The sequence below is a fragment of the Dromaius novaehollandiae genome, chromosome 3 (genome assembly GCF_036370855.1).
Source record: "Dromaius novaehollandiae isolate bDroNov1 chromosome 3, bDroNov1.hap1, whole genome shotgun sequence".
Taxonomy (NCBI): domain Eukaryota; kingdom Metazoa; phylum Chordata; class Aves; order Casuariiformes; family Dromaiidae; genus Dromaius; species Dromaius novaehollandiae.
The window spans coordinates 127,959,289-128,203,962 of NC_088100.1; the positions used below are offsets into that span (position 1 = coordinate 127,959,289).

The 244,674-nt window shown below is 49.3% G+C and overlaps 5 protein-coding genes and 1 long non-coding RNA gene across 16 annotated transcripts; 3 read left to right on the plus strand and 3 right to left on the minus strand.

Moving 5' to 3' along the window:
* The first annotated feature begins 3,178 nt into the window (after positions 1 to 3,178).
* On the plus strand, positions 3,179 to 19,682 carry FBLN7 (fibulin 7). Its single transcript, XM_026110399.2, has 8 exons — positions 3,179 to 3,590; positions 6,702 to 6,861; positions 11,006 to 11,176; positions 14,554 to 14,679; positions 15,180 to 15,317; positions 15,415 to 15,552; positions 16,346 to 16,484; positions 16,638 to 19,682. The coding sequence occupies exons 1-8, from the start codon at positions 3,516 to 3,518 to the stop codon at positions 17,008 to 17,010; spliced, it is 1,320 nt and encodes a 439-aa protein (XP_025966184.2). The 5' UTR covers positions 3,179 to 3,515; the 3' UTR covers positions 17,011 to 19,682.
* A 29,087-nt stretch (positions 19,683 to 48,769) lies between these two features.
* ZC3H6 (zinc finger CCCH-type containing 6) lies at positions 48,770 to 92,853 on the plus strand. Of its 2 annotated transcripts, XM_026110446.2 has the most exons (13): positions 48,770 to 49,504; positions 72,031 to 72,211; positions 74,251 to 74,373; positions 75,924 to 76,179; positions 79,606 to 79,727; positions 80,692 to 80,856; positions 83,090 to 83,206; positions 84,673 to 84,784; positions 86,054 to 86,163; positions 86,943 to 87,196; positions 87,846 to 88,345; positions 88,624 to 88,860; positions 90,442 to 92,853. In XM_026110446.2, the coding sequence occupies exons 1-13, from the start codon at positions 49,413 to 49,415 to the stop codon at positions 91,941 to 91,943; spliced, it is 3,771 nt and encodes a 1,256-aa protein (XP_025966231.2). In that variant the 5' UTR covers positions 48,770 to 49,412; the 3' UTR covers positions 91,944 to 92,853. The 2 variants fall into 2 exon arrangements, with proteins under 2 accessions (XP_025966231.2, XP_025966232.2); XM_026110447.2 differs by lacking the exon at positions 80,692 to 80,856 and having other exon boundaries at positions 48,771 to 49,504.
* A 2,871-nt stretch (positions 92,854 to 95,724) lies between these two features.
* On the minus strand, positions 95,725 to 104,822 carry LOC112989381 (uncharacterized). The gene is made up of 5 exons (XM_064510071.1): positions 101,555 to 104,822; positions 99,943 to 100,110; positions 98,497 to 98,669; positions 98,020 to 98,137; positions 95,725 to 97,020 (listed from the first exon to the last, which is right to left on the minus strand). The coding sequence occupies exons 1-5, from the start codon at positions 104,729 to 104,731 to the stop codon at positions 96,757 to 96,759; spliced, it is 3,900 nt and encodes a 1,299-aa protein (XP_064366141.1). The 5' UTR covers positions 104,732 to 104,822; the 3' UTR covers positions 95,725 to 96,756.
* Positions 104,823 to 105,608: 786 nt separating this feature from the next.
* On the minus strand, positions 105,609 to 109,119 carry LOC135327729 (uncharacterized). The gene is made up of 3 exons (XR_010388119.1): positions 108,260 to 109,119; positions 107,618 to 107,833; positions 105,609 to 105,786 (listed from the first exon to the last, which is right to left on the minus strand). It is a non-coding gene; the product is annotated as an uncharacterized LOC135327729 (long non-coding RNA).
* A 299-nt stretch (positions 109,120 to 109,418) lies between these two features.
* Positions 109,419 to 127,513, plus strand: LOC112989379 (beta-soluble NSF attachment protein). Of its 3 annotated transcripts, XM_026110520.2 has the most exons (11): positions 111,257 to 111,565; positions 118,015 to 118,094; positions 119,213 to 119,329; positions 120,468 to 120,514; positions 120,678 to 120,755; positions 122,113 to 122,168; positions 122,669 to 122,753; positions 123,485 to 123,589; positions 124,294 to 124,362; positions 124,760 to 124,810; positions 125,195 to 127,513. In XM_026110520.2, the coding sequence occupies exons 1-11, from the start codon at positions 111,468 to 111,470 to the stop codon at positions 125,297 to 125,299; spliced, it is 891 nt and encodes a 296-aa protein (XP_025966305.1). In that variant the 5' UTR covers positions 111,257 to 111,467; the 3' UTR covers positions 125,300 to 127,513. The 3 variants fall into 3 exon arrangements, with proteins under 3 accessions (XP_064366142.1, XP_025966305.1, XP_064366143.1); XM_064510072.1 differs by lacking the exons at positions 124,760 to 124,810; positions 125,195 to 127,513 and having other exon boundaries at positions 109,419 to 111,565; positions 124,294 to 124,721; XM_064510073.1 differs by lacking the exons at positions 111,257 to 111,565; positions 124,760 to 124,810; positions 125,195 to 127,513 and adding an exon at positions 112,221 to 116,560 and having other exon boundaries at positions 124,294 to 124,722.
* A 757-nt stretch (positions 127,514 to 128,270) lies between these two features.
* Positions 128,271 to 177,277, minus strand: SLC8A1 (solute carrier family 8 member A1). Of its 8 annotated transcripts, none has more exons than XM_064510075.1 (11): positions 177,192 to 177,277; positions 170,263 to 172,098; positions 139,533 to 139,636; positions 136,885 to 136,905; positions 136,527 to 136,544; positions 136,397 to 136,411; positions 136,179 to 136,247; positions 135,826 to 135,956; positions 135,080 to 135,179; positions 131,202 to 131,477; positions 128,271 to 130,132 (listed from the first exon to the last, which is right to left on the minus strand). In XM_064510075.1, the coding sequence occupies exons 2-11, from the start codon at positions 172,059 to 172,061 to the stop codon at positions 129,756 to 129,758; spliced, it is 2,910 nt and encodes a 969-aa protein (XP_064366145.1). In that variant the 5' UTR covers positions 172,062 to 172,098; positions 177,192 to 177,277; the 3' UTR covers positions 128,271 to 129,755. The 8 variants fall into 8 exon arrangements, with proteins under 8 accessions (XP_064366145.1, XP_064366144.1, XP_064366146.1 ...); XM_064510074.1 differs by lacking the exon at positions 139,533 to 139,636 and adding an exon at positions 139,947 to 140,053; XM_064510076.1 differs by lacking the exon at positions 136,885 to 136,905.
* Between the last annotated feature and the right edge of the window lie 67,397 nt (positions 177,278 to 244,674).

Here is a 244,674-nt window from a genome sequence, read left to right on the forward strand (position 1 = left end):
TCCCCCCGGCCTCGAGCGGGAGTCCTGCATGGGACAGCTCGCAGGGCTGCGTCATCCCCAGGCAGACTGACGGCTCGGTGTCATGGGAATGCCGGGACCGGGGAGGGCACCAGGCCAGCTGGAACTGGGCAGAGCTGTTTTCTGGTTAAAGCTGTGGCTGCTCCTTCAGCCGCTGCAGCTTAGAGCAGGCTACAGTGGAGAGATGGCTTTTTGGGTTAGCAGCACATGGTTTTGCAAGCGTGACCAGCCTTGGTGGTACATTTTCCCTTGGGCTGCAGCGGACAACTGCCTTGTGCCTGCACCCAGATCTGGGTGGGAGCCACGGAGCCAGCCTTGAGTGTCTGTCTTCTCCCTGTTCCAGCATTCGTTATCACTGGCATTCCCCTTTCCTGGAAGTTCAGAATCAGCCTGCTCCAATTTCGAAGGAAAAATAGTGACACTTTGGGGTATCCCAGAGAGGGAGGTGAAAGGGAGGGTGTGATTCCAGAGCAGGGAGCGTTGCTTATTCGGAAACTGCAAAGTTCCCGGTTCACGCTTGGTTCAATGGGGAGTTACAGGATCTCTGCCTAAGTGGAGAGCTGGGGGTCAAGGTCCTGCCTTCCCCCACAGTTTGGTGGCTCCACCAGCCCCACGGGCCGTCACACAGCACAGCCACCGCGGGAAGGGCTGGCAGGCCCCACGGGATGAAAAAGGAGGGGAGCTCGTTCAGCATGGAGGCAGAAGGAGCCCGGTCCCAGGAGGTGCATCGTCAGCCACGCGGTTCCCCTTTCGACAGGAGTTTCATCTGTGAGATGTTCTTGTTTCATTCCAGAAGGCGTGTGATGGCTTGGCTCTTCTGAGCAGCCTGGGGCTCATATTCCTCTTCTGTTTTGGGGGATTTCCGCTTTTCCCATCGCATGGGCTGCTCTACGGCAACCCACTGCAGGGCGGAGGGATGTCTTAGCCTTTTGCCCCCCATGCTCTGCACGGGCGGTTAATCAGCCCCGAACATCAGGGCAGCCGATTTGTCGTGTTGCCCCGCTGCGGTTGCAGAGACATGGGGTATGTGCCATGGGACGTGTCCAACAAGTCCCTGTCCCCTGGGTGCCCAGAACTCTTCAAAGCATCGATAACCACTTCTGGAGGGGACATCCACTGCAGCAGGTCCTCAGTTTAGGCTCTCCTGGAGGTATCACACATCCACCCTCCGTACACCTTGCTCTGACCGATCGTGCCCCAGAACAGCTGAACCACGGCGCGGTGGGTGGAGGTCCCTCCAGTCCCACACAAGCAAACCCCCAGGCCTCGGGCACGTCAGCCCAAGGGCGGGCCGGTCTCCGTACCCTGCAAGCAGACGTGCAGGCGGTGGCCGTGGCAGGGTCCTGGCCGTCGTGGAAGGCTTGCGTGCACCAGGAGCACCCTCTGCTGGTGTCTCCTCGGGCGTGTGGACAGCAGAGAGCACTGGGCTGCTGCGCATCACCTCTGAGATGAGCACGGAGGGAGGTCACTGTCCCCCCGCCACGGCTGGGAGGTTCGGCTCACACTGCAGTGTCCTGACGAGCTGGGACCGCATGAAGGTGGATGAGATGGGTTTCTCCCCCGTCTCTCCCAGGGAGAAGGAGGTGTCCCAGGGCTGTGGGAGCCAGGACAAGTCGTTGGTCACCGGTCCCACTGGAGCCTGGGATTTGGGATGGGACATCCAAGGGTGTCACGTCCCCTGGAAAGATGTGCTGACCCTGGGGCAGACACCAGTCTGGAGAAGGCTGGAGAGCTATCTCAGCAGCTTGTGTTCAAAGCAGGGGAGAGAGAAAATGCTGCCTCTCCCACTGCCATCATCCAAGACCTAGACTTAGCCTGGGCCACGCACAGACCTTCCCGCCCTGCGGTTCCTCCTTCAGTGTCAGAGGAAAGCGAAAGGAGGAATAAGCAATTCGTTGGGGTGAACATCCCTCATCTCCAGCTTCCATTTCTTTGCCTTGCCCAGTAGATGGTGCAGGGACCCAGCACAAACCAGCTGGTCGGCATCGGGCTGCCTCTCACGGACATCTCTGTGCCGAGCTTTGGCTTCCTAACGCTGTGCCTAAAGGCTGGACAGGCGGTACGGACTGGAGACGCTCGTGCGTGCGCTGAGGAGGAGATGCTGCTGCCTGGGTGCCGGGTCGAGGAGCAGGCCCAGCCGCAGCCACGGCCTGGAGCTGACGGCTGAGCACAACCCGACGTGTGCCTGCTTGGCACTCGCCTCATCCCAGCACACCAGCGACGAAAAGCAGCCGAAGAAACAGCCGGTTGGACCTTTCCGCAGCAAAACCCTTGCAGAAGAGCATCGCGTCAGGTGCATTTAAGCCCACACAGCTGCTTCCCGCAGCAATATGCAAGTCTGAGCACGCAAGCTTCATAAAAGCCTGGGATCGGGGCACACTGATACGTGCTTTTTGGAGCCAATGAAGATAGCTAATAGGATAACTTATAAGATAAAAGCACTATTAAGATGGAGCTAATAAGGTACCAAATGCTGATAACTCATGTGATTAACCAAAGCCTCTCTTCACCCCTGGTTAAAACATTCATGCACAGTTATTGCAAAGCAGAAACTGCCCAAACACACAAAGAGGAGTATGATGGTTCAGACCAGGTCTTCGTCCTATTTTTCTCCTGCTGAGCTGGCAGGCACAGCTTGGCTTTAGCTCGCCGGGAACGGTGGATAGGCTCCTGCTTGCAGCCCCCGTGCTGTTGGTGACCATGCTTAAACGCGGCTGGGGCGCCTGGGACGAGCTGTACCGGTGGAGTTGGAGCGTGGCATCACGTCCTTGCTGGTGCTGGGACAATTTAGCTAGCAATGAGGGTTTGGGGGACCGTGGCCAGGTGGCCAGGAGTGGGGGGACAGGCATGGGCTCCGTCACCAGCGCCGGGGCAGGGGAGCGTGCCTGCTGCTGCCAGCTCCCCCCACGCTGGGGTCCTGGGGCTGGGAGACGAGCAGGAAGAGTGGAGGAGAGCCCAGCAGAGCTTTCTCACCCCTCTGCAGCTGGTTTTTGCCCGAGGACATCCACAGGTCCAGCGAGGGAGGATGCAGACGGCTACTGCTCCCAAGCTGCCCCCACCCACCGTGCAAACAGGCAGTGACCCTCTTCTTCCCCGGGGCGGAGGAAGCACAGTCCTCCCCATCGGAGGGCAAATGCAAATCCTTGCAATATCCCACCGGGGCGGACTCGCTGCTGCGGGCTTGCCGGGGAGCCAGCCCATCGCTGAGCCCCAGGAGCAGCCCGCTGGGCCAGCAAACGCCCGGGGAGCAGCGTGCGCGGCTGGGCAGAGCCCGGCTCCTCCGGCAGCCTCCTGCGGCTCCTGCTGCTGTGCACGGAGCGCAGGGCTGCTGTGGGAGGGATAACTCATCCCCGAGCCGGAGCCAGAGGTGTCGGACGGAAACTGCTCGCCGCAGGGACGGAGGCGAACTCCGCTGCCAGTGCCGCCTTCCTGGGATTGCCGGGGCCGGCAACGTGGGAAACGTTTCCCGAGGAGAGCTTTATCGCCCCGGCGGGATCATGGCTTGGGGGTTTCGGTGCAGCCTCTTGCTGCTGCTGTGCCTCGCAGCATGCCAGGGGACGCGGGCTTCCCAGGTGAGCATCGCGGCCGGGCTGCCACGGGGGAAGGCGGACGTGGGGCCCCTCTCTTGCAGAAATCGCGTGGCACTGACCATTGGGGATGTCCGCAGGAAAACCACGGGGCTAAGCGGGGGCAGAGTGGATGTGCCCACTTTTCTGCGCTGCTCCTCTTTCTCCTGGCTCTCACATTTTCCAAGATGCGAGTGTGTTGCAAAGCTACCTGCCTTAGAAATGCTTTCTGGAGCTTTTCGTTTTCCTCTTTTTCCTGACTCCCATCTTTCCAAAGCAGGAACTGGGGGGAAAACAAGCCTTCTGGATTTCTCCACCTCCCTCTTGAAATCTTCATCTCTAGTTCATACAGCTCCAGACGTGAATATATGTCCCAGGCTCTGTAAAATTCACTCCACCTGTGTCCCTAACAAGCAGGTCAGGGCTCCTCCTCCGCACTCGTACCCCCAGCCCGGCCGTTCTCCCAGGAAAGTCGGGGCAGGATTTCAGCCCCAGCATCTCTCCCCTCTGCTCTGCAGCCCAGCAGCACCAGAGTTTTGAAGGCAGCTGCCAGGCTGCGAGGGCGGAAGGTGTCGGCGAGGATTTTAGCGATACAGAGCATGGATTCATAGGGCTTCTGGTTGAGCCTGATCGCCCCAAACACGCGTTAAATCATGACCAAGCACACAACAAACAGAGACTGCAACCATTTTAGTGGGAGAGCCAGTGTGTGTGATGGTTAGACATCCCGGCAGGCAGTCAGCGAGTGCCCTGAAACCCGACGGCCATCAGACGCGGAGGAGAGCTGCTACCTCGCGTCCCGTCCTCCAAGCACGCGGCGGGGTGAAGCAGTGGCTGCAAGGCTCTTTGCCGGCCCGGGGGGACGGTTGGAGCCAGGCCTCCTGGGTGATGCTTCGGGAGGTGTCCATGCAGGAGCTATGGAAATTTCCCTTCTGGGAGAAGGCATGGCCAAGGGAAAGCGCCCAACGATACTGCTGGTAGGGGTGTGGAGGGCACAGACAGACCCAAAGCAGGTAAAGCTTGCCAAGATCTGTCCTTCTTTTCTTAAAGTAACGAATTTCTCCTTTTTTTTTTTTTTTTCCAAGTGTTTCTGTGACACAGGGCAGCTTGGGGTGGGAATGACCTTGCAGTGGGAGGGTGGTGAGCAGGTCACGGACCGTGGGAGGTGAGCGAGGCCATTAGGTTGTTCATTCATCGGTCAGGATCAGGCCCTTCTGGTGTCAGCAATCACAGGGGCATGCAGTTTGGAGGTCTGCCTTTTTTTTTTGTCTCTATAGACCCCCCCCATAGCTACCTGCAAAGGTGCTTATCCACACGCCGTGCACCTTGGACCTGGAGGCCGACAGCCCTCCCTTTGCAAGGGCTCAGCCCAGGCAGGAGTGCTCAGCATAAGCCTTTCTCCCCAGCAACTGCACGGAGGGATTTGGAGCCTCCCCCGTTTTCTCCGGTTGCTTTGCCTTTGCCTGTTTTGCCCAGCAGGCACATGGACCAAGTCAGAGCCAAGACTCTGACGGCATGGGCTTCCCTGGGCGCGCTTCCCCGTTGAAGGGAAAAGCTTTGTCTGGGATGGAAATGAAGCTCTGCAAATCTCTGAGGTGCAGAAATGACTTTGCTTTGCTCAGCTCTTGGTCTTTTTTTTTTTTTTTTTTGGTTTTAAGTCAATTCTGCAGGAAACCTATAATAAAGATGCCCGTCTCCTGGATGAGTCAGTCCCTTGGTAGCTATTAGTTTGCAGGCAGAAGTCCCACAAGTGTTTCTGGCCCCAGAGGAACTCACAAGACATCTGTTTTCCTATTATTTTGTAATATGGAAGTGGGACGCAGACCTAGTTCCAGCAGGACTAAACATGAGTTATGGCATCTCTCCCAGGACTAACAAAGTGACTACAGCCCTGCTTGCAGCATTAAAGTGCTGCATTATCCTCTTAGACATCAGAAGCAGGCTTGAGCTAAGGATTTCTCTCACAGGCTAAAAACTCTTGCATCTGGTCACATGAAGGAAAAAAAAAAAAGCGAGGTCTGAGAAGATCTTTGATGCTGAAGAAATCTTGGAAAGGCCGTTCCCGCAGAGCCAGTGCAGGCTGTTTGCAAGCAGGCTGGGTCCTACTCCAGCTTCAAAGCTAGTGGAGCCATAGACCCAAATCGTGGCAGGAACCAGAAGCTCAGCAGGGTGGAGGGGGGGGACGGTGCTCCTCCTTTGCAGGACACTGCCACTGCTCCTGGGACTCCCACGGCAAGGTTGTTTTCCACGGCAGCGTCAAACAGCAAGGGGCAGCTCACAGAACAGCACGCATTGACCATGATTCGGGTCTGGCAGGTGGACTCAAAGCTCTCCATGACACTGCAAAGCACTCGTGCGGGTATTTTACTGAGATAACCGCCGGCTTCTTTCCAGTGTCACTTTCCCAGCATTTGTTCCCCGGGAGGCCTTTTCCCAGACAGGGAATTTCCACTATCCATCCTTCTTTTTGAAAGCCATCCTGCTCCTCTTGGCAGCTCTGGCGCAAAGCACTTTCCAAGGACCAGCTGTGGTAGCAAAGTTGCTGCTGCTCTTGCATGCAACCGTCATGAGATACAAGGCCTATGGATTACGTCTGGTTGCGAGGAAAGCTGGTCCTCTGGGTCATACAGAGCCATTCCCAGATCTGTGTAGACCGTGGGGTTTTCCTTGTCCTGCCTGTCTGGAGCTCTTCTCTGAGGCTGTGAAGGAGTGAGAGGGAACAAACCCTCTTCCCAGCCTGTCCTTGACAGTGGCATAAGGCGATGTCTCTGCTGGAAGGTACTGGGTGGGGACAGCTCTAGACATGCTCCGCAGGCAGGTCACTGCCCTGGAAGTGCCAGCACCACCCTCAAAACGTTGAGAGACCCCACCACAGTTCCCCTTGGGCCTGTTTGGACACTGTATGATGAGCTGGGAGAGTCATGTAGGGATCCCTCCTGTTCAAACACTGCAGGGGGACAGGTAGGTTGGAGCAGTGGGTGGAAACCAGGGATGCAGCAGAGAGGAGGAAGGGGAAAGTGCTTGGCCTATGTCCCTGCACATCCTCTCCAGGGAAGCAGTCTGGGGGCATTTGGGGCACCAGCTCTTCGTGCTGAACCAGCGGTTTCATCCCTGCAGAACTGCCTCAACAAACAGCAGCTCCTGGCCGCCATCCGCCAGATGCAGCAGCTGCTGAAGGGGCAGGAGACGCGCTTCACCGAGGGCATCCGCATGATGAAGAGCCGGCTGACCACGCTGCAGAACACCGTGACCAAAGCTGCCCTGGACCCGCCTGCCGGTAAGGACACGGGCTGTCCGTGGCATCAACGCCAGCTTGCCTGGCTCGCCACGCACTGTCCCCTGCCTAACTGCTGTGCCCCTCCCTGGGGACGAAACCGGGCGCACAGCCCATCCCTTCGTCCTTGAGCAGGGCTGCCCCAGGGAGGGCACTGGATAGCCCCACAGCTCGGTCCTGGATCTCACCGTCGGCTGGGTTCCCATGGGAAGGCCGACTCTTGCGTATTTATTGAGCATCCCGGGTCCCAACCTGCCTGCAGCGTGGCTGTGACCAGGGGAGCAAAGCCATGGCTGGACTGTGGGTGGATGAAGCACTGAGCGTCCTTCCCTGCCACCCATCCCTGATTGTCACCCCCAGCTCTGCCCTGGCTGGTTGGCGGCAATGTGCAGACACTTTTCATGGGTGCAAATGGTTTCCCCAAATGCCCAGCAGCGACTCCTCCAAGCATGGAAGAGGGAAAGGATGTTTCATGTGCAGAAAGGCAAGTCTGGGTCAGCTGGGTCCCCATCACTGTCCCCTTTTTGGGAGTGCTGTGCAACTATCTCCCTCTGCCTCCAGCCCCATACTCATTGCTTATTTCCAGGCCCTGGGAAGCACCTTGGGATCCTGTTGCTGTTGGTGGCTGTCTGTGCTGCTCAGCAAAGCCACCCGGTTTATGGTCCAGGGTGGTCAGAAGTGCTGGCATGGATCTGGAGCTGTCTGTGGGGCAGGAAGAGAGGCCTAAAAGGGCAGCAGATGCCTGTAGCTTCCCTGGCTGGCCCGTTTTAGGCTGCCCATGCAGACGAACTGGTGCTAAACAAAGCAGACATTCCCTGGGCTCTGTGTGCAGTCTGTGGGAGGAGATGGGCATGTCCGGAAGGGGTTTCCCAGGACCCGAGTTAGGCTCCTGCTGGCTGCTCTGAGCAGAGTCTGATCATGCACACGGTTCAGTTTGCAGCCAGTGCAGCCCTTTATAAAACACCTCCAGTTGCTTTCATAGCATCAGAGGGTTACTGAGGACCACAGGGAGCTCTGGAGGTCCCTGGTCCAACCCCGTGCTCAGAGCAGGGCCGAGTAGCTCAGGTAGCTCAGGGCTGTGTCCAGTTGAGGTCTGGGTATCTCCAAGGATGGAGATCCCACAGCCTTCCTCGGTTCCCATTCCTGTGTTTGGCCACCCTCATGGTGAAAATACTTCTTCTTATACCTAACTGGAGTTTTCCATGTTACAGCTTGTGCCCACTGCCCCATGCCCATCCACTGCGCACCTCTGAGAAGCATCTGGTTCCATCTCCTCTACAGCCCTCCATCAGGCTGGACGTGGAGTGGAAGATGCAAAGGGATCCCTCCTTTGCCTTCCTTTCTCCAGGCTGACAAACCTGGCTCCCTCAGCCCCTCCTCCTACCCCGGGTGCCGGGTGCCCCAGTCCCCACCATTTGGATGGCCTCCACTGGACTTGCTCCAGCTTAATGATTTCTTTGTTGGCTGGGGGTGGAGGGGAGGAGGCAGAACTGGACACAGTACTGGGCACTAGCTCTGGGCTAAGATGCCCAGTAAAAGCAACGGTCCTGCATGCAGCTGGACCACTGCTGCTATAGGACTGACGTGCACACATGCCAAATACCACCTTTTCATTGGGATGTGCCTTGACCCAGCCTCACTGAGTTCTCTTTCACTCAGAAGGTGAGCAGTAGGTCTTGGATGTTCAAACCATGCTCTGGTGGTACTGCATACAGAGGGAGATGTTTCCTGCTCGAGCGAAACAGGTTCAAAAGCAGGTGAACTCTCAGACGTCGACAGCAGAGAGTGCTTTAACCACAGAGCTTGAGCAGAATGACTGCTGAATTCCTCTCCCTTTCTGATAAATACTTGGCTCAAATTCAAGCAACTCTCCTGCCTAGTAAGATATGGGAAGATTCAAGAGCCCTTGTTCAAGCCACACAGTTAGTTGTAAAGCAGAGAGCTCCTGGCACGCTACTGAGGAAGGGTAGGCTGAAAAATTGCATCTGCAACAAAAGACCCACAGTTCCCCTGCCTGGATCGTGAAACCTGGATGGTCAGCAAAAATCCCTCCAGAAAGGGCAGAAGCATGCTGTTGCAAAGGTAGCAATGTCTCAGTCTGGCCCAGCATCAGTTCAGGCAGTTGTAGGAAAACTCATTTATGTGGTCAAGCAAAGGAGTCTCCTTTTGCACGGGAAATGAAGGACATTGCTGGGGACCAAGACTGGTGGGAGCTGTGATGGCTGTGCAGGGCTTGTACCTGCGAGCAGGAGCGCGAGGCACGGGGCACCACGGGACTGCTGGTGCAGCAGCCGGATCGTGGCAGTGGCACCTCTGCAGTACGGTGAGGAGCCAGCTCCCCTCTCCCTGCTCCTTCACAGGCTGGTGCAGCTCTTCGGTCTTCAAAGGCTTGTGCGGGTTCATGGAGAGCAGGTCCACAAGGGGACGGGTGGCTAAAGGGACCGAGAAGGGCTGCTCACACCACCTGAACCGCCGCGGGGCTGCTCAGCCCTGTGCATCCCTTCTTGGCTTCCTCTTCAGGGTGGGATGTTAATGATTAACCTCTGTGTATATCTGGAAAATAACAGAAGCAGCTGTTAAAGAGGAGATCTAGTCTTGCGTGCTGGAGGAACTGGGTGAACTGCAGCTCAGGTGAAGTTAGGGACTGCCAAAATAAGTTGCTCTTCTCTGAGAGCACTGCCTGAACATTGCATGGGTTGTTTTCTACTGTATTTGAACACCTAATAAAGTGTGTGGCCATGCCAGGACTCCAATAAAACAATTGGACAGAATAGCAAATATTGGTCAGCAACGGGCACTGTTTGCGCTTGCTTGGTTCCTTCCCGAGAGCTTGCAAAACTTGCCCCATAACACCAGTTTCCTTGTTCGATAACAGGCCTTCCAGACCGCAGCAGTGACTGTTCACCCAGCGGGCTCGCAGGGACTGTCCCCACCTCCTTAGACACCGGGATGGCAGGGCAGGTGGAAGGGGAGCAGAGTCCAGAGGGCATCGGAGAGCTGTCGAACGACAGGGCCCTTCCATTAAGGAAGAACAAGCTAAGCCTGAGTAAGACAGGTGGAAAGCGTCAGGAAGTGTCATTCTTTCCCTGTTAAACTGATTTAAACGCTGCCCCGTGCTTCTTTCTCTCCCTCCTCCTATTCTGTGCTAGGAGTGGGGAGTGTGGGTGGCCAAGGTGCAGCGAGCTCTGCTTCCCCTTCTTTGCATGTGCACTGGTGTCTCCCTGGATCTCCCTGAGGAATTATGCTTGAGGCTGAATTGGGAATGATGCTCACAGGGGCGTTTGCAAACCTGGGGCTTCTCAGGCATCAGCACGTTGCCACTGCCCCCCAGGCAATCGTCTCCTAGCAGGGTGACTTTGCAGGTGGTTTGGGGACTGGTGGTGGTAGGTGTGACAGCTTTTGGAGGGCTAGTCCACTGAAGTTTTTACGGATAGAGAGAAAATCCAGCTCTGAACAGGGCAGAAGGTGAATGGGGAGTGTGTGGACAGATTTTCAGCACATGAACGGTTGTCTCTGCAGGCTGAAGGGCTGCTCAGACCACGAGTATTTGGTCAAGCCCTCCCTCCGCAGGCACGATGTCTGGGAGGCTGCTGTGGAAGGTGCTCTCTGGGGACATTTCAGAGGCGTGTTACTGGTATGGCCGAGACCTCAGTTCTGCTCTTTCGTTGCTGATAAACCGCGTGGTCAGTGAGCAACTGCTAGCATGAAGGATATGAGCAACTCTGCGTGCAGGCTGGTCGCCTGCTTTTATGGCAGCGTAGTCCCTGGGAGAGAAGGTGTGTTTGCAAACAGGCAAAAGCTTTGGCCTCCTGTGCTTTGGTTTATTTTCTTAAAGGCTTGCCTTCTGCAGCTCATCTTTCGAGGTCAGATCGTGGTGTGCTGGGTCCACCTGTACAGCTGCCCCTTCCCACTCCTGGGTCAGAGATTGCTTCCTATGCATGAGGCTGTTGGTTCTGGTTGTCTCCAAATGTCCCCAAATGAGGCAGTTTGTCTCTCTCCATTAGAAACTACTATTTTCCCATGTGTGCAAAGGTGCATCCTTCAGTGGCCTAAAAGCAAGGGAGCAGCTTCTCTAATCCCACCTGCTCCCCCTCGTCTCTCCAGAAGCACCTACTTGAATATTTAACCCCTCATGGTGCCTTTGCAGTGTCCTGCCCGGCCTTACAAGCTCCTGTGGATGGACAGAAGTTTGGTACGAAGTATTTGGTGGACCATGAAATCCACTTCACCTGCAACCCGGGCTTTGAGCTCCTGGGCTCCAGCACACGGATGTGCCAGGCAAACGGCAGCTGGACTGGAGAGGAACCTCAGTGCAAAGGTACTTTCTTTTTCCATCTGGGGGTGGGAGACCTCATCACCACACAGCTCCTGAAGTAGCAAGCATGCGTATCTGCGGATGAGGGGACAAAAGGGTTATTTCTGGGACATGTTTTTCTGCTACATGTTTTTCAGCCAGTTCTCAGCATCCAGTGTGTGCGCTGGCAATGCTGGTCTGGGAATCTGGCACCTGCCTCCACAGCTTTCAGGTCTTTGTGCTGCAGACCTTAAGCACCAGCAGCCTGGGGACGGGAAACACCATTGCTCGCCTTCTGCTCTCAGCAGGTTTTACAAAATCCAGCATTTGTTGCTGGGCTTTGATGATCTGTACTGCTCTAAAAGTCATTCAGCATCTGCCTGCCTTTTGTACAGAGTGTATTTTGAGTGCTGGTAATAGGAGATGCTGCCCCATGCATCATATTTCTAGACAAGCACAGGATGCTTCACAGCCCAGACAATGACTGTCCCATCTGTCTTCTCTTGAATTGGAATGTTTTTCACTTTTGGTGCTGAGAGCTGATGATCTGAGCATAAAGCAGAGCTCCAATAGACAACTTATTTCATAATAAAAATCAGTGCCTAGAAGTGGCTGGCACAGCCCATTATAATAACTCCCTTCAATTGCCTGGCCGGAAAGCTGCCTTCCCATCAGTGCGTGACAGGTTCAAACTGGCAACAGGAATGCTGGATATAATTGCCTTTGCTAAAAATATTTCCTGGAAAAAAGTAAAATCTTAGTTAGCAGCCATTTGGGTTAGTGCATTTGCACAGAAAAGGATGGTATAGTCTTATTTTAAGAGTGCATTTTGCAAAATGACTAGACAGTTTGAAGCTGAAATGTCACCTGCAACCCTTGCATTTGGGTGCAAGGCAGCATGTCTGGGTCCCGATGCAGGCTCCATATGGCCGTTGGTATAGTCTCTTGTCCCATCCTTCCCAAGCTGACAAGAAGGTGTGACAAATCTTCCCAAACAGGTTTCTAGTTCTGGCCTCCATTATTGCAACCAGCAATGAGACGGGCTTTTTTTTGCAAGGCACTGCTCATTCCCAGGCAGGATATCGTTGGAGCAGGAGGGTCATGTTGAACAGGGATCCTTTATACCTGTTTGCCTAGATCTTCCCGTGGCAGCTACTCGCCATGTTCAGCTGCAAGGGCAGGATGCTATTTTGGCAAGAGAGATTCCCAGGATTCATCAAATGGATAGGTACTTCAGCTGCCCCTGAGCTACTAGGGATAAGCTCTGGGCAGAGGATGAAATTCAGAGACTGTAAGGTCTTATGTCCTTGACCCAGTCTCCCTGTCCCTACGTTTGGTTTCACCTTCTGGCTTCTCCTGCTGTCTAACTTTTCCAGTCAAGCAAAGTCTTCAGAAAACTGGTGTGGTTCTTAAAGCTCCAGCTCCAAGGACCTGTTATTTATGAGGTCCTCTCTCCAGCCGTGGTTCTGGAGAAAAGCTGGAAGTTAGAGCTGAAGGCTAACCTAGAAGCTCAGCAATCAGATGAGGGGGAGAAGAGGGCATCAGTTAATTCCTCCTTCTAAGGTGGGGAGTCATTGTCTTTAGCACAACTTGATGAGTTTTCAGCCCTTGGAAAGGGCAGGGCTGCTTGAAAACACCTCTTAATAACAAACCCAAACCCACTTTCTTGTGCTTTGAGATCAGACGGGGTTGTAGCAAAGAGCACCTATTTTGTAATAGTTTTTCTCAGCGATTGCTCTCTGCGATCAGTCCGTGCCTTGTGCTCCCAGCATGTATGATGAGCCACAGATGAAGCAAGGATTGTGTGGAGGGGAATATGTTTGAGGCAGCTCTTGTTGAAATATTGGCAGTGGGTTGTGAAACCCCCAGGAGAAATCCTGGAGATGCTCTGCCAACGGCACTGCCTGAAGCCTGTCATTCATGGGCTGCTCTGTTCTTTGTCCCGTTGGAGAGGAGGGCTGTGCTTCGCCCCAGAGAGCTGCCGTTGAGCGCAATGTGTAGTCCATCCGACAAATATTACAACTGCTTCCATTTGATGGAGGTGGGCCTTGCGAAGACCCCCCTATTCCGCTGTGCAGGAAAGAAAGTCTTGTGCTAGGTAGGTGTCCCGTGATGCCAGTGCCTTGCGTGCACAGCTCTGTGTTCAGACTCGCCTCCAAGAGATCTGGCAGAAAAATGCTCTACCAAGGCCAGAGTGAGGGGGTGAAACAACACTTCTCGCAAGCCTGAATAAATCATCCAGGTGGTAAACTCGTGAAAGGGACCTGGGCTTCATTGGATGGCCCCAGAACTGGCAGCCATCTCCTCTAGTCTTGATGAAACGCACTGATCTTTTGCAAGCCATTGCACCGAACCGTGTGCATGCGTTGTGGAATGGCAGCAGAACTAGCAGGCAAGGAGGTTAAGTGCTGCCTATTCTCAAATCCCTCCATCGTACCCAAATGTTGGACTGAGGCAGTGTTATATTAGAAACAAAAGCTTGAGTCTGAGTTTGGTGCCTGCGAGCCGAATTGTGCTGTTGGCTCTACCCAGTGCCCAGATATGGGTATGACCTTTCCTGCCTGCAATTGCCCTCCCTGTTGTAAATATTCCCCCTTTCCCCCCCAGTTTCCCATCCCCATTGCTACCACGGGCCCCCAGGTGTTTGGAGGGCTGCCTGGGTGACCTGTGTCTCGCGAGCAGCAAGTCCAAGGCTGGAGGAGGAAGAGGGCAGCAATGCTCTTCGACTCCTCGTTCGGTAACCGCACGGTCTGTCGGGCCCCGGGTATTTGGGGTATGCTGTTGGTGGCACCAGCCCAGCTTGTGGCAGGCGCTGGGGGTTGCTCCTGTTCAGTCTAGTCCTCTGCATTTCCCCGTGAGCGATATCTTATGGGGAACACACAGTCTGAACAGTTTAAAGTTGCTTTGATTTCGATTTCCAGAGAAGCTCTGCCTGGCCTGGCCCTGGAGAGGGTCCAGGTTTGTTTTCCCAGTGGGAAAAGTCCCTCTTCTGAGGGACCGGAGATGCTCCCACCCCTCCAACCCCATGGAAACACCAGCTCTAGCCTGAAACAACACGGACAAGTGAGTCAGGTGCCCCAGCTGTGAGCCATCCCTCCAAGCTCAGACACTGGGTTGCTTCTCCTACAAAACACAGCCGGGGCAGAGCTGTCCTGCCTTAATAATTCTGCAGAGGCGATGGTGCCACTTGTAGCCTGTGCAGACAAATCCTTTCCCCTTTGAGACCTGCTTCTCCCAGGCAAACCCCAAACCCACCAGGCTGGGTGTGCAGCGCTGAGGATTTCTCAACCTCTTCTGCTTGATCCAAATCATTCCAGGATCTGTCTAAGCCATCTCTCGCCTCTCAGCTGAGTGGCATTCCCAGGGCTGGCTCCTAAAACGGTGGCTTTTCCTCGTGGCAGGTATCAGCAAGTGCTCTAGTCACCCGTGCCAGAACGGCGGGACGTGCGTGGACGGGCTGAACCAGTACGAGTGCCTCTGCCCGCAGGAGTGGACCGGAGCCAACTGCCAGTATCAAACACAGACGGGTGCGTGAGCCGCTTCCCCGGGATGCAGAGGGGAGTGAGGCTCGGCCGTGCCGCCCACAGCCCCTTCCCCTCGGGTGGGACCCCTTGGGGCTGGTTTGCCCCGAGGTGAGGTTTCAAGGCCTCCACGCTGCTGTCCCAGCTCCGATGCTGTCCCGCCTCCTTGCATGCAGCAGCTTCCCCAGTTGTGAGGCCGTCAAAAAGCACCCGAGGTCAATGCAGGTTTGTATGGCCTGAAAGGCGAAAGGGGATTTGAATTAGGGCACTCAAGGGAGCAGGAACTGAGGTGAAAGCTCAGCTGGAAAAACAAAATGTGGATTGCAGATGAAAATGGAAGGGCTCCTAAAAATGCCCTCCTGGCACATTTTGGCCCCAAATCTCATTTCAAAACGCAGCCCCCCATGCCAAGGCCACTTGTGCGAAGGGGACGTAGTGGCATCGTGGGCGAGCTGGCACTCGCCGCCGTGCCCTGGGTGGCTGCAGAGCTGTCCCTTTCCCCCCAGCACCCCCCACCCGGAGCGTCCCCAACGACCCTGCTTTCAGCCGCAAGCCCCGCTGCGCCAAGACCGACCGGACCCAGCACTGCAGCTGCGAGCCAGGCTTCCAGATGAGCGGCACGGTGGACAACGGCCTGTGCCAGGGTAAGCGAGCGGCCGAGCCCGGCTGCGTGTCATTGCACCGGGGACGGCTGCGTGCCGCTCGCCTGGCGCGTGGCACGGTTGTGTTTTCTGCCCGCAGACATCGACGAGTGCGAGGTCTACAAGCTGGAGGGGGCCCCTCGCCTCTGCATGCACACCTGCATCAACGTCCCCGGCTCCTACCGCTGCGCCTGCCCCCGCGGCTACAACCTCCTCGGCGACGGGAAAAGCTGCGAAGGTGACGTCCCCCACGAATCTCGCCATATCTTTATAGACAAGTATTTTTCTAGGATGGATGTTGCGGGTGGAGGGAACAACAGCAGTTAGTCTTATAACACTGGTAAATACATCCAGCACTTTGGGGCGACTGATAAAGAACGTGAGCACCATCACGATCATGGATCTGTCCCATCAAAATGCTTCTAGGATGCTCTCTGAGACAGCAGACAACTATATAATTGGACATCAAGAACTAGATTTGTGAGGTCAGTTCAGAGGCTGGCAACTCCTCTTCTAAAACAGGAGAGTTTATGTGCAGAGGGAAAACAAAATGGCACCAGGTAGACATGGTGTCCAGAATTGCTTGCATGAAAGTATCCTACTGAAAAACAGGTTTTGTGCTGTAAAAATGGTGAGTACTGCCCAAAAGGCAGTGCACATGAAAAAAATCATGCTTTCTTTTTTCCTAAGTGGTTACCACAGTTGTTGCATGGTTTGATGGCATCTTGGTGATGCTTCCAACAAATACCTTCATTGAAAGGTCCTAATTATAGATACGTAAATACATTCAGGGTGTTTGCATATTTTGTAAACAAAAGGACAATGTGCTTCAAACAACTTAGCAGAAAGTTAGGAAAATAGGCTGTCCTCCTACTGCTGTGACATTTTTCTCTCCTTTTAACCTCGACTAGCCCGGGGCCAGTTAACCTGCAGGCAGAAGCGGGGGGGAAAGAAGCAGCAGGACAATGTGATTTAGATGTTTTCAGCAGGAGTCTGTCATTTTGATCGGATTCGATCTGGTTGCTTTACAGACATAGACGAATGCGCCCTGTCCCAGCATAACTGCACAAGGGGCACCACGTGCATCAACACGGGAGGGGGCTTTCAGTGCGTCAGCTCAGAGTGCCCCCAGTCCAGCGGCAACGTCACCTACGTGAAAACATCGCCCTTGTAAGTATAACAGGGAGAGGAGGAGCGGATCTGTGATGCTGTTTGGGCAGGGGGTGAAACCTGGGCCGCCGCATTTCTAGTCCGGGAGCTTTGGTTTGAGCATCCCTCTGCCTCCTGGGCTCACCTCGACCTCGTTTTTCCTTTCCTGATCAGCCAGTGCGAACGCAATCCCTGCCCGATGGACAGCAGAGCCTGCCACCACGCACCCAAAACCATCTCTTTCCACTACCTCCCCCTGCCATCTAACCTGATCACCCCCACCCCTCTCTTCCGCATGGCGACCGCCTCCGCGCCCGGCCGGCCGGGACCCGACAGCCTGCGCTTCGGCATCGTGGGCGGCAACAACCGAGGGCACTTTGTGATGCAGCGGTCAGACAGGCAGACCGGGGAGCTGATCCTCGTGCAAAGCCTCAAGGGCCCCCAGACGATAGAAGTGGACGTGGACATGTCTGAGTACCTGGACCGTGCTTTCCAGGCAAAGCACGTGTCCAAAATCACAGTCTTTGTGTCTGCCTACGAGTTCTAGAGGAGGCAGCAGGCGCCAGCCAGAAAGCCAGCAGCTCCCGGCTGGTCCTGCCCGCCCGCCACCCCCTCCCAGCACCCGCGAAAACGAAATGAACTGCCTTCGTCACCCGGTAACCACCCGTGCCCTGGGACGGCAGCAGCGAACAGTGAGAGGCCGCACAGAGAAGTGCAACCTTCCAAGCCCAGACCAAAGAGAGGAGGGTACCCGAGGTGACTTCAGCATTTGGATGACCTCATAAGCCTGTTCGTTTTCACAGTGACATTCCCTTTTCAGCATCTTCCGCAGCTCGCACAGCCAAAAGCCCTAACCCTGGAGGCAGATGTGCAACAGGGAAGCTCCAGACGGTAGTGCACGCAGAAGCCTCTCTGCAGTTAACCACCCTCTCCTCTGGGTTAAGGTTGTTTTGTCTGAGTCTCCAGGCTGGTTTTACGCCCACGTACATGAAAAACAGCAAATGAAGTGCTAAAGAAATCATGTGCTCTCCAACAGCAAGCAGCTGTTCCACCGCCGAGCCCTGGCATGGGAATAGCGATGGGCTATCCGCTTGCTGGGACACGAGAGAGGTGTCCTCACCGGGAGGAAGTGTACCATGCAGCCTCGCCAGGCAGGATTTTATTCTCTTCCAAGGCTCACAGAGATGTCCCATGGCCTTTGTGCCTGCACGGTGCAGAAAGCAGTAGATGGAAACTGAGGTCCTTGTTTTCTTTTAGTACTTTCTTCTAGAAGTAAAGTTGGTGCAGCCAAGAGGAGAAAGGAGATAGTACAATAGAGTTCAGTCATAGTGGCTACTACTCTTCACCAAGCTGGCCCAGGCTTGTTCCTACTGACCACAGCCTAACAAAAGCATGACTACGCTCCCCTCTGAATGCTGAAAAAGCTGCATTAGCCTGTGGGGTGTTCCAGGTGTTTCAACAAAGAGAGGTGGTTCAGTTTCCCCTAGAATAGACCAGGACTGGAAAAATGCCAGCCTGGACTTGCAGCCCACAGCTAAGATGTCAGCATTGCATAGCGCTCAGGTCTCAGGACACTGGAGATGGCACCCGGTGAGCTGTAAGACGAAATGCTGTCAGAATGTGTTTAGGATAAAGCATATTGCACTTGTAGCCCTCAGCGTATGTAACAAACTCAAGAAGTCAAAATCCACTCCAGCCTTTGCTCACAGACTACTTTCTAAATAGCAATTTCAGAGTGAGACTACATAAAAATTAAGCAGGCATTTTCATGCCATGGATAGAGGGAAGCATGTGTTGTCTTACAGCTCTTGAAACAAATCCTGTTCCCAGTTTCTTACGAATTCAAGGCATAACTTCAGGAGTCAGTTATCCTGAGGAGTCACTGGAGATGCACAGGGAGGACTTTATCTGGTATGTTTGTACAGAAACAGCTGGTGAGAAGTTGCACTTTTCAACTCCTCTTCCATCATGATGGTCCATGACCTTATCCCTATGATAATATATCTTGCAATGCACCTACCTGGCTCCTGGTACCATCTTCAGGAAGGGGATACCACCGTCAGGCAAAGAAGGGAGTCCCAGACAGTCTGGACCTGAGTGAGCAGTTGGTATCATCACACATGAGAGAGTGTGGAACTGAAAAAGTAGTAATTGGTGCAAGGATTGTGAGGACCCAGGGCACAGAGCAGTGAGTAGTGCTGAGAAGGATCAGTTGCTAGACCGTGGCCTCCCAGCCCCTTCACCCTCTTCAGCTTGGAAATGTGGGACCAAGTCTTGGCCGATCTTTGGAGCATTGCAAGCATGCCACAAGAAGAGCAAATGTCACTCGACTGGGGAATTGTTACCCTCCGGGAATTGCATACGGCTGCACAAAACCCCATGTGCCCACTCACCCCGCCTTACCTTTAACGACCAGCTTCGGTGTGCCTTAAACCAGAAAAGAGTGGCCAAGTACGCTGGGACTGACAAGCGCAGGTTCGGTGTGTGCTCTGTGCGATGGAGAGCTTTTTGTCTTGGTGCCTTTGGAAGTGGTTGACCCAAGCGCTGTTCTCACCCCAAAGCACAGGCAAGGGGACAGCACAGTGCTCCAGTGCCCTTCAAGTGATTTAAGCAGCTCCTGCCCTGTGAAGTGATCAGCCCCAATGCCAAGTGCTGCAGGACGGCCCGATCTTCCCCTGCGTTTCCTTTGCACGGCGATGGGCTAAGCGCTGTGCTCCAGCCGGTTCCCATGTTCCAGCTGATGGGCAGCAACTCCTTAAACCTCTTGAACATGGTCACGCACATCCATCCACCCAAGACCGCAGGGAAGCCTCGGCAAGCTTGTACGAATGTGCCACGCAGCAGGCAGAGGGACACTATTTCAGCTGCATTTGGTACTCACGTTGAGGGAACTGAAGGTGTGAATATTTCATTTTTAATAAACCACTGCCTCCACTGTCAGTTATGTTTAAGCAGCTCTAGGAAGCACCAGCTCAGATTCAGCAGTTCAGCTTCTGTTCTTTGCATATGTGGATATAACACATGCACATGGGGAGGCACCTCTGTCCTGTCACCCCTTTCATCCTTAGGTACCTGTTCCTCAAGTGCAGAGCTTGCGCACGTTAACCACAAAAACACACTGTTATGCATGTTTCTTTATTATGATGGTTTTAATACAATTAAATGATGATATAGCCTACCAGCAGGTGCAGAACAGAATAAAGTACTTCATGCATCTTTGGTTTGCTCCTGCTCCCTGTGTGGCTGAGAAAGCCATGGGCAGTGGGGGTTTCGTAGCAAGGGGGACTGCTCACCTCCAGAACAGCCTTGGAGGCAGGACGGTCCTGCTCTTGGAGGGAGGTAGGGATTGGGCTGAGGGGGGTGGTTTTGCCAATAAGCTGCCTTGGTTACTTTCAATTTTCTGCTTTATGTTGTTTGGAAGGGGGCTGGGGTTGTGATTTTTGTGAGGCAAGCTGATAAGTGGTGACTTTACTGCAAATAAGGGGCCAGGTGAGCTCTCACTGAGCTATGACTGGCACCAAGAACAGACTAGCCTGGCAGTTGTCTGCAGGAGCTCTCCCTAGAATCGGAATGGGATTTGGGCTGGGAAGCCTTGGGACGACTGCTCTGCTGGGACTGCAACTGGTAAGAAGGTCCTGGCTCAAACAAGACTGGTTTCTTAGGTTGCTCTTTCTCATGAGCATGCCCAAGTCCCTCTGTAGCCAAAGTGAGGGGTGTTTGCAGCCAGTCATTGGCCTGGCTTTGTCTTCAGCTGGTATCTCCTGCCTTCCCCCAGCTACCAGACATGCTGGTGCAACTGGCAGTGCTGTCCTCTTGCTAAAACCACCCTGACCTGTTGCTGTATGCTCTGCTACCCCAAACCCTGCTCCCTGCAGTGTGTCTTGGGGCTCCTTGTCCTGCCACCGCCTGCTCTTGCAGGCAGCCCTGCCCTCCGCCCTCCTGGGGTGACAGTGGCCAGTGAGACCCTCTGACCTAACGGGTCAGTCCTGGGCCAACCCCTGGCTTCAGGCATGACCTGGGAGCCTCTTTGGGGGGACCCTTTTTCTCCCCCCTCCATCTTCAAAGCATCTCAAAAGCTGCGGTGCGTCCTTCCCATCCAAGCATCCTTCAAGGACGTCAAGAAGGAGCCTGTGCTGCCCAAAGCGGTCCTGGGGAGAGGGGTGAGGCAGCTGGGCAGAGAGCTCCCGTGCCCTGCAGGGGTGGTACAGCGTGTGCACTGAATTAGTGGGTTCTCAGCTGACTGCTGCTCTGAGAGCAGGAGCAGGTAAGAAGGGTCCTAGGGGAGGCAGGGGAAGGGCCCTGCCCTGGGAAACTGCCAGGCCTGGTGAGGAGAGACAGGAGGCTGGAAGGCCCTTGAGCTGAGAGCCTGCAGCTCCGGAGGAGGCTGAGGGACAGCAGTGAGGAGCGGAGTGGTCTGGACTTCCTAGAAAGCAGTGAAAAAGTTGCAGACGGCAGTAAATTCCTGGTCACACAGCCCCAGATGTCAAGCAGAAAAGTGGGGTCACACAGACGAAGGGACTTGTTGCAACAGCAAAACCACGTTCCTGAAGGAAAATTGTCTGGCACCGAACCACGCGCACAACGCAAGTAAGCACAAGAGCAGCACCATCGCCGAAATAATGTGGGTGCTTCCTCCATGTGGAGAATTTGGCCCTCTCGTCTAGACAGATCAAGGGTACCAAACATAACAGGACAGAGCAGAACTGCCACGACTACAGGTCATCACGGTAAGACAGACACTCAGCCACCGAAACACGCGTTTTTGTTTCTGTGCATCTGCAGTGGGGCACTAAGATATTTTCATCTAATATGTTCTCTAGTCTGGGATATGTTCCCATCCACTGGCAGCATTTGTCTGATGGTATGGGTTAGGATAAATGGTTTTAACAGCTCTCCATCCATCTATGAGATGGAGAAAATACTACTTTGCCACTTGGGTGAGTCACTTTCTGCTGTCTGTAAATCAATGAGACTTTTAGAGGCTGAAAAGCAAAACAGCAAAGCTGTTGAACAGAAGTCCACCTATTCCTGCTTGGGGTTTTTATCCAGCCTCTGCAGCACAGCCGAGACTGAGCAGAGTCCAGCAGGAACTGGCCAAGAGTGCAAGTCCTGAGCAGGTCTCTGCTTCGGAGAGACACCAGCGAGGTCCTTCAGCCATCAGCAACAGGGTCCTGGGCTAGACACGAGAGGTGAAAGAGTACGGAGTCAGGGTCCTAAACCAGCCCCAGCCCTGCTTCTTTGCATGGGGAGATCGGGATGATCAGCGTTGCTGAGACCCCACGCTACACGTGTTGGGCTCCTAATAGCTGCACGGTGCATCGAGTTTTACAGGCCCTTGTCTAAAGGGGCCTCAGGGCCAGTTTTCACTGATAGGCCTGGAAATGGAGCTACGAAGTTCTGCAGTAATGCGGATCACAAGGTTTCAGAGGCAGCTAGGCCGTGCCAAGGGCATGGTCAAGCTTCTGGCTCCCGTTCCAAAAATCTGCACGGTGTTATCGGCCAGAGGAAATCAAAACCATTTCCTCCTCCCAGCTCTGGCCCTTGCAGAGGGGCTGCGGGAGGCAACCCAGGGAGCTCTTTGTCAGACTGAAACAGTATTTTTATAAACAGCCTCATTAATCATGACAAGGACGATGACTCCATTCCAGGGGGAGAAACTGCAGAGCCAAGCGACACCGACTGAAAACATTCCCACTCTTTGGAAGACTGAGAATATCTATAAATAGGAATCTGGATGCTGAGATATTTTTTTAACAGACACTGTGGTCACGACTGTCAGTTCACAAAATAATATCTGTTGTGAGACCAAGTGTGCTATTTCTGCTCATTGGCGCCAGGGATTTGCAAATAATAGCATGGGATGACACCTGAGAGCCTTTCAAAAAACAGAGCTTCCTCGTTTCTCTGGAATTCAGCCCCAGATACTAAGAAATGCTATTGTCTGGGAGAAAGGAGATATCCATTTGCCAAAGGAAAAGAAACTTAACAACAAGCCTATTATACAAAGAAACCATCCAGAGGCAAACTGCGATCATCTAGCTTTTCAAGTAGCTTTCTCATTCATCTGCTGTGTCTCTGGGACAGAAATCACAGAGGGTGAGTGTTATTTACAGGATGTGCCGAGTGGGGTTCTTCTTTTACATTACGCCTTTGAAGACACATAATACATGATAAATCCTCTACTTTCCACCAGCCTCCAAAGGTAGGCTGAAGTCTTGCTGACTGTCATGAGCGGTGGTACCTAACTAGCAAAGCTTGGAACCGGTGGAGCAGGAACACCTAAAAAGCGGATCTGTCCACAGCGATGCTGGGGCCGGTCTGGGGCAGAGCCACTAGGGCCACTGTGACAAAAAGGGCCGTGACTCCCAAGACTAGACAGGGAATAAAGTTCATAAAATTACTGATGAAGATAGCGGTGCCTGAGGTTGAAACGTGCCCGCTTGCATCACCTTCTCTAGCGTGAGGACACTGTCTTGGGTGGAGGAATGTCAGCTGAGGAATTTCCTCTCCCCCAAGCGATGGGAGGCCTGATGTGCTCTGGGAGGACAGAAGCTGTGCTAGTTCATCACCTCCAAGACAGGGGCATCCCCAGAAGGTGGAGGAGGCACCTTCGGTCTCAGCTGAGCCGTGGATGCACTGAGACAGCTCAGAGCTGCTGCCAGTCTAATATCCACATAGTTTCCCATCTGCAGCGTCATTTTGGGGGGGAAGCTTCCAGATGTGGGGGCTTGGGGTAGCTTTTCCACAGCAGTTCAGCTGGTGGCAACCCCTTGGCTTGGAAGCAGGAGCAGGACCTCTCCCTGAAGCACAAGGACAGACATTCAGCCTCTGCAACGATAAAGCATTCGCAAGGCGTGCTCCTTCCCTCGCTGGAATGACTGGCCTGTGTGTCTTTGCCTTCAATAAGGAGCGCTACTGTTGATTCAGGGCTTACCCGACCGAGCCCAGATACAGAAGGAAGTTTGAATTGGCCAGCACTCCCCTGGCATACGCGAGGCTGAAATCGCTGGTTTGTAAGTCATGATCAGCTCTGAAACGCCAATGTGTTCACAGCACAGCAGCTGCAAGGTCCATTTCCATCGTTATGTAACTCTGCTGGGGGCAGAGCCAGGGAAGGGGCTGAGCTCTCCACGCAGGAACAACTAATGTTAGCCTGCCCGACACCCTGTCCTGCAGCCTGTGTCCGTGCAATGCTCACCAAGACTGGAACATCTTTGCCCCAGTCTCATGCCATGGCCAGGATGCTGTCACGACCTGGAAGGAAAAAGTTCTGGCGCTTCGCTGGTTTGCTCTGTGCAGCCCAGCTGAGCCTGGAGAGATTAGCCCTAAGCTGGGAGATGAACTGCGGGGAGGAGGCCAGTGCAATGCCACGTGCGGCACGCGGCTCGGAGAAGTGCTCTGCCCCATGGCCCCAGCCTGCCACTGGCTTCTGCAAGGACCACACACGTGCGACCAGCCCTCAAGGAGCCAGCCAAGGCCATAATTCACCTTGTGGTTAACCTGGGCTGGAGATCAGCACAGAAAGGTTTGCAGCTGTGTGAAGATGGAGTTCAGGTGGCAAATCAGGAAAAGAGCAAGCCATCAGCTGGTGGAGCTGGGGGGATCTGGGGCTGCTTAGTGCTGGCTTCCTCAAAGTCAGTCCAGGACCTCCTCTCCTCTCCTCTCCTAAACCACAAAAATCCTCCTGTCTTGCCTGGCTCTACCTTCTTGAGGACAACTACTTACTCCTGAGGTTGAAGGTGAGGGGAGATAGTCTCAAACACAGGGAAGGAGCAAGTTCATCAGACCTGGTGTGAGAAGGTCCTGAGGGAAGGTGGGTGAGGCTCTCTGCATCTCTGAAATGTGCTGCAGGAGAAAAGTTGAGGTTGCAATGTTTGTGGCAGGGGTCTTTCTCAATTTTATTTCCTCAGCATGTATAGGGATATATGAAGTCTGCTAGAGGGGAAATTCCCTTTAAAGCGATATGTTGTCCTGTTGCAAACACTTATGTTGTTTGATATTTGAGAGGCAGGACATGGGTGCTGTCTCGGGATGACTGTATGGTGGAGAGATGTCTGGGCTATTCTTACTGCTCAGTATGGAAATTGCTTTGCACTCTCTAGCAGGTGGTTTGGAGGTGCAAGAAGGTAGTTCTAAGTAGATGGGCAGCAAGCAAGTAGGGGTGAAGTCGAAACACAGAGGACTCAGGTTCCTGCCGGGAGTACCTGTTCCCAGACTTGGTGTTACGCACAACTTTTTGGTTGCTTGTTTTAGTTTCCTCACATGGCTCATTCTTTATTGAAGCCACAGCGTGCTCCAGAGACCACTGGAGTAGGAGTAGCATGGAGTAGGAAACCTTTACATGAAACCTTTGCCTGACTGATGAGGGCCAGTGTTTCCTTGGAGACTGAGGAAGCAAAGGCTGGTGGTGGTGGTGCCACCGCAGTACGTGCATCCGTGCCCTTGGAGGCTCAGGGGTCTCTTGCGTGCAACGTGGCAAACCCCACAGAGCCCTGCTACTTCTAAGGACCTCTTATTTGGGGGCAGATTGGCAGCTTACTCTCTTAGTTGCTTACTGAGTCTCTTCAAAGCCTTAAGCTGAGCTGCTAGCAGACCTCAGTGTGAGAAGGTGCTGTTGAAGTTTAGTTTATCTTTCTGGTTTATCTGGGTGCTTCCAACACTTTGGGCTTCAAGGTGATGAAATAATTATCTTCACATGCCATTAGATTTCTGTGCTGGCATTTTTGGAGGGTGTAGAGCTGTGTTTCCATTCAAGGTGTGGCTTTCAGGCTCTTGGGAAGATCCCCTGCATCTAGGACATGTTGCAATTCTTCTTGGCTTGGAGAAGTTGTCATCCTTTCTCGGGAGAGTCTGGATCCTTCATGCTTTGTGCAGGAGCAGAAGGGCTGATAGTGGGTGAAAGTAAAGAGGGCTGAGCTGTGGGTGCTTTAACATGGCCTTTGTGGTGCAGCAACAGAAGGGGAGAGAGGGAAACTTGTCCCATACCTGGATTTTCTCCAGAGTTGACAGTTGCTCCCAGTGGAGCTCAATGGGTGCAAGGAAAGAGTTGAGAATGGAAGAAAAAAGCCAGACCAGCACAAGGGAGATCAGGCTGAGGGCTGCAAAACTCTGGGATGCCTGTGTGATTGCCCAGAAGAGGTAGGATTAAGGACACAGGACAGGATTAAGACTAGCTGATGAGAAAGAGGAGGCAGTACTGTGTGTGGAGAGAGAGCAGGTCCAGAGAAATGTCAGAGGGAACAGAAGGTGAAAGAGGAGAGAGGGACGGACTGTGCAAACAACTGAGAAGTGAGGGCCCCTGATGTAGTGTTGGTGATGGTCCCACTTGGAGCAGGAAGCTGAAGTAAATGATTTGGAGGAAAAACATCTGAGATTCATCTTCTCAGGGTGATCTCTCACACTGCCTGACCCAAGGTAAATGTGAGGAATGTGAAATGCTCTCCCCATCCTGAGCTTTCATGCAAGAGATCTGTGAAGCCTGGTTTGAGCCCTCTCCAGGACTTGCCATTTAACTGCAGCTAAGCACGAGGGTGCTCACCAGACCCACCTTCGTCTCTGTGGGACTCCATCCGCCCATGCCAACATCACAGCTGAGCAGGGCAAATTCTTCCCCTCTTCTCCTATTTGCCATTCTCTGCAAGGCAGAGGGAGACCTTTGCCTTCTGCGACAGGTGGTACCTTGCATATGTAATAAGGTTCTCACTTTTTTATATATATAATGCCAAAAACGTGATTCTAACATGGTTGTGTGGCACAAGGGCAGAGGTCAGGTCACAGTACATCTGCTCTCCATGCTCGCCAGGAAAGCAGGGAGGTGGTTGCCAAAGCTCCAGCTATCGTTTAGTGTAGATGTCTGTGGAGAAGCTCTACCAGAGTTGTTTCACCCCTTTCACTTGGAGAAAGGAGTGAGATGCATCCAGTCATCCCACCCGGGCCGCAAAGGGAAAGGCAGGTTAACCCCAACCAGGCGTTAGGCACCCGGTCTCGGCTCCTTGTGTCGCACCTTCTGTTGTCAGCAGCAAGACTCAGCTCGTGCAGCTCCCTTGAGCAAACCTCCTCCGCCCTGGACATCTAGCTGAAATGGAGGGAGTTGTGCTCTTTACTCTGGCTACGTGAGCAGTTTCGTTAGTGCAAGAATCTTGTTAGCAAAGCTTCTCTACTACCCGCTGTGTGGATGGAAAATGCCTCTCGAACCCCTCTAAAACTTGTAACTTACCTCCAGGGGCTATTGCAGGCTGCTTTGCTAATTGTATATGGGTAGTTAATGGTTATCTCTTATCCTAGGGCAATTGTCTCCTCATTTGCACACAGTCAGACACTAGAGGCTATCAACTGAAGGCCTAATATGAACAGGAGGACATTTGTATGTATAAAAAAAAAAAAAATCCTAAATCCAGTATCTAACACCATTAAGAACAGATTCCTCTTGGTTTCATCACATGTGAAAGCCAACTGCTCCATCGGGATTTGCCTGTGATGGGGATGCTCCTCAGGTCAGTAGGCTCAGTCGGATCTGACATGCTGGTAAGGATGGTCAAGACCAAACCAAAAAGTAATTAGTTTTGCTCTGGGCCAGTTTTATCCTGGACTTGTCCCTCCTCTTAACAAGGGCATAGATTTGGTCCTACAAGGCTTTCCTCTTGGGGAAAAAAAAAAAAAAAAAAAGTTTGCTCAGAGAACCTGCCAATGCAAAGGAGGCTTTCCAAAGCAGCACTAATCACACAGAAGAGTTTGGTTTTTTTGTTTGATTTTTGGTTTTTGTTTTTATTTCTTGGATAGTTGTTCCACAGGATGTGTCAGTGAATGAGAAAACAGGCTTTAACAACTCCCATCACATCTGCTGTAGAGATGAGCCAACACCATAGGGCACTGGCAAAGGACTCGACAATCCACGTTTTATTCATCTCAGATCTGGCTGCAAAGAGGCGGCTGCGTATAATTGCACAATAAAACAGATCTGGACCATTAGGAGTGAGCTGGTGAAAGTGTAGTCACTGGGATCTGGGCTCTGAAGCAGAACAAATATCCAACGTGTGCAGGATGGGAAAAGACGGGTTTAAATCTTCTTGTACGGTAACTGGAATTCAGTGATGTGGCTTTGCCAGTAGACGTAGCCAGTAGACCTTTTTTTTATCAGCTGCTTAATCCAGAGCTCTCTGCAAAATATAGTGCTATTTCAAGCAAAGTCTTTCAGAAGAAAATTTTGGGGCTATCACGCTTGTTATATAAAACAGGACCTTTTCTTCATGCTTCCGCACTGTGAGTTCTTGCATATCAAAATGCACTTTTATCTTTAAAATCATAATGATCAGCTGCCTTAGCTGGAAAAGAAGACATTTTTAATGTGTTTCTTGCGCTGGTATGACTTGGACAGCCATAAAAAATCCAAGGTAGAAATGAAATTACACTTGAATCATTTCAAGTCAGAAAATTACAGGTAGTGTGCTTGTTCTCAAAACACACCTTTTTAAATGCAAAAATTCAGAAGTAACCTGAACACCCCGGCACATTACAATTGCTTGCACATGTTAAATATCCAGTTCTTCTGTAACTTTGACTGAGGCACATGGTCCCACACCAGATTGAATTAATGCCTTTCCAAAGACACATGAAACTTGGTTTTTTTTTTTTCCATTTCTCTTTGATCTTTTGCTACAGGACAGAGTCCTGGCTATCTGTTTCTTCTTATGTACCCATGGCACCAAACCCATTTCTCTCACAACTTTCGCGTATGCTGAGCTTAGACGGAGACACCTTGTCACATTGGCTTGAGGGGAGGGAAGAGAAGACAGAAAGGAAGTTTCTCATGTGGATTCATGAAAAGTCAAAAGGTGCTGGAGGAAGAATAGCCTTTGAGTCACCAGCTCTTACGAGGGAGGGTGCTTGCAAGTGGGAATTGCACAGTGAGCTCTGGTAGGGCCTGTTCTATTCCCCATATTCATAACTGAGCTGGAATCTGAAGAGTTTGGGTTTTTACTGCCCTGAATAATTGCCCCTCTGGCAAACCTCTCTGCAAGTAGCTGAGGGAGGATCTCATGATACTGGGGGGGGGGGGGGGGGGGGTAGGGTGGAAAAACAGAGGAAGTTTGGTATATGGAATCGCGCATCTGGGAAAACCAGCCTTACCTCTGCCAGCATTCAGAGAGATCTGAAATCAGCTGCTCAGAAGGGAGATCTGGCAGTCTTTCGGTGTCATATTGTGGAAATATTGGCTCAGTACGTGTCCGTGATTAAAATCAGAAGATAACGTCAGGAATTGTTGAAGAGGAATAGAGAATAAACAGGAAATGTCGCCATGCTTCTGTGCAACTCCACCATGTGCCTGCATCTTGTGATACCCCAGAGCAGCAGCTGATAACATTTTCCTTGAAGCTAACTAGGTCCCAGCCAAGTCTTGTTTTGTCCAGGAAATAAAAAGAAGTTATACTTGCGAGCGAAGCCCAATGTGTGTTTTAAATTAGTATGTTACATAAGAAAATAATGATACAAAGGCAGTTAGCTGTATCCTTGGGAGCAGCAACTGCACTTGTGTGTGTATTACCAAAAAGCACTGGTGGGAAAACAAGAGCCATAAACATTTATGGCTTATTTATCAAGTGCGATGTGCTTGCTTTTTTAGTTGCTTTTGCAGAAATGATCGCCGCAATCCCATCGCGCTCATCCTAACGAGAAGCCTTGGTGCGAATGGTTTCCCCACGCACAGCAACAAGCAGCTGGTAGCTGGAACAAGCCCTCACTTGAGGGCCAGACCTGCAAGAAAAGTCATTTTGTAGCTCAGGTTTTCCTTTGTGGAGAGCTGCTTTTCTGACCAGGATATGAACCAGACGAGAGTTTCTTTGCTTCTGGTTCCAGGCCTTTCTCTTGGTTAACATCCAAACCAAAGTACTTGGTGGCTTTCTAAGGTCAAAGGCTTCCCTGGTGATCTCCAGGCTTCCTCTCCAGCTCTGTCCTTCTCCTCAGTCTCCCTCTCCTCTCCACCCCACGTGCATCCACTGCAGCAGGCATGCAGCCACCCCCACTCCTCCATCTGCTCCGGCCTCCCCCGAGGGATGTGCTGCCAGGATGACCCCAAGCACCAAGGTGGCCTCCCCCGAAAACCAACGTCCCTGGGTCTGGTCCGAACCATAGAGGTCCTCCATGACCCCTCACAGATACCAGGGAAACTTTTGAATGATGATGGATGCAGGCCTAGCTGTCAATGCGGAGATGGCCCATCAGCCCATTCCTCAGATTATTCCTGCTTTGTCCAAACCTGGATGTCTTTCCCTGTCCTTTTGGCTTGTGGCCTGCAGAAGGGACATTTCTATGGGAGCTTGCTGGCTTTGCTGGGTTTTTTTTGCTGTCTGCAAAAATCTCTGAGTCTCTGGTTTGGACTGCTGCTTCTGGCAGGGGCCAGGAAGAGAAGCACAAGGGCAAGTAGGCAGCAACGTGTGTCCTCAGCCTGCTTCCCCCCATCTCTCCTGTTTGCAGGCTAGGTACCTGGGGTGGCAAGGGCATGGACTTTGTATGGACTCGCCTTCACCGGGGCCTTTTCTTTCACTGATTGGCGTGGCTACTTGCCGAGCTCGACGCTAGCTCTTAGCAGTTGCAGCATCTGCAGCAAGGAGCCCCACGGAGGAATGCCGCGGCTTGCAAAGGTGCCTCCTCGGCTTGTTTAAAACAGCCCCTCTGGAGCCCCTTGGTCTTGCTCAGGCTTTCCAGGGCTGAGGTGTCCTCGTCTGTGCAGTCCTTCCTTACGCAGACTGCAGGATCATCTGTCCCTATGCTTTTTGCACCCCTCTGTCCCTTCAGCGACTGGGTGGGGGGACCACGGCTGCACACGCGTGTTCACCGTGCACGTGCACCGGGGGGTCAAATGGTGGCATACAGACACTTTCTGCTCCGTCCTTCGCTCTTTGGTCCCTTCCTGTGAGCAGCCGAGTCTTTGACCTCTTGCCTGGGGGACTGCTGAGATTTGGAATTACTTTCCCTCTTAGCAAAACCAAAAATCAGTTCCCGAGAGCTTTGTCCTCTGCAAGAGAAAGCTACTGTTTTCCTGGCTCCTTTTTCATTCCCGGGCTGTAATGCAGAGCAGTTAGTGCCTAGGTCTGTTCCAAAAGCGGGCTGCAAACCGATGAGGGCAGTGGCATGGATGGTCTCCAGCGTTTCACGTTTTTATAGAGCCTGTTGCGGCCCCCGAGCTTGGCAACCTGTCTGGCTGGAGGGAGTTTCAAGGCACGCGGCTTCGCCGACTACCAGCAACGCTGTCGTCCAGTAACTTAAAACTGCAAGCGGAGGAGAAACTCGGCTCCAATTCCTGCAGTCCCCTGCGAAATGGCTCTAACTCCGCGAAGCCTGCGGGCCGAACTCAGCCGCTCCAGCTGCTGCTACCGACGGCTTGGCAAGGAGAGCGCGTGTGTGAGCAAGCGGCGGCGGGAGAGGGAGAGGGCTTTTGTGGAATACGTGTGCACATGTCTCCCGAGCCCGGAGTCAGCAAGTCTGCAAGCCGAGCAGCCGGGGGAAGTCATTACCAGCGCTACGGGGAAGTCAACGCTACCGGGCTCCGCCGCTGAGCACAGCAGGGCTGATGTTCGCCCGGGGAAAGGAAAACGTGAAAATACTTATGAATATTATCTTAAGGGTTTAGTTTTTCTGGGGGCTGGGGGGGAATAAGAAAACCCAGAATGAGGACAGAAGGAAGACTCTCGGGTGGGAACCCCTGAGACTCCCAAAAAGGAGCTGCGCTGAGAGGAGAGGGGGCTTTCGTAGGAAAAGCCGAGGACAGGCAGCTTTGGGGAAAGAAAACTAAGTTATGAGAAAGAACAAGACTGCAGACTGGGCAGCTCAGAAGCCTGTGGTTTGTTGGAGCAGGTCCGCCCTGCTGTGGCTGTGTGGCCTGGCTTGAAATGCTTCTGCAACATGCTGTCGCAGTGTTTTAGGCACGATAAAGAAGTCCCTCAGCTCGGGGACGTGCTGCCCACAGAGCCTTGGTCTGGACGGGCTCAGGGCTAGCAGAGGTCGCATGTACGCGGCTCCGCAGGGCTTCGCCGGGACCGTTGGCCAAGAAAAGCCAAAGGGAAGACTGATCCCATATCCAGTTTATGTAACATATTAGGAAACATTAGCTCACCGCGAGGGTTGTCCAACCCAGTAAAAGGGACCCGGAGAGGTCACAGGTTCTCAGTCCTGGGAGATACTCAAACCTCAGCTGGATGCAGCCCCAAAACAACCCAATTAAGTTGGCCCTGCTTTGAGTAGGGGTTTAGACCAGAGACCTCCAGCGGTCCCTGCCAGTCATTGACCCTACAAACCAAGCCCAACAGAAGCCCTACAGTTCCACATATCCGAAGAGGGAAGAGGTAATGCTAAAAAACAACCAGCTCGTACCCTGGTGACCTTCCAGAGACCAACCCTTAGGAAACGCACAAAAACTCCAAGAGAACGTGTCTTGTCTCCTTCCTGACTCCACCACACGGTGTCTGAGCTTGGTGGCCAGCCTACATCCCATCCCTGGAGCAGGGAAAGTCATGGCAAATGTTCCCCACTGACTTGCTGCGCTGGGCCCAGGGCCAGCCCTGTTTCCCGCTCTCCACCTGCCAGGGATGAGGAGCCCCTTCAGGCTGCCATGCCAGGGACACTCTGTCTCCTCCTTTCCACAAACAGCCGTTTGGTTTTCTTAACCTGAAAACGCAGGTCCCGCCAACGCTGATCTCATGCGAGGCCCGTTGCTTACAAAGCAGGCGTTCAACAGCCGTGTGTCGAGCTGCAAGTTCCCTTCCGCTGGCAGGCGTAGGGAATGTTTCCTTCGCCTCCGGGACGGGAACGCAGCCAAAACCTGCCAGGTCATTCCCCCCTGCATCAGTAAGAAAGAGGCAGTTCTGGTTCCTGAAGAGAGATGTGGGAGATGAGCAGGCAGAGCTATGCCAGAGGCCGGGTAGAAGTGGGTCTCTGATGAAGAGCACCCTTGAAATTCATGCTGTCTCTCTGGGACTGCAGGGATGGCTCAGGAGAAGACACGGTGCGAAGAACTTCTCCACGGACACCATGGGAAAGCTTTCTTGGTGGTGCCCAGCCAGACCCCAAAGCTGCAAGAACCTGCAGAAAGAGTGGTGAGAGATGGCCTCCAAAGCTGTCACATCCCCATCTCGATGGGATGCCACAGTGGAAAGGACTCCTTGACTCCCCCCAGCCTGGAGATGGGGTGTCTGCAAACATCCTCACCGTAACCAATCTGATATTGCTCAGAATAAGGAGAATGAGGAGAAATACATTTTGCGCAGCTTCACAGAGCTGGGCCATGGGCACAAACAACCCTAAAACTACTGTGTTTCCCGTTTTTCACCCATGTGCAGTCAAGGTGCCCCTGCCACTGTCCTTTGGGATGCTGTAGGCTGCTGATACAGTGCGGAAAAGTCCCTGGAGGGAGATGAGGTTGGATGGACAGGTTCTAGGGAGCAGGAGGATACGTAGCACATTGGAGCATAAGAAATATAATTTTGCCATTACTAGCAAAAGGCCATAAGCTTTGCATTGAGCTGACAGTGCAGAGTCTCCAGACTTGTCATAGCCTGAGCTGATTCCAGCTGTAACAGCAGCTACCTCGCCTAAATTTGCTTTAGTCTGGTGCGCTTGTGTGGTTAATATGTAGGTAATAATAACAAGTACTTATCCTGTGCAGAGTGAACTGTTGACAGCTGTAAAATAAAACGTAATGGTAGCAGAGTGCAGGCACAGGATGATACCAGAGCCCAGACGGGGAATGCAAATCCCAGTGGTAAGTCCCCGGGCACTGCAGGAAGGCAGATCTGTGAATCAGTACTGGTTTTAAGGATACTGGTATCAGGGAAACTGGTTCTAGGTTTAACAAAGAGGGCAGAAAAATAGTGCAGCAAGGAACTGGAAACAAGTGAAGGAAGTGCAAGCATGCTGACTCTGTTAGAAAATGCATACAACTAACCCTAAGCAGATCCAGGACCAAGGAAGACACAGCCCCACAACCAGCATCACACTGCTCCTGGCAAAAAGCTCAGGACACCAAATACTTGTCATAATTTCTACATTCATCATTAGGATGACCAGCACCATTGACCTTTGGAGTCAGAAGAACTGAAAATAATAATTGCTGCATTTTGATTTCACTGTGAAGGCATTAATCAGGTTAACAATAAACTCTTGGCTCCGCATATTAGGTGAATTTCCTTTTGCCTATCACAGGATTTGGAGAGTAGCATGATGGTCTAACACCCAAAGACTGCTATGCCTGCAAGGCTCAGTTTTGCTGCCATTGACTGTGGCAGAAACCATGGGGCAACACAGCACACTCTTCTTCAGGTCTTTGAACAGTACCCAGCAGCAGTCAGGTCGTTGGAAGCCCAGGGAGATGTTGGTCTGAGGCTCTGTTTTTCCTTTTTTTTTCTTTTTGTACCCCTGACCTTGTTTATACCAATCATGTGCTCTCCCTGGCAGGGACTGGGTCTTTCTAGCAGCAACTGCAGCAGGTATCCTCCTTGCAACTGGTCCTTGCAAGCTTTGATGCAGCACAAGTGATGCAGCAAGTGTCAAAATAGAGGAAATCCGCATTGTCCTAGCAACTGTCAACCTAAACAGAGTCCTTCGGGGGCCAGAAGAAAACCCAGCCATCGGCTTGATTTCCGAGGAGTGTTTTTCCACACATGCCAAATGACGGCAAAGCCTGAGCCCCGCTCTGAGTCACGCGGGGCTGTGCAGAGCTGGCGAAACACACTGCTGCGAGCGGCCTGCTGAGCTCTGCGGTTGTGGTTACTGCCCGAGAAATAGGAGCCTGTAAGAGAACAAGCTCCTGACAAGACAGAATAGTTTCCATCTGACGCTTTAACTGACTGAAGAAGGCAGAGATGGGTGTTTGAACCTTTGTGTTGGAGGTTTTCCTTGCACTATAATCCCGCATTGACATTTTCCCAAGTTCTAAAGCCAGGATGAACTGGTTTCCCCTCTTCAAGAGGAGACAGGACATCCCAGGACTCCTGCACCGCACCGCTGCCAGGAGGCAGGCAGCAGCGTCTCTAAGCCACCACGGCGGGGTCCGGAGGTGGACTCTGTCCTCCCGGGCCTTCCCAACCCGCCTCAAGGGCCAGGAGCTGAGCCGAGACGCTCAGGCATCGTCTCCTCGCATTGGTTGGCTGCGGATCTCTTTTTAAGGCCCAGAAATGTTTTAAGGTTGGCTCTCCAGCGTCTGGATGGGGCTGGAAACCTCTGGGCAGCATTTGAGCTGACTAAAGGAGAATCTACTCCCTACAGCAGCAATGCCAGCGTCTTGCAGATCTACTGAGACTGGAATGTGCAGTGAAGAAGCTCTCCAGGCCCTGGTAAATGTAACTTCTCCTAGGGATAATAACATTTTAGAGCCTGAGAAATAGCTAGGTTTGCCTCTGCCTCCCTTACATATGCCGAAAACAAGCGGTCCCCCAATGCATTTGACTCCAGACGTGCTCTGCATGTCCTGGGAGAGCGTGGCCGCTCTGTCCGAACCCCAAAGTGGCCACAACCCCCAGGGCCACTGTCTCTCAACGCAAGCAGCTGATGAGAGCTCTCCATCCCTCAGGAAAGAAACTCCGTCCCTGGGCCAAGCAGGGCAGGCTGGCTGGTGCCCGTGCTGCTCAGCAGAGCAGCCCCAGCCCGGAGCATCATCCTGCTGGGGCCTGGCATGGGGAATTCACAGCACCCACCCCAGCACTGCCCTGAGCCACGGTCCCACAGCAGCCTATGTCAGCAAGGCAGGGCAATCCCGGCAGAAGGAGCCTGCCTGCCGGAGTGGGGAATTGCTCCGGGGCCCGGCTGCCCTGGCCAAGACACACACGACAGGCATTTCAATCAGCTTAAATTCACAAGCGGCTGCCTCATCTAACAGAAGGAGTGTTGCTTAGGATACCGTCACCAGCAACAACGCGGAGTATCTACTGACAGGGTTAATCTCTGGCCCTCTCCCTCTGCAGCGCACAAGTAGAGTAATGCCAGCTCCCGCTGAAAGGTCTCGGAGCCCGTCTCTCCAGGCTGCACGGAGAGGCAGTGGCTGCTGCAGAGGAATTTGGGGCAGGACTTGGGCACAAAAAAGTCCTACCGCACTCTGCATCCTACAGAGGACCTGAGTTTCCTTTCTTCCACCCAATAAGGGCCTGTTCCAACATGTGTCTCCTATATGTACCATGTCCCTGCTGTGGGACACGTGTTACCAGCCTGCCCTGCCTTTTGGGAGAGATGCACCAGGTGCATCCCCATCAAGAAGTGGTTAAGGAGGGTATCAGAAAGTCTGCAAACTGAGCACAAAGATCGCTTAGGTCTCCCTTGGCAGGGCTGGACAGGAGTCGAAAAGGGGGAGGTGGTTCTGTTATTGGTACGGTACTTTTTGTGTAGCATCAAAGCCAGATGTAACAGTACAGCCTCTTCTGGTAGCGTACTGTGCTCAATCACAGCACCCAAGTCTTTCAGCCAAGAGCAAAACCACGTCGTTCACATATGCTGCACATGATCTGTTTTTCCTCCTTCTTTTCTCCAGGGTGAAGTTGATGCAAGAACCGTTGTCTCTTAGTGGGCTTTGACGTGATCCCTGGCACACCACGAGTCTGTGGTAGCACAGGAAGACTGGGTAACTGTGCTGTGTCTCACCGGGGCAAAAGGAGATGCACAGAGAGGTAGAGAGCCAGGTAAGCAGTTTGCAGGGATCGAGGAGGCAGGCTGGTGATAGTATAATGCCCAGATCCCAATTGCCATAAGTCAAAATTGCACCATTTTCTGCCCTGCAAAGAATCTGCCCCTCGGAGCTTGAAAAGCATAAATAATTGACATCTAAGAGCATATGAGACTGCACACAAAATAAAGCGTTGGGAATGATCCAGAAACACCAGGGAAATGCTTCTGATGACTCACAGAAGTGAGTCATGGGCTCTATCAGACGCATGGTCCCCAGGCGGTAATTCCTCTCGTGCTTCAAGGGCATGAACCTGAAGCTGTGACAGATCCTGGAAACACCCTTCGCTGTGGCCCGTGCTCAAGACCTCACATGGAGGTGGTCTTAGAAGGATGCTACGCCACACCAGCCGGGTTCTTGTTGCCTGCCTTAAGTAACAGGCTCTCAGTACCTCGGGGAGCCCTTTGCCTCTTTTGTGGCTGCCCTCGGCATCACTGTGCAAATGGAAGTCATGGGGGGACAATGAAGCCTATGTGAAACCTCTTTGGGTAAAATGTCCATCCTCAAACATGTGGGTCGACTTTTTCTTTCAAAGTTTTTCAGTGGTGTAGACTGTGCAACAGTGCTGACTAGATCTAAATATCCCAGTTTCAGAGATACCAGAGAGGATGTTTGGACTCATGGAGGGACTTAATACAACAAAATAAATGCAATATCTTGGAATTGCTTGGGTCTGTGTGTGAAAGCTCCCCCTTTCCTCTCTTACCTTGTGAGAGAGATAAGGCCTGAAATTCAGGGCATGACTGAGGGTGGGTGACCACAACTTCATGTCCCTTTTCATCCTTCTACTCGCCGTCCTCTTACCAAAATGACCTCCTGTTGTGGCCTTTCCTTACTGACTGTTCAAACTTTTGAGCACCCTTGTGTTTTTCCTTGCCTTGGCCAAAGACAAATGCTCAGCCAACATAAGTCCAGATGGAAAGGCAGCAGTGAGCCTACCAGCCTCATCGAGGTTTGAGCTTAGGAGCTGAACCCCTAAAATCCTGCTTATCCTTATTTTTAAGTCTCTGTTTTTGTGACAGCATGGAGTACCCCAGTGCCGTGGGTTTTCTCTCCGCAGCTTGCTTCTTGCTGGAAGAAGACGCATTCCCACGGGAGGTCAGCAGTCGCAGGAATCAGGTACCATTCCTCCCTCTGCTGAAGCCTTCTGCCTCCAGGTCTCAGCAAAGCTCATGCAAAATGGCCTGAGGTGAGAGAACACAATACAGCAACAACAAGACCTTGTGCGAGACGCTGTACAAGGTGCTCCTTGCTCTTAAGCACACGCGGAGCCACCGGCAGAAACCCTCAGCCCCTGTTACACACAGAACCAGGAGAGATTTGCCCTGTAGCTCACACGGATCCAGGAATCAGAGGCAGGCCCCACACGCCTGTCTAATCCACTATAGCTGACCCCAGCCTTCCTCCCTGGGCAGGCTCTCCGAGACAGATGCTGCTACTGTTATTTGTAGGAAGGAGTTTCTACCAAGAATAACAAGTTCAGCTCTCTCAGTGGTATCTGCTGCTGGCTCTTCAATTCATGATTTTAAGCCACGAGCTGCCCTGTGTCCTCCTCTGCGTAATTGCAGGGCAGAGCACTCTTCTGGAGGCTGAATCCTGCACCTAATGTGTTCACAATTTGATGTGAAAACAGAGAGCTCTCACTTGTTCGCAAGGTCCTTTTTCTCATCTCCCGGTTGAGTCTGAGGGAACCGAATGGAAGCCACAGCTCAGAGCCACATGTTGACTCCTGCACACGGAAATATCTTCAGCTCCTTCTAAAGCAGAATAGGAGCTTGATCTGGAGGAAGCAAACTCACGTGCTTAACATAGGCCAGTGCCAAAATGTGTGCAGGGTCAGATTCAAGATGAGTGAGGTTCAATAAACCAACTTGGGAAATTAGATTTGACTCACAATAATAGAAGTAGAGCCTGTTCCAGTCCAGATGTGCAGTGCCTGAGAGCATCTTGGAGCTGCCTGTGTGTGCTGGGGAGTGGGAATTTGGGAGCTAAGGCCCTTCCCTGAGGCAGCCAGCCACCAGACAAGACACATGTTACCAATTGACAACCACTTTATCCCTGGCAAGAGCCACAAACTCTTGCATTTGTGCAGAACAACATTTTTCGCCTCCTGACTCACATAGGCAGGGGCCCTCCCTGGCCTCTACTCGCGGGCTTTGGCTTGGGGTGTTATTTCGGTAGCCCTGTGAAGCCCTGAGCCATGGGGAACCTGTCTCTTGGCCCGTTCTGGAGTGCACTGAAGGTGAGCCCAGGCTGCAGGTCCTGAGGCAGACTGCGTGAAAGACAGAACGCATTGAGAGAAGCCATCCTGGCTGTGTCTCTCTGCAGCGGTCCCACGAATCAGATGTGCCCCTGTCAACAGCACGTGGACCTATTCATGTCCTGTCACTTCTCTTGGCTGTCCCCCCCCACCCATGGCTGTCACAAAACCACCCCTTGGTGAGGATTACCCGGTGCGAGGTTGTAACAGAGGCAGGTCCAGGCACTCTCTGGAGGCGCAGAGTGAAAGGACGGGAGGCAACCAACACCAGCTGCAGCTAGGTAAACTCTCAGTAGGTATCAGGAAGAGCAATTTCCCCATGAGGGTGGTTAGACACTGGAACAGGGGTTCAGAGATGCTGCAGGACCTCTCTTACCTGGAGAAGTTCACAGCTCTACTGGACAAGGCCCTGACAACCTCCTGCAGCTTTGAAGTTGGCCCTAGCTTTGGGGTTAGCCCTGCTTTGGGTGGGGAGGGTTGGGCCTTCCCTTCCCACCAACATTGTTCTGTGATTCTACGAGTTTTTGTCTCAGTTTAGCAAGTGCATCTGCAGCTCCGGGTTCAGGGTCCTGCAGATATCTTTCACCCTGAGAGGTGAACATAAGCAAAACCTCCATGGAAAAAAATATCTCCTGGCATATTGGAAAACAATCTGGGGGATACAGGGAGTGTCAACAGTCTCTCTTGATGAATACAAATGAAAAGAAAAATGACTGCTGTAGAAGAAGGGGATGGATTGATGGTATTTACTCATTCTTTCCTTATTTTGCCTTCCTGGCTTGTGAAACCATGGCAGGAAAATCTGCCAGGAATATTCTCACTCCTGAATTTTAGAGACCATCTCTCTGTGTGGATTTTGCATTTTAGGACATTTCTATCAAGCGTGAGCACAGCCGGGAGATACAATGGGGAGTGCAGAACAGCAGGGTGGGAATTTCCAGCCCACCAGCTGAGTTCAGATGACGTCATTTTTCAATTAAATCATTTCAGTGTTTTGCTTTGTTTCCAAAGGGTTTTGTATTTCCTGTTGATAAGGGTTTCAACCAAGCTGGAAATCATGGGAGGTGTTTCTGGCCTGAGTCCGTACCGCACCTCTGACTGAGTGGGGCGGAGGGTGGGACAGCAGGATGAAGAAGTCCCACTGGCTATGCTCATCCTCACCTCCTGCTCTGTGCTCCCACCACTTACCTTCCGCTAGCTCTCGTGCTCTGCAAGCTGGTTTAACACACTCCACTGGCAGAAAACTGCTCCCTCCACCCTAATTCTGGGTTCACAAACTGCCTTTTAACCTCCCACCTCTGGAACAGATGTTTCTGAGCTCTGATATTGGGAACCCAAATACCTCCAGGCTGGGGAAGGTTGGATTTCTCTCCTTGGAGGGTACCTGAGGCAAAGGAAGGGATGCCTGGTGGGCAGGGGACTCCAAGGCATGGGAATCAGTGTGCACAGTGGTGAAAGTGACTGGTACAGCTCCTCTGGCCTCACTGATGTAAGTTAGAGCAGACACATATTTTTTTTTCAAAGGCTGAGGTCCAGTTTAGGAACCACTTGAAGGGTACTTGAATTATTTGCTTAGGCTGCAGGTGTGGTTTCCTGTAGGCCATTTGGCCTTTTAAACCACTAGAGCTAGTAGAAATGTTTTTATTTTCCTCTGCCACCTTTGGGGCCTTATATCTCCGTTTGCGGGATGGCTAAAGCCTGAGCTAACCTTGCACCAACTCTCTCAGTTACAGCAAAGTCTCTGGTAGAATTGGACTCCTGCAGATTTGGGCAGCACTGCAATCGTAGCCCCCCTCTTAAGGCCATCTGTCTATCTCTTATCAGCTGGGGCTAAAGGGAATCACAAGTATCAAAGAGCAAACTGGCTTGGCAGTGGCACTTGGCAAATTTAGGCTGAAGACTATGATTTAGGTGCCTGCAATAGCAGGAGGTGGGATGTGCTGAGCCAGCAGGACCCTTCCCATCCTATGTCATACACCAACATAATGAGAAGACATGAAGAAATCAATGAAGAAGGAAATGCAGGTGTAGTCAATATAAGGCGAAGAGCCCTTGTCTGCGGTAGACAGTACTTGAATGTTCTTGGCAAGCAGGGCTGAAAAACAGCTTAGACAGTTAAAGTCTAACACTAAGTCCCCAACATCATTTTGGAGGCAATAATCCAAAAATCTAAATATATATAGAAATGCTTAGAAAACCTGCAAGACCCAGAAATGTGCATAAAAGGAAAGAGGAACTGAAATGAGAATTTGCTCCAAAAGAAACTGTCTAAGATTTAACATGGACCATGGCCCTGGACCTCTTGAGTATTTTACTAACTGACCTATACTGCTCTGTTTCCACTTTTAGAGAGAGAATTCACAGCAATGTTAAACAAAGGGGAATCCTTTGAGCAATACTGTCTTAGAGAGAGAGGTCTGGAGCAGGCGTAGAGCATGTCTGAACCCGCTCCAAGCTTCCTTACTAAGCTTCATGGAGTCGTTCTGTCTTCTCTTAGTCTTCCCGCTCAGATGGGAATGGAAAATTTTGCTATCAAGCTGAATTTTCTGTATTGAGCCTCAGACTGGGTTGTAGGTTCTGCTTCGTGAATAGGACCACAGCCACTCACTAAATGTGCAGGCTTGTGCACTAAAATGCCTGTTATTGCTGGCCAGCCTGAGTGCGGTGCAAAGAGCCTCAGACTGCCTGGGGGAAAGGCCTTGACCCCACGGCACCAGGTTATCCTTAGGGCTGCAGGAGTAGCCAAGAGCCTGGCACTTAATAATATGCATTTGAAGCCTGAAGAAATACATTTAAACAAGTTTGCAATTTCCTGTATTTCTTAAAAGGAGAAGAGTTGCTTTCCCATCCCCCTCCTCCTCCACCTCCTGCCGGGTCCATCGGCAGCAGGACTGCGATTTCATCTGTCGATGCTTACGGATCCGTCTCCAGAGTCACGTTGCCATGGTCTGCATATGTCTGTCTGAGGGCTTGAAGAACCATTTGCTCTCCATCTGCTTTCCTGAGCAACTCTTTTCGAGCCCATGGCAATGCAGTCAGAGACATGCGCTAGAACCTGTGTGCCTTGCCTGCGTACATCCCAACGCATCCCATTATGTCGCCTGTTTCCCAGGCAGACCTTCCGCAGTCCAGGAAAATCTGGAGTACATCTGCACTGCTAAAGAGCTTCCTCAAAGACCAATAGCAAAACAAGGCATGGCTAGCACTTCACAGCAAGGAGGGACTGACAGCAAGTACCTTTTTTCTCAAGACACATCGGAAGAGGTTGCTGGAGAGCCACAAAGGGTGTCCCTCCTACTCACCTAATGGGTTTCTGTGTCGTGACACAAGACATTCAGACGTCAGAAAGCCCCAACAACAGGATCTCGAGGATTTCTGTATAGTAGAACGCATTGGACAACCCTATGAACACAGTTGCCAACCCTTCTTGTAGGTACCACTGGTACCATCACATGTAAATAACCGGTTCAGCCTCGTGAGATAGATCCATGTCAACAAAAGACTGGTGATCGTGTTAAACACGTAAGAGAATGTCACCAAAGTTACTTTAAACTTCAGGATAAAAACGGAATTTGATTACATCCATACCTAGCTAGCATCTCTGAGAAGCTCGTTCTTGGAGTGCAACACACATTAGTGTGGTGCTGTCTCCTCCCATCTAACAGATTTGTATCACAGTTTCAATCTTTACTAAAGCAAAAGCACAAGCGCACATTCCATAACACTTATTAATCCTGTTACAGCCTTTAATGAAAAGCTGAACCATAATGTTTTTATTTGTTATGGTTGCTAGGTATGTTGCTAAGTTATACACACCATATCCCAGCTCCCAGTATATTTGTGATAGCTGGGAGAGCATACTGGGGAATTTGTTTAGCTGATATTGCCAAATTTAGTTACACTTTGAAAACGATGAAAAAAGAACCATTCACTAGCTTCCTACAAGTGTACCTTTCCCCTTGACAACGCAAACACATGTAAGGATATTTAAACAAACAGCTTTACAGTGCTTGTGCTGGCACGTTTTTCTACTAATTTAAAATTAATTTTGTGATGGTGGATAAGAATACGCCTGAAGAGTATACATGAGGCTTTCTTATGGAAACCTATGAGGTAAACAAGGAGTTGTCCACCTGGAGCAGTATGCTGACACAGTGCTGTTGCAATCGTAAATGGAGGCATCTCAGCAGGAGAATTAACAAGGGGTCAGAAAGCCACTAGATGCCAATATTCAAACCCATAATGTGCATGCCTGAGGGTCAGAATAAAGAGAACTCCACCCTGAAAAAGTCACATGTGCACACTTCAAGCAAGGCAGGACCCAGACTTTTATTCTGAATTTGCAACTTCTGGGGGGCTGCTGATGTACTATGATACACCTTGGTTTTTTAATTCTTGCATTAACTCTACCTTGTGTAGAGAAACCATTCCATACTAAAGCCATCACTACACCAGCCTGTGCTAGGATACTGTCCCAAGATAGGGAAGCCACTCTGATGTCTTCTTGAAAGTGACCAAAAGAATGTATTTCACATCCTGGTTGCCCTAGCAGTTCACTATTTCATATTTGGAAATGCATTTCTTTCCCCATTGCCTGGGAAGAATGTCTGGCCTCCATTGAAATACAGAGATGCCAGGGCATCCACAGGCCCTCTCTGCTTCATTTCGGTAGGTAAATGGAATGCATTCCACCATTCAGGAGGTCCTCCCTGCCCATCTTGACACAGGTTCCTCTAAACCCCTTAAAAATTCATCCTATTGAACTTTTGAGCTCTACCACTTACCTGAGCTGTTCTGTTGGCCTTTGGAGTCAGTTCCTCTACAGGAGGAACACACTTTTCCCACCAAACTCCTTGAGGGGTGGGGCTGGAGAAGAGATGTGAACAGTGTGCATCAAAGGTGGGCCTTGCAGGGAAACAGTGGGCTAAAGAACAGGGTGAACATGACCTGCTGTTCCCTTCTGGATGCAATGGGGAATGGTGAGCACCAGGAGAGAACAGCTACACTGGCAGTCAGCACCTCCTCTTGTACCTAGAATATGGTATCTGGAGAGGGAGAGAGAAGCTGGTTGCATGCAGCAAGGTTTGCAAGTTTAGCTGGACACAAAATGGATCTTGACTCTCAGGCCCCGAAATCTGGGTCCTCAGCCTGAAAGCCAGTAGCTGGTATTTTCTCACATGGTGCTTGGTTATACTGTGAGATCCATCACCCCAAGAGTTTGTGGAGGCCAAACTAGGAATTAGACTTTTTTAAGGAAAAAATGACCACTGAAAGCTTTGGTGGTGTCAAAGAGAAGGGTGGGATTCCTATGCCTCAGGCAGCTGGAAGTGGGATATGTCCTAGGAGCAGGGTCATGCATGACCAAAGCATCTCTGGGAATTGGTGTCCTCAGGGCTCAGAGACCAGCCAGGCATAGGGGACCAAAATGGCATGGGCCCTGAGGTCCTGAAATTTGCCTGGCATCTCTGGCTGCCAGGGCAGGGACGTGAGGCAGAGGGAGATGGCTCACCTATAGCCTGGAGAACAACCAGACTCCCCTGACTGCATTCAAACCAGGGCCTGGAAATGGGGAACTGCAGGGACAGGAATTGTCCCAACCGCAATACTCGAGGCATGGAGAAGACCAGTCTTTGCTGGTTTCCCTGGGCCTTTCTGTTCTCCAGAGGTAACTCAGTGAGGGAACCGCTCCGGCTGTAGCTGTTCTTAGGAGTGCTTTTCTTCCCCGGGCGGAGGGTGGGTGGGACAAGGGTACCCCAGAGGTAAGATGCCATCCCGGGTTGAACAGCTCGCAGTTGCCATCTGGTGGGCAACAAACGACCAAGGAGCAAACCCGCTTCAGGCTAAGTCGCCAAGCTCTGGCAATCGCCCTTTTCAGCCTGTTTTTCCTTAGGCAGTGTCGGTTTGGCTTATGTGCACGTGGGTCTGTGGGACACTTGCAACCACATCTGACCTAGGAACAGAGCTCTTGGAGAAGGCTATTTGCAGTGCTTGTTTTCGCTCAGCAAGGAGAGTATTCCCAGGCTGAGTGTAAAATAGGCAGCCATGACGAGAAAAGGGATTCTCCTTGTAATGCCACGGAGCGAAAAGCTGCAGCATGAGCCAAACCATCATCAGGCACAAGTGAAACTAAGGGAGAAGGATAATGGGAATGCTTCCACTTCGTTCACAGATCACACTTCACTGGGTGTTGAGAATGCTCAACCAGGAGGCCCAAATGCAATGGGTGGCAAGCTTTAGTAGTTTCACTGCTCAGTGAACTATACCTTTTCCTTGACTTCATAACAAAATGCAGTCACAGTGAGATGCCATTGTAGATGTTCAGGCATAGGAAACAGGACAAGAGACCTTGCTTTTTGTATAAGAGGAAAAATGTCTTGTGTCAGAGCATAGCATTTGGAGGAGCACCCCTCCCAAGTGGGAACCAATGTGTGTGTTCTCATTTTTTCGTTAGAACTGTTGGCACTGGAAAAAGAGAGTCATATGTCCTGAAGAGCACACTAAGCCGGGGAGACTGTAAAGGAAAATAAGTTATGTAATTTATTTGGGATTTTCCAAAAAGCTTTGACAAAGTCCCTCAAAAGGCAATGTTAAAGAAATGTCATTAAAATAGTTAGCAACGAATAACATTCTCTCCGGGACTATGAACTGCTGAGGGTCAACAGAACTAGGGTGGGAATAAATGGCCAGCTTTCAGCACGCAGAAGTCTAGCAGGTGGGATATTTCTATCTTAGTGCCACAGAAATAAACTTTGTGGAAGAAAAGATGAGCAATGAAGTGGCAAAACTTGCAGCTGACGGTAGCTTATTTGGGTTGGACAAGTCTATCCTAAGGTTAAGGTACTTAACTTAGAGATATGGTATCGTAGCAGAGGATGAGATTCACTGAAAATGCAAAATAACATGCACAAAAAGAGACATTGAAAACTGTCTGTGTTACTGGACAGTAGAACAACGAGAACATAGGAATTGCCAGACTACAACAGACTGAGTCGTACGATCCGTTAAGTGTTGCTAACGGGAGAGGTGAGGCCTGCACAAACCATTGCTTCGCAAACCTCTTGTCTGCCAAGGGGGTCGCATCTGTGCTACAGCTAAGGGCAAAAACAGAGCCATGGAGTACACTCAATGCTAATATGAGCTTCATAAAGATAGTTTTTTTCCTTATGTAAACCACACATGGGAGGTAACTGCCCTTTTTTATTCAGTTACATACGACCAATTTTCACTCTGATCCCTGTAAATTAGAGATTTGTTTAACCTGGAAGCACAAATTTCCTATACTGTAACTATCAATACAAGAATTCCAGGATTTTTTAGATCTTGTTATATTATTGGCTTCAATAACTTTCTTTAGCATTTTGCCCCACAGTTATACTAAGGATTGCGAATTTTAACAAAAGAACAGTCAATGAAATGATGAGAACAGAAGCGCTTGGTGTCACTTTTCTGAACCATTTATTAAGTACAGATTTTTGTCACATCCCAGCCAATTGTCACTTCTCTGAGTAACAATTTTACTGCTATCAGTGTTAATTAACACATAAACTTCTATAGCCCCCTTCTCATTCTCTCATTCAGCAATGGTTTTTAAGATAAGATGGTTATTACCGCACATAGCAGCCCCAGAAGACCATGACATTGGCATCTACTAGGCTTTTTGCATAGTCAGCATATAATTCACTATAACACTTCTTTCACATTCAAACATTGACTGTTGTTGGACTGAAGGGTATGTAGCAGTGTCCCTATACCCTTTGGGGCTCCATATAGTTCTTTTAAACATCCTAAAGGTCTGTTCTAGCTCCCTTCTTGTTCCCACTGGGCAGTATTTTGTGCACATCCTCAGTGAGTTTCTTTCTCATCCCATTTTGTCCACTCCTCTTTCTTATTTAAATCTAATAGAATTTCCTCACCAGTCCTGACTGACAAATATCCCCATTTCCTTAGCAAATATTACACGACATGTTGCTTCTTGGCCTATGACTCTTTCTTGAGGAGTCTCTTGTCAGTGGAGGGAGCTGGTTCTCACTGCGTCTCCACATCTGGCTGCAGTGCAAAGAAAGCAAGCAGTTTTTCAGAGATGTAGCATCACTGAACGAACAGAGGGCAACAAAGAGAAAGCACAAATGCTGACAGAAAAAATCCAGACAGGTGATAAAATAAATGAAAGGACTGTGTATAATCCAGTCAGGAGACTGGCTGGCCCAGTAAGGTACAATGGAAGTATCTGGTATATTAATACAAGGACCTGGGCAAAAATGTAGAAGAATGGGAAGTATTGGGGCAAAACATGAAACAGGATATTATAGGAATAATAAACATGGTGTAAAAACACTCATGACCAGAACAAAGTCTCAAAGGCCACAGGTTGCTTAAGGTAGTAATAACAGTAGAGGGGGCAGGCTGCATATATGAATGGAGCGCTGTACAAAACAAAGTATGTTTAGCCAGTAGCGTTTTGAGGAAAGAGGGTAAAAAAGGGTAGAGCTCAACATTTGCTACATCTGTCCTCTTAACACGTCTACATGGCCCTGTAACAGAGTTTATGTTTTTTTAAGGATGCAGAAGAGCAGCTGATCCTCTGCGTTAAGATAAATAGACTCAGGTGAGGGGACTGATTTCTGGCTGGGAGATTTTTTAAATGCTCCCAGATTAAGGAAAAATGTAGTGACAGTCTTTACCTTGGGGAGGCTAGGAGGATGGTAGAGGGTTTTCTTTTTTTATTATTTCAGAAAATAACGTTGCTTCTGAAACTACCAGCACAGCTAGAGCTCCTGTCATAGCAACCAGGTGTGGCTCGACTTCAGATGGGGGTCTCTATAGTGTCATTGGAGAGAAACTGCCAATATGGTCACTAGAAGAGATCTTAATTTCAGAGCTGGAAATCAGACTTGTCACTGGAAAACTCTGCTCTAAAAGCTCTTACTAATTTTAGGTCTAGGTAGTATTGCTTATGGCAGCTCAAGGGTGTTCTCCAACCTGTGCTTGAACCAACGATATATGCTGCCCTTCTAGATACTGTTTTGGTGAGCGAAAAGGACTTTACAAAAAGGCTGGTTGCCCTTGCCCGACGAAGCTCATAAGGGGGCTGTCACCCTCATCTTTTACACTTCCAACCAGGCTACCCTGAGATTGCATGGTCTTTCTTGGATCATGAGAAGACAAAGGAGGAGAGCAAAGCAGCTACTGAGAGGGTGACAGATAGAGTGGCCAGCGTTTATTCCCCCGACACTGGGCAGCATGCTCTTCTGTTGCTGTATTGTAAGTATATATACTGTTAAGTATAGCAACACCAGCTGGCCGGGGACAGCAGGATCTGCTTTCCAGCTAGGGAGAAGAAAAACGAATTCTTACCTACTAGACTTACCACAGTAATTCCCCATGGTTAACATAACTACTTATTAGGCTCATCATACTTTTTTTTTTTTTTTTTAATTGGAACAAGTCATCACTAAGGTGGCTGCAACCGAAAGGAAAGTAAATGTTTCATTTTCTCTTGGGATTTGTTGGTGGGTAGGCAGAACCCTTTATTAAACCTAATCGTTTCCTGTGATATTGCTTAACCTTTTAGAGGAAAATGCTTCCCAAGCTGAGCAAAAGGGGATTGTAAAAGCACAGGGATTCCTCGGAGGTGAGCACCTATAACTACTCCCATGTTTTTAAAATATATGTACATATGTATATATGTATATAGGTGGAAGAATCATCTGAGAAATGTCTTATTTACACTACAGAAAATTAAGCACGCATTTTAACGTCTCCAGGCTAGGAAAGCGGATTTCAGCCACCAAACGCGGAAATGCCGGCTTCACTCAAGCTGTTTTCCGGAGGCTCCCCAGCCCCCCGCCACGGCGCCCGGTGCCTCCGGGCACAGAGCCGCCACCGGCAGCCGCGGCCGCTGAGGGTCGCTGCGCGCGGGGCCGCAGCCTCCGCCCCTTCCGCACGGCGAAACCAAGGCCCGGGAGGGGGGCGAGGCGGGCAGAGACGCGGCTCTTCCCACAGGCGAGCGGGCCGGGGGGGAACAGCGGCCCTGGAGGGCGCTCGAGAGGCCCGGAAGGGCGCTAACGGCCGGCGGCCGCCATAACGGCTGCGGCGGCGCGCACGTGACGCCCGCGCGTGGCGCGGCGGGGCCCCGCCCCCCTCCCCGCGCGCGCGCGCGCGCACGCCGCTCCCGCAGGGCGGAGGGGGAAGGGGGCCGCTGGCCCGGCCCCCCTCGCGCTACGTCACGGCGGCGTGACGGGCGGCGCGGCGCCGCCAATGGGCGCCGCCGTCGGCGCGGTGACGCGAGGCGCCGGGAGCCAATGGGTGCGCGCGGGAGGCCGGGCGGGCGGCGGCGGAGGAGGAGCTGCGCCCGGGGCGGCGGCGGCGGCGGCGGCTAGTGCGACGCGACGCCATCGCGGCCCCGGCGGGCGCGGAAGACGTGGTGGTGGCGGCGGCGCGTGCGGGCCGCGGGCGCTGAGCGAGCTGGGGGCAGCGCCGGTGCCGCTGTCGCTGCTGCCGCCGCCGCTGCTGTCGCTGCTGCTGCTGCCGCCGCCGCCGCCGCCATTTTGTGAGAGTGCCTCGAGCGGGCGCCATGTTTGTAAGGAAGAAATAGGGCAGCCATCTCCGGCCACCAGCACTTCCCTTCCCCCGTGTGTGTGTCCTCTCGTTCTCCTCCTGTGCCCCGGGCCTGCTCCTCCGAGCCGCCGCCGCTGCTGCCTCCTCCTCCTCCTCCTCTTCCTGCCCGCGCGGGGCGGCCGGGCTCACCCTGTGCAGCCTCGCCCTGCACTGAGTGCCCGTTAAGTGTCTCACTAAGTAACCGTGAGTGAAACCTTCATCATCTCTCCTCACTGAGGGACCCGACCCTCCTCCTCACCGAGCCGCCCCCAAGCGCGGCTGTGCGCGCCGCCGCCGCCGCCACCTCCTCCTCCTCCCTCCGCACCACGGGCAGCGGCAGTGTCCTGCCTTCCTCCACCTCCCTCCTCCTCACCACACCACAGCCAGCACAATGGCCTTTGAAAGCCTGTTCTCCAAACCCCCAAACCCAGTTCTTGACCCAAACATGCCCGACTCTGACAGGCAACATGCAGGGGACGAAAGGTCGAGTAACATTCTTCTCTCTCTCCGCTTCTCATAATGGTGATACTAGTGGGGTGATGATGATGATGATAATGATGATGATGATGATGTGTGTTAATGTGCCTAGGGGGTTAACGATGTTGGTAGCATTTTGTGGGGGCAGGTCACCTTCAGGCTGGAGGAACGGGATGAAGACTGGGGTGGGGGGAATGCAAAATATGGGGGGGGGGTCACTGAACTAGAAGTGCATTGTTAGTAGGTTTTTTCCTTTTCTGAATGCATGCATTTTACATCTTCATTTACTTATTCTGGCTGGGTGGGGGGGTTCCATTTCTTTCCATAAAATGCACTTTCCAGCGGGTGTCTGTTGAATGTCACCATTGTTCTTTTTCTCCCTCGCCCTGGTGCTGCTAGTCAGGTAGGAAAGGGTGTTTTGTTTTTTGGTTTTTTTTTTTTTTTTTTGGTTTATAGAATGATTCTCTCACTAGATCCATATTTAACCTCATTTTATTGCCAGATTACACCTTACACGTTTAACTGGATCTTTTTTTATGCAGATTAAGGTCTGACTGACGTTATCTTTGCCACCTCTCAATCCCCATGCGCAGAAAACCAGAGTCCTGTTCCTGGTGAAAGGACCTCTGTTCCTCTCTCCCTTTCTCTCCTGCAACTGCTGGAAATTCAAATCCTTTCTTCAGGCAGATCTGGCCTCCCTAACTAGTTCCAAAAATGCTCTTCCAGGGTGACAGCTACCAATCTTTCAATGCACATTTACTCAGAGCATTTGTAACATAAGTGCAAGAGTTAAAATGCTGTTTTTTGACAACTGGGTTTCAGTCTGTCCTCCCCACGCACCTCCACAACCATGCTCAGTGCTTGTTTCAAAGGACTGAAAAACACCGAAGAGCCTCTGAGTGATTATCACAGTTCCCTCATTGGAGTAAGACTCATAAATTCTGTGATATAAATTGTTCAAAAATCATACAGTGATTTAGTGATAGATTCAGATAGACCCCAGAGCTCTTGATTCTTTTTTCCACCTTCCTACTTTTAATTTTGAAACAGTGCAAGTTCTGTCATATATGTCAACAAAGAACCTGTGAAACAAGCAAAATATGAATAGGTTGGAATTGCTGAGGATACAGCGTTACTACTTGTTATATCTTTGCAACAGTAGCAGCAGAAGTATTTTAGAGTTCCCACGTTAATAAGTCTGAGACTTTTTACTATAGACATTGTTTCAGTATTGAAATTACTTTGTTTTATCGTGTTCTCTTTGAGGACAGGCCCGAGAAACCTTATCCACTGTTCTACTGGCAGCATAGGTTTTCTGATTTAGAGTTACTCGTATTATCTTGACAAGTAAAGTTCCTTTTATCAGCTGTGCTCACTAGTATGCTTGTTATTACACTGATAAATTATGAAATAGAATAAATAAGTACTAATCTTATGTACTTTTAATACGTGTACATATACAAACATTGCTTTATAATATTTTAATTTTAGAACAGCAAAAAAAAGAAATATATTTTATAAATAATATTTTTTATAAATTAGACTTTTATAAAACTTTTGCTCCCCTCTAACCTGAAAAGTTTATAGCAAAGTGTATTTCTAATACACCTGGAGCGTTATTAAAAAAAAAAAAAGGCAAAATATGTGCTGCCTTCATACAATATTAGGTAGGCAAATTTAATCCTGTCAAAATGTAATATTTTAACTTTCTAAAACTTACAGAGTTTTCTTTGTGAGTTGATAACTTGAAAGGCCTTTAAAAAAAAAAAACACGGTCTTTCTCTTCCACAGAAAACATGGTTGGCTCACAAGGGGGAGGGGCAGGACAGCTTTCAATGAGCGTTTTTAAGTACTGAATTGCTCTTGTCAAGTCTCCTTTGTATCAGGTTGAAAAGCCTCGATATAATATTTTAGGTCAGTTCTTTAGGAAATATGTGAATATCTGATATGCTCATGTTCTAAGTTAACTTGGAATTTTATTATAGTATTAGCTTGGTACTTTAAAATTAACATGTCTAGTTTGAATACATTTTATCTTGCTTTCTTTTTTTTTACTGTGTTGGTAACCCAGTAAGACTAGTTTACTATAAATACAGCCCATAATACGTGTAGGTTCCTGGAATCACTCAACAGATCAGATCAATTTGTGCCATATAAATTAATAACATTTCTATTAACATTTAGCAGTTTTATTTTTGAACCGATCTGTAGAATTATAAAGAAGTTGCTTGGTTAGTGTTTTGAGCAGTAGAAAATACTAAAAAACCATGTTTGACCGTGCTTAGGATGTTTAAGGTGGAAGTACGGTTTTAATACAAAGTCTTTGTTTGCTTTGTTTATAGATGGGGCATCTGATTACACGAGGAAGTTTTTTTCATTCTTTAAATATTTTGAGTTAACTCACTGTGGGGACATTTTCTTTGAAGAAGTATTTGAGACTTTCTATATAGGCAGATAATGTCTTTTTAAAGTTCTGACATAAGGTTGGGTTTTATTAAGGATTGCTTTTTACATAGATTATTTTTAAAGGAAAAGAACAAGTCAGAGGCAGGGTGCAAGCAAACCCAATTATATCAAATAAATATCATAGACAAAAATAAAAACCTGTTGGAATACACACACATGGCTCCTATTTGCCATCAGCAGGCTGAGAGTATGTTAGAGAGGAGTGTAACATTAAGAAAGGAGCCTCGATATATAAACTGGTATATGAGCAGATTATTCCACTATTCCTGAGATCAGCAAGGTTTGATTAGTTGCAATAGTTTGGCTGCTGTTATCTTTTGTAGAGTTAGAAGCTTAATGTTTCTTTTAAACTCTCTTTTATAAGCATTGTCTTGTTGCATCATGCCATGGATGAATGTACTGGCTTATATCCCTGCATGCCTAAAATAAGAACTAAATGCTTGTTGCACACTGAAAGAATTCAGCCATCATGCAGACTTGTATAGACTCAGATTTTCTGACTAATATTGAGCTATGAAAGGCATGAGAAGGACTTGTTTGCTCCAGTTGGTTCTGTATTTGAAGTCAGTGCCAGGTTTACAATTGCCAGAAACTTAAGAACTCTTCTATGAGTTGCAGTTCATTTTATTATTTAATAGTTCAGATTGGTGCTGATTCTTTCTGTTAGCTGTCTCTTCATATCTGTCATATAATATCCAGCCTTGGAAACTTCTTATACCATCAACTGCTGTAAAAATAGCAGTGACCTAATGAAAGGCCTGAACATTCAGATGCTAACTGTCACAGATCATGAAGGTGCAAGTAGCGCTTCTGTAGCTAGTGCGGTCTTATGAGTTGCATTGAAAGTCTTATGTATCAGGCCCCTTTTTATATGTTATGGCACAATAAGGTAGACTATATTAGCCACAGCTCTCCAATGGACACCTGGATGCCCTGCGAGAAGTTTCTGTAGAAAATGGTACTGATTTTTGCAGAGCATATTTGTAAATGCCACTTCAAAACTGGGCTTGTTCGTTGCATTTCTGGTTGCTTTTCCCAAGAGCCATACTAATCATTGTACAATTCTTCATTATATTTTTGATGTAAGATACTTTTAATTTTTTTTTTATTAAATTGTTGTAGTCACTATCTTATTCAAGATAAACTAACTGAGTTTCACAAAGCTTAGCTGAAGTATTCAATTACATAAGTCTGACTGCTTCTAATCGTGGTAGAGCCTCTCCTTCACTAGCTGTGCCCTGCATGTAGCCTGATGAGGCAGGTGGATAGAAATTTATCCCAATCACCTCTTCCTATCTATTTTGTTTCCCAAGACTCCTCTTCCACCTAGCTTAGGAATTACCTGCTCCCTGTCAGTGCACCGGTTCTCCACTCATGGTCCTTAGCAAGCATGATGTTAAACTCTGCCTATGTAACAGGTTTGTCTGGTTTACTGTAATTGAGCTCTGCTCGCTTCAGTTGCAGAGTCAGTGGGAAGTAAAGGGAAAAATGTTAGGGACTGGTTGTAAATAAGATGGGTAACAGTGAATTTAAATCTGTATTATACATGTTATTTCTACATTTTCTCTGTTATTGCTTAATCAACATTATTTTGTAAGCTTCCGTGTCCATATCTTGTCTCAATCCTCATGGCTCCTCAGGTCCGTGAAGCACCAGAGCATTGTAGATCAGGGAAGCACTTGAGGAACTGAAAAGCTAAAGATCTCTTATCAGCTGTAGTTGCTGCTGTCCAACCTGACTGCTCTCCCAGCCTTCCTTGCCATAAGGCTTCCATCCATCTTCAGTTAAACGTGGCAGTCTGCTCTGTCCTGTGCTTTAATGCTCCCTGTCCACATCTGCAAACAGTTTGATTTGAAAATGTTTACTTAGGGCTGTTTTAGAGATTTTTTAGTAATAGTTAATCACCAGAGAACACAGTCATGTTAAGCGGAAGTTGTTTGTGATCACTGAATGCAGTGTTGTCGCAATTTATTGTTTTTGAGCGCAAGTTCAAAAATTGCTTTAACACCAGGAAAATAGGAAATGCAGAAATAATCACTCACATCCTATGGTAAAACACAGCTTGCTTACGTACAGCTAACATTGCAGAAGTGGCAAAAATGCAGCTAAGCTACACAGCAGTTACTCCTCATCTTAATGGGGAGGAGGAGGTGATCTATGTGAATTTCCATAACTATGTCTACAGTAATAAAATGCAGCAACTGGAGAGAGTTGGGTGCTGGGGTGAGAAAGTGGGCTTTCTAACTTTCTCTGGTTTTAGCAGCTCATTGGCCTCCTGTACCACCACAAGAAACCATTTTTTGGCATGTCTTACTGTTATCTTTCTCACTTCCTTGCTTCATAATGCTGAGACGTAGGATCCAGCTGAAGCCAGCCTAAGGCTAAAAACAGGTTCAAACCCAAGCAGTCTGGTCAGTAACTTTTCATGATATGATTTCCTTGCCTGGCTGTAGATTAAAAGAACTTTAGATTAGTAGTGCTCAAAACTAATGGCCAGCTGAAAACTCTGCCTTAAGTAACCCTCGTAACATTGTGCGACATGCCAGTGCCAATTCTCTACACGCCAGCTTGTTGTACTAACTGCAGGAACATCTTCTTTTGGTCGTTTTTTTTCTTATTATTTCAGAAGTTCTGTAGTGTAGCAGGTGGCTAGGACAAACTCATCCATGTGTGTTTGTCACTGTTTTGTGGTGGTGAAGCTACAGGAGTAGCCTTGCCGTAGAGGCAGCTAAGCTGAGTCCATGGCCATGGATAATTCATGAAGGCTAGAACTGCTCAGTCTGTGGCAGTTGCTTTTGTCATGTGAGACTTTGTTCTGTTTCAGCTTGGTCCAGAAGTGCTCTTGTGAGAGCTCTGTGATTCCTTTCCTATAAAAGAGTATATGTGATACTTGCCATCTTTCTAGCATAAATATGTAGGTAAATACTTTCTGGATGTAAGTTGCAGGATGTGAGTGCAAAATTAAAACTTATAGGATCACTGATTACTAGCAGAGATTTTCTTTTTCTTGGTCAAAGGGTATTTTTTACTGGAGCAAGCAATTCGCTGTCTTTCTAGGCAATATCGGAGTGAGAGCATACTCCTGAAATAGTATATTTCTATTCATGAAGTATAAAAGATTTGTTCTGTCATGTCAGAGCACCTGGTTTCGGGTGCCTATAGAGCAGCATTTTCCAAATCCCTTTATTTTCCTTTTTAGCTTTGGGGAGAGGCTGGTATCAGAACACTCTTAAGAAGTTTGACCAAGGTGCCTTTGTGCTGTTCTGCAGTGCATGAGTGCTTTGCCAGTACTACATCATCTTGTTCAGTGATGCTAAAAAGTCTAATACCTTTTCATGTTAGCAATTACAGATTCCATTTTTAGTATCAAGCACTAGATTTCACATAGGAGAGGGAGGAGTTAATATTTTTATGTGGTCCTTGCACTGCTTATTCCTCATGGATGCAAAAATTCATTAGGACTTACCTCCACTGCTGATACTGGTGTAGTACTGTAATTAAAAAGCTGTAATGGTATTTGCCATTCTAAAACTGGCTTATGGTGAGCTGTAAAGAGCGCTTAGCCCATCCTGGAAGTGTGTCTGTATGTGAAGTTACAACAATACAGTGATACCTGCACTCTGAAAGATGCTTCGCTATGTTGACAGACAATCATTGCATTTTGAAACCTTTTTTCCTGCAAAGTTTTTATAACTTTAGAAACAAATCATTATTAAGATAGCCATTTCAGGCATCTATGGTTGAATTGTATTTGAATTTTACCCATGAGGTCTGCTTTGACCTCAAATTCAGCTTTAAAAATGGAGAGCTAATTTTATATTTTTGGGAAATTTTAGAGCTCTAAGATCCTATTTTAGACATGTAATTTTTGTGTCATCAAATTGCAGCCGAGTTATTGTTCTCTTCATAATTTTATAAAAAAATGAATTACCAGTGAGGATGCTGTAGGTTCATTGCATGGTAGTGAACAGGACAGAATATAATTACGAGAAGTGATAGGAGTATGAGTTCACTGGGTCATGGGTACTATGTAGCATCATATTTTTCTAGATGCGTGGGGTCCGGAAAATATGTGCAGGAGGGTTGTATGAAGGAGGAGTATATGAAGAGCCAGTGTAAAGGAACTGAGGGAGAAGTTTGGTTTGGAAAACTAAGAAACATGCCCACAGGAAATTGAGGAGAAATATCCGGGAGGGGGATAAGGCCTTTTCACTGAATGAATATTGACAAGTGTCAGAAATACTCAGGATGTTTCCCATCAGTCTGTACTGCCCTGCTCTGTTTTATGTCCTTATTACAGATACTCAGAGGTCAGCAGAACAGGTGTGCAATGTTGTTAACTTCTTTGCAGTAATAGACCTCTTAATACCAATTGGAACATGACTGTCTTGCTATAGAACTGATTTATATGGATTAATTTACTGTTCTGTTGATGACTAAAAGCTAGGGAAATTTTCTTCTCTTTTTTTTAAGGCTATTCTGCAGTTCTATCAGTTCAGTCAAGGAAAATGAAATGAGTTTGCAGCAGAGCTTACTTTAATATCTGTATTTGTTACAGTGGTATAGTAAAAGTTCACAACAAATTTTTAATTTTTATAAAGAACAGTTTACAATGCCTGATTCTTCATTGAAATGCCAGTTCAGTTTGGATTTTAGTTAGATTAAGAAATGTTACCAGTAGCATACCTGTAAATGAAGAATGGTAACGTGTATGTGAGTCTGTATGTGTATGAGAAGATTAATTTTTAGGCATTCTGGATGTTTTATGATTTCTTATCTCATTTAGAACTAATCGGCAGGAGAGGTGAACTTTCAGCAATGCACTTGCCTTCAGAAGACCTTTTCTGGGCAGTAAATTCTGTTTTCACCAGAAATTAGGAGCTTCTTAAAAAATATTTCATTACTTAACATGTTAGAATTCTGGTCATGTACTTCGAAAGGACTGAGTAAAATTGTTGTTGTGAAGTTTGCAGTCTTGTTATCATGTCCTTTCTCTACAGCAAATCTCTGTGTACAAGAATTAAAAGGGAGAGGTTTCCACCTTTTTATTTTTTTTAAGTAGCATATATACACTTTTTCTAGTCTTGTTAATGTTTTCGGAAACTCTTAGTTATATACTCTCTTAAGGTTTACTCTAACAAATAAAATCAAGGGCATTCTATTATAAAACAAAATGTGGTTATTTTTAAATGAGACATTTCCTCAGCTGTGAGTCAAACCTTCCAAACTGGACTAACAGAAAATGTTTGATAATAGAGGTTCACATTTTAGTTTTATGATTTCCTTCATGTAAGTTCTTAAAACACACAAAAGTGTGTTCTCACATGGTGATAGTAGCTTGTGATATATTTGCAAGTTTACTAAATACTTCTGCTAGGAAGACTGGGAAAATAGTCCCACAGAGAAACCCTTTTCAGTTTTGTCGAAATACTTCGAAGCTGCAGTCTTCAGTGTACTGAGAAAATGCATGTAGTTTTTGTATCTTGGACTTCCAGAGCTTTAGTTGTAAATCATCTTAAAACATTAAGAATGCTATTTTTAAAAATTGCTTGGACTAAGGGCAAGAAAGGTAAGTTTAAGCTGAGTTTGAATGTTATGAATTAAAATGTAAACACTAGAGTAACCCACTGTGTGGGTTAATATTTTCTATGACCAAATATTTGTATAACTGGTATTTCAGTTATTTTAGTAGACTGATTCTCATTGAAAAATAACTCAGCTTCTGTTCCTTTCTAATCCATTTTTGGAGATGCACGAGGAGTACACTTTGGACAGTAGAAATGCCTTATGGTTCTGTTTTCATATATCTTGCCCCTTCTTTCAAAGCTCTGAGTATCTGGAGACTGAGAAAGAGGGAATGACCATTAGAAATTTTAGTTCTTTCTCCTACATTTGAAGATGAATGAGTTTTTTGGTTTTTGTTTTTTTTAACATAGTCCTTGTACAGAGGCACGTAGGAAAGGATTATTGCCAACGCTACAGCCTTTTATTTAGTTGGGTTTGGTTTAGTTCAGGGAATCTGGATGATGTTGCTTAATTTTGCATCTCTTGTCTTTTGGATATCAAGATTGCCTTCCCTCTCCCATAGGTTATGAGGAAATAATAGTACTTTTTGACAGCTTGTTCTAAACATTAAAGTTCTTCCGGGCTCTTTATCCTTTATGAAGAAATGCCAATAGGTCAGGCCACAGTATCCAAGTACCTTTCAAGTAACTTAAAGCGGGCATTTAGCGAAGGCACTTTTGTTTCTCTTCCAAAAGGACTTAGAATGCAGTAGGCTGGGGTGAAACCTGTTTGTGTGGCCTGCTCTGGGCTGCAGGGCTGCCACATGTAGGCCAATTTACACTATATCAAAATGTTGTTCTAGATTGGGTGCCAGATGTGGTAAAGCAGTACTGCGATGTGTATTTAGCTAGGGTGTCTTCATCAGACCATGCAGGGGGATTAGTTATGCTTATTAGGAACCCCTGAGTGAGAACCTGCGCTAGCCTTGAAAGGAGAAATGAAGGTTACTCACCTGTAACTAGAGTTCTTCAGAATAACCTCTGCACATTGACATGTCCAACCCATACTTTCTTTTTCCATTGCATCTTAATGTTGCAAGATTCTTACCCAGGGATATATAGAGCTGAGAGGGGATTGACAGAGGTGGTAAAAACAGTTGAACAGCCACAATGATGGAAAGGGTTTAGCACTGCTAGCTGAGATCTCTGGTCACAGGTGAGTAACTTCTTTTTGCTGTTTTATATGCCAGAAGTTTGTATTGCAGGTCTGGAGTGTAATAGGCCAGGGATTGGCTTCTGTTTCGTCATGTCTGTTGATCTTACTGCGTGTTGTGAAGAAATTAAGAGTCTAGAACCTTACCTCTTAGTCTGCAATTAATTTTGACCTTCTTCATTCCATCTCAGATTTTTCTGTCTTAACCAGGTGGAGGATTTTTGTGGTCATATAGCAGAGCATGTCTTTAAATATGTCTCTTTGAACTAGTATTGCTCTAAAGTTTCAAATTTTGTTCCTTCTGAAGTTTGTTGTTGGTGATTTTTTTTTCCTGTGGAACACATCCCTTGTCAAAATAAGGATAATTTATGTTGCCTTTTAAGATGATACAGTTTTACCGGGGAAAAAAGAAAATAACGCATTGGTAGAAGCTAAAAATTTGCCAATGTTTGTTCCTTCAACGCAGGGGCTGTCTTTTTGACTCCTGAGGTGCGCATTGCGTAAGAAGCACATCATAAACTGCTCTCTCCCAGTGTTTTGGTGTTATTTCAGTAAAGAATGCTTTGCGCTATATTGTTTTGTGGAGTAAGGTGGTTGAATGTAAAATGGATCTACAGAAAGAAAGAGGGCAAAATGCTTGTTCATTGCTGTTCTAGAGCAAGAAAACTTTGTTTTTGTGTGTCAGACGTTTCCAGCAATAATAGAAGGATACTAAGATATTAAGCAAGGCCAGGACATTCTGTAAGCAAGCACTGTACTTTGCAAAACAGAAGTTCAGATCATCTCTTACTAAACCAATGTTGTGACTGCAGATATGCCAAAGGGAAAACAACATAAGACTCGGACCCATTTCCTAGAAAATCATCTGCTAGCTATGTTGTTTCCAGATCGCATCTGTTTTTTGATTTTGTTTGTTACTCACAGTGGAGAAGGATATGGTCTTGGTTCGGGTCACTGAAAGCCCTTTCCAAAGCTGCATGCTATAGCCAAGTCTGTGGAGGAAACTTAGGAAGTGAACTTTTAAATGGGGTGGGTTCTCTACTCACTTTCTAGTTGACAGCTCCAGTTTGGATTTTAAATGGAAAAAAAGCCCATGAAATTGAAGGTATCACTCCCTTTAATTTTTTTTTGAGGAAGAATTCTGTTATTTGCCAGAAATGATACATTTTTGACCATTGTCTTTTCAGGTCAAAGTTATCCAGTCATCTTTTTGACATTCCTGAAGTTCAGTGCTTGGAAAATTCTGAGATGTTGTGGAAGGAATTTAGGCAGCTGGGGATTAGTGAACTTCCATAATCCTACCCTTGACATGTAAGCCAAAGGATAATATTACTGGGATTCTGCAGGCTTATTTTACCTGGAGAGTTCCTAGAGTCCTGGATGCATCCCAGAAGTATAATTATATGTTAGCAGTTCCTCGGGGAACTGATAAATACCCTATTTTCAAAAGAGCAAAGAGCAGATTTGAACTCCATAGAAATCCTTGACAGAGTGAGTTTTGCTCATTTTGTCAAAATACGAAAGCTTGTTTTTTTTCTAATAGCTGCAGGTGTTTCATTAATATTTACATTCTGATTTTATTATGCATATTTTGTTAATCAGAAAAGTATCTGTCACATCTTTCCAAGAGTTACTTTTTCTTGGCTAGTAAATGATGTACCTCAGAGTTTGTCAGGGAATCCTGGAGATAATGGACCCTGCAGTGTTTGAAGAGAGGATTTATTGCTTGCCTGGGATGGATTTTTTGAAGATTCTTCATCTTTTCTTAAGTATGAGAATGTTTAGTGTAAGGCTTGCGTATGAATAGGTCTCAGTAAGCACCTTTTAAAAATCACATGAAAATGTGTTCTGAAACTGTCTGTGTACTTGACTTTTTGGGGCAGCAGGCATAATTTTTTGTTACTTATTTCTGATATTGTTCTAAAGCTAACTTTGACTCCATAGCCATCTATTGTTTTATATTTGCACTGCAGAAGAAGAATTTCCTCTTCAGAATGTTTCAAAGTAAGTGTTTAATGCCATAAGCAAAAACAGTGCTGCCTGTGTTCTGTTTACATTTGCAGTGTAGCTAATCTTGAGAAATAGCAGCCAACCAATTTTTGCTGCCTTTTTTCTAAGCACTGTAATTTTTTAAATTTGAATGTAAGAAATGCCGGTAATGGTATACCTCTACTTTTTCTGGTATGCTGAACAGATTCTGTAGGGCTTTTGTTGTTAGGATGTTGGGTTTTGGTTTTTTAACATTTAAGACACAAAATGAGGTCATATAATTTTGATGATTTGCGTGTGTTGAAAATTTGTCTTGTTAGATAATGAAGTTACAAATACCAGGGTTTTATATAGCTTATTCTAAGGATTCAAAAAGTATAAGGATGTTTATCTGTTTTTATAAAAAAGCAAGCATATTTCTGAACCATCATCTTTCTGATAGATTGAAGGTGACATTCTGATATCCTGCAGACTGGATGAGTGATCTTTTCCTACTGTTTGAATAATAGCGTACTTGGGAGATGCCAGCCTCTTGAGCTAATTAATACTCATAAGTAAATAAATTCAAGATACTCAGGTTTATTTTATGGTAACCAATCTCAGTTGAAAGCTGTGTACATTCCATATGCTGTCAAGTTCGATGTTTAGTAGAGAATGGAAAGCCAGGCTTCAGACTTCCCGTAGAGTAGAAGAGGATAGCAGCGGAGGCAGAGAAATTTTTTTGACCCGTCTCTTATCTGTGGAGGTATAAATTTATTAGAGCAGATGCAGCTAATTGCAGGCATGCGTAGAATGCAAAGGTAACTTAACGGCAAAAATTCCTGTTCTCAGGAGCTACAGTTAGGTGCAAAGCCTGCCTAATTTAGCATAATAAAACTACTGAGAAATACCAGACATACAGGCCTCCTAAACTGGGCTGGGGACAGAGAGGGAACCATAGAAAGTATAGACATACAATTAGGAAATAAATGCTAACCATTAAAACCAAAGGACAGACTGAGAAAAGGTGAGAAATGTAATGGAAAATCATTAAAGAAATTCCACATTGGTACAGGAATGCAGAAGATACCTATACGGCCACCAGTCCAGTTATCCATTGCAACAGTGTACAGTATCAGCACTAACAGATGGGTACAGTAATGTGTCAGTCACTCTGTAGCCTTGAATTTAAAGTAACTGTAATCTAAAATAAACACTGAAGCCTTCTCAATCTATTCCATCAAATAGCTGTAGGATTTTCAGTGTGTTTCATGTCACAAATGTTTATAGCCAAATCTGACTTCAGGATGAATTAATTCATCTCATGTCATGAAAAATAGTTGCAGTAATTTAAGTATTAAATTATTAGTGCAGAATCTCCTAAATTAGCCTGATAATAAATGTAACGTTTTGAAATCACACAGGTTTTTTGAACTGAGGGTGGGAGGGGCTTATTCTAGCAGTTTTGAGTCCGGAGTTGTATATGGAAACAGAAAAGATCCTAAGAGCTCAAGTCTTAAATCTCTCTGTTTTCAGGACCTCACTAGACTTGGGGTTGTTCTTTCTTGGTTTCTGTCTTTAAGGGGTGAAGGGGATGTGAAGGTAAAACTTTTTCTGCAATACCTTTTTTGAGACGAAGTGACTCCCATTAAATCAAGAATTCAGGAGGATGATTTTCGATTGTATTTTTATATTGATTTTATAATAATACAATATTTTTTATTGATTGTATTTTTGAATGCCATTTTCCCAGTGCAATATGTCATGTTTGATTTTTAACATTTGCTGGTATATTAAGATTGTTCAGTGAGCTCTAGTCACGTTGTTACTTTGATCTTTTTTCCCACAGTTTTATTAGTATTTTAGTAAGATCCCCAAATTCCAGTGACTTTTGCAAGAATTGAGTGCCGCCTTCTGTTATGCACGGAAAAATAACAAATGCCCTACTAGGTCAGACTGATGGTCTGTCTGGCTCAGTATTTTGTCTGTGATAGTGGCAGCAGGAGATGCTAGTTAGGGAGCGCATGTGAGCCTGGATACTTCATACAGTCTACTTTCTTGTGTTCCTACTGTGCACAGTTGTATTCAGTTTGTTAGAGGAAACCGCCAAGCTTTTAATGTGCTTATTTTCTGTGAATTTGTCCAATCCCTTGTTGAAGCTGCTGCCGTCGGCTTCCACAACTGCTTGTGACAGTGAGTTCTAAAAGTTCACTGCTGGCCATGAACTTTCTTTTACTGCCCGTCGGTATGAACGGTAGTATTTAAATGACTCCCTCCACAGTGGAATCTTTTTTTTTTTCCCCCAGGTTAAATCTGGGGGGCTTTTTCACATCCTCTTTTTCATATTTGGACATTTGAAAGTTGTGAACTTTCCTCCCGTTCAGTCCTATTACTTCATGCTACTTAGCAAAAGAGAACCACCTTTTATACTTTCCTAGATTGTTTTCTCCCATGTTCCAGGAGTCTGTTTTTTCAACTGCCAGAAGCCTTGCCGCCCTTATGCGTTGCTTAGATCTGTTCTTGGAGTACCCTTTTTTATCACGTACTATAGCAAAGCATCTTTGTGGGTTTTGGATGTACATATCTTGTCTTACATGGTAAACAGTGGGCTGCAAGGAGATGATAGAAAAGAGGTGCGGTGTTGCAGATGCTGTAGATGTTATATAGAATCCCATCCATAGTTGAAAATTAAGGTTGAGGAGGCAGTCACTTGAAACTGGTTAGACTTCCTTAGTTTTTCTCCAAGCCGTTGCATTAATCTTATTTTTTTCCCCCACTTTTTGGCTTGCTAATGATCTACAAACATATCTTGCTTTTTGCATTATTGGTGTTAAAGAGTATTTAGTTCTAAGAAGTTCCAGGAGATCCAAGGTGACTAAATACAGCAGTCATTTCTTTTCCCCCTTTCTTCTCCCAGGCGTATCCATTTACTCCTGTTTTGGAGGGGAAAAAAAAAAACAAAGCTGTGTTGCTTCTGTCTTAACAACCAGCTTCTTACTATGGAGAGTTAGGTCTTTAGCTCCCTGTTGAGTTCTTCACTCTTCCTACTCATTTGCAGTCCCTTGAAGGGGACAGAATTCATCATCAGGGTAGGTAATATGTTCTCCACATGGGCCTGAGCAGGGCAAATTGCAAGGCAGTTTAATACAGGCTAATTACTGCTTCTGACCTAATACCTAAAGCTTTTACTGCCCCCAGCACTAGTTTAAGAACTGTTGTGTGCATAAGGCCTTCAACAGTCCGAGATTCACTGCTCTACAGAAGTTAAAACCTTCTCTTCTAAACCAGAATAAACTATACCGTGTTATGTTTCTCCTTCCTTCTACTCTTCTATTATTTAAGAGTTCCAAAATTAGGAATGATTTGCCCAGATGCTGTGTTAATTTGTTATTCACATATATGCTTAAGATAAGTCTGTTTGTTTCATAACATTTTAAAAAGTGAGCCCTGTTTTCCTGTTATGGAACATGGGCATAGATTTGCAGTATTTATGGATAAATATCTGTATGACTTCATGCCTCGTGATACATTTAATCGCATTCTTAATATTTTGAAAAAAGTGATGTTAAGATTCTTCACGGTCATTACCTGAATTTTTAAGGCAGATAGATCACAACTTAAAATACCTGCTGGATACAACTGGATCTGTAAACTGACTTGAACTGGGATCATCAGATACTTTACCACCAATTCCTTTAATAAAACTTTTTAAATTTGTTAGCTAGGGAACATTATAACTTAAAAAGGGATGGAGTGCATGATGTGCAAGAGGGAGGAAGGTTTGCTTGGTCTGGAGATGACAAAGCGGGGAGGGATTCTTGCTGCCTTTTACCTTGGAGGCAGTTACAGAGGAGACCGAGCAAGGCTCTTCTCATAGGTGCACGGTGAAAGGAGAAGACACAGTAGATATCAGTCGCAGCAATGGAAATTCCTTTTTTTTTTTTTTTTTTTTTTTCTTTCCCTGTGCAACCTGATCGAGCTTTGAAATTGGATCAAATTTTGAAGTGGGCTCTGCCTTGAGCAGGGTATTAGATAGAAGCCTCTTTGAACATAAAAGGTTCTGAGTCAGTTCATTTTAATGTTTTAAATTTCTATTGCTATAATATGCTTCAAGAGGCAAGGGAGAGTCAGATATTTTGCCCAAGAGGAAAAAATGTATTCTGGCTCATGAAAATATTAACAAAACCTGACGAAACTCTGGATAGAAATTAAGCACATAAAACTTCAGCTGTGAGGGTAATGTTCTCAAACTTAACTGCTTATTACACAAGTTTAATACATTCTGTTGTAATTTTCTTTGTTGTATTTATTTAATTATCCAGCATTAACATTGGTTAGGATCTTGAACTTTTCGCACTTCTGTAAAATAATCCATATGGAACAGTATCCTCAGGAGTTATAATTATCTTAAACTGCTAATTTTTGCTGTAGTTCAGAAAATTGTGTGAACATGGTGCTCTGTCTGTCAAGTTCAAGCACTTGAAAGCTCAACATATGAGTTCACAAAAATTATGATTTGAATCTTGTCAATGAAAAGCTTAAAGCCTTATACCACAGAGTAAGTTAGTTCAATACAGAATGGACTGACATTTAATGTTAAGATCAGTATAGTCGTGTCTTGTTCTGAAACATTAATGGCACTAATCATTGTATAGTGACACCTTAATTTAACAGGCATTCTCCAGTAGGGCTTGTGATTGGGGAAAAATATCCCCTGAATAATACTTTCATTTGATAAACCTTAGCAAAGTATTGTACCCTTAGTCCCTCGCTTCCTCAGTCTGTTGTCTGAGGGGAAGCTGTTCTTTAATTTTGTTTATGTTGTGTAATTCCTTTATATTATCAGCCTAAGGTTTCTTTCATGCACATACATTCACTGGTCTGGGCACTAGTCATGGATTAGACCTTCCTATTTCACCACAGTCTAAGATGCTGCAGGCTTCCTGTTCGTCCCTTGCTGAGTGCTGTTGCTGGAGAAATGAAGTGCTGCGTTCCAGCCTTGCTTTTTTTCTGTCTCCATCTGAGAGCGATCCTAGATTCTTTGCTCTCAACAACACCTATTTATTGAGAATTTTTTTCTCGGAGATTGCTGGGCCTCCAAATTATATGTTTTCAGTAATCGGAACCTGTTGATCTTCCTTTTAGAGCAGCCTGAAGATCCTGTACGCTGAATCTTCATTCCTTCTGGTTCCCATTGCTCAGAATGTGTCACAGGGACCTATCCCAGCCTGCCTTTTTTAGCACACCTTAAACTGGCTTTCCTGAACAATGCAGCAGAGCGGTCTAACCCATACCGCCAGCCTGCCTGTGCCAACAGTCAGACCAAATAGCTGGAAGTCACAGGAAAAGGTAAGCCTGCGTTTCTGTCTTTCCAGCTTTCTCTCTGTGCGCACCAGAGCAAACTAAGCCTCGCCGTCATTTAGTCAGCCAGCAATTCTCCACAAAGCAGAAGGCAGGAAGCGGCGTGGTTGATCGTGGTATCAGTGGGCCACTGCAGATGGAAAATGTTGCCTTCCTTTGAAGGATAAGTGCCCAGACGTGACACAGATTCTGACTGATTCTTTGTGGCACTCTGCAGTGCAGCACAGGTAGAAATTCAGTCACCCCTGTTTCTTCTTATGTCTTCCAGCCTCTCTCAATTTCCACATTCATGTTGGCCGAAGATGCCATTCCTTCCTCTATCAAGGTTGTCCTAGACCAATTCATTGGCAAATAGCTGTGAGAATTAGAGATGTTTTCCTAGCTCTGTAAACCTTTTAAGTCTTGTTGTAATGATATGCCTTGAGAATTTCAGTCAGGTTTCTTTCTGGCTCTTTTCCTGGAGGATTGTTGCCATCTTTCCCTTGCAGTCTGTTAAGCACTTCAAGTTTCTGTGATGCTGCATCAGGAACTGGGAATTGATTAAGGTCCGAACTGGACTGAAAAACCAGATGCCAGTTTCATTTCTGAAGGACAGGCCTTTGAATCTGGGATTTCTGCTCAAAAGAGAGGGAAATCCTTTAGATACTGTATCATAGCGTGTGTCTTAATACTCTGTTTTTAATCTACAATCTTACAAAAGATGAACAAATGAGAGCTGTAATTTGAATGATACAGTTGAGCTTCAGCAGTACACCTGCTCTGTCCTCTCAAGCCAAGTGCCTTCTCTTTGGGCTTGATTCTTGTATTTCAAAAGGTTTGAGTGCTGACCAGAAGCATCAGGTGTTCAGAATGTCTGACAAAAGTACTCACATTGTTAAGCTTTTCAAAAATTTTGGTTGTGTTTTTGTTTTGCAGAAGTTGTAGCAACATTATGGAATGTTTAAATTTGCAACAAAAATCATTTTCCTGGAGAGTACAGATTACCCTTGGTGACGTTTTGGGCACAAATAAAATCATCATAATGGAAAAATAATTTTTGCCTCTTTCATTGCAAATAATTTTCAGAAAAAGCTGCCCTGAAACCATTCCAGTCCAAGCCACCTGCTTTTCCTGTGAAGCTTTTTAATCACAGTTAAAATGTCCTAGTAACAAAACAATTGGTTGATCCTTAAGATGCTCATCTGAAATATCTTGTCCTTAGCTTCAAAAGAATTAGCTTTCTGACATTAGGATGGAGGAGAGCCTAAGCTGCTGCTTTAGCTCTAGCAACCAAAAATGTCAGTTGCGCTCTAAGGAAATCCATGTAGAGAAACGGAATCGATCTGTTAAAGAAAGCAGGATAGATTTTAAACACCCTGTAAAATGTATGTCTAGTGTAATTATCACAGCTACCAAATAGCTAGTAACATTTAACACAGATATTTCTGTAATGTTGTGACAGAAGTCAGAGCTGCAAAGTCATGTGCAGATCTTTACCTGACATTTTTTGTGAAAGTAGATCATCTGCCAGTTCAACCAGTTTCTCAAACTGAAGGAGGATTCAAAATGGGAAATGTCCTATGCCTGACTCAAGACAGGATTTCATGCTATTATTTCAGTAAATTTCTCCTATTTATTTTCCCATCTGCTTTTATCATCATTGATTTTAATTTCAATTCAGGGAGAAATTTTTGTTCTTACTATGTCTCTTTTAATGGAGTCGTCTTATTTCTGTTCTAATGTTATCCAGATTGATGAGGGTCAAATGAAAATATATAGCATTTACATCATGTTATGTGAAATAGCTGCTACTGAAAACTGGGCCATCAACAATTCATAATTTTTTTTAAAAGCACTGTGGATCATCTTTGGAAGAATTTCTTTTGTGTTCAGGATCAGCCTAAGGAATATTCCTGTTCTGGTTTCAGATAGTCCAGACTTAAATGTTTCTTTTTCAGTGATGTGTCTATATGTCTTATATATATGAAGTACCACTTTTTTTTTTCAATAGTAGATATAAAGTTATATTAAAGTAACATTGTTCCAATGGTGCCAAGAATACCTTTGGATCCCCTCTTCATTTCATTCCTACTGCTGTATTATTTCACACCAGGAACAACTGCAGAACAAAAATGTCTTGTTGAAATCTCGGTCTGTGCATCCCTCAGAATCCTTCCATTGAGAAGCTGCAGATGCACACCAGAGAAAAGAACAAGCAGATGTGGCTGTCGCTAAATCCTGTTAGCCACTTATCCCAGGCGGACTGCAAGTGAAATAGGGGTTCAGTTTAGTCATCTTTTGGTTTGTATGCCAAATCATTTTTCGTTTTCATCTAGATGTGCATGCGTGCGAGCGCAGCAAGACCTGTACCTGTATCAACAACAGCAGTCATAGGCACATAAGGTGAACGTCATCTCTTTCTGGTGACAAGCGTATTCAGATATTGACTTCTTTAAGTCCTCTCTATTTTGAGAAGGCTGATCACCTTTAATTTTGTGAATGCCACAGGGCTAGCTGAAGATACAGCTTTCATAAGCTTACCAGTCTCTTGAATCGAGTATCTTCTAGTAATTTGTCGCTTCTCCCCTCTCTGAGAGTGTAAATATCAGCAGCTTTGGCTTTTTTGAGTTGAATTAATTTTGCATTAAAATACCAGATTTTTTTTTCAGAAGCAACATTCTAAAAGGTTAGACAGCTGTGCATCTGTCTGAACTTAAATATCTTTCAGTGTTGGTTACAGACAAACTGGCCCTTACTGGACATTAAGGCTTAATATGAAATCTTCAGTCCTCGGTTTACAAAGTTGTTAATTTAAGATTTCTTGTATTTTTTTTCATGGCTGTTATACAAGAAGGACCCCCGTGTAGAAACATACTTCATGGTATTTTTTTTAATCCAGCAATTCATATTTACTGTTTGTTTATGGCAACAAGTTAGTCAGTACTCATTGCAATAAAGAACTGATGAAAGGTTTTGAAAGCCTCTAATACCCAGTTTCTCGGTTGTTTGAAATATGTAGAAGCATGCCAGAAGTCATTCAATATGAATCTTTGAATTCACTTGTTTTCCCTGTCTCCCACTCCTTCCCCATTCTCAGGGGCATCGGATTATGTTCTGCCAGGAACTCGGTGGAGTTGTTGGCTGTGCAAAAACTAAACTAAGACTTTATTCACAGACATTGTTGAGAGTCACCGTCTTGCTGTTGTGTACAACCCTGATGCTTGCTGGTGAAGACTTTGAGTCTTCCAGACTGCCCATATGCAAGCAATATTATAATTTCAATATTTTTCCATCAAAGGGAAGATTATTTTGCCTTACATTTTTTTTTCTTTCTCCTTAAAGCTGTATTTTACCATGTGCCATTTTTGTCGAGTAGTTTCCAGACCAACAGGTGTTTGCATTGTGAATAACAAGTTGTTTCCCGAACAATTTCCATTAATTTGGGGGTTTCCTCAGTAGCTCAGCATTTTGTAAGTAATTTGGTTGATGGTAAATATCCTGTATTGTTCGTATAAAAAAGTAAAAAAGTTTTTATGGTCATTTTGTTTAAAGAACAAGAAACAGTAGGCACTGACAATACTGTATGTGTTGGTGGTGGGGAGAAGGAGGGACCGAAGAGCAGAAAAGAACCACACATGCAACTTGAGAATAGCTTTAGTACCACCAAGTAGTCCTCCACAGTGAGAAATACGAGTTTAAAAAGCTTTGATTTATTTTCATCTATTATTTTCACTGTTTTAAGTGTTGTTTTTGCTGTTCATGTTGTCTTGTGGATGGTGCTGCTGGTAGTATCCTTTTGAAGATTTCTGATGTTCATTTACTAATAAATGAGGATTCTGACTTTTACCAATTTTCAGTCATTCGAAAAGAAACCTTCAGTTTCATACTTTGATCTTTCATATAGTTTTCTACTATATCTGGCCTTACCTCCCTGCTGCCCCCATCTGGCAGTTTTTCTATTAAGTTTCTGGTGAATCTGGTATTTTTATACAGTGGTGATTTTAGACTCCATAGGACTAATGACATTTTCTAGCACTCTTCACGTAAAAGTGCAGGATGGAGTTTCTGTAAGGTTCTGGGGTACCCACAAAGGCTGAATTCCTGAAGTAGCGGAAAGTAGTAAAAACAGTTATATAATTGGCTCTGTATAAGTTTGAAAGTAGTGCATTCTTCAACAACCAAAACCCAGCAAATACCAAATAGTAGAAGAGGCGTTGTGATTGCTTCAGAAGCAATTGGTGCAGCAGAATGCCCGAAACAGGGGTTAGAAATAAGATATCTGGTGTTTTGTTGGAAATGTGACTTTACTGGGGAAATATTTTCAGGGTGGTTATTGTTTTGATCAGTAGACAGAATGTTGTTTAGAGGCTCATATAATCGCGAAAGCTGTTTTTTCTGTACTGATGGAGATGAGCACAAACTTTTCTGTTATTTACTCTACAGGCTCTTAGACGTGCTACATGTGTATTCATATTTATTTTTTGAATTATCCTTTCATGTCACTCCAACTTTTAAAGCCTTTTGAGCCAGTCAGCGTTCATATTCGGAAGTTACGTTCACATGCACAGTGCTCCATTTGCAGTATTTATTGATGAAATATTTCTGCTTTGTGATGTAGAAAACAACCTCTTCCCCACCCCCACCCCTGCCCCGAATTCAGTGTTGTGAATTTTAGAAAGGAAAAACCTGCGCAGCTTCGGATAGAATAGCATCATCAGATGTCTGTCCTCCGTGAGCTTTTAGAGTGCAGCAAATGAAGTGCAAATGTTAATAGTCCTTTGCTGTCAACTGCTGCTAAAAGTTTTTTTTCATTTTTACAGAATTGACTTACCCTACAAATTAATTCTGCTTTTTGGAATCGCTCATTACATTGTTCATTATCCCTTAGATTTTATGTATTTTTTCCCTTCCAGCTGTATTTCACATTTCCAGTAAGCGCAATAACGTATTGCATATTACATGTTAGTTACATAATTAGCCCATCAGTTGTGTGTATGGTCATGGCAAAGCAAGGGTGCATTAAAATCTAACTGGAAATACCACGCAGTAGCAGAGGTTGCCTGTAAAGCCCAAGTTTATTTAGATCACTGTAAGGGGCCCTGTTCAACCTAAGCAGAACAAGGAGAAAGTTAATGCAGCCGGAAGGTACTGTGTTACAGATAAAACAGTAAAAGGGATGATATTAGATGATGATCATCCTGCTTTACCTAGGACTGTTAAATCCAGCCTCTTTTCAGAGCTGGTGGTTTTAGATAGGAGAATGCTGCAAGGCTTATTTCTGAAGCAGTCCCTTTTTCTTGCTCATGTAAACAAGAGTTTGGCAGTTTTTACTGCTACAGATCTACCTTTACTTCCAGGATCTGGTGCATAGAAGAAAGTGTGGTCATGGTACTATGTGATGTTCCCCCCTCCAGTGCCCACCTGCTTGTTTTCATTATTCTGCTCATAAGTATTCAGTTTGCAGACAGCTTTACTTGCCCTTAATTTTGACCACATCTGTTCTGCAAATGCAACACCATAAAGGTGTGTAGTAGCATTGGTTATTCCTTGACTCTGTTAGAGGTGTGACTCCAGTTTTTGTAGACTAAACCAAATTGTGTGTTTCTTGAGTAAGTGAAAGCATTAACTAGAAGTATTTCTAGAAATGGTTAAACCAGCTCTTCAATGTGAAATACGTTTAAGAGCAACTCTGTGTTATGTATTGAAGCTGTGTTTGTAATCAGATTAGAGAAAACTGTAAGAAGACATGGACTTTGTTCCCAGAAGTTAAAAAAAAAACTAAAAAAAAAAACAAAAAAGTTTTTAAGCTATTTTTGATAATGAAATACAATTTAAGGCCATTTAACGACTTGCATTCTGTTTTTCTTTAAAAGAATATCCTGGAATTCTAGTAGTTTTGGGGGTGTTATATGTATTAAAATGTCTACACAAATGTATAAAAATGTAATTTGAGGAAAGAAATATGTGGTGTTTTTGTTTTACTATGCTGTTGGATGGATGAGATAGATAATGTTACGTACTTTTTATTTTTTCTCCTACAGAGAAGATGGAGAGCTGGAAGATGGTGAAATAGATGATGCAGCATTTGAAGATGTTAAAGAACATGGTACAAAAGGTGAAGATAAACAGAAAAATGACAAAGGACATAGAAAATCACGGAAGAAACGCAAAAAAGAAAAAGAAAAGAAAAAGTCAAAAAGGAGAAGACGGGATAAGCACAAGGTTAGGAAATGCAAACCAAAATATTGGAGGTGCTTATTTGAATTCCAGGTTTCCAGGTTTACGTTTTCCTTATCTAGGAAATTAGACAAGAAGCCTAAAAAATGGTTTTAGCACTGCTTACACAGTCTTTGGACGCTGAGTGCTATTTTTGACAGTCCTATCTTGTCAAGGCATTTCAATACTGAAGTACTTGTCTAAATAGACTTTTGATACACGAAAGTGCATTTTCACTCATTTCACTGGCAGTTTGTGTAGGGTAAGAGATAGTAAATCATTAAGTCATCCAGCTGTAGCATATTATAAATGATAGTTTAGAAACTAGTTAGCTTTGTTTAGATGCATTTTCATAACTTCGTTTTCATCTGCTTGTATTTAAAAGAAAAAAAGTCACATTGTGGGCGTAACTATTATTTGTGATATGCATCTTTATCGCATGCCTGTCTTCTTCAATGTTTCTTTTAAAAACAGTTTACAAAATATCAACATTTACAAGCATTTCACTCTTTGCCATTGTCAGTCCCTGTGGTAGTTCTGAATAAAAGGCCAAAGTGTTAAACCGCCTGTTAAATCCTTTAAACCCTAAACAGCAGTGTAACTTTATGGCACTGGCCACTGACAACAGTAATGGTAGCTGAACCATTAAGAGTGAGAAATTTTAGAACAGGAAGCATAATGTAAATTTCTTGTGTTCACTTGTGCTACTAATTACCATATGCATGGAGAGAAGAGAATTCAAATCAGCTAAGTGAATTCTTCAGGAAACAAGTCATTAAGATAACGTGTACAATTATGTTTTAATTGAGTTTCAAAAATGCAAGAGATTTACAAAATTTTTACAAAGAAAATTCAACTTAATAGTCATTTTCTAAAAATCATGGAACTATACTATGCTGGTGTAGTTTTGAGAAGGAGGCCAAAGATTTAGTGTTTGTTTGTTTGCAATTGCTTTTCTCTCTAATTTTTTGCAAAACAATGTATCTAAATAGAACATTAATATGATTGTAATGCAGGAAAAAATAACAGGGACTCGGGAGAAAGGCTTAATGTGACAAAATAGTTTTGAAATATTTTTAGAAAAGAGTTGGACTAAATGGCACTCTTGGTGTTATCTCGTTGACAGTAGCACGGTCATGTTTTCCAATGCAAGTGGTCCACTGCAATTTACATTTATAAAATTTCTTCTTTAACAGAATAAATTAACTCCAGGAGTTTACATGTATTTGTTTTTAGAGATGCAAGATTTTTTTGTTTTTGGAACAAAATTTGTTCCAAAATATTAGAAAAAGTAAGGCATATACACTTTGTCATGAGTTGCTGTTATGTAAAACCCTGTTCAGGTTTAGCTGACTTAAATTGTTCAAAGAACTTTTTTTTTAATTGTTTATTAAGGAGGTCATAGCAGTATGCCAAAATAACTGAAAATAAGTTATTTTGAATAGTGTGCCTGTAGCCTGAACCAGTTGTGCATACTGTGTACGGAGAATACAGAGGAGCTATCGAAACAGCAAGTAGCAGCAAAGCAGTTGTAGGGGACTGAAAACTTGATATTTCTGAAGGTCCTTGTGTTTTGGAGGTTCATATGTCTTTTGGGAGGTGCTTGTAGCAACAAATGATTTCCTCAGCAGTCTAAATAAGGTATAGACCTTCCTGCTGCCCGGTAGAAAATGATCTGGTCCAAGGTCATGTGCAAGTTTCTAGCCATCTCCCAGATCTGTTAGCCTTTCAGCAGCATCCTTGTTATGTTGCAAAGCAGTAGGGCTCAAAGGGACCCATAGGAAGCTGTTACAACCCAGAGAAAGCACATGTGGCGATAGACCTGAATGTTTACATTCAAAAAGCTTCGTTAGATCACATGTTTGATCAGAATGATCAAAGAATGCACTTTCTTTGGCTTCCCTTGGAAGCAGAGGTTTGTGGGAGTTAAGAAAATATCTTCATATCGTGGGCTAATGCTTCCTTTAATTTCATATACAGTAGACCAGTTACATAGTGCATTGCTTAATAGCATTTGAGAGAGAGATTTTCTTCTTTTTTTCCAGCATAACTCCCCTTCCAGTGATGACAGTTCAGACTACAGCCATGATTCTGATATTGAACGTACAGAAAGACCACATAAAAAGAGCAGTAGTTCATACAGAGATTATGATTCTTCTTTCAGCCAGGTAATACTTTTAAAACTGATTTCTCAGGTCTTTATTTAGTTACAACTTAAAAAACGTAAATCTAGATAATGCTGTTTGTGAAGGCTGCCTTGATCATTGTGCCCGTTCTCACGGATTTCAGAAAATGCATACAGTTCTCATCTCCTTTGGGTAGATTTCCAAATGTGGCATGAATGTCAGTGGTATAAACAAGTGAGATGCTGTATTTTCTCTATCGCGTACTAGTTGAGCTGTTTTTATTACTGCCTATACTGGATTTAGGCTATACTAAGAGGAAACAGCTCTCAGAAAGCCACCTTTAAAAATCTAGAGTTGATTCTGCCTTCTAATACCTTAATTTGTCCTGGCTTTTCTCAGTTCATGCTGCTAGGTAACGCTCATGAGACCACTGCGCAAAATTGAATGCTGTCCTCTAAAGCAGAGATGGAGTGACTAGAGGCAAGAGAGAGTAGCTAGAGGCGTTACAAAGTTTCATTACTTCAAAGGAGAGGAGACTTTCCTTTTAGACTGGAACCATTCCAAAAAGCTTTAAGCCAGCCTGACCTATTAGAAAGTGAAGATCCTGTTTGCAGAAACTGGAGAAGGGACAGTGCTGGCTTAGCAGTGGCCATAACTATTATTTCATTCTGACTGGTAGAGATGGAACAGATTGCATTGTCCGTGTCTGAGATTCTCATGAAGTAAAAAAATATATTTTAGTCATAGTTGTTCTTAGCCATTCATATATTGGGCATAAGAAGTTGAATTTTAATTATGCCTGCTGTTACTAACTCTGTTATTAATGTAAACATTTGATTCTTGTTTTAATCCTGCTAACTTTGGTGGTTACTCTTCAAACTGTTGAACATTGTATACTGCAAAGACTGCACAGCTTAATCTGCCTTACTTCTTGAGAGATGCCAAGTAATTTCTCAAATTCTTGCAAAACAAGCATAACTGAATCTTGCTGACGTATAGCATCAGTACAAAGTCTCAGGAATAAGTATGAAAGTCGCTCATTTAAAAGGTGCTTGCATTTTATGTCACCTAATACGACATAGTTAAATTAGTGTATTTTTCTAAGTATACAAATATCCCTGTTTAATGTCTTATATATGTGTTGTAGGCATATTTCTGAGGCATCTGAACACATAATATTTTTCTGTGATCTGAACATGCTCTAAGCAATACTTTTTTTTCTTACTCATGCTATACTACCTACTCTTTGTTTTTAAAAAAAACTTCAGATCTCTAAAGAGGCAGTGCTTAGAGTATATAGATTTGCATGCGTTAAAAAGCTTTATCAACCTCTCTGAAAAGCTTTGTGGAGTATAAATGCTGATGCTTTTCTTTCCGATGTTTTTTCCTATTTCGATCCATTCAAAATAAAAATATTAATTTTTACTGAATGACTGATTTTCCCTGGATAATAGCGATGCTTGTCTGTGCAGATCCAGTAGACAGCATGACAGTGAAACAACATAAAAAAACCTGGTTTTGTAGAGCAGTTTGGGAGGGATGATGTTCGAAATATTGAGTTGCTTCTGAACAGTGCAATTCCTTTTGTACAGCATGGACACTTATCAGGAAATTACATGACTTCACAGAAAATGCAACATAAAAAAAATATAAAAAGTAAGGATTATGATGAATATGGTCATTATAGTGACGAAAACTTTGGTAATTATAACGAGGAAGAAAAAGATGAAGATTTTGCTGATCAGCTCAAACAATACAGGCAATCTAAAGAGACTTCCAACCCTGATTTAGGACCTCCATTTCCTAAAGAACCAGTGAAAAAACAAGGGATGAAAGGAATCCAGAAAGGTAAAATAGTTTGATTTGATAATTCTGTTGTTATGTGTCAGAATGGAGTCATACAATTATAATGATGGAAAAAAGATGTTAAAACAGTTACGGCGTGCAATATGCAGTGTTTTGGTGCACTTACATGCTTTGTGTGTTTTTTTTTTTTAACTTTATCTGGTGACACTATTTATTTTGTCTGTAATAGAGTATGTTTCTCACTGTAACTTTGTGCCTTTAGTTGGCTTCTAGTCGCTTCACCTTTCCTTTTCCCTCTTCCTTGGATCTCTCTCCTCAACGTATCCAACTTCAGTAAGCAGCTGCCATAATGGGAGACGGTAGCCGTTCTGTCATGCATCATTTGGGGATCTTTGTTTTGATAGCTGAATGAAGAAAGCTGCCGGGGTGAGATATGAGCTAGCAGTCTCCCATCACTAAGTGATATGCTGTTTAATAGTAAGGAATAAAATTATACGTTCACACTGTATATATTGAGGAAGAAGGTCAAGTGTTCTCTAATGAATACATATTAAAAAAAAATACCAGAAGAAAAAAGTCTTAGTTGTGTAACTGCTTGAGTTTGAAATCATAGGGCTTTATCGTGACTTGCTGATGCCGTATGTGAAAAAGATAAGTTCTCTTCATTTACTATTGTGATGTTTTGTTGTGTTCTGTTTTGGCTCAGAAAAAAAAAGTAGATTGGCAAAAGATTAGCAGAATCTTTTTTAAGTGAGACAGAAATGATTTTTGGATGTGCTTCTGGATAAAATCGCATAAGGATCTCTGTCTGCAGCTCATTTGAGATGATTCTGTTTGGCGTTGCCAATAGAATCAGCCTTGCTGCGGCAAGGTGACTCTCACCTGTAGCAGGTGCAGTGGCAGCAGAAATTTCTAACTGGTTCTTTGTTTTTAAATTGATGTGAAAGGAGGTGCTCTATCCCAGTATTTCTAGCTGAGACCATGACTGCTCACTTGCTCATAGCTGGATAATTACCCTCTTGGAACAGATGAATCTTCCAAACAGTTGCCATTAAACACGTTAGTATTCAAAGCTCTTTTGCCATACTTCTCAGGTTATAGTCTCAGCTTCCTTGTGTGTTGTGGTAATGAAACAGGATATATATATATATACACCTAGGTGTCAATTGTACTGGTTAATTCTGTGTTCAGCAACTGACCAAACTGTAGCAAAATTGATATTCCTGTTTTCGCAAGAGGCAAAGTTTATCTGAAGATGATGTGCAGTGTTTCTGAGTGAAAAAGCAAATTATGCATTCTGTCTAGAAATGAGAGGGTGATTTTCTTTTTTTCTGATTTGTGACCTTTGCTAATGTTTGTCTTTCATTTGGGGTGAGAGAAGATGGATATTTTTTAAGCAGAGGTGAGTTAAGAAGCAAATATGGAGAAAAGTACTGATCGAGGGAAGAGAATGGCTCTTTATGGTCATAGGAGAACAAACAGTTTCAAAAATGCATGTGTTTGAGCAATGACAGTGACAGCATCAGAAAAGCAGAAAGAGTCAGTCAAGAATCGTTGACCTTGCTCTAATTCAGAAGAGTAACTGTTAAAAGGGCCAAGCAGCCCAAGATTGCCTTGGGCAATGTTACGTTCCCTATGAGACATAGCACCCAACAGGATTACAAGAGGGTTCAATGAGATCCTGAGTGGTTAGAAAAATCTTAATTAATTGTCTTTAGTAACAAAGCATTCATTAAGAAACAAAAACAAAAAAAGGAGGTCACTTCCTAAATGGATGGGGAGGAGCAGGGGGGTGAGCACCCAGTGATTACAGTGGTTTCCTTGCCGTTTCTTAACTGGCGGAACTGAGTCAGTGCCATGAATTCAAGAGAGCTGTTCCCCAAGCAGAGACTGTTACACAAGGATAGATGAGCCCAAAAGGCTGTTCAGCTAACAAAGTGTCAAAGATTCCAAAAGCATCTGTTCAGTTTAGCACCAAGATACAGCTAGTTAATTGCCTGTATTTGCAGTTGCAAGCTTTCTGGCCCAGAGGAAACCAAAGGATTGCTTGTCCTAAGGGGGCTTACTAATCACGTTGTGCATATCAGAGAGTAGCTAACTTCCTCCATCCTGGTGTGACAGCAGTGTGTAGTTTAACTCTCAGGGAATGGAAAACAGATTGATGATTTTGCATGCTTTCTAACCCTGTGCTCCTGCTCGTACGTTTTCTGCTACAGCTACATCAATACCTTCTGTTTCTTCTTTTCACTCTCCAGCAAAGGATTTGCATCTCACTATTTTTTAAATGTCTTCTTTTTTTATTTCCTCCTTAAATCCTTCTTGTCTGATAACAACTGGAGAAAACTTACAGATGGTTGTTAAACCAATTTTATTTAAAATATTTTTGCATCCTTAATAGGAGTCCAAGTAAAAGCCAAATTAGGTATAAGATGGAAATGTTACACTTTTGAATGATATAACTTGGTTATCTATGATGGAAGGCTGTAAAGGATGTCTTGCTTTATTGGAACTAAACATCTGCTATTTGGGAAGAAAATCTGCAGAGAAATACTGGGGAGAGAAGGAGGGGAATATATTCGGAAGGGAAGAAGGGCCAAAAAGTAACACAGTTTTTTTTTTTTTTTTTTCTCTGTAAACCATTTTCTTTCACTCAACAATATTTAAATGTTTCTATTTGGGAAACAATCCTGAAAAATATTGCTAGAGTTTGGCTCGGTAATCTAGTGGTTTCTCATGAATGAACTTTACTACAGCATCAGTAGACCTGATAGTGTAGTGCAGCTCAGCTGTAATTCTGTCATTCGTGTCCTGGGGCAGGGAGGGTTGAGTACATGTGGTCCTTTGCAGGAGCACTCAAAACCCCCAAGATTTGAGAATTGTTTTTGTAAAATACACTTGCTTGTACTGATAACTACAGACCGCCTGGGGAAGTGGGGAGTGCACAAGCATCACATTCTACAGACCATAAATTATTTCAAAGTGGATTCTTTAAATGACCTGGGTATTGCAGAATTAATAGCATGATGTTGTCATCTTGAAAAATTTAGAGTTGAAATGTAGCATTATTTGAAAACGACCACCTCAAAATAATTCAAGTATGTGTGCTGATTAGAAATCACGTCTGCACTTCTAATTGTGAGAAGCTGCTTTTAAACAAGATAAATGATATATTCAGTTGGCCAGTCTGTGAGTGATTTGAAGAGCTTTTCAAAGAGCAGGCACTTGCACAGAATTACAATTGGCTGGTGTAGTTTTACTTGGCAACTCATGACTCAAGATAATATTTAGGAATTCAGACTGCAAAAAGAAATACTTTGTTTCTGTTAAATTTGTCTGTATTTGATGTCACTTGAATAGATAACCATTTTTCTGTAGTTTCTGACGTAACTTAAAGAGAGGATGACCCTGAAAGTAATCCTCCACCTTCCCTCTTACGAGTTATCTGAACTGTGTCTTTCTGTTTTTCAGGTATTTCTCAAAGGGGTAATAATTACCATGTTGGTCGAGGGCGTGGGATGCAAAAGAAATTGAAGCGTAAAGATCGTGGAAGAGGAAGAGGAGGCAATAAAGGATCTGATGGCTTTCATGAGGTATGTGGAATTAAAAGTTAAATTCCTAATGTATTTATTTGCAAATGACCAGATATTTTGCTTTAACAGAGTACTTAAATATATATGTATTTTTCACCTTTTGTTCTCCTCTCTAGAAAAGTTAAATCCCTTACTAGAATTTTGCAAAACTTTATGTAAAAAGTATAGTTGAGAACTTAAACTAATGCATCATTTTCTTGTTTTTCTTGGAAATGAGTATGAAAGACTAGCAGAAAGTGACTTATGAGCTTTAGTTTTGAATGAGATGTTAACTTCGATCAAATTAATGGAATTTTAATTTGTTTCTGAAAGACGACATTTTGCTACTACCGGTTCAGCTAGGGGATTTCGGCCAAGAAAATGGCCATTTTCACAGCTTTTGCTTGTTTTCATTTAAATCATGAAGATTTCTACTTCTTTTTCCATAGCTTTGACTGTGGAAATGGTAATATCTATGACATTTTTTTTCATTTCACAATTCTTTGCACAGAATATAGAGAAAATATAACATTCAGTATCGCCACTTGTATTCATAAATTTGTCACTCCAATCAGACTTAAGCTATATAAATGAAAAAAATACAAAATTGATGATTAACAGATCAAATCCATCCATGGCCAAAAAAATTATTTAAGCAAAACTATATCTAAATCTATATACCACAACGAGATAAGATTCTAAGGCAACGTTAGTTTCTATATCTCCTTAAGACATTGGTGCTTCTCCTCCCTCCTACATTCAAGAATGCGCGTGGCTGGCTTCTCGTTAAAAATATGCATTAATGTATAATTCAGCCATGTTAATTTTTTTTTCCTGTGTTCTCCAGACGGTCTAACTGTCTGGGGCTTCTGGGTGGTCCGGATCAGATTTTCCTTTCCCTGCCCTGTATGTGGTAGGGAAAAGGGAAGCCGTTTGATCTGTTACGATGCCTAGTTTATAGAACTCCTCCTTCCTGTTTCTGTAGAACATGCCCTGTCATCCAGCTAAATCTCCCAAGTTGTGGGGAAGGGTGGAGACGAAGAGGCAGCTGCAGGCAGGTCCCAGCAGGGCTAGAAGACAGAAAACAAAAAGCTGGGCTCCTGGCTACAGCAAAATAATGAATTCTGCAACACAGATGCTGAGTTCCCTGGTATGTTGGGTTAAATGTCAAAATTCCTTAGCTGCGCAATTAAGTCCCTGGGATCTGAATGACACAGTTGGAGCATTTCAGCCTTCGTAAAGCCGTTGTTTCAAGCGCTTTGCGGAGTGGGAGAGTCGTTGGTTTACGGTTCTCCCAGGAATACTTGGGAGATTGTTTTAATGTGATATTTGTGTTAACCTTGAAGAGGATCAAGTATTAGATTCAAAGTTGAGTTGTCTTGTAGCATTGAGATTTCCTCAGTTTTGATGTTTCGGAGTAGAGAATGGATCTTGACTGATCCGGGAGTGGCATTTCTAGCTTGGAGATTTTGCTTCTCAACACACACAGATCTGCTAATCATTCTTAGCGTTAATGTTTTATGACATTGTTTAGTTTGCCGAGCAAAATGAGACCAGACACTTGATGTGCTGATGCTCGTGTTTCACAGTGTGATTACTTTGGAGAACCATATCCGCCCCATTTCAGACTTTCCTACTCAGACGTCAGTTCCCTCTGGATTTTTGTGAAAATCAGAAATCCAGAAAAGCCTGACTTCCCACTATAATCATATCGGTAGGCAACAACTTGGTGTTGCGAATAAGACATTTTTTTTCTGTCCTCTGTTGTATGTCACATACAGCAGCTTACTAAAGGTGATGTACTTCCTTGACTTCCTCACTAGCTCAGCCAGGCCCCTCAAAACCTGTCCCAGACAAGCTGCTCGCCTTGCCGTTCTGACCAGGCTGCTCCCTTACTCCTCTTCTCCAAACTCCCATTTGCAGTGCAAGCTTAGTAACCATGTAGAGACTGATGTAGTCAGGCGCTCGGCTGCTTCTGTCTCTAGTTAAATGAGTTTACAACAGTTTCTCTAGCTTATCTTAAGTGCACATGCCATGAGGGACTGAAATCGTAAGAGTGAAGAATTCTTTGCCCTCACCAGCTATATGATTAATCTTACATGGTAGATCATGACCAAATTCTGCTTCCTCTCTGCTTTGCTTCATATGTTATAAGCAAACAAGTTGTTTTTCTTCTGGTGGGGGCAAAAAAGAACAAAGATAATCTGGACACGATAATTACGTGAGAAGCACGTAGAGGGAAAGAACTGGCAAAATATGGCCTTATGGTTAAGGTAAATATGGAAATCTGATGATTGAAGTTCATCTTCTGACTCTGCTACAGGCAATACTTCTATCTATTCAATTACAGATTTATTAAAATAATAGCAAGAATAAATTAACTTGTTTGAACTTCACAACGTGCCTGGTGGTAACAAGGATAATATGTATAACATGGGATTTGATCGCAGTGGACGTGTGAAGGAGCTGTAAAGATAGCCAGGAGCCAAAGCTCTCATACCTGGATTGACAATTGAGGATTTCCTCAGGACTGAAAGCAATGCTAGCAAGACCTGCAGCACCTAAGTTTCTGTTCAGTCTTGTTTGCCTCCTTCCTTCCCAGAAGCATCAGTGACTTGCCATTCTCATGCATGTGCCTAAAATCTTCCCACTCATCACGTGAGGCAGCAGTTGTGTCACAAGTGTAGTGGCCCACTCTCAGTTTGAGGCAAGAAGGGCAGTGGAAGGTGGACACTGAGGGAGCGTTCAGACCAGAATAAAGGATGCTGGAACTAGGTGTCATCTTTCTGATCTTTGTCTTTAAGGTGAAAATGCCAGGCCTTAATCAACGTGCTTATCAAGTTACTTGAGTAGGATTCAGAGCTGTGCTTTGTGGACCACAAGCTGCTAGCACTGTGGAATTCCAAAAAGCACTCAGAAATATGCTGTGTTTGGGTTCCCATGTAACTGAATGCTGTTTATTTTAAATCAGAGCTATGGAGGTGGTGGTGCCCACAGGGGCAGTTACCAAAGCGTGCGTGCAGAGGAGCCCTTATTCAGGGAGTGGTTGGCATTGACTTACTGGGTGCCCATGCATCCTGCTTTAGAGCATTTTAAAATGAAGTGCTAGATACTTTCTCTATTTGGTAATTTGTGCCTGTTGCATTGTAAGAAGTTTCTGATTTGGTTGCATTTATAAAAGAGTATAAGACCCAGTATTAAAACAGCTAAGAAAATGAATGTGTTTTTGCCTTTACTTTAAGGTGTGGGTATAATAATATTAAGAACTTAAATCATGGTGTAGTTAATCTCGTTTTGGGTAACTATTGCGCTAAATACGCTATAATATTTTTACAGCTGCACTTAGTAAGTAAGCATCAATAGGATGTTCATTTTTCTTACAGGACGGCAAACCGGTGAAGAAATGGGTTAATATGAGTCAGGAATTCATAAATCAGCATACAGTGGAACATAAAGGCAAACAAATTTGTAAATATTTCCTTGAAGGGAGATGTATTAAGGTAATTATGCACCGTGTCTGTTGGTCTGGTTCTTTGCTGTGAGGAGGAGGAGGAGATGTGCCATTCTCTTTAGTTCAGCTGATACAAAGAAAACTTGCCTGATGAAGCTCGGTGTTTTGTGGCTTCTGATGTTTTATGTATTTATAGATAAATACCAACAGAAGTGCTCGTGTAAAAATATCCCTTTCTGTTACAAATTTAGAAGTATAACAAATTATGTTGAAATGATTGTTTGCATATTAGTATATACAGTACTGACTTAAACTGACAGTATATCATTTGTAAATGTATATCGAATCTTGCAAGTATGGAATCTGTAAGTAGGCAATGATTTCTGAATATATTAGTTTATTTTTTGTTATGTGGTGCTACTAATTTTGAAACATTGAAGGAATCACTTAATTATGCAGAATTATTCGTCTCTCTAAAGTAAAAGTGGCATTGGGAGAGTAAAAGAATTGAAGTTGTCTTCCTTCAGCCAGCAAATGGAAGGCAGCAGAAAGGAGAGAACACTATTTAGAGCAGTCAGCTGTCAAGCAAGAGCCCTGGCAAAACAGTCTGCTCTTGCATAACAGTTTTGCTGTTGCTTCATTTTGAAGCTTATGCTGCTGTGGAGCTCTGATGTCAGAATAGTCCAGTCAGTTATAAAACACAGTTAAGAAAAACTCCATGCTTCTCAACAAGCAAGTGCGTCATTTATTTTTAGTTTCTCTGCGTATTTAGTGATAGATCATTTTCTGTTTCTTTTTCAGATGGTGAAAGTAAAAGTGAAAATTAGTATGCTTTTCCCAAACCAGGGGGAAATTGAAAGCAATGCATGTGTTGATGACTTTATATATTTTAGTATTAACGTCCATTATGTTCAGTAAGATGAGTATTTGCTGCCACCTTCAGTTTTAAAACAAATAGCTGTAAGAGCACTTAGTGCATTTTTTCCTGAAAATAATTACAAAGATTGTACAAAACCTTTCCAACAAACTAATTCTAGTACATAAGATGATATGGTTGGTATAAAACATTGTATTGTTTGGACTTTATTCTTCCTATGTTAAAGAGTCTAATACTTTGTTTGGACTCTCAGTTTTCCCTCACTCTCCCAGAACAGAATCATGCTTTCTGATCAGTGTTGCAGCAGTTGGTTATATGGAAAAATAATTTTAATAACAAATTTGTTTAATGCATTTTTAAGTACTGTTTCCTAGGTGGACCCAAAGAAGAGAACTGGTACTGTAAGACCAGCTCATTTTCTATGGACCATCAGCACCTGTTCTTTTGAATCCAGATTCAGGAACTGTTTCTCTATGGCCAGGCCCCCATTTGTAGTTTTTTAAGTACATGCTTATGATATAGTTCTGTGTTAATAAAGATAAAAAGTTTAAATTCAGCTAAGGAGGATATTTTTCTTTCAATATGGAATGGAATTATTTGACATTTCAGGCTGATAATGCTTCTGTTCTTATTTACAGGGAGAGCAGTGTAAATTTGATCATGATGCAGAGATAGAAAAGAAAAAGGAAATCTGCAAGTTTTACATACAGGGTTACTGCACCAAAGGAGAGAACTGCATTTATTTGCACAATATCCTTTAACAAAAGCTATACTTGAATCAAAACCCTATTATTTTTTGTTTTAGCATAACTTGACTTTCATTTAGCTATTTTTACTTGTTTGCTATAAAATTACCTGTAGAGCTAAAGACAGGAAATATGTGTGATTGAAAAGGTGTTTTTCGAAGGTGTGCATGTGATTCTGTCTCAATTTTTTTAAAGAATTCTTCATATACCTTGAATATATCAATAAGTAAACTGAACTGCAGTATGTCTGCTTTTGTGATGATCTCTGACAAAGAACGCATGTTTGGACTCTTAAAACCCAGGTTAGGCTTGCAAGTCTGGCAGATGGAAACATTGCAAACCAGGTGGATTTAAACTGTGCATAAAAATTTGGAACATCACAGTAGTATTTCTGCAGTTATTTTTAAGAGCATAATGATACTTTATTTTGTGTAAACTAAGGAAATATCTAAGCTATAGATACATACACAAGATGCTGAGAGCTGTTTTCTCTTCCCTTTCTGTTCTTCCACTTCAGTATTCTGTTCCCATCTTACCTGCAGTGAGCAGATGTTCTTACGTATAGTCCATCCCTTAATTTTATTGATCAGAATGTGGTCTCAATGCAGATTTTTCCCAAATACTTTTCATTATTGTCTTTTTCCTTTTGTGTGCATTTATGTAGTTGGAACTACTAATATTGATCAGCTTTAATTTTAAGTAAATATATGGGAAATCTAATGTCCAAACTGAAAGTTTATATTTACTCTTAACTGATGTAAATGATTTAAATGGTGATTATTTCTTTTCTTAAGAGACTATACCAGAGAATATGTAGATTTTTTTTTTCTTTTCTGCTTGGATACTCTGGAGAAGAGAATAATATAAAATTATTGGTTTTGTTTATTTTTTTTTACAGATTTTTAACATTTTTAAAGATTAAAAAGCTTCAAGTTAGATGCATTTATATCTTTTTTAAACCCTGATCTGTTCTTGTTTGTTGTAAAGGATGTGTGTTTTATTCTGGAGTTGAGACCATCAAGTTCTTAATGACAATATTAGGATCAAGTCAAAAATAATGTTAATGCCACAGTAATGTAGCTATTAATAGAATGTGAAATGAAACTATGAGGTAAGTTGGTTATTGGCTTACAAAATTCTTAAGACATTGCTTTGGAAAGGTTAAGTGCTAAGGAAGAACTTAAGGATAGCTGAAAGGTAAATTTTGTAAATGTGCCAAATAATGCAACTACAGTTATCAACCTTTGTTAAGAATCCTTAATAGATTGCTTACATGAATTTCCTTGCAAGTTCTACCATACAGGAGCAAAATGCTATCAAGGAGATAAGTGCAAATTTTCTCATGCTCCCCTGACTGCAGAAACAAAAGAGCTGTTGGATAAGGTAATTTGTAGTCTGTAAATGAGATCTGTTTCTAAAACGTTGGGCTGGAAGTTTCAGTGGGAGCCTGGGGGAGTGTGATGCTAAACACTAATGATGTTAAACATTCCTGTTTCCCTTGAGTGCGGCAGGTCTGTGACCAGATTTCTTGCAGTGAATTCTCCTTGCCGTCAGTTTTCTTACCCTGATTGGACTCATTTATTTTTACAGCTCGTGTTTCTGCCCGAGAATTTTCTTTTGCCCCCTCTTTTTTTTAGACATCTTCATGAACTCTGTAACAAGAAGGGTGCCTTTATGTCTAGCTTTAGCTATCTAGAAGTTAGATTGTCGTCTGAATTACTATTGCACATAGGGTGTAGAAAGGAACAGGGTGATTCCTGTGAATGGTTCATCAAATCCTGACTGACGTTTTATGTAGGATGTTCCTGTCTCTCTCCAGTTACTCTGCCACAAGCCTTAGCAGAAAAGTGACACAAATTTAACCCTGAAAACATTATGAATTTTAGAATAAGTAATTCTGTCACCTAAAATTACTGGTCAAAGGAAATGGACCTTTGTAAAATTGTCCTTTCCTGACTACAGAAACTAAGTTTTCTTCTGGGCTGTTGAATCAATATCCTATAGGACAAAAGTAATAATAGATTTATAATTCAGCTGAGTTTGGTATCAACAGATAGTAGTATTATAGCAGATAATTACATTCAAATGAAAAAAAGCAAGACTAAGTTGAATTGCATACACTGCAAATTTAATAAAGGGTGTTCTACATTGCTTTGTTATAGGTTTTGAATACTGAGGAGGAACCACAAAATGAAGATGAAAAGGAACTGGAAGAACTCAGAAAACGTGGCATAGTTCCTCTCCCTAAGCCACCACCCGGCGTTGGACTTCTGCCAACCCCACCAGAGCAATATCCGTTTTCTGAGTCTGATGCAGAGAATTTTCAAGATCCTTCAGGAGAATATAAGAAAATCCCATCTCTCTTTGAAATAGTTGTGAAGCCTACTGTGGATTTAGCGCACAAAATTGGAAAAAAGTAAGTTTTAGTATTTTCTGTAGAGTCCTTCATAAAAGGAAAGCATGGCTATTTGAACAGTTGTCTGCGTTTCCATCTAAAGCATTTACTTCTGAGTATATTGCTAAGTTAATGATGTGTCAAATATTGGCTATTGCAATTATTTACTTATTGAATGCTTTCCATAGGAGATAACGGTTGCAGTTTTAACCTTCCAGAAACTGACTCCATTAGCTCTGGTTTTGGCTGTGTGCCTGCCTTGCCTATCTCTTTGCAGTTGAACAAAGTTCATTCTCCTTCTAGAATCTTTTAAGGTTAGCTTTTTCTTGACTGAAGCCGGTGGAGACTCCTGATGGAGATTGTTGGCCTTGGGATGTTTAAAACTATTAGTTTCAGCAGGTGTTCAGTTTTCCACATGTTGATAGTGAAAAAATGTGTTCTGCTTCTAGACAAGTTGCGTAGACAAGTTCTAGACAACAAGATGTGTTGTGATGTATTTGTAATGTAGGCAGTTGTTATTGCTGAAAATGACTTTGCTTCTTTCAGACTTCTATGAAAGTCTTGATCAAGTAAGTTTGAACAGACATCTGTAAGAGGGAGGAGGGGATAGGTAATAGGCTGTTGGTCTGTGTAGGTGCAAAATTTGATCCATTAATTTTTTTGCCTACAGGCCACCAACCTTCTATAACAGCACATCACCACCAAGGCCACCATTTCAGGGGAATGACCCACATGCCCAGCATATGTATAATCCAGGTTCAAGTCCAGGGCCACACAACGGACCACCGATGCACCCAGGTTCTCCTGGACATCATCCATGTGCCGGGCCCCAAGGCCCAGCAATGCCACAGAGTCCTCCTATGCAGGGTGTCCCACCAGGCTTTTTAGGACCACAGAACCAGACTGGTATGCCTATGCAAGCACAGCAAGGTGGTCCGCCTCTAACACCGCCAGGTCTCGGGGGATCTTACAATGCCCCAGGAGTTCAAGGACATATGGTGAATATGCCGAGAGAGAATCATTGTCCTCCAGGGCCGCAGTATCAGCAGATTCCTGGTGAACGGCAGCCGAGTATGAATTATGAGCCTATTCAGAACCCAGCTGATTTCTATGACAATTACTATTCTCATCAAGCCGTACATAACTTCCAGCCAGCTAACAACTCTGGTGGTAAGCACTTCTCAGAATGGTTGTTCCTTGACATGACGCTTTGCGGTTGTGCAGTATTAAGGCATCATGGCCCCAAAGCTGAGCACTGAAAGAATTTTGGAGAGAAAGCCATTTCTCCTGAAATGTCTTCAGTGTGTATGCTTTTTCAGCTGATGCTTTCTAATCCTGTGTAATATAATACAAGTTAATTTGGTTTGGTTTAAGTGTTTTATGCCTTAATAACTCTGCTGTAAAGGCTTATATAGGATATCAGCTAACAAGTATTTTTGCTACTGCAGATGGAACATGGCATGGTGAATTTGCAGACCACCAGGCTCACCTCATGGCTCAAGAGTCGCATGGAGGTGGAAGTGAGTCAGACTGCATGAGTAAAATGGGCCATAAACCAGCCATTAATGTGCCGGATTTTCTTCCTGCAATGCAGAAAGCCCTTTATGTAAGACTTAGTCAAAAGCATCAGGAAGATGGAGACACTGTCAGCAGCCAGGGTCAGAGGGCAATGAGCAAAGAAGAAGGTAAAGTTAATTTTGTTACAGTTTGAAACATTTGTATTGACCATATATTAGCCGAGAACAAATCTGTTGGTTTGGATTTTCATCGTGTTACCATTCATGGTTATTGTGTGTGCACAAGTACCAGCTCAAATAATGATTTCAGTTGTAGATACTCGCTTTCCTTCTCAGCTTATTCTGGGGTTTCAGAATGGGCTTAGCTAATGCATTTCAGTTCAAAGTAGAAAGATCTATAGATAATTCCTGCATATAGTTTGTACTTTTAAAAGGTTCTATTGTTGATACATCAATTACTTCTTAAAATCCCTGATTGAAACAGAAAGGTTTATTATTTCTAACTGCCAGTGCTACAAGCTCATCTTAGATTCTGTTTATTCTGTGGCGCCTCTTGATCTTTTTGCACATTCCTTTTCTCTAGAGCAGTATCCTTCCTCTGCAATACCTGCATTTTGCAGTGTTTAAACTGAGTGTCTCTGGAAAGTAGAGACTGGAGAGCAGTAAGCCTGCAGATCAGATTCAGCCAGACAGAACGTGTTGGTCCCTTGGCCTGCTCCCTGCCGCACTCTTTTCTGAGGCTTCTGGAAGTGCTTCTGTCCTGTGACCAAAATGCATCTTTTATGTAACCAAAAGGGATTTGCTGTATCCAGTGATTACAACGATACCGCCAATATAATTCTGCTCGAATGATGAGCGAGATTCAGAAATGCAGCCCTTCAGGGCTTCCTAGAAAACCAGAGTAACCTGCTCTAACTGAAGGCTTCTCACCAGTGCTTTGGAGTGACTGGCCCTCCCATGTAGAGGGGTTTCACAAAGCAGCATAACGGAAGAACATTCCTCTTAGCTGCTTCCTTGTTGCTTCACCCTGTCACTGCCTTTTGTTGAATATTTATGTGATACAGCTAGTACTGAGGAAATATTAGCATCACCACTACCTAATTCACATAGGGTGCTTCATCTTCATTTCTCAACTTACTGAGCCAAACAGCTGTGTCGATGAGGCTTCCACTATATTGCTTTCCAAAAAATTGCAGAGGTAACTGAGAGTTTATTCTTTAAATTAAATGTCCTCGCTACCCTTTCTGAATCTTGACGGCTCCCCAAAACCTTGTGTTTTGGACCATAATGAAGCAGCAATTCAGCATTTGTAATCTATCCGTTTTTTAAGGCAACTATAAGGTTCCATCTTACTTTTCCTCCTCCTGTGCAGCAAGGAAGGTCACTTTCATTGAGACTCAGATTTTAAATATTTTGTGGGTGGTTTTCTTTTTTCTTTTTTTACTAGTATGGGTAGAAATAATTGTTTGAAAGTGTGTTATTTTCCCAGATTAATTTTGAGAGATGGAAAGAATTCGGTAGAGTTTTGGAGTATCTCAACTAACTACAGGTTTTTTTGTTATTTCAGTTCTTCATTTAAACTGATTTTTTTTCATTTTAGATCAAGGTTGTTATATTGCAGTGAACTAGGACTTCATATGAGACCTAGTTTCCGTTTTATTGAGAAGTTATCCTTTTGTAGCAATGCATGTTTTGTCTCATTTCCCAGTGATCATTTGCTTGAATATTTGTATATATATATTTTTTTAGATGACAATGTAAACTGGTACTCCAGTAGTGAAGAGGAAGAGGGGAGCAGTGTTAAATCAATACTAAAAACCTTAAAGAAACAAAGCGAAAATTTTCGGAGTCGGCAACAACATTCCACAGAGCAGCACATGCTTGGTATTCCTACTGACCCGAGGCTGGCGAAAGAAAAAGGCATCGGACCCCAGGCCGCTGACCCAAGACTTAGGGCCTCTCCAAGGTCAAACCCCAGAAAGCCTTCAGAATCCGCATCCTTGGACCCACGGCTTGCGCGAGATCCCAGGATGTTAAAGGTTAGCGAAGGTGGCCATGCCAGCTCGTCTCTTGGGGGAGCAAAGCTGGATTTGCATCACGCGCACGCTGGCGTTAAAGTCAAGCAAAAAGGGATGGATGATGACGAAGAGGATTCAGAAAGAGAATTGAGAGAGCGAGCTTTCCTCATACCGTTGGAACCTTTACCTGGTGTAACATTAAGGGATCCCCGATCTCAGCTGAGGCAGTTCAGCCACATTAAAATGGATGTTACCCTGATGAAACCAAACTTTGCTAAACATATTGTATGGGCTCCTGAAGACTTGCTCCCAATACCTTTGCCTAAACCTGACCCGGTCTCTTCGATTAATTTGCCTCTTCCTCCACTCATTGCTGACCAGAGACTTAATAAACTGCGGAATTTAAAAAATGATCCCCATCCAAATACAATGCCAGCTGACCCGAGACTAGCTGCAAAAGCAAAAAATAACTTAACGGGCAGGGGTGGCTATTTGGATCAGCCTGCAGACTCGCATGCCAGTAGCTCAAGCAAATTAGGAGACCCTCGCTTACAAAAAAACGTTGATCCCAGACTCCACAGACTGTCTAGTACAGATGCGCATCATGGACTCGCAAAGGATTCGCACCCTCCAAAGTTTGACCCCCGCCTCACCAGATCTGCTGCCAGTTCATCACAGTCCTCAGAAGCTGCGACTTCTAAAGCTGACCCGGATGCTCTGCCTCCATATGCACCCAAGTTATCATCGAGTGGTGTCAGACTGGGAACTCCCGGATCGATACTGAGTGGTATTAGTTTGTATGATCCAAGAGATCATAGCTCATCGTTGGACACAACTCCAGTTAATTCGGGGGAGAATGGAGAGAACCAGAAAAAAAGTATTTTGAAAAATTCTGGTAAAAATGAGCCCAGTCTCTCAGAAGATTCATTGCTGCAGAAGGCTGCCTCTAACGTGGAAAAAAATACAGAAGGATCAGCAGAAGCCGCTTCAGATAAAGCAAATAGCACCGGTAAATCTCAGGCTAAACACTCCAGCGCTGCACCTGCGGTGCATAATCTTCCTATCCAAGCTTTATCAGGATTAATCAGACCGCAGTACAGTGATCCAAGGCAGGTTAGACAGCCTGGACAGGTAAATCAAACACAGGATAATGATCCAAATGGGGAATCAGATGATAAGTCACTAAAAGATGTTTTCAAGACTTTTGATCCAACTGCTTCACCATTTTGTTAGCAATTGATTTTAAGTCTTTTTACTGTTGTGAATATTGCAGTTTTCTGCTGTTTTGTAACTGGTTTACCTCTTTGCTTTATTTATTTTTAAATTATAATTATCAACACTTTTCAGCTGCTAATCTCAGAACCACATGCAGTTATACAGTATGCTATAGTGTTTGCAAAGCTGTGGTATTTTCTATATAATACTTTTCCAATTTCAGGGAGACTAATAATTGACATGTAGAAAAAACATGTATCGTGTTAGAGCTGATAAAAGCACTTTCATTGTAAATAAGTCATTAAGAAAGTCTGAAGACCTGTATATGTGTGAGCTGTCTCTTTCATAAACAACATTTAGATATGATTGCCACATTTGTATGATTGTATAGACACAAGCAATATTATGTACATTACTGTGAGAGACACTGTTTGACAAGGATTGTCTGATGCATCAAGCCAAACCTACTAACTGAAATATACAGAAATGATTTAAAAGGAAAACGTTGATCCTCCTTTTCAGATCAGTTGATGTGAGACATTGGTTTTTATTCATGCAGTCAATATTCTTAGTGTAAAAGATACCTATATCACATATTGAGGAGTACAAATGTCATATCTTTTAAAAGTATTTTATTCTATACTGTATATAGAAGAAATTGTGCAGTACATAACTAGAAGAAAGTTACTGTTAAAGTGGAGAATACCTAAGTTGTCTAATACAAAAAAGGTTTTTATTTAATTTTTTCACACATACACAATTCTGATTAGTGCTATAAGTTACATTGTGGTGTTCATGTATTTCAATGTATTTTTGTATTCAGCTGCTTAATTTGTATTGCTTTTTTTGTATTGATGTAACTGCAGTACTTGTATTCATTGTGTCTTTATGACATTTTTAACAAAAAATTAAAAAGGGTACAGTTAAAGTCTGGTAATGACTGTGATGTTGACATGTTTACAGCTTGTTCCCTAGGCCTGGGGAAACAGCAATAGGGAGTGTCTGAAGCGTAGATGGAGGTGCTTGAATGTGTTTTAGTATAGTCAGCTGCTAATGCCACTTGGCAGTCAGATTGTGGTGGGTTTTTAAATTAAACTTGTGTTGAATCCCAGAGGAGTTAGCTTGGTGAGTGGTTTCATGATCAGACTTCTGATTTGGAGAGAGCCATCACTGTTCTCTTATTATAATAATGTCATTATGAGAAATGTCATGCATGGTCTCTAATTTTTGAAGATGTTGCATGCCCAGAGCACAACCGTCCTTATAGCCTTTCTTGTTTTGCCCTTTGGCTTGCTTTTTATATACAGGAAATGTAGTTATACCTAGCTAGCTACCTTTAAAATAAAAATTTGCAGTCTGCTCAGTTGTCCTCTGGTTCCCGCCCACTCGTAATGTTCCTCTCCATTAAGTTTCCTCCTTGGTGAACCTATTCCTATTTCTCTTCTGTTTCTTTGGCCCAGGTAGTGCTTCCAGCTGGGACAGCACGTTTATCCCAGATTCTTTGGTTTGATCTCTTGTGCCTGTGAGACAAGCAGTAATCCAGACAGGCAGGCAAGCTGTCTTGCATTGCTGAGCAGAACTTGGAAGAGCTGAGGGAATCGGATAAATTCTACTGCTGTAAAACATGGCAGAGGAGACATCACTAAAGGCAATAATTATTTCCGTTTGTCTTCCTAATTTCTCAGATTATACGTTTTAATAGTTTCAGGATATTTTGAATAGCACTCACTCAAAATAATTAAAAACTAGATCACGGATGTGAAACATGGTTGCTATTTTGGAGTAATACGCTAGTCCTACATAATTCTTGACGGCTTCAAACTGATAAAGTTGGGCTTTTTAAGGACTTTATCAAGAAACCGAGACAGCAGGGAAAAATACATGGATATACAGGGGAACAAAAAGAAGTGACAGTTCTGTATTGCCTGAGTAGCCAAATGCATGAAGCCAAATGCAGGTTTTCACATTTAGATATGGAAAGCAGTGGACCACACTTGTAGGATGGGCAGCCCTAATCTGAGGTTCTGACCTCTATAGGGCAGTGAGGACACCATCAAGGAAATGGACTCTCCAATTTTTTAAAGGTATTGAAAAAGAAGGGTGAAAGGAAAAACTCTGATACCAAGGGCAAAATGACATGCCTCATAATCAAGGTAATTGAAGGATCTTAAATGGTTTGCCTTACAAAAAAAAATTTAACCAGACACTAAATATCAACACAGGGAAAAATTGCAATAGGTCTTCCATAGTTAACCGAGTTAAGCACAGCAAGGGCAAATAGCTGATGCTTGCAGTTCAAACCAGAAGTAAGATACAGTGTTTAGTGATGTATTTAGCCAGCTAAATCAGCTTATTTAAGTAAGTAAAAGATTCTCCACTGTTTGCAGTAGTGACATTTAAGTGGGGAGTCTTTATGAAGCATGCAGTCATTCACATGAAAGTTACAGACCAGCTTTGGAGTTGCAGATCAAGATGGGATGTGTTCTGGTAGGAGGACCCGGAGTGATAGTTTCTAACCTTGGAGATTCGCTCCCGTGTTAGTATTTTTAATATAATGTAGAACTTTATTTTGGAAAAGAAGATGGAGAAGGTAAGGAGAAAATGCAATTCGAAAGGGGCCAGCTTGCCCTTGCAGTCTGTCGTCTCCAAGTGTAACCACCTCCTGCCTTCTCCCAAGATCCAGCCTTGCCCAGTCAGCAGTTTTCCACGGGTGTCCTCAACAACAGCATGAGCGTCTGTGGGCCATAGCGCTGGCTCCTCCATCTGTCCCCCTTGGTTTATTTGTTGCTGATTTCTTCTCCTGGTCTAAGGCTGCTCTGGTGCACCAGCCGCCGCTGCGCTCTCATGGAAAGGTGGAGGTGATTCATTGCTGCACTGCAAGTACTGAACTACCTGATCAGCTAAGGGAGAAGGTGCTGGGGGGTGTCCGAGTCTAGCAGAGGGGGGGCAAGAAGGTGTGTGCATGGCCAGTCCTGCCCTACTGTCGTCGGTTTGAGCAGACTCCAGCCACCAAAGCAACTCAACTCAGATCTGCTGTATGGAATGATTTTGTCTTTCACAGGGGAGACTTGTTTCTTCTGTAAGTGCGGTATGCTGGCACAGAGCAGTGTTTCCTTCCAGTACTCAAAGCTCGCGTCGCTGAGGTTGTAAAACAAGAGTGTGAAGAGCAGGAACAGGAGCAGCCAGTATCACTCGTCCTGGATTCTCCAGAAGCCCGTAGTTGTAAGGTGGGTGATCATCAGCATTGCATGTTTTACCCTGGCCTTATGTCTCAGAAGCCCAGGCTAAGAGGGATCTCGGGAGAAAAGTCTGATTTCTCTGTAAGCTGTGGGATCTGCTGATTCAGGGACAGCAGGTGAGACACAAGGGTTCCTCACTCTTGCTAGCCCTAGAGACGTGAAAGTTTTTATTTAAGTGGAATGTGGGCTAAAATTATCACCTCTGGTCTTATCTGCTCTCTGTTTGCCCCAGACAGGGTGCCCCTTAAAACCTATTCAGTTTCCCATAAGGTTTTGAGAAAAGCTAAGTTTCAGGTTTTAATTAGGCTGTTTTCTTCCTACTCATGTTTTCAGGGCAAAACATTCTTAATGAGACCTTTGACTTCACATTCAGAAACATTCTTGAGATTCCCTAAACCATCTCAATTGCAGAAGTCCGAGGATACAGGCCCCTCTTGGCAGGTGTTAGGTTTGAAAAGCGGGCTGTTAACTCATGTCAGAGACCTGCCGAAGTGACACTGATTGTATGGGACATTGCTGGCATCTCTTAAGATCCCCCCCGCCCCCGCCCTTCTTCCGGAGCCAGTTTGCCATGCAGCTACCTTGGTGCTGTCTTCCTCTGGCATTGTACTGGCACCAAGCTGTTCTCTGATGTGTTAGTAAGCACATCTGTGGTCTCTACCAGCAGCTCTGCTTAGCATGTTGTTGTTCAGAAAAACTCTGCTATACCTACGAGACTTACAGTAGATTTCTATTACAAAATTATCCTTGACGTTCTCAGTCTACACCCAGAAACATCAGCACTTTTCTATCTGCCACTTCTTCCCTGATTTTTGTACAGAACTGCCCAGAACATTCTTAACACAGCCAGTACAGAGCTGCCTGCATTTTTCTTATCCTCATCAAGGTAAGCACCTAATGCCCATATTCCTTTCATGTGATCGCCCTCGAAAGCTATGCCCAGTGTTTCAAAGCATCCTTTCGTGTGCTGCTCTAGCTGGGGATTCTGACAGCTTGTTTTCTGCAATGACTGAAAGCTCTGACCATGGCAATCCTGCTGAATGGCGAGCAGTGCCTTCTGCATCCAGACAGGGGCATGTGGTTTGCCCTCAGGCTGGCTCACACCTGCAAAGGGGCATGCATTATGTTAATATTAAGAATTTGATTCCCATGTAGCCCCTGTTGGTGGCCCTCGATTCAAAAGGGTTTGACCCTCTTCATGACAATCCCCAACTACAGTTTCAGAGTGACCCCCATGCAAGATGACGAAGATCCGTGAATGCTGGTATTTTACTGAAGAGGGAACCCTCTGTTTTCCCTTTCACTGGGTCTTACAGCTCCTCCAGTGGCCCTTCCCCAAGTCCTGTGTCCTCTGTGACTCAGTGTCACATCTTGCTACTCAACTTCAAACACCATCTGGATGCAAGGCCTCTTAGGAAATACACTAGTGTGTGGTATCATTTTATTCCTCTGCCAGCGTGCAAGACCTTGCCCCCCTCAGTCCTCCTGTGAGAGCAGTTCTAGCAGAAGAGAAGCTGGGACAAGTGCAGCACAGGCTACCTTTCTACTGAAGCAAATTAGCAGTGCAATTCATCTCTAGCAGAAGTCCCCTCCTATTCTTGGGGGTGGCTGGCTGTAGTTACATGTCCTTTAACAGCTTTTGGATGCCTGGTGATGTTCTTGGTCTGAGGTGATTGTTCTTGAACCAGAGCTGTGAGAGTGGGTTCAGGCCTTGCCTGAGTCTTGCGGAGGCCTAATTCATCCCTGTCTGAGCTTAAAGACTGCTTGGCTCTATGCCGCAACAGGTTTTTTCTCCATTCAATGCAAAAAGTGGCTACTTTTGCCTCTTCAGAGTCAGGCGGGGGCTGTCGCAAACCCTATTAGAAGGAAACAGAATACTTGCATGCTTTAATGTATTGTTGTACGTTTTAAAAATATCTTTGTATGGTTTAAAATACCTCAAACGATCCAAAAGTCTGAATGTATCAGTGCTTGTGAGACCAATGTGATCTCCAGGGCAGCAAGCTATGCAAAATCAGACCAGCTCCAAACAAGCAGATTTTAGCACTAAAGGGTACCAAACCCCTTTGTTAACAGGGATTATTCAATGTTTTGCGGTACAGTCTCTCAGTGACTGGTTCTCCAAGGCAGCTCCATGTCTGCTTAGCTAATTAACATGAAGAAAGACATGCTGGAGCTCAGCAAAAGTTACAGGGTTATATAAGAGGTTAAGGCACGTGATGAACAACTGCATCAGTGCAGATCCTGGTTGTATTTGTGTTTGTTTTCTGAGTGCTTTCAGATAAAGTCTGCCCTCACAAACTATTTACAGTCAGATCTGTCTGCCATCTTTGGCAGCTCCTAGGGAAGCTCTTAGGAGTTTCAATCAAAGCTCAGAGGAGACAAGGTAAAGACTAAGACTGACATGGACTATTTCCAAATAAAGTTCTCCAATGAGATGCTGCCCTCCTATCCAAAAATGGAATGGGAAATGAACCAGCCAGAGCCCAGAGCTGGTACTAGTGACAGCAAATTCAATGTTTGGAAAGATGCATAGTGGGCTTTGAAAACAAGACTGAAAGGCATAAAACAGAAACATCACAGTAAGAATCTTTACTGTGACAGCTAAGTGGAAAAGTAATGAGCTTTGGCTGAGCAGATCAGCTCTAACAGAGTAACATCACCTCCCTGGGAAACTGCATCTGCCAGTTTGTGCTCCCAGAAACTTAGGAATGCAAACAATATCACCAGCTGGAGTTTACAGAGGTCCCACGGTGGCTGGCTTCCACCTCCCCATAAACAGACTTGGCTGTAGGATCTCCCCATGGAGTGGGCTCACCTTGCAAAACTTATTTGATGTGATCGCCATTACTTACTTTGACACATGCTGCCTCAGCTGCCTTCAGAACATGCAAAACTGCCTGAATTAGGTTCTGCGCATTTTTCACAAGTAGCTCAGATGATGACTTGCTCTCTGCAGTGACTGCTTTTACCCTTAAAGACATTTTAAAGTATTTTACTGGAAACATCACACAATGTGCCTCCCCCATGTGGCCAGGTACTTGCCCGTTACTCTGAAGCCAAAAGAAGTATCTCCCGCACTATCAGAGCAGGTTTCCAGCTGTAGAGCACAGGGGAAGCAGAGACAGGCAAACCAGGGAAGAAAAGGGATATTTACAGCAACAGGAAGAGGAGAGGGAGCCTCCTGAATTGTAACTGATTCCTAATGGTTACAACCAGATGCAACAAGGAGCTCTGGAGACCACCATGCATCAGGTGGTCTCCTCAGAAGGGAAGCCTTCTTGTAAGGCCACTGGCCTTGAGGAAGATGGTCCTTTTCCCCCGTGACTCACCTGGCCACGATGCTGAGCTGGCTGCTGATGGTGTGGGTCTGCTCTGCGGCACACAGCAGCTCTGTGGAGCATCTCTTATCAAAGCAGTTCTTTGCGATGATGTGGCCAAATTTAGCAAACACCTGTCCATCGGAAGCAATTTGCCTGGCACAGGCAACGAACTGGTCCTTGGTCTAAAACAAAACAGAAAAGCATTTGGGGAGAGAAGGAGAAAAAAGATCCTTGTGCAGCCACCTTTCTTGCAGGATGGACAGAAAACTCTCCAACCTGCAAGAGAAATAGGAGGCTGGTTTAGCACAGCTGCCCTATTTTGCCCAGGATGGTCTGTAGCTCTTGCCCAAGGTGGCATGCCAGCCCAGCTGAGGATGCTCCTAACCCTGCTGGTCCATAGCCCTGTCGGAGCTCCTCATGGGACACAACTCAGATGATGGGAATGTTGATGATGGGAATGTTAATAACTAAGCAAAAAAACCAAAGCAGCCTGCAGAGGAGGACCAGAAACTATGAGAGAAACAGCAGCTTTAAGCATGAGTGATCCCCCTGCAGCTTCCATCATTTTCAGCCTGTTTTGGAAGGGTTAAACTCAAATTTATCTGATGAGCCAGGCCCCAAACAGTGAGCAACAGCAAGACAGGGGAGTGTCCAGAAAGCCCAGATATATCATGAAATGAGGAAAAGGTTAGACAGCAGGCTTGCTTCTCCTTTCAGGGGGAAGGAATTCCCATTGCTTTGCACAAATGCACCCAGCACTGCTCTTAAAACAGCAGGATAATGCAGATTGTTTTAGCTGGCACTGGGCAGCCCCACAGCAGAAAGGAAAGTGCTTTCAGGCAGAAATGCACCCTTTCAGATGTACTGCTGAATGCCCTCCCAGGAAATGCCCACCCCACTGGTACTGTGTGAAGAAGCAGTTCCCTTTGGGGTTCTTTGGACTTTTAAAGCAACCTGACATTCAACTGTGGAGATTATAATGCTTCTTTTCCTTGGAGTGCAGGTAGCAGCTTATCTCAGGTCATAATAAAGGCAAGGGAAAAATGTGCAACCCAATTATCAAGTCCAGCTGGCAAATCTAAATGCCCACGTTGCTTCAAAGTGTTTTATTTCCATCTACTGCCTGGCAAAGTCAGTTCTGGCTTGCACACAGAGCCCTGGCTGACGCACATGAGCTGACTGCCTAAGCAAACCCAGCAAGGTTTGCAATCAAATCACAGGAGGGTTTAGGCGGAGAGGGACCTCTGGAGGTCTCTGGTCCAAGACCCTGCTCAAAGCAGGGTCAGCTCCATCAGGTTGCACAGGGCCATGTCCAGTCAGGTTTGAATATCTCCAAGGATGGAGATCCCATAGCCTATCTGGGCCCCTGTCACTAGGTTAGACCACCCTCATGAGGAAAAATATTTTCTTTGTATCTACTAAAGTGCTGGGGTGCAGGGATGAAATAAACCATACCGTGATTGGGCCTTTCTTCTTCAGGAATTGTGTCATGTGAAGCATCCTCGCTGCCATGTCTTTGGTGACCTGAGACATCCAGCTGGGGCCACTCTGCCATGCGCTGTCTTCTCCCATGAGGTCCTCAGGCCTGCTGGCAGGGTAGACACTGGGAGGACCACTCTGCTGCTGCCAAGACAATAACCCTACAGATTCAAAGTCTGCAACATGCGGATGCACCGATGCCGAGATGTCTCTGCCTGCATGTTCCCGAAGCAGATCTTGGTGAGTAAAGGAAATTGGACAGCTATGTGCCACCTTGCTGGGACTGCTCTGCCCTCCCAACCAGCCCTACTCTCCCCTGCCTCCACCCACAGCAGGACTGTTATATTCAAATACGCCTCTTCATCGTCTCCTGGAGCTACCTATAAACACCCTGCCCACCCAGGCAATGGCTGTCATGCGAGCTGGCAGCACCTCTACTTGAGAATTGCAATTGGATGCTCTAAACCATTCTGCTGGGTGCTTTGGCAGCTCCTGATGACTGATAGCAATTGTGAGAGTGGAGTTGCTGGTATCCCCAAAGGATGTCTGTTGGGGAGGTGAAGAGCTGAGCAAAGACAGGTAGGATTTTAGGGGACAGCAAGTAGTAAAGCTCCCTGCGCCTCAAAAACTGTTTCAGAGATGGGCTGAGGTCTCTATCAGATCATATATCCAGAACTTGGCTGGATGGGGCATTGAGCAACCTCATCTGGCCTAGATGTTAGACCTAACTTAGAAGTTGGGCCTGCTCTGAGCAGGGGTTTAGACTATGGATCTTCAGATGTTGCTGCCAGCCTCAGTTATCCTGTAACTCCATGGCTGTGAGGTACCAGGGCTGTTGGAGCCTGGTGGGATCTAGGCACCTTGGCAACCCATCACCCCTGGTGGACCACGGTAATTTCTATGGCCATGACACAGAGGTGATTACAGTGACTGGTGACCAGCAGCATAACCCAGAGTTCCTGTGCCAGTGTCTAGTGGTACCGGAGTTTCACTGCTAAACTAGTCCTTCTTTGTTTGCACAGAAATAACAACACAACTGCATCTCTTTCCCAACTCCTTGCTGCCTCCAGAGAAACCTGCCCCTTTGTGCTGAAGGCCAGGAATCTGTCCCCTTTAGTGTTGGGAACCCAGGTGTTCTGCTCTCTCCCCTTCTTCAGCCATTAAGTGCCCGAAACAGGCGGAGACATTAAGGGGAGCAGGATGTTCAGCTGCTCCCCAGGGAAGGGGCTCAGCACTCTTCACAGAAGCTGTCATGACATGCTTCATTGCAAATTGCAAGGACCCTCGTTTACCATTCTTCAAGAAGAAAGGTAAGAACACTCCTTGTTGATTCCCAGCTTTCAGGCACTGTTTATATGCTGGTAGCTGAGACCTGGTTTACTTCACTTGTGCTCATCCACTCACAGCAAACTCAAGCATTGGATCAGGTTTACAGTGAGGACAAGCTTTGAGTCCAGGGATGCATGGGATGGAAGGGAGGTGTGTTGGCTGGTGGGTCTCACCACCACGCAACGTGGGTAACAGGAGTGACTGACAACCCTCATCATCATCCTGCAGCAAGAGTTGATGGGGAAAAAAGCTACTGTACCCTTCCGCTTGTATCCCTGGCAGCGCCTCTTGCCTGTCCACTCCTTCCTGGGCGAGTTTCTGCCAGCTCAGTGTGGCTTGGAGCACCAAATTCTCGGGCTGGGAGGAGCCTGGCTATGCTGTTGCATTGCCTTGGAGGGCACTGGTCCCCCATGTTCTGTAAGCGCTGTCTCACAAGCTCCAGGATGTGTCCAGGGATGCCCCGAACAGCCTGAAGCTGCGTCACGAGGTAGTGTGCTTTCGCTGACCAGTCCCAGACCATGATCTCTAGGCGGAGATGCTCTTTGTCCTGTTGACTTTGAAAGATCTGCCTGGCGCTGCCCACTGCATCAGACGTGAGGACCAGGAGGTGGTCTGCAACGGAGAGCAGGCTCACCTGCGATTGCATTTGAGCAGTGGCCCCCAGAACATCTTGGAGGGTGCTTCTGACCCACTGAACGTTGGCCATTAGCCGACCTGCCTTCTCTTCAAAGGCCTGTTTGCTCCTCTCTCTGTCATCTTGAGAGATAGGGGACAGGGCTGGCCCAATGACATCTCGGATGACCTGTAAGTGTTCGATATTGACCTTCTCGAGGTGGAGCAATAGTGCCTTGACTCTGAGGGCCAAGTCTCTCTGCAGGAGCTCAAAGCGAATGTACAAGCTGGCAGTAGACAGCAGAGAGACTGACAGGGTATTGGAGGCATCCAGCAATGCCTCCATTAACACTCTTATCTCCTCCCTGAGCACTAGGATTTCACTGCAACCACAGTCTTCAGGGCAGGACAAGTAAGAGAGCCGGGCAGCCTCCTGCAGCCTCAGGGAGTTCTCAGACACAGCAGCCAAGACGCTCCGCAAGCAAAGCTTGTGCTTCATGGCATTTCTCAGCTCCCTCAAGAACAGGACGTCCCTGCCTATGAACTGATCCACAGCACTCAGCAGCACATGCATGCTGACAGCCCACAGGATGCAGTGCAGCTCCAGGCTGGCCTCCCCCACTCTGTGGGAGCCCTCAAAGGACACTGCTTTCTCAAGTAACACTTTGGTGTTCATCTGAGCATGCGAAAATTTGACTTGGACTTGTAGAAAGCTCTCCCAGACACTGGGGACAACATCATATCCATTAGTGCAGGCCACGCTTGCAATGTCACCTGCTAAGTGAACAATTCCTGCTAAAGCCATCATAGTCTCATTCAAAGCCTGTTTGCTGCTCAGAAAGTCAGCAGACAAGATAAAGCGAAAGACTTGCTGAGACAGAGTATACCAGGAGCCTGCTATGGCTGCCAGACACTCTTTGGTCCCACAGATTCTTTCTGAGAGTGAGTGTGCCATTTGGAGAAGTCTGCCTGGACCAAGAAACTGCCCTGAGGCTGTTTCCCTGGCCAAACTGATAACACATGGTGTCAGTAATATGATATCCTTGTACTGCCCTAGTGTCTCCATCAGAGGAGACTCAACCACAGGCAAAGCTTGCTTTGATGCATCGACACAGCAGTTGGAGAGTTCAAGCAAAGTGGAGCAAGCAGCATTGACAGCTGCCATGTCATGGGCTCTCGTTGCTGTCAGGAGCGCTGCAATGACGGGGTGTATATCTGCTTTCGTTGGAACAACATCTGGGTGTACGTTACCTGCTCTTGGAGATGGACAACTTAAGATGTCTTCTTGCAGCGCAGTCTCATCTGTAAAGTTTTTTAGCCCAGCACATGATGGGCTGAGCTCAAGCTCCTCTGCAACCTCAGTGCTTCGCACTTGTTCCCGGAGAGGGCTGAGGATATCTGGGTGGTTGGACCCATCCAGCCCATCTTGGACAAGATGAGAAGTATCTATCAGGCACTTTACTGTCTTTAAAAAGACACGCCTAGTTTGGCGGCAGGAGAGTCTTTCTGGACAAAGAGCTGTGACTGTTTTCAGCTTAACAAGGGAGCTTCCCAATTGCTCAACCCAAACCAGCAAGCCATTCCTGAAAATGGGGTCTGTGGCTCTGTCCACATATCTGGTAGTAGCTTCAACTACCCATTGGGCCCAACTGGTGAGGTTAGTCGCATGCCAAGAAAACTGTTGAGGGTCCTGACTTTCCAAGGCTTTTTCACACCATTCCCTGTGCTTGGCCATTTGCTGGATGGACACCTTGAGAAATTCACGCGTGCTGACCGTCTCCTCAAAACACAGCAGGAGGCTTTCTGTTGTTCCTGCCCACACTTGGTACAAGGACTGCAGTTGCTCAGCAGTGCTAATCTGGGCTATACTTCTGCTCATTTCTGTGAGCAGTGGAGGGAGACTGGCAAGGAGCCTCTTCAAATACTCTACACAGTCTCTGATTTCTCTAGCAGTCTGCATTTTGGTGCATCTGGCCACAACAATGTCTGCCACTCTGAGCATTTGCTGGGCATGTGTGAAGAAGGTGGCAGTGAGGGGCTGAAGCGTCTTTAAAAATCCTCCGTGTCCTGCTGGGAAACACCCTGTACCAGCGAGGCTAAGGGCATCTTCAACTAGCTGCCTCAGGGGCTCTTCAGCTACAAAGAAGGTGTCCAGGATTTGGCACAGAGTAGCTGTGACCACCGTCTGGTTGAGATTCTCCACCTCCTTTCTCATGGTGTGACATTCCTCTTCCAGGCTGCTTTCTCCCCAGCTTTGCCCTGGCTGTCCCTCCTGCTGGCTTACCTGGCTGCAGATGCTCTTGCTCAGCTGTAGGAGAGCCCAGCAATGTTTTACCAGATCCAGCTTTGCATCTGGACTGGATGAGTCTGCTAGAAGCATGCAGTAGAAAACCACTGTTTCCACATGAGTACTGAACTCACTCTTGGAAAGGTGCATTGAATCTGGGCAAGACAGGAGAGCCAGCAGCCTGCTCACACGCTGGGAGAAGATTCCATTTCTGTCCTGCAGCTCCTTGCTGCCTGCATCGTCAATGAGCAGGGAGGTAAGCGCTCTGATGGTCCTCTCCGTTAGCTGGAAAGCGTAGTCTTTGGAGAGGCTTATTTGCTGATCACGGGAGTGCTTAAGTTCACTGTGCTTGGCTGTGTGGAGCAAAGGAACACACCTTTGAAGGAGCTGCAAAGTCTGGGCCAGACTCTTCTGTCGAGGAGAATCTCTGAGCTCCTGGAGGTACCTTGCTGTCAGATTATTCAGCAGAAGCAAGGCCTTGGAAAAGACCTGGAAAGCAGCCAGCAATCCTGGCATGTCCTCTGCATCCTGCAGCATGCTCAGGCACTCCAAAAGCCAATTGGCAGCCTGAATTATCCTCCTCGTCTTGGCAGCATCTTCGATCTGAAGGATCTAACCAGCACAGCAGAAAAAAGTGTCAGAGTGGCTAGAGGTCAAACATCACTGCTCACTTTTTCTTCCCTTGTACAGCTCTCCATAAACAACCTCATCACAAAGCACTGCCTTGTGCATCCCAGTTGAGAACAGGTCTCAAAACAATACAGAACAGCTTGAAAGGTGTGCCCGCTACTGCACACTGGGACTCCCCAAGGCAGCGGAGAGAGCTGGGCACCTCTGAGAAGAGTCTGGCTCCATTTTCTTTACAACTCCCCAACTAGGTAGTTTGCAGACAGCAGCTAGATCCCTCTGTTTCCCCACCATCCCCAAGCTGAACAGGCCCAGCTCCCTCAGCCTCTCCTCCTACACCAGGTGCTCCAGCCCCAACCATCTTGGTGGTCTCTGCTGAACTCATTTCAGATCGTCAATGCCTGTCTTGTACTGGGTGGGCCCCAAACTGGATACAGCATCCAGATAAGGTCTTAGAAGTGTGAACAGAAGGGAAGAATTGCTTCCCTCGGCCTGCTGGGGGAGAGAATTCTTGCTAATACAGCCTGGTATGCTCTAAGTGTCATCGTTGCAGGGACACACTATGGCCTGGCCATGGCTGGACAAGCAGCCAGGTGGATGACACTGCAGCAATTATATGGAAGAGGAGTGTTTTGCCCAGCGAAACAATCCTTGCTCCACTGCAGCTTCTCCCAAGCCATGTCCTGATATGGGGGAGCTCTCATCCCTTCCATAGCTGTACCTTTGCCCACTGCTGCATCCCAGCCCAACCTCTTCCACTGCTGCCCTCCTCTTGCATTACCTTCACTGTGTCTGTTAAGACCCTTTTGGCTGACACAGCCAGCTCCTCCCTGTGGCTAGGGATGTCCGGCTGAACGTGGAGCTTGTGGGCTGCCAGCAGTATGCACCTCCCTGCCAGGACAAGAGACTTGGCTGCAGGACACATCTCCTCCTTGAACACCTCATCGCCGGACTCCTCAGCCAGCCTGGAACAGAAGCCGCTGGTCTCAGCTCTTCGCCATCCCCTGAGTACCACCCTTGGGCAGAAGGGGCAAGGACGCTCAGCTGGTGATGGCTAGTCCCGGTGTGACCCTGCTGTGCATCTGATGTGGGTCCCAGCCAGTTTGGCCTTGCCAAATGCTAGCGATAGGACTCAGGCTTTATCACAATAATTAGCCGTGCCAGGCCTTGTCTGGTCATTGCCCAGTGATCATTGCCTAACCTGTGATTTTAGGATCCAATTTACTGAAACACTCGGTAAACTTGATGACTATTACTTCCAGGTGTGTTTAGATCAAATATTGCTTGTTTGGGTTTTGCTTACTTTGTGCAACTGTGAGGTCTTACCCCCCAAAGAAATCAGGCCATACTTGGAAGAGGTCTAATAGATTTAGGACATGCTTGCATAATTAAGTTTGTGAGCCAGACAGAAAGAAGTGGTAGCAAATAAGCTGTTCAAACCAAATAAAAATAATCCCAAGTAGACCCAAGACTGAGGAGGAATAAAACCCCTCCAGCAACACCTATGTCTCCTGGTGAAGAATTTGGGATGCTGACAACTCACTGTACCCTCCCACTTGAGGAAGAAGGGCCCTCAGCCTCAGTGCCTGGATGCTGGGAAGAGTGAGAACCTCGCAGTGGAGAAAAGAGGCAGGTACTTTTATCTCTTGATTTTTACTGTGTCACTAATGATTCTTAATAGAAATTGCGTGATTTGGATTACCAATTTTAGTATTCCTGTAATGGGACTAATAGTAAGTGGCTGTTGTAGCTTGCTTAGGCTGCTAAAACAACGATCAGATCAATCAAACTAAAAACAGCTAAAAATTCTTTTGGATCTGTAAGTGAGCTGTGTCCTTCAGTTCCCCATAACTAAACTGTGCAGGCAGTAAGGTCCAGGCGTGCCTTGAGGGTGGAAAGTACCCTGCAGCGAGAGCTTGAAGCTAGTCTTGCTCCTCGAGAAGAAAGTTAAAGGCAGGTGGGTCACAGACCTGCAACGGGACCTGCACGACTTGCACACTCTGCTCTCCTCAGGGCCCTTCTGAGCTGGCCAGTCTGGAAAAGGAGGTAGTGCAAAGCACTGGGGGTCAGCACCACCAGGCACTGAGGAAGGAAGGGCATTTTTCCACGGGGCTGGTACAGCACGTTGTCTCGCCCAAAGGGCTGACCTAGGACAGGCTGTGCTTAGGTGTATGAGAGACGTCAGGCAGAGCTGTGAAGAGCAGGGAGGGAAGCAACGCGGAGGAGCTGATCGTATGTAGGCCAGACAAGGCACAGGAACACAGCTGAATGGGTGGCAGGATGCCAGATGTTTGAGTCCCTTAGCTGGGCTCCTGCTGGGAATTAGCAAAGCTCCTGGTGGCACTGGGAGAGTGTCATGCCTCTGATCAGCCCGGGTGGGGGGGATCAAGGTCACACACAGCCAGGGGAATGCATGGCTGGTTTCTGGCAGTGAAGAGACACCAACACAGTGGGCCTGAGTTCCTCTCTGCCATGTCTCCTCCAAGCACTTAAAGATAGCCCTGCTTTGGCCCATGTCATCTCCTCCTTTCCTAATCCTGTTCCCCATCCTGCACAGTTCACCAGCTGTCTCTCCTGGGAGCTGTGTCTCAGCCCAGCTGTTTCCTCCATCCCCCATCCCTTCCTCTTCATTTTACTCCAGCCATGTTCCCCCCTCTCCATCAGGGTGAAAACAGGGAGCACAGGAGAGACAGGCTCCATGCTCTCCAGATGCCTCCTAGCCCACCGTTTCCTTGCCCTACCTTCCTTCTCCTCCCTAGGCCCCCAATCTGCTCAGGAGACACCCAGCAAAATTACCTTCTTGCAACAGAAGCGAGGTCTTCGGTGGCTTTGGCTAGTTTTTCTGCATTCTCCCCTAAATCGGGAAGGGCCTGACAAATCCCATCTTCCCATTCCAGGGCTAGGATTAGGTGACAGAGCTGCGCAGACATGGGGCGAAGGATCCTTTCAGCAGTTTTGTTTTCTGTTATAGTCACAAGGTCATAAAGATAAAAAGGCTCCATTGTGTCCTGCCTGGAAACGGGAAATAAACCCTGGGATTATTTTGGATCCTTTGCAACGTAACAGTAATCAGCTTTAACAGCAACCTTGGATGTGGACAGCAGTTTCTGGCCTCGAATGCCCCAAGAACACTGGAAATGCTGCTGGATTTAGTTTCTTCCCATCCGGCAACGAGGTCAGCGACCAGCATTTACCGCAGCAGCAAACTTGCCCCAGCTTCCCCAGCGCGGATCCCCCAGCCCCGCAGTGCTGCCCACAAAGGGTCCTTCTGCTTCGCTGAGCGCCCGCGGCACGGCTATGCCCCCGAGCCCAGGCACCCCAAAATCATGAGTTTATTTACATCCCCGCCTCTACGATCGGCTGTCCCCACCTCCCCGTGAGCCTCGCACGCGTTTCACACCGGCCTGCGCAGACAACCCTGTGCTGCGGCATACGAACCACTTTGGCCCGCACACGGGATCTCGGAGTCCGGTCAGGACGGCTGAGCCCATCTCGGAGGAGGAGAGCCGGCATGGAGAGCTGGCAAAAGCCCGTGCTCGACTGCTTCTTCACACAGATCCTGGGCATCCATTTCAAAAGGAATAAGTAACTGTGTCTTCTCCATTAGCCGTACGACCGCGCTGCCTGTCAGCCAGCGTGGCGAACACCATCGCAGCGTGGCAGAGGTGCGGCACACCCGAAGGTGCTGCGTTCCTTCAGGGCGCCTTTAAATTCACTCAAACGCACGATCGGACCCCAGCAAAGCCACAAAATTAGCTACGCCCCAGCGGGAGGAAGAGCTGCCACAGCACCTTGCGCTTGAAAGACCCTCAGAGAGCTCAGCGTGGCCCAAATCTGCAGAGAGCAAGGCTGGGCGTAGCTTTGCTGCTGGTTAGACCGTGATAACAGCGCGGCAGCCCTCCGTAAGCGGAGCTCTTTGCAAGCACGTCCGCGAGGCGCTCGCCACGCAGGCTCATCTCTTATCTGCCTCATCGGTGCTTGTCGTCCGTCTGCCCTGCAGCGGTGTCACACGAGCCCTGGGGCAGGGCAGCAAAACGTATTCCTTTACCTTGGCGCAGACATCGAAACCTGCGTGGGTCACAGAGGTGCGAGCGAGTGCCGGGGCTGGGACGTGACGTTACTGTCGGCCATCCCTGGCCTCGCTGGCCGGCTCCCAGCGAGGCTCCGACGGAGGCCGAGAGCGGTGTGTGGTGAGAGGGGAGAGCTGTGCGCGTGTGAACAGCACCCGGGCGGGGACACACCTCGGCCACCCCCGGGGGGAATGTCACCATTAATTATGTATCCGTTAGACTCAAGCCTATTGTGGATGCTTTGATAAACGATGCTGGAAAACGCGCGTCTGCTGCCAGCACGGTGCCCGGGTCCTGGGGGCCCCGCGGGGCCTCTCCCAGGAGCCTGAGGCCGGGGGCTGCACGGCTGCCGCGGCCACGCGGCTCCCCCGCGCCCCGGGGCCCGCTCTGAGCGACCCCGCAGCCGTTGGGGGAGCGGCCCCGCCCCCCCGCCGCGGTTGCTATGGAGACGCCGCGGGGCGATGACGACGGCGGCGGCAGGGCCAATGGGGGAGCGGCCCCGCCCTGCCCCGCCCACCCGCGGTTGCCATGGGGCCGCGCGGCGGTGACGACAGCGGAGCGCGCGGCGGTGACGGCGGAGCGCGGCCGTTGGGGGCCGCTTGGCGGGGGGGGGCCGCGGTACGGGCCTGGCGCAGAGCCCCGGCAGCCCCCGGCCCGGCTGCGGCCCCTGGGGCGCCTCGAGGGCTCTTCCCTAACGCGGGGCCTGTCTCTGCCGCCAGCCCCGGGCGGGGGACGTTTCCCCCGGGCTGGGGCTGAATTAGGGCCCAGGCGCCGCGAGGGCCGAGAGGCGAAGCCTCGCCACACTCAGCAGCAGGGCTGGGGCCCAGCTTTTGTGGCCGTGTAGTCTTTGGCGGTGGGTTTGCTCCGGCCTGCCTGGAGTTAACGGTGGGAGCGTGGCTGCGGCCTGGCAAGCACTGCCGCGATCTCGCAAGGGCATGAGCACTTGGCAGCGAGAAAATCAGGAGAGAAAAACTGATGAAGAGATGAAACGTCACAGCCCCAGACTAGGACAGCGTGTTTCTGTGCCATATGCCAGGCTGTAGAGGCATTTCTAGAAGTTTGGGCTAAAAACCCAACGAATTCTGGGGGCTTCGGGGCTCTTCCTATGCAGAAATGTGGATTTGTTTTAATAGGCAGCTTGCAAGGCTGACTGTCCTCTTGCACTGCTGGGTCAGGTGTCTGCAACGCTTTGGACTGCCCTGCTGCTCTGATGAATGATGCACTAATTGTAGATCCCCTCCTATACCTGTGGTTCAAGCTGTGCCTTTTAAAATGCTATAAATATGTATATGAAGTGTTGCAAAGCTGCAAAGAATGCATCTAAAAGGGGGTTGCTGAAGGCTGGGATCTAGCACATGAGAAAGAGAACAGGAGTACAGGTTAATTCCTTTGAAGGGCCAAACAAAGGTATTAATTAAGGCAGAAATGATTTTTTTTTCTTCCAATAACGCAGCAAATGCCCGAAGCAGGTGAAAAGCCAGGGTAGGGCAACGCGATTGCTTTCTGTATAACCAGCGTTATCATTTTTGGAACTGAAGATAATGAAGTTCCTGGGGCCAGAAGGAACCTAAACTTCAGCTCTGCCTCCTATTTTAAAGTTGAACTAATTTCTTTGAAGCTACTCAAGTAAAAGCAGAACCACATCTGCAAGAAGCCTGAACTTTGGGTTGGGATAAATAGCTTTCTCTTACGGCAGCTGTGTTTTTAGCTGCTAAAAGGGAGTTTATAATTAAGGCTATTCACTCTGAATGGGAGCTCTTCCCTGGAATGTTCTGATGTCTGCTGTTAGTCATATGGCCTGTGGTTAGATCTGCTCTGATTTTACAAACCCTTGCGTGCAGGTATCAAAACTGTGAGTCTGCTGAATAAGTCTGCTTATTTCCTTAATCTTTCCCATAGCTAGAATTTTACCAGGCAAGAGATAAATTCCCTCAAGTTTTCATACTTGTGATTTTTTTTTTAACCTCTTGCACAGTTTCTCCCATGTTGCAAAGGTGCAGAAGACCATTTATTTCAGCTGTGAACACAGGGATCAGGCTGCTGCTTAAAAAAAGAGGGGGAAAGGTTGTTGGAGTTTCTAGGCATCCTGATTGCCTTACTGCCACGCTGTTGCATGCACGTGGATCGTGGTAGTGCCAATGCTGCTGAAATGCTGGAGAATTGATGGAAAACCCCAGCAACCTCGCCTTTCCTGCCCTTTGGGTGGCTGTCGTGCAGGAGTTCTCGCTGGTCTGCATCGGTGCGGGCTGGCGGAGGGCATGCAGCGTGCAGCATGAACCATGCGATGCGCAGTCGGTGACTCGCAGCACGAAAGGGCCGACGTGTAAAGGCGAGCGTGAAGCGTGCAACGCACAACCCGCAGCGTGGGAGCTGCAACATGCAGCGTGAAACATGCACCATGCAACGCACAACCTGCAGCATGCAACCTGCAGCGTGCAACATGCAGCGTGCAACTGCGTGCCCCGCTTGGCGCACGCGCCCGCCGGTGTGATGCGACGCGGAGGAGGAAGAGGAGGAGGAAGAGGAGGAAGAAGGAGGTGGCGGCGGAGCGGGGCCTGGCCGTCCGCTCCGCCGCGATGGACAGCTCGGGCAAGGAGCGGGAGGCCATGCAGCTCATGGCGGAGGCCGAGAAGCGGGTCAAGGGCTCGCACTCCTTCCTGCGGGGGCTCTTCGGGTGAGCGGCTGCGTGAAAAGGGGGGGTGCAAACAGGGGGGCTGCAAAGAGGCGGTTGCAAAAGCGGCGTGGAGAGTGTGCAAAGGGGGGGGCTGCAAAAGGGGGTGCGTGCAAGGGGGATGCAAAGGGGATTTGCAAAGGGGGATGACGGTGCATAAAGGGGGGGCTTGCAAAGGGATGCGTGGTGTGCAGAGGGGGAGGGTTGCAGAAGGGGGCTGGGCAAAGGGGATGCGCAGGGGTGCAGAGCGGGGTGCACAGAGTGCAAAAGGGGGGCTTGCAAGGGGAGATGCACAGTGTGCAAAGGGGGGTTTGCAAACGGGGATGCACAGTGCATAAAGAGGTGGCTTGCAAAGGGGGATGCGTGCTGTGCAAAGGGGGATGCACAGAATACAAAGAGGGGTGCGAAAAGAGAGGTGCACGGTGTGCAGAGGGGAGGGTTGCAGAAGTGGGGGACCGTGTGCACAGCAGGCACCAGGCAGGGTCAGAGCCGGGCCTGTGCATGGGGTGCCCTGGGCAGGTAACCCCGAGCAGCCAGGGATTTTTTTATATATAAATTATTTTTTGATTGGGGGAGGGACAAATCTAAAAAGCAAAAGCATTTCTTGGAAGATGCAGCAGGATTTTGGGGTGCATTTGCAGGGTGCGAGCTGTCAAAGCCTCACCCGGATGCATTGCCAGCAGGGTTTCTGGTTTCTTCTTTCCAGTTTTTGGTCTGGGACTTTTTTCCCCTCTTATTTGCTTTGCTGATTTATTCAAAGGCATATATTAATTTAAACTCAGCATTTAGCCAATGTGTGAGCTAAATTTGTAGGGCTTAGGGTTTGTGTTGATGAGGGTCTAGTTTTATGCACAATGGGACTCTCTCCCCCACATATCTGCTTTGACTTCTTTAGTCAAGCTGAGCTTTGGGGATTAAAAGCTGATGTTGTAGGTGTGTAAACACTTATTGCTTGTGCATGTTTGAAGCCATTCCTGGATTGCATGAGTCAGGGGGGCCAGTGTAGCGAAGTGATGCCAAGGTGCCGTTGGAAGTCTCTTCTCCGGCAGGCTTTTTGCAGTTCAGGAGGTTTTTGGAACAGGCGCGCAGTTTTAAAGATTATTTTCTGTCTAGCAGTGCTGTTTTGCTTCTGCATTTTTGGCAAGAGGCCCTGTCGCAGCTTCCTCAGTCCGAGGCTTTGTCCCTGCAGCTTCCAGTGCCAAACCATTGCTTTAAAGCGTGATTTGGGGCCCAGGAACCTCAAAGTGCCATTTTTCAGAGAGAGGGAGTATTACTCATCTTGCAGTTGTGTCAACCCTTCAGGTTTCACTCCCATTTCTATTAATCTTTCCTCCCTGTCCGTTTGTAGTGTTGGCCATGGTTTTCTGCTGAATAATTCCCGGTCCCTATGGGATAGTGAGGAAGGGACCAGAGTGCTCGGCCTGTTGGGGCTGGTGCCAGCCTGGAGCAACAGTGAGGGCATGGAGGGATCGACATGTTTTTAAGTACGGAGGCATTATTGCAATAAATGTTTTGTCATGTTTTGCGGTCCGATGGGCCAACGGACACAGAGGTGGAATTGCAGAATGTATCAGAGCAACATTGAGCTTGTGAAATCTGCAGAAATCATGCAATGCAAGATAACTTGCTGTTTTATCGGGCAGCTCCGGGAAATAGCACCAAAAGAGCGGTTTCTTCCTCCACAGGCGCTTTTGCTTTCCTCTTTTAGAGTTCAGGGTTTCTGCTCTGGATCTGCTCCTGGAGCAACTAGTGCTGGAGGCAAAGGGGGAAACCGGCCTCAGTTGTGCAAATGCTTCCGGCAGTGGCTCAGGCTTGAGCATTGGTTTGCAAAAATGCCTGGAGACTTGACTTTTCTAAAAAAAACAAGCCTCTAAAATCATCATTTGGGGACTTTGTTTTAAAAGCAGAATTGGCTTTATTTTTGTTTTTGTTTTTTTAAGAAAAGTGTGTTAAGAGAAGGAGGGGGTGGACGTGGCGTGGCTGGAGTTGTGTTGTTAGGTTGTGCTTGTGCGGATTTTTTTTGATGCTTTTGATGTATCTTGGTAACAGCCTGGCAAAATCTAATGCCCACAACCTAGGAAGCAGAATTTTAAAGAGCCAGATTTAAAAATAAATTCCTTCTGAGTCTTGCCGAGATTAATCATGCAGGGCATGTGTGAGATTGTAATCCTCGCGGCCAGTTTTCCTAAAGCCCTTGGAGTGAACCAGCAGATTTCCAGAGGCAAATTTCTAATTTTCTTTTGCTGAAAATAGATTCAAAAAAAAAAAAAAAACCCTAAACAGGATTTCTTATTTAGACAGCAGAAAAATGCCCACTCTCCTTTCCTTGTTCCCTTTTGCACATCACCTGCAAAAGCAATTGGATTCTGACAGAAAGCCAAGAAAGAAAATAAACCCCAAAAAGGCTGTTATCTTACTGCTACCTAAATTAAATTGCTGCTTTCTACTCTTTTGCTTGCTTTATAATCTGTTTGCAAAACAAATCAGGCATTTTGGCTGCTTGGTTTTTAGTCTGCATAACTGGCACATCTAATAGGAATAAATTATTGCTGGAGAGCAGCTGGAAAAGACCTACCTGGACCTGGCTTTATAAAAGATAACTTAAATGCTATTCTTACCTAATGGAAAGTAGTTACAGGGTATAAAGGTCCCATCTCACGTGCCGAGAAAAGCGGATTTTGGCTTTTCCCCGAGGCCATCTGGAAGTAGCGTGTTGTCCGGCGGGACTCCAAGGGTTGGGAGCAGACCAGCCTGGCTGCCAGGTGATCTTCCCATGTGGGTGTGCGAAAACCGATGGCTTTCACTGTTTAAAAAATAACGCTGCGCAAAAAATGTTTGCATCTGTAGCGCAGTAATATTGATTATTTTTTCCTGAAGAGCTTCATTTGCTTGCATAAGTGCTTTTTTTTTTGAGACTAAAAGGTTGGAAAACATCTCATTTTGCAGGGTTTAGCATTATCTATTGTCTCTTCGTGGGGCTTTAGTTCATGCAAAAAGCAGTTTTTAAGGGCAAAAATAGTCAGTCTTGAGAAACTGTGTATTTTGGAAGAAAATGCGATCATGTATAAGAAGAGCTGAAAGAAGCAAAAAAAGACAATAACAAGTATTTTCATCTTCCTCTCATCAGCCAGCCACTCTGGCTTTTTCATGGACTTTTTGTTAAAGAAGACAGAAACTAACTTTGAGGAGTAACTGCCTGAGGAAATATTTAACAACAAATATTTGAATTCTCTTTTAAGATAAATTATATTCTCATCATTAATCATGCAATCCAGGAAGCTGAATTAGATTACTCTAATTCATCAGTCAGAATATTTTGAGTTGTTCTTTCCTTTGTGTTCCTTACTGAAAAAAAGTCAGAATTGAAAACCAAATGTCATGTTGAAGTTTGGTTTGATAACATAAATTTACTCGATGAGAGAGTGTGCGCGTGTTCATTACGCTGGTAGTGAGGTGTATAACATCTTTTAATTTTTATTTTATTTTACATTCTCTGAACAGTGTTGTAGTTATTGTCACATACTGGACTCTCTGTTTTTTCAGGTATTTTGCAAAGTGTCTCATTGCTCTCAGATTCGGTTAAATTCCTTATCTCGACACCACTGGAGTAAGGAGGAATTTGAACTGCGCTGGGTGAAACTCTTCTTGCATGAAGGTTTTGCGCAAAATTGCGAGTTGCAAGGGAGTCTGTGGTGCAGCCTGTCACTGGGGCAGGCCGTTTCATGAAGGACCTGGTGATGAACCTCCTATTTCAACTCTCTGGTGCCGCAGAAAGGAAAAAAAGATGCTTTTGTCTTGAGATCACCCGGCTGTAACCATCTAGACAACTGTGGCAAATGATGTATCGGTTTTGGCCTGGGCTCAGATGAGAAGTAGATGCAGGGAAGGATGCCAAGGAGGTGGCATACCAGAGTTTGAGTTGTTTCTTCCTTGAAGATAGGTGTGATGTCTGCCATTTTCCAGTCCTGATGAACTTCCCTTGATTGCCATGACCTTTCAAAGCTGATAGAGAGCAGCCTTGCTGTGACACTGGCCACCAGCTTCGGTGCCCTAGGATGCATCCCCTGTGGGTCCGATGGACTTGTGTATGATCAAAGGATTTGGGTGCTCCCTACCTTTATTTTTCCCTAGCGTGGGTGATGTAAACTCCCACAAATGTTGCTAGTTGGACTGGGGACCTGGGGGACACAAGGACAGCCATTACCAATGGAAAATGGGCAAAAATGCACTAACTCCCTTGGTCTTTTCTGCATCCTTTGTAACCTGGTGTCTGGCCCCACTGAGCAGCTGCAGATATGGGTCCCTTTGCCCCCAGAGCAGTCCTACCTGGGCTTCTGCCAAGCAGATCCCTGAATGAGCCTAGCTCTGCTCTCCTGCAGTGCGGGATTGCTGTTTTGCTGTCTCCTCCACCTTCATGTCTTCAACCAGATCTCCTCCGCTTGTGAGGATGGGCGCAGCAGAGCATCTCCCCTGCTCAGCTCATCGGTGGACTGCATCAGGTCCTCAGCACCCTCCAGGCATCTCCTTGATTGCTTGTGCCACCATGGCCTTTCTAGCCTGAAGTCCATCTACCTCCTCCTTTTGCACAGGCAGTGTGCGTATAGCAGCCACCCACTACGTCACCATCATCGTGGTTGACTGTAGCGCTTAATGAGCAGATGCAGACCAGGGCTCGGTGCGGTAGGTTTGTCGGAGAGCAGTCCTGACCTACAGTCAAAGCTCATTCCTCGTAGAACAGATGAAGGGGAACTGGCGTTGGGATCGACAAGAAGGACGTTCCTGATATGCTTAGTACAAGCCTGCGTCTCCCACGCGCATGGCTGCAGACAAGAAACATTCAGCTCAATCGCATTGTGAGGCACATAAGAAGTAACATTTGGGGACCTGCAGAGAAGAGCTATGACAGGTCTTGAACATACCTGTGACCCCCAAGGCTTTCCAGCTGGAAGCTAAATTGGACTAGTACACAGATGAGTGAAGCAATGGGTGTTTTTTTAGGTAAAAACAAATTTCCTGATGTCTCGGACTTTATTTGCAGTAAACATTGGAAATTTTACTAGAGTAAAAATTGGGGGTTGTATGTCTCAGCTGTCAGCCAAGAAATGGTGGTATATTGAGTACGTGCGCTCCTCCTGCCACAGCCCCAGCATTACTACTGTCGTATCGGAGCCTCTCAGCATCATTAATGGATTTATCCGTACAGTAATCTTACGTGGGAGAGCAGCCTGCTCTGCTCACGCTTTGCAGATGAGGGACCTGAATCAAAGAGTAGATTGTGATTTGCGCAAAGCTCCAAACTCTTCAGGGATGGACAAAACTCATAGGCTGCCATTTCAGCACTGGGTTTCCGTCTGCTTTTCTGCCCCTGCTTTATGGAATGATTAAAAAAAAAAAAAAAAAAGCTTCTTCTCTCTAGAGAAGACTTAATTATTCTAGTTTTTGTCACCTTTCACCAGCTTGTTGTTTGTGCCATGACATGGGAGACCTAGTCAAGTGTTAAGTGAACTTCTCTCTGCTTCCCTGATTTTTCTGACTTTAAAACCTGCCTATGCACCATGCAAGGCAGTTAAAAAGTCCAGTTGTTTCCCACACTTCTGCTATACTGCTTTCTAGAGGACTGGAAATCCTTCCCCATTTTAGGGTACGGGCCCTGCACTTTGCTTTCACAGATGGTTCAGCCCAGAGCGTGTTGCTGGATGGATGCAGCCCTGCCCTCGCCACCCTTGGAACACTTCTTTATGTGTATGGATAGATATCTCCATTTAGGTAGCCCCATGGCGATCCGGACTGGGAGACTGGCATCTGGAGTATTTTAAAAATATTCAAAAATTTGATAACGTTCTATTGGAAGTTTCTCTTCCCCCTCTTCCTCCATTCGCTGCAGCAGTAGCAATGCTGGTGGCACGGAGGCAGTTGGAGAAGACACAGGAGCTGCCGGCAGCCAGCCGGCTCTTGCCTCAGCTTCTCCTGCTCTTCTCAGCCAGCACTGGCTTTGCAAACTGTGGACCTTGCATGGTCTTCTTGGTTGGTTTTCCAGAACGCGGTGGGAGAAGATTCAGTGTGAGCCCTGCATGACCCAGTATATTTTATAAGAAGTCGATTTGCTTAGAAAGGATCTGGTAAAGATGAGGGTCTCCTGAGACACCAGTGTGGTTGAGCTACCTAAAATTTGGTTTTCCCCTCTCTGAACAATATAATGCTTGCATTGTATCTTTTGGGCCTTGCTCTGTGTATTGGGATTATACCTGTTTAAGGAGAAGAAAGCGATGGGAGCCTTGCTTGAGGCACAGCTGGGATGATGGTCAATGACTGTCTGTTGATGTAGTAAAGTGCAGAGGGGCCAGGCCACCAGAGCTAATAGGCTTCCAAACCTTATTTTAACTTCTGGCCCATGTTTTAATAGCTGTATTTCATTGCAGCACAGCATGTTTGGCTTTCTCACTCTCTTTCAGGGGAAATACCAGGGTAGAGGAAGCCTGTGAAATGTATACCAGAGCTGCAAACATGTTCAAGATAGCCAAAAACTGGAGTGGTAAGTACAGCCACAGCGTGTTTGTCAGGGAGAAGGGTTGGGGCACTTTTCACGCTGGGGTCACCTGTGAAGGCTGGAGCAGCGTGGTGCAAATTATCAAAGTGGGGTTTTAGTTCATAGGCTCTTTCCGTGGGAGTGGTTCTTACGGCAATGCCATTTCTATTTCTGGGAGTGGAGGCCTTAGCTGCACTTTTTGCAAGTCTTCCTCTGAACACGTGTGTTGGTTTCCAAACTTGTGTATGGATGAACACTGCGGTTCAACAGAACTGGAGCGCAGCATCGTTTACCTTCGAGTTCAGGAATTACAAATTGGGCAGGAGGAATTAGCATCCTGACCTTGACTTCTTTGTGCACAGGTTGCGTCTGCTGCTACATGCTCTTCTAAGCTATGCTGTTACTTATGCAGCTCCTTCTCTAAAATTCCCTGTTATAAAGGGAGTGAAATCCAGTGGGCTTCAAGATCCAAAGGATTCCCCTTTCCTGGTCCACTAGATGCAAGGCTGCTGTGGTCTCCCACTGCTAGGTTCAGCCACTGGCGAGGATAAATGCCTGTTTCCAAGGATGAGCATGTATTCCCATGTTCATGCCCTTGTGCTCTGTACGGATGGTGTCGACCTCCAGCGGATTGACACAGAGAGCAGTGACATGACTGGCACCACTTGCACACAAACAGCACTTGCAAAAACGGGATTGCAGATGGCCTGTTCCTCCTCTCACTGAATGGTGCAGCTCTGAGCTTGCTGGCTCATGCGTGCTCTCCTACGGGTCACTGCAGGAGCTGGCCCCAACTTCTGGTCCCAGGGGATGGTGCTGTCGGTATTTCTGTCGGCTTCTCACGCTGATCTGTCACGTCCGGTTGTTTCTCATGTTGTATCTGGTGGCCGAACCTCAGGTTGGGGTCAGTTATCTGCCCGGGTACCTGAATAGTGTGAAATTGGGGTAGCTGTGCTGAGAAGCGGGTTTTTGCACCAAGATACAGGGCAAGTGCAGGTACTTCTGCAAACAGACACAGACTTGGATCTGTTTGGGGAGTTCATGCAAATGTCTTGTCATTGTACTGTAATTCTGCTTGCTCGATGGGACTGGAGAGGTAAATCCTGTCCGTCTTTTTTTCCCAGCTGCAGGGAATGCGTTTTGCCAGGCAGCCAAACTTCACATGCAGCTGCAGAGCAAACACGATTCGGCCACCAGCTTTGTGGACGCCGGGAACGCTTACAAAAAAGCAGATCCGCAAGGTAAGGCAAATGAAATCCTGGGTTATTTCAGGCAAATCTTAGTTGTGGAGTGGCTGGTACACTGAGGTTTTCTTTAGTCGACTGCTTTGTGTGGTTAAAGATCTTCAATGTGGACTACTGCAAAGCCTTAAGCGTAGCCTTGGCTTCTACTTTTCAGGCAAGATATGTGCTTAAATGTAATGTTACCTGCGGAGTGTGACTGAGCAGGGAACACCTTATCATGGTTGTATAAGTCTGATAGAAATTCTGTGAATTAATGACATATTTCCTTGGGACGGAGCTGCAGGTCTGCTAGGTGAATCCTCGCGGTTTATAGAGAGGTTACCTGTAGTTGCCACACACTGCGTACTGCTTCTGCCACAAAATATAAGGGATCTGTAGCTGTTAGTACTGTACTAGCAGTAATATAAATCTTGTTGCCAGTTGTATCTGGAAGGTGATCTATAGCCCTGTCCTTGGGTAATGTCTCAGGAGCATTACAACTGCATTTGTTGCTTTGGAACAAGATGTGATTTTAAGTGGCCGTTTGATTATATATTTCTTTTTTTAAATGAACGTACTTTGTAGATGAGATTTTAAAAGGTTGAGGCAAGATCCTAAATGATGTTCCTGAAGAGAGCTCTGAAGACACTTGCTCAGGACTGACGCCACTGTTTTATAACTCTAAAATAATTATAACTCACGGCAGTGCTGTGTATTTACTAGATTAGTATTTCGAAGTTTTTTCCATTTGAGCATGCAGCCTGAGAGACTTGGAGTACCACTCAGCGATATTCTGCCCATCCTCATTTTTGACAGTCATTTCGATGTCAGAATTGTTGCCTGCACCGCAAGGCAGGCTGTCAGCGAGATGCAGATATCTAAATCTGGTCTGGGTCGGGGGAATCATGATTAGATTTGCAAATGCAAAACCGCTGTTGACGTTGCGTGTCCCTGTGCACGGGTGTGAAAATATGTGCCTGTCGTCCCAGGCGTACGTCTGTACAGGAGTAGATATTTAAGGAGCTGGTTTGTAGTCTGCCGAACGGAAGTATTACCACGATCTGATGAACGATTTTTGCGGGGGTTGTTCTGAAATTCAAGGTGTCTGATGTGCTGGCTGACCTTGTGTTGTTTTTCCTGACTGCTCACGCTGCAGAGGCCATCAACTGCTTAAATGCAGCTATTGATATCTACACTGACATGGTAAGAAGCCACACTGGCTGGGTAGCTTGTGGACTGATATGTGGTTAATCGTGTGACTGTAAGAGATATAGCTATCGCATTTACCCTGATGCCTTGTAGATGTTATATGTGCCAGACTGAGAGGGAAACTCCCATCTCATTTATAATCTCTTTTATTTTCTAGGGGCGATTCACTATTGCTGCCAAGCATCACATCACCATTGCGGAGATTTATGAGGCCGAGCTGGTAGATATTGAGAAGGTAAAGATGATAATGACTGACTATGTTGTTATTGCTATGTTGCATTTACTTCCCTAGCCAGACCACCGAGATCAGTTTGGTTGACAAAATTCGTCTTTCATCCAACACTAGGCTTCCGTATGTGGGTATAAGTCGCTGAAATTAGAGTTACTCTTACAGCAGTCTCAGTGAAGTGTTGACCATCAGCAGTCTTTCCAGTTGTCCATGTTTAATCTAACTACCAAAGTCAACAGCAGCAGGTTTGGCGTTTGCATTATGGTTCAGAGTGACGGAGCTAACAGGTTGGAACAGAAATGGAGATTTTTCTCTCTCCCCACTGCAAGGGTATCCTGATTATTTGCAAGTTAGTTATCTGCAAGAGAGTGATGGTGAAGCTCCTGCATAACTTTCTTTCCTGTGAGATAGCCCTGCTCCAGAAAATACTACATGGAGGAGGCTGCAGGGGTCTAGGATTGACTTCTGCTGCCATTACACATCCTAACATGCTTTTTGCAAGGACTGAGCAGTTTAGAGCTGTCGCTCTGGAAAGGTGCCTTTGGGCATGGATTTCACCCTAAGGAAACTGCCAAGGCTGGGTTTGGAGACAACTGCAAAGTGCTGCTGCCCAGCAGAGCATGGTCCCCAGCAGATACCTGTCCATGCCCTGCCAACAGAGATTTTGAAATGTGCTTGGCAGACCTGAAGTTATTAGTATTGTGTCTCAGGATGGGGAAATTGGAATTGGTATTGGAAAGGTGGCAGCCTCTCTTGTCATTGTAACCAATACCTGTTACAGGGAACATGCAGCTCAATTTCTGAGCAGAAAAACATTAAATACAGAGCAGGTCAACTAGTTACAAATCTTGAGGTTTGCTGAATGCAAATTTATTGTTTTTAGATACTATTTTCTAGAGATTCATTTGCCTTGTCAGTTCTACTTCATCAGATCCTGTCTGACTGTATTAACAATTGCAGCATTAACTGTCCACGTGCAGTCCTGCTTAAATCAAGCATTACGTCAGGACAGGTCTTTTAATAAAAAGTTTATCATATCGTGGCAAAATGGAGAGAAGATGTTGCATTGTGCTTATGAACATTTTTAGTAGTTACCTGGAAAATAATATCTCACCTTTATTACACATGCACTGGCATTTGGGGTTTTTACCAAGTTCACAGTAAATTTTTAAAGGATGGCATGACGTTTTGAGTTCGCTGGAGGCCAGTGATGTTGCCTCAGTTCCCGAGAAATGCTGCAGGGTGCTACAGTGCTGCTTCTTCCACCTGCAGAGCAAAAGAGCTTTTGTAAATGTGGTCGCTTTGTGCTCATCTAACCAAAAATGTTACTTCAGAAGCTGTATTAATGTTTTTTGTCCCCCAGGCAATCGCACACTATGAGCAGGCTGCAGACTATTACAAGGGGGAAGAATCCAACAGGCAAGTTGTCTTTGCAAAATAATTACTTTCAGCAAGGAAGGGTTAGAAATGCGGATTTCTCCTAAATTGCACCCTGCCCCTCCCCAGACTCTCAGGGTCTTCTGAGATGTCCTTTGATAGGAGGCCCAAAGCCTCCACAAATATTTTAGCTTTAGCAGTTTCGGTACCGTAGGGGCCACGTGGCTTTGTGCAATCTGAGTTTCTAAAGAAAGCCTTTCAGATTCATGTCTAAGACTCTTGTCCCTCCAAACAGGCTTGGCTTGTTTGGGGTGTCTGTTCTGGAAGTGCAGAACACATGGAAGGATTGGAAGGTCTATGCCCGGCTGAAAGTAAAACGACACGGAAGTGCAGGAAGAATTTTGACCATTAAAAAAAAGTTGTCCTGCTGTGCAGCTTTTATATACACTAAGTAGTAGAGGTAGTGCTTGGAGATACCGGGGCGCAGATTACCCCCCCGGCGGCTAGGATGCTACTACTTACTTTAATTGTATTGATTGCAGTTCAGCCAACAAGTGTCTGCTGAAGGTTGCTGCTTATGCCGCTCAGCTGGAGCAGTACCAGAAGGCCATCGAGATTTATGAGCAGGTTAGTGTGAACTCACCTCTTGCACTGGCATCAGCAATGGGGGTTAAAATATTAGGGCAGTCTTGGCGGTGGAGGATGGAATGAGCTTTCCACTATAAGACTGAGTTTTGTCCGTTCCCTGCAGCTGAGCCCTTAAGGACTTGCCTACATGTTAAATTTTGGGTCTTGCCGAGGGTGGAAGGTTTTTTTGTTTAAATGATGCTGCAAACTGGATGAGAGATGCAAAATAGGAAAAACACTGATCTGAAGCCAAAAATTCATCGAAAATGAAAAGCAGGTCAGTGTGCTGCTTTTCAGGGCCTGGAAGCTTCAACTCTTGCATATTTTGGAGTTGATTATGCCTTTAAAAGCAGCAGCTTGCTTCTCTGCTTTGAATAATTGTTTAACTTAAGCTTTTTTTTTTTCCCCCTGAATCCCTGTTATACTTTTGCAGTCCTCCTGCATCCCTGCAGAGACGCTGAACCTCTGTTTATTGACATGGCACTCCTGAACTGATGCGGTGCCTGACACCAGTCCCTTGGGCAGACAAGCTGCACGGAGACTTTTTCCTTCACTTTGGATTAGTCAAAAATCCGTCTAGTTTCTCAATAGCTTTTTTTAAAGACACTGGCAATTTTTTCATGGCCTTTCTTTGCAGACAGCTGTGTGGAGTCACATGTGATTTGAATCAGCTGTTGTGTTCTTAATTCAGTTCTTAACAATGTAATTTTCTTTAATAATTATATGTCTAGGTTGGAACAAATACTATGGATAATCCTTTGCTCAAGTATAGCGCCAAAGAGTATTTCTTCAAAGCCGCCCTGTGCCACTTCATCGTGGATGAACTGAATGCTAAGGTTAGTGGTTATCCCGAACTTCCTGCGGCCGTGTTGCCTTTGCGAGAGTGACATTCCTGCAGGCACAGGAACTTGCAATTCAATCTGTTGCAGGGGTTGAAACTTTTATTTCCACATATATGTTATTTTTCCCCAAAAGTGTGGAGAGGGAGGGGGCTCTGCCCACATGTGGCTGGGAAAGCACCGTGCTGCTTTTCCGGGAGAGCAGTTGGGGTGCTGCCGTTGGCGGGCGCCTGGCAGGGCCCAGAGCTGTTATGGCTGTGAGTGCCTGGGCACAGATTTAAGGGCTATAATGGCTATAACAGCATTAAACTCTGCAAAGCAAGCGGCACTAAGAGCGAGCTGCAGCGATTCCAAGGCAGGAGGTTCACGACACTTGTTAAGGACACTCCTTTGGAGCACCCAGCTTTGAAGACTGGTGTCAGAATCCAGGAGTTTTCCTTCTTTCTGCTCTGTCCTCAGTCCCTACCTGCTTCTGCTGCTTGGCTCTTGCCCACTCGAGGCTTCAAGTCAGAGCCGACTCCAATCGGCCAAGCTCTGAGCTTGCGTCTGCGTGTCCTTGTGCTCTTGGGTTTACTGGGAATATTTTCTCAAGCTCTCTATGCTGTTTTAGGACTAGGTGACTGGAACTGAAATAAAGAACTGAAATAAAAAGCAGGTATTTGTATGCGAAATGAACTCAAGGGTTAGCTGCTCTCTTTCAGCTGGCGCTCGAGAAATACGAAGAAATGTTCCCAGCATTCACAGATTCAAGGGAGTGCAAGCTATTAAAAGTAAGTAAAACCACTATTAAAATAACGCCGTCGTGTTTGAAAATGAATACCGCCTTGTCCCTTGGCAGCTTTTCACCTTGCTGGGGTTTGGTCTTACGGTCAAACCTTGTGGAAGACATCAAGCTCGATTTGCATGGGATTTATACTACGCTTGTGGAAGCAGCTGCTGGAGAAGGAAGGTTTTTCTAGCTAACTTTTAAAACCTGATCTTGTGTTCACGGGGAGGTGGGTTGCAGAGGGACCCAGGCGGTGGCTGCTGAGCACCACGGGGCTCCCCGGGGAGGGGAGACCTGAGGGAGGTGCCCACGGACCTGCCAGGCGGGAGCGTCCAGCAGCACAATATTTAATGGAAGCAGAAGTGCATGCTGACTTCTAACTTGGTGTGGTGTTGTGCTAGAAACTGCTGGAAGCCCACGAGGAGCAAAACTGCGAGGCCTACACTGAGGCGGTAAGTAGTCTGATGCTTGCTAAAGGTGCATTTGTGGCTGCCTGCTCCTGGCGTGGTCTGAAATAGCTTTGTTCCTTTTATCTGCTTTTTTCTGCGTGTGGGTAACCTATTGCATGAGGTGTATTGAAGCACTGCTGCATCGCTCGGTGGTCCAGCGGGGTCCAGTTCTTGCAGCGACACCCTTTGACACTAATTCACAGAAAAATGCGGGTGGGCAGGGACCTCTGGAGGTCCAACCCCCCCCAAAAGCAGGGCCAGCTCCATCAGGTCACTCAGTAAATTCACCTCCTGCCATTCACAGGGTTTGCAGCAGCCCCTAGCAGTGTATTTAAAACTCTGTGTGTATACAGTAGATTACTTTTACCTTTTTTTTTCCCCTAACAGGTTAAAGAGTTTGATTCAATATCACGTTTGGATCAGTGGCTTACGACCATGCTGCTTCGCATCAAAAAGTCCATTCAAGGCGAAGGGGATGGGGACCTGAAGTGAATCGTTTGTGGTATATGTGGCATGCAGCCCAAATAACCTGTTCTTGTGTTACAGCCAGGGACCGTTACGGAATAGGTGATAAAATATCTCGCTTAATTTTGTTGCTTATGAATCAAATGCCTCGTGTGTTTCTTTAGTGTCCTGCTCTTTGTCGTGACAACGTGGGTAGGTGAGAAACGATGCTCTGGGTGTGTCTGGCAGATCTTTCTAAGGTTAAAGAAACACTTCTGGCAGATTTCTTTTTTTTGGTGAGCCCAACTGTGCACTTCTAACTGCTTTTCTTCTGCTGTTTTGCCTTCTAAGGTTATGTAAATACTTTTGTCCCTGCCCGTACAGTACAAATAATTGCTTCTGATCTATTGCTACGTTGTGACTGTTTTATGTTTTTAAATGGGCCTCTGTCAGATGAACTTGGATCTTGTTTTTTTTAACGATAGAGCTTTTTTAATGGTGCTCGTGAAAGGCTTTGTGACTCTGACGTACAGTATGCATGTGTGTGTATACATACTATACAGATACATGTGTGCCCATATCAATGCAGACTACAGAATGACCTAGGTTGGAAAACATTTCTAATTCAGAGAGGACAGGACTGCTTAGATTGGTGTCAGCCCTCTGGATAGTCATGAATGGGCCTAGTTAATCCTGTATTTTGTACTTAAGATCTAAATATAAAATGTAAGGCTCTTCTATATTTTCTTGGATCTATTTTTCCACTTATTTTATTTTGTGGTGCACCCCATCCCTCCTATCCCGAGATGACTTGACCCATGTAATAATATATTTTTCTAACTTTTCATTTACCTGAAGTCCTGCTGCTGTCTCGAATACAGCTCTGTTGTGTGTGCCGGGCAAGACTGGTTAGTTTATGATCTTTCTGCTCGTCGCTGTGCCGTGCAAAATTACCGACTGAGACTTGATATGATCCAGGGACCTTCCCTTACCTCTCTGAGTGACGGATTACGCAAAGCTTACTTGGAAAAGGCGTAGACACTTTAGAAAAATCGCTGTATTCATTACAAAAGTGTGTTTTAAAACGTCTGCAACCCAGGCGCTTTTGTGCAATGCTTAGTTTAAGTAGAGACGATTAAACTACCTATTTCACGTGTATATATTAAGAGGAACTTATGAGCCTATGCAGTTTGTTGGCGGGAGCCAGCATTTAGTGTTGCTCTAAGATGAAGGAATTTTCAGACGCACTAGGGAAGTGCAGAGAATGAAGAAGGGCTTGATTTACGTGACATAAATGCTGCCCTTTTCCATTGCCAAAGCAGGAATATCGTAGTAGCCCCAGGTAGTAACTGCCACAGGTATATAGGGACCGCCGCAGGTACTACGTGAGTATCAGCTGGCATGCTGTTCTTCAGTTTGTTTTTAATCTAAACACTTATCTGAAGTACAACTCGGTACTAACTCGTCAACTCATTGTCCTAAGTGTTTTAGTAGTATTAAAGTGGTGCTGTATCTACCACTTGCTTGCCAAAAAAAAAATCCTTCTGGTATACTCTAAAAAAAAAAACCCTTTTTTTTGGACTGATCTCACTTATTCTCCACGGACTCTATTCTGGGTGTCGCACCTTGCAAGAAAGGCCCCAGGAGCTTTGCAGCATTTGCAAGGCGAGTGGAGCAAAGCTTTGGAAGATGCTGGCGCTCGCAAGCAACTTGGTTCTTCTCTTGTCAGATGGGTTTTAAGGCTCCTGTTTGTGACCAACCTCCGACTGCAGCAAAGTTGTCACTTAGGCCACTGCGTTTTGTGTGCGTCTTCCTCACTGGCTTGGCAAAGAAATGTTTTAAGTTGTATTTGGCTTGTGGTCCCCGTCTGCCTCCATCCGAGATGCCCTTCACTAGGTCCGTACACGACTGACGCGAGTGTTTGATGCCATTTGTTCACTTTTCTGGTTGTCAGCGTTGTGCACGGCGGAGGCGAGGTGCGTACGTGGCTGCTGGACCGGGCGCCTGAGCCCACCGGGGTGTGCGCCCTGGGGTAATAGCGTTAAAACACGTTTTTGTTCTGTATCGGTAGGCTACGGCGTGTCATCCAGCATCATCTGTGGTCAATCGTGATGGTTTTGAAGTGATGATCTGCCACTCCGCTGTATTTCCTCCCCCCCAGTATGAAACTGTACTACGACAACTTAATGAAATGGCCTTAGCAAGAACATAGTCTATTTTGTGTGAATCTGTGCAGTAATAAAACGGAAATTGTGAACAGTAGTACTCATAAATGTTCTTTCGTGGAAAATGCAAACCGTGCGCTGAAGCCAGAGCCGAACAAAAAGCAGCAGGGTTTGCTCATAAAACCTGGGATGCATGGCGCTTTGTGCTGCATGTTTTGGCTACCTTTTAAGGTAGGAGATTTCCACAGTGAGGATGAAAGCCCCTATGGGAAAGCACCGGGCGGTCACGTTACAGTGACTGTTGTACAAGTAACTCACTTCCATACGTTTGTGGGCTGCAAAAGCCTCCCTGCCTACTGGTGCTCAGAATTTAAATGTATCTGCAGACTCTTTGCGTTGGTCCTTTAGGGTTCAACAAGAAAGCCCCCTCGCCTGCTTCGTGTGAGCAGCGTCCTCTGGGAGCTTCGGGCCACTTGCCCCCCTTTGCGCGGTCGCTGTGGGCTGGGGCGCGGGACGAGGTCGCCCGTGGCGCCCTTTAGCCCATGGGGGGGCGGCGGCCGGGCCGGGCGAGGCCCAGGGCTGGGCGCAACCCCGGCCCCGCTGCCTGCTACCGACCATGCTGCCACGGCGCGCGCGCGGGAAACCAGCCGCGCGCCGCAGCCAATGGGGTCGTGGGGCGGGGCTAGGGGCGTTGTGACGCGCTCCCAGAGGCGGGGCCCGCCGCGGAGGGGGCGGAACCCGTGACGCGCCCCCGGGGGCGGGGCCGCCCCCTCCCTGCGCCCCGCCCCCCTCACGTGCACCGAGCTGCGCCCGGTCTCAGCCCTCCCCAATGCAGCAGCACTGCGGGACCCGGCGGGAGTCATTACAAACTTTATTTGGCTGTGCACCGTGTACCATTGCTAAGGATCATCACAATGCGTGGGCTCGCTGCCGACGGCGGTGGGCGATACAACGGAAACTTGAGGAAGCCGAACGAACGGAAACGGGGTCGTTGCACACGAGGGCCGGCCGGATCATGAAGAGCCTGCGGCCGCCTCCGCTTCTGCCCCCGAAGCCCCGGCGCGAGAGAGACGGCAGGAGAGCCCCGCGACCCCTTCAGAAGTGCAAAGGTTTGACAAGGGGGGGGGGGGGAAGAATAATAATAATTATAAAAAATCCTAATGCTCCTAGAGGAAATCTTACAGCCGGGTAACCCAAATTCCCACCGGTTGTTCAACGTGAGTGTGCAACAACCCGCCCCCATTATCGCACCGGTGTCGGGCAGCGTGTCCGGCCAGGCTGGAAGACATCACCGGCGGACGCTCAGGGCGCTGCGGGTCCGGCCTTCCCTCTCCTTTTCCCTCTCCCTTTCCCTCTCCTTTTCCCTCTCCCTTTCCCTCTCCTTTTCCCTCTCCCTTTCCCTCTCCTTCACAGGAGGCGGCAGCGCCCGGACCGCTCCGGCTGCTCTCGCTCCCCGGGGCGAGCGTTGCCTCCTCTCCCCGCCGGCGGAGGACCCGGCCCAACGGCACGCTGCGGAGGAACTCAAGGACCCGAAAATAAATAAAGGCAGGCGAAAGGGAGGCACTCGTGTCCGCGGCGCTCAGCCCACGCGGCCGGAGGGACTCGCGCTAGGGGATGCTATATACAGGTAGGGTCGTTTCGGTCATGCAAAGCGCTACAAGCACCACGACGGCATGCCTGAAGAGGCGCGCGCGGCGGGGGCACCGCGGCGGGGAAGCCCGCAGCGCCCCGGAGGGCGTCCCCGCGGCACGGGGGGGCGTGGGGAGGGCTGCAGGGAGAAACGCTAACCGTACACACGCCGGGACGGGACGAACGCACGCACGAATGAACGAGCGGGAAAAAAAAACCCCAAAATAAAATTAAATTAAAAGGAAAAAAAAAAAATCAAACGACGGAGAAGGTTGTGGTTTATCCTCAGAAAGCCCCCAGGCTCCCCGTTCCTCCAGTCCGGTCTCCGGCTCCTCGTCGACGGGGCCGGTCCCGAGCGGCGGCGGCCGGCGGATGTCCTGTCGGGAGTCCGTGCCCGCTCTCCTCGCCCGGCCGCGTCCGGCGAGCGGAGAGGATTCGGGCGCTCCTCGGCTGCCCTCGGCGGTGGCGTCGCGGCGGGGACCCGGCGTCGGGGCCGCTGCCCCCGGCCGGGGCGCTGCCGGCTTTGGGGTCCCGTCTGGTTCAAAGAACGCTCCAAAGCCGTTTTCCATCAGCAGGTGTGTGAACATGGCAAACCTCTTTTATTCTTTCTCTGTTCATTATACACAGCGTTATATCTATATCTATACCTATATATTGCTCTATATAGATACATATAGATATATATATATTTACTATCTCCGATTGTTCCTTTAGAAGCCCTTTATGTGGCAGTAGGCTTCCAGAGATGAGAAGAATATGTACAAGAGCCACAGGAGGATGAAGAGCGAGGACGTGAGCAGCTTGGAAGTCCGCGGCCCGCCCAGCTCACCTCCGATCTCGGGCCTCCGCCGGTAGAGCAGCACGCCCACGCTGATGAAAGCGAAGATGGTGAAGAGGGTGACGGAGAAGGCCAGGGTGCCGGGCGAGACGTGGAAGGCTTGTCCGTGCGCCGCGTGGTAGATGGCCGCGATGGACCAGGCCACCCCGATGCCCAGGAAAACGTTCACGGCGTTGCTGCCGGTGACGTTGCCGATGGAGGCATCCGCGTACTGGTCCTGCGTCGCTGCCACTTTGCTGGCGAACGTGTCTGCGGAGAGAAGGCGGAGAGAAACCCCAGGAAATAGCCGGTCGCAGGGAGCAGGGACTCGGCACTGGCAGCGTCGCTGGGGGGACGGAGATACTGGGACACGGGGTACATCCACAGCATGCCGCCCCCGGCAGCCGCCACTATTTTATACCCCAGGCCAGATATTTTATACCTTCTCTTTTGCCTCTAGGTAGATAGTAAAGGTTAAAAAAAAAGCTCCAAAAAATCAACAAATGAGCCGGACGAGAGGCTTGACCTCACTGCATGTCTGTCTGCTCTCTGCCCATTCGAGGAGCCCAGCCAATGCCCAGATACTATAACACGGCCCGTGGGCATCTTAGTTCAAACAAGAGCAGTCAAACGCATCCATAAATAGCATCTCCTGCTTTTCTGAAATGTTTCCTTAAATGCCCACTTTTGTCAGCAAAAAAACAGGAGGGCAGTTTTAGGCCATGAAACAGCCTTGCAAAACGAATGCCTTAAAGCTCTAGCTCCAGCAGGCCAAAATATTCCCCTTCCTTCCTTCCCTTGCCCAAATCTATCCTCCATTTCTATCATGCTGCTTCTTTTCCTAGCCCCGGGATCTTTAGGCCACTTTCAAAGTTTTGAGGCCCCCAAGTGCTGATTATTGGAAGTTCAGGACTGGTGGGAGAAGGAGGCGGGAGGTGGTGGGGTTGGGTTAGATCCCGCTCCCTGTGACCCAGACCCTTCCTGTTGGATTCGGAAAGAAACCGCAGGACTCCCAACACAGGCAGCACTTTCAGAAAAGACCGTTTTCCTACTCTAAGTGCAAGCTGTGGAGGCTGTCCTCAGAAGTAGATACTCTGCAGTCTTTGCAAGACAGAAGGTCCTTGAAATCTTTTTCCAGGGGACTGAATTCACATCCCTGGTTCCATCTCCTGTCCCAGCTGAGACTGAAAAACTGCTTCCATAAATGTTTTGAATCTCCCCTCATTCAGTTTTGGGCGAAACAGTTGAGGACCTCAGTGTGCCCAGCTTTCCCAGCCCAAATCTGAGCGGAGACTGGGCAGAGACGGAGCTTTACAAGAAACTCTGCCGTTGGTCTTACCTGGCACGGACGTCCCCAGCGCGACAAACACGACGGCGGTCACGGAGTCCTTCAAGCCGATGGTGCAGCCGAAATGGGAGGCCAGGTCGCCGATGAAAGCTGTCAGGAGGCCGATCATGAGGATGGAGACGACGAAGCAGGCCCAGCCGTTCCAGTAGTCTGTCGGGGGCACAAAGGCAAAAAGGACCTTCCAGAAGACGGTCAGAAAGTGCATCACGTAGTCGAAGCAGGAGGGCAGCTTCTCCTCCCCACATTCATCATCATCGTCATCTTCCCCTGGAAAAAAACCACCAGTGCTAGATTAGACTCACCTGTCCTGGAGGAGGTTTGGCAAAGCCCCTGTGCAGGCTGGAGCCCCCCAAACACCCTCCTCTATGGCTTGGGCTCAGAGATGGCCCTAGAAGGCTGTGACTTCCAAATACCTCATTTTCTGGGACCCGGGACACACTGAGATGGCTTTCTAAGCCGCAAGCGTTGGGCATTAAAAGAACATTGCAAGCTGTATTAAAGACATCCCTTGCCTTGGAAGAGGTACGTTGTTGTTGTTGTCTCTGATGTGTTTTTTCTCTCCAGGAATGTGGAGCACCAGAGTTCCCTCCCAGCAGGAGACCCCAGGACAGGAGACCCCAGGACAGCAGGGAAAGGGAGGGCCAAGACACAAGGACGCCACAAGCACCTGGTGAAATCCAACCCGCTGTGACAAGGTCCTACCCCACCGAACAGCAGATTTAAGGGATGATGGATCTGCGCCCTGCTTCACCCGGCAGCCGCAGTATCAATCAGGCAGGTATTTGCTTTCAAACGCAACCACGCAATTTTTATCTGCCCCACTGCTGGCCCGGGTGAGCATTCTTCTTTTCACATCTTCCTCCACAATGAAGATCTTTAATTGAATAACGAAATGTATAAAGGCTCCCGCAGGGAGAATAAAGCGGTCTTGCTGTACGCCGTGTACCAATACATAAGTGTCAATTAACCCCGCATTCAGATGGTGGCTCTGCGCCATGACAACAGCATTACTGGGAGAAGCCGCTGGTGTGGTGTTTGCTCATAACAACGATTGCCTTCTGCCTCCGTGCGAGGTGACGGAAAGCCGGCTGAGGGATCGGGACGGGGCATCCCTCCTGGGCAGGTCGAGCCCAAACCCATGCGAGAAGAGGAAAAAGCCCAGGGATGCCCGGCTTGCCCAGGCCTTCACAAGAGCTTTGGTGACCTGTGAGGGGAGCCAGCCTGCCAGGGGTTTGGTCCAGCTCCAACGAACGTGGGGCCCTGCAGTCCGTTTGCATCCTGGGGGCTCTCGGCTGAGATCCAGCCGCTGGGGAGAGGGTAGGGACAGAGCCAGAACGAGGTGAGGCAGGGGGGAGCCTCTAACGCAGATCTCTGAGAAGTGATAGGACAAGGGGCGACCTCCACCAGCTGCGGCTTGGGAGGTAACAGCTGGATCGCAGGAGAAACTTCTTCCCCAGGACGGTGGTGCAGCCCTGGGACACGCAGCTGGGGTAACGGACACCTCCATCTTCTGAGGTTTTCAAGATTTCACTAGATAAAACCACAACAAATCTGGGGAAAGTCCTATTTAGTGCCCTACTGGGAGGCAGCTTTGGCTTTGCAGCACCTTTGCAGATCAAGAGCAACATGTAAGATAGAGGCAGTGAGGAACTTGGAGTCTCTGCAACACAGGGATGGAAAGTCACATCTTGGACAGCCTTAAAGCATCACTGTCCCTATGGCAGAAACGGTAACTAATCAGAAGCATGGTGCTATTATTTTGGCAGATATAAATATCCCATTCCTGTGCATCGTGGTGGAGATAAGGAACATTGGGAGGCCTGCACTGGCCTTTTTTTGCCCACTGCACAAAGGCCGGTACTTGCAGGACACCCTGTGCTGGGCCGACACTGTAATTTTGCAGCAGAAATTTTAAATCTCTCCCAAGCTACATGACAGCAGGACTGTCAGGGATCTAAATCTTTACAGAAATGATAAAGCAGACCAAAAAATGAACACGAGGGCCACTGTCATAACATCCACGCAGATCTGTCTATCATTTAGTTAAGCAGGAATAATGGTGCTCGCTTTCAAAGAGCCGGCCAGATCCTGCCAAGCTGATTGGAAACACAGGGTGAGCTCGGATGGTGGCCCAGGGCATTAATTCAGGGACAGGCTAACAAAGCCTGGCATAAACTTGCTCCAGGAGCAACTTTGGGGGCTGTTGGCCACGTACCAAGGGCACGTACCGAGCGGCTGACCTCCGCACAGCCCCGGATGGCCTGGCACAGCCCGCCCTGCGCTGCCTGTCCGTCGAAGCCCTTCTGCCTGCTCATCCCCTCGGCTGGCATCGCCCCTGGTTGCTCACAGCTTGGGAAAGGGGATTTTACTGCTCCTTCCTGAGCTGGGATACTTCATTTTGGAGTGGGAACGCGCGACTTCCACGCGCTCGCCCTGGTGGGCTGTGGGCAAAAACACAAGTCCAACCTCCAGCCTTCGAGGTGGTGGGACTCAGCCGGCACCAAACCTGAGCAGCTAAATCCTGGCAAAACCTTCGGTCCAGAGCTCAGAGACAAACTCCTAATTGTCATTTACAGGGGACTGCTCCTGTCCACCGACGCTGAATCTCTGTTAATCACCCTCCTAGCACCGATGGTGGCTGCGCGCTCAAGGCACAGCAGTGACGGGGCTTTCCACATAACTGCAGTCGTCACTTGTGTCACCGAGATGAGATGCGAGGACCAGTGATTATCTCTGCTGTAATAGGGAATGCAATTAAGTAATTGATTCTGGCATAGATTATTTTAGCCGTATTAGCTACAAAACCTGCAGCAAGGACTGTCTCACATAATATGTTCATGCCATATCCAAAATAATGGGAAGCTCTTGGCTGGAGGCTCTGCGAATAACAGTGCTACAGAAGGAGGGACCACGACGGGCGGGGATGGCTGCTCCAAGATGTCCTGTCCTTGCTCTCAGAGGCAAAGGGAAGACGGCATGGCCATCGCTTTGAATTAATTTGTGCTGGGCAGAGGTTGTCCTTGCACAGCAGAGCTTGGGGTAGGGAATGTGCATGTTCCCCCATGGATTTCGACACAAAATTAGCCAGATGAGCTCAGATCGCCTTCCTCAGCAATTTAACGTAAGCTGGTTGATTTTGCCCTAATGCGTGTGCACACACAGCCCAGGCTGGGCTGCAGGGACTGTGTCATCCAACCAGCGAGTCATAATGCCTCCACCTGTTAAAACCACATCTGGGGGAGACCCTCTGTCTTTAACGTCCCACGGGAGCAGGAATGGTACTGGGCATACCGGCAAACCTGAAGCCCGTACTGGACATACTGGTAAACTTGGCACTGGCACCTATGAGACCAGTTCAACACGGTGTTTCTGAGGGAAAGGCAATTATTCACGGGAGAGATGCAGATATGATCACAAATAGCACAAGCCACTATTGGGCCACTCAGCCATAACCTCCAAGGCTGCAATCATCTATACTGAAGTGTGGAAAAAAATAAAATAAAAAGGATTCACACTCTGCCTTCCTGCTTGTAACATGATACGAAGAGGCAGCTCTGAAGAGAGCAGAGGCAAACAGCGCAATCCCAGCAGTTCCCAGCCCTTAGCCTGGGGTTTTAGGAGTAAGGCAGGCAGGATTTTCCTTGGGAAGCTAAGTGGGAAAGCCAGATGCAGGACATCTTTCCCACGCCTCAGAAACCCCCTGCCCGTGATCTCAGAGACGTTTGCAGCGATTGCAAGAAAAACGACCCACCGCAGCCTCTGGCCTCTCTTACCCAAACGACCGCGGCAGGACAGCGCGTGCAGAGCCCTCGAGCCGAGACACGAGGGAGGTTTAGCACCGTTCACCCGGAGCAGCAGCCCGCCCTTACCAGCACTGACGGTAATGGCCTCGATAAACTGCTCCCTCCAGCTGTTCGTCCCAACCACCAGGGCCAGGTTCGTCTTCTTGATGAGCTTGTCCACCGTGTTCTGCAGAGGGGAGCCAAGAGCACCGCGTTAGGGGCCGTCGGGCCGCACAGCCAGGCGAAAGCCCGCAGGGCCGGGATTTACAACCACGCGCTGGCGGGGAAAAAGCCTCGGCCGATGCTAAGCTCAGGTCAAGAGCCCCAGCAGCGAAAGCAAATGTAAGTGCTTGCAGTTCCCCTCGTTGCTGCTGAAAAACATGTTTCGAAATGGGCTCGCGATGGGAGCGTGAACCGCTTCAGCAGGTAATTAGCAGCGGGTGCTGCCGTTCCCGTCGAGCAGCTCTTGCTCACGGCCCCTCCGGAGCAATTTCCACTGTCTGCTCTGCAGCACCGCAACTAATCCGGGCTCGAACAAGGCCCGGGCGTGCAGCGAGGCTCTGCGCTCACCGGGTCAGCGGCGAGGGGCACGGCGCTGCTGGCAGCGCTGGCCGGGAGACCGGCTCCGTCGGAAGCGCCTGCGCGCAGGATCCGGGCGCAGAGCATCGTTGCAAGGATGCGGCTACTTTTGCAAGGGACCTGCAGGGTTTTGGAGCCCCACCTCGGCCGCCTCTCCAAGCCCTGCTGCGAGACCTTGCAAAGCCGCGAGCTGTCTGCCGCCGGCCGGGGGTCCAACCCCGAAAGGCGGGTGGTGCCGGGGGGGCAGGCGGTACCTTGAACTCGTAGGACTCCTCGATGATGACCTCGAGCTTGGCGTGCTCCCCCAGGACCGGGCGGCCCATCTCGGCGATCCGGCGCTCCTCCTCCTCCTTGCTGGTCAGCGGCTGCTTCTCCTCGCTCTCCTCTGCAAGGCAAAGAGCCCGTCCGTGAGCCGGGGGGGCCGCCGAAGCCGGGGGGGGGCCGCGAGCCTGCGGGCTCGCCAACGAGGCGCCGTTCCCGCCGGGACCCTCCGCAGAGGCACGGGAAGGGCCGGCTGTGCCGGGGACGGAGTTAAATTGGGAATAGGACCCCCCCCCCGCCCCCGCCACCATGTTAGTGAGCCCCGGGCCCGGCGGGCCCGCGGTACCTCGGATGGCGACCACGGCGCGAGGAAGAGGCCGCTCTCTAGGCTGGACCTTCCTGAAGACGGGCCGGCCTAGCAAAGCGAGCGGCGGGCGGTGAGGGGCGGCGGCGGCGGCGGGGGGGTGGGGGGAACGGGACCCCCGACCCCCTGCCCCACGCGGGCTGCCGGCGGCCGGGCGGCCACCAGAGCCCGGGGGCCGTCGCGCGGCGCCGCCATCTTACCGTGCCGCAGCTTCCCTGGGGGCCCCGGGCGCCGAGCGGGGAGGAGGGAGAGAGGAGAGCGGGGTGAGCGGGGGGCGCGAGCGGCCGGGGGGGGGTCGGGGGGGGCAGGGGAGGGGGGCAGGAGCCCTACCTGTGACCGTGAAGCCGCCTGAGCGAGCCGAGAAGGAAAAAAACACCCCAAAGAGAAGCAGGAGAGAAAGGAGGAGAGCGAGGGTTAGCGCGGCGGCCCCCCGGGCCCCGGCCCCGGCAGCACCGTCGGAGCCCGGGGCCTCCCTCCCCGGCCCGGCCCACGGGGAAATGCAGAGTCCAGTGGGCTCCCCACGCCGGCGGGCATCCCTATCCCCCCCATTTATTTTTAATTTTAACCCAATTCCGGCCCGGTGGGTCACGGTTCAGCATCGCCGCGGGCTCCTCGGCGCGGAGCCGCCCCGCGCCAGCCCCCCGGGACAGACGGGAGAAACGGGGCAGAGAAATGGATGCGCGCTTACCAAGCTCATTCAACAACAGGGCTGTGAAGGAGACAGACAGAGACAAACACAGAAGAAGAAAAGTAAATGAATAACGAAATCAAAAAAAAAGGGCACATCCACAGAAAGGCGCCGGATCCCGGGGCAGAGAGGTCGGATCTGTAAAAGCTGCAGGATGCCGTTAGTGTCGAGAGAGGTGCGCTAAAAATGGAGGGACGGAAACGCTTCATGGGGCTGCGGATTCAAAATAATGGTGATGATGATGGCAATAATAATAAAAAAAAACTACTGCAAACATGGGGCGACATGGGATAGAAGGCACACTCCCAAAAATTCATTTATCCCCTTGGAATCGTATGTGCAAGATCTTCCATTGGTCTCGGTGGCAGTTCTGCCCCGGGGAGGACAAACATGTCCCATGTGCGGTGGCTACTGGCTTTGGCCTCCTCCGGCTGCCCGCGTGGAGAGCGACAGCGACGGCAGGCAGCCGCGCTCCGGACAGGGAAAATGAGGAGAGACGCTTGCGGCAAGGGAGTTTGGCTCAAGGAGCTCCTCACTCGACGGCCGAGTCTCCAAAAACGAGACAAAAAGGCTCTTCCCTGGCGGCTCCCTGGGGCCCCTATCTCAGAGACGCCGCCGGTCTCCGGGGCGCTCCTTGCATCTCGTGGAAAAGCGAGCACAAAAAAAAAAAAAAAACCTAAGCGAGAACAAATCATCGGATGGCCAAAGCAGTAAGCGGCATCTCAGAATTACAGGATGGTCAAGGGACCTCTGGGGATCATCTAGTCCAACCCCCCTGCCCAAGCAGGGTCACCTACAGCACGCTGCCCAGGGTCCTGCCCAGATGGCTTTTGAGACCCCACAGCCTCTCCGGGCAACCTGCTCCAGGGCTCAGTCACCCTCACAGTACAGAGGTTTTTCCTCACGTTCAGCCAGAGCTTCCTGTGTTTCAGTTTGTGCCCGTTGCCTCTCGTCCTGCCACGGGGCACCACTGAAAAGAGTCTGGCCCCATCCTCTCCACACCCTCCCTTCAGATACTTATACACACTGATAAGATCCCCCCTCAGCCTTCTCTTCTCCAGGCTGGGCAGTCCCAGCGCTCTCAGCCTTTCCTCACATGAGAGATGCTCCAGTCCCTTCATCATCTTAGCAGCCCTCTGCTGCCCTCGCTCCAGTAGCTCCATGTCTCTCCTGTACTGGGGAGCCCAGCACTGGACCCAGCACTCCAGTTGCTGCCTCACCAGGGCTGAGCAGAGGGGCAGGATCACCTCCCTCGACCTGCTGGTGATGCTCTTCCTCATGCAGCCCAGGAGGCCGTTGGCCTTCTTGGCCACAGGGGCACATTGGTGGCTCATGGTCAACTTGTCCACCAGGACCCCCAGGTCCTTCTCCGCAGAGCTGCTCTCCAGCCTGCACTGGTGCATGGGGTTAGTCCTCTCTGGGTGCAGGATCCTGCCCTTGCCTTTGCTGAACTCCATGAGGTTCCTCCCTGCCCATCTCTCCAGCCTGTCGAGGCCCCTCCACATAGCAGCCCGGCCCTCTGGGGTCTTTCTAAAGTATTCTTTCCCGGTACCACCTAACAACACCCCTCTTGCCCACTGCGACCGGACCACGCCAGCGCGCCCCGTTTCTGAGCCCCGCTTCCACTAGCCGAGCCCGGCCGTTCCCACCAAACAGCAAGCGAGCTGCCGGAGGCGATGGCACGGCTGAGCTCCGAAGGGGAACGTGGCATCGCTGCGGGACCTTGCGCCTAAAATGCAGCTGCCTTTCCCTGCCCAGCGCGGGGAGCGTCGGGGCCTGGACGAGGAGCGAGGTACAACGCCGTGCCTGCTGAAGGGGCAGCTTGCGGCCCGGGTTGGGAAAGCAGCTCCGAGGCAGGCAGGCAAAACCTTGCCACCGCTTCCGACACGGGCATTAACAAGGGGCTGCGGCGGTGCAGCTCAGGAGCTGCAGTAACTCCAAAACCGCTTCTTGCTCAGCCGCCGCTAGTGCAAAATCAGCTGTCGCCATGCATTTTAATTTCCTCGCAGAAAAAGGGGAAAAAAAAAAAAAGACGTGGAGAAATGAGTGCGCCTTGTCTTTTGGGGAAGGCTTGGAGCTGGCGTAGAGCTGTTTCTGCTTTGTGCGTTGAAAGCAGAAATTGTTTTTATTATCCCTATGAGAAGCTGTTATCTAGCGCACGGCCATGAAACTTGACTTGCGCATAACCCAGTTTCTTCCAGAGTGACTGCATCTCATGATATTACCTGCTCCGACCGTGATTCGGAGCTATTTTCAGGCCCTAGTGGCAGTATAAAAAGGCTAAAGTTACTGCTTTGGCCACGCGTTGTATTTCAAGCGAAGGCTGTTTTATCTTCCAACAAAAATGATGCAGCATCCCTTTTTCACCTGCCAAGCCTGCGCTTTCGGCTCGGCTAAAGGCAGACGTGGCCGTGGGGTGCGTTCAAAACGCCTTTCGGGGGGGGCTGGCGGTGCTCATCCGCCCCTGCCCGGGGACGAGAGAGTAAAGAAAACAGGAGCGAAAAAAAGGCGCAGCGGCTAAGCTTCGAAGGAGCGAGGGCACAACCGGCCGGGAGCCAAAGTGCGAGGAGAAAGGAGTGTGAGAGTAGGGAGACACAGAGAAAGCGGACGGCAGCGTCTCGAGAGCTGGTCTGGTTTTACTCTCACACCTTTCACTCCTCGTCGTAGCCACACTGGGTCCTCAAGCACAAGGAAGAAACTGCACTCTTTCTCATACTCCTCACGGTCAAGTATTCTAAGGGTAATGAATTTCCTGTGGGAACACAAGACAGAGGCAAACACGTGATTGGCATCGCACGCTCATGCATCTCACGTCCGCCCGGGTGCCGTGGTGCCGGAGATGGTCGGGCGGGGGCAAGCGGCTGCACGTCACCCCCGCGGGCCGACGGAGAAGGGCAGGAGCCCCGGGCTCCAGGAGTCCCGGGCTCCGGCGGCCAGGCGCCCCGGCTCCGGCCCTTCTCCGTAGGCCGCGGGGATGTGGGCTGCGTGTGTTGCGGGTGCCAGGCATGAGTGAGCCAGACAGGGACACACGGGCTGGGTCGGCCCCGGAGCACGTCCCCCACCTTTCTTCTCACTCATCTCCACCAGCCGGGGCTCCCCGATCTCTAGGTAGAAGGTCTTGTTTTTCTCATACTCCTCATCATCTATCACCTTGATTGATATCGTTTTGCTGGAACAGAGAAGAAGAAATAGAGATTCAAGAGTAAGGGGGGAAAGGGAGGAGGGGAGACAGGGAGGAGGAGGAGGAGGAGGAGGGGAGGAAGGCCAGGAGAAGGTGGCTGCGGAAAGAAAACAACAGATTTGGTAGCGCAGGCCGGAGAGGCAGCACAGCCGAAAGCAAAGGGCAGGAGCCGAGGGGCCGAGCTCGCCCCCGGGCTGAGCACGGACCGGGGGGCCGGGGCGCCCGTCGCTCGGGGGACACCATCCTCTCCGACGCCGCCGGAGAAGGCACCACCTTCCCGGCGTGGGACGGGCTCCCCGCGGGTGTCCCCAGGCTCGAGGAGCAACCCGCCGGCTCCCTGAACCGCAAACCCCTGCACACCGGAGCAAGCCACGCTGTCTTGGGAGGACAGGCATCTCCATCGCCACCCAGACTCCCTCCGTTCAGCTGACGAGTATTCGGCATCAGCCATCGTTTTTTTCCTCTCTTTCAGAGCAAACGTCGCCAAGCGTTTGGAGGAACGGTGGAGACGCTTCCTTGTGCTGTTCGCTCTGAGTCAGAGGTGCATTAAGTTTGCCCTTCATGCTTATAATGAAACCATTTACTCCGAGAGAGCGGTGGCTCTGAGAAGTGTAACAACGGAGCACAGCTCGGAGTAATTGTATTTTATAATGAATATCCGTAATAATTCGTTCTGCTTATAATCATTGCTGCAACAGTTTGGTAGATGGGAAAAATGGTTGCCAAGCATGCAGCCGCTCCTGCTTTGCATTGAGGAGCTACGGGAAATTGTTGTGTATTAAAAAGCTAACGAAGGATGCAAAAACGCTCCCAGCCACGCCGTCAAAGAGGACCTGACAGAATTAACAGAACGGCACAATTTCAAAAACATTGCTAACAAAATCAATAATTTTCCTGACAACTCCCATCAAAATGTACACCACAGCCTGCCTCTACCTACGGAAAGAAAAAAAAAAAAAAAAAAAAAGCCCTGCTCAGGAAAGTTAATTAAAAAAAATCCACCTCCATCAATTCGGAGGGCACCGGGGGCATGCAGACGTAAGCTCCCCGTGGGTGCAACCTGGGCTTGCTGTGCGCGGCAGCTCTCAAAGTCTCCAGCAACCAGCAGTCAGGTCTCCCAAACCCATGAGGGAGAAGGAAAAAGCAGAAGATTTAAACATTACATTTTCTTCCCCTCATGGCAATCCGGGATCAACTGAGGTGGTATTTTCCAAGCAGCCTTCCCCTCCCGTAGCTGCCCCGCCGCTGCGGCGCTGCAAAGCAAAAGCCCCGGCGAGCTGGTCCCCTCTGTGATCCAAGTGGTCCCGGACTGCCTCAAAACAGCATTACCAGCATTTTTCTCCTTTTGTTAAAAAAAAAAGAAAAACCCATCAAGCTGGCAATGCTGAAAGCACACAGCCTGGGGCTGCAGGACACTTGTCACACACTGCGTCCTGATGACAGCACTTCCAAAGCGTCTCCCCAGCTGGCAGGGAAAGGCAGAGCTGCGGTGGATGCTCTCAGCTATACTTCAAGTGCTCTTTCCACCCCATTAGACACATGCCAAAGCTATCTATTTGCAGACGAGGTTTCACTCCAGTGCTGACGCGATCCCACTCTGCCATCTTCTCAGCATGCTGCTAAGCAAGGATTTTAAGAGAGCCTGGATGTGGCCTGGTACGAGATGCAAAGTTACTACAGATGCTACGGGCTCAGCAGGCTTTGAAAAGGCCCGTGGGCAGGGCAGCAAAACCAGTCCAAAAGAAGGGAATCCCAGTATGTGCCGATGGGGAGTGCAAGATGCTGATGGCTCTTGAGGGGGACGTCCAAGGAAGCCGTGAAACGTCATTTGCCGGAGTTGGGAAACAGCACACCAGAGGGTTAAGACAAGCTAAGCATGGCTTTCCCTCAGGACAGCATGGAGCTGCAATTCTGGCAAGGTTTGTTTTATTCCCTGATAGCCGGTACGTGGAAAGGAGATGAAAGTCGTTCCCTCAGCCTCGGCTGCAGGCTCGGGGAAGAGCAATTTCCGCTAGAGAAATGCAGACAGTTGGGTGCAGGGTGGACGTACGCTGCCCTCAAGCCAGAGCAGGGCTCTTCGCCCAGGTAAAACAGACCCATCATCAGTGGAAGGAAAACCCCAGCAGCAAGAGAAAGCTGTGGTCTTCACGAACGGGGCACACAAATGCCTGCCCCCACTCCAAGCCCCATGCCCTCCGCTGGGATTTAGGCACCTTCCCCAAACAGAAGTACTTTCAAAGCGTGCTACTCCAGTCAATCCTCAAAGCCCTTCTTTTAAAAGAGCATCCCCACACCACCCTCGGGAGCTAGAGCCAGAGGAGAAGTCCTCTTGGCTGCTGATGCTCCAAGGATGGTCCCGCCAAGAAGGGGCAAACCGCCGTGCCCCATCGGACCCCCCCAGCCTCCCAGCACAGCCCCTTCTCTCTGACAACTGCCAAGAGCACCTGCCTGCAGAAGGACAGAAGAGCAGGATGAGAATAAAGATAGTATTTCCAGCTGATGCACTCCCAGCCCCAGTTATCTGTGTCTTCCTAGCTGGCCCCAGTTTCTGTGTATTTAGCAAATCCCCAGGGATTTCTCCAGTTTCCCCTTGAGCTTGGGTCAACTTTGAGCATTCGCAGTATCCCATAGCCAAGGAGAGCAAGGTGGTGGCCAAGCAGGCACGCGGTGCCCGCTCAGCAGCGTGCACAGCAAATAGCCGCTCTCGGGCGGCAACGTGCCCCCGGGACAAGCCGCCAGCCTGCTCCACGCTTCCCGAACGCAGCGCTGGAAAGGGCGAGCGAGAGCGCCTGGATGCCTGCCTTGCCGGCGACCCCGGCGGGGACAAGGTGCTGGCAGGACAGGGCTGAGTGTCCCCAGGAGGAGGACCTCAGGGAGTGGCCTCAGGATGGAGGCTCCGTGCAAGGGGAAAGGGAGGGCACAAGGATAGCTAATGCTTATCGTCTCTCGTGGGGTCCGACAGCACCAGGAATGATGGGTGACGACACCTTTTACCTGCCTAGACCTTTGCATTCGTTCTGAGCCTGAATATCTGCCCGTCACTGCGCACCAGTGGAAATCCTCAAAGCCGGGTGCTTCCCGCGCCAGGGCCACCAGCGACCGCTGCAAGTGGGTGAACGTGAGCGATGCACCGTCTCCAGATGACATTTCCAAACCACGTTTGTTGCTGCTGCCCTTTGCAGCACATGTTCTCAGGCTCCTGCAGAAAGCTGCCGTGCCGATTTCTCGTGCATCTGCTTGTCAGCCAGTCGCTTAATTAGCCAAAGTTAAAGCTCGCCACGAGGGGCGGGCACGTGACGTGGGAGAGTCCCCGCTTCGTGCGGCTCGTGCCATCACCTCGAGTGGCAACTCGAGGCTCTGGCCGTGCTGCCGGAGATGCAAAGCAGCCTTGCTGCTTCCGTGCCTGTCTCTGCAGCACGAGGCTCTTCGAGCCCTGGCACCGGAGAGTGCTTTTTTGCACTTAGCAGCTTCATTGCTCAAATTTCTGACAGCTACGCGAGGAGGGAAGTTGTTTTGTTGCTGGGAAGGAAAAGGAACAGACTGTTTTTTTCCTCCAGCTGGCTGACAACCAAATTGCACCTGATGGCGAGGAGCTGACAGCCTCACGTGCGTGGAGAAAGCCAGCTCCGCGGTGGGTATAGCCACGTTGGCAGGCAATGGTCCCGTGTGGAAAGCCACGATGATCCTGGGCTCCAACCTTGTCTCCCTTCACACCAACAGACTGGGGGGGTCACCTCTGAGGGGTCTCATTTCCCCGTCTCTCTCCCAACCAGTGTCCGGAGCTGCCTTTATTCAGCCAGTTCTCAGTCACCTCCATCCCCACCAGCGGCGTGACATGGGAAATACACTGGGGAAACCTCACCTAACGCCTCCCCTGCCTACCAAAAAGCAGAGCCCTCGCCCTCAGGAGCCCTGCAGACCCGCGTGATGGTCTGGTGAATCAGTCACCGTGGGCTCCAAGGCTTTGCCCACCTGCAGAGGCTGATTTGAGGAGCTCCTTCCCAAGGATGCCCACCACCTTCAGAAGGCCACGTCTCCGCTGGGCAGGGCTCTTGGCTCGGTGCAGATCTTGCTCCATCAGTTCTGAGCTTGTGGGTGCAAAGTCCGCAGGCGATCGGCAAGAGTCACAGCGCAAACCGTGCTCCCCGACAAGACTGTGTGAATTAGCCCATCACGGAGCACAAATTGGCACGGCCGACTCTACTGGCTGGAGGTGATGGTCAAAGGGAAGGAGGAGCATGTGGGCAGACAGCAGAGACGAGCAGCCCTGAGCCTATGCTGACGGGGTCCCGTGCGTCTAAGACGCCCTGGGAGTCGCAGATTTTCCCCCGCGCAGAGCCCTTTCCAGGACTGGGGCTTGCTGACGTGAAATACCTCTGCTTAAACAAAATCTCACCGGAGGCGTGCGCAAACATGACACGGAGGGCGAAGGAGAGCCTCCCTGAAGCGCAGCCTGACACGCGCTGTAGGAAGGACGGATGTGAGCTGATTCGACGTGGCAGCTCGGTTTGCCGGTCCAGCAGCCCAGGTTTGGTGCCCCCCGACCTTCAGAGCCCTGCACCTCATCTGAGAAACCAGCCCTGATGAACCAATCTCTGTAGGACCGCAGGGCCGCGTTGTCCTCTCCGTGGGTGGCCCACCACCCACCCTGCGACCTCCAGGCGCATCAAGCTTAAATGACACCACGCAGCTCAACGGCAGAACGCTGGCCTGCTCCAGAGCATCACCAGCAGCAGAGCCCCGAAGGAGCCGTGTCCACCCGACCTGCTCTTCCTCGGCCTTGCGCAGACGCAAGACGTGGAAGGCGGCTTGCAGAGACGGCAGGGCTGAGCGCTGCTGCTGCTCAAGTCGCTGGGAGATGGCCGATTCTGCTGATGCCCAGAGCATCAGAAAGCGCTTCTCAGGAGCAACGACTGCCAGGTAAGATGATTTCACACTCTAGACCAAGCGTTGCTCGCCTGTCTCCTCAGGAAGGCCAGGCTGGGCAGGATTTATCGGATGAGAAATGCTGCTTTTCTGGGGAACGCCTGGCCTTTGCTCCGGTCTGACTGTGAGTTTTGCACTCTGGCTCACGTCCTTCTTCATCCCTCTCCCAAGACAACATTCGCAAGGGGCTGCCTGAGCAACCATGCACAGCACTCTCGTGACTTGCCCCAAAGCGGGGCCTATGCACTAGTTCGTGCTTTGAAGTGTTGCCGTCCTAGGACAGCTGGAGCCGAGGCCTTCCCCTTCCCGTGAGTCCGGACACAAAAACATTGGGACAATGGTTTTTTGCTCTTCTTCCCTATCCCGTCACCACCCGCCTCCAGCGATGGTGGCCACGCTCCTCAAAGCCAAACGCTTGCTGAAGGCCTCGGATCAGCGAGGGTGCTTCTCCCCCCCATGCCTCTCCCTGACTGTTCCCGCACAAACTTGTCCCGAGGGAAAGGAATGGGAAACTCATGCGATTGCTCCCGATTCCTCTACGCCCCAAAGCACGCGTGCAGCTCCGGTTTGCAGCCGGACGATGAGGACTGCCGTGAGCTTTCAAACGAATACGAGCTTCCCTCCTCCGCGGGCACCTGGACGCCTTGCTGTGACGATGCTCCTCAAACGCGAGCCACCGCTCTTTTATCCAAACACCTCCTGGCGCTCCCCAAAATGAATGTTAACGAACGGGAGAGGGGACGTTTCTGCAGCCTTGTGAATTATTTAGCAAGCTTTGCTGAGTAAACTCAACGGCGGGGCCCACGCGAAACGCCCGATTTTACCTCCCCGCCGTGGGAAACGCACCCAAGTCTCCAGGCAGCCTGAAGCTCTCGGCGTAAAACCCCTTCGAAGGAGACGCCAGGTCTCCCGAGCCCCCCGGGAGCCAACGCTGGGGCTGCGAGCAGAGAAGCTCACCCGTATTTGTTAATGGGGACAAAGAAAAGAGCGACAAAGTGCCGCTGCCTCGCCGAGCGGTTCATCCGCTTGCAGACCGAGCTTCGGGGCAAAAATACGCTGCTTTGCACATGCTAAAACATAAAAAAATTTCCCAAAGCCCATGGTGAGTAATTCTCTCTTCCTTATGCTTCGCCGCAGAGAACGAAACTCAGCAGACGGAGCGCTCCAGTGCCTAGGATATGCCAAGCCCATAAAAATTTGCTTAAATTAGCCCAACTTATAAGACTTGAAAAATTTGCAAAATATGTCGGCTTCCTTCAACTGGCAGCTTAAGATCTTGGAAGATTTCAGCGGCTCTGGAAATGCTCCATGCGCTCTCCGGGATCCTGCTGCTTAGGGCAACGCGGGCGCTTTAATGAAGGCACTGAACCGGACCCGGACGCGTGGCCCACGTGAGCCCGGATTAACCAAGGACTGAGCCGGCGCTTGCTGGCTTTGGCGTCGCCGTTTCTCCGTTATTAACGCGAGGGTCACGGCAGCCCTACAAATCCCCCCGTCAGCCGGGGAGCAACTTCCCCACGCTCAACCAAGACAGAGCTACTGCCTCCCTGAAACACGTATCGCCCCGACAGGCTGGCGGAGAGCGGAGCCCTTCAGCCTGCTGCCCCGGACGGCCGGACCCACGCGCCTTTTCCCACGCGCCAAGCAAACCCCGAAGGAATTTTCCCACAATCCCGAGAATTTTCCCGTGACCCCGAAAATTCTCCCACGACCCCGAGAATTTTCCCAGGACGGCGGGAATTTTCCCACAACCCCGAGAATTCTCCCACTTCCCATGACCCTGAGAATTTTCCCACGACCCCAAGAATTCTCCCGTGACCCCGAGAATTCTCCCAGGATGGCGGGAATTTTCTCACAACCCCAAGAATTCTCCCACTTCCCACGACCCCGAGAATTTTCCCGTGACCCCGAGAATTCTCCCAGGACGGTGGGAATTTTCCCATGACCCTGAGAATTTTCCCGCAACCCCGAGAATTCTCCCACGACCCCGAGAATTCTCCCAGGACGGTGAGAATTTTCCCATGATCCCAAGAATTTTCCTGTGACCCCAAGAATTTTCCCACGACTCTGAGAATTCTCCCACTTCGCACGACCCCGAGAATTTTCCCACGACCCCAAGAATTCTCCTGTGACCCTGGGAATTCTCCCAGGATGGTGGGAATTTTCTCACGACCCCGAGAATTTTCCCGTGACCCCGAGAATTCTCCCACTTCCCACGACCCCAAGAATTTTCCCGTGACCCTGAGAATTTTCCCAGGATGGTGGGAATTTTCCCACAACCCCAAGAATTCTCCGATGACCCCGGGAATTCTCCCAGGATGGCGGGAATTTTCCCACGACCCTGAGAATTTTCCCACAATCCCGAGAATTCTCCCACTTCCCACAACCCCGAGAATTTTCCCACGACCCCAAGAATTCTCCCGTGACCCTGGGAATTCTCCCACGCTGGTGGGAATTTTCCTGTGACCCCGAGAATTTTCCCGTGACCCCGAGAATTCTCCCACGACCCCGAGAATTCTCCCAGGATGGCGGGAATTTTCCCACGACCCCGAGAATTTTCCTGTGACCCCGAGAATTTTCCCACTTCCCACGACCCCGAGAATTTTCCCGTGACCCTGAGAATTCTCCCACGACCCCGAGAATTTTCCCAGGACGGCGGGAATTCTCCCACAACCCCGAGAATTCTCCCACTTCCCACGACCCCGAGAATTTTCCCGTGACCCCAAGAATTCTCCCACGACCCCGAGAATTCTCCCAGGATGGCGGGAATTTTCCTGTGACCCCAAGAATTTTCCCACGACCCCAAGAATTCTCCCAGGTTGGCGGAAATTTTCCCACAACCCTGGGAATTCTCCCACGATGGCAGGAATTCTCCCATGACCTCAGGAATTTTCCCACGACCTCAGGAATTTTCCCATGACCCCGGGAATTCTCCCAGGATGGTGGGAATTCTCCCATGACCCCGATTCTCCCACAACCCCGGGAATTCTTCCAGGACAGCGGGAATTTTCCCGTGACCCTGAGAATTTTCCTGTGACCCTGGGAATTCTCCCAGGATGGCAGGAATTTTCCTGCAACCCCAGGAATTCTCTTAGGACAGCAGGAATTTTCCTGCAACCCCAGGAATTCTCCCAGGATGGCAGAAGTCTCCCGCGATGACAACAGCGGCGTCTGAGCTCAGCACAGCTCTGCAGCAAGGGGCTATGATGGACCTCTTGCACCCAAGACCTGACGTCCAGCTTAGTTAACACCTGCTTAATCACTCCTAAGCCAGACTCTTCTGAAAGAGTAATAATAATAATAATAATAGTAATAATATCTCTTCTTTAGTCTCTTTGCTTTCTATTTTCCTGTTTGCAAATCCCAAGGCCATCAATAAAACAGTGTCACTGCTGAGTGGACTTAGCTGTCAGCCTCCAAAGAGCCACCAGTGATTATGCCTCTGAAAATAGCTTTTATCCATCCCCTCTGCTTTTCTTTACAGATCTAGACACAAATGCTTAGTGATTGTTACTTGGCAACCACAGTAAAAATGTACCGAGCCACAAGTGGCTACAAAGGATGAAATCACTGTCATAAAATTTCCAAAATAAGTACCAAAATACCAGAACTCTTTCTTCCTAAGAGGAACAAATAAGCCTCTTCTTCTAATATATATTTTTTATCAGCCAGCCACGTTTTATTCTTCTTGCTTCTTTGTGAAGCAGGGACTACATTTCTTGTCCAGCTTATTTTTTCCATGCAGCATAACACAGACATTTCTTCCCTATACTTACCAGGTTGCTCATATACATGTCTATATAAAAACGTGCACGTGCACACAAGCACATCCCCCTGCCCCCATCTAGGATGCTTTCCAGAATCAGAAACAAGCTGAGAATGCATTAAAAAATATATACGTATATATATAATCCATCTGAGACTGCTTTAAACCAGGTACCACTAGTGAGAGCAACAGCTAGGATGAACACCAGTTATTGATCAACCAACAGCCGGAGACTACAGTCGCCGAATGCCCAGCTCAGCTCCCTGTAAATCCACCCTTCTCCTATGGCTCAGAGAGCGCGTTCGGGGCCAAGGAGCCTCAGGGGTTCCCAAATAAAGGATGCGGATGCACCTTGCAAGGGATGCCGTTCCAGGGAGCCGGCGCCTGAGCTTTAATCTTTAACTACAGCCTCCGCAGCAAGAAGACCGCGTTTGACTCGGGCCGTCCAGAAAAGGCATTCGCTTTTCCCTTCCCTACTCACACATCATCACTATCTTCAGCTGCGACACAGGGCAGAAATTAATTTCCCTTTTTAAAAAAGTGCTGCACGAAGAGCGCAGATTTGCCTGAATAATAACACGAACCTCCAATCTGGCTGTCACCCTTGGCCTGAAGCATTAACATTAGCAGGAGGCAATTTAGGGAGATTGCTTTTAAGTTGTAAAGCCAGGGTTCAATTAGAGCACGAAATGAAAGACGGATCGCTAGTGCCGGAGCGGAGATTTATTCTCCGAATATTCCCTTTCCAATGGAAAGGTGCCGCTTCTGCTGGACGTGACACGCTTAGGACAAGCGGCTTTTGTCGAACGTTACTATGAGAAATGGTTTGGAAACAAGCGGTTTTGTATTTAGGAAAACGACACTAGTTTGTCGAGAAATTTCAATGTCAGACAAGGAGAAAAGAAAAAAGAAAAAGCAGACGAAACCCCAAAGCAGAATCCTGGAAGTCTGAAACATCGTGGGATCCCAAAATGAACTTCCAGAAGCGACTGGTAAAAACTCTGCAGCTTCCAAGAAACTGAAAAAGAATTTATTTAAATATATATATATATATATATATATACACACACACACACACACACATATATGTATTTTTTGGCTCCCTGGGCCCCAGGACGCAGCAGCCGCTCAGCCCTGCACATCCCAGTGGGAAGCAGCACATGGCCGAGCCGCTGGCAGCAGACGCTGGGATTTGCCCGGAGCGCCGCAGCACCCCATTCCCAGCTCCGCGCCGCGTCCGGCCCCACGGCTGCCGGGGAACGTGCGGATCTCATCCCTAATCTCTCCCAAATTAAGAGACTCCTAAGTGGAGCTTCCGGGATGCTGGGCTGCGGGGGCTGAGCCGTGCTGAGGAGCGGGGAGCCCTCCCCTCCGCCGCCTCCCGTCCGGGCACGGATCTGCCCGGTCCCGGGGAAAGCCGCCAGGACGGCTTGTTCCCGCTGTTAATTTGGCTCGGCGGCCCGAGCTGGCAGCTCCTCCGCCCGCGAGTGCTGCTCTGAATAGCAAAGCCCCCAAGACGAGACGCGGGGCCGAAGCGGCCAGCGGCTCCCGGGGCTGCTCCGCTCCGGCCGGCCTGGAAACACGGTGCCGCACCCGGCTGCTCCCAAGGGATGGGCTGTGGAGCGGGCACCCCGCTCCGAGCTCCCGCCGGAGTTTGACTTCTCGGCCCACGTCCTCCTTGGATGCCGTCGCGATGGCTTGGCAGCAATAACGCGCACAACGGGTCTTCACGAAAAACAGCAGAAAACGGAGAAGTCCCCCAAGTCCAGCGGAGAGGCACCGAGTCACACACTGCAAAGGTCTAGCCCTGCGCTGCTGCCCGGGCCTTTTTCTTCCGGAAGAAAAGTTATCCAGCTACATTTCCATGTCCTTGCATGGGCAGCTGTTTAATAGCACAATATGCCAGGGATTCGGAACAGGGGTTAGACCACACCACCGCGGGGATCGGCAATCAACCCGTGCCTGAGATGGGCTGAAAACAAGGAATACAGCCTTTCGGGGGGTCCTAGCGGGGGGCTTGGAAATCCCAGGGAAAAGGCTAAAGGAGGGAAAGGACATAACATCTCCGAGGGAAGTGAATTCCCACAAAATAAATCGCTAGATCCATTTATACGGAACTATTTCTCAAGGCTGCGGTGATTATCACCTCCCTGTGATATTTTCCAGCCACGCTTCGCAGAGGAGCCGAGTTGCACCTTGGTTCTGGGCAGCCTCTGGCAGAAGTTTATATTGCATCAAGAAATGGAAAAATGTACTAGAAAGTTTCTCGCAGTGAGAACATTTGTCACTTCGATGTTTCATGGAATAAACCCTGGGCATGGGACCAAGAGAAGTAATTGCACTGGCTACGCTCCACGCTTAAGATACTTGTCTCTGGCTTTTGAAACGTGAAAAGAATCTCAGGTCCTGCTTGCAGAGAGCCAGGATGAGAAAGGTTGATGGCATTTGCTCCTCCGGCCCCGCAGCTTCACATATCCTAACGCCGCCGAACGCACCGCGGCCAACGGGCCGGCGGGTTCGCGCGGGATGTCTAAAGGCAGCCCAAAAGCGACCTCCATGGCACGAAACGGGTTTTCTCACCTCCTTTTACTCAGCTACGAGTCCCCGTGCTCCGAGCGGGGGCTGAAGTCTTCCCAAGGGAGGAAGGGCTGCTGGCCCAGCTTGGGCTTGGCTTTGCAAGGACGCTCGCCCCCGAGTCCCGCTCTTCCAACCTCGCCTGGCCCACGCCGGGCTCTTCAGCCAACATCACCGCCTTCGGCGCGCAAGCGATGGGGACCTGCTGCCCAAGCGAGAACATGCACGTAACGGCGCCCGCCCGGAAACGCCAGTTATCTCTCAAAGGAAATTTTTTAATTATTTTTTCTGAATTCTGCCCTAGCAACGCGCGCTGCATTGCTGGCAGGTCAGTGCACAAGCCTGGCTCCGTCACCTCGCTTCGGCGGGTAAGCTGCCCGCCCAGCTGCAACCGCACATCCCCTCCTCCGTGCCGCCCGCGAGCCGAAAACGATAGATTCACGCAATGCTCGTTTGCCAGCCGGAGAGCCCCCATCAATATTTAAAGCCAAACAAGTCTTGAGAGTAGGGATGAAGAGCCCTTCATAAGGCAGCAGCCATCACTTTGGTTCTTAATTCTGCGCTTGCTCACGGCATTACCCGCGCAGCCGGGGAGCGAATAACAGCTAAACAATTCACCAAATCGCTCGACCTTTTGGTTCTTCCAGTCATTGCTGAGCTTGGACACCCATCACGGGGATCGTGCAATGAGGTGACATGGAGAAATGGGATGGCAGGGTGGGGGGAGGTGGTACCACACTGATACATTACTCAACACTCCCAAAATAACTCAGGTAACGGCAGTAACATCACAACAAGCTCTATGAAGAGGCACTTTGACATCTCTTGTGCCACCAGCATCGCTCGGAGGCTCTCCAGAGCTTGGCCAGACCTCCCATACGCCCACTTAGAGAAGGAGGACCTGGCAAGGAGCTGGAGCTCACAGGCTTCACCTGGTCAGGGTGAGCAAGCAGGAGACGTGGCCCATCTTAAAACCAAGTGAGCAGGCTCTGAAAATTGGGATCCTCTAAGACGGAGAAGGCTGCAATCGAAGGTCATTTCCCAGTGACCCATAGCAATGCTTTGCTGGGGCTGGTGGAGGGATTTTTGGCTGCAGGCCACCGCAAAGCCCGTGGATCACCGAAGCGTGGGTCCCAAACACCCGGTAACACAAGGCAGCGCCAGGGAAGCACAGAAAGGCTTTGGAGTCCCCTGGGCGCGGAGCCGCGTTTTGCCGTGAGAAAGGAGGCCGGCGTGTGGCGGTGCTCCCGGAGAGGTCGCCTGCCCTTCCCGAGCAGGGGAGAGGAACGAGAGGCCAGCGTCCCTCAAACGCCGACCACATCCCTCTGCCTCCTCCATGTGCTTCGTGATGACCTTTAATAATCGCAGAAGGGGAAACGGGCTGCTCGATTTGCATTAGAGATTCACTGAAGTGTCTTGTGCTTCCTCCTGCTTGTCAAATCCAAGCTGCTCGGATGAGCCCAGTGAGCAATTAGGGCTACAACCTACAGCCAGAAATTTCAGAAGCCCATTTGCATATAGTTAGGCAGGAAAATGTTGATTAATTTGTTCTGATACACTCCTGAAAAACTGCTCAAATAGCGTCGGGGAGCTCAGACAGATTCTAAATTGCTTTGCTCGAGATTGTAAATATTGCATCGGTGCCTCCCCGTGTGTTTTAAAGACAGCTTCATGAGCTGTGCCTGCGTGGAGGAGATTTGTTTTAATATTTTACCAAGGAATACATATTTCATCCATGAGGTGCTTGAGAGGGAGGGATTTTTTTTTTTTTTTTTTCCGAAAACCTTCAGCGGAGAGGAGAGAAAGCACGGACTATATACAAACCCGCAACTGCAATAAGCCAGGATGCAAATCATTACGGCTGCCCAGAGCTGTGATTAAAAATGCACAGGGCAAGAGCACAAGAAAATCAAGGAGAGGAAGAAAGATGGAGCAGACAGTGCCTCAGCAAGGAGGCAAACAAGGGGCCAGCATAGCTGGACCTAGGAGAAGGCGCAGAGCTGTCTAGAGCCTCCATCACATCAGGCTGATGGCAACCGTGAGCCACATCGGAGCTGGCTGAGCCCGGGCAGATAAGGACCTCTACGTGGTGGCCGCTGTTAAATCAAGGAGACCATCCTTCACCATCAAGCTCCAGTCAGTTACTGATCAGGGTGGCACAGCACTAAGACCATGGGAGCTCCTCTCTGCACCAAGCATCAGGGGATGGTGGGTCACCCAAAAGCCTCGATGCCCCCGAAGCACAATGACAAAGCTGGAAGGCCCTTGGACCTGCTGTTGGCCTCTCTTGCAGCATTAGCAGCTGATAACACGTTTTGCCTTTTCTTCAAACCTCTTCCACCTGCGGACCCTTCAAGCAGTAGGTCTGCCTGGTGGAGTGACCTCTGCAGACCCCTCGGAGGTCGTCCATGGACCTTCACAAGGTGAAAGCAATGGTGCCGAGCGTGGGATGTTTCTCCCATAGGGTCAGGGGACCCCATCTCCAGTGCGCATTGCTGCGGCGAGCCCTCGTTTCCTGCACCGCGCGCTGGGTGAGCTGATGCTTGCCCAAAGGTCTGGTCTCAGGGACCCAAGGAGCTATGGGAGAACCTACTTTTTCCTTAAAATGTAACTTTTAGTCTATACGCTTGAAGGGGGGGGGGAAAGCGAGACCCAAGTACAACCTAGCAGACCCCCAGGAAGGTTTCGTGCCTCCTGCAGCTCCTCCAGGGAAGCGAGGAGACACAGAGGCCAGTGCAAGACATTGCCCCACATCTCGCAGCCCAGCAGGTCCATAAGCCACCAAATTCCCTCCCGTGAGTAAAAACATTGTTCAGGTGACAAATCCGACCCGACTGCGGCAACGCGGCTGTTCGGGGCGCAGCTCTGCACAAAAGCTGGCGGCGCGCTCTGAAGATGCAGAGAAGCGCTTCGGGGGGAGCAACGCTATGAAAGCCACCAGGCCTTTGGTCCTTGAAGCGTTGAGCATGGCCACAAAACATCTACAGCTGCTAACCCCCAAAGTTAAACCTCAATTGCTCTCGCAAACATATGACCTTGCGTCCGGGTGCATAAGGGGAGGTTTCCACCAAGGCTGGGCACCAAAGACAGGGCTCGGCACTTTGATGTTGCATCTGCCTCCGCTTTCGTTCTTGTTGAGTGGTGTAAGCAACCAAACCGACATCCACATGGGCATTCGGTGGGGGCTTTTAGGTTTTTATCTCGCTTTTAAAGGTCCATTCAGCTTCCTTCAGCTCTCGCAACCCAAGGGCTCTCCATCTCTCGCGTCCGTCAAGCACGGGTGGTGCAGAAGGGAGGCAGCGCCCGGCTGCACCTCGGCCGCCCGGTCACTCGCTGCTGACATGAAGCCGCTTTCACCTCTGCGCCCCGTCACCCGAAACAGCCCTCATCCCCGTTAATCCGGAGCGCAGAAACCCTTTGGCGTGCCCAGCAGCCGTCAGACGGCTCCCGGATGCCGACGCGCGGCCCTCTTGTCCAGCTGCCAGCACAACGCTTTCTACCAGAGCGCTTTAATCTCAAAATAAGCCCTGGAAAAATATCATGAGCTTTATTTGTCATTTGCTCTGGGAAAATTTGGAGTTAGTAAATAAAGCTGAGTTGTTTTAAAGGGCAGCGGCTTTGCGGAAAACTTCAACTCAGGGCTCTCAGAGCAACGCCAACACCGGCCTCGCTCCAGCGCCCGGCACCTCACTTCCCGCAAAAAAATTAGGTTTCTCCGGCTGTAAAGACCCAAAGTTTGCAAACCCAATGGCTTCACGCTAGCAAGTTTTGGAAAAAGCCCACGGGCATAGCCTGCCACTGCCACCGGGAGAGCTGGGTTTCAGAGGGTCCCCCCACCCTAAAAAAGCTGGGATACAACGGGAGGTCGGGAAAAAGCCCCGGCAGAGCAGCCGTGGGGATAAGGGGGGCTGTTTGGCTCGTGGAGCAGAGACTCGTCTGACCCCGGCGGCCGCCGATCCGTGCTAAGCGGAGCCTGAGGAACGCAGATGGCGCGGGAATGCAGGCGAGGAATTAGGATGAGCAAAAGAAAAAGAAATAAACAATAGGAATAATAATAATAAAAAAACCCCCGCGTCTCCCTTCTCCCGGCACAGCTCGGCGTAACTCCCCGCGCAGGTCCCCGGGGACAGGAGCGTGTCCACCCCGCCGGCAGCCGCGTTCCCCCTCCCTCCCGGGCCCCGCCGGAGGCGACGGCTTGGGAAGCCAAATCCCCGGCGGGCCGCGGAGGGCAGAGCCGGCCGCCGGGGCGGGAGCTCCCAGAGGCCACTGCTTCCCAGCCTTTCCGATGGGAAAGCGCTCCGGAAACCCGCAGGCGCACGCCGCGCCGGCTTCGGCGCCCGGGGCTGCGTAGCTGGGCCAGGAAGGCTTCGCTTTTTGCAAAACGCTGCAAAAAAAGTGACTTTCCCCTGGGAAAAGCAACTCCCCGCCAAGGGGGCTGCTGCAACGCGGGGCCGTGCAGAGCTCTGCGCACTGCTAGGAAGCAACACCGGCTCTAGCGGACTCGGTTTTCATTAATCCTGGTGCTTCTCTGCCTCGCCAAAGGAAGAAGCTGAGGTTAATCAAAGGGGGAAAAAAAAAAAAAGCTCGGTTTTGCAAAACCCCCCCGCAAAAAAAGAGAGGACGCCTTGCAAAAAAAAAGAAAAAGAAAAATAGGAGGATGCCGCAAAAGCTCCCCCAAAGCTCCCTCGTGGCCACACGCGCGGCGTCACCCAAGGGACCTGCCCCGAGGTAGTAGTGTCGCTTAGGACGGGAGTTTTCCCCAGCTTTGCTTTTGTGCACGAGGCGCTCGGCTCCTTGGACGAGGCAGAGAAAATCACTGCAGTTCAGTGGGGGCCATCCAGCTCCGCCAGCGCCGGGAATATTCCTGTATTTCCTGTATTTTCATTAACTTTTCCAAACTTTCCAAGAAAAATGGGGGGGGGGGGGAGAAAAAAAAGCGAGGGGGGGAGAAAACTACACTCTTCTTTCAGCAAAAGACACCTTCTGAAGCTGAAGAAATTCGGAATAAAGACCTCCTCGCCCAACTTTCCCTGGGACTCCACAGGCACCTACAGCCCGGCCCAGCAAGAAGGAATAAGAGAAAGAAAGCCAAAAAGGGGAACATTTTAGGTTCAGGTTGGCTTTGTTTTTTTTCCCCCCTGGATAAAGCTAGCATTTCACCATTTCAGTGGTTCTTTTTTCTTCCCCTACTACATTTCTTTTCCCCACTGCCCCGGCCGCCAATCCTCGCCGGAGCATTTGCTTTTTTCCCCTGTTTGCACCCAGCACTGACCCATTTGCATCGCTTGCAAGCGGCCTTTCTCGTGGGGCCTGCTTTTAATTCTCACACGCACTATTTGCAGCCCTTTAAACTGCCTAAATTCACTAGGGAGGAAGAAAAAAAAGAAAAAAGCAGAAAAACCTGGAGCCGCCGGCTCGCGCCGCGTGCAGCAGGGCAGAGGCAGTGCTCGCTGCCCCGCGCCGCCTCTTCCCAAGCGCTCGCCCGCGTTGCCTTTCGTTAGCAGTCACCCTCGTCCGCTTGCAAAAGAGGTTGCAACCTGGGCAAAAGCCTTTGGCCGCAGGCATCTGTCACCTCCCGCCTCTCCTCGCAGCACCGCACGCTCCGGCGGGACGGGTTTCCCCACATCTCACCCTACAGACCCAAAAAAGCACCGAAAAAGAAAAAAAACAGGCTTCGGAGGGCTTCGGCTGGGGGTAGCGGCGGCAGAGCCCGGGCCAAGCCGCGGCCGTCGCTGGGAGCAGCCCGCTGCCTTTCCCTGGGGTTCGATAATACCGACGAGGTATTTATGCAGCCGAAATATTTTTGTTAAAAGGCTAAGCGCGGGTATGTCACGCCAGTCACTTTAATTTAAAATAAACGCCGCAAGTTCTCGCTGGGAAAGCTTGCAGCTGACTATAAATACTTGCAATATGCAGATGGGGCGGGTTTTTTTGTTTTCGAAAGCAGATTTATGCTTCTTTAGAGACCCTGAACTGCACGACAGCGCAGCGTTTCTGTAGCACAGATTTCCAGAGGCCCTGGGAGTCGGGATTTCTAACCCGTCCTGCTGCCTTTCTTTTTCCCCCCCCTTTTTTTCCATCCCTTCTGCGCAAAGCAGCAGCTCCAGCTGTGTTCTTGGGGTTTTTTCAATACGGGAAGAGATTTTAAAAGACAGAAGAGGAGGGGGAAAATATCTTGGCTATATATGGGCAAAGAATTGCCCCGGTGGGGGAGAAAAGGATGCTAAATCCCTCGCCAGCTTCGGGCCACCGCGGTCCCGTTGAGGCCGGCAAAGCCAAGCGGCCCCACGGCAGCCGTGCAAACAGCTCGGCTGTTCCCGTGCGGAAACAGCAGCAAAAACGCCTCCCGCGGGAAAATGGACTTTGCAAAATAAAATAAAATAAAATAAAATAAATAAATAAATCACGGCACGCTGGAGCAGCTGGTTTGCTCGAGACGCTAGCGGTGACCAGTGCTTTCCCCTGGTGAAAAGGTTCTTTGAACGCTGGCAGCCCGTCTGAATTGAAATAAAATAAAATAAAACCCGAGATTATAAAAGGAAACTCCTATTTCCTTTTGGGAGATTTCAAACGCGCTGCCTCGACCCGCTTATTGCTCCTTGGCAGACAGCGGCAAACTCGTCTCTGCACATGTCCTTGCCATATGTGGTGATGAAACCACACGGACCGTTTCTATTTAAATAAAAACCCTCTTTTGTTTCTCTTTCTGTAACTCACGCTGCAGCTCGGCAGGCCGCGGTTGCAAAACCGCCAGAGTTTCGCCCCGGACAGCACCGAAGCTGCAGAAACGCCAGCGGGCTACGGGAAGGGCGGGCTCGCGGGGCAGAAGCCACCGGATGCCACCAGCCCCTGCAGCGACGGCAAGGGACACTCCCTCGGAAAGCCACCGGACGGGGACACGGGCCTTCCAGCGAGGGCATCTCTGCCATCTCGCGACAAGCTGTCCCCAGGGCACTTCTGCCTCCCTGCCGAAAATGCCCATCTTCTACCTACCCATGGGCTTGCACACAGGTGTTCCCATGCCCCTCGTCGCTCCCCTTCCCACCTCGCTTCTCCAGGGTTCGGGAAGAGCACGCTCCTGCCGCTGCTCTGTGCAAGAGCTTTCCAGGCTGCACATCCATTTTTCCAGCCCTTCTTCTCCCAAAAGAGGCAGAAAGGGGGATTCTCCGTTTGCCCGGCGCCGGCTGCTCCCAAGGCCTCGGCGCCTGTGGTCCCAGGGACCACCCAAAACCCTCTGCCGTCCCCTTCTCCTTCCTCCCCTCCGCGGACCGGCGCAAAGCAAGCTCCCCTTGACAAGATAACGGGCAGGAGGAAGCACAAGCCTGAAAAACCCGGCTCTAACGGGAGCGTTTGGAAAGGCAGCCGGCTTCCAGGAGGTAAGCAGCTACTCACCACCTCATCAATTAGCTGCGGAGATGAGCGAAGCTGGCTGACAAGGAGAAATTAGATAATGAAAGCTCCGATTTAACTCATTAAAGGTTCCGTCGTGGCTCCGAGTATGTGCAGTCCCAGCGAGTGCTGGGTTTTATTTACGCCCACGTTGCAACCACCTTTGGAGAGCAGCACTGTGGGCTGCTAAAAGAAGAGCCGGGGGGAGAGGGAGAAGCCAAAAGTGAGGGCGGTTTTCTGCAGCCCAAGAGAGGTGAGCCCCTTGCACGCAAGCAGACCTCTCGCTCCATCATATTTGGTCCCCAACCACCCCAACAGATAGGACCGTACCCCATTAGCAGGTCATGGCCCGGGGCCTTCCTGGCCCAGTAGGTCTCCTCGGGTCAGTTGAGGGCAGTGTTGCAACATGGACTTACCGAGGACTGAAGGGTGATGTTTTATTTCACCCAGGTGCCTTCTCTAAAAAAACAAACCAAAAACCCTTGCCGATTTCTTATGGTTCCTCCTTTTCTAGAGTTTTGATGAAAAGCAGGTGAGCTTCTGCAAAAAATTCCCAGTTTCCTCAATTTTGCTGAGAGAAGAAATTGCAATAAGGGGCGGGGGGGGGGGGGGGAACCTTTGGGCAAAGCTGTGGCCTCCCAACATAAGTGTTGCAGGGTTGACGACCAACAAGCCTATACAACTTCTGTCCCACAAAGACGTAGCCACAAGACCTGCACAGGCCATCTCTAGCAGCCTGGGCGGACGCAGCTATGTTGTATTTATGGATTAGACTAGCTGGCAGGTGAAGCCCTCCTTTACAGCCTAAAATGATTAAAACAAAAATCGATGGCCTCCATCTCATGGCAATCTGCCTTCATCCAGTGGAGACAACCTGCAGAGTAACAAAGACCATCTCGCTCAGATGGAAAGGTCACTGGGGCTGCTTGGAGACACCGGCAACCTGAGAAGATGCTCAGGAGGTGCCTGCTGCACCTTCCTGGGAGGTTTTTACCAGGGCTGGTGAGAAATCCCACATTTGAGGTCAGGTTGTCCACTGTAACTTCATGCCACCCTATCGCATCAAGGACACGGCTCTCTCCGTGCTACGAGTCGTTACTTCAGTCACGTGGGGAGATGACTGCTGCCAAATCAAGGCCCCTACTCCCGATAACTGCTGCAAAGGCAGCATGGTTTTGCTTCATATTTAACAGCCCGAATGCAAGCCTAAAGCTACTCGTGTTCAAGCTCATTAGCAGAGCTCACCAGTTCTGCTCCAATTCGTTCACGTGCCTGAGCTCAAAAGGAATAAATGAAGAAAACTCATGCCGCAAATCAAGAAGCGTGGTGCCCCAGCAAGGGCTGGAGGGCAGGCGCTGCACCCAGCTCCCCCGGCTCCTGGGGGACATCACCACCACCAGCTCCAGAGCCAGCACGCACCTTTGCAGCCCCTGCCTGCTCCTCGGCAGGGTTTTGTCACGTAACTAGGGTGCGAGCAGCAAACCCCCACTTGCAAAGAGCTGTTGCCCAAGTTGCACGGCATGCTAGGTCTTTCTAACCTTTCTAACCTACTGGCTTGCACCGAGAAACTACGACGCTGAAACGTTATTGACTTCACCTTCTGCCACAGTCGCTGCTAGCAGGGGGTTTCAAACGCGCTCTCGTGAGCAACGTTTCCCTAAAATCCAGCCAGAGGTCCCAGAGTGGATGGAGGAAACCTCAAAACTTCAATTAATTTCTTCAAACTTCCACGCTAACTCATCCATTTGCTACTTTTCTGAAAAGTAGAGCTTTGTTCCTTAAGTGAATAATATTCACACAGACCAATGCACTTCTAGCTAGAGCAGTGGTATAAAATTCCTTTACTGGATGTGAGGAGGGAACGGATCAATGCAGCCTTATAACGCGGACCTCTCCACGTTACCTTTTTTCTTGATGGTCCTCACGTGCACGAGCCCACGCACGCAGAGCACCGCTACCTTAGCCCCAAAATCCTGACCAAGCGAATCCAGACCGCTGTAGCTCTCCCTTTCCCACGCACCGCTCGAAACCAAGGAGGCCTCGACAGTGATTTTTCTTGGCAAGGCTGGAGGTATTCCCTTTTCCTTATTACTTTTACCTTTCCTGCCTCGCGCCAAGCCAGGGCTCTCCCTGCGAGCGTGCTGAAGCTGAACCTCGTCCAACATCAGCTCGGTGGATTTAAGACACGGCCGTCAAACCCATTCTGCAGCCAGAGCCAAAGGGCTTTTCCTGGCTCGCCCTCGCGAACGGGAGCAGCCCGGCTCCGGGCTCCGACAGGACCAGCCGCGGCATGGCCCCGAGCACGCTCCGGCATTTTGCAGGAACCCGTTTGTGTATTTGCAAGGGACCGACACGCTCGCCCGTACTAGGTCTAGAAAGACCGGCATCAAGAAGCGACTTGAGCCTCGCACCTTCCCCTCCAGGTCCGCAGGATTGAGCCTGGAGAGCAATTCTCTCCCAAAAAGCAGCAGTCCCCTTGCACAGCAAGGGCTAGACAGAGCACGTGGTGTTTCACGTGGAGTCTAGATGCTATTCGGTATTTTTCTGAAAGCCTCAGCTCCGAGCTTAGGCAAAAAAAAAGAAAAATTAATTTTCACCTAAGACACCATGAGGGAAGAAACTCCCAAGGTTTTAGCTCTTGGCATCGCAGAAGAAAACGTCGCCAGAAAGGCTCCGGCAAATAAAATGAACCTAATGGTGCTGCAGCATCATTTTCACTTGCAACATTTAAGCGGCCAGACCTCCAGGGAAGCTGCGTGTGACCACACTGCGAACGCGACCCACGGGGTCGGCACGTGCACCTAGAAGAAAGCGGGGACAGAGGCGTGCAGAAGAGTGACACCCGCAGAGAAGGAGGCATGAAAAGGAGCTCCGGGCTTTTGCTTTTTCAAAGCCGCCGCCTTAGGGAGTAGAAGTCCTCTGGCACGTGGTATTTGCCAGCTAAACCGGGCACCACCTCCTTTCGCACCCGAGGAGCAGCCACAGCCTTCCTTCAGGGTTTAAGGCTGCTGAGGAGGAATTTGGGAAACCTTCAGCCCAGCTCTGCAATTCTTCCCTGACAGGAGATACGGATCCGGCCAAGCTTTCCCTCACCGCGGATTTTGCTATGTTAATCCAGGGGATCAGAGCGGCCGCCGCGGCCCGGGATGTCTCCGCGAGCGGTCGACTGCGCGATGGGCACGTTGCGGGGAAAGCAAAGCCCCACGTGGGCTTGGGGAGGGCAGGCCAGAGGCTCAGCAACCGGCGGCTGGACAGGCTTGGAGGGGAGAGGAAGTAGCTGCGTTTGTGGCTAGAGCAAGCTCGTGGGAAAATAACCTAAAAAGATCCCACGGGATTAGGGAGCCAAGAGGAGCAGCGGCACGGAGCTCCCCGGAGATGCCCCAGCTGACAGGACCAGGAGCTTCTCCTGGTGCAGCCCAGCTCCTTCTGCAGGCCAAGAGGAAGGGGCACCAAGACCGTTTCCCTTTCTCAGGCCAACTACTTACGATCCTCTCCCATTTCCCCCATGTTTTTGGGATAGCCTTCTCCTCTCTTCATCACCCTCGGAGCAGCGGAGAGGTCGCTCTTACAGCACCGGAGCACTGAGGGCCCCATTACCTGCTCTGGGAGAGGTGGGATATCACACAGAAACAAGGAGTTGACAAGCCAAGAGGATTTTTCCAGGTTTTCTAATCAGATCCACTTTCCAGATCAAGTTTAACGAGCGCAGCCCCTAGCCCACCGCCGCCTTCAGATCCGCTCCTCCACGAGGGCCCTCCGAGACCTCCCGCTCCCGGGGGGCTGAGGCACCGCGGTTTAATTGTATATAATTAAATACTGCTCCCTCATCTAGATTTCAAAGTTTGCTGTTGGGGCTTGAGCACCAACGCTCTCTTCCCCTCTAATTAGCTCCCTTAATCTGCGCAGCCTTGTCTCTTCCCCGGGGGCGGACGGGGCTCTCCTGCCGGGAAGTTGGGTTTGCATCTAATTAGTAGCAGAGGAGAGAGACGGCCGAGGAGCGCCGGCCCTGCCCCGGGCACCCGTCACGAGCAACGGGCCCAGCTGGGGTGGCCACGAGGGAGCTGCAAAGCCTCTGCAGCTTGTCATCCCACCAGCCAGTTGTGGCACGAGACCTCGCAGGACGGAGGCCACCCCAGCTGAAACACAACTCATCCCGTCAACGCTTTTGCCTGGATAGAGCATAAAAAACAGGAGAGGAAGAGTTCCCAGGATGTCATCTGACCCATGCACGTCCTGAGAGAGACAACCCCCCCGACACCTCCGGCAAGTCCTTGACCAAGCGTCCTCTCCTTCTGATGGAGGTCGCTCACTTCCCCCAGCTGCTCCGGGGCGGGGGGGACCCATTTCCACTGGGAGCCCTTTTCCCCGCAGACACAGCAAATAGCTCGTTGCCCTTCACTTCGCTTCAGTTATCCCTGTGCTGGTGTCCTCCTAAATCAAACAGCCCCAGCCCTCGCAGCGTCTCACCCCGGGTCGTGTTTCTCAGGCCGCCGAGCACTTTCTGTGCTTTCCGCTGGACTCTCTCCCACTCCGCCCGGAGCCAGGTGCCCCGAGCCAAAGGCAGCCGAGCAGAGAGCGGCAGGATGACCGCACTCCTTAGGAATAGCTCCAGGATGACGTCAGCCACGTTTTTTTTTTTTTTTGCAAGAGCATGACATGAGCTCACACGCGGCCCCTGGGTCACGACGGCTTGTAACTATTCTTGCCCAAGCACTTGCAGCATCCTGCCTCCTTCGAGACCATCTCCCGACCCATCCTGGCGACGCTCCACCCCATCTCCCCCAGTGCTTGGAGCCCCTCTGCTCTTTCTATCCACACTTCTAAGCAACCACCTTCTCTCTTCCACCTCCAGCAAGCTCCGGTTCAGGACACGCGCTTGCCCAACACCTTTTCACCCCCCCTTGGTCCAACCTTCCTCTTTGCAGCCACGTTGGACCCCACCACCCCAGAGACCCTTTAGCCAGCGTTTCCTTACGGCACGACCAAACCCGGCAATGTTAAAAGCCCGTCTGGAGCTCCTCCCTTATCTGCAGGCCTGGCGTGAGAGGCAGGCAGGTTGGCTTGGTAAGATTCCCTCGTGACAAATCTGCCAGCTGCTACTCAGCTCCCGCTGCGCCCGGTGTCCGCAGCGTCCCGGAGCAAGCGCCCGGCCACGTTTCCTGATGCAAAGGCACGCCGGGAGAAGCCGTCTGCCGCGAGCCAGCGAGGGGACGGCTCGCGCCGCACGCGTCCGGCAGCAGAGGAGCCGAGCCATTAGCACCTCCGAGCTGAGAGGCTGCCTGCAAAGTTTGAGGGGCTGATGAGCGCTTTAATGGATCGATTTATTTCTACTCTAAGTTGTCTGCAAGGGCTCAACATAGAATTATTTTGCTCTCACGGAAGCAAGCATCTTTACTCAGAGCTTGCAAAAGAGCTGCTCAAAGAAGCAAATCAATTTTTTTTCTTTTTTTTTTTTTGCAAATCAATTTTTTTTTTTTTTTTTTGGAGATCTGGGCTCTGCTCAACCCATTGGCACCTCTGTCCTTGGCCATGAGGGAGCATCTGCGCTTGGCAGACTTTCTCCTGCAGAGAGCTTCGCTCCCACCGGGCAGACGTGCGCTATCAGCTCCATCTCTCCCCATCCAGCGCCTGCTTCACAGGGATCCCGCCCGGGCCCCAGTTCTTCGTCACCGCTTCGTTTCTCCTTGCCAGGCGCGTTTTACCGTCGCCTTGACTGCGTAGGAAGGAGTCCAGCCACTATGGAAATGGCACCATATAGGGACTGGACGGAGGAGATGCACGCTGGTCACCCTCGCGCTTGCACAGCGGTGGGAATATTTTCTCTCTTACACCAAGATATTTTTAAAACCGAGAATGCCTTCATTAATTGTCGTCACCCAGGATCCAGCACTGCCATTCTTGGAAGCCAGCACAACCTCAGTGCCACAAACGTTATTAGCAGCGGGTTTGATATCTCCCAAGACAGATATCTATCAGGCTAAATGGTGTTTATGGCCCGAGCAGCGCTGACCTTAACGCCGGTGGTGCCCGAGGCTGACGGCGGAGACCGTACCCCCTCGTACCTGCGATGCCTGTGAACAGCTACCTCTTGTTTGAAGCTCAAGGCATGGACAAATAGGTGGCATTGCCTTTCAAGCCCACAAATGCCGCTCTGCCGCTGGAACAAGGCTACCGAGCACCATCGCCGGGGTCAAAGCACCCAAGCAAAGGCCACCTATTCCCAAAGCAACTCACATCGGGGTCCTGCACGTCAGCTGTTAACCCCCTCCCTTCCTCAAGAGCTTGCCGCAGTAAAGCACCGCAACGTGCAAAGGAGGGAGATGGAGAGGCAGCTACTCTCTCTGCGAGACCTACCCAACGCAGCCGGTGCCCAGCGGTGCTCAAGCACGTGCCGAGGGCCTGCAAAGGTGGGACGGGGGCTTCTCCTACCCCCTGGCCATCCCTCGTCCCCAGCAAGGAGCTGGGCAGCCACAGTACGCACCAGGACCAGCCTTTCCCACGGCCCCGAACATCACCAGGGCAGCTGCTCGAATGCCGTGAAACGAGCCGAGACGCTGCGCTTTATGAATTACTACAATGCACCTAATAGGTAGCCTTTTCATAAAGGCGCACAGCGGATGTGTACGCAGGCCCTGATGAAGCTAATAACTGCCTCTCAATGGCTTTCGGAGTGTTATTACATATTTAAGCTCCAAGCTCCCTTAATCAACCACAGAGATGCAGCTGGCAGCGGTAAATTGCCAACAACAGCTCATTACAAATAAGGAAACATTGGTTTTTCAAGGACAAAAGCCATGTTGGTCCTTCAACCGGAGCTCGCCGCTCTCGTTCTCGCCATCCTCCACCCCAGTCTCCCGCCATCCACTGGCACCGCGTGCGGCATCCTGAACCCCCCTTCCGCAGGGATGCAATCAGACCGAGTTCCCAGGTCTCATGCATGGATAGCCCTCTCCTAGGGTTTTTCCCATGCCACCAGGATGGCAGGAGATAGCACGGCCCCGGAGCGTACCCACCGGCACCGCTCTGGCATGGACAGGATCAGCTCGAGCTGCAAGGCACGGAGAGACGCAGACATCTCCATCTCCATCCCACCTGCACCGTGCAGGACAGAGGAGATGCCATCCACAGGGAGCTTCTACCCTCAAGCCTAGAACAGGTTTCCTTACTGCTAAAGCTGTATATACTATAGATACTCACTGATTTTCAACCACAATGGCAGTTTTCCATAACAACAACAAAAAAAAATACGACAACAACACAGAAAGGCTGTAAAACCCAAGCCGGGGGCTGGAAGCCGGCCAAAGAAGAGCCTGATCTTTCTTTAGACTGTTTGGATATCTCGCGCCGTGCCGCCGGCCATTGACCCCGCGCTAGCACAGGGGGGAGAAAGAGATGACGCGTCCGGCATCGCGGCGCTCGCCCGCTCCGGCCCTGCTCTCACCAGCGTCCCTGCCGCTTCGGAGACCCCCCTGCGCCCCCCCGTCCCGCTGCACGGCCAGCCGAGCTGGCGGCTGCTTTTCCCTTTTCGAAGCTGCACGTTGCAGATGCGAAACCGAGCCAGACAGCTCCCGGAGCCGAGTCAGCGGTTCATTTGTGCCGCTTCTTTAGAAATCCTTCGCTCAACTTCTTTTGGAAAAGGAAAGGGGAACTGCAAAGAGCAGTGCTGTCTTGTTCCTGCTCCCCCCCAAAATCTGCTTTTGTTGACCCCGACATTTTCGCAGGGCTCTTGGGACGCAGCGTGTGCAGTCTCGGGAGACAAGGCGACATTTTCCCAAAAAGCCCAGAAGGGTTTAGCTGGCGTTTGTGTCCCCGATGGTATTTGCCTTCTAGATTTAGGCTTCCAGGGAAATGCCAAAGCCAGCTGGGAAAACGTAATTTCAGCGGGCCAAGAATTTCACTCCCTAAGACCGCAGATGCCTCCTTCCCTAAACCAGTTAAACGGTAGCGAGGGAAATACTGTGAACAGCAAGGTCTAGTCACATCAGCTCCTCCATGTATTTTGCAGGTGGAAAAGCATAGGCAAAGTATCAGTATAACTGACAACCCGTGTATTTGCTTGTAACATCTTTGAAGCTGATGAAAACAAGAGCTCGCCCAATTCATGCAGAATTAAGAAAAAAAGAGAGACAATTGTCAAAACACTGCAGTTTCAAACCAAAAAACCAGAAAAAAGAGGGGGTGGTGGTGAAGGGGGCAGGCATCCAGACCGCAGATTGTGGCAGATCCCTAGTTGCAATCTCAGCTCTAGAAAAATCACTATTTCTCGACCATGAAAGAACCCGCGTTTTCCATATGGCCTTGCAGTCCAACCTGGAAGAGCTGCTGCTCCTCCTGACGTTTCAGGACAACAGGGAGCAGCGATCCCATCAGCTTTCCCCCAGAAAAGGAGACTGGACTCGTTTGGATTATTAGGCACGCGGTCAGGAGGAAAAACCCCACCGGCGAGATGACCCGCCGACCTCCCTTACGACGAGAACAGATGTGGCAGATGGGCAGGCAGCAAGAGCCTGCAACCACACATCTTATTAGCCCATGTTCTCCCGCTCGTCAAGGAAGCGCGAATCACTAACAGCGATGCCAGACAGAGCTGCAGTCACCCTGCCGAAGATGGCCCCGAGGAGAGGCCGTCTCCTGCATCACGGCACCTTCTCCTACACGGATGCCTCGGGGCCCCAGGCCCCCACGCAGCGTCACCGAGACGCCGATCGGATTCCTACGGCGTTCCCGCAGCCCAGCCGCTGCGAAACCCGCCTCTCCCTCCGCGGGAGGCATTTCCGTGCCGCTCCTTTCGCGTGCCGGCACGCTGCTGTCAAACCTACAAGCTGCACTCAGGAGCGAGCGCAGCCGCTTTCATAGGACTAACGTTTCCTCCTCTGCACAGCTCTTTCGGCAGCATCCGAGCGGTATTTCTGTTTCAATGCTCAGGAGAGGCTCGTCTCAGGCTCGTTCAGAGCTATTTTCCGTGCGCTGGGAAAGGAGACATCAACAGATTGCAAAACGGGGAAGTCTCTCTGGACGTCGCTAGCAAACAACACGTTACGTAATTGGGCCTTCTGGGAGCAGGAAGATCTCCAGAAGATCAGGGCCCTCCCAGCGCCTTCCGATTTTACCGGGACTTGCCAGCGAGCCAGCCCTCTAACAACAGAGGCTCGCACACCGTTTTCTTTCATCCTGGTGTCCTCCCGCACTGCCCTATGTTTGCTGTTAGAGAAACACATCTTGCTCGGTTTTATCGAGCTAACCCGTGCAGCCTCGAGTGCCAGCGCTGAAGAGGCACTGAAGACCCTTTGAAAGGCCAGCAAAGCCATCTCCCGGCCAGAGGATGGGAAAACTTGAACTCTTTGCACTTTAGCAGGTCAAATACGCTGGGGAATTGCACCCTGCTACACAGCTGTGATTTATCTGAAGCAGTGACAGCAAACGGGCTTCAGCTCTGAAGTCCACTGCGCTAGCAAACCACGTGTGCCCTCTCCTACCCGAGTGGAGCAGTCCCTTGGCCAACGTATGGCCCTGCAGTGGGACAGCGGCCACCTCCTTCCACCCCAACACCCCTGGCAGCCCGCGGGTTCCCAAAACACCCCGCCCAGGCCCCGCTTCCCATGCGCCGTCCCTCCCCAGTCTGCGGTACTGGCGGCAGATGGCTTGAAGGCAACGGAGATACGATGGCAACGCGCTGGCATCTGCACAGCAAAACCACACTCCGGTTTCCGAGAAAGCCGTTTTCCCCGCTTCTTGCTCGCTGCGCGCCTGCAGACGGCTGGTAAGAAAAGGAAGGAGGAGGTTTTTGCGGGGGAAGGCACACCACCACCCCTCCCGAGGACGGGGAACAGCTCCGACAGGATGCAGCCTGCCCACATCCAGCACATCCCCGGGTTATCCGGTGGTTGGCAGAAGCCAGCGGTGAAGAGGCAGTGAAAAAGGCCACCAGCACCCGCAGCAGACGCTAGTGTAACACCACCGAGAGAAGGAGGCAGCGTTCCACGCGACTCCGTCTCACGCTGGGCGCCCGCGGCCGAAGGACGGCACGGAGACCCTGCCCCGAGCGCTGGCTTCACGGCGCTGGGGTGGCCCAACTGCGCGCCGGCCCGCCCCACGCGTGCGTCGCGGGGAACCGAAGCCCAACGTCAAAGTCGCGCTGCCGGCAGCCCAGTTTCACTAGTGCTCGGAGTGACCTGGTTAAGAAGGAAGGAGCCTTTGGGGGATATCCTTTTGGCCTAGTTCATTCCCTCTCCGCAGGCACCTCCCTGTTTCTCCTCCTCCCCCCCCCAGAAAAACCCAAATGACTGTAGCAGAGTTATTGCTCAGGAGCCCGGTCCAGAAACGAGAGCATATTGCATGCTCCCGACTTTCGCGTGGCCTCCAGACCACTTAAGCCATAAAGTTCTCACCCAGTTCTGAGAAGCAAAAACCCCAACATCTGCCCACTCATCTAATACCCTGCCCAGCAACTACAAATCGCCTTTTAATTGCCCCCAGAGCAGATATGAGCAGCACACAGCACATCAGGCCCAGTCCCTGCGCTCGCTGGGGGTCTGTCCTGGCTCCTAAGAGACCAACCACACGAGATGCAACATCTAAGCCAACCTTTAGGTCTCCCTTGAGACAGTTACGCTATTTCTTAGGGACTGTTCCAAGTCCCACACAGCGGTTTTGCACCACAGAGTCTACTGCCAGCAGGACTCGCCTACAGACGGGCTTCACCGTAGGAAGAACCTCTGGCTGGAGCAACAGGACTCCCAACCCTCGCTCCTCCCAGAGCTACAACCAGGCAAGGAAGTCTCTTTGGGACATACCTAAGGATAGACATTTCCCATCGTGATTTACTGGGCTAATTCACATTCTTCACCTAACATGATAAACCAGGCTGCAGCACAAGTAATTTTTCTACCAGCCAGCCAGTAGTACTCGGGAGTAACCTCCAGCAGCTTCCAGCCTCTTTCCTACTTGCAAACCACCAGACAAGGTGGCAGCTAGCCACAAGCCTTCTCTGTGTGACAAGGCTTACTCGGGACGCGCGCTGGCCAACAAGCCAGGCCCACAGCCTTCAGAAGAGGAGAGGAAGAAGTGACCTCCTCCAAAGTCAACAGCCCCGAAGGGAGCATCGGTGGAGCAGGCCCAGTCTCAGCTGAGCTGACCCTCAAGAGGCAACGGGAAGATGTAACCCAATTCAAAGACTCAGCTGAGGCCCTTTGCTAGACAGGCCCCTGTTGTTGGGAGATAACAGCCACGCCAATTCTGGTTCCTCCCCTGCTGTAGGGGTTTGCTCAGCACATGGGTTCAAGGGGGGAAGCTGAGCTCGCGAACCAGCCCCACCTCCCTGCTGCTAGGGGTGGAGCGCCCCAAGCAAGCACCACTCTCTGCTCGCTAGCAAAGCGGGAACACAGCGTTTCAGGTACGCATAAGGCCCCCTGAAGCACACAAGGCCATTCAGGGCTCGTTGCAACGCCCTGGCACCCGCACCCCTCCAGTGCAGCTTCAGGAGCCACGTGCATTTAACTTTGGGAGAAAGACTTCATCAGCAACAAATAAAACCTTCACTTACACTATCTCGTCGTTCTGGAACTCCAGCTCCCCACAGGTGTCTTCGAAGTCCTCTCCTCCACCTTTGGCCGTACCTTCGATGGTTTTGTAGGGCACAATAACATTTCCTCGTGCGCCAGAGGTTCGCAGAACTTTCACTTCCATGGTCCCCACGCTCTCGCTGACGTGCGTGACTGGCTCCTCAAAGGTAAAGATGCCAGCGTGGTCATCATCAAAGATGGTGACGGTGGCAGTAGATGGCGAGCCAAGGCAAGCGAGCGTAGAGACACGACCAGCCTCGAGAATGCTCTCATCCAAGGCCTCAGTGCTCACACGGACATTGCTGAGATGGACCAGGAAATTCTCGTCCTCCTCGAAAATGTCATCATCAATTATGCCGACCCGGATTTCCTTCTGGGTCTCCCCAGGCTTGAAGACTACCGTCCCTTCGGTGAACTCATAGTCAGAGCCAGCGTTGGCCGTCCCGTCCTCTGTCCGGAAGTCAACGTACACAGTGTTGGTCAAGTCGCCTCCTCGGCGAATGATGGTCAAGGCGACGGTGCCACAGTTCTCCAGGCACTGATAGGTGCCCTGCTCAAAGTAGAGCTTGCTGATGGGATCATTTTCTGCCACCTCGCTGTTGACCTCGTGCATGCTGACAGCTTTGCGGGCCTGGTCTGCAGCGTGTCTCTTCAAGATGTTGCCAGCTCCGGTCATGAGCCGCGTGGCCTGAATGCGGTAAAAGGCCCTGCTCTTCTGCTGCTGGCTCAGGACCTGGTAGTTGGCCAGCTCGATAAGCTGCTCAATTTCCTTGTCGGGGTGCTTTTGTTTCAGCTCCTTCAGGATTCGAGCCATTTCCCTCCTGGCTTCCTCATCGTCCTGGTCTTTCTCATCGACTGCCAACACCAGTGTCCCGTCCAAGAAGTTCTCCACGTGAGAATTGGCCACCTTTCCGTCCATCTCGATATCAGCTTTGGAGGAGGGTCGGTCACCCTCGTGTTCGATGATCATGCCTCTCTGCTTGCCAGCCCGGTATTTCTTGTAGACGTACTTGTAAAATAAAAGCCTCCTGTCAGCTATCCAGGCAAACACCACACAGATAGGGAAGAAGAAGAAAGTGAGCAAGCCTTCCCAAACTTCCACAATCCCAGGAGACGACACAGATAAAATAATATAAAGCCAAGTGTAGGCAAAGATGCTCCAGGCTGCTGTAACAAAAAACACTCGCAAGTGCTTGATCTTCCTTATCTCTCCGTCAGGAACAACGTAAACACAGATCGCAATGATGACAAACATGTTAAACGCGGCGCTCCCCACAATCGTGCTCGGCCCCAAGTCCCCCGCCGTGAAGCCGTGACCACACACTTCAATGACTGACAGGAGGATCTCGGGGGCCGACGAGCCCAAGGCCATCAGTGTGAGGTTGGAGACAGTCTCATTCCAGATCCTCACTGTGGTTTTGCTGGTCTCGCCGTTGGGCTTCTTGATGGTTATCTCCCGCTCTTGAGATGTAATGACTTCAATGGAGGACATGAAGCGGTCGGCTATGATGGATACTCCCAGGAACATGTACACCATCGCTACAAAATACACGGTTGCCCGAGCGATTTTGTCACCAAACGAGGGGTCTTGGGGTTCCCATATCGGTAAAATCACGCCTTTCTTGCAGATGTAGGAGCCAGTGCACTCCTCGGTCTCGTTCGCCGGCTCTTCGCTCGGGCTCTCCGCGCATACGCCCTCGGCATGGAAGAGCAACACCACCACGACGCTCAGGAGGTGGAAAACCACCGGGAAGGCGGGCGGGTGAGTCGCTCGCGACATGGCCGCTTCCACCAAACAGCTCCCAAACGTCCTCAACCTGCAGAGAGGAGAGGAAAGACACATTAGCCGGGGCCGACCAGAAATAACAGAGATCTTCCTCCTTTCCACCCAATTTATTTTCCGCCTTCCCCAAAGGTACAGTCAAATTACTCTTTTGCTGAAGAACACCCAGCCCAATTTGTATTATGATTACTGCAGATTTCCACGTACAAACCATCTATAGCGCAGTCACCTGAAGACAGACGGGTCCAGACGGGTCCAGCACCCAACCCCTTCAGCTGCATCGATATTTAACACCAGCTCCCTCTCTTTGCTAAAAGCTTATTTCTTCAATTGTGTTTCCGTGTTTCTCATCTAATTAAAACACATCATTCTGCTTCACTGCTGGCAGAATTGTCTCCCATTTCCAAATTATACAGCGCTCACTCCTTGGAGTTCAGGGTAAGAGCAGGAGAAGACAGGGAAGTCTGCTTCCCCCCCTGCTGATTTTTCAAATATTTTTATACTTGCTGCTTTTAATCACTGTAAGCTACGCATTTTACAGCCTTTTTATGCTCACAGTCCTCCCCAGCATCTACTCCATAGCAGGAGCCAGCACATCGCAAGAGCGAGCCCTGGCAAAGCCGCGCTCTTCGCAGTAACTCGATCAGGAGGTGCACCAGAAGGGCAAGCTTTAATTAACGATTTTGGAGCCATTTCTTCCGCGGTGCATCACTTTGCACCTTCCCAACGCTGGAAAGAGCCCCATGTGCATCCAGGCACGGCTCTCTTGGCACGCGTCGAGAGGAAACCTGTCCCTGTGCTCTCTTCCCACTAGGTCAGCTTCGCCGGCTCCCCCTTCGAGGGCCTTTCGCGCTCCGTTTCCAGCAGCGGGCACGGCGGCAGCCCTTGCCCTTGCCCTGCCTCGCGCTTCTCCAGCAGCGTTAAAGAGGTTGGCGGGTAGTTAACGGCGCGTAAACCCGCAGAGCGGATGCCTTTAAGCACATAGGGATGCTTAGAGCAAAAGTCTGCGCATGCGCGGTCTTTCATGCTCAATTTTACTAGCCAATAAAAGCCAGATTCCTAGTTATTAAACCTGTATTTTCTCCTTCAGGAGAGCCTTTGCCATGCTACGCCTCGCCATTCCACGTTAATTTAATTACACACTACTTAATGTTTCTATTAAGAGCAGAAACGAGTGTGTCAACACCTTTACTTCGCTGGAGCCTACAAAGGACCCAACTGGTAACGACGCACCAAAACCCCTCTGCTCCGCTTGTTTTCGTTGCAGGATGCTGTGGTAGGATTAATGCGGTGGCAGAACACCACTGAAATTCGCCGGAGATGGTTTTATGCAAGGCAACGACATTTCTTCCCCGGGAGTCCTGTCGGGCTCCCCGTCCCTGCTGCCGTTTTGTAATTAAGAAAAGGAAAAGGTGCACAGAGCGAGCAATTCGGCAAGCTGGGCGATAAGAGCAGATAAGGCGGACGAGGAAAGCAAGGCTCCCGCAAGACAGATTGCAAAAAAAAAATTAAAAAAAAAAAAATTAGAAAAGGCGGGGAGGAGTCATTTGCATTAGAAATGCTGCAAATGCTGCAAAGAGCCCCGCTGCCCCGAGCCCCGGCCCTGCGCACCGTCTGCTTCCCACAAAGCCGGCTGCAGCCGCCCCTTACAAATGGGAAGTAAACAATTAAAAACATCGTGTTCTTAAAGAAGAGCACCTCGTCGCAGGCCATTTGGCAGGCGGCTAATTGGAAACAGATGTGCGTTCAACGGACATGGAAGTTGAGCCGAAACACGAGTTAGTCACCCGGCAGCTGTAATCCCGACCGCGTTTCGCGCTGCTTCGAACCGCGTCTCCGAGACGTTTGATAAAGGGGCTGTCAAAATACAGGCTGCCTGGGTATCTGCTCCGTTTATCCCCGATAGCTCCAAAGCGCTTTTATTTTTTTTAAATATGTAGGCTTATGAAGAAAAACATTCAGCGTGGGCATGAAATACCACTCGGCTGCGTGGTTCTTCGCCATCCCCTCCTGAAGGGCAGCGGTTTCAACAGCAAACGCAGAGCGTCCACCTGCCCGTGCTCGGGGAGTCTTCTCCCCGTGGCAAGCCGGACCCTCGCACACGCACAGTTATTCGGAGCAACCAGGCATTGTGAAATCCCCTTGGCAAGAAGGGAAAGCAGATGGTCCTGGAGGAAACGTCACACTGCGGGTCACTGAGCCAGGTCGTAAAGAATAGCAGAGTCCCATCACGCTTTGGACCAGCTCTGCAGTCTTGAAAGGACACTACCAGTGTCAGCCGGCAGGAAAACGGAATAAAATGAGTCGGATTAATAAGTCACTCGCACTTGGTCGTGTTTTCCCCTTTCAATCATTCTAACACGCACATAAATAGAGCCCCACGTTTTGTTCGAGAGGAGGGACAGAGGCCCAGGGGCTTGCGGCTGAGCCGTCCGCCCATCCGACCTTCCCACCCAGCTCGCCACGCGCCGAGGCGGCGTTTCTCCTTCACGTAGCCCCCCGCCGCCTCCCCACCGGCACCCGTTCACAACTACCATCGCCAACAGACTGGGGAATTACAGCGGGCTACGAAACACTCGGCCGCAGCACGCTGCTTTCACGCACGCAGCCAGAGCCCGACGATCAACCCCCCCCCCCCCCCCGAGAAGCCATGGCTATAAAATCAGCAGCATTTCTTTATTTGTATGATCCAAGATGAACGGCTCGGTCCCTGGAGAGCCTCTTGCTCCGCTTTTGCCCAGGGTCTCGGGCAGCCCGCGGCGGCGGACTCCGCGGGAGGAATATTCCCGGAGAAATCATCCCCGTTATTCTCCCGCGGGAAGGAAGCGAGGCCGCCCTCCCGGCCCAGCCCGGCTTGCATGTCCCTTAGCCACCCGCCTGCGCCCACAGCGGCTTCGCCACGGCCGTCGTTGCCGTGATTTCGCTGCCGGTTCCTGCCGGGGCGGCGGTGGGAACCCGTGCGCTTCCCGACGCGCCGCGGCGATGCCGCCAGCGGAAAGGGAGCCGCTCTGCAACGCCAAGCAAGACCCCGAGCAAGCGATTCCCCCCCCCCCGAGTTAGGCACCCTGTGCTCCCACCCCCACCTCCAAATCACAGCAGCCCACTCCCGGCCGCGGGCGCAGGAGAGCGGCACCAGCCTGCGCCGGGAAGGCTCGGCCCACCTCCCCTCCACAGGTGGGACTCCTACGGGACCACCCATCTCCGGGAGGGCCAACGAGCACCTCCGCCGCCGAAGCCCGCGTAGCTGGGCCTCGCCGAAAGCTGCTGCTGCCGGGAGCAAAGCCCACGCCGGGAAGGGACGTGGCTCTAGGGAAAAGAAGCCCAGACAAATCGTCCGGTCTCTGACCGGCAATCGGTGAAGCAGGCGAGGTGCAGCCTCCCCCGGTGACGGGCACCAAAGGCGTGCAAGCAGCCTTGGAGAGTGCCGGGCAGCCGGCGGACTCATCCAGGAGGCCACGGAGGAGGAGGAGGACCCTAGCACCCCCCGGCTTGGCTTGCGGACCTCCGTCCGGCTCCGAACGCCGCGTTCCCCCAAGCCCGGGCTTGCAGCCCTGCCCTGGCTCCTTCCCCCAAAACGGGCCCGGCCCGCTGGCATCCCCTGCCCGGGACCCTCGGGACCGCCACGTCGGGAAAACCATTTCCAGGCCATCAGCATCCTGACTGCATCGGGACTGAAGGGGAAAAAAAAAAAAAAACCCACAGCAAAACCTTTCCAAATATAGTCAGAGGCGCAGCTCGCCGTGAAGCCACCCAACTAAAATACACAGCGGGCCACCCTGTTTTCTGCAAAGGGCATTAAAAAGTTAGCGTAATGACCAGGCAGCCACGGATTTTTTTTTTCCAAGGATCCTATCTCCCGAACGCAGCGTCCGGCCCCTCCCACAATCTCCCCAGCAACTTTCCAAAATAAACAGATAAATAAAGAAAATAAAGCTTCGCCGGCATAAAATTTCGGCCAGACCGGTCGGGTTTGGGGGCAGCTTGCCGGGAACTGCCTGCCAGCGAGATTGCAGCCTCGGTTTTTTTTAAGGAGAGACCACGCGTGGTGGGCTGCTCCTCTCCCCCGCGATGCGGGACCCGGCCAGGGAGAGAAGCGACGTTTAGCGCTGGTTTCCCCCGGGGCTTTGGGGGCCCGGAGCCTCCCGCCGGCAACGGGGGGAGCCGGGGGGCGAAGGGGAGCCCGGGCCGGCGGCACCCGCCTGCCCCGCCGCCGACTCTAGAGGGAGCTGGACGCCGGCGCCCGGCGGCCGCCCGCGTTTTCGCCCGCCGGAGCCGCGGGAGCGGCGGGCAGCGCAGGTGCGCGCCGGGCCCCCGCACCGCCGTGGGGCTCCGCACCCTCCCGTGGGGCTCCGCATCCCCCCGTGGGGCTCCGCACCCCGCCGTGGGGCTCCGCACCTTCCCGTGGGGCTCCGCACCCCCCCGCGGGGCTCCGCACCCCCCGCGGGGCTCCGCACCGCGCCCGCCCCGCTGCGCGCCGGGGCCGCCCGGGTGCAACCGCGCTGTCCGCGTCCGTCCGTCCGTCCGTCCGCTCGCGTCGCCCCCCCCGTGTCAGCCCCGCTCGCCCGAGGGGCAGCGAGAGCCCCGCTGCCGCGAGCGGCCCCAAAACAGGCCGCGGAGACCCCGCCGGGGCGCGGCGCGCCGCCGAGCCCAAGCCCCTACGAGACAGCGGAGAGTCGCGGTGGCGCAGCGCCCCGCGGCAGGCCCGGCGCCGCAGGCGATGCCCCGGCGGGCAGGGACGGGGCGGAAGGGGGGGGCAGCCCCGGGGGGGGGGCGGCAGCGGCCCCTCGCCCTCTCGGCGCTGCGGGCAGCCCGCCGAGCGCAGCCGCAGCCCCCGCCCGCCGCCGCCGCCGACCTTGCGCCTGGGACCCCGGCGGCGGCGGCGAGACAAAGCCCGCGGGGCTGCAGGTGCCTCCGGCCGCCGCCGCCGGGCCCCGGCCCGGGAGGCGAGGCGCCGCCGCCGGGAGATGCCCGCGAGCCGCGGGGCGGCGGCCGCCGCCGCGACATGTCGCGACAGAGGGCGGCGGGAGGAAGGCTGAGCCGCGCCGCCTCGCTCGGGGCAGCGGGGACCCCCCCGCCCGCCTCCCTCGGGCCCCCGCGGAGACCCCCGGGGCCGCGGCCGGGTCCTACCTGGCGGGGCCGGGGCCGGGGCCGGGGCCGGGGCCGGCTGGGCAGCCGCGGGGCACCGCGGCGGGGCGCGGGCGGCGGAGCCCCGGTGCGCGGCTGCGGCGCGGCGGAGGGCGGAGGAGGAGGAGGAGGAGGAGGAGGAGGAGGAGGGAGGGATGGAGGGATGGAGGGATGGAGGGAGCGCACACACGCGCACACACGCGCTCACACCCCCCCGCACACACGCGCACTCACCGCACGGCGCGGGGATGCGCTCAGCCGGCCCCCTCCCTCCGCATCCCTCCGCGGAGCCGCCGTGCCCCGGCGCGGTGGCAGCTCCAGCCGCCTTCCTCCTCCTCCTCCTCCTCCTCCTCTTCCTCCTCCTCCTGCTGTTGCTGCAAATATTTCCCGATTTCCTCCTCGGAGCGAGGGACTTTGAAAGGCAGGGCTGGCTGCGGACCCACCCCCGGCCCGGCCCTGCCTGCCCCCCCGCCTGCCCCCTGCCCTGCCTAACCCCTGCCCGCCCCCCCCCGCCTGCCCCCTGCCCCCCTGCCCCCGGCTCGGCGGGGCTGCGGGTCCCCGAGGGGGGACACGCCACTCCTGGGGCCGGCCCAGGCGTCCGTCCTCTGGGCCATTCCCGGCCGCCCCGTCTCCGAAGGCCACGGCCGAACGGTTCCTCCTCCCCTCCCCGGCCCCAGCAAGGCGCGGATGAACCCGTTGTCCCCCCTCCAGGCCAAACTCCGTGGCTCTGGGCACTTAAGATAGGACCGAGGCCAACAACGCGCACACCCAGCCAGTGCCTGGCGACCTTGAGCTTTTCTTTCCTTTTTCTTTTTTTTTTTTTAAGTGTTTGCATCGCCCTTTCCCCAAGCGCAGACGGAGAGCTAAATCCCCCTGGTTGGGACCTGGTGTAAAACAGGGGCGATGCCCCAAAAGCCCTCCGTGAAGCGGCCACGGCGGAGGCGAGCGGGGCAGGGCACACGCGTGCGCTCGGGTCGGCAGCGGGTGCAAGGCGCTGCACGGGTTTGGCGGCCGGCGAGCGGTGCGGTCAGACGGCCCCCGCCTGCTCACCGTGCTGCCGTCGCGGCGGGAAGGATTTCAATTAGCCGCCAGCCACCAGCCCCTGCCTGCAGCTCCCCGTGGCCCTCCGCCGCGCTGCTGACCTACTTCCCGGCATGGGGAGGCCGCGCCGGCCTCCCGCGCCCGTGCTCGCCCCACCGGGCGCCAGGCCCGCGGCATCCTTTCCCTGCCAAACAGCGTAACTTTGCTTCGCTCTCCCAAAACTGCAGCATCCCGGAGCGAAACCACCACGAGCCGAGCATCCCCGTGGGCCACCACGCCAGGCCGTAGCCCTCGCTGTGCTAGAAAGAAGAGAAGCAGAAGAAAACCAGACTTAACCACCGGACCGACATGGGTTTTTTCTGCAAAAGATTTTGGAGAAATGAAACTACGTTGTCTGTGAGACTGGATTTTCCCTGCAAGTTTCCCATGCCGCTGTGTGCTGGCCTGTTCCCATCCCCAAATTTCGGGCAGAACCTGTTTGAAAGCCGTTGTAAGCTGAGTGGCTTCTTTGTGGCTCTCTGGGTTGTTTGCTGCTTTGTGACAACTGCCCAGCAGCGTGGTAGTCCTGGTGTCTGTGCCAGAGCTGTTAACAGTATTGGCACTTTTTTGCCATCAGTAGACTTCAGAGTTAACAGCTGCACTTGGATTGAAGATGCTCCTCTCCCATCTGTCTCATGTTTCAAAAACCCCACGTCGCTTATGAAAATCTTCTGCTCTTTCTGGCGCAAAGCAGGGCCAGGAGGCGGCATCCCCGTGTGTGTGTGTGTGTGTGTGTGTGCGCGCTTCGCGCACAGATGTTTCCTACTGCACGTTGTGCAAGCTCTGGCTGCTTCCCCCTCGCGTTTCGGCTTGCCCAGATGACCTCGGGCTCTTGTGCGAGTGCTCCCGTCTCTTCCGGGGGCGGGACGGGTTCCAGCGCACAGCTCCGAGCCCAGGAACGCAGCTGCGTGCAGGCTGGAGCTCAGGGAAATGGAGCAGAGTGGGGCTTGGGCAGCTCGCTCTGCTCTCCGGGGGTGGGGGGCACAGGGGTGGCGGGAGGTCATTGCCATGAGGGGTGGAGAGCAAAGCTCCAGCGGTCGAACTAGTCCGCTGGGGTGTCGGAAGCCCTATGTCTGGTGGAGTACCAGGGTCTTCGCAAAACTGATGGGAATATGGGCTTTCCTCCTTCATCCAGCTCTTTCCCCAGGCACCAAGAAAGCTCTGGTCCCCTTCTGCAGCCTCGAGACCCCTACCTATCAATGAGGTATTCATGGTACGCATGCCAGGGCTGTTAACAGTACTAGCATTTTATTTGCCATCAGTAGACTTCAGAGTTAACAGCTGCATTTGGATGAGCAGTGGCAGCAGGAAGGCAGGCAACAACTGCGGAGCCGCCAAATGGGAAGAGGTGAGAGCAGTGAGAGGTCGAGGAGACATGACCCAAGAGGAAAAATCGCAGGAATGCCGACCGACGAGTTGAAAGAGGACATACGGCCTCGCAAACCTGAAAGAGCACCTGAAAATCCGACCACACCGCCACGCCGCTGGGACAGCAACGCGAGGACGGCTGGGCATCGCCGAGAGCAAAGCGACCGCAAGGTCCACGCGGGTGGCTAACCCTGACGGACGGCCGCACGAGGTCCAAGCCAACACCACGAGGTCCCAAGCCAACACCACGAGGTCCAAGCCAACACCACGAGGTCCAAGCCACCGGCGCGAGAAGCTACCGGACCCTGCAGCTAACGGAGAGAGGAGTACCGCGGACGGAGCCGAGGCGAAGCCCGAGGCAAAGCCAGGGCAATCCAGGGCGGCCGCGTTGCTCCCGCGCCAGGCGCTTACCCTGCCCGGGAGATGCTTTCCAAGAACGGCGCTCCGCCACCCGGGCTAAATCCGGAGGTCAGCTCGCAACGGGAGCCGGCGAGCCGCGGCGGCTTAACTGTAATGTGCTTTAAAGGACCCGGTGGAATAAGTCACCCTGATCGTACCCCGACCCCAACGCGAGCATCCATCCCGGTTCCCGCGGGGGCCACCCGGCACACCCGGCGCTTCCCTCCTGGCCCCCCGGGAAAGGCCCCGCCGGCGAGCTCCCGCGCCGAAAACCTGCGTTTTCTGCCGGCGACGTCAGCGCTCAGCGTCGCAGGGATTTGGGAAGGCTCCTAAAAACAAACCTCCCCAGCGCGGGAGGAAGCTCAGCATCGAACGTAGAAGAAATCCAAATATGCTGAAGTGCGGGAAGCGAAGCGGCTTCGCCCTGCAGTAACCCCGGGCAGCAACAACGCGTCTGGATCACGGCGGCGCTTGCAGCCCTCGATAAGGATAAACCAAGTTTCAAAGACCTCGGGAGTGAGGGTGTTTTTGCTATGTTTTTCCCGCCGGGAAAGGGAGGTGCATCGCCTCACTGGAGCAGTGGGGGAAGCTTTTGGTCTCCCAGCAGCCGCACGGAAACCGAGCAAATAGAGATGTTTCCCCCCCAAAAAGGACGGGTGCTGCCGGCCGCTCCCGTCGCGCTCCTCTTCGGAAAGAGGAGCGAAGCCGTCGGCAGCCGCGGCCGTGGTGAAAAGTCCCCGCGCGGGACGCGCTCGGCCTCCGGTCTGCGGCGTCGGGACGCGGCCGCCGGCCGCCAAGGAAAACAGCCGGCGCTCCCGGCACGCTCTTCCCCGCAGCCGCCGGCGCAGCCCACGCGTCGAGACCAGACGTGGTTCCCAAAATGAAAGTGAGACCCACCGGGGCGGAGGAGGGGGGGAAAAAACCCTGTTTTTTGGAGTTTTCGGGAAGGATGCGTGGCAGGACCCAGCCACCCCTCCTGCCCCCGCAGCCCGGCTCCCCGGGGAGAAAGCGCTCGCTTTCCAGCCTCTTTTTTTCAGATGCTTCTGCCCCGCCAGCAAAGCTGTGGCCGGTGCCGTCCCTCCCTCGGAGCCGCGCAGCCCCGGCTTTGCCGGCTTTCCCGCGGCCGCGCTCCGGGCGAACCCCCGGCGCTCCCCGGAAAACGCTCCAGCCGCCTCTCACTCACCCCAGCCGAGTCGCTGCAGGCGCGGGCAGAGCCGGGCGGAAAAGCAGCCCTCCCCTGACGGCGGCTCTGAATTTAGCAGAAAGAAAGGAGCTGGGGTGCTTGTCCTTTAAGTGTCTCTAAGGATGGTTTGCATAGCTGGATCGCAGCTTATCTGTGCTTTTCTGCTTTCGCTTCCATACATGGATCTGTTCCCAACAGTAACTTCAAGCTGTCGAAAAGAAGCTATCTGGCAGCTTGCAGCTTCATCCGACACGTAAATGAGCGAAAATAAATAAATAAGGATCTTTTCTGCTGGCCCCCTTTTCTTTTGGCACCTCTGAACCCCTTTCCTTTTTCTTCCCTTCCCCAGCTTAACTTCTTGCTGTTTTTTTCCCGCAGGAATTCGTAGGTTGGGGCAAATAGAAACGGCCAAAGCAGATTTCTCTGCTTCTCCCTCCCTTCAGGCTCACATCAGTTTATTCCCAGAAATACTTTTTTCTTCTTCTTCTTTGGTTTTTGCTTTGCTTATAGGTCAGGGTTTTGTGTGTTTGTTCCTTGGAAGCGTTTCAGTGCAGGATACATCATGTCTGCAGCGAGGGAAGGTTAAGAGTCAAATTTTTGGAGCGCGAGGGCTATAGGGGAGCCACGTGACGGCTCCCGGATTAGCAGCAGTAGCAGGAGTAAGCATTCCTCCGATATTACAGTAGCCACCGTGGGACGTGCCTGCAACGCTGACGAGTGGAAGCTGCAGCCTGGAAGCTCCTTGCAGATGTATTTCGGAATAAATCACTCCCCGTCCTCCTTCCTACCTCTCCATCCTTCCCAGGTTTCAGGTCCGAAAAGGGAAACCGGCTGCATGGTTAACCTTAACTCTGCCCTTCGTTATCTCTGCGAGTGTTCAGGCCACAGCAGAAGGGCAAGATGAAGTCTATGACATTATTATTGCATGTTAGGGTGACAACTGGGAGCAAAGAAGTTATCAGGGACCTAACTGCTTGCTTCAGACCGGGCTCCCTGGGTGGAAGGGGTGGGCGAAAGACGTCTTTGGGCCCTGAGTCACCCAAGGCTGCACGTAGGTGCCTATACCCAGGCCCCTTGCGTTGCTAATGTCAGCCTCTAACTCGGCGGGTTTGGTTCCCTGCAGAAGGAAATTCCCACACACGAGTGACCTTGATCCTTTGGGCTTCTTCCTAAACAGCTGTTGAACACTTGGCAGAAGAAAAGCCCTTTTTGAGGACTCACCAGCTCCATCTCTGCAACCAACGACAAACTACGTTCTTACGTTTTTGTGTTACGAATCCCCCAGTTAGGGAAGCCACTTCACATGCCGTGTTCAGCTCCTGATCTCCGGCGTCTCAGGGATCTGGGGCAGCGCGTGCGTTTGGATGAGGGTCCTGGGAGGTCTCCAGCAGCTACCCGACATCCCGGACGCGCACCTAGCCTTGTCCCTGGGGTGGTGGGACCTAAGGGGAGGAGGGAAAGCCCTCCTGGGAGTCTGTCCCGGGATTTCTTCAGCCCCGCGGGAGCAGGACTCAAGCTCCTCCTGGGAGGGTGCCTGCACGGGGACACACGCCGTCGTTGCCTGTCCGACAGGCTTGGTGATTCAGGAGGTCGCTGCCCTCCCCGCAGTCTAGCACCAGTGAGACCTTGGTCCAACCAAGCCCTTAAACACCTGCTTAACTTTAAGTAGGTGAACAGTACTGTCGACTTCCCTGGGGTTATTCCTGTGCTTCACTGAGGGGTCCAGAGAAAGGCAGGGAGCTGCCACGACGCGGCATAAAAAAGAGACGAGCTTTGGTGCTGAGCACGTGAATGTGTCTGCGTTGCACAGGTCCCTTGACTTCCATGCATTGCTCCTAGGAAGGGTATCAAAGCAGGCTAAGAAAAACAAGGCTGTTGGCTTCGATTCGTTGCATAAGCATCCTTTTCACGAAGGAAATGCTGCAAACCACAGGTCTATGCAACCGAAGAAAAACGTACGGGGCTCTGGGTGTTCGAGCGGGGTGCGATAAGGCTGCACGCAGAGTTTCGGTAACCGCAGGGCCAAGGGGGGAGGCTGCTTGCTGGCTTTGATCTGCCCTTCTGCACAGCCGCTGCATGTCACCGAGTGACACCACCCCCGTTGAACTCGGCCCTCTCTATAGATCAGCCAAAGAGCTTCTCATATTTTCCGCTGAGAGCTTTTCCATTCGTCCTGTGCCGTCCCTGCAGGGAGAGGTGAAGCTTGTGTCAGGGCACGCGGGTGATAAGGTGAAAGGCATTTTCCTAAAGCAAGAGGAAAAATAGAGGAGAGAACGTCTGTCCCGTCTGACGGTCGGACACGTGGAGGACATCAGCAGCTCTGCTTCGTGCAGCATCAAACATCTGCAGGAGAGCCGGTGGGAAGGGCATCCCGCAGGTCTCTCATCCAACCTCCTGGCCTCCCACCCAGCCCCAGCCCCGGGTGGGGACCCCACGAGGGTCCCATTCCCGGGCGGCTCAGCATGCCAGGGAAAATCCTCCCGGCCGGTTGCAGGCTCTGCCCATCGCCCCTGCAACTATCCTTTGGTGCCATGGAGGAGAGTTTGGCCCGACAAATAGCTGCGAGCTGCCATTAAGCTGCCGTGCAGGTGGACTCGGGGTGGCTCGAGCTGCACGCGCTGCCGTGAGCACCATCGCGCTCGCAGGACGGCTGGTGCCGCGTCTCCGGCCCCGGGACGCCGCTTCTTTGCGCCGCGAGAAACGTGGAAGCCTTGGGAGGAGACGGGGCCCTCGGTCTTCAGAGCCACCCGGGCTCTCCCCCACGCGTGGGCTGCCTTGTCGAGGAGGCGTCGAAGCCTCTCTCTGAATATCAACGCGCATTTTGCGAGCGGGGTTTAAATATAGCTGCCTGCTTTCCTGGGAGACCCTGCAGCGATATTCTCGCTGCAGCGAAAGCCGCACCATATGCCCAGCGTTCGCAGCCGGTTCCCCAAGACCACCAGGGACTTGGCGTGTGGCGTTTGGCCGGGATGCAGTCCCGAAATCCAGGCTTGCCGGGGAGAAAGGGCGGAGGGACGGACAACGGTTTGTGTCTTCGGCACGTTGGGGAGGACGCTGTGCCGCTCAGTTGAGTTTAAGCGGCATTTACACGCTAGCAAAGCCGGACACAGCTCTGAACAGCCCGGTCTAACGTGGAAGTCGGCTCAGCTTTGAGCATCTCCCTCCAGAGGTCCCTTGCGACCAGAATTATCCCATGATGCAGCGAGAAGCTCAGCTTAGGATGTAGTCGTAGGGCAGAAGAGCTACAGAAACCTGAACGTCTAAGACACCTGGGTCCTTCCCAGCCTTCCTCCCGCTTTTCACGACTCCGTCCACCTCTCGAGCTCCTTGAGCGTGGTCCACCTCATTGCACACGCGCACGGCTTGTCTCCGATGCTGGCCAGGCTTCGCTGCAACGCAAGTAAAAACATCCCCCCCTTTTACATTGTAATTTCCCCCTTTTTTAATGCAAACTGCTTAAAATGCGGCTGGGCCTGTGCCCAGGTGAAGCACAAGGAAGTCGGCAGCCCTTCTTCGCCCGTGTCAAGCATGTAAAGCTTTGCGAGTGAGTAAGCCCTTTTCTGTTCAGCGTAAGCAAATATGTCTCAAACCTGGGGAAAGTCCAATTCTTAGCGATCATTAAGTGATTGTTTATTTCACCAAGGCATGAATTACTGTGCCTTCAGGACAAAGCTAATAGAAAAAATGCTAATTAGTGCTGGGCAGAAATTTTCCAGTGGAACATTTTTCTGTCAGAAACTCTCCTGATTAGTCAAAGTTGAAATGTTCCAGAAGAACGTGTTGATTTTGCCGAATCTCCAGTACAACCTGGTGGGCTGGGCTGGGAGTCAGGAAAGAGGGAATCCATCAAAACCCTGCATTTTGACCTCCTGCCAACTCATCTGCCTGGCTGCAAGCCTCATGGCAGCCCCAGGGACTGGAGCTCGGGGCGGTGTGCCAGGCAAGCACCATCCTGGTAGATGAGTCCTCAAAACGCAGCAGTCGGGGAGCTGGCCTCATCTCCCCAGCTCCCTTCGGGTGAACACCAGCCTGGGAGCACGCGTGCAAAACGGCCCACTGACATTTCCAAGTGAGATATTTCAATCAGTGGCATATTTCGTCTTTTCTGTTCTGTTGGGAAGCAAGGACTTTCTCCTTGGCATCCAAAAAAATAATTGTAGTCTGGGATTTCTCCTGGAGGAGAAGGAAGAGCCAGGTCCAGTGCTACATGAGTTCCCTGGGACACTGATTTCTACAGGTGTTCCCCTCCCTGGCAGGTAAAGCCGGCGTGCAGTGCTTTCCACCTCGTCCTCTCCTGCCTTCCACCAGAGCCACCTCCAAGCCAGAGGAGACGAGAGGACCTCAGTAGCTTGGTCTCTGTGATATCCCTAAATTCAGAAACTGTTTGCTCTGGTTCCCAGGTCTGGAGACACTCAGGGCTCCACGGCCAGATGGAGCTGGAAGGCCATGAGCGTTGGGGCTCCAAAGGCACGAAGCCCACGAGCACTGGGCTTCTCTGCTGGTCCCAGCACCTCCTGGACCCGTGCTGCAGGACCTGGAGATCACAGGCGCAGCAACAGCATGTCTAGATGGTGCGTGCGGCACCGCACGTTTGCTCCAGGCTCTGCGTGTGCCCACTGACTCCTTCTTTGACCCTCTCCTGGTGAAGCACTCCTAGCTCTTTGCACATCTGCTTTTCCCTCCCGCGAAGAATGACCCTAGGGCCAAGCACCGGTGGGGGGGCTGGATGCGACCCCTCGTTGGCCAGGACCCCCTGTTCAGGTCCCAGGGCTGGGAGGAGACGGCTCTAATACTGATCAGAGCACTGTGGGAACCAGGACGAAGTATGCCTTGAACTGCCAAGCAGTAATATTTGATGCATTTCAATATTTAAAGAGCTTGATAAGATAATTTAAGAAACACTGTCGCTTTTTAAATTATTTGTAGACAATTTATAATGGAGCAAATCCACTTGGAATGAACGATATTTTGGCTAGGGCAGGTGTATGGCTGAGACAGCTGCCTTATTTATTTAAAACATCAGAAAGATGACAATTCTGAAATCCCCTGCTAGAAACCCCAGGTCTCGACAGAGCAGCTTCCCAGCCAGCGGCAGCAAGCAGGGCAGCCGGGCAGCGTCTTAACACCGGTTGCAATTTTGCTGAAGGCAATTTTGGCCTTTTGAAACAAAGAGGAAGAGGGTTTCTCTGAAAGTTTTGTTTTCACCAAAAATATTTGTGTTGTCATCTAAACTTTAAAACCACAGCTGGAAAAAAAGAAAAGAAAGAAAGAATTGCTGGCTGCCAAAAAAGAGGAAAAAGACTGCCGCCTCTATTTTCTTGACCGTTTTCCTGGAAGCATCGTGGTGTGGGTGGCTCCAGCGGTTTACACCTGGTCAGGATCCGGCCCAGCCCCGGTAACGCTGTCGCTCGCCCGACACGTCGGCGTGGAGCCGGCTGCCGCGGTCGCATCTCCCGCACGTATCGTGGTGCTGCCGTGCGCCTGGAGCGGAGGGTGGGGAGGACACGGCACAGTTCACGCAGCGTCGAAGGCAGCTGCTCTGTGTCCTACCCCGCGCCTCCGAGGCACCCGGCGCCCCGCGGAAACTGCGCAAGGGAGGCCAGGAAACCTCGGCCAAAGAGTCCGCAGAGGACAGCACCGGCGAGGTAACATTCTGCATGAAACAGCCACTTTGCATCCCAATTTCCAGTCCTCATCCTCCAGGGAGAGCTACAAACGTACCTTCAGAAGATGACCCCGCGAGCAAAAATTCCTACCTGAAAAACAGGAGCTGAAGGCTTTGTGGCTCATAGAGATTTTCTCCAGCTATCCCTTGGTGGTGCGCGGAGGGTCACGGCACTTTCTTCTTCCCTTTAATCTGCTGGGGGGGAGCCACTTCTTCACCTCCTTCCTCTCTGATATTCCTGTCTGCTCCCCAAATATCCCCCCGTTTTCTCACGTGGCCTTATTGACTTGAGGTCATTATAAAACCATTCTCCGCCTGCACTTGGTGTGAGGGTGGAGAGTGGAAAGTTGGGTTTTCCTTGGCTTTTCCCCGCTGTTAATGGTGTAACACAGCAGCTGCCGTGGCGGAGGAATGCATCTGTCCCAAAAAACGTGGGCAACCATGGCAGAAGTGCAGCAACACGGCTGGCAAGAAGAGCCCCCTGACAGCCTTGATTTATTCCTTGATGATGCCTTGATGGTGGCTTGGAGGCCAAACCAAAGGCAGGTCTTGTTTCAGCGTAGCTGAGCATCCCCTGCGCCGGCCGTGCTGCAGCCAGAAGGGACTTTGGAGCCCTGAACATGACGAATTTCAGAAGTCTACCCAGCTCAGTGGAGCTGCTGGGATAAAACTGGTGTTTTTAAAGCCGGGCCACAGAATATTGCCTGAAGGTGTCCATTGCCCTGGGAATCCCAGAAGTGGTTTTTAACTCTCCGGGATGAGCAAAAGGAGTTTTCATGCTGGGAGAAGGGGAACGTAGCTGAGGAGCTCCCTTGCTTCAGTGAGCATGTCGGGATAGCGGGATTGCAACAACCTTCCTCCAGTGTGTTTTCATTTCTGTTGATCGGCTTGTTGGTCTGATAACATTAATCAGCACTTCCGTGGAAACAGTGCTTTCGGAGACAAACATTGTAATCAGGATGAAGAGACGCTGATGAGTATTGCTAAAATTAAAGAGTCTAAATCCAGCAAAATTGCTTTCATTGGGAAAATGTATTTTTATCTGCAGCCACCGCTATCTGCGAGCTCCACGCTATCTCGGCAGGGCTGGGCCTGCTCACGCTCCGAGGGGGTGGCATCTCTGCAGGAGCCCCGGCACAGATGTTCCCCACACCTCGCCTTTTCCCAGCCGTGCCTTCCTCGGCGTGCCGGCGCTCCCACCCTTCGCCCGTCATCCGGCCGGATACTTGCAATGAGCAGCTCTGGCTCCTGGAGGAGACACAGCCCAGAAACAGAAAACCCGGCGCGATGCTCATGTTGGAAGAACCGGCAGCTGCCCGGTGCCCTCTGGAACCCTCCATGTCCCGGGTCCTACCCCATATTAAAGAGGTTTGGGGTTTCTGCCCGGTGCTGTCAACCTTGTATGGTCCGCAGACGTACCAGAGCTCTCCTTGATGGTGCCCCGGTCGCAGGGTGGAGGAGAGGCCCTGGCATGATGACTGAACACCCTTGAGACAGGAGGTGTGGTGTGCACGTCCTTGTTTCTTCGCGCTACCTGGTCTCTCGCCGTTGCTGGAGACTTGCGCCGTCAAGTCCTCTGAGGAGCAAAGGCTTCTCCTGAGGCAGCCGGAGGACGAGTGCTACGACTCTTTCGCCTGGCCCTTCTCCCATCCCTGACAGCTCCTCAGACAGCACCCGCCACCCTCCGTTCCCGGCGCCTGGCGTTTCTCAGCCCTGTGCAGGCACATCTGTCTCGCTGTAGACAAGCAGCAAGGCTGTGTGCGCCAGGGAGTCCTGCTCCTCATCTCCTCGAGCTCCCCTGCCGCCTCCCCGCACGCCGTGCCAGCCTGGAGCCCCTCGCCGGAGAGGGACGCGAGGCAGAAGACGACGTCCCGGTTTGGCAAAGCCCTGCTGACTTCCAGCAAGTGCGTGAACACGCTGAGACCACGCAGGTGCTCGGAGACAAGGGGCAAAGCTGAAATCCCGTTGTCTTGCTCGCCTTTCTGAGGCTGCACAGGTCTGCCGGAGGCAGGGGCCGTCCCCGTCTTCCCTCTGAGGGCTCTGTGCCTCGGGGCGTGATCCCTCCCGGATGCGCGCAAGCCCTGCCGGAGGCAGCCGCTCCAGCCAGGGAGCGTGGAAGCTGGGAGAGGGCTCGCTGCACACCGCTGCCCTAATTGTAAGAACCGAAGCAGATAAATGTTCAAACAAACCCACGGAGGGATGCGAGGCTGCAGCGTCGGTGTTAGCGTGACTAACCGGGATCTGGTAATTTGTGTGTGAGTGTGACTGGATGTTAGAAGAAGAGATCTATTTGCCCGTAAACCTGTCAAGGGTGAAGCATTTCAGAAGCACCTCGTGGCCTATAAAACTGAAATACGGAGCCTGAGTGTATCGTTGCCTGATGAAAGGCACTAACTGGCTCACACGACACATTCTGGGGCCGTAAAGCTGCAAGTGCACCGCCCTGGGGCATCAAGGGCCTCTCTTTTCCCACCCTTGCTCCGGAGAAGGGAGAATTGTTTCAACCTCCATGAGCGGTTTCCTGCTTAACCACCTCTTTGGGAAGAGCGAGGAAAGCAGAGAAGAAAACAGAATTTCTTAGCACTTTGCATTACTGCTTATTCTTCACACACTGCCACTTAATAGCATTAACGTGGTTCATCCAACACAGGACAGATTTAATATACAATGAATCTAAATAATAGGCAGTCATTAACAATATCCTGCACGTGCTGAGGGGGTGAAAGCCAAGCTCCGGGCTGGCAGAGCAGCAGTTCTGCTCTACGTGTCCAGCCAATGACTGGACCTCCCAAATTTTTTCCCTTCCCCAAGATTATCTGCCCAAAATGTGTGCACCATTTTTAGTTGGAGGGTGGGAAGAGGAGGAAGGGAGCTGATTTTGCCTCCTGCTTCATTTTGTGCTGTCAGAGGCATGGCCCAGCGGCTGGTTTTTTTGTGCTTTGGAAGATGTACCTCACCCTGGGTGAGGAAGTGGCTCCTTTCAGCTCCCTACGGGCCCTGGATTTGGGGGTGGGAAGACGTTGCTCAAGGGAGGACGTTTCAGGAGCATCTCGGCCCCCAGAGACAGCCGTCATCTTCCCGCTCCCGGCTCGTGATCCCCAGAAGACTCTCGCGGTGGGAGGCACAGCACTGGTCTTCACCATGCCAGCACTGCCCCGGCATCCCCACTTTTTTCTCAAGGCATGAAAGAGGGGATGATGCCAGCAAGGTGGCAAATAAGAAGATAGGCTATTTTTACCCAGGGCGGGTGGTCAGAGAGGCTGTACGATCTCCATGCTTGGAGATGCTCAAACCCCAGTTGGACACGGCCATGAGCAACCTCATCTACGCTGGTCCGGGGTCCCTTCCCACCTCAACTGTTCTGCAATTCCCTGTATTTCCAAGACCCAAGCATTTAATACAGAACATACTCTAGAATTAGTAGTTATCCTAGAATTAATAGTTATCCACCGGGGGCCCAGGGCAGAGGCGTGGAAGCAAGCTCTTCTTTCAGCAGAGAGGGCTGGCTCCAGATTTACCCCAGGAAGAACCATCCTCATCTTGCATACTGCATTTTGCCTTCTGCTGGTTTAATATTCAGGATTGAAAGGCTGTGGAGAAAGAGATTGATGACCTGATACTTTAGCAGTGATTATTATGAATTCATTCATTTTAACTAATTTGGAATTTATTTTTCTTGCTTTTGAAGGCTGCCTTTGGATAGTTTAATAACATTATTTTTAGTGACTGCCAAAATAAATATCTGACAGCTCTAGTTTAGCAATGTGTCATCTGTATGGATGTTTTCTGATATATAATAAAAAATACATGCTCGTTAGAAATATATGATCTATAAAACAAACTTTTCCAAGGTCTTTGATTAATCTTTGCGAGTGGTGTGAGGAAGATTGCTTTTAGCCTGTGAGAGGCAATCCCTGCTCTGGGCTCTGGTAGCAGCCACTGGAGTTAAGGTCATAAAATTGTTTCTCTTCAACCCCTTTTGTTTTCATTTCTGAGATGCTCACCTGCAGGGCTAAAATTTTCCATGCCGAACCTCTGCTTGGAGGTGGGTGACTGTGGAAAGCTTGAAGAGCTTTAGACAGCTTCATGTGGGGAGGGAGAGCAGAGGGTAGCGAGAGGCATCGCTTCCCCCCTTCCTGTAGCAAGGGCCGTGGGATAACTTTTCCAAAGCAGTGCAGAAGTCCTGCTCTCCAAGGAGACGGGTACAACCCATCCTCGGACAGCTTACAACCATCCAAAAAATACCGTAGCAAGGATGATACTCATGTTGCATGGGGAACTGACATGATATCACCCCAGGACCAGGACCCCCTCCTGCACAGGTGGTGCCTATTCTCCTCTGCCAGTTGCTCCACGCCCCAGCTGGTCATCATCCCCAGGAGATGAGGGGTGGGAGGACCTCCAAGACAGCATAAAAGGCTCAGAAAAACACCTGGGCTGCTTTTCTTTGAGGTTTGCTAGTGCTCTGAATGGTCCTTCTACCAACTTTAGGCAGTTTGGGGCTGGAGCCTGGGAGATCCTGAGGTCTGTGTAGCAGTGTGGGAGGCTGCTCTGCCTTCTTAGCTGGGTGTTTTATTGAAATAGCAGCCTGGAGAGTTGGAAATTAAAAAATCCCCTGTGTCTGTTCTGGCTGTTAAATAGAGCAGTCTGCTCTTTAGGCATGCAGCTGCCTACCTTAAATGCTATTGTCAAGGACAACAACTTCTTGCAGTCACCAGGGTAACACTTGCTTTTCCGAAACTCCCCAGGGTTTCAGAGCTGCCTGATGATGCTCACAGCCTTCAGCTGCACACCAGCCGATGTTCAGCAGGAGAAGACCTTTGGTGCTGCGATGGAGAAGCTGCACGTCAATAATGGTAAAGGCTGTCTGAGAACCTGTGTTGGAGGGGTTTCCAGCCTGAAGAGCTTGCTGTGCTTTTGTGTTGGTGCTGGAGCCTCCCAAGTCGTGAACGGGCACCCTTTGCACTGGGGCTATATAAAAGCAGAACTGAAGGGCCTGCAGCTGCCCTGAGATGTTTATGGCCTGAGCAGGAGCTTTTGGGGAGTGCCCCGTTCAGACCTGGGTGTTGTCGTTCAGCAAGGTCTCCAGGCCTTGTTGGCCCTGCATGCAGCAGGATTTTTATCTCTGTGCTGTTTTCTCTGTCTTCCTGTGGAGTGTTTTGTCAAGAGTGTTAAGCATCTGGTCAAAGTCTTCTGGGAGTTGATAAAGATCAGCTGTAGCAGTCCTTGTTCATACTGCGTGCTCTCCGATATTCCACACTTAGCAAACGATGGAAACTGTCTGCGCCGTCATCAGGTGGGTCAAGGAAAAAGGTCACGTCTAGGAACTGACTCAGCTGTGAGCAACCGGTGTGTTACCCCTTGGCACACGCCCGTGGCCTGAACTTCACCCAAGGCCCTGGGGTGAGCGTGCGGGTTTGCCCAGGGACTGCACCAGGGTGGCTGCTGGAGGGACGGTTTCACAGGACGAGTATTGGGTCATGCAAGAAATCTTCTTGGTCAGCAGTAATTTATACTGCAAATGGTTTACCTATGCTGGCATCAAAAAAGCTTTCCCAAGGCTTGATAAAAAGACCCTTCCTTTGGATACAAAGGAGGGAACAAGTAGTAGTGATTTATTTGTAACAGTGAAGCTGTGTGAGCCTACAGCACCAGGTGATGCTGCTAATGCCCCATTTAAATACTGATGCTAATAGTGAGTATTTCCAGGCTCCCCTAAAACAGTCCATTTGATACTAATATATAATAATTCCTATTAATTAGTCATAATTATGAATAATATTCCTTAAATGGAATTGTTCTGCCGGGGTGGCCCCAGGTGGGCCCCGTGGATGTGCTGGTGGGAAGCTACCTCTGGAGCCTCTAGTCCAACGGGTGCCTCAGGAGTTTATTGGCCACATATCCAAAGCACAGCTGCTCCTTGAGTCTCTCTGTTTCTGGCTTTGAGGGCTCTAGCTGACATGTACAGTGCAGCAAACTGCTGTAGCTGGTGGTGATGCAGTAGTCTATGACCAGCTGTCTCGTAAGGGGACCTGCTGATCCAGTGCTGTGTAGGCAGACGGGGTGGAAGGGTAGGTACCAAATAAACCCCAGTGGTGCCACAACATTTATTACCCTGTGTCAGTCCTCGAAACCTGTCTGTGGAGGTGATACAGCATGTTTTTGAGCATTATTCTTGCCAGTTTCAGATGATGTGTGTGGTATCTTGACCTGAATTTAGCAAGGCAATATACAACAGCTGCATTAAAAACCCACCCTTTTTGCAATGGCATTATGCATTTATCTAAACCCTAGCCTTAGCTTAAAGTGCAGTGAGGTCTTTTAGATTAAACTCCTCTTTTCAAACCCATGTAGTTATTCTCAGCAGTCCAAGTCTGTAATATTGCCAGAAGCATAAGGATTCTGGTTTAAGAACATCCGAGCAGTTTTGTGTCTGTGCTTCCAGGGTCTCTGGAACCAGCCACATTCTCGGTAATTCCACGTCTGCAGAGATGAGCTGCAGTGGGCTCCTGCTAAAGCTTCCTCTCTGCCTGGAACGGAGTCAACTGGTGCTGCGACAAGCATGGGAGCAGCCGGTGCGCTGCCGGCATCAGCTGGAGTGTCTCTTTAGGAGGAACATATGTTCTCCAGTGCAGCCACTTCATTTGCTGTTTCCTTGTTAACTTTAACTGCATGTTCCCCCCCACACACACACCTACATACACCTTAATTAAGAACTTTGACCTTCTGAGAGGTTTTTTTAATTTTCCCTTATCTATGGAGCAGGGCAGATGCTAGGAGACAGAAGCTTTCATTGATGAAACTAATGAGATTTTTTCATATCCTATCTAAGAAGGAAATTGGAATAAAGACCAGTAACTGGAGTCATGTTCTGAAAGATCTCCATGATTGGCAGGATGTTAAAGCTGGATCCCTGCTATCTGGCAAAGAAGGGAGAAAATTAGATGAAGCTACATTAGACAAAGCTGGTGAGCAAACCTTTAAAGACACCAGACTCCCCAGTTTAGCTCAGAAATGTTCTGCAAACTTGCTTGTGGCTCTGGGTGTTGTAGTGCACTAGGCATACCAGGTTCATGGAAATCACAATAAAGAACAGGATTAGTGGACATGGCGATAAGAAATGCAGTTGTGATGAAGCTAGGAGGAAAGTCCTTTACCTACTAATGTGTTAAAAATAGAAGAGGAATAAGTGCTTATTTTCTCCGTGGTGAGAGGTTGCCTGTGGACTCCCCTGTGTGTCTTTGAAAACAATCTAGGAGAAGGTTGCCAAGCTCGCTGCTGATACAGACCTCGTCTGGGTAGCCCAAAGTGCCTGAGGAGCTGCAGAAGGATCCCACAAATAACATTCACTGTATTTAATTGGAAAACGTTTGTGTGTGGAAGCCCTCGATACACTTGTGTGCTGTTTGTCTCTAAATTATCACTTAACCACTAAAAAAAATGATGGGTGAAACATAGTATAGCTCTCTGAAACCAGGGGTCTGTAGCTCACCTGGTCAAAAAGGCAGATGGGATGTGAGTAATTATCAGGGAAGATATCCAGAGGAAAATGGGCAATGCTTTTACCCTGTTGCATAGATCCCAGGGGTGCCTCAAACTTGCATGTGGCACAAAGCTTTGTGCACTGTCCTGAAGAGAGTATCATGGGAGCAAGGAAGGGATGGGAAAAGGTGATTGGGAAGCCAAGGCTTGGGGGAATGCTCTTATGAGAAGTTAAAATACAACTGGGCACGAGACAACTGGAGAGGCTGACAAAGTCCTCTGCATTCATGAACAGGAGCAAGAACAGAGAAAGGCTCTCAAGTGAAAAGAATTAGACCAGTTATTAAAAAGTAATAAAAAAAAAAAAAAGCAGATGGAAGGAAGGGATGTGTTCCACGCATTGCATAACAAAGCTATGGAGCTCCCTGACAAAAGATGTGCAACAGACTGAAGTCTAGATAAGAGACAGCGTTTCAGAAAGGGATGAGAAAACTCATCCAGAGTTGATCTGTCAAAGGCTATTTAACATGACAGCAGCTGCTGTGGCCGTCACTGTGGGCTCAGATGCTAAGCAAATACAGCCAGCAATAGTTGCTTGTGAGCTGTCTCCTCTAGATAATAGTTAAAAATACGTTAATGTGTGATCAAACATGTGAAGTGCAGGCGGGTGTATAACAACTCTACCTGGTCTCTATTATCTGCTAAAAAGAATATGACTCTTCTCCCTGTGCATTTTCCTTCCTGTGCATTGAATTTTCAGGCTGTTCAGAGAGGCAATGAGTCACTCCATGAATTTTTAGCAGTAGATATGTTGGGACCTTCGCCTTGGTTGGACTCCTGGCTTTAATTCCTGCAAAGGAGGATGACGACAGCATAGCCTGCAAGGACAGGCAGCAGTGAAATCCTTGGGGTGTATTTGAGACAGTCTTTTGTTGCTCTACATAATCTCAGGAGCCCAGGTACAAGGTGTCTTGCAGTCGGCATCTTCCAGGTGTCCCTAAATGATCTGGAACAAGAATGTGACATGTGGTTTAACAGTTTCAATGCTTGCCCTTGAAAGTGGTGGCATTTTGGTGGTGTAGGATCACGCTGCGTGTTTTTTTTTCCTGAGTTTTCTTCTCTTCTGGAGTAAAGGCACTTTGCGCATTGAGTTGCTCTAGTGGTGATTGCTTTCAGAAGTGTGAAAATTCCTGTTTTTCTGCCGCTTGCTAATCCTGTTTTGGCTGGTGCAGTCCCTCTCCATAGGATGTGTCGCTCCGAAACGCGCTGAAGTATTGCTGAGACAGAGGAAGAGCTTTGATCTGCTTTGAAGTGTTTCACTCGCAAAGCAAACTTGGTGAGCATTCGCTACCTGCCAATTTAGCGAAGAGGAGCAGGGGTGGAGGGATGACTCTTAGCTGTTTTATTTTATCCCTTTCCCTGACACGGACAACTTTGCCTCTGTTCTATATTTGCTAGTCTTCCCCAGGGAATTTTTAAGGCTTTGAATTTCTCGGTGCAAGCCAGCCCTCCCTGCTTCAGCCTCAGGTGGATGTCACAGGTGCCCCTCAAGCTGTCCCTGCTTTCAGCGGTTGGCACGCACCAGCCCTGTGATGGGTAGCAGCTGAGCTGGCGGTGTGCAGGCAGACAAAATGGGCTATTTGACTGTTTGAAGAGGAAATTGGAAGGAGGCTGGAGCTGGCTGGCAAAGGAACCGCACCGGAATGGCTGTCTCATTATGTGTTTCTTGCCGGTGGCCAGCACCGGCTGCTTCAGAAGGAAGGTCTAGTTGCAGCTGTGCACCCGAGTGCTCTCTAACCACTGCCCCTTCTCCTCCTGCGTGCCAGGTGCTGAAAAGCAGCGGGGACAGGCACCGAGGACGAGATGGGATGGGATGTTGGGTGGGAAGCAAGGGGAGGGCCTGGACCGGAGGTTGAGGGCTGGGGAAAGAAGATGGGACCGTGTATGAGCAGGGGGAGACCCCAGACTGGTTGGGAAGGAGGCGAGGATGGGCTTGAGAGGAGAGAGCAGATGAAGGAACCACAGGTGGACATAAAATAAGAGGAGGCGAAGCATGAGGAGGTGAGGGCAGATGAGCGGGTGTACCTTTCCGTGGTTTTCCCCTGGAGCCTGAATTCCTTGTTGTATTCCCTGCTTCCACATCTGTTATAGCTCCCATTTGGTGAAAGGGAAGTAATATCACCTTAGTGGTGTGGTGAAGGCAAGTGACTTGTTGGAAAGGACTCTAATAAGCTCCTGAGCTGGGGGAATAAGCAAGCCTGCTCGCAAGGAAGGCTTTGGGCTGTGCAGTAAATTAGGTGATCCAAAGCGTGGATCATGCAAAATGCTGAATTTTAAACGAGGTAGAGAGACCTCCATCTGTCTGGTCTGAATGAGACAGGCATCCTGTGGACAGAAATGTTTTAGTTAAAAAGAGCCAACACGCGCACACAGGGACCGAGTACTGACTGATGGACAGAGCTGCAGATTCATTTCTGGAGACTTTTTTTGGTTGTACTTTGAACTGGGAGAGACTCCAAGAGCCATAGCACCTCTTTCCATAAGCAGTGATAGAAATTTAAGCAAAATATGTTCCAGATACAAGAAAGATTTACTGCTTTTGGAATAGCTAAATATCTCTTATCTTCATGGTACGCTAATTTAGTATCGAGATCTGCATCTGCAGACCGAGGAACAAACTGTGCTGCCTCTGCTTTTCTGCTGAGGAGCTCTTTCTGTCTGGTAGCTGCTCCATATGGCCTATTACTTTTACTACCTTTTCCATATTAATAACATCCTCGCTTTCCTGACATTCCTTATGAGAGCTGTCGATTCCTCTTACCCTCATCAGCGAATGAGTCTGGCAAACATGTTTATGTACTGGATCAGATGCAAGTCCGCTAGACCAAAGCGAAACTAGTTACTGCGACTGGTGTCTATACCTGCTGCCACGTCCTTCTCTTGGGAACAAAGTGGGTTGCTTAATCACACGATCTGCAGAGCCTCGCTAAGCAGACGACTGAGCCCAAGTCAAGAAACAGGCAAGGCAGGACCAAAGCATGATGCTCTGAAGGAAATAGGAGACTTGAATTGAGAGACCAGTCTCTCCAGCATGGAGGAAAAAGGATTCTTCAGTTTTCTTTTGGAAAAAATGGATGAAATGTACCCAAGGGCAAAGGGGATTTCTCCAAGACACGTCTGGGTTTCAGGCTACTCTAAGCCTTGTTAACGTTCTGGATTCTTTCTAGCACTGAAATGTGAAGTCTATGCAGACATGAGTCTAAGAGTGTTTCTTTACAGCACAGCAATTATGGTGATCGATACGGATAAATGTGATCTTGAAAGAGCAAGAACGAGACAATATAGCTCAGTATTAAAGCAAATACATTTTGAAAATCAATTTTTGAAATGAGAATTGCAAGGAAAAATGTGCAAGTGTGTGTGCCTGGTGCTCTCACTTGTCTGATTTCTGTCCTGCAAAACTTTTAGCAGTGCCCTCAGTGATGCTGAGGTGGGTTATTACTCTTTGGAGAAGATGTGTACTGTGCGACAGTCAGATGTCCTTACCTATTTATAGCAAAAGGCTGGAAGTTAAGGTATATGTTGCTCTGTAGCATCTTTGTAGAGCGAAGTGAATTTTTGGGAACATGCAAGATGAAAAAATGAATCTATTTTGGTGATGTAGATAACTTCTCGCTAAACATCTGTACCAGCAGAAGTGCGGAGAGCAAATGCATACAGAAAAGCAAAGCGGGCAGAGTTAGACTGAACCATGAGTCAGACCTAGCCAAGGAGTTTGCAAACACATTTTCCAAGTATTCACTTGGCTCTATAAACAACCAATTCAGAAGAAAAATATGTGACCGGTTCTTTGCAAGTAGGGAACTGATCTGTATCAATTTTCTCATTTATGGATAGCTTCTTTCCAAACTTCATTACCCCTGAAAGTTTGCTAACCTCAGCCTGCTTTTGCTCCAGTGCCTGAGCTGCACGAGAAGGAATGCAGTGTTTTGCACTGATGTTTGCGCAGGATGAAATCGCTGTTACAGGCTTGGTGGAAAATGTCAAGCTCTCCCCTTCTCCTGGGCTTTCTGGCCACTCGTGCCACACAGGCTGCACTCCCCTCTGGATGGGAACACGCTACGCGGTGGGCGAGATGATTTGGGTCATGCCTGGGGAACATCGAAACCATGCTCTTGCTGCAATGAAAGGAGGTTTTCCTTTAGGAGACAGCAAAAGTCTCCGTGGGAGGTGGAGGATGCTGCGTCCTGTCCCTGGCAATGCACATGTGCAGTTTAATGACTGTGTATTTTGCTGGCATGGATTTCTTACTCTTGTCACTGTAAGATTTCTATCTTGCTCAAATACTATATTTAACCTGATGCTTTGTCATCCTGCTGTCTCCAAACACCGAACAGATATCTTTTGTGATCTATCTGCAGTATTTCCCAGACTCGTGTCCTTTAGTAACCTTACTAGATTTTTCTTGCTAGTACGTATTACCATACCTTTATCCAAATTGTGGAAGGAAGCTATCATATGACTTCCATCTCCTCAATGCATCTGGATCCATTTGGAGTTTCAGTGCTCCAGAATTTGAATCAGTGGTGATTCACAAGACAGAGGCATATGCAGAAATACTCTTATTTCTTTTATTTTAAATTCTGCAGAAATTCATGTTTATGTCAGGAAAAAGTGACTCAATGTAGGCCACCAAAAGTTGCCCTGTTCCCAGCTACTGGGCTCCCAACAAGGTCTGTCTGACTCCAGCAAGACTCCTCATGTAGATTTGGAGGTGCCAAGCACTGTAGGCTTGTCTGTTGCTCTTGATAGTTTGCTTTGACTGTCCTTGCTGCAAGAGCCAGAGCAAAAATCATGTGGAGGACAGCACCAGTTTCCAATTTGCCTTTGGAGGAAGAACCTTTGGCCTGCTGGTCAAAGAGCCCATTAGTACCCACTGTCTTCTCCTGGTGATGGTGCTTCTACTGAGTGATTGTATCTCAAGGGTGTGGGGACCTCTTAGTGCAGGTGCTTTCCTGGCCTCCAGATTTTGAGGAAAGAATGGCAGCATGTGTCATAAATGCCGGATGATCACTCACTGTGTCCATAGCTTCGCACTGTGCCCTCCTCCTCTTCTGTGGTTGCAGCTGTTCGTTGAATTTCTCTGCCCGAGCATGGTTGCAATTGCTGCACAGGGACTAATTCTGAAGCAGGAGAGAGAAAATTATACTCACTCATGCCAAAACCATCCTCTCTTTTGCTTCAAACCAGAAAGGTCTGTATCTTGCCTGTGGAACAAAAGGGAAAGCTGCAGTAGGCCAGTGCATTTGGCATTGGAGATTGAAGGCCATGTTCCTCTTGATTCATCCTCAGGTCCTTTGATTTAGTGGATGGAGCCCTAACCCTTCACTTTATTTTAACGATGGCGCTTTTCATTTAATGGTGTGCCAAACTCAGCACAGCAAATTGAGCTGGAATCTGTTGTCCTCGGATCACCTCTGTGTTCAGACATTAGAAAGGACGGGCACTACAAATAGGAAAATAGTGACTTCTCACCGGAGTGGTGTGCAGCAGCCTGACACGGAAACTTCCTGGAGCTCTGTTTGGTGTCCTGGAAAAAAATCTGTGGCATTGAAATATTTATTGAGGAATTTCTTTAACCCATGTTGGCTTTGTGGTATTGGAATCTCGCCTGACATATTGAATTATATTGGAATATTGCCATTACTTTAGTGAAAACCAGATTGGACACTTTCTTAGCATCCATTTTGATAATCTTATTAAACAGTCTTAGAAATTGAGAAATGAAAACCCTTTTGGAAATCTGAGGCTAATTACAAATGAATCAGCACTTTTGACAAGGCCAATAAAATGGCTGTGAATTGCAAGAACCCTCTGACTGTCTTCTGCTCACTTGCACTGTACTAGTGAGGAATCATCAGAGGAATTGTTGCATTCAAACAGAACAAGGGGGGAAGCGGGGAAGAGAGGAAAACGATCTTAATCCTTGCATATTGTCAAAACTGGACTGGGCCATGCCCTGAATAACCTCATCCAGCTTTGAAGTTGCCCGCTTTGAGCAGCGACTTGGGCTAGGCACTTCTGAAGCTATCCCAATCTAAGTTACTCAGTGATTCTGTAAATTTTCCTGAATTACTTCTCAAACTCAAGTGTTTTTTCTCTTAAAAACTCTTTTCATGTCCTTTGGGTGCCTTGGATGAGGGAAGGAGCAAAGCAGGTGGCCAGGAGCTCTCTGGGATGGCCAGACCCACCTCAGTTTTAGGCTGGGGAAATCATATGCCTCAGTTTGATGCGTGTTAACCCATTTGTTCAGTGAGAGGGAATACGAAGTACACAGCAGTATTCCCACTTCCTAGGAGTCCACAGATCCTGCAAGCGAAGCATGATTCTGACTTGAATAGGGAAAATCTGGTGCAGCTGTATGTCAGCAGAGTTATAGCTGATAAAGGGGTTGTTGAAGCTAAATCTAAACTGAGCCCAAGAGAATTAATTCTGCGCTTTCCTACACTGCAAAAGCAATGAACCCATAAACACCCACTTATGTAAAATTTGGCTTGGACATCGAACGTCTTCCTTCATAAACATCCCATGTATTTCTTAATATCTGCTGGAGGTTGTGCAGAGGGCCTGTAAAGCACCTGGGAGCAGCTCTCTGCCACACTTTCTTTACTCTTCCAGCCTTTTCCCTTCTCAGTCCTCCTCAAGGACTCCACAGGAAGGAATGACTGAGCCAAATTTCTGGTTTTGCTGATACTGATGACTTTGAGAGCTCCACTGAACTTACCTCAGCAGGTATAGTTCACCAACACCGAAGCAACTTTTCATGCCTGATTTACTTCTTGGCTTTTCCAGCCTTGATCTTAAGGGGAATGCAAGATCCCAAATATTTATAACAAGCTGCTGAAAGTCTCATCCTGGGCCAAAAGACAGAGGATGCACTCCAGTGACTGAAAGCAGTGAGTTAGTGCCGGGCCATCTACAGTCTGCAGGGTTATGCTGAAAATATTAAGAGCCTCTTTGCTCCCCGGGAGAGCATTTGGAGCCAGAGAACAAGGCATGAGTGCAGCCTGGCTGGGTAGATTTCCAGGCCTAAGGATATATTTGTACCAGACTAGCAATCACGATAAAGTTCATTTTAAGCCAGGGCGTAGGTTGAAAAGTCAGCTCTTCACATGTTCAAGTGCTTGGATGCCTCGAAGGGCTCGTGTTTTGGAAACAGCTTGACTCAAGACTTGATGGCTGTGTGACTGAAAGGACCTCAGTGCAGTAAAAGGCACTGGCCGAAGCCTGGCCGGCTGTGGGTGGCTGGAAATGCCTGTTTGGGAAAATACAAGCGGAGCCATGTTTAGCCTGAAAATCAGAGCTGGTCCCCTGTGAAGGAGAACAGATTTTCAAGTTATTGAGTATTCTGGATTGGTTTGTTTTTCCCTGCCACTTCAGAGGGCTCAAAACAGGCTTGTATTGTAGATTTTTATTTTTTTTCTTGGCGTTCTTCTTGGAGCCCCTCTGGAGACGACGACTGATTCTGGAAATACTTTGTCTACTCAAAATCGGTTCTGTTTAACTTTGTCTCAAAGGGCTCGACCAGGGCTTGCAGACCTGAATGCCATGGGCTGATGGAGTCACTATTCCTGTCCTCAAATCCCCACCTTCCAGCAGCCAAGCGTTGTCGTCCTGAATGTTGCCTAGAATCAGTGAAGCAGTTCCCAGAATAAAACCTTGATGGAAAACTCGTGGAAGACTTTCCTCCTCCGTGGGAAGCTGACTCTACCTAGTTCTCTGCTCCAGAAGGGAGCTTCGGAGGCTGTTTTAAATCACAAAAATATGTCCACACCTGTATTGTCTGCACTTCAGACTTAGCGTCCATATTGCAGAAAGGGATCGAGCCAGGTCGCTGATAAAATATCCGCCAGTGCATGCACCGTACTTGGCTCCTAAGCCGCTTCCCTGATATTGCCTGGTTGCAGAGGGTTACTTTGAGGAAGATGGCAAATCGAATTCATCCTGCAAGGAAACCGCATTTGGAGTGTTCATTCACTTATTAAAGCCAAGGCAGTGTTTAACTTTTCTTCGACGCAGTATTAGAGGGAAGTGAATGAATTGCTGAATGAACCATCTTCAAAAGTTCCCTGAGGCTCGTATCATCCCGCACTTACCAAAAGCATGATGCCTGCTGTGCTCAGATAATCCATTTACAAAGCTTTTAAAAATATTTAAGGGTGAACTTTGGGTTTCCTATTTCAAATTAAACAAAGCATTGACTTTTTTAGAAAAGCCCCCTGAGAAGTGCAAAATCTCATTGTTTTAAAATAATTTTCAAAACTTGTTCCCGATTCCCAACAGCCCTGTCTACTCTCTGAACTGATTTCTTTTCTATAGGGTTATTCTCAATAAGGCAGTTTTTCTTCAGTTCTCTGTGATTATCTGATGATGTGATCGGTTCAAAATACAGCTTATACCCAGAGATGCAACCTGTGACTCAGGATGTGCTGATATTGCTGGCTGCTGGAAGGTGGGAGGGGTGCCAAGGCAAGAGGCATTTTTGTCATGCTTTATAGATTCACAGCAGTGTTGGTGGGAAGCGACTGCTGGAGATCTGTGATCCAGCCTCCCGTTGCTAATGCTAGATCAGGGTGGCTGAGGTTTCGTCATGGCTCAGCTCATGTTGGGTCTTCTCCCTGTCCAGCCTCTATGGTGACCTAGATCCTGGGGAAGAAGTTTTTTCTGAACCAGCCAGGCTGCAATTTCTGTTGCTCCCTGCTACATCGTCTTCCAAGAGTTTGGCTCACTGCTGCTGTGGCTGCCCGTCGGGTAGCTGCAGGCTATTATCAGATGTCCCCGTGGCCACCTTCAAGTGCTCCTCCAAATCGCATGCTCCTTGGCCACTGCCATGGATGGGAGGCTGAGCGTTGCCTCCTCCAGCACAGCAGATATCATGCTTGTACTTCCCTTCAAAGACGTTTTCGTCCTTCAATCTCCTTGCCAGAGACAGCTCCAAAACTGACAATGAGGTTTAGCTCCAAGTCTTTTAAATTTAAAACTTTTAAATTTTAATCCAGGCCTGTTTTGAATGTTGCAAAATACAACCTCTTTTCACTGATTCAGACTTTTTTCCCTTTTTACTCTGCTCTCATAGAAAGAGCTGAAAATTTCTGCACGTACAAAAAGCTGAGCTGCTCCTGCTAGCGTGGCTGAAAATGTGGTTCTGGATGTTCATCCACAGCAGCTGTTGTGCTCTCCTTTGGGATCTCTTGCCCTGATGTACTGGGGTTTTTGGCTCTTTAGTGGCTGGCAGGGCTGTGACTAACGCATGCTGCTGCAGAGGTGTGGGCAGCAGGCAAGGGAACAGGTTTTTTACAGCCACAGGCTGCTCAAAGGGCCAGTGACCAGCTCTCTGAGGTCAACATCCCACTTGGCTATGCTGGGGCGGCCCTTCCCTGGCAGCCGGAGCAATACTTGTCTGTTAAGGACGAGGAAAGGCGTTTTTCCTATGGCGTGGGTGACACTGATATTAGAGCATGTGGAATTAAGCTAAAGGTAAATGTGACTTGTAAGTGGCTCTAAGTTGTCCCGGTTCCTGAGGGCAAGTGACTAAACGACTACATGTCTAATAAATAATTTTCAACCTAAATTGAATAATAAATCCCGTCACGTAAAATCTAATTTTTTGTTCTATATATATTCTGCAGTCGCTCCAGTTCTTGCTATGGTCCATCAAGTTGCAAAGACATTCAGTATGAAAGGCTAAGAGTCATTTGCCTTGATTTAGGGTTTTCATCTGCCGTGCAAGCTGGGAAATTAATTGGAATGGTCGTTGACACTTCAGAGAAAGCAGATCTCAGCTGATTACTGAGAGACACAATGACAACTTCCAATTCCTCAAGGGCAGCTTTCAGATGACCGTGGCTTTTGGTTGCCTGAATGGGCAACCCACCACCTTTCCTACTTCCACAGCCTCTGTTCAATGCTTTAGTCCTTGGGACAGCGGAGAAATGGAAAGGGGGCTTCATACACAGGGATTTTCAGAGTGCTTTTGTGCACTTTCTTCCCTGGGTTTGTACAGAAGCAGACTTGATGAGTCCTGAAGGTGAACAGGATCAGGAGCATCTATGGAGCCTCCAGGCCTACCTGTTAATTCTGGAGATGTCCATGACGGTGAGGTGGGTGCTCAGCTTCTCAAGCTCTGGCCCTGCTTGCGAACACAGATTTTGCAGTCCTGCAGTTGCCTGGATGTCAGCCAGCTCCTTCCTAACCCCCTCGGAGACTGTAGACATTGCAGCCACCAAAGATCTTGGGGTAAAGGTGCAAAGGGAAAAGATTCCCCCAAGACAACTGAGTTGATTTGCTGGTCTAGGAGGACTCGTGTGCCATGATGGACATGTTGCATGGGCTGGGGAAAAGTCTCTGCCCCTGCACAGAGGCCAACAGCAGGCTTTGGAGGAAGAAGGTGGGAAAGAGCGCGTGGCAGACCGCGTGCATACTTCGGAGCGTATGAAAAGCTTCATCGTGTAGGATGCTGCTTTCTCACTGGAGGTTAGAGAAAGTGTATCGAGTGGATACAACTGGGGCTGGCTGCCCTGCTCAAGCAGCAAAGCCTGCTGAGGAGATGCAAAATGTCAATTTGATGTATCCTGGAGTGGCATCAGCCATCCAAATTGCCATTTTCTCAGTGTTCAGGTCACGGCTGAATATGAAGCTATGGCACAACCTTACCAGACTCAGCCTCAATGTTTTATTAGCAAGGCAAGATGAGGGGCAGAGGCATCCAGCAGGCCAAGGCTGGGCTGGGCAGCTGGTGTCATCGGCAGGGACCTGGCTTCTTCATCCATGGTGGCTGGTGCAAGGACTCAGGGGGACTATGGGGAAGGGATGGAGTCCATCAGTCACCAGCAACGGTCCTGCTTCAGGGAGTCAAACTAGAAACCTCCAGTGGTCCCTCTCCACCCTCACAGCTGTGACTTTCTGCAGCAGTGGTCAAATCCATCACGAGAAAAGAGCAAGCTCTGGTTTTTGACAGGGACACAGCAATCTGCTCCTGATACCTTCTGCAGCAGGTCTGGAGCTGCATGCTACAAATGAGAAGCTGTGATGACTCTTCTCCCTTATTGAGAAATTTGCCGGATCTGGCAGTGTTAAAGGAAGCAGGGAAATGAATGTATCTGCACTCACTGAGACTGTTTTGAATTAGCTTTCTATTCCTTTTTATTTCCCCAAGGCAAGGTCACACAAAGGTATTGGAAAATTTCAAGGCAAGAGAACTCAACACCTCAAATTTTGTATAAGATAGAATTTTATATATGTAAAGTTCTGGGATATTTGGCGGTCTGGCTAATCTCTAAGCAATAACTAAGGTTTTAAATGCTTTCTCAGAAAACCTAGGGGCTTTAGTTTTGGCAAAATAGCGTCAACACACTGTCAGTTACCTCCTGGTAGGTAATTACGGAGAGCAATAAATATTTTTGAACTCCTAGATGTGGATTACTTCAAGGGGAGAAGAATAAAGAGGTCACGTTGTTAAAGGCAATCCATCTCCTGGCTTGGAAAGATGTAAATCTGGCAGACACTTAACCTGCCAGGTCACATATTAGCACAGTACATCCCACAAAGCTACAAGCTTTGTGCAAATAGCCTCTGCATTGGGAAGTTCAGGCATCTTGGCTGAAGTCACGGAAGGGACCCAGCGTTTCCAATGCTGAGATCCATCCTCCTGCAGTTCATCCACGTACAGCTTTGCAGGGCTACTGGGATACCGAATCACGGCTGAGAGCCGTTTAAAAGACAACGGAACAAAAATACCTGTGTAAATGTAATGTTATGTGCTGTGGTCATAAATATGCATCTTTAGTTAGGAGCATACTCCTTGAGGTGTAATGGAGAAGGCAGCGCTGTGCAGAGGCTCGTTTCTAATTTGAGAAGTGCTCTAGTCACATTGAAAAATATTTTTGCATTTGTGCACGATTGATGACTTTTCGTAACACATGCAGAAAGTCCAAGAGATTTGGTGTTTTTGTTGGCCTTTTGAAACGTTATTTTATGTTTTTAGCCCTATTTCTGGTGGGGGAAACAAGTGGGCATAATGTCCCCTCCTGCCCCCGTTCACCTGTCTACCTGCCCCCTCAAAGCTCTTGAATCCATTTGCCAAATTCAATCGGATTCGACCAAAGGGAAGAGATCTCAGAGCTGTCAAAATAAATTATACCCCAGTTGCCCTAGCTGCTCTATCACTTAATGAAACCTGGCACTTACATGGAGGTAAGAGCTCCTTTTGGGCCCACATTCAGCTGAAAGCAGGCTAAGACCAGCCCATGCCCCTTCTGCAGGAGCTGGGTCATTAGTCCTATCGAGGTCATCCAAAACATTTTTTCTGAATTATAAGTTTTTCTATTTTTTACAAATTATTAAACTAGTTTTTTTAGAATTGATTGTTATTATAGATGGGATTATTCCATGCTGATGGGGTGTGGGGGGGGGATCTGGTTGACTGAATGCCGATTTTTTCTTCCCTTTCCAGAGCTGCATTCTCTGTATTGTGCACTGGCAGAAACGTAAGCTAGAGAAATAGGCACAGGAGAAAACAGAGCAGGAGGGGAATGGAAAATAATGTTGCTAGGGCAACTTTCTCATGCTTTCCAAAGGCTTTTTTTTAAATCCCTCAAAACATTAGTCATACCTACTTATTTTTTAATATTTTGTGTGTCAATTCAGAGTTTGCTTTAGTGTGGAAAGAGTGGAGGTAGAGGAGAACTGCTCTGCGGAGAGAAGCAGTTTGCCAGTGAGCTCTCAGCTGCTGGAGTGGAGTTTGCAATTAGCAACGTGACAGCTTTACGTGGCGGTAGTGAAAGCGCCGAAGACGCGTAATGATGCGCGCCTGTCCCTGTAATGACCGTGGTGAGAGCGCGTTGCGGGGGGTGCACGGAAAGGCTCACTGCAACAACGGGCTCTCCCCTCTCCCTTGCGCTCCAGGGAGACTTTGCAAGCCATAAATATTGGCTTTTATGCTGAAAACAGTCCAGAATGTGCCATTCACGGATATTTTTGCCTTCTGGTTTTGCAAAAGGAGCTGCGATGCTCTCTGTAGCTATATAGTGACTGCAATAAAGCTCTACTAGTTATGCATCCGTTCCCCTCCCAGATCATCAGAGCTCATCTAAAACAGTATTTTCAGCATCTCTTGCAAGGAGAGGGATTTGGATGAAAGCTTTCATTTTACCCCTGTGTGATTAAGTGCAATTAGGAATTCATTATTGTTATTCCTTTTAAGGATGTGGGAATATATAGATATTAAAAAACAAAAAAAAAGCAAGGTTCCAAAGCCAAAAAAGGCCTACTGGAAATGCTGGAGAGATATGGAGCCAAATTAACTAGTAGCTCACTGTAGTGAAGACAACTCGCTTACCTAGCTCAAAAGTCTCGTCCCCAAATGCTGACCATTCATTTTCCGACCGTTTCGTTTTTGCTTTCAAAATGGACCTGGTGCTGGCAAATCCTGTTGTGCTCAAGGGAAGCCCTGGGGAGTCGGGGTCACCTTTGTCATCAGCTGCCCAATGCTCCACGTGTATCCTTTGGGGTAGGGTTGTTTCTTTTCCTGGGAGGGAAAAGAAACAGATATGGTTTGAATCCATTGTAAGGTTGGGTTTTGTGCTGTCAAGTGACAGCTGCTAATCTTGGGACCTCAGAGTGTCTCATTTTCCCTGTCTGTAGGTCTTGGATAATGCTACAGGGCACCTTTGCAAAGTGGGGGGAAAGAAGCTGCTAGATAAGATGCATGAACATGAGCTTTTAAAGGCAATGTCTGGGCTCAGAGGGGTTGGTCCGTTCTATGAAATCCATAGTTGTGTTACTTCAGGTATGAGAGATGGACCTATTTTTGCATCAGGAGCATCTTCCTTAAAAGAAGGGAAAATCCCCAAGCCACCTCTAAAGTGATGCTCGTGACCGCGGGAGCAATCGCTTGTGTGCTTGCCGAAGAAGCCAGGGAAGTTGCTTACGGCAGGGGCAACCACTGCCTCGTCCAGGTAGAGCTTATTGCTTCATGTATGACCTGGGCTGATGGGTGCCGTGTCCTTCCAGGAACACCTGATTTAAAAAAAATACATATATCCCCAGGCTTGCCTACGTGCTGCTTCCAGTCCAGCAGTGAAATGGAGTTGGTGAAACCCGAGCAAACCCCTGCGCAGATGCCAGGTCGGGCTGGGTATAGCCACTGATCGGCTTCAAATTGCTTTATTCAGCAAGACTTGGGCGGGTTGAAAGGCTGAAAGAGATCCTGCGGTATCTCCTGTCTCTCCGGGAGACTGATGCTGAGTTAAATTTAACTTAAGATGAAAACATCTGTTACTCTTCAGAGCAAATATGCTCTGATAATCCTCCAATTGATTGAGAATCAGACAGTTCGGAAGAGACAAACTGGAGGCTTTTAAGTCGTTACTGTTTGTACTCGGAGCAGAAGCAGCGGCATTGTTTCCCACTCCTGTGAGTCACGACTGGCGTGATAAAAACCTTCAGGATGTGACGATGACTGAAAATGAGTCGGAGATGGTGGTACCTCTTCAACGGGAAACGGAGGAGAGGCTGTTACAGACTGGCAGGATCGTCCTGATCTTATGAAAAATTCACGTTTGCCCTATGAGCTGCCGAGGGCCGATGGGGGCTGTCAGGCGTTGCTATTGTAATGCTAATTCATTATTTACGTTGCCGTTGTGCCTGGAGACCTTCAGCAGGCCTTTGGGTCGCCTGTCTTAGGTGCGAGCATGCAGGAAAGGAAGCAAAATGTCACTTTATGGAGCCTGTTTCTCGCCGATCTCCAGCTGAGAAGCAAGGGCCAGATGCAGGGTAACCTCGACAGTCAGCTTGGGTGCCCCGGGCTTGGCTCTCCCAAATTAAATCATGGGGTTTGAATGACTCTTCTGAGGGGCTGGGTGAGTTTTTGCAGTAGAAGGTATCTTAGTTTGAGTCACCTGTGAAATGCTACCTGTGGTCTAGATGCCTTGGTTGGGTAAAACGCAGGGCTGGTGCGAACTGAAGTCAGGGCAGCGCCAGGCCTGGTCTTCAATGCACGGAGAGGTTTTCTTAAACATATATCTTGGAAAGGTCTTCCTCTTGCCCTATTTGATAACAGCAATCACATCCCACCATTTCCTCTTCTAAGGTGTAATTTGCAAATGCCTCGTTTTCTTCTCCCTCTGTTTTCTGCTACGGCAAGGTAGTTTTGGGCCTTTGAAAAGAAACCGCGGAGGCCAAGAGTGAGCTCGAGCACGGCAGGACTGCTCTCCACGGTGGGTGCTCCAGCACACGCTTTCTTCTCCCCTCCACTGCTTCTCCAGCTGGTTATTTTCCAGCTTTTCCAGACTGGTGACTTCGTGGCCCAGAATTGCTTTGGTTTCAGTGTAGTTTGTTCCTCGACACAGGCTGTGAGTCACTGTGGATTATTAAACCGTTATTTACTTGCCGGACCTGCACAAATAGAGCTCAGAAGCTGCTTTGTAGTGATGGTAGATATGTTTTCCTCCCTAAGAGCGATCAAACCGGCCTTACCCAAGCTGCACAAAATAAATGAATATTCCAGCACAGAACAAAGGAAGCAAATTTTAGCCCCGATGGTTTACTGAATTAACTGCTGGCTACATGTAGCAGAAAGAGTTAAGGAAGCCAGATAGGGGTTTTGAATAACCGATGCTATAATACCTTCTGCTCCATCTATGAGACGAAACAGCTAACGTGTAGTGACAAATCCCCCTCTCCCACACTGCGTTTTGAGTGAAGGGTTTCCAGGGAAAATCCAAACACGAGACAGGTACTTGCTGCTGTCTAGGCTAGGTCCTTGCTGGCGGTGCACCTGGTGCCTGCTTGCTCTGACAGCCCCTGGACTCCAGGGACTTCACCAGAAGAGCTGCTGTTCCTCCAGTGTCCCACAGAACTGGGCGCTTCTGGCTGTTGTGGTGTGGTGCGGTGGTATGTACAGGTAAATGCTCCCCTGCTGCCCCCAAAATTCCCCACCGCCCTCCCACCCCGCAGGGACCGGTCACTACAGCTGGCGGTCACCAACGTGCGTTTGCACTCCACGCCTTCCCCCGTGCACGTTCCTGCTTCTCCAAGCCTCACTGCCTCGTGTTAGAAGGACCACGGCAGGACCGGCCAGGAGGATCACAATAGCCTATAAAACAAGGTGTTCAATGAGCAACAGAGCTAATTACACCTGGTTTCCTACAGGTTTAGGGAGAGCAGTGCCTATTACCTGTGCAATCAATATCTTCATGTCTCTTCGCTCTCTACAGAAGATTCGATGCAACACGGTGTAAATCCATAATCCTTTGTTCAAGAATCAGAATTGAACTTCATATTTTTGCTTATTGCTCCTGCTGCAGAAAATGTGTTGAATGCAGGCTCCTCAAGAACTGCCCAAGTACTTTAGCTTTACCTCATTAAAACCGATTGCTCTGAATTCCCCTTAAATACAGCAGCAGAGCTCAAGCTGGTTTCATCTGCGTGACCTGCATGCATCTATGTAGTGTCTGTTCCAAAAGATATCTTCTTGTAGCAGCACTGGAAAGAGCATTATACTCTTTGGAGGATTAAATAACTTGATTTCTGTTAGCCAAAGTCTAGGTGAAGACTTGCAATACACTAAGTCTAAACTGCTGTGATGTGGTGTGTCATACTTGCCGTGATATTTGAATTACAGCATCCCGTGAGCACCATGACACACGCACCTCACCTCGTTACATCAGTTCTGCTTGGACATCACCCCAAGCTATCTGTTACTCTAAGCTAACTGGCTCTGGGCAGTATTTGGCCCCTCTATGCTTCGAGGCATTAGAGGATTTTCCTATTGCTCCTGCCAGTCCCGGTGGCAAAGCTGTCGTTGGCTTTGGGCAGACGCAGCCTCCTGAAATGGCAGTGACATTTGTTTTCTGTAGCAAAATGTCAATGTTTGCAGCCACTCTCTGAATAATTTTCCGTGGAAGTCCTGCTCAGAATACAGTAATAAATGAGAAGACAAACTGAATCAGACAGAGTGACACTCTGCAGTCAACCCCCCTCTGACACGAGCGCAAGCCAGTGGATTGCAGATGCCTCGCACGGTTTGCATCCAGAATCGACTCTTGCTCCAGCTTGATTTTAATTTAATTCTGCAAATTGTGCATGGAGCTTGCTTGTGGTCAAGTCCAAGATCTGCAGAGATCTTTATGCCAGTGGGGTGTGTTGTGCAAAACCTGATGTGGAGTGGCAGAAACCCTTCACTCCTGAGTTAAGGCACCGCAGATGGTGTAAGCAAGGAAGAAACCAGCAGCAAAGCAAAACCACGAGCAGTTGTGTTTCTGCTCCCACCCATTCTGCAGGCTTTGGAAGACCTATTGCGCTCAGGTTTCCACTGCAGAGACCGTCTAGTCCAACAGACATAGATGCATCAAACATCTCACTGGTACAAAGTGATTTTCCAGGTGACCAAGTTTTCTCTCCTTCTGTGTTTAGTAATCCAGCTCAAAAGTAGGAGGAGGTTGTGCCATGATGGAGAAAAAAGGCTGATTAGATTTTGTTTTTCCAGATAGCTTGGGAACCCCTCCCCTTTCCTGAAGCCTTTACAAGTGCCTGCTGTTCTTTGTCTGGTTTAATTCCCGGCTTTCTTGAAGTTCATGAAGTGTCTTTGGCTTCTCTGCGCTTTCTTGTGGAGTCCAGCATACACAAAACTATTTGTCCCGTTGCATTAAAAAGCCGAACAGCACAGCCTCCTCCCTCCTGGAGTTCTGCTCGAAATACGCACCTCTTAGGTTTTATTTTATAAACCAAGTGTACAAGTACTGGTGATTATCCTATGGAGTGCCTTTGGGATGATGGAGAAGAACGCACCCAGAAGAGATCTTAAATGGTGAAGAACTGAGTGTGTCAGTCCCTGAAATATTGTTAGTGCCTCATAGGAACGTGTTGGGTGAAATCCATATTATTTTGGTAAAAGTAGAAGCCTGGGGTGAGAGCATGTGTGTGCATGGGACATGGATACATAGAGGTATAAGCAGGTTTGCGTGCGTTTTCATAAGGAATTCACTTGATGCATCTCTGCATCATTGCTAGCCAGCAGCTGATGTTTCTAATGAATTATTTCAAATGGCAAAGATAAATCTTTTTAAGTGCCTGGAGCTGTTAACCGGTGCTGGTGTCCCAGCCTCAGGGTTTTGTTTCCAAGAAGTGGGTGAGCTCTGTATTGTGTGATCCGAGGTGCTGCGAAGGATGAAAAGCCTCCCACGAACCATAGCAGAACCCATAAATTCTGCTGGGGCAACCAGATTGCCTCAAGAGAGGAAAGAAAGGCACATTTCGGTGCGGTTGCTCAGATTTGCTGTATGACAAATGAAGTTTTCACAGAGCTGGGAGATTCCCTTGTGCGCTGATAAATATAGCATTAACCAAAAGTCCTCTAACGATTTGTCTTACGAAGCAGATATACATGACAAGTAATTTGAAAAGGAGGCAGCTGAACCTACGCGAGACAAGTGTCTCGGTGCTCGCTGACAATGCTTCTTGCCTGAATTTTGAAAAGAAGACATGAAAATATCGGTCTTTGCAACAAAATTAGTGAGAAGTAGCTTTCCGCACTTGATTTACCAAGGCGGTAGAGCACTCCTGGCAGGGGAAGGGGGGGGAGCAGTCTCTAAAGGATGGTGTGCCTGTTCACCTTGTCTTAGATGGAGCTGACCTTTTCTCTCCTAAGGACTAGGTGACCATATATAACGTAATTCTGATTATGAGTGTGTATGCAATAAATACGAGGGTCCTCCCTCGTCACAGCCTCTCTGCATGTTTCAGAGAGCAAGCATAGAGCTAAACCTCGCCGTTTCCTGTATTTTGGTGATCTGGTGATGCCTGAGATCATTCCACTGACTTTGAGGGGTTTAGGCTCAACCTCTTGCTTCCTCGCATCAGCAAGGTCATGTATTTTCAGCACAGCACTTAAAATACGTCCCTTATCTCCAGCGGGTGAGCTGCGGCTGCTCTCCGTTGTCTCTGTTGCAACCCTCTGTCTCCCGCGTTGGAAACCCTGCTGCAGAGCTTCTTGTAAGCGAGGTCAGCCTTTCCCTGGGTGCTTTCGCACGAGGAGGTTGTTGCAGATTATGGAGTCTCCCAGCAGAGCTAGCCTTGACCCTTCGGTGGGGCAAAGCCGACTGGCCAGCTGCTGTCCCGATGGCTCTGCTTCTGCACCGCAATGCTTCGGCACGGCAAGCTCTTCTCGTGCTGGTGCCGACGTAATGCTCATTTTGGTGGAAGGAGAGGCCCTCGGGGCCCGTTGGCATTGGCGAGGCCCTCTGAGGAGGCAGCGTTGAGGTTTGTGCACGTGCTGGACCCACTTGGCCAAGCCCTTGAGGTCCCTCCTGCAAGGCTGGTTGCCCTGCCCGTAGGGGAAGGGGGTGCAGGTCTCTGTTCAAGAGCAAGCGTGAAGACCTCATGTTTATCTGCTGCTAGAGGCTACAGTATTTCTAGGAAATACACCATCTTCCTCGCCGTGCTCTGCTGAAGGCAGATTCTTGTGAGACCAGAGGAAAAAGAAACAGCTCCCGTCAAACTAATGCACTTCCCCTCTCTCACAGTCCGCTGCCAAGCACAATAAACCTTGTTTTGGTGTAGACTGAAGCATCGCAGGCAAAACTTGATTCCATTATTACATTTCATTTGTTTTCTTGGCATTGTCTTGTTCCTGTCAGGCTCCCTGATAATCCATTTTTCTTTTCATTTTGCTGTTTTTTTTTCCGTCCACTTACATTTACTTAGTGCCCAAATCAATCTCCCACTACCCGTCATTCATCTCAAACCCATTCACTTTATAGAGCCTACAAACGACTTGGAAAAGTCACTTCTGTTTTATTCTTAAAGGTCATTTGCCGGTAATAAAGCAGCATCAAATCTGGTTTCATACTTGGAGGAAATCAGCAAAATAGGTCATTTTTCCTCCCGGAGATGAACTCTAGGTTTGCTCGTTTGGATGAAGCTTTCTCCTTGGACTCCAGCGAACGGTATTTCCAAGTGCTCCAAAGGAGCACCCGGCTGACCGGGGATCCTGCTGCTTAGCCGTGTTCCCTTAGTTTTGCCCAGGTTACGACAGCGGAGGTGCTCTGACAGGGTTGTTTTAAATCAGAGCGCTCCTCCTAATAGCAGCCGACAGTTTAATTGATGTCTTGGCTTTTCTGCTAGCCGTTTTTGGCAGCAGGGCTCCTGCTGCTGCGCAATGTCTAACCCTGCGCTATTAATACGCGGCGCTCAGCAGCGCGTACCTGCAACCCATTTCGGAGAAAGGACATATAAACGAGCGTGCAATAGGATTTCTTTGTGGGACGGCCATTAATTATGTGCAGTCAAACACACGCTCCTGCGAGCGTCCAGGTTGAAAGCATGGCGGTAAGTCAAGGGAGGGAAGGGGACAGTTAATGCAACAGCGTTGTGTATTTTTTTAGATGCTTTTGCAGGGTTGCTGACTTTTGGGGGGGAAGGGAGAGTTTAGGGGAAAAGCTTGCAGATTTTCTTCAGGCAAGGAAGGGCCAAAACTTTGGAACTGGACCCATCTCAGCCGAATTTGGCACTGGAGCAGCAGACGAAAAGACAGCAAGGGCCCTACAAGCATAACAAAATAGATGGTTTAGTAGGAAGGTGAAATCCTATTAATATTCCTGCTGACGGAAAGACTGGAGAACGGATCCAGCTCTTGTTAGACATCAGAGAATCTGCACAAACTCTCTCCTCATTCCTCTGCTCCCAGAACCACTCATTTTCTCAGACAAACTGCTTCCTTTAAAAGACAGGGAATTAACTGCGCTGAAATGAACATTTTCAGTATGGTACATTGTGGTTTCTTTCTGTTGTAGTTTGGCTTTCAGACCTTCAAGTTTTTAAAAAGTCCTTTTGGAAATCTTTCTCTGAGGTTTTTCTTTCTTCTTGGCCTTCAGGAGGTGTCGGTTATTGCCTGTGCGTGTTGCTGTTGCTGTTCCCCCACCCTTCTCTCCTGCATCTCGTTTGCAGCAGATTTCTCTCTCAGAAAGGCTTTTTTTTGCCACCGATTTCAGCAGAGGCAGCTCTGGGTTGCTCCTTCGAATGACTTCCCGACGGCGCTGCTGAGACTTCCCCTCCTCGGTATCACCTGCTTGTTTGCGGTGATACCGTAGCGATAAAAGCATGTTAGGGAGTTTTTCAAGCCTGCTGGGTGATTCTGCCCGCTGTATGCAGAAAAGCGTCTTTTTTTTTATTTCTACGTAACCAGTAGCTGAAAGACGGCCAATACTGGGGAAAGAGGCTTTACGCTGAGCAGCAGTTGTTCGTGGTCCTTCTGGCTGCTTTTATTTCCCCTGTGGGGAAAAGAAGTCCCAAATCTGGAGCGCCTTGCCTCGGGAGCAGTGGCAGCTGAGGATGCAGGAGCAGGGGGAGTTTCTCGGAAATGAGGGAACCAGATGCCCTCGGAAGCACCCGGGGACCGTGCCAGGCGCACTGGTGCTGGGCAGTGATGCCCCTAGAGCATTGCTGCCTGGGAGTCCTGCTTTTTGTCAGGTTCTCTTAGTTTTCCGCAGAGAACAAGTGGTGTGAGAAAGGACTTTTGGGAAAGTTTTTGGTTGGTGTTTTTTTGCATCCAGCACCCCCTGCAAGCGCTACAGTGGTCCTACAGCCATGGCAGCATCTGCCCCTGGTGCAGGGACTGCAGCAAGGGATGCACGTGTTGCATCTGGGATCTAGCAGGTATTGCAGCAAGGGATGCATGTGTTGCATCTGGGATCTAGCAGGTACTGCAGCAAGGGATGCATGTGTTGCATCTGGGATCTAGCAGGTATTGCAGCAAGGGATGCATGTGTTGCATCTGGGATCTAGTAGGTATTGCAGCAAGGGATGCACGTATTGCATCTGGGATCTAGTAGGTCTTGCAGCAAGGGATGCACATGTTGCATCTGGGATCTAGCAGGTATTGCAAAGTGGGATGCACTAAGGAGCGAGTAGGCAGTGACAGATTTTAACCACTCAAACGGTAAATGGGAGTGCTGGGTCTCTACCACGCCCTCGCTGATCCTGGCATCCGCCCTGCAGCTCTGGAGGAGAAACGGGCTATAAAATCCAAGGAGCAGCGTTATATCGCCTGGGCACTGGGGCAAAGAAGTTACCGATGGATGGAAATTCCTCTGCCAGCCCAGACCGCTGTGGCCCAGAGGGGTTAAAAGCCAGAGATGGTGTTACTTGGTGTCTCACTGTCCTGGGAATTATCCTTGCCAGCCAGTTGCTGGCCTGGCTGAGGGGTAGTGAAGAAATTTTTGCAGTAGGGCTCACCTATATCAGGCTATATTTCTTTTGACTTTTTTGTGGATTTAGTTCTGCTTTTGGAGGTTGCCGCCAGTGGTAATGGGCAAACTGTTGTCATGGACCCACCAGCAGCAGATCTGCCTTCTTGTTTTGCTGCTATTTTTCAAACTGACTTTTCTTTTAAAGCAGGAGGTTATGCTAATGGCTTAGGTTATAATGCCCTTTTCTTCCAGTGCTGCGGGGAGGAGGGACTTTTTTTTTTCCTCCTCAAGGGAAAAGAGCACATTTGCAGAGACAGGTTTGAATCTCAGCATGTTTCTCCTTCCTTCTCCTTGTGGAACAGCTTGGGGCATCCCAGCAGGGAAACTTGGGTAGTAAACCAGTAAACTAAAGAAAAGGCACTTCAGGGAGATGGAAACTATTCATGGGTTGAATTTAGCAACTGGTCTTATCTAAGAAAATAGTTTCCACTAGTGATGAAATGCTTCCTTCCAGACAGTCCTTTAAGGTTTCCTGTGTCATGTAAAACCAGAACGTGTAGTGATTAACTGCAGACAGGCTGTGGGAGGCATGATGGATTTCACTACAGTTAGATCAAACGCAGCTTTTTTTTTGCTCCAGACTCCAGTGGAGCTAAAAAAGCAGCTCTAATCACGCAACAGATTAGGACCATTTTAACGTCAGGTGTGCCCCTGTGGGTCAATCCACCCTGAGAAACCCTCCTCGTGAAACGTCTCGCTTGAGGCCATCTGCAGATGCTGCCAAATCACTAGGTTTTGCGGATGAAAGGCTTGAGGAGACAAACTGCCGTTTCCTTTCCCCATTCAGTAATTCCAGCTTCGTAGTTTTCTAATCCCAAAACCCGGAGCAGCCGAGTCAGGGGCTCAGGACTTCTTCCGTCTTGTCCATCAGATGTGTAAGTGCCGTGAGCAGATGGCTCCCGCTCCTGCGTTCAGTTCCTTCGCGTTGTTCATTTATTCATTTTCCAGAGTGGTTTAACTCGCTCAAACCTATGCTCCATTTTCCTTTAATGTACAGGGCACATTTAAACACCTAACACAAATTTCCAGCTCCGTATTAATGTATTTCAGAGCTGCACATTTACAGCTTGAGCTTCCTAACGCAAAGATACATCTACCACGGGGTGGGAGGGTGTCATCAGTAAAGCTGTCATTTCTAATCTACGGCTCGGCAAGGTTGTAGTGCAGCTGGATGCCACGTAACCAGGTCCACAGCCTCCATGTCCTAGACAGCGTCATTGTGATTTGCCGTGGCACGCGGTGACAGCAGCTGCAGAGCTTTACTAACAGGAGGAAAAGTGCATTCACTTTTAGGGAGCTAGCAAGCCTCCGGTGTTTGCAGAAGCGAGGTGGCTCTGCCGAGCAAAGAGGGGGAGGAGAAGGTCTTTTAGCACCTTGCAGACAACAAAACGGTTATAAATACAGCCGCCCTGCTACGCTGGCCGCTTAGGTGTTAGGTAAGTAGAAGTCAGCTCATTTCTACTCGCAAGAGAAAAGGACAAACTTCAGGTCCCCTAGGCCACAGACATCCTTGGGGACAGCATCACCGTATGATTTGCTTCATCCACTGATATTCAGGACAAGGACCTCTGGGTGTGAGGATGCAAGCGTGGGAAATCCACTGCCCTGTGATGTTACAAGGAATGCAAGGATTTTTTTTTTTTTTAATGCGTTTTATAGGCACATGAAATAGGCCAGCACCTATCCAAAACGTCCCCACTTTCTCGTTAGGGTGAAAAATGATACTTGTCAATGTGGCTGAGTGTTAGGAAAGCCTATTAATGGAAAGGGTACGAGATGGGAAGGAGATGATGTTTAATAATATGCGCATGAAGCTTTTCTTCCATTAAAATGCTGCTTCGGGCAAGAATGCGCTACTTGATTAGTTTTTTGGAGAGCAGATTTTCATTCATAACGAGAACATGCATCTCGGAGCCGCTGTTATTAATGTGAACTTGCTCCAAAACGAAAATAGAAGGAATGCAAAGCCAGGGAGCTGTCAGCGCAGCTTCACGGAGCCTCAGACCTCGACAAGGTGGGCTGCCCAGCCAGTCCTTCCCAGTCCCTCACTTGGATAAAACCCTTTGAGGGCAAGAGTTGCCACCAGGAGCTCTGGGGCACGGGGTTGCAGCTAAGCTCATGGCAGGTTTGCCATGTTGGAATAGGTTTCCTTAAAATCATGTGGATTTTTGTCTTTTAGGTTATAGCATTTCTGCTAGGAAATCTTCTACTTGGGGATCAGGTAAGTTGGGAATAGTCAGAATGAACTCTTGAACTCAAAAAAAAAGAAAAAGAAAAGGAATCTGATTGCAGCTCTCTTCCCCTCTTACTGCTTGCACACTTCCCTGCCCTCGGGTTTCCTTCTGACATGGAAATTTCGATTACGATGGCAGCCTTGCCAGGAAAACTAAAAGCAGGAAATCCTACTGGATAACTTGTTCACAGGAGTTTTCCAGGCAAAGAGGTAGAACGACATATATATCATAAGGCTCTTGGCGCTCGAGGAAGCGGTAATCCCTCCGCCTCGCTTGGCTCCGTCAGGCCTTTGCTGTGTTCGCGCTGTGGTCGACTGAAGTCCCCCGCGTCCCCCGCGAGCTGCAGGATGATTGAAGTTTCTGGTTTTCATGTTTGCCCTTTTTCCCAGATTCCTGGAGGTACTAACTTCTCTGCTTGATGTTTTCTCCCTGCCGTAATGCTACGGCATCTACTGCCTGACGGATTAATAGCATGCGTACTTTTTATCTGTCAGGTTTTATAGTGCGCTGTGAACCCTGGGAGTATTTCTATTGCCTATCACTTTCTCCAGAAAATAAGCAATTATTTGTACTTTTTTTTCCACTTTGAGAGTTCCAGCTGGTACTGGCAGTTGCTGAGATCTCTATGTGTAAGCACCTTCACGGCAAAATTAGCTTGTTCAGTTATGATTTTGGGTTCACAGGTAGAAATGTCATTCTGCTGAGGACAGAGAAGCAGTAAAGTCTCCCATGCATTTTCCAGGCTAGGAGTTTCATCCAGGCCTGCAAATCCAGTTTGGAGTCTGGGTCCCACCCTCTGATATCCAAGACACGTGGCCATGTATCACATAAAATCGTATGCACGGCACATCACGGGCCGCAGGGAGCTCGCGGTAGCTGCCCCTGCACTCACCACCTGAGCTGCCTATCTCCAATTTAAAGTTTGGTGGCAGCCCATGGTCTCCAGGGCTTTGTGGCAGGGACGCTGGGCGTTGTCGGATGAAAAGCTGCCCTTCCAGAGGGGAAAGAGGAGGCACGTACCATAAGCAGAACAGGGTTTACAAGATGATTCAACGCCTTGGAGAAGCATTAGCTGATTTCCCGATGGGCTCCTCTGCTCTTTAAGGACTGTCGGTCAGCCTCGTTGGCCCTCAGCCATCTAGCATGATTTACATCCCATTTCTCACGCTCCTAGCCCCACAAGGCTGGGGTCAGCTTGCAGCAGATCACAGCCTGAGGTCTGGATAGCTGTACCTGGGAGAATGAGGCTCCAGTTTGTGCAGGAGAGGAAAGGAGGCTTGATACTAGCTCATTTGGGCTCTTCTGGGGTGGATAAGCCTTCAGATCTGGGGAGAATAGGGCTTGGAAAAAGATGAAGAGAAATACTCACTTCCAAAGACCGTCTGTTGTATTGATGGCCAAATTGAAAATCAGTGAGGAGCATGTTGTGAAACTGCAGGAAGGTACCAAGGTGCTTTGCTGGTGCAGAGGCTTAAAGCACACTGACCTGTGCAAGAACAGGGATGGTTCACGGTTTAGGAAAGAGAAGACTGAAGAGGAGCATGACAAAAGTCTCCATGTTCATGAAGAGCTGCCCTTTCTCTGCAGAAGGGCAACTAGTTGTTCTTCGTGTCCTCTTGCGATAGGGCAAAATATCGGGAACATCTTACAGGTGTAGCGAGCAATGTTGAGACTAGATATTAAGAACTGTTAACGGTAGTTAATTTTTAATGGTAACAAGCACAAGATACTGGACTTCTTGATGAGGAGAGCTGAGATTGCCCTGGGGGGTGGAGAGGTGGATCCACTTTACTACTAGATGAGTCGAAGACCCTGCAGGACAATCTTGGTTTGGCAGGACTGAATGAGCTTTGCACCCTGTGGCTCTTGCATTCAGGAGCTGGCAAGCCTGAGAAGCTCTCCGACCAAACTGGCAAAATGTTGTTGAAAAGGGAGTTGACGGCTGAGAAGAGCAGCAGTTGAGCGCGGAGCTGGGAAGCTGTTCACGTAGCCCTGCTCACCGGTCACCACGTTGTTGGGGACTGCAAAGACAGCTGGAGCTTGAAGGAGGGTAATTCCTTTCCTAAGGGTTGGACATGCTCTTTGGGGAATCAGAAGCACTGACACCAGGTTGTCACTGGAAGTATCCACTCTACGGGGAGCCGGGAGCAGGGTCTCCGGGAGGAGAGGTGGCCCACATGCAGCGGCCAGGGATGTCTCAGCTAGGGCAAGGCTCACTCTGACTTTGGTGTTCGCAAGGTCAAATGCAAGAAAAGGAAGACGAGTGACCAGGGGAAAAGCACAGGGCGGAGTAGGGAAGAAAGGGGGAACTGAAGACATGAGAAAACCTAGAAATTCAAGAAAACTGAATACTGAGGTGCTAGTTTTGATGTGGACTACTGAAGGTTGCCCACTGCTTACTGATTTGGGGGGGGGGGGATTTTTTTGTCTTCCTCCTGTCTCCTGCTTTAGTAATTATTTGTGCAGTTCAGGCATCTAGCGTAGGAAGAGCTGGTTCAGAGCTCAGACCTGCAGTGATCCTAGGGGCTTGAACTCGGGGCAAATAGACACACATCAAGTTTAATTTCTCTGGTCAAACTGACACTCTGCAGAGCACCAGGCTTGAAATACAGCCTTATGGTTTTCCTGTGTGATTGAAAAATGAAAGCAAAATGTCTATTTGTTGTCCTTTCCCCTCCCTTCCAGTAAGTATGTGATAATCTTAAGCACTTGTATCTACAGATGTTTCTATATACATACTACACCATATATTTAACTAAACATTCAAGCAACACCCAGATGCTCAAGCTTAACCCGTCAGCACAGGTGTGCCAGAAAAGGGGAATGGCTGGGTAAGGAGACCAAAGCTGGTTTTGTATTTCTGACTTTTAACAGGCTAAAAGCAATGCCACAGTGCTGCTCTTCTTACAGAAATGGAAAGCTGCATCCAGTAGTTCGGACTCAGGGAAACTCCCAGTGTCGGAGACTGAGAAATATATTCATCTCAGCTGCAAAAAGTACTGTAGCTTCTGCAGAAAAAGCACAAAATCTGATAAATCCACCCTCTACGATCTTCCTGCGTTGAATCAGGTCCCAGCCAGCCCCTCAGATCTGTGGGAAAAGGTACCTCCACCTCTCCGGTTTTGTGCTGGGAGGACACGAGAAGGGCAGAGACATAGGACACGGCAACTTGAATGAAGCAATTAGCACAGCAATGACTTCAGGCATTTGGGGAACAATCAGCCCGGTTGGAAAAAAAAAATTGCATACACGTGTTCTGGATAACAACATTAGGAAATAAATTGCGAAGAAAAGACAAGCAGATATAATTGTTGTAAACAAAGCCAAGTATACAATTAGAGTTACTCAAGGCTTTTATTATGAGAAAGCCAGTTAATCCAACAAAACCCTCATTCAGCTCTTTTTAAAAAAACAAAACGAAAAAATTCTGTGCCAGAGAAGCAAATTCCACAGAGGAGCTACGTTTGATTCCCCCAGTGCAGCAATTTTGTAGGTCAGGAGAGATGGGGCAACGCTGGCCTGACAGTGGTACCAAGCTTTCACCTTGGCTGGGGCCTCTCTCCAAACTACGTGGCCCCTGCTGAGCCTGCTCGAGCTGTTCCTCAGAGTAAGCCTCATTTCTTGGGCTGAGAAGGAGGCAGGTTAACAGAGTAGATGGTTTCGAGAGCCGGTTGACACCCTCCCGTAGGGGACCAAGGAGCAGCTCCCTCTTCTTGGTCCGTGGATCCATCCTCCTTTTATGCAAGATGCTCCGGGATGCTGTTGGATTGCTCACAGTTTGCATTTTACGGAAAGCTGAGCAAAGTGAGCTTTGGCTCACAGCCAGCGATAATCCAGATAAGAATTAGTAGGAACTCCGAACTTCAATTAGGGGGAAAAAAAAAAAAGAACTGAAGCATAGACGGCAGCTCTGTGGCTTCCTGAGCAACAGCATGGTGTCATTTCTGACACTTCTTGTCACTTGAGTGATGAGAAGGACGTTTACACTTCAGAGAAACGCTGTCAAGGGGTGAGGTTTTTTTGATGCTCTGTCTAAAAAACCTGAGATGCTGAAGGATAAGCAAACTTCTTATAATTAGCGCTGGTTGAGAACTTTCGGACAATGTATCTATTTCCTGCAAATGGCTATGATTCGTCAGAACTGAAATTTGGTGTGAACATATTTTGGTGGTTCACAAGGATGAACGTGTCCCGCACACCCCGGACCAGCTGAGACTTTGCCGAAATTTTCAGTTCCCTGCCAGGCTCTGCTGGCACCTGCACAGTCAGGCCGCTGTTCTGCCACGGGCAACGCAGAGCTGCTGCTTTCCTGAAGGCCACAGTGAAAATATGGAACAAATGTTTTACCTTCTCTGATGTGAGCTCACTGCTCTGATGGCCAGAAACATCCCTGAAGCCAGGTCTTGTTAAGCCTGGCTGCTCCTGAGTGCAGCAGAGCTAAAAAGGGGGGGAAACCAAAAACCAAGCAGAAGATCGCAAGAAAAAAAAAGGATAAAAAAAACCACAGATTCCCAGGTCTGCTCTGGCAGAGAGCAGACATCCTAATAAATAGAGTCAGCTTTATTTATTGTGAGCTTCCCTTGTAGGTTGTCTCTGACACATGATTTATCATTACATACCTGCCGCATGTCCTTGAAGGGAGCTTTCATTTCAGAAAAGAGAAGAAAAGCCCCGCTGAGGCAATCTTCCAGGCTGTTCAGTGCGGCCGGTGGATTTGCTGGACCATATCTCTCAGGACCCTTTGACGCAGGGCTGTCTGAGCCGCCAGCCACTCTGCAGTAAGTGCAGCTGCCCGGGCTGGATACCTCTCAAGTCAGTCCTTTGCATCCCCTTCTCATCATCTCTACCCAAGTATCGTCCCAGCAGGGCTGGTGGCCTGTGTGTCCCCTCAGAAGCGCGGGTCCTCAGTAAACTAGAAGATGAGGTCTGAAACGCTCTTGGGGACACCACGTCCAAGCCTTTGTCTGAGTAGCAGGTGAAAAGTCGCTTTAGTACAGTGCCGTTATTTCTTTCACACATCTGGAAGGAAAACACAGGCGATTTTAGCATCACCTCCTCAGAGAGTGGCTGATGGGTCAGGCAAAGCCATCAGAGGTGCCGCATAAATGCTGCAATATAACAAGTGACTTTCAGCTGACCTTACTGACGTTCAGCTTGATGGCTTCCACCTTGTTACCTTGGCTTGATCAGTTTATGAGTAAGGTGTTTATTGCCCTAAAGTTTCACTTGTGAAGATTTTCAGCAGCAGGGTGGAACTGCCTTTCCTCTCCTCCGCCACAGCCTGTCCATCAGGAGATCCTGCCCTCCTTTCCTTGCCTGAAGTTCTGTGAAAATCTGGTTTGTGCTTAACTTTCTCCTTGAATACTGCATTTCTTCCAGAACTTCCTCTGGGACCTTCTGTTCTCCCTCGTTTGCAGTCAGCTGTGAAGGAGGCTTGAATAATTCAACGGTACAAAGTGACTCTTGGCACCCTTGGCTCAGCACCGTCCAAAGAAGAGCCACGCACAGCAGCAGCTCCACCACATCCTCAGCTGTTCCTTCTGGGATGCATAAAGCTCCTGGACCATTTCTTTCTCCATGAAAATACCTCCAGCTTGCATTAATTGTAACCGTGTTTTGTATCAAGCAAGCAGCTAATGCCCAATAATCTTAGCCAGAAGCAACCTCCCCGTGTTCACCAAGCTGATGGCAGACCTAGCAGTCCCTAGAGGCCTCTCCAGGCAGCTCTGTGCATTGACATTGAGTATACGTCTCTGGTCATCTTAGATATATGTTTGTGTGACATGCCCTGCCAATGAGCATATTTCCCTCTAACGCTCTTTTCTCCTAAAAAATTCTCAAAAGACACCTAGTTCTTATAAAACATTGCAAACCAGCTGTGGGTGCCATCAGCTTGTGCGTGGAAGTTGTGGACTTTGTGCGAAAAACTGTTCTGCGTGTCTTTTCGTTCCAGCGTTACACAGTCCCCAGGACGAGGAGAAGGTTGAAGTTAAAGGCACTGCCAGTCTGCCATCCTGGGCTCTGCACAGCCTCTTCACTCCAAGACATCCCCAGAGAAACGCCTTTTGCCCACAGCCAGAAATGCTGACTTCAGCTTCCCCAGTGCACGTCTTCCCTTGGGCAGATTTCAGCGTGATGGTGCCAGCAGCCAAGTTTCTGGTGAGGTTTTTTTGTGTGTGTGCCCCGTGTCATGCAGGAAAGTTGGGGATGGCTGCAAAAGTCACATAATCACAGAATGGTGGAGGTTGGATGGGACCTGTGAGGATCATCAAGTCCAACCCCCATGCTCAAGCAGGGTCACCTAAAGCACATTGCGAAGGACGCTGTCCAGATGGCTTTTGAATATCCCCAAGGATGGAGACTCCAAAACCGCTCTAGGCAACCTGTTAAGCATCCCCTGGGAAGTATGCCTTCACTGTGAAACATCCCATGGGGAAACCTCATCCTGACCTGCTGTGTTGAGTACAAGGGATGTTTTTTTTCCAGCATGGCACCTCAAGTGACCTCTCTTATCGCTACCAGTCTTTGCTTGCTCATCTTGAAGGAGAAGGGTTGGTAACAGGCATGCACAGATATAGATGTATATTCACATGTACACATGTTCACATGTAGAAGACAAACCAGGGAATCTGGGGAGGACACTGCCTTATTCATCTCCCTAAATAATTTACAAGCTCTTTAAAATGGGGCAGTTCCTGCTGCAGCGTGCAGGACCACTTTTGGCAGGTTTGCCTGACACTGCTACACAAATAATGCCAGATTTTAGCTACCGTTAATTATCAGCAAAGGGAGAGGCTTATATATTAAAAACACTTTCAAAGAGGTCTATATTCCAGCAGATCTTTTCCTTCCTGAAAGGATGACAAGTTGTTTTGTATGATAGGAAGGTAAATTCCCACATACCCCTTTCTCTTGAATCCCTGAGCTGAATTTTGTTCTTGAATTTGTTGGTGATCCCTAGAAACACGTGGATTTTACTGTGCTGCAATGAAGACTAGAGCGTGGCTCCTCTCTCTGCCCTCAAATTCAGAGTGGCTGGCTAATGAGCTTAAGCATGGCTGTCAGGACAGTAGTTGTAGTGCAAAAGGAAGAAAAAGCCGCAGTTTCTTCCTGAAACAGCCTCTCCTGCCTATAGTGAGAGAAAGAGGTGCTTTCGTTTATAGCGAATGCTTCCTTTCTAAATAGATTTAGCTGGGCATGCAATGGCATCTCCCTGTCACTCCAGAATAATTTCCCCCTGAAAAATTCCTTCTGATAAACAACTCCCAAAGTGGCTTTGTCAGATCAAAATTTAGACAAGAAATCTGTCCGCAGCAGGCTGAATGAGTTGGGGAGTAATAAGGATGGATTCTCCCAGCTCTCCAGAGCCAGGATTTTTCACCAAAGGTCACCTTTCTTCACCGTGCAGTATGCTCCCGGAGCCAGATGTGCTGAGTACGCATCATGGGCAGATGCTGCTGCTTCGGATACCTAAGCAGGAGGCAAAGGAAGGATGATCCATTTGGATCAGCCGTTCGGGCCATCAGCTGAGGAGTACCGGGGATGGGAACAGCGCAGGCACCTCCCTGAAGACCAGCCACGGCTCTGGTTAGTGCAGAGAAACATGAGGGTTTTTTTCTGTCCCCGTGGATGACTCAGCCTGGCTGAGCAGGGATAACATTTGACGGCCTGAAGATGCATATTGTCCCACAGACTTGGGCAGCATCTGCAAAGCCCGAGTGGGCATTCAAGCTTAAACCTACCCTAAAGCCCCTATGAGGGCTTTTTCTTTGGCATCTCGGTATCTTTTGTGACCTGGTATTCCCCAGCCCTTGGCCACACGGGAGTGCTCTGAGGAGCCAGTGCAGGGTGCTGGCTGAGCCCAGATTTCCCCAGAGACATTACTGACATCCCAGCCTCCCTACTGTGTCTGCTGGGCACAGGAGCTGGTGATGGCTTCCTAGGCAGTGACCTCCCTGCACATGTCCGAGATACATTAACTGCCCTTGCAATTTTACTCTCAGCCCAGCAGGCCTGTCAAGGAACACAAATACATCTTTCCAGAATTTCTCCCTCTGTAAGTAGCAGAAATGTCTATTTTTTTTTCCCTTGGAGGTATCTGTGCAAGTCTGGGAGGGTCAGGAGACTCTTGTCGCAGCCTGAGCAGTGAGCACAGCCCGTTCTTTGGATCATGTCTGCCCCTTCGACTCCAGGGGAACAAGCCCACCTGCCTGATCAGCGTATTTCCACCCCAGGGCAAGGAGGAACGTCCCAGGGCTCTGATCGGTGGGTGAATGGGGCTCCCTCAGCTCTGACTTGGACCCTGCCGAAAGCTCATCTCAAAGCTCCTTCTTGATTGTTTTGGTCTCACGCAGGTCGGACTTGGTGAGACCAAGCGTTCAACATGACCCTAACCCCGTAACCAAGTTAGTTTCCTCCCTCTTCCACTGATGTCCCAAAATGCATCTTTCGAATGTATTGTTTCCTACCAGCTCACCAGTAATATATTTTCCATTTCCCCTTCGTCTGAAGACCTGTCCACTTTCTGTAGCATTGCTGAAGAGTTCCCCATCGCAAGCAGTACCATTGCCATCTTCTTTTCCCAGGCTGCACGTTCACAGCTGCTCCTTGAAAACTCTTGCTTCACCCTATCCTCTGCTTCAGCCATTCCCAAGTGATGGGTGTCATCTTGGGGTTTCTGCAGCCAGCCAAACTTCAGAGGGGAGCTGTGAACCCCTGTGGACCCCTGTGAACCACTTGCACAGAGCTCTGCAAGTTGTCTTTGGCTCAGGTTGCTTTTTTTTCCAGTATTTGCCCTTTCAATCACATCCAGCCACTTAAAAGCTTCATTTGGCTGTGCAAGTCTTCCTCTGCTTGGCAAATGAAAACTGTTTTGTCAGAGATTATTTACAGGTCTTCCAGTTATCCATCTTTCTCTCTCAACCCCCTTTGTCCCATCCCAATCCCGTTTTCCAATCCCTTGTTCCATTTTTTTGTACGCTACTCAAGCTTGTGTGCTCTCGTTATCCTTCTTTGCCCAAGTTCACGAATCTGAGGGAGTATGTCCAAACCATTTTCAGGAATAAAGCTCAATTGTCATCTTTTTGGCTAACAGCCAGCGCTGTCAGGTGGAGGGTGAAGTGCTGCTGGTATTTTCTCCGTTGTCTTCCACTTTTCTGGAGTGTCTCAGCTTTGACGAGGCACTTTCTGCTCTTCCATTCAGGATTTTTCAGTGCTGCCCATTTTGCTCCTGGTATGATGTGGTATTTGGTGATCCCTCACGACTACTTACAGGCTCTCATTCTGCAGTGGGGGCAATCGAACCAACCATGAGAAGCAAATTCCAAGGAGCGGGGCAGGAGAAGGGAAGGAGGGAAGGAGCAAATGAACGAAGGAGGGAGGAAAAGCGCCGGACTCCCGCAGTGAGACAGAGAATCTGAGTCTACCGAGGCTGTGTGAATTATTGATGAAATAATAAAACTTTTAATTTAAAAGAGATTTATGTGCTAATTAATAATGGAGTTAGTTCTTATTAAATGGCAACCTCTCTGCTTACGCCACCCAGCACTGCCGTGATGAAAATAGATCGTCTTCCTCCTGCTCCAGGCCACGCTAAAGGATCTCGGGGATCATCCCCAGAAGTCACGTGCAGAAAAAAGCTCCTTCAGATTCCCTTCTCGCCTCTTTGCTTATCTGCATCAGGAATCGCAGCAGAGATGAAGGGCGAAGCCAGGAAACGTAGTATGTCGCCCAGCTATGAGAAGTCCCAGCGAGATGGCTACCTGCGGTTCAAAACAACAATAGTCGAGACACCATAATCTGCCAAATGAAGAATTAATTTTGCCTTCCACACTTAAAATTGGAGAGCCGTAGAAGCTCGCAGCTGTGGGAAACATGCAGCAAAATGAGTCTGCTTTACTCATGGAGGAGGGTGCGACAAATTGGCTTTTTTTTTGTATTGGTGTGGGTAACTAGATATTGTAACGACTTTCCTGGGAGCGGGGGTGGTCTCCATCACTTGATATCTTGGACTGGAGATCTTCTGAAGTGACATGTTCCAATTCAACAGGAAATTGTCAAGTTCAATCATAAAGCCCTTTCAACCATGAAGCCCTTTAAATTGAAAGGAAAAAAAACAACTTTCTATTCTCTGGTCAGATGGAACGGTTATTGCAATCCCATGTTGTTTCTGTGTCTATGAGCTGCTGGTTAACATGTTAAAGACATGTTCTAGGGTGGCCGAGCCTTCAGAGCCATCGTAAGAGTTTGTTGAAAAGAGTAAAGCAATTTTTATAGGGAAAGGAAGTAACTTCTGTCAGACCAGCTGATGTGCTTAGAAGAAACAGACCCAGTTTGGGGTGTGCAGACCCTTCAGGACCAAAAAGACAAGCAGGGACCTTCGAGACAAGCTCCCCTTGGGAGCGACTGTTCCAGGGATGCAGCGGGTGACGTTTGCTCTGGCGGTAAACGTGCTTTTGGCTGTCTCCAGCTTGTTCGCGGGCGAGGACCTTCCCCCAGCAGCTGTAGAGACACAACCGAGGGAATGGTGTGTTGTGGTGTGGGGAAGGAGGGAGGGAGTGGAGCCAGGCCCAGGAACAGGCTCACACCTGCTTGGCCATCAAGGAAAGCAGCTGTGAATTAAACCGAATGCTGTCGGTCAGCTGGATGGTCTGAGAGAAATCGCCCTTGGTGCTCTTGGAGGAGGCGACACAGATGTCGTCTGGTGGGATGGAAGAAGAGGCAGTTAGTCACAGAATTACAGACTCACAGAAATGGTGGTTGGGAGAGACCTGCTTGGAGCAGAACGGTCACCAAATGCTAGATTGGGGCAGCCGTGGTTTCGTCTATCCGAGTCTTGAAATTCTCCATGGAAGGAGATTCCCCCACCTCTCCCATGCCTGGGGCTTCACCACCACGGAAAAAAGATTTTTCCAACCTGTGACTGTGGCTGTTGCCTTTGCTACAGCACCTGGACCTGCTGAGGGGGGTTTGGCTCCATCCTCTTGGTTCCTGCCCTCCAGGTAGCTATAGGCTGCGGTTAGACATCCCCTTGGCCTCTGCGTTGCCAGGTCAACGCAGCCCATCTCCCTCCACCCCCCCTCACACCTCATTCACTGCAGGCCAAAATCATTTTGGTAGGGAGCAAACGCACCAGCAGTCTGTGGACCAGCGGTGGGTTTGCCGAGGTGGTGTGTGCCATAAAGCCAATAGCTCTTTTTCAAACCTGATTTTGCAGATTCACTAACCAGCAGAAAAAAACTGGACTTAGCAGAATTAGTTCTCCTAGCTTGCAGGATCACAGCAATTAGTAGCATCGTGGTTTACAGCAAGGGAATCTGGGATTTTAATTTTAGTCTTCAAGGATGAAATGATTTTGCTTTCTGACATTTTTGGTCGAGCAACTAATTAGGGCTGGTGGGCATCATGATCTCGAAATAATTCTGAAACATGGGCAGCATTTTTGCTCAAGTGGTGAATATGCTGGACCTCTGATCTCTTTTTTATCCACCCCCAAAAAGCTACAAATCAGCAGTGGTAGACAGAGCTGTTTGCATACATCTTCTCCCCGAGTGTTTTGCAAGCGATTACCTATATTCTTCTGCTTTGAATTTATTTTAAGTTTAGCCATGAAGCTTTTGTTTCCTGGAACAAGAATCCGTAGAAAAGGTCAACTGCTCTTGAAACGCATGGGCTCCTAATCCTTTTAACACCTCCTAAGTGGAGCGTACAGGAGATAGTAAGAGAATCTGGTAAAAACAAATTAGCAAGAAACAATAACAAAGATTTCAAAAAACGGAGCTCTGGTAAGCTGCTTAGGGAAGGACATTTAAATCTTCTTTCTGAAGTTGTGTGTTCACAGATTTATGCACTATTACAAAACTAATCAGGATTCTGCAGTGCTTAACATAACCTTTTGTCGTCTCTCATGGTCGCGTAGCCTTCAACACGCGTTGCATTCTGTTATTTTTCTTTAGGAAAAATTTTACATCCTTTTTTTTTCAATTTTATGTAGGGGTTTTCTTTCCCTCCTGGGTATTTCGAATTTATTCCATGTTTTATTCACCCACTAGTGAACTTATTTCCTCTGAGAATCCTCTGCATACAAAAGCTTTTATTCATTTATCAGAGCAGGTCCAGATGTCTTCAGCTAAACTGATGCTGCAGTTTGCACAAACCAATAAAATCGGGGCTTTAAAAGGCTCTAATGCCCTCCCCGCAAAGGAATTAAGTTGTTGTAGCAACAGTTTAGCCAGGTTTGGATTCTATGTCGTTGTCTTCACCCAAGTGAAGTTCCCATTCATATCAATGGGTTAAGAGGAGCCTAAAGGAGTTAGGTACACAGCCCTCATTTCATGCTTTTTCTGGAGGGTCAGCAAAGAGCTGCAGGATCAGATTTCTCCAAAAATGAGAAATAATCTGGTATGGTCTTGATATCCTCAGAGAGTCCCATGCATCCTTTTTGGGTTAAAAATACGTCATTTGTGTGTTTTAAGCTGAGATGCATCTAGGCTGTTAAAATCTAGTCCAAACAACTTATCCCTTCTCCTTTAAAAACCCTCAAACTTTAAAATAGCTGGAAGTCAGAAGCTGGAATTAACTGCATCATTCTGACAGTAAGCCCAACATGCATATTAAGACATATTTGTATGTCAGATCTTCTGTCTGCAGCACAAAAATTACCTTCCTACTGCCCTGCAGTGATGTCACCCGGATTTTTCCTACATACCTTCTGTCTTTCCTTACACAAACCTTTGCCTCCATAAAGATGCCAGCGAGCGAGATGTGTATGGAGCCATGAATTATTTCTGGAGAGCAGCCCAATTTATACATGTAGCCGTAGGAGTGGCATGTTTAGGTGGCTGTATAACAAGCAATGAGTTAAATATACTACTGTTTGTTTGCATACCTGCCCCTCAGCCTCAACAGTTCAAAGAAGCAGGAGCCTAACAGGAGGCTCCTAAATCAATATTTATGCACTTTTTTGGTTTTTTTTTTTTTTTCCAAGTGCCTGCAGTCACATATGCATCCCGGCAGTATAATTCATTGGTCAGAGTAAATCATGTTTGCAGCATCACAGTCGCGATGACCTTCACTTTCTCCTCCACGCAGTCCAAAAACGGTGCGTAAGAAAACCGGAGTTCCTCCGCAAGAGATTACGCAGCACCCAAGCCACAAGTTCAGTGCTCCCCTTGGCTTCGTGCTTGCACTTAGTAGGGCTTTGGGCTCACAAAAGCCCCGTGAGAAGTCGTCTTCGTCAGAGACAGCCTAGCCCCAGGCCTCCTCTCGACCTCCTAGCAAGGGGCAGGAGACGATTTTCCTGCCGCATTGCCCCACGCGCGCAGCTCCGGCGAGTGGGGATGCCAGACTTCTTAGCACTAATGTCTACAAACCTCATTCTGTGGCCAACACAAGCCTCAGCTCAGCAAAATTGAAAGCCACCTGATTTTTGGGTGTTGGAAATCAGGCTCAGGAGTCTCCGAGCGCCGTCACAGACGAAGGAAGGGCTGGACCGCCCCAGAGGCAGCCCACGCGTTTCGGAGGCAGTGCCTTAACGCGCTGGGGTTTAGCAAGGTTTCCTTGGAAACCAGGCATGTGTGATCGTGCTGTCTGTCTGTCAGGTGCCCCTCAGAGCGCTTCAGCCTCTTGACTGATCTCAGAGTGGTCTCACGGATACCAAGTCCCTTGAGGTTTGGTGAAATGAAATAGCCAGGGAGACAGCGGTCCTGTTCGTGGCACCGGTGAGGAAGGCTGCACCAGAGCCTCAACCCCTACGAGACATCAGAGAAGACACACGCTTGTGCTCCTGATGGCAGCCCAGAGGAAAGCAGGTTTCACTAGCTTCACTCATCCCTTGCCTTTCCTGGGTGCGGAGAAAGGTTGTCATGAATGTCAGCCCGCATGCTGTTCTAACGCAGTGCCCTGGCAGAGGGTCTCGGGGACACCGCGGGCCGGCAGGACGAGCACTTTGGGAAGAACAAAACCTGCGGAGGGCCATGTTTGGTGGCATGAAACTAGGCCCTGCCTTCCCTAGACTGGCTGGTAGTGGGGTCACCCAGACCTAAAACAGTCTACAGCTTCGCCGGGCTTGTGGCATCCCCAACGGCAAACGGTGGCAGAGGTCCCCGGGAGACATCTGTGACCCACAGGCTGGTCACTTAGGAGTGCACCACGAATTCTGCTCAATGCAATCACAGGAATCTCTTCCTACCTCTCCCATGCGTGCCGAGCATCTCACACCCAGCTGCAGTGGTGCCGGATGAGCCCCACGCGCTGTCCCGTCCTTTTGGAGTCCCACCACCCGGCACCCTCCCCGTGCACAGGAATCTGACTCCGTTACGGCTCTCCTGGCCCGGGTGTGCTCCAAGAGCAGGTCACGGATGCAGCCTTGTCCTTGTTTCTGGGCTACGTCAGGACAGCCGCTTTCTTTGCTTAGTCAGGGAGATTTGTTATTAATGAGCTGCGCCGAGTTTTCCGTCTCGAAGGCAGCCAGCAGCCAGGCACGTGTGCTACCTCCGTACCTGCTGGCAGCGGGACGACCTGCCTGTCTTCTCCGACAATAACCTCTCTCCCTCCCCTGAGGCTTGACCAGATAAATAAAACAAGCCCTTTGGTTCCCCTGGGAACCAAAACATAACCGATGCACCTACATGCCCCTTGGCATGAAAATTTAGTTACCCGCCCTGAAACCACCCGAAAGCAAAACGTCTGTTACACTGGGGTCTATGGGCCGACCGTACCAGCTGTGTTAATGTTTAATGCACGTGTATCTGCATGCTCGGCACATTGCTATGCAACCAGAATACAGAGATGACGTTTCCCTGGAGTTTTATCAGATTTGGACAAATCCAAGGAGCTTGCTGCAAAAATACGTCAGGCCTTGCTGCTCAGCCGTGGGTCTTCTCTCCACCGCCCCGCGCTCAAGCCAAGGTCACCGTGGCAGTGACTGTCCCCCAGGGAACCTGCGATTTGAAGTGCTTTCCTTCACCAGCCAGCCCCATGGCAGGTCCGCGGACGGTGGCAAGCTCTTCGGTGCAGCCGCTTCCCGGTGAACTATGGGCAGCCAGCCCCAACTGTTCATTCTCATGCAGCTTAGATGGGTTTGCTTTAAAGAAACACGGAAAAAAGCAGAGTCCATTTTTCTTTCTTCTTTTTCCTAGGGGCTAAACCATAAAAACACATTAAGCCTGTACCTGTAATTTTTTTCTTTTAAAGCTCAGTGCTGCTTGTAGAGACTCATTTTAAAAAATAACTCTCGTTGCCAGTTTCTTTTCCCCAATTTCGTCTTTACTGTTTCCATCACAGAAGAGATGAACTAACCGCTATTCTCGTTGTTCTGGATAATTATGTGACTAACTCTAAAACTCCATAATATTACTCTCCTATTGTTTTGGCTGAAGCCAGTTAACTCTTAAAATAATGATTTAGGGTGCATCTTATTTCTTACGGTTTAATATCTTCCATAAAACACTAGATAATCACTTTAGAGATGAGTCAGAAAACACTTTTCCCTCTCAGTTTTGTCTTCTGCTTGTGCCTGGGGGCAAGGGAGAGCAGCCAGGTGCCTTTCGCGGGCAAGGGGGGCATCTCCTAAGATGCGGGTGACTCACGCACGCCCGGCAGAACCGCTCCTCAGCTGGGCTCTGCTGAGCCGAACAGAAGGGAAAACGTGTTTTGAGAAGATATCTTCTGGGAGGAACACCTTGTGGGATGATTTTTGCAAAGCCAAGCTGATTAGGAGATGGGAGCTTACAGATGCTGGATTTGGGGAGTGCTGGATTTTCACACGCGCAGTGGAAAAATACTGCGGACAAACAGGTTGGGGGGGGCTGTAAGGAAAAATAGAAAAAAGTGAGGACAACTTCGACGCCTCAACAGTTCCCTGCCATACGGGGAAGGCAGCCCGCATGGTCGCATGAAAGTCTGCCAAAGACCATGGCTAGGGAAGCTGTCAGGTGTCGGGGTCTGCATAACGCTTAACCACCTACTTAGCTTGAATTCATGCAATGCTGAGCATTTGCTTTATTTCTTTGCTGACTCAAAGGTATAAAGGCCAAGGGGGAAGTCTGGGTGTCGCTGCAGCCAAGGGCAAAATTCCCAGGGAATTCTGTGAATTGCACCCTGAGCTTTTTAAAAGCGACGGAAGAAATGTTATACTCACTGTCAGCTTGGATGGATCATAGAAAATTACTAAAAGTACCGAGAGACTACTGGCGGGGGAGATAATGTCTGTTTAGGCAATTAATAACACATCATAAGCAACTCCATGGAAGAATTTGCGTTGCTTCTATATTGCAAACTGTGTGCAATTTGCCTCCTTTTCTTTCAAGCCCAGTATTTCCTTTAAGGGAGGTTTAAAAAGAGATGGATAAAGCAAACTACCTGAAGAGATATGCATCCATATACATACTTATGTGTACGTCTGCTGGAACGTGCTTCACCCTTTTCTCTGGGCTCTGCGGCAGCTTTCCAAGCTGAAATTCCTATCCAGAAGCTGGGTGCTGGGTAACTCTACCCGGCAGAGTTAACGAGAACTGAAGCTCTCTGCCATCTCCAGCACTTTAAATTCCAGTATCATTGCATTCCCCTGATGAAGAGAGCAATGGAAGCAGCACACCTGGTGCATGCGAGTTCATCTGGACCGTGGTAAACAAGTGACTTTATTTTAAAATAGGTCATGTGCCGTGTGTAAGTTAAAATATCGCTGATGTACGCTGGCCAGAGCCGACATGGGCCAAGGAGCTGGGAGCTGTGAGACTTCACTTCCAGTTGCTAACGTGAGTCAAAGGGTGGGCAGTGCTCTTTGCCAGCTTTTCTGCCTCTGCTTTTATCTGCTTGCTTTATTTAGGAGATGCCGTTTTCACAGCCGGGGATGCCTCTTACCAGACACACAGACCGAACTGCGCTGGGGCCCCGGAGCGATCAGATGACTGCTAGAAAGGAATAAATCATTAGAAGTATGATGTCTTTGGGGAAGTATACATTAGCTTAAACATTTCCCGCTTGGATCCTTGCAGCAGTCTAGCCCCCCCCCTCCACGACTTGGCTCCACGTGACCGGGGGAGGAAACCGATGCTCTTGACCGGCACCTTCGCCCTCTGCTCACGACCTCGTAAAAGGACAGACCGTCTTGGCACGTCTGGGCTCTCACACATCCCCGTAAAGCTGAGTGCATTTCATTTATGTCAGGCTTTTGAAGGAGCTCGCATGCACAGCAAGGCAGCAGGGGAAATGCAGTAACAGCAGAGCCATCCAGCACGCCACCGGGGCTCTTCCAAGACCCAGCCAGGTCTGGCCGCAGTTTCGGGAGGTTATTTAATCTCCCCGCTGTTTTATATTAAAGGGGTAATGGTCACAGATGAGAACTACTGGCACTTGCCGGGTAATGCTGGACCCAAGTGTCTTTTCAGGCCTGGCTGTAAGCCAAGATGTGGCTCCCAGGAACGGAGGCACCAAAATGCCTCAGCCGCCCCTTCCGCAGGGCTCCAGCTGCCTCCAGCCGTTGCTCGGACGGAGCTGCCACCGGCCGTTGACCACGGGAGAGCTCAGGACGCTGCAGGCTGCGCTTGAAAACCGCCCTTCGCCCCATGCGAGCGAGGGAACATCTCTGTGTCCCTTTTTTGCTGCGGAGGAGAGACCAAGGCTCGGCTCAGTGACCACGGTTGCCAACAGCTTTTGCATTTGGGTAGGCTGCAAAGAGCGTTTCCATCAGCAGGGCCCAAACCTGGCTGCCGCCAGCTGCACCCTTGGAAGGGGAGCGGGACCGGCGGGATGGCACGGCCGGCAGCACCCGCCTTCGGGCATCTCCCGAGGTTGCCACGTTCACCCCTGGGTTGCTGTCAGCCCTCGTTTGCAGGCACACGGTGCTCTTGGATTAGCTATCCAGCAGCATTTACAGACTGGGAGATGCAGGCAGGCATTTACTGGGATTGCCGAGGAAAAATGCACCCTTCATTTCCCTGCTGCCATCGCCTGCATTGACTGACTCCCGCTCCGTGCCCTCCTCTCACACCACGTAGTTGTGCCTTGTGCGTCAGTCACCTTACTAATCAAAATGCAACATTAAGCTAAATAAATTACTGAGAACTTTTTCAACTAAACGAAGAGAGTTTTTCCCCCCTCCCCTTTTCCTGCATTTACTGCAGTGATAAGCCAAGGCACCTAGCAGCCTAGAGGGATATTCCAGACACTAATTTCCTAGCTTTGTAGATGAATGCTTTTAATTTTGCCGTGCCTCTGAGCTGCTCTGCCTGGCTGGACACAGGCTGGCTACGGGCGCACGGGGCAAGGTGAGGGACCGCGGCGTTGCAGGGATGCTCCTCCGCGGTAAAAGATAAGATGAAGCCAATTTTTGCGCATCCCTACCTGGAGCGGTCACAGGCAAAACGGAGTGCGGAGAACAGCTTAGTGTTCAAAGCATGGGGGCTGCCCGCAGCCGGCGAGGGAGGATTTCAAAGCGCGATCAGAGGTGGTTGTCTGTGCCTGCGTGGGCAGCAGGCTCTGTAAGGGAAGCTCTTCCTCTTCCCTGCGCTGGCTTCGTTAGCAACGAAGGAGTCAGCAACGGTGGCATTAAAAAGAAGCGTGTTAGACCTCCGAGCAGAGATGAAAGGGGAGCATTTACTCTCTGCGAGACACAGCGTCTAGTTTTCTGCAGAATCAGCGAAGCAGCTCTGCACCAGTTACACTTATTTCAATGTCTGCAATATTTTAAGTAGAAGGGTTGGACACTTCTTATTTTCAAAGGAGAGAAGTGATTTCGGGAAAAGTGGCAGACCCGACATCAAACACCCTAACAGAGGGTCCGATGTGTGTCTTATTTTCACGTTTTCCCTGTTTTGGAAGGAGAAATATTACAAATTAGGAAAATCCTCCAGGAGAGGATTTGGGACTTCAATCCCCATGCGCAAACGGGAGGCAGCTACTTGTGCCACGCAGATGATGCATCGGTTGTAAGCCGAGCCGGGGGGGTCGGGGGTGCTTTGCAAGGCCCTACAGCGCAACGCGGCTGGGGCACGCGGGTTGTAGCTGGTCCCTGCTCTCCAGTTTTGTCGCAGATCTGCCGAGCCTTTGCTCTCCGCCAGCTTCCCACAGAGCCAAGGATTAAATTTAGGAGCTTTGACGATTCCTATTATCAGAGGAAATTGGTGTGTCACGTCCAGTTCTCCTGCGGCAACATTTTCTCAGGATATATTCGACCATTAAGCTAGAACACAAGCGGATAACTCCGTGCTCTGCTATACAGAGGGGCGATGCGGCAGGGAGGCTCCCTTGTTCACGAAAGACGAGGCTGTTTTGGCATTTGTGGCGCAATCGGAGGTGCCATCCCCGGGGGACACCCAACTTAGGCCACAAAGACCTGGACTGTCCGTGCAGGGGAGCCAGGGCAGCACTATCGCAGCCCAGGCGGAGCTGAAAATGCCCATTGGGTCCAGAGACAGCCGGGGGACTGCTGTCAACCCCTCTAGCTGCAAGGAGAGAGGAGATTCCTGCTGTTGCATGGGGTACGGACACTGCCCCGGGGCATTCCTCCCCATGGGACAAACTCTCTGCACCTCTAAGGAGAAATACAAGTTTGGGGGCTTGTTTGGGGTTGGTTTTTTTTCCTTCCCCTCCACTCTCTTAATACTCAGGTTGCACAAAGCTATAGGTTTTGCAGGACCCGGATGATAAGTTTATTTGCAGTTCTATAGGGACTGACTTTCGCTTGAAGACGCGGTTCAAACTGAGCTGCCAGTGCGTGTTGGGAGCTGCGGTGTGGTCCCCACAGCCAGCAGTCCTCCTGTGCAGTGTCACCCCCGAAACGTGGCACCGGGAGTCTCGGCGCGGGACCCGCGGAGAGACGGCTCCGTTCCCTGCAGTTTCACATCCGCAGGCTCAAGGTGAAAGAGGAGCGAGAGCTCAAGGCTGCTCTTGCAGGCAGCAATTGGGGGAAGCAGTTGGCAAGACACAGACGATCCTTCTAGCTCACACCTTTCGGCTGTCATCAGAACAAAATCCTAAATCAATATTATCGGTCCCTGGAGAGGTTCAGTGGAGCTAAATTAACATAACCTCGTAAATGACAGGCTTTCCCATCCATCTCCCTCACTAGCGAGAAGCCATCCGTCGCTGCTTGACCGGCGCGTCGGGTGCTCCCGCACGGGCTGTAGCACCAAGAGCTACGGGGCTGACAGAGCTACCCAGTAACTCCGAAGCCTTTATTCAAAGCCCAAAGCAATCTTGGCCGCTTTATGTTTACCAGAAAGGGTAAAATGTGCGTGAATCTAACCCGCTCTGTCGGAGCTCGTGACACCCCCTCCAAGAGCCTCCTCCTCCAGCCGTGGAGACCGCTGTTCATAGAGCTGGAGGTGAGGAGAGACGGAGCTGATTGATTGATTGCAATTGAATACTCTGCCAGTGGCTGATTGATTGCAATTGAATACTCTGCCAGTGGCAAGGGGAACAGCTTTTTCCAGGCTTTTGCACAATACGATGTATGTCACCACCACCAAACCCACTGCCGCTGCCACTGTGGAGGAGTGCATCGTCTTCCTCGCTCCACCCTTCCTCAAAGAGGGTTTGTCCTCGGGCATCTCGGTGCTTCCTCAGCCTCCTGAAATACAAGCGTGAAATAATATGTCGTGGCTTCGTCGTGCGGGCAGCACCTCTTCTCTCCAGGAACAGCACGGGGATTTTGGCACCGTGTGACTCGGAGCCAGCTGCCAGCCTGATCCATGCCATGCCGGTGCCGTCGCTGGTGCTCCTCTGCACCCATTCAGGGACTCTTTGAACCCATGACATAACGCGTCGGCGTGGGGTGCTGTGTGACAGTGTCTGGAGTGCCTGGGGGCCCTGAGCCCCACTGTGCCGGGCACGGGGAAAGCACGTAGCAAAACAAGGTGTCCTGGCCCGAAGAGTTGAGCCCGCAGCCCTGGTTCTGCCAAGAATGGACCCGTCAGTGTTTCGGAGCCCCATCTCACCGTGCCACTTTTCTCTATAGCCTCATACAAGCCTGAGGGGGGGTTACCCAAATATTTCTGTTTTTAGCAAACCAGACTGCTGAGGGACTTCTTTCAAGTGTCAGAGGGAGAAAAGTACCAGTATGTGAGAACCGTGCCTTGCTTGCACAGCCTGCGGATGAGACGAACAGAGGCAACTTAAATAGCTCAGCACATCCTTTCATTTTCTCTTTCCAGGGCAGTTAAAAAGGCCTCCTGTTTTCACATCACCAAGTTCCATAATCAGATATTTTATCAGTTTTATTCATACCCGAATAAAGGGAGCGCCATAGAAAGTCACAGTTTTGGGGGGGAAGCGCGTGCTCACTGACCAGCTGGGAAGTGCCGTGCAAACCCCAGAGCCCGACAAATCTGCTTCTGCTCCCAAGAAGGGCTTTGCAAAAGCCTGCTGAGACCCAGGAAAAGGGCAACGGGAGGGTATTCAGCTGCAGAGTCGCCGTCCAGGTTGGTCGGGAGGGAGCCAGGAGGCAGGAGGCAGGGAACGGAGTCTAGGAGAGCCTTCGCTGTGCTCATCTTCAACCCGCAAGAGCAGGGCAATGGAAACATCGGCTGTTTCGAAGGCCGCTGGGTAAACGGGGATGCCGCTACGTTGCACGTGGGATGCTGTTAGCGCACGCAGCGGTGCAGCCGGCCGATCTCCTCCTCGCAGCACGATCTGCAGCAAGCGCCGGCGCTGCCCCAGGGCTCAGGTTTAGTGGAGCGGCTCTGGTGTTGCACCATGCCGGGGTTACCCAAGGCTGTTTTACAAGAGGCCCGTGGTTAATTAGATTATTACCGTGCAAGCCAGAGGAAGCCCATAGAGACCCTTTGCTTGCAGTCAAATGGCTATTTTGAGCTGACCTGAAGGGCCACTACCAGTTAGTTCCCTGAGCCTGTAGCTGGGGCTTTTTCTTGGTGCTGGTGTTGGAAGAAAAGTGCCCAGTGACCAAGTGTCAAAGACACGAGAGTCAGTGAAGAGTTCATCCCCCAAAATGAACTGCAGGGGTGCAGAGCAAACTGGGAAGATATTTCCTTATCTGGAGAAGAAAAAGAGCTTGTCTTCTCGGGAAGTTTATTTACACAAAGGGCTGGAGAAGAAAGTGAGGAGAACAGAATAGAAGCACCTCAAGTTTGGGAAGAAAATCATTCCAGATATGACCTAGTTTTCTATGTTAGGAAATGCTGGTTTTTTAGTCATCTGTTGCTCTCACTTCTTAGCTTGCATAGCAGTCACCTTGTTAATTTTGAGCAAAGCCCTCATGCAAAGGAAGAGTTTTGCGTGTGCATGGAGCTTTTCAGGCTTGGAGGTCTCAGGTGTTTTAATTATCTTTTTAAATATCTCAAGGTCAGAGGGATGTGATGAGTAAGTGCGACTGAACTGCATTTTATTGTTCGTGGGAGTGCTCAGTGTGCACAGCAATTTTCTCCACCAGAGTTGGACTATTGTGTGATTTAACTGCACATTAAAGCTAGCCCACAGAGTGAAAGCAAGATGCATCTCGCCTGCATTGTCATGGAGGTGCTTTTATAATAATCATCAGCTTGCTGGCAGTCCGATAATTGCTTTGTTCCGGGGGCTTGCTTTTTTGTTTTCCCGCCCTTCTGATTGCTTTAGTGGGGGAGTTTATGTGATTTTCTTAGCTTGGAGTGTGTTCGCACACAGCAGAGGCAGAGAAAAGCCCTGCCTTATGATCCTGTGCAAGAGGACTCGGTAACCTGCTTGTCCTGCACATGCAGCGCAGGCGGCTGCAGGCTGCCAAAGCCCTCTGGAGCATCGGTCCAAGGCCGATCACTTGGCTCACACCACGACTGGATCTGGTGGGAGGACAGCATCCAGGGAAGAGGTCTCTTCCATGGCACAACGTTGCCCTCCTTCCCCCACTGATGTCCCAGGAGCACAGGGAGGAGAGCTGGGACAGGGAGCAGGTCCCTTGTTCATCTTTGCCACGGCTTTGTGTCACTCTTCCAGGAAAGCTCTTCCCAGATGTTGCCTCCACCATCAGACAAGTACGGGAAGCTGTGACAGGTGACAAGAATGAAGAACTTCTCGGGCTGTGGGGGTGCACAGACCACCGGGACCCCATCACCCACCGTCTCCTCCAGGCCTTGGATCACTCTCCGGCAGCGGCTGTGATCTCCTACCCCATGGGCTATGCTCTGAGCAGCCCTGCTGGGACACACTGCCCTCAGGAACGAACCCAGCTCCAGTGTCCTCAAACAGAGGTGCAAAGTTTGACCCTGGGGTGCAGGAGGCTGGGGTGAGAAGACAGAGCTTAGCTGGAAGAAAAACGAAACACTGGTACAAAGCAAGGACCATAGGTAACGAACAGGGCCGAAGGAATCAGCCCCGAATGGCTGCACACCGCTTCTTGGGCGGAAAACCGGCAACTGGCTTATTGTTAACACAGCCCATATTTCTCGTGGGAAGTAACCGTGCAGAGTAGTAACACTAATGCAAATAGAAATTCTCTCCAGAAATGATTTCTGGGAATGCCAGCAGTATTAAAATAGTTCCCTGCTCTCTCCGGATAGACACCAGCGGGATAGTGGAGACCTTGCAAGCTGCTGTAATCCAGCACTGGGGCTGTAACTTCTCTCTGCAGTCACACTGTTGATCTACCAGGTACGGAACAAATATGCAGATCTAATGCAGCAAGTAGGGTCGGATTCTGCTGGGGTCCAAAAGATGAGACATCACAACCAGGCATTCCTGCCACCAGGGACGACTTGGGAAGACAGAAAGAAAAAAGGAGAAAAGATGGGGTTTGGGCAGAGTATCCAACTTGTTGCTACTAGAGGATGTTGGGGAGATTACAGAGGAGTCCTTTAGTTCCATGTGTAGTTTTAAATCTTTCTTTTTCTTCTCGTAATCTTTGGATAACCATTACTTTTATTATAGGAAAAACGTACATAAGCATTCTGAGTAGAGTTCAAATCCCTCTTTACAAAAAGGACTTCTGTTTCTTTTTCTGATGTGAAAAACATCCTGTGTCTTCCCCAAAATTTGCATCCCACTATCTTGAAAGCCAAGGTAACTTATTGCAGCTTATTCTGTACCCTTAAGAATGACTTAATTTTTCAGAAGGTCTTTCAGACTCAGATCACTTTTGGGGGCACTTTCATTAAGAAATAGTCAAATGAGCCACAGTTTCCAAACAGTTAAGATTATTCACCAGCCTTTCTTGAGTGTACAGCCAAAGAATTACGTTATTGGTTAGCAATGTTGCTAACAAGTGCTTTCTTCGTGTTTCCCACGAGAGTCATGGTTTCCATCACTACCTTTGCCTGCAGCGTGCCCCGGAGCTGGACAGAGCCACGATCCCACAGATTGACGCCATGGAGCCGTCAGGAGCCAGCCTGAAAACCCACTGACCCTCCCCTGGGCACCAAGATCCAGCCTTGTCCCGGTCGCTTATGGGAGAGCAAAGCTAAAGGCAGGATGAGCCCCACAAGCCATCGCTTTCTGGGGCAGCTCTGCCAAGACCTGGGTCTGGACTGGAGTTCTGGCACTGGAAATTTCCCGATTCTTTTATGAAAGCAAACAATTAATACAGCTAAACTGCTCTTTGCAGAGGGCATGGTGTGGCACAAGACAAACCGACCTACATAAAAAAATCGCACATGGATATTGCTTCTCATAGGGCTTCTGGAGCTCTTGTTTGGAAATAGCTTTCCTCTGCTTTACGCCAGCACCTTTATGATCGAGCGTTGCATCTGAAGTATTTCATTTCACACCTGGCTTCCCCTTCATATTAATGGCATTTTATGCATTTAAATCTGGGGGGAAGCTAAACAAAAGGCAGCACAGCAAGGCAAATTTAACAGACTCGTTTGTCAGTGTCACTTAAGGCGCCGCTGCCGCGTCAGAAAGCTGCCGGCAACTCGCAACTGCCTGCTGCTTAGAAGCAGCTCTCTCGGAGTCACGGGGCTGGAGGCCCAAAGGGGCTTTCGGATCACCTGCTCTGACTGCCCATCTGCTTCGGGCCCTCACGTGCTCCCTTGGCACCATAAGCCTCTTTTGGCTGGGAGGAAAACTCCCAGACGCGGATGCAACGGGACAAGGCATCCCACCTCCGTTAGAAACCGCAGCTTGCAACCGCCGGCTCTGGCTGCGTCTATCACTGCTAGGCTCAAGATGCCTTTGGGAGCCGGTATTTCTTCCGTTCTGCCTGATGCTGTGCAGCTGAAAAGCAGCATTTGGGAAGCTTCGTGCCGTATGTTGCGTAAAGAAACTAATTGGCAATTTTAGGAAGTGACTCGTCCCCCACGGGGAGAGGCTGGCAGCTCCCCTGCCCTGCTCACCGCCTGCCCTGCTCCCATCGCTGGGCAGCTTGATTGGAAAGTCCTGGTCTAAAACCTGGGGTGGAAAGTTGCATTGATTGCTGTAATCACCCTAATTGGGGGCAGGTGACCCTATTGCTCAATTCCCCCCCACGGAGCAGTGATGCTGTTTAGTGAGCAGAGACAAGAGCAGCCTGTGGTTGGGGGAAAGCTCCAAGCTGGAGGTGAAGTTTAAGGTTTTATTTAGGTGTTAATTATGTGCCAGTTTGGCATCTTTCTATTGAAGACATAATGGGGGTTAGATTGATTTTGGAGGCAAATAGCTCCTGATGGGTTTTGCTGGAGAATAAAAGGGTGAGAGCAGATGACTGCGACTACCCAGGGCTAGAAGTTGTTCTGTTGATGGGACAGACTGGAGTAAATGGGGGAGGCAACCTAGAGAAGAGAGGGGGGAAGAGAGGTGTTTCCAAGGGTGAGAGCAGCAGGCTTTGGTCTTGGAAGAGGTGGCTGCACCGTTGCTGTTTCCTAGGGGTGAG

Excerpts from the sequence above, each read along its gene's own strand:
- FBLN7 (XM_026110399.2), top strand. The coding sequence starts at position 3,516 with ATGGCTTGGGGGTTTCGGTGCAGCCTCTTGCTGCTGCTGTGCCTCGCA. Across the intron at positions 14,680-15,179 it reads CCAGTATCAAACACAGACGG|CACCCCCCACCCGGAGCGTC; the intron begins GTGCGTGAGCCG and ends CTTTCCCCCCAG. Across the intron at positions 16,485-16,637 it reads TACGTGAAAACATCGCCCTT|CCAGTGCGAACGCAATCCCT; the intron begins GTAAGTATAACA and ends TTTCCTGATCAG.
- ZC3H6 (XM_026110446.2), top strand. The coding sequence starts at position 49,413 with ATGGCCTTTGAAAGCCTGTTCTCCAAACCCCCAAACCCAGTTCTTGAC. Across the intron at positions 49,505-72,030 it reads CAACATGCAGGGGACGAAAG|AGAAGATGGAGAGCTGGAAG; the intron begins GTCGAGTAACAT and ends TTTCTCCTACAG. Across the intron at positions 88,861-90,441 it reads GGCAATGAGCAAAGAAGAAG|ATGACAATGTAAACTGGTAC; the intron begins GTAAAGTTAATT and ends ATATTTTTTTAG.
- LOC112989381 (XM_064510071.1), bottom strand. The coding sequence starts at position 104,731 with ATGCTGCAGGATGCAGAGGACATGCCAGGATTGCTGGCTGCTTTCCAG. Across the intron at positions 98,138-98,496 it reads CAGCTCAGCATCGTGGCCAG|GGTAAAAGCAGTCACTGCAG; the intron begins GTGAGTCACGGG and ends AATGTCTTTAAG. Across the intron at positions 97,021-98,019 it reads CTGAGGCAGCATGTGTCAAA|GGTTTGCGACAGCCCCCGCC; the intron begins GTAAGTAATGGC and ends TCCTTCTAATAG.
- LOC112989379 (XM_064510072.1), top strand. The coding sequence starts at position 111,468 with ATGGACAGCTCGGGCAAGGAGCGGGAGGCCATGCAGCTCATGGCGGAG. Across the intron at positions 120,515-120,677 it reads TTGATATCTACACTGACATG|GGGCGATTCACTATTGCTGC; the intron begins GTAAGAAGCCAC and ends TTTATTTTCTAG. Across the intron at positions 123,590-124,293 it reads TGGATGAACTGAATGCTAAG|CTGGCGCTCGAGAAATACGA; the intron begins GTTAGTGGTTAT and ends GCTCTCTTTCAG.
- SLC8A1 (XM_064510074.1), bottom strand. The coding sequence starts at position 172,061 with ATGTCGCGAGCGACTCACCCGCCCGCCTTCCCGGTGGTTTTCCACCTC. Across the intron at positions 140,054-170,262 it reads TTCCAGAACGACGAGATAGT|CAAAACGATATCAATCAAGG; the intron begins GTAAGTGAAGGT and ends TCTCTGTTCCAG. Across the intron at positions 135,957-136,178 it reads CGCCGTGGTCGCCATCCGAG|AGGAGAGCGAGGAGAAGCAG; the intron begins GTACCGCGGGCC and ends TTTGCCTTGCAG.